Genomic DNA, 286,855 nt, shown 5'->3' on the forward strand with positions numbered 1-286,855 from the left:
GTTTTTGCCAAAATAAGGTTTGGGGTTATTTTTATCCCTCTCCCAAGAACAATATATTTTACTAGCAACACTTTTCTATGTGCTGATGTGGCTTTACGTTCTGTGAAAAAGATCTTACTTTGGAAAATTGATTCTTCCCTTTCCTGGTACCATGTTTAGATGTTCTTAGGTGTTTTCCATGTTTCTGTTGGTTTTAAGTTGCAGTATTGATACGTGTTGCATTGAGGGGGTGATTTATCTCATTGTGGCCCAGCTGATGATCCTCTGCTGTCTGAGGGCCCTTCAGTTCATCTTAAAATAGGTGTCAAAGCAGAAATGACTCCTGTTCAGAGTCACACTGTCCTGTTAAAAACAGGAAGACACTTGAATCTACACAAGAAGGACAAATATTTACAGTGGTGCTAAGTAGCAGTTGTCCTTCAGGGGTTTAAAAATAAAATGAAAGCAGAGAGTCTTCCATCAAAGTACGTCCTGTTGTAGCACCGGGAGCAGTGTGGAGTTACGAAACCGGGTACAAAAGCCACAGGATTTAAGAGGGGGATTTTAAATTAACTGGGAACACATGTAAATTTTTTTTTCCTGCATTAAAAATTATGGAATTCCAGTCTTATTAGATAAATAAACCTGTTAAAGTAGAGCTGTGCAGTGCTGCAGTGGCACAGAGGAGTCACTCCACCCAGGTCTGCCAATTATGCTCCTTGTTTCCCAGCGTTTGCCACTGGCCAGGAGCAGGGATGGGAACCCACCAGCTCGTTTCCTAAGCCAGTTTAGTTTCGAGTTAAGGACACATTATTAGAGTTCATTGCCCACCAAGATCTGGAGCTCCCCTGTGAAATGCCAGTGGGTTGGATCCAGGGAGGGTTTATCCTGGAGCTGTCCTGCCCTGGCCCTGTGAGAAGCTCGGCCCTGTGACAGTCCCAGCTGAGCCCTGGGGAGGTCAGAGCGACACAGCCCCGGAGTTTCAGACCCTCAAACTTTCAAACAAAGACATTGGGGTCTTCCTCTCTCCTGCCCAGCCCCTCGTGCTGCCCTCCCCCTTCTCCCCTCCGAAGGAGTGAGCGCTGATGGAAGTGGACACACAGGGAGTCAATGCCGGGGTATGGGAGAGCCCGGGAGGAGATTGCCTGGAGCAGCAGAGAGGACACAATTACTGCAACCACCGTCCAACCAACCCCAGCCAGGAGACTCCACTTAATCTAATTGAGTGTGAAGGCAGGCTGGAGACACAGGACCCGCTCCTGCAGCCCCCCCTGCCTCAATATAGACACTATTGGCTGCTAATTGGCGCCAGTGGGCTGGTGCTAATTGTGCTGATGTCTTGGGCTGAGGACAGGCATGTGAGGGATGGAGGGGTCTGCTGGGAATAGGAGGAGGGGAGAGCCAGGGAGACAGTGGTCATACAAGTTGGAACAGGGCTTTAATTTCATATCAAATATTTAAGTAAGTGAGTGGAAGATCTGTGAACTCTCTTTGTGGTAAACCACAAAAGGCCTTGGGGAATAGCACCCCCCAGCCATGAGCTGTCTGAAGGGCTCTGCTCCTCTTCCTCCTTAGCTTGGTTTAATTAATTGTGAGAATTGCTAATGAGCCTTTATTCCTCCTCATACCTCCCCTGCTTTCTGCCACTGCTGCTTCTTCATTCTTTATTTCCAAGATCCAGCTTTTCCAAGTCCAGGGCCATCAAATATTTACTGGCCGAGCAGAGTGACAGCTCAGGCTGTGACTGTGTTTGTCACCCTCAAACTGGACAGGGTCTGTTTGGTGTGTGCAAGGCCAGGATGAGCAGTGGTGACTGTGTGGTGTCTCCTTGTAAAGCTCCAGCCAGGCTTCTGGAGGTGGAAGTTCACCAGGTGTTAGTCAGACTTGCTCATGTGGGAAGTGTTGGTGTGGTAAACGCACAGATGTACATGGAAAAGTTAAAACCTGACACTGGAGACACTGATCATTTCTGCCTTTCAGGTGAATTTGGCAAAGCGTGTCTGTCCTCTGTTGTTTCCATGCTAGGACTTAGTTGTGGTAACCTGACAGATAAAAGGTCACATTTCTTGCTCTAAAAAAGTACAGATTTTAGCTTTATCCCAAGTTAGAGCTGTCCTAGTGCCCTGCCCTGCAGCAGGAGCAGGGCTGCTCTTGGCAGTGGCAATAAAGCCCAGAGCTGGGTTTGCAGGAGGCAGGTTAACTTTGGTATTTTGGCCATTTGATCGAGGCTGATCATATTCTGTTTATATCATTTTCCCTGCTGACTGTGCCAAAGTTCTCAGCTTTCATCTGTCCAGGCCCTGAAGACCAGCTCTTTGTTCCAGCTCAACTTGCTGTTACAGAGCTCTGTGGTTGGTTTGGGTATTTTCCCCCAAATCCTTTGTTCTCTTTGTGCTCCCAGAGAGTTCTGCTGCCATATAATTTGTTCTTCTAGGATGCACATTGACAAGGGCAGAGAGTGATACCATACAATATATCTGTATTATAAATAAATTGTTATTCAAAAACACATGCATACATCAATTTTTAACGTGGACAGGCCAAATCTGCCCTGACTTGGGGATTGTGGAGCAGCCAATTTCACCCGAATTCAGAGCCTGTCTCTCAAATGCAGGTGCTGCAGAGATTTGGCCAGAGCTGAAGATTTTCAGATGTTTTAAGCTCTCCTGCCTTCTGTGTTTTAAGGTCAAAGTGACGTTACTTTGATTTGGAGAGCCCTGGAACCTTGTGATACAGTTCTGTGACCGATTTAAGACAGTGTGATGTGGGAAGCAGGGCCCATCCACAGGTCCCTGATCCCCTCCTGGCTGGGGGTTCCTCTCATCTTGTTTGAATAACCCCAAGTAATTCTGAGTCACCTTTGAAAACAAAGCTTATTCCACTGAAAGCAATCATTTCCTTTCTTAGTTTGCCATTAGCTTTCAACACAATCAAGGCTTTAATATGGATCATTCCTTCCCAAAGGGGGGGAAGGAAAGGTGTGATTAGGGGGCTGAGAGAGAGAGCAATGATTGCTATCTTATTTTTATTAGGAATCACAAGATGTTCCTGTCCCCAATTCCTCTTAAAAATGGACCATAATTGTAAAAATCACTTGGGCCTTGCAGTGCTGCACAAAACAATGCATAAATAGCTTTAGGATTAGGATCCTTGAGCTGTTGTAATTGTGTTACGTGTCACACAAATGTACCACAGTGATGACTTGTTTGGCCTCAAGGCACTACTGCTATAAAATGTTGGATATTAAATAATAATTACAAAAAGTACTTTAATAGGTTCTCTGGGTAGGATGTTCCGAGTTCATAATATAACTCACGGGCCACTGAGTTCACATAACAGTTTCAACCTAAAATTAAATTTTAATGTACTGATATCTAGGCAATGTTAAGCTTTTTATAAATTATCACAATGTGCAGATTCTTGGGTGAAAGGCTGAGGCATCCAAAGTTCTCTGCCTCTTTATTCCTCTCAAAATGTAAGCCCAGAACTGATGGATGAGGCCTTTAAGCTCCTCTGACAGCACGTCACTTTTGCTAAGGCAGGCACAAAGTGAGTGAAAGCTCTGCAGTGATTTGTTTCAAAACCTGAGTTCCAAATCCCAGGCTCATGAACAATCAGTCCTGTCTTACCATCAAAATGCTCCCACCTCTTCTGTGCAGACACCAGCCTCTGGAATATGGCATCCTTAGGATAGCCTGAGAGCTTGGGAGAAAAGCAAACCGTTGGAGGGCAGGGATGTATCGGGCCAGACTTGTAGCAGCTACAAAAAGATGCTGTACATGGCTCTTCTCAGTTCAGTTTTCCCCTTCACAGGAGTTCAGGGCTCGTGAGAGTTCGTCAGATCCTTTTCTCAGAGGATGTGACATTTTACTCCAGGGCTGCTGATGGATCCTACAGGGTGTACAAAGTACCTTTAGCACCAGAGCTTGAACTCTGCTTATCAGTTGCTTGTTTTCCTTGTCCCTCTGGGTGTAACTCTGCAGTGCAGTGCTGAGATACCCAGGCTGGCTCCTAAAAAATGCAGTGGCCTGGCTGGTGGAAGCCCTTCTAAGATCATGCTCGTGTCCTTTCCTTCCTTTTCCTTCCTTCCTTCTATTGTGATTTTTTGTGCTTTCCCTTGAGTCAGCACTGGTGATCTCAGAGAGGGGCAGTAAATCAGCTCCCTGACCCAGCTGAGAGCTCAGATCCCCTCTTTTTTCTGTCTTTTTTTATTTTTTTTTTTTTTAAATTTTCCTAGTTTTGCTCTGCTGATTTGTAGATCAGAAAGCTGAGCTGGCTGGTTGGGCAGTGGTAGGGCACTAGTGCTGATGGCAAAAAAGCAACAGGAACACATAGTTAGGAGCACTGAGACTGTCCCTTTGTGGCCTTTGTTTGGCTTAATCCAGCCATAAACTTAATCCAACAAGTGCAGTTTGGTTTAATCCAAACACCCCTTGCTCAGCCTCATATGGGGATCATGTCACAGAGGGCTGGGCTCGCTGAGCTCAGCTGGGCTTCAATAGATCTCCCTCATAATCTGTAGTGATGTCACTGAAAGATCATCACTTAGGATGTGCTGAGAGGGATCTCCTTGCTCCATGGCTCCTGGATCTGAGTCAGGAAACATTTCCTTCCAATGGACTCGTGAAGTGCTTTCAACTGGGCAGGGACTGGTGCTTTGCTGAGTAGGACTGGACAGGCTGTTACCTGTCAGAGAGAACATCAGGCTGAATGTCTGTAGGGCTGTGGGGCCCTGGGCAGGGTCTCTGTGGCACTTCTGTCCTCTGCCAGCTTCCAAGTGCAGCACAAGAGACAGCCCAGAGCTCCTAATTCACATCTTCAGGCATGAAACTCCCCTTTGGCATCGTGCTGAGTCTGTGCTGAACCTCTAAATCTGTCTGACTGTCCTTTAGGAAAAGAGAATATCCTACAAGCTTCCTCCAGGTCGGCCCAGGGGGTGTGTGGGGTTATTTCTGTGAGAAAACAGATGGTCCATTTCAGTGCTCTCTGAATTGGGAAAGCAAGAAAAGCTGCCATTCTAAGGGATTCAAGTACCAGCAACTGCTCACTTTTAATGGGTTAATACCCCAGAACAAAACTAATCCAGAGTCTCTGGTCACTTCAGCAGGCTTGAAATTGGGGCTTTAAGCAGAGGACAAGGTGGTTTCTTCTCTGTGTGTTGTCTTCAATAGGTCAGTGCCAAGTGTGGGAAACTGAAGAACTGAACATTTCTGTCAACGTGGGTCTTATTTGTCTTCCTTCAGAGGTTTTCTACATTTTATGTTGCAGCACTGCTTTGAAAGGCAACTGTGACCAAAGAATAAAGGGAAAAACCCAATTCCTCTGGCTTAAGCTGCAGAATAATTTTCCTTTAAAGCCTCTCCCTCCATCCCAAGCCTTCCCTCTGCACACACATTTGAAGTGAACTCACTGGTGCTGAAAGAGATTGGTTTGACAGCGCTGATGATTCACACCTTCTGTTCAGCTTCCTACTCCAAACCAGCCCAGGCTGAAAATGGAGAGGTCAACTGCTTTAAGTAAGCCTGTGATTGCAGTAATTTTGACAGGGTAGGAAGTATCTGAATCCAGGACCTCACTCTTCCGTTATCCAATGGAAAAATTTGCTCCCTGTGTGTTTTGTTGTGTGTGATTCGGGTGAGACACTCGATGTAGACCTCAAAATGTGTCCTGAGGTCATCTCTGGCTTCCCTTTTAGACAAACCAGTTCTCACTGAGACACTCAGGCTGTGTGATATCACTGCTGTGAAGGCTCACTTCCACTGCCCTGCAATAAGGTAAATTTTAGGTGGTGAATAGCTATTAATTAGTGCTGCTTTGGTGTCAGCATACAGGAACACTTTCACTGAAAGCCGGAGTGCTAAACGTGGGTGGCTGTTAATGGCCAAGGAGCTCGCTGGGACGGAAGGACTGAGGTTTGCTGAGTGTCTTTGCAAAGCAATAAAATGAAAATGCATCTTTGTACTCGGAGCACGAAAGCAGCACAACAAACACAGCTTGGACATGCAAGGCCACAACCCAGCTGATGGATCCATCCCTGTGCCTCAGAACTGCTGAGGCCACGTGCAGCTCACAGGGGCGCAGCACGCGGAGCTTTCCCTTTCTTCCTCGGAATAAAAAAACCCCATTGATTTTTACTCTTCATGCTTCCGTTCCCAGCTCCGGCTAACAAGTGCCACTGCTGTTCCTCGTCAATATTTGATGAGCAGGGTGAGGTGCAATGGAGAAGCCCTGCGAGTTTCTCCTTCTAAATGGTCTCCGTGAGGGTTGAGGTTTTTGTGGCTGGTGTTTATTTTCTCCGTCTGTTTTCCTCGGTTGGTTCAGTGTCCTGAAGGTGATTGCTGCTAAAAGATAGGGTAGAAATAGGGCATCTCCCTTCCCCCTGCCCCTTTCCCTGCTCGTGCCTTTATCTCTCCGTTTGCACTCCTGAGCAGGCTCGTGGATGATTTTGTGGGGGTTTGAGATTTTAGATCCTCTGTGAAATTCATCAGCAGCGAAAGGCCAAGCGACACTCGTCTGTATGTAGTAGACATAACTTCTCCTTAACTAGTTTTTCCCAGGCTTTATCCAGCTAAGTGTTCTCAGGAAATGAGCTCTCATTTTGAAAATTATCTTTCAACTCACACTATTAATGACCACCCTAGTACCTTCCTAAACTGTGCCTAAAAAAAGAGTCACTCCAGAACAGAGTGGCCTGCCTTCAGGCCACATCTCTGAGTTACAGCTCTTCATTTATTCCTCACTTGCTGTAAAAAAGAAGTTTCCATAGTACCTAAGAGAGAATCTTCTTTTTCTTGTGCTTAAGCAGCTACTAAAACTTACTCTGTGGATGTGAGCTTAAATCAAAATAAGGTCAAAGGCTCATTCATGACTAAAATGAGAAATCCAGTGCTTTGCTTGAAACAGCATTTCTGAAAATACTTTTCGTTCCAAAGAGCTAATTTGAGTTTACAAGGATGGGGGTCCTTGAGTGCCATTGCCTGGAGAGCAGAACCTGAACCATTTCAGTGGTGAGAGCATTTGAGAAGCGAACAAGGCCACGCTCAGCAAACGCAGCAGAGGGAGGGTGTGAAGTTGTGGCACGTTGGGAATGCTGGGCCACCATCACGGGGTTAGATGTAGGTGTAGGCATCAGGATCCCATCTGATGGGATTAGAACTGCTGGAGGAGGAACCTGCAAGTCTAAAACCCCCTTGTTTTTACTGTATGTTAAGGAGTGACTGACAGGTCACTCAGAGATCTGTGTGAGCCTCATAACCACGTGAGGCAAAACACAGTAGGGGGAGTAATTTTTCAGAATTATTGCAGAGAGAACATGCCTTGTTCCTGTGCCAGTTTAATTCTGACTTTGAATTGGAAGCTCTGTGTAAATAAAATGCAACCTCGAAATTGGGGAAGACAGGACTGAGAAAAGGACAGATGGACCTTCCCTTTCAGCCCCTCTGTATTGTTGGAATATGTTCTTTGTTCTTACAGCTCAGCAAATTCTACAAAGAAACCCTAAGATGAAACTAAAAGATAATGATTTTCCTTGGTCACATATCACAATGGGGTGATGTTAGCAGTCATTATTCCTGGATTTCTAATGTCCCTTCGCCTCCCTGGGGTGCAGGGCTATCCTGTGAGTCACTGCATTGCTCTGGGGCTGCAGTGGTTCTGATCATGGAATCTGTTTTCTTTCCAAAGAAAGATGGAAGTTGAGTGTCTTCCTGTACCTTACATTATGTGCTCTCCAAAGCTTCTAGAGGGTTTCAGACTTTTTTTTCTACTAGAGAGAAGAATTTTTATATCACTCTCCTAAGGCCTAGTAGATAATAGTTCAAAAATGTCTTTAATTTCTTTTTCTGTCTCTCCCTTCCCCCCTGTATTTTATGTCACTGTAGTGGTGGAGAAAGCAGGAAAAGGCATCAGTTCCTGTGGAGGTGACTCACAATTCTTCTCTTCCTCAGATGCAAGGGTTTGGATGATGACTTAGGGAAATGGAATGAGCAGCATCCACCAGATACCCAACAGAGCTCATTATCCAGTCAGGGCAGCAAAACAGGCTTAGTGTGTTTGGTTAAGGATTTTTGTTGGCTTTCCCCTCCCAAATAAGCTTTCTGTGTCAGGGCCTGCACTGTTAAAACTCCCACCTTGGCTGCTGAGCTCCTGGAAACCCGGATGAGCTCTTTGAAAAACGTGCCCCCCTGGATTCAAGTGATGAACCCCAGGGTGCTGTGAGGGGCTGGCAGGGAGCACAGCAGTGGCACAGAGGGGCCTGGCAGGTGCCCTTGCAGGGCAGGCAAGTCCTTTCCAACAGTTTGGTGATGGTTTTGCAGCCTTTGTCCAGAATTCCAAGTGATTTAGAGAGCCTTTGGAAGAGCAAACACTTTGCTATGGTTGTATCTCCAGAGGAAAAGTGTAAGAGAATTCCCAGTCACAGGTCTGGCGGTTCTGGGTAGGACTTTTCTGTGTGGGTTTTTGTGCTCAGTTTGCAGCAAGTGTGTGTTCTGATCTGTTGAGGAAAACCAGTGGATCACTCCTCAGTTTGTGGCAAAAGAAAATAAATCAAGGGGAGATAGTTTGTATGAAGCAAAACACTTTTTTGCATCGTTTTAATGCTGGTTTTTTCATCTGGGAGTGGTATAAAATCAGAAAGTTACACAAGTGTGGGCTCTTTTGAGGGATGTGGTGGCTTCACTTCAAATACAAATACCTGGGGATGTGTTGCAGTTTCGTGAGTGTGCTCCTGTGGGGGCAAAGTTCAAGCCTCTCCTTGTTCTGTGCTGTGCTCTGACCGTAAGAACGGCTTTTGAAATGAGCATTAAAAGGCATCTGGAGGACAGTGTGGGGAGCCAGGTAAGTGACTGAAACATCTGCAAACGCCTAGGAGGCAAGAGAAACCTCGAGCACGAGGCCAGCAACACCAAGTGCCTTCTAAATGTGTCACTAATCAACTGCAGAACAAGCAGCAGGAGAGAGAAGGGCAGAGCTGGGCAGAGCTCCTGGGATGGCAGCTTTTCCTTGGCAAGGCATAAATTTGGGCTTGTCTGATGTGTGCTGGGAAGTGCTGCTGGAGGGAGGGAAAGCAGGGATCCTGTCTCTCAGAATGCAACTCTTGCCAAGTTCCTGGGATGCTCTCGGGGTGACAGAAGGCTAAGCAAGAATGCAGAACTCCTGGGTGTTGTTCCATTTGTTTGGGCAATTTTTAGGTTTCTCAGTTTGCTCTTCTCTTATACTTTTTAAATTTTTTTCCCCCTCTTCCTGGAGAGCACTGCTTTTAACTCTCATCTGCTGCCCTCCTCCTTGTGTTGGGGATTTTGGGGTTGCTGGTGTCCAGCATTCTGGCTCTGGGCCATCTGGAAACCCTGAATCCAGTGCAGGACAGGTTGGCCATACTCATTTCACATCTACGGATGCTGACAAATCTCATTATCCATCTGCTGTACATCTTACAGAAAAGCTGTAGCTGAGTCCTTGGAATTCAGTGACAGGATTCAGGAGTTTCACAGGCTTTGAAGCTGGCAGTGCTTGTCAAGTGTCCTGGCTGATCACTCTTGTCCTGTGCTGTTCTTTGCCCTGTGCTAGTGCTGCAAGTTTTGGGAGAACCAACTGTGGTTGAACGTGGCTGCTTCTGATTTAGTGATCTGATACACCTGATTAGAGCTGCTGACTGCTCTGCCCATCCTTGGGAAACCTAAGGAATGTGCCAACAGCCTGGGACAGCTCTTCAATCCTCCAGCCTCAGTTTAGGATTCACAACTGCTTGTTGACTGAAGAGCTCTGGGAGGTCTGCAGTCCTTCTCCTCACAACTTGTGTCAGCCTTTTCCCTTCTAGGTCTCTTGTACTAGTGAGCAAGTCTGGTTTTCTCCTTGTGAAGTGAATGTGAGGTCTGTGGGCAGTGTGAAGTCACTGGACAATGCTGGGATCAGCTGTCCATGTGGGATCAGTCCCACTACGGGGCCAGCTGAATAACTTTAAAGCCAATTGAGTTATGTCATCTCTAACGTCCACCTTTCCCTGTTTCTTGAACCCTGAGTCTGGTTTGGATGGATACACCAGTTTATTCTTCTCCTTAGTCTTGCATCTGAAGCTGCTCCAGCAAGTGCAGCTCGTGGGCAGCCCGTGGGATGTTTCTGTGGGCACTGCAGACACCCCTGCCCTGGTTCCCCCGCCGGGCACGGTGCCCAGAGCCCAGTCCCAGTGACACCAATCCAGTTCTCTCCTCCAAATGGCTCAGCAAACCACATCCTTTCTCCAAGAGAAAAATGATCTCTCTTCATTTGTAATATCTTTCCTGAAATGTGCTGTACAATCATGTCTCTGAAATATATGAGGCGATAGAGCAACTATATTGAAAAATAGCACATACTTGGCCAGTTTTACTAATAAGTAAAATACACAGGTCTGAATATGACAACTGTATGTGTTGAAATATATTGGAAACATATTTGGATCATTCCGTGCAGACTGAGACATTGAAAGCTGGCCAAATCTGTAAAAAATTTAAGTCTGTGTTTTATATATTATACACTTAAAAAAGCATTTTCACAAATAGATAGCGAGGAACCTCGCTACGAAGCTGTGGGAAATACTAAGCAGGCTTGATTTTTTCCTGCTGGGAGGCAGTGACCATGGATGCTGTGTCATTACAGACACTGTGGGGAGAGTTTACGTGGCTGCTGGCTCAGAATTTGTGTGCTGGGCCCAGCACGGGGGTTCATTGATCTTAATGGAGACTGCTCAGGAGCGCTGGAGTCCGACAGCAACGGCTCCCTTGGCACTGCTGGTGCTGAGTTAACTCCCAGCATTTCTTCCCCTGCAGTCTCCTTGGATTAGCCTGGGAATGGACAGGGAGTGGGAGTGAGGGTGGTTCTGACGGCTCTGAGATGGAGGAGCTTGCGAGTGCTTGCAGTTTCTGGAGTCCGAGTGTTCAAACAGGGAGTCCTGGAGAAGGGATAGGACCCCTTAGAGAGTGCAGCTGTCCTGGCCTTTCCATGAAAGCAGGCATCTCCATTTAGTGGAGGCTCCTGCTGCCATTCCAAAGCCTTCTCTGGGGAAGCCCAGAGTTGTCTGGGTGCCCTCAGTCCTCTGGGAAGTGCCCTTCTGCAGCATGGCACACCCTGACAGAGGTAGCTGTGGTTAGGGCAGGGCTGCTGGCACCGTGCAGCTGGGATTCCCCTGCCCTTTGTGTTTGCTGGGTTTGCTGTGATGGCCTGCTTTGAACACCCCAGTAAAGGTACAATAACTGTAGATAGTGGATGTAGCCTTCCAAATCAGCACTACCACGTTCTATCCCTAAGACCAGCAATTCCCCCTTTTCTGGAATGTTGTCAGAGTCTAAATTATCCTTTACACCTTGGGGTGTATTTTTACATCTCTGAAAGGCCCTGGGGCAGGAGACCCTGATGTTTTGCCATGGAGAATCCAGGACTTCCTCTGTTTGACTTGTGTGCTGTAGCAGCAATTAGATCCCCAGTGGAGATGGAAGCTCCAGCAGGAGCTCCATAAACACATTGTGTCTGCAGGACATTCACTGTCTGCGTGTTCCTGGGTAGGGTTGGGATGGTCTACCTTGCTGATGGACCTGTTTTGTGTTGCCAGGGAAACTGTGTTTGTGGTGATGACAATTAAAGGCAAATTAGTGTCCTCAATTTAGAGACCAGTGTTCTAGAGGTGGTAAAAAGGCACAGGGGCTGTTTGAAGTCTCGTGGGGAGAACTTGTTTGAGTGTTGGGTTGTAGAAACCAGCAAGGCTTGGCTTCCTCATCCAAGTTAGAAAGCTCAGAGCTGAGGGGGGAGGAGGAGGAGGAGAGCAGTTTGAGAGGAAGAGCACTGTGTTCAGAGCTGACCTTCCCGCCTGGTTTGCAGGTGAACGGAATTTATTCTGATTCTTAAAACTGTCCAGTTCCTTCGTTAGGAAAAGCATTAAAGACAATTTGGGGTCCTCAGTCTGCCTCACTGTGTAAATAAATCGTTGTCCCAAAGAGGAATCATGGATCCCGTGATCCTGTTGACCAGGTGAACATACTCCTGTCAACTGCACAACACAGAGTTTGTGCAAACATTTATTTGCGTGCAGAAAGGTGGAGAAAGACCAGCCCGAGACAGAACAGAAAGCCAAATACTTCAGAGGTCCTGCCGGGAGGTGGGTTAGAAGTGTCCAAACGAGAATCGTGGCTGTTTTACTCTTCTGGGATGCCCCGTGCCCTGGAGATGAGCCGCTCCCGGCGGTGCCCACGCCCGCAGCGAGGGCGGGCGCTCTTCACAGCATCAGCCCGCGTGGAGCTGGAAAAGCACCTCAGCATCTCACAGCCCTAATGAAAACAAGGAGCGAACCAGAATTCTCCCGAAAAATAAACAAGCCCACTTTCCTGACCCCTTCCTGACCTCCCAATGAGGTGCTAATTACTCGAGGATTAGCACCTCTTCTGTATCACAATGCACCCAGCCAAGGAGCAGGAGGCGACAATACTCGGCACGAAATGCAAATCCACAAGAATTAGTCCAAGGGCAAGAGACAAGTCCCAAAGTTAAGGGCAGAGAAACCTTCTCCATTGTGAGTTCAACCTGTTGTCTGAAAAAAAAAGTGCCAACTTAGTGCTTTTTGGAGGAATTAGGCAAGAATGGAATCTTTCCCCCCACCCCTCCCCTTCGTGTTTTTGACTTCACAGCTCAATAATTTCTTCAGAGTGGCTGCAGTGAGAGCAATATCAAAACAGGCTTATTAAAAATTAATTGCACCAGCAGAGGTATCTTTATGTATCTGTATCTGTGTTGAAATGCCATACCCGTTACACTCCATGCACTGATAAGCTGGAATGAAAACTCCATGAATCAGGGCTGGCAAAGGAAGCCCCGGTAGAGATCCCTGTGAGTCAGGGGTGATGTCCTGCCAGGCTGAGGCACTGGGAGCTCAAGAGCTGTGTGAGATGGTCTCTCAAGGTTGTATTTGTCACATCGAAGGGCACAGCAGTTGGAAGTGTTTGGAATGGGCTGCTCTTGTTTTCTGCACAACGAGCACAAAAATGCCCTGGTGACACCAGAAATGCCCTCTCCTGTGTGGGGTTGCACACTTGGCCTCGGTATCTCATGGCTTCCCATTCCTACAAAAGCCCTGCTGAGCAAGGAGGGTTCAGAGCTGCACTGGGACATGTTCTTTGGGTACAGCAAGTTTTTATTTGTGGTACCACTGAGGAGTGAGATACTGATGGACAAAAGCTGAGGGAGCTGATCCCTGGGAGCGCTGGAAACCCAGAGCATCTCAGTGTCTGTTTGGTTTCCTGGCAATTCTTGGTTGCTTCTGAGAACCAGCCCATGTTTGGGTCTCAAACACAATGATCCTGTGATTATCTAGAAATCTGGGGATTATGGGAAGTGATAAAGTCTTTATGTGATGGCTACTCATCCCTGTTTGGGCATTTTCACCTATTTGATCCCTGGTAGGCAGCAAATGCCACTGATGTTTCTGCTGGAGTATCGCCAAAGCACACTGTCCTTGCAATGCATGTGAGAAGGAAAGGCTCTTCTTTCACCTCTCACCTGTCCTCATTCAGCAAATTGCACAAGAGGTACTTTATGTGTTGTTTGGTATAACTATACTGGTACCTCTTCATTGCTGTGGGTAATTTTATCATACAAGGAGAGTGATTTAGGCTGTTTCCTAACACGGATGGAAACTTTGCCCTAGGGAAAGAATTTCTGAGGGGTGGAGATACCTCAGGTAGACTGGAACAGCCCAAATTCTGGTGGTCAAGGTGATCCAAGTGCCTTTGCTGGCAGGTCCTGGGTGAGACTGGAAGATGAGCAAAAGCCCCCTGGGAGCAAACTGGCCCAGCTGTCCCCTAAAATAGGAAACAGCCCAGTCCTTTCCTGGGGCACAGAAGACAAGCTGTAAACTGGAGTCTCCTGGAGCTCAAGGACCTCTCCCCAGCACCAGCTTATTAACTATGGTGGTTGGTCTTTTCCTGAGTGGAGGTTCACTCCTGAACCCAAGAATGTTGTTCCCACCACATTTTTCTAAATGGCACTGCATTCTCAGGAGAGGAGAAGTTCCTGGTTTAGATAATTGGCTTCCACTGGAAGATCTTCCCATCAGTGAATTCCTGAGCAGCTCTCCACTGAGCAGCTGCTTTGCCTCTACCAGATGCCTCAGTTTAGGTTCTTAGGTGTGAATGGGAGGGCTTAGACAGCAGTTCAGGAGAGCTCTCTTCGGGTGAAATACATCCTCTTCACCTCAAGTCACACTTCTCAGAGCTGTTCCTTGCCTTGCTCATGGCAGTTTGTGCTCTGCTCTCCCCTTCCCTGGGTGCAAATCACCACGTCTGTGTGGACTCCAGCCCTGCAGAGGAGCTGTGCTTGCAGTTCCTCGGCTCCGTGGCACAGCCCTGTGGGTGGCTGTGGCAGACACACTGCCTGCTGTCATTTCCCGGTTGGAGAATTGCCTCCCAGGCTTTCAGATGGGCCAAGAGGCTCCCTGTCCACATTGTTCTCCTGCAGAGGATATGTGCAGTATGGGGCCAAGGTGACACAATCAGCATCTCCTCAGCGTAGTGTCTGAGCGGGGCCTCGGAATAATACCCAGATTACTATCTCCAACTTATCCTAAACATGCCTGCCTCCTTTTACAGTTTTTGTTACAGAGCATTGTTGCCAGGATGGATTTATGCTGGGCCATTTCCCACTCCAGCTGCGTCATTACAATCATTGTCATGAGAACACAAAAGCAGAGACTGAATGCCTCGTGCCTTCCGACAAATATATTTGTCCCGTTGCCCCGTGGTGACCTCTGCAGTGCCATGTGGCTCGATCTGCTGGTGGCTACTGAAGCCAAGGCTTCCTGATGCTTGATTGCCAGGGATCCTCAAAGGCCAGGGCCACTCCTTGCTGTCTCGAATAGCCTGGCTTGAATTTGTAAAGCAAAGCTGCCAAGGGAAGAACAATTCCTAGAGGACAGGAATCAAGTCATGTGCCCACAGCAGTTTGGTCCTAAATAGGTATTTTTTGTTGTTGTTCTTTGTCTCTGAGACTCGTGCCCACACCCCTTTCCATGCACAGATGTCCTCTCTCCACCAGAAGGCACTGTTGGACAGGGCACAGAGCAGGGGGTACAGTCACACTCTAGGGTGATGTCACCAGAGTCCCCTCCCCTCCCAGTGCCTCAGTTTCCCCATCTGCCCATGGTTCATGCTCTGAGAAACGTTGACCGATGTGGTGCAGAGCAACTGGATGTTATTAAACCACCAAAGGAGTCGGTCAAACCATATCCGTGCTTTAGGAAAGCGAGATCAAACCAGATGCCTCCAGGCTCCTCTGCATGACACAGAGCCACAGAAGGTGAAGAAACTGTTTCTTCATTCATTTCATTGGTTTCCCATTGTTCTGTGCCCTGCTCTCATCTCCAGCCTCCTGTGACGTTTTGCCATGGGGCTTGAAGGAAAACAACCACCCCTGTGCTAATTTTATAAGCTGATGTGGCTGTAACATGCAGCATGTGGGGTCGGTGCAGGGCCTCAGACACACAGCCTGGCAGGGCAGCCTGTGCTGCTGAACCCCAGCTGTCATGTTGGTACCAGTCAGAGACCCCTTTTTGCAGCAGAGAGTAGATAATCATCTGCTGCTCCTGGCGATGGGTCTCACAGCAATCAGGTTTCCTCCATCCCTGTGCTGATGCTTTGCTGGGTCCTTTAAGCATCTCCTCGGAGAGGAGAAAGGTCTTTGCCTTTCATTTGGTTTGTTTGCAAAGCTCTGTGTGGCCCAAAGTGGTTTTCTCTGCTGTTCGTAGAACAATCTGAAGAAACCATTCGAGAAGAGTCGCAGTTCCCACTGGAGTTCTCCCCTTTACAGGAAGAATGTATGACTTCCCACCAGTCTGCCTACCCAGCTGCAGCCTGGGTGTTGTCTCCAGGTTATGGATCTCCAGCCTGCCTGTTCCCTTGAAGGTGTCCTGAGAGCAGAAAAAGCTTCCCTGGGTACCATTGTGTCCAGGGGAGGTGGGATAAGGCTGCAAAGCCTCCAAATCATTTATGTTCTGTTGTTCTTTACGACATCACCCTGAAGGGCAGGTCTCCAGCTGGCTGAGCATTGCACTCTGCCACTCATTCCTTCATGAGGGATGGGCAGGAGGCTGTGGTGCCTTTTCCCAACTCCCCAGGGGTGCACAGGTTCAATCCTCTGGGGCTGCACACTCACCCTGGCAATGGCCTGTGAAAGGATCCCTTCCCTTCCCTCTGGCCAGGGCTTTGGGCCTCTCTCAGGTGCTGTGTTTCTCTTCCTTTCCCCCCATTGTCTTGTGTTTCTATCCTGCTCATTCCTAACCTTTTTCCAACATAAATCTCCTAAAACAATGGTTGAAGTGACCTGGCCTAGGCCTCACTTCTATTTGAGACCAACCCAGTTAGGAGGAAGTTCTTGAATGGGAAATAATTTCATATCTGGACCCCACTCTGAGACTCAAACCAAGAGACAAGCTTTAGGATCCCTGTCTTCTGTGCCATGAATAGGGACAATCTGGTACCTTGTGCTCATCACCTCTGTGATTCCTGGCTGTCAGCTGCTGCTTATTGCTGGCATCCTATGGAGCAGAACCAAAGATTTCAGGAAATGATGTGAATGCAAAATTCTCTCTTCGCATCTCAAGCTCCAACAATCTCATCTCTTCCTTCCAGCCCTCGGGTACATTAAATGGTTTGGCCTAATGAAGCTCTCTGATCTTAAAATCACTCAAATCTCAATGACCTCCTGTGGCAATGGGTAATATTTAAAAGCCTTATGTGCCTGCAGAGGCTCCTTGTCTCTCTTTTGGGTTAATAGTTAAAAATTCATGGTTGTTTTTCAAAACCTAAATTGCTTTACTCTCTGCAAATGATTCCCCTTTCAATTCAAAATCAAACCTTTGTCTAGACTCAGCAGACTCTTGGCTAATAGCTCTGGCAGGCAAAGATACCAACACTTTATCAAGATATTCACTTTCTGCCCCAAACTCCCTCAGCTCAATTTCCCGAGGTGGTTTTTGTTTGCTCTCTCGCGGCGGCAGAAGAGTGTTTAGCTAATTGGGTTAAGGAGCCTTAGATGTTCCTTGGCTCTCCACAGAGTGTTTCTTTTTTAGCAGTGCCAATTTCCTTAACAAATGTATTTCATTGTGTGGCGCATTTGATCCTCATATCCGGAACTGTGTGTGAATCCTGAATCCTGAACCACCCCGGAGCCGCCGCTCCAGCTGCCGCTCCTGACTGCGGCTCTGCCCGGGCTCCTCTGCCTCAGAGAGGGACCTCAGAACTCAGGGGCCTCCTTCTAGAGAAAGGAGAATATAATTAAAGATAAAACAGTGCATCTCCTGTGACTCCATGGTTGTGTTCCCCCATAGAGCTGCTCCTGAGGCTCCACGGCCTCACCCTCAGTGGGTCTGTGTGGAGGTTTTCCTGGAGTCTTCTCCCAGGTTGTCTGTAGAGAACGACCTTCCCCTTCACTCGAGGATCAGAGGAGCCCAGCAGTGATTCCCAAGCTTCTGCACCCAAATTTTGAGCTTGGGAAACATGCGTAGGTGTCAAGCTGGGAGTTCTGGAAGCCTGGTTGTGGATGTCAGCAATGCCAGGCCTAGGCAGAAATAATTTATTGTGGATAAGATCTTGGCTACAATCATTTTATTAGAAGAACAGCTTTGGTCTGAGATTTTCTGTCTGTGCTTAGGGTCTGACTCTCATGGGTAGAGGCCTCTTGTTACTTAAAGGAAGCCTTAAAGGGCAAGCTCAGGTCTCAGTGAGCACTCAGTTTAAAACTCTTCTGTTTTTGCATCTCCTCAACAGACTACTGAGATATTCAGAGTCCAATTTGCCTTACTGCTAAACCCCTGCTACAAGTAGTACCAGAGGGACTTGAAGTCTTACAAACATTGGAAATCTCTTTTATTTTCCTGCCAGAACGGTGTAAGGGAGCCTTAGTGTAAATGTGAAGCAAACCTCCAGTCTTTGTTGCAGTACTGGGTCGTATAAAGCTTTGATTACACAGTGTTTTGTTCTCACATGAGGAAACCTTCACTGGAACTGGAAATTGCTGTGCAGCCTTAATCCTGACACAGCTGCTTGTACTACTGCAGGAGTAAACAAAATAATACTTAGCATGTATAAATATTTTATTTGCATGCCGAAGCATCCTAAAACTGTATTTCTCAGCCCACCCAAGGTGAAAATAAATACTGGCTTCTAGATGGGGAAGCCGAGGGAGAGGGAAAAAAAAATGAATCAATCTGTATTACAAACCATTTTAACCACCATCACAATTTTAACAAACCATCCCAAACATGAGACAGAGCTGAGAGCAGTGACTGCTCTATGTGCTTTTGGCAATTCTTTCTTCCAGGACACTGTAGGTATATGAAAATATTGCTGTTTCCGTACAGGAACATGCAGCTGGGAAAGAGAGGACTAGCTCTGGGTAGAACAACTGCTTTCCATGATTTTCTTTCAGGATTAAAGTGGGCAGCTCTCTGCCTGGCTAAAAATAACCACATGTTAAAATATGCAATCGTGGATCAAATGGAAGCAGAGCACAATGTGGGATTTTTGAGTGGTTTGTGATTGGAATGAAATCAAATGTTAAATGAGCATCACGAGTGTTCAGCTGCGGTGAAGGCTGGTTTGGTTTTGTGTTAAGGGCAGAAGGGTGGGCAAGCAGCACTCCCTGTGCTGCACAGGGACCCCTTCCCACCTGGACATGTGGTCCTGGTTCCAAACTGGGCACTGACTTCCAGCAGAACAGGCTGCAGGAACTTCCCACACTGTCACAGGGCCATCCTGGCATTTCAGCTGTGCAGCACGGAAAACCACTGAAAGCCTTTGAAACTGTGAATCAGGCCTTCCCAGGTGGAGACTGGCTGAAAATGATGAGATTAAAAAAAAAAAAAGACATCTAAACCCACATTTGTTGTTTTTACATTTGCCCCCTGGTTTTTCCTGGTCGTATGTCTTCAGTCTGTCCTCTGAAACCATGACCATTAGAAACTCTTTTATTTAATTCCTGATGAAATTTGACAGTCTTGTGTAACCACATCAGTGCAGACACCAATACTGCGAGGAAGAGAAGGAGGGAAGAGCCAACACTGAATTGAGGTACAAAGTTGTGTAATTCAGTGCTCCAGGGTGTTCTTTTTTTACTCTCAAGACCCAGATATTGCCTTCCCTCACTCTTCCCAGACGGGGAGAAGGTGAGCCTGGAGTGGGAAGAACCACGTGCAGGGAAATGGCATCTTTTCAGACTTCTCGTGTTCAAACCTTTGGGGCCCATCATTAAAAATGCACGTGGCTGAGGTTCCCTGCTCCTCACTGTCTGTCTGAGGGAGGGTTTCAGTGGACAGCCCTTGCCAAAATGAAGTTGGAGACAAGAAGCAGCACAGTCCTGGTGCCTCTGGCACCTCCTTTCACCAGGTGCAGGCCTTTACTTATTAGAGCTTTCACAGCTTAACAGAGCCAGGCCTAAGAGGAAGCTCCTGGTGGGAACTGAAGCAGCACTTGGTGCAACCAGAGCAGATGGCAAAGGTAAAAAACATCTTTATTTCTCTCTGCTCAGGATTTACTAGCCCCTCTAAATGCAGAAAAGCTTCTTTTCAGGCTGCAAGAGGTCTGTGTGATGTGGAGATTAGTGCAGGGATTGGATACTACCCAAGTGTCACCTTTTGGGGAGGACTCTGTTGGAATTCATGGAAAAGCTGGTGTGGGTCCCAGAGGAAGGGATGAGGACTGTACTGGGAATAATGAAGCCCTAAATGCTCATGTTCACTGCAGGATTAGCTCCTACCTTGTGTGTTGGAGCATGAGCTCCACTCCCACAGGAGAACTCCCCACTCAGATGTAGAAGTACCTTTATTCCAAGGGCTGAATCCAAGAGGAGCTGCTGGTGTGTGGCTAATGCACCTCCAGCCACTAAAACACACCTGCTGTAATCTTGACTCAAGGTGTCTGCATTTGAGCCCTTCCACTGCTCCTCTTCGGGCGTGATGGGAAATTCTCCTGTGGGTGCCTGGGAAGGAATCACTGGAACAGCCCAGCTGTGCCCAGAGTGGTGGTGTTTGTCATGCAAGCAAATTTCAGATGCAGTAGCTGGAACATGAGGTGATGTGACTGCTCATCCTGGTGGCTCAGGAGTGGTAATTTGAGGTAGGCAAATGAAGTGCACTGTGTAGCAGCTGAGGTATTCCTTTAAAAACCTTCCCTGACCTCAGGAGTGATGCCCAGTAAGAACCCCACAGCCCTTAAAAAAGGCATATTCTTGTTCTGTGGAGGGTCAGCAGATGCTGGACAAGGAAGACTCTCACAACACACGAGTTTTATGAGACGTGCTAGTGGTCTGAGGGTACATCTAATTCTGGGATGGAGCTGAACTCCTCAAGTAACTCAATGTGGAAATTTTTTTGGGAGAAGCGTGGAGCAGAGGAGGTGGGAGTCCCAGGGCGGAGATGCTGCTAACACCCAGCAGTAACCGGTTACCCTGCTTGGCAACCCCCTTGCTGCTCTAGGTAAATGGAAATGACTTCATTATTTGTTTGTCCCTTGTCCCAGTGCCTTTTATTTTTAAGCCTGCATAACGCAAACCGCAGCCCCTGGGGAGCTTAACGAGGGTCTAAGTGGCACCACCGTTCCCCGCTAACAATGGGCTTTTGTTGTTCACACTTTCCCTATCAGAGTGTCCCGGAGGAACGTCCTTGCTTAGGAGAGACTATATTGTGGTGTTATGACCTCAGAGAGGGGTGGGAGAGGAAGGGAGGGTTCAGGTGTATCTTTAACTTACTTGAATAACTTTCTTCTCGTCGTGTTTTCTTCCCACCAGGATCTTTAATAACTGCTCCGAGGGGGCTGCCTCGGAGCTATAAATACCGGCGCGTTATCACCCGGCCGTGCATTGTGTGCGAGCGCTAATTTCTGTGCTGGGCTTGAACTTGTTGACTTGTGCTGCTCGGTGTCAGGAAATGTTGGGTGGGAAAGGATTAAAGAGCCTATTGATGTGACTCGGAATCTCGGGCCAGGAAGGCTGGTTGTATCATCTCAGATCTAGAGACTGCCGTGTTGATATCCAGCTTTGGCTTTTTTTTTTTTAATAGAGTGGCTTTAGTCAGCTCCCTGTTCCTCCCTCCCACCCCCCCATGGCAAGCACACTGACTCCGGCACTCCAGGCCGGAGTCTCCAAGGAGGAAGTAGACCCTGTAGGCGAATTTCCTGGTATTATGCCATTTTAACAACCTCTCTCTTGATTTAGGTGTTGCAGGCTGGCTAAGAATATTCCTTGACACTTGAAAGGGACCTTTATTGTTTTCTTAATTTGTGAAGAATTGCCTTTTTTTGTGTGTGTGTGTGTCTCTCTCCAAACTTTTCTTTGTAGGGTCAGACTGGAGCCATGTTATTGTTGTTAAATTTAGATCTGAGACTATATTAAGTCCTCTGGCAGTCTGCCCCAGCGCTTTCACTTCTTAAAACAGGAAGGCAGGCCTTGGCCTACTTGTGCTCATGTACTTAAAAAGGGTGAGAAGAAGACTTTTTACACTGCTGGGAAATAAATATGAAACTGCACGGTGTGTATACAACCACTGCTCTGCTGGAGCCAACAGAGAATTTCAAAGGATTAGGCTCCTTAAGCCTCGTAGTTCTTCAGTGAGAATTAGGCATGTAAGAGCCTTTTGGAAAAATCTGTCCCCAAAATAATTGTGTCATGTCAGGAAAGTCTCTCAAAGGGTGGTAAGTGGGTAATGGATGAGCCCCCTAAAGGCCTGAGTGCTGGCTGGGTGAAGGATAGTTGGTTACCAGGGCTCTCAGCTCCTGCCTGCACGAGGTGCAAGAGCTCTTCCAAAGCCTTCTGGAGGGTCTCCTTGGAAAGGAGCCCACTGTGACAAACAGGGGAAACAATTCCAAAAAAAATGCCTAAAGTGCAGAAACATCAGCGTCTGGGGAAGGAAGGAATGGCTGTGTTCTGTCAGACCCCCTGATGTTCTATCTCTGACTTTATGCAGTGACTTAGTGTGGAACTTGGAAAAATTATTAAGGACTTGTCTCTGCTCATGTGATTGTGCTGTTTGGCCCCCGGATGTGAACACCAGTGTCACTCTGCCCTCACATCTCAACTCTCACACAGAAATACGGTGCCCTTGGCGCTGCTTCTTGAGCACCAGGAAGAACATCCCCTAGTTCTGTTTGACAAACTACATTAGGATCCTTTCCCTGCTCAGTGTGGAGCAGCTCTGGGAAGGCATCAGAGGACCATCAGCACCTGAATGATCTTTTCTTTATTCTCAGACTGAAGTAGATACACTCAATGATGAGAGAAAACATTGCTGAGCTTCTAAATAATTCTCTCTCAGCTGGGTGAGGTAGTCCAGGCTGAAGGCAATTCCAGAACAGATGTGTGGTACAAATAATAAAATTCAACTTCTTGAATTATTTTTGTGCACCTCAGAGAAGGTAACCTGGGTTCTAGAATTGCCAGGACTCCTGTGGAAGGCAGAGAGTGGGGAATGCTCAACTCTTCAGGAGTAATGACTGACACAGATTATGAAGTCTGGCATCCGAGTTTGGAAGCTGCCTCTCAGCATTTGGGGTGAAAACTATCTGTCCATGTTTGTAAAGAACAACTTGAAATATTAGTCCCTGAACCAAAAAAATTGGTGGGAAAGGGAGAAAGCATGACTACATTAATAACTTTAAATTTTCCTGCTTAATTTTAACCTCTCTCGGAATTTTTGAGTGCACTTGGTTGACTCTTGCCCTTTCTAGGGACGGCCCAGCCAGAACGAAAGCCAACATTGCAGCACCTGCAGTTTGTTCTTTCATGAAGCTGTGGCTGGATGTGCACAGACGGCTCAGTGGGCTGCAGGGCTGTGCTCCCCTCGAGTTTTGACTCTTTCCCTGGGCCATTTCTGTAGCTAATCCTTCCTATCAGCAGACAGCCAGGAGCCAGCAGCCCATTGAAAAGGGAACCAGGCTGAGGACAGGCTGCTGAGAGGAGGAGAAAAACTGTTCCTTTGAGGACTCTATAGATTTTTATTTTTTTTTCTCTGTGTAAAAGCATTCTTATTCTGATATATATGATGGGGCTGGGGGGCCACAAACAGTGATAAAAATACCTCTGAGCTTCACCGAGGCTCTTTCCAGCTTTTCATAATTCAGGAGTCTGTCAATCAGAGCCACAGCAGAGCCTGGCAGAGGAGGATGTGTGAGGATGTGTGGGGAGGGCTGGGGGCAGGCAGAGACAGCGAATACCACTGTCCTTCAGACTGCTGACAACCCTACTTCTCAGGATACCACTGCAAATGGGTGGGCAGGAGCAAGTGACCCCTTCTGTGGCACTACAAATGCTTTACTGAATTCCTGGGAGGTGCAGGCTGGTCCTGGAAGGGTCCAGGTTCTGTCTGTGGGTCCCAGTTCCAGTGAGGGGCTGGGCACTGTGCATTCAGTGACACATTTGTGCGTGTGCAGAGCTGAATAATTTGGTTCATCGTCACAGACCTGCTCAGGGTGAGCTTCTCCAGCACATGGGAAAAACTTGCTCAGATCAGGGTTGTCTTTTACTGCCTGTTTTGAAGCTGCACAAAACTGAAATCGAAAGCTCCCAAGCCCCACCTCTTGAGCAGTATCATCTCAGCCCTTCCAGTTTTGTGGCAGGTGAAACACAGGAGAGGAGGAATTCAGTTGGGCAATCAGTCCAGAACACCCTCAGAAATCTTTCCAAGGCAGGGATGATAAGAGCAAACCAAGGCTTAGTAAGAAGTCAGCAGGGTCTGGAGGATTGCTGGAATTTTCTGTAATAATGACAGCTTTGAAGAGAAAGGAACTGGAAGCTCTTGGGCTGAAATACCACTCCTTCTCTTCTAGGGAGGCCTTTATAGCAAGGGATACTGTGGAAAGATGGTATTAAAAGAATATTCTCCTCTTTTCCAAAGGAAAACCTTGTAATGTTGCTGAATAATCTGGTTGGTTTTGCTTCTGTATGTTGTGTGTGTGTGTTTGTTTGTTTTCCCCTCAGTTTCAAACAGTTCTTCACCTGCAAGGAAAACTGCAGTGCCAGAACTGAGTGTCTTTTCCCTGGGTCCAGTCCTGCCTGCTCTTATCTTCTGGCTCCTGCAGTAGGGCCAACGATAAGCCAGGACTCAGAATTCTTTAGTTTGCACAATCTCCCTGACAAACACTTAGATGAGCGACAAGAAAACCTGAAAGAGTGTAAAAAGCTCAGGCTTTCTGAACCTCTGAATCTCCAGATAGACTCAGGATTGTTTTAGCTGAGCTAACTTTGGAATTGCATTACTCAGGGCAGTTGGGAGGGGAGGTGAATAGGTGGAAAGGTTATTTCTGTTTGTACACGGGATCTAAATTCCCCAGATCCATTTTCTAAGGATTTTCCTTCTTTATCTTTCGTTTCTCCTGGCCCTAAATTCCCCTGCTGCCTAACTGGCTGCTGCCTTGTGTCTGAGCATGGTGGGATGCTCTGGAATGACACACAGCCTGTGTTCCTGTCATTATCTTGGCCTGGAGCCTGCAAGCTCGCAAGGCAGAGCAGTCAGTTATTTCATGCCTTCCTTCTAGAGACAGAAGAGGTGGAATCTGTGATCAGTCTTTTCTAGTGCCTCTTAGATACTTTTAACTCGTGGCCTGTGTTGTCTGAGCAGACATCACGCTTCTCTCACAGCACAGTTTTTGCCTCTCACTCCCTTGCCGTCCGTGTGTTGCTCACCTGGCACGTTGCTGCAGTTTGCTGAGCAAGGTGTTGCAATTTGATGAGTGTGTTGGTGTCCAAACAGACAATAAATCGATTGCTGCTGGAGCCAGGCCTGGGGATGTTGCCTGAGCAAACAGGCTCTGGCTCCGTCTGCCAGAGCACACCTGTCTCCTCAAACACGGGGGTTTGCTCTCTGCGGAGCCAAGTCCCTTATCCGCGTCCCTTCCCAGGAAGGGACAGGTGTCCCCTGGGATCTTTACAGCCCCCAGGCCACCCCTGGGCAGGCCCCAGTCCCTGTTATCAGCCCCCTGGCTGTTCCACAGGGGGTGTGCTCGGCGGCAGAGGAAGGAAGGTAGAGAGTCACAGATACTGAGGCACGGCCGAGAAGCCCAGATCAGTGGACAAGATGTCTGAGGCACATGATGCTTATCTGCTGCGGTGGGTGGAGGAGGAAAGGGCATCCCTTATCTCTTCTCTGGTTCCCAGCCCGCTCTGGCTGCTTAAGGAGGCTCGCTGGAGTCTTCCCACATTCCTGTACCTTCGGGTTCCTGCTGGACAGGAAACGGCCGCTGCTCCAACACCCATTACATCTCAGCTGGTAGTGTCATTTACAGCCAGATTCCCAGAATCCCCAGTTTGGGCTGGGGAGGGGTGGAGGGGACCCGGCGCTTGCTCAGTGACCCCCCTGTGAAAACACCTCCCTGGGAAAACAACAAAAGCATTGAAACCTGCCTAATTTGTTGAGCAGTTGGTGAGCCTGGCCCGCATCCTTAGGCACTTCAGGAAATAAAATTGACCCTCTGGGAAGAACTGGAGAGCTCCAATACGTGTAAGGCTTAAATAGTACAAAAAGGTAATCGCTCCTCAGTGCTGCAGGATGAGACTGACCATAACATTATTGGTTTATCTCTGAAAGGACCCCAGTGACACAACATTTATAGGTCGGATTTCTACCTGTGCAGATGCTCTTGTGCATGCCTTTGGTTTCAGGAGCAGGAAGGTATGAAAGGGGCAGAAGGAATGAAAACAGAGAGGTACAGGTGACACCTCAGTGACATAACCCATGAGCTGCCAACAGGGCTTGTAGTCTCTAGGTCAGACACTAAGTCATGTTGAAAGTGATACTCCTGCCAGTGAATGTGGTACCACTGTTAGAAGAAGGTTTTCTGAATGAAGATGTTTGTTTTTTGGTTTGTTTAGGTTAGTAGAGTGTTTGCTGCTGAAGGGAACATTAATGGTGTGCTAAGATGATAATTGTTCAGTATTTTGATTTAGGCAACCTCTTGAAAACTGTTGATACCTATCACAGTTAACAGGATGAAATTAGATTTCTTCCTTTCTCACCACCCAAGTTCTTGAACTTTTTCCTCGTGACTGTGCTCTGCTTAAAACACTATTTTAAAAGTATAGTATATATTATTTCTGAAAAACTGTTACAGGTGCTCAGAGTAGGTGTCACCTTTCACTTGTGAAATATTAATCCTTTGCACTGGGATCATTAGAAAAGAAAAATCTTCAAAGTGTCCAGAGGACCTGGAGGAACTGAGATGCTTAAAACTTTGGGCCAGGGTCTCGTGTCTTTGCATCAGTGTGATTTAATTTAACTCAGTAGGGTTACTAATTGTTTTGCTGATGATAAAAGGAGAATCAACCATGTGCTAACGTGAACCTATTTGCATGCACAAAGGTGAGCTGGAAACCTCATTATCCTGCTCTGGTATTGTTGTATTGGTCACTAAGCCCTTCTCAGGGACTCTCAGGATGGTTTGGGTTGGAAGGAAACTTAAAGCTCAACTTGTTCCACCCCCTGCCATGGGCAGGGACACCTTCCACCAGCCCAGGTTGCTCCAAGCCCCGTCCAACCTGGCCTTGGACACTTCCAGGGATCCAGGGACAGCCTCCTCTGGGCAACCTGTGCCAGGGTCTGTTCTCCATCTCTTTTGGTTTGTGTGTGTGTTCAGTCTGAGTTGGCAGAACCAGGATGTGATACTTTTGTTTTGAGATCATTCTTGCATATTTAAAATGTCATTTCTCTTGAATCAGCTCTGATGGACTTGATAGACAAAGACCCTTGTACAGTGCTACCTTCTGCCTGTTGCATCCCAAACCTGTTAGAGGTTAACCTGTTGTCAACCCAAACTAGTGCCCAGGTTTCCCATCTTTACAGCTGCAATCCCACTGAGGCATTTACGCCTGGATGCACATGGGGAAAAAGCTGTCCAGATGATTTGGTGCATGGACATGGGATCTGCCTCCACTGGGGACCTTCAGCAGATCTCATACTTGTGTCCCTCCGTTCCCATCTGGTGTCCTTTGTACCTCACTGCGGGCTGTGGAACACCCAGGACAGTGAGTTTTGCCGTCAGCTGCAGGTTCAAGGTGCCAGTGATATATAAATCAATATTGACAGGAACTTCCTCAGAAGTGACTCTGGGACAGAAAAAGGGTGTTGCCTGTAGGCTGAGTTGCTGTGCTGTGAAGAGACTTCTCTGAGCTGCTGGGAAATGCATCTTCTTCCCTGTCCCTAGAAATGCTGCCTCCAAGAAAAACAGAACCAGGACCCTGCAAGCAGAGAGAATCCCAGCAGAGCTTCCAGTTGCAGGGAGAATCCCAGCAGGATTTCCAAAGTGGAGCTTTGCTCCATTGACTGGAGGATTGTGATATCTCAAGGCTGTCACTTGTGGCAAGGTGTGCCCAGTGGCCTGCAGCTGGAAACCAGCCAGCAGCTGTGACACTGAGTGTCAGTAAGGGTAAAAAGCTCATTTAAAGACATAACTGTGGATTTAGAAGTGTGCTCCTCCAGCAGGTGTGCTGTGTTCTACTGGTGGGCTCTCCAGTAACTCCAACAAGGGGCAGGCCAAGAGGAATGAACTGGTTTGGAAAACACACAGATTCATTCTTTAAACAGATCCACTTTCCCTTTCATATTTCATTGCAGTTTTATTCTTCAGGCAGATTCAATCCTTTCCCAGGTCCTGAGCTGGTTCTGGTGCGTTCTGATACAAATCTGAAGTGAGTTTTGCCAGACCTTTTCACCACAGGATTTTATATTCCTGCAGATGTGTTGCAGTCTTCCATGGTCATCACTTCGGAACCTTCTTGAAACCCATGTGAATGGAATCAGAGATTATTTGCCTGGTCCTCACGGTTAAAACCTCAGAGTATCCTGGGTCTTATGCTCAGTTAATCACTTTTAACAACTGTATCTGCATGCAGGGGATGCTTACAGCCACAGATTGAGAATCCTGTTGGAAAGCATTTGGATAATTGTGGAGCTGGAAGGTCTTATAGACAAAACAAGCAGCGTGGAGAAGGACAAATGGATCCAGATTTTGAACCTCTTTTGGAACTCTACCCCTGTTATGACTGCTTCCTTTTAGTTGCCATTGAGACTACTAAAAATTCCAACCCAAATATGTGGAGGGAGGCATGAAATGCAAATCCTGTGAGCTGAACTTGTGCAATTGTATTGCTGTTTCTGGCAGTACCAGGGAGGACTGGACTTTCTGAGTGAGGGAGATTGGCATCTCCGTGTTGTCCATCCTGCACGTGGATATAATTAACATTCTATTGCACCGTTGTCCTCCCTGTGACCTTGGTGAGGTTCCAGTTCTGGACTCGCCTGTCTATTGTCTGACACTGCCTTACATCTTCAAATACATCCTTCCTTCCTGTGGGAAGGAGAAACTCTTGAGGCCAAGTGTGTGGCTCCTCCTGTGCTAACTGGCGTCTTGGTCTTCGTGGAAATTCCAAAATGACCTAGAATTCATTTTCCAGGCCCATTTTCCTACCTTAGTTCTTCGATATCTTTCATTTGCTGACCTCTCTCACGCCTTCCATCACATCCACTACCTGACTGACACCCTGTCAGAACACGGTTTGGGCAGAGTCCCACTTCCCTGTGTTGGGTAATCCTGGATCCAGGTGTGTAGGAAAACTAAAGGATTCAAAAGCTCTTCAAACAGAGGTCACACACGAGCAATCCAGCCAGGGCAGCTGTCAGTGGCCTGGTTTCTGTGTGTGTTTCAACAGAGAGAACTCTTTGGAGGACCATGTTTTCCTCTCTTTTGTGCAGAAATGCTCTCTTTCTTTAGAGAGATAAGGAGGGAGTTGCTGGGGGTGGCAAAGAGGTGAGAGTACAAATGAAGAACAAAATCCTATATTCATTTCTGTTCTTGAGTTAATGTTGTTACTTGGATATTGCAGACTGCAGTTAGTGCCATTAGGATACTGGAAGTACCAGACTGGTTGGAAAAAAAAAAAACCAATTCTATCAAAATCACCCTCCCAGGAAAATGAATCTCACCTGAAACGAACATTTTCCTAGAAAGCATCTCCTTTGTTCAAAAAGGAATCAATGTCTCTGTTGGAGGGCAATTTTTAAATCTTGAAGTAAAATCTTCAGGCTTTCAGTTTGGGGTTTCCCACTCCCCAGTTCAAACATACTGTCTAGTTTTGCAAGGGGTGTGTTGTTTTTGCATCTCCACTTCTGGGTCGTGACTTTCCACTTGATTCTGCCTACAGCATGCGGGGATTTTTGGATTACAGGTTGCCCAGTTGTTCTGCCCCTCGATCATGTGTCTGATAACCCTTTATCCTGTACCCTCTGTCTCTGGTGCTGCCCCACACTGTGCCCCCCAGCCCCCTGTGCCCGTGGAGCAGCTCCAGTGGGATTGCCCAGGATCCGTGAGGGTTGGATGAACAGCTCTGCTGCACAGACCCTCTCCGGGGGGTCAGCTGTGCTCTGCTCTTTCCAACTGAAAGACAATCTCCCTTTTTTCCCCCTTGCTGCTTGCTTGCATGAAATTCAGAGGAAATGAGTGTTGTGGGGGTCCTGTGCTTGTCTGTTCAAACAGGCACTCAATGGGCACAGTGGTTTGGGAATTGCTGCTGGAGAGGGAACAGAGTCCCTGCCTGGGATGAAAGTAATTACTACTGTATTTTAGCCTGAACTGAATGAATGGGTTGCCCAAATACCCTCGTTGAACCACTCACTTGTCACTCCCCAGGCTTTTTAGTTTTAGAGACCCAACATTTCATTCTAATTGACAAAGTTTCAATGGCAGACTCCAAACCAGAAGCAAAGCACTCAAAACAGGGAAAATGCAGGAGACTCCGGAGGTCATTTATATATCAGAGGGTCTGGACATCACTCATCTGGAAAGAATTCAAATTTTACCATATGTTTCTTTTGTAAAATGTTTGTAATGATATATCACAAATATTTAAATATAACATAATATAAAGATTTTAGAAATAATTTAGAAAATTGGCTGGTTTCCTTACAAATCAGCTCACATGGTACAATGTAATATATTTTAAATACCATGGAAATTGGCCAATTTTCTAAATTATTTCTAAAATCTTCATTGCCTTATGATACACACATACCATAGCATGCCTAATAAATATATATTTATGCAGTATGGTTAGGGAAACACTACCCCTAAATCTGTGTGTATATTATATATGTATGTATAAATGGAATATATATTATTTTTCCTTTAGAGTTCCTTTATTTATCCACTGAACACACAGATGACCCTCTAGATTCATGCTGAAAATACAGGGTTGTTTAGCCCTTAATGATAATGTTAATAATGTGAGTAAAAGTCCCTGAATTTTAGAATTGAAAGTCATTGCTGACATGGTCTGGAAGCAGCAGAGCTCTGCTTGTGCATGTACTGGGCCATGGGGATGGCTTGTCACTTCCCAACTCTTTTAATATGATTTCTGAAGGTTTAATAAGTAGAACATCAGGCTTCAGGAGGAGGAGTCGACAGGCTGATCCGATCCTGCCGACATACTGGCTTTTGATAGCTACATAGTTTGTAATGTAAGCTGTTATAAAGGAGGTTAGAGTTAGCTTTGGACTTGGTGGGTGTACATTTTTCACACTGGGAGCTTATGGATGTCCCCTGTTGGCTTGGGAGCTATTTTACACTCGTGGACAGGAGGTGGTGAGTGTGTCAGTGTGGACACGCGGACGTGTGCCAGAGTGAACGGCCAGTACGGCCCTCTGGTAACCCTGGTGTGCAAGGGGTCTTCTGTTAAACCTCAGGGAGAGTTCCAGGCACTGATCAAGGACAGCCTGTGTCCCTAAATTCGCCTTCTGACCCGTTCCTCTTGACTCATTCATCCCCAGTAACTTAAATTTTATGTCCTGTGCCTTCCAATATTATCCTCACCCCTTGTTCTTCGGGCATCTCTCTCAGTCTGCCGTGTGAAATGTCCCAGCTCGGTTTCATTTGGCACAACGTTCCTTCTCCTCTCGCATCCTCTCCCCCTGGCAGGAGTGCCCTGCCCTAGCAGCACGTTTTCCCCTGTCTCCCGTTCTCCCTGTCCCTGGAAGAAGCCGGTGAGCTGCAGATCCGCGGCACGGCTCCAGTAGCGCGTTGGCGGGCACATGCAGCAGATTCTCCAGTCACCCTTAACGCCAGCAGTGAGATTTATTATCGCCATCGCTCTTGGGGAAATGAGCCTGGGGAATTAATTTATGGTGTTTTGAAATGCTGGTGTCTTATCGAGGCGCTGCTTGCTCACAGCCAACCTCCCTCTTACCTTTGGCCGCAGGGATTGCGTGTTTAACGTGGGCTTTCACGGGGGCAATTGAGAGGGCACAAGCGAGCACAGTCACACTCCGGGCCCTTTATGGCATTTGATCCTTGTACAGCAGGAGTGACCCCCTCCAGCTCACCTTCTCTCTCAACATTGTATCTGGGAGGGGAGATAAATTCACAGTTAATAAAGATAAGGCCGGGAAACTCCCTCTGTGAACTGGCGAACAGCTCACAAGCTGCAGTTGGGTTTGTAGCAGCAGGATCTGGTAATGCTGTGAACCAAAAGGAACCACTGTGCAGGGAACAGGAGTTGGGAAATCTCAATGCCTTGGTTGCACCGTACTGGACAGAAAGATTTAAAGGGTTGAAGTCCTCTGCATTAGAATACTATTGATAAAGTCCTTTCATTTCCCGTGGTACACACGGCAACCTTTGTGATTCTTCAGCATTTCTGTGTGTAATGGTGCTCTTGGCAGGGCAGGCTGTTGAGGGCACATTGCTTATCCAAGCATCCAAGGCGATGCTGAAGATGCAGTGGTGACTCTTGCCCTTCTGTCTCCTGCATTATTCATGTTTGTATTATCATTAATTAATGATTTATGGGGCCCATTTTGCAAACCACAAGCCCATTTACGGCAGCATAAAGCGGTGTGTGTGTAAAACATGCACACTCACACACACACAGGTGCTTTACTCTGTGCAAAGATCCCACTTTTGGGATGGAGACTGGCAGGAGTTACCAAAAAAAAAAAGAAGTACAAAAGTTATTTAACCAGAAAGCAAAGAGTCCTGTATCCCAAGGAGTTGGAGAAGGATCATGGATAAGTATTGAATTATATTTAAACATCAGCTTCTCTTGCAGAGTTTGACCCTTTCTTTCTACTGCACAAAATGGCACAAAATCAAGTGGATGTTCCCCCTGCAGGGAGTTCCATCCCCAGTACCTGGCCAGGATGTTGAGGGGGTTATTTCATCATGGTAATAGAGATATATGTGCAAGATACGGTGCTTTTCTCCTGTGAAATTACACACCCCCAGTTAAACAGCTGTCTATCAAACCACACATCTAGAGGTCCCCAAAGGGCTTGTTTTCCCACAGTTCCTGCAGCACCTCTCACTGTGTTTCTCTCCTTTTATCCCAACTCACACATACAGTTGTGTGGTTGGAAAAGTGCTCCAGGAGCTTCCTTTTGAGCTTACTTTCCTTCTTGAGCTTTTTTTTTTTCTTTGAATCATAGCTCACAGCCAGTTGGATCTGTTTGAGTGCCAGTCTGTATTTTGAAGGGTTCTGTATTGTCCATCACTATCATGTGATGGCATCAAACAAAGTTTGAGTGAAAACCCAGCTGATCCTGAACATAGACAATATGAGAAACCCTGAGGGGTGACTATGGTGACTATGTCCTTCATCCAAACAGGTTGTATCCCTGTCATGTCAGAGCTGGACAAAATGTACCGGGCACTCTCCGCCGTAAACATGAACTCTGAGGTCTTCGTGTATCGGGCATAAGGATAAACATCCTCGCCTGTATTTAAACCTACATCTTCCTCTCCCAATCAGATAATGTGGTGACAATTGTGTGGGGATTTTTTTGTTTGTTTGTTTTGATTTTGCGGTGTGGAGCCCTGGTAGGAGGTTGGCTCGGGATGGAATCTCTCAACGCCTGGCGTATCACACGTGGGTTACATCAGTGCCGCTGAAAGCTCTCTCTGTAGCTGTGCCACACAGGTTTACCTCCGTGCCCATAAAACCACATCCACCAGGGACCTCATCAATGCAAATACACTCAAGGGCAGCTAATGAGGATTTTAATTTAGCTTTAAATGCCTTTGGTGCTGGGTAGGCCTTTACAGCACCAGGCGGGGAACCCTCCGAAGCTCTGGCGGCTTTCACCATAAATGTCACTGCACCGTATTTATTATTTGTTTTAGCTGCGTTTCCAATGACCAAAAAATCCTCATTTCTCAGATTACACCGATGCTGTGTGTTACTTCCCAGCACCTTGGTTTGTTTAAATACAGCGCAAAATGCAGGAGTTGGCCAGAAATAATTTTTCCTTATGGGTCCAAATGTGCGAGTGGGGGAGAACCGACAAACATCTTGGGAAAGACTCTGAGGGAGACCCTGGGAAGGTCCTGACATCACTGGGTGACAGGGTTTTATGGAGGTGTGGGCTGAGGTGTTACAGGTACTTGTGATCATCTATCAGCACGGATCCTTTGGAGCACTTTCCCCAGGGTTACTCGATAAAGAATGTTTTGCTGTGTGTAGCTGAGCCAAACTTGTAAGATTAAGGTTTGTCTTGCCAATGTTTTATAACTGCCCAGACATTTGCAGGCAGCGATTACTTATTAATGCTGCTGTTATATTGAGTGTCACCTTTCCTTCTAATTCCTTCAATCCTCAGTGAGTCGTTACAGACTTCAGAGCTGACTTCAACCTTTCTCGAGGCCTGTGTTTGCCAGACCCTATCAATGGGAGATTTATTGCCCTGAGGTGGTATTTTCCAGCCTTGGTCCAGAACTGGTCTCTTTTATGACAGGGTAGGGGCAGACTTTTCATAGGCTCACAGTCTTGGTGCTTGTTTGAGGTTTGAGGAACCTGTCTCAGGGTGTTACATGTTCCCATTACGAGGGAGTTCTGGTGCTGCTCCTCCTCTTCTTTTTCCCTTTACTTTTTCTGGTTTTCTCTCCGTCCCCCTCACCTGCCGTCTTCTCTGGACCCTTTCCAGAGTCCCCTGTGCACCGTCTTTTCCAGCTGATCTCCTACCCTTGGAGTGCCCAGAAATTCCAGCTGTTCTTTGCCTTTTCCCTCTACAGTCCTCCCCTTCCACAACCTCTGTCTCTTCGCCATTTCCCACAGGCCCCAGTTTCTGTAACCCAGTTTGTCCTGCACAAAAAATTTATCTGTGGTCATATTCTGGAATCTAGCAAAAAATAATCTAAAGTTCACCAGCTGGCTGTGATTTAAGGCTGCAGTATCTTCTGTGATATAGAACTTCTTTAAATCAGAGGGAGAAAACGAAGATCCCCAAAGCCCTTTTATCCAGCCACTGGGATGCTGGTGTGCACCATCCCATGTCACTGCTCAGTCCCACAGTGGTAGGACGTGATGTGTTGGGCAAAGGGGCCTGATGGATTGCTTGGATAATAGTTCTTTGCTGTATTCCTCCAACTAGTTTGGGATTTGTAGTGCAAGCTTCCAGGAGTTTGTTTGCACAGCTGGAAACCCGCTTCAGCCAGCATGATTCCTCCATTTATATAGTCCTGCAGACTGACGTGTTTGGTAGCTGTAGTGAGGTGCCTCTCAGATCTTCCACCGGCGCCTGGCCTTGCTGTCAGAAATGCACCAGCCCTTCAGTTTTGTGGCCATACTCAGCAGAGACCAAGGATTAGCCCATTCCTTTGCATAAGCTTTGTGTACAGACAAAAACGAGGTGAAAATCCCCCTTCTGGCTTTTCTTAATAGAGTTTGCAACACCTGCCTTCCCCGGGTGACAGGGCCAAGTGTCCAGTGAACGTGAGAAATACCCTTCTGCATACAGTACAGACATTCAGGCACTATTAAAAGCCCACTACTGAGCCCGTGCTCCAAACTGCAGCTTTCTCAGCTGTTTAGGTGAGAGCTGTTTTGAGCTGTTAGGGTGGCTCCTACACCCGAAACACTTCACTGCTTGACAGCTGCTCTGTGGCCCATAAACAAAACGAGTCAGAAATCCCAATTTCATCATTACAGGTCTCACAACTGCATCACAGAATCCACTCCCACAGTTTGACAACCTGGAAGGAGGTGCTGTAGGTTTGGCTTAATTCCTCTTGGAGTTTCAGAAACAGGCCTGCAACGCCAGGCAGAGGTGGAGAACCAGAGATTTGGCAGGGAAAGCTTTCCCTTCCCAGGCATGAACTGTTTGAAGGCCTGAAACGAAAGCAAGTTTTTCCAGCCCTTTACAACTTGGAGAAATCCCTCCCTCTGTCCCACCTTCCAGCATGAAATAGTTTCCTTCCCAACACCTGTTTGAGCCCGACACAGGAGCCTGTGTGCCGACCTGTCCGGGGAGACACGGCGGGCTGGCAGGAGCCGCCTCCCCACCCCGGCAGTTAACACTTCAGCCCGGAGCGAGAGCAGCTGGTTTGCTCCGCGCCTCATAAAACCCTGAACAAACTTTTACACGTTTGTGCTGAGAGGAGGGACAGATATCCCTTATCCGCCTCCCTGCCCCTCCGCAGCACGGGTGCTGTCAGCGGCAATAACGAGGAGTGCGAGCGGCGATAGGCGCTGGGATGGGCACCGCGGCAGCCGGCGGGTTATTGCGGGCCTGTGGCGCCGGCGGGGCTGTACCCGTGTTCCAGTGGCCCTGCTGGGGCACAGGAGTGCCTCGATGCAGTCAGATGGCTCCTCACCCCCACGTGGGGATGGGTAAACACCGCCCAACGTGCGCATCGATCCCGTCCCGCCTGTGTGGCGGGGAGCTGAACTTTCCCCCGCCGCTTGTTGGCCCCGTCTCCCGTTCGTATTTTCGCTGTCAAAACACAAAGCAAGGCGGGAGTTGTTGAGCCCGTGTTGGAGTCTTGCTCCTCACAGCCCATGTGTCCTCCCCAGAGTATTTCACGTGGTGGTTTCCAAGCCTGTCTATGTGCTGGTTTAAAGGGTCTGTGTAGAAACTCACTGTCCTGCACTAACGACCAATGCTCCGCTGGAAATCAGAGCCTGTGTTACCAGATGTGTGAGGATAGGGAATTCAGCTTCAAGGCTGAGGCTGTCTTTGCTAATCCTGCTGCAAGAACTGTAGTTGTTAAGTCAAGTATCTTGCAGCACAGTAAGCATGGGGAGATGAGAAGCATGGAAACTTGGTATATCAAGTTGTTTTGGTGTTTGGTTGGTTGGTTTGTTTTGGGTTTTTTTATGTGTTGTGATAACAAGATGTGCAGAGAGTTAAGGGCAGAGCTAGAAGCAGAATTGGGTTGTCTGATCTTGGGAGAATATATTTAAATATTGAGGGACATTAGATGGCTGAATTCTCTATTTCTTTGACAACCTTTTCTTGAAAGAGTCATCTCTTTTCAATTAAAACACCACGCTGTTTAAATTTCTAATGCTAATTAAAGATGTCACTTGTTACATCTTCAAGAACCATCTTTTAATACTGTCAACTGGTGTATGTTCAGAGTTGAGTTTTCTGAGAAGATTGATATAAAGGAGTTGTTTTTAGAAAAGGATGAAGGAAGAATCTCCTAACAGAAATGAGGAGAGATGCTCAGACAGGAGGGCCGTGGGGGGATGATCCAAAACCCTGGAAATGAAAAACCTTCTTGTGAAATCTGAGAAAGTTTGACTCTAGTTCTGGTCAGGGTGAGGTAGATCCAAGTTTATTACCCAGAGCATTTCTCCATCCCAGGAGCGTTACTATGTGATGATACTGTAAGAGATGGAAATGACAGATGATTCAAAAGGAAAAGCAGTGCTTAACTCAGACATCAATTGCCCTTCCCTTTGTCGTAGGAAGTGCTTTACTAAATGGTGCTGCTAAATATACTTTCTGATTTTTCTGTGGACTCTAGATAACGTTCTCAGGAATTCTGAGTAGCTCCAAGATACTGAGTTCTGACAGTCTTCAGTAACTAGGAATGCTCCATTAGCTAATTGCTCAGTGACAGTGACCTTTCTGAGTAAGTCCACATGACAACCACATAAATGCCACCCTACTGCTTCCTGATTAACTTTATAAGCCATTTGCTGTATAACTTTAGTCCTCATCTAACAGCACCTTTGGCTTCATGTGACTTTGTGTGTCACAGCTGGTCCAGGGCACGGGCTTTGCTTGTTTAGAGTCAGCAGGGAATGTCAGCTGCCTTTACAGGAAACACCTGAGGAATTTCTTCAGGGAACCCAATCCACATTGACTGCTGCTGCAGCAATGCCACGGGGTGTTCCTTAACACCCTGCTCGTGAGCTTGCAGTGGAGTTGGCTGTTCTAGATGTAGATATGAGGTCAAGATTGATGAGCAGAAGAGGCAGTATGGGAAGGACTGACTGATACTGCCCAGAACTCTGTTGCTTTGCTGGCTTGGTGTCATGTCAGGAGCAGGGTGAGGCAATCACGGAGATGCCTGGAGTGTGAACTGTTCTGCCTCTGTTGCAAATATTTCCAAGTCTCAGTGGTTTAGGTGTAGAGTCAGGCAGTGCAACAGAAGGGCTCCTGTGTCTAATCCTCACCCTTACTCTTCATGCACCTCTGTGATTTGGGGTGATTGGAATTTCCTCTATGGGGTTAGTCCTGAGGCCCATCTAGCCTGGTATCTAATAATGGACCTTTTGGGAGGGAGCATAAAGACAGGACAATTATAACTGGTCCATCCTAGCTCCCTATCTTGGTAGCCAAGGTATCAGAAGAGTTTAAAGCCCTGTGCTGAAATGCAATAGCAGTGACCTAAATAGTGGAAAACTAATTTAATCAAAGTGGGCCTTGTTGTGAAGGCAGTTGATGCTCCAGGTCTTTTAAGAGTTTTCCTTCCTCTTCAAGACATTGTGTTTCCCTTTTGACAGCATTTTGAATAGACCTCTGCTATTTTTTTTTAAATAAATTTTCTTTTTTTTTTTTTTTAAATTTACTGTGCATGGGACTCTACTTAAGTATTTACCCAGCTGATTTATGCCTAGGCCAGATACGTAAGCTGTGGGATAACACATGTCCAAGGTTTGCTATCTTTCCCTCCTGCAGTTTAGTTACAGATATGGGCCACATTGTGTAGTCAGCTCTGGGTGAGAGTTTGAGCACCATTTAGTGCCTCAGCCCTTTGCTTCTGATCTGAAGATAAGGAGGAGGTTAAAGAACTGGAGCCAGACTGCATGGAAATCACAACTATGGCTCATGTGGGTGTGGCCCATAAACTTTTATGATGGTCTTAGATACTACTTAGAGGTTTGTGACTATTTCATCTTGGATCTTCCAGAATCTGCCTTTCACAGGGAGAGACACAGTGACACGTGGTGGTGTCATGAAGATCCTTAATAATCCCAGGTTTTTGCAGAGGGTTTGTGCTGTGGGCTTTGCTTTTGTATCTGTGGAGGTTTCAGCAGAGCCAGGAGGAAAATGAGTGCTGGCACTCTTAGAAGAAGAAAAGTCCTCTCTGTTTGTGGTCTCACACTGTGTTATCACACAGGTTGTGACGTCCTGGTCACTGCCTACAGCCCCCAAAGCACTCATCTGCCGGGGACACAGCTCAAGGAAGAATTAAGCATGTAGGATGCAAAGCCTGCTGCAAGTTTAGCTTCATCAAGCATTGAATCAGAATAAACCTAGAGAGAGTGGGGAAGAGAGAGGCTCAGCAAGAGTTATGGGTGAGAAAAAAAGATAACAGCGTAACTGAGCAGTTTTCCTGTTGTTTGTCTTTTGATATCTTCCACTTCTTTTGGTTTTTAGGCCCCTCTCTCGTCCAGTCTTGCTCGAGTTCCTGCAAAGAGCAGTTTTGTCTGCCCAGTGTAAAGCATGGTTTAAGTCCTGACAAGAAGATTTTTAAGACTGCTTAATTAGATGTTTCCTTCTCCCCCTATGGCAAAATTAAGTTGCTGGTGCCATTGTAAAGGCTGCTTGGGAGTAACTGTCATCCCAGTGACAAGCATTGTGATCACTATGATTTCTTCCTCGTCTTTTCGTGTGTCCTGTGTCAGGCATCTGCACAGAGCAGATTGTCTGGGCCTGTGTTTCCTCACTCTCTTGTGCCGCGTTGCTCCACACTCAGCACTCCGAGTTGTTTTAAATTTGGTGATGGTTGATTTATGGTGAGATGTGTAATGGTATAACCAAAAGCAGCGGATGCTCTGGGGTATGAGCCTGGTGCTGTTCCCTCTGAAGTTGGTAATAATAATAATAGTAATAATCCTGATGACTGGTTGAAAAAAAAGCGTGCAACTGTTGTGCCACCCCAGAGCCTTTTCCTTCTGGCAACATCTCTGTGGACTTCAGTGCACAAAAATTATGTTCTCTATCTCTTTGCCCTTTTTATTCTCCTGGGTTCTTTCTCTTTTACTTCTTATGCCTCATTTGTTCCACTGCTCTGAATCATAAAGAGTTCTGGTAGTGAAACACATCTACCAGGGGGATGTATGGCTGTTCTTGCAGCCCGTGTTTCTTTGATGTATTCTTTGAATCTGTTATGTCTTCCTCTGAGCCTGAAGAGATGTGACAAGACAAGTAATACAGCTGGTTAATATTTTAGCATCCCACTTACAGCACTTGAGACGAGTCTGGTAATGTTCTCAGTGTCGTTGAGTCATCTTCACATGGATAATGCAGTGTCTCCGGTGCTCAGAAGGATCTGAACTCTCTAATAGCAGCTCAGATTTTGGGTGAAGAACATTTGAATCTCTATCCCTGACTTTGTTTGGAGGTCTGGCCCTGGAGTCCAGCCTTGCTGTGCTGCTGCCTTTGGCTTTCCAGTGCTGCTGAGGGAAGAGAAAACGGCTGTTCCTGTGTGTCCCTGAGAGGTTCATCTGCCTTGCGTCAGAGAGCCCAAGGTTTTGGTCCCAGTTTAAGTAGCTTTACACTTGTCTGATTTTTGGGTAGGACCAGTGCAGTGTAGGACACCTGTTCTGCCCAAACTTAAATTGCAGTCCCTCAATTCAGCTGAAACAGCAGTGAATGTCTTTGGACTGAACCCGTAATTCCAGATTCACAGTCATGGCCCAAGAGGTTTTCAGGTGGTGCAGCCTCTCCACGTGTGCAGTTCTTGGGGCAGGATGGATGTGCAGGGGTGATGGGCTGCTAGTGATGGCCCCAGGAAGAGTGTGGCTCTGTCACACTGTCACAGATAAGTGATGTGCTCTGGCAGAGCAGAAGCAGAGATCTGACTTAGCTGAGCCAGGTCTTGAGCTGGTCGGAATAGCACAGAGAGCCTGTGGCTGTGGTTTTCAGCATTCTTAATTTGTTAGTGCTGAGCTGACAGAGGGATTTGTATCTTTAGAGTCCATACTTACCTTCAAAAAGCTCCCTGTGAACTGCACACATCAGGTCTCCACACAAATTTCGGGTAACTGTGCAAATGTCTCCTCAGTGCCTTAAACCACACCAAAATATCAGGTTATTACAATAGCAACTAGAAGCCATAGCTAAGCTCAAGTCCCTGTTTTGTGCACCTAGAATGAGTGATGGCCTCACAAATGGAAAAATAACATTTTAAAATAAGACAAAAGTAAGATTCTTACAACCATTTCACAGGAAGCCTGAGGAACAGTCATGCTTGATGTCACAGAGCTGAAACTGGTCTGTGTGTCCAGTTCAAGGCTTTCTCCTCTTGCTGGCTTATTCCTTGCCAGAACTGCTGGTGTCTCACACACCACTCCAGCTCAGCACAGGCTCTCATTTGACTCTTTCTGACAGAATACTGTGTGCTATTTCTAAAAGCCTCCAGGGCTTGCAGCCTTTGGAACCTCATCCCTCCTGGGGGCTGGCAGTGCCAGCCGTGCTGGTCCCTGGGGTGCTGCTTGGGAGTGTTGCAAAGGGGTGTAAAGAGGGTGTAACTGCTCTCTTGTGTGATGTGGTGGAGGGCACGAGAAAAGGGCTGGAATTAATATTCCCACTCAGGAATGTCTCCTACTCCCCACCTTTCTTCTGTTGGTCCATTAGAAGCAGCTGCTTCCAGTCAGTATTCCCTCAGTGAGATGTGATGTACAATCTCGTCAATTCATGACAGAATTTTTCCTCAGGGCAGAAAATCTTGTGTAGGAAAGGTGGAATTTTAAGGGTTCTGGACTGGAAAAAAACAAAGAATGAAAAAAAAAAGCTAAAAAATTCTTACTTGAGTGACTGAGAAGAGGAAATCTGGTTAGAGAAGGCACACTCTGGGCTGGGGAGATTCTTCATGTGCTTCTGAAATCACATTTCCCAGAGACTGTGGCAGACATTGTGACATTGAATTTCATTTTCCTTTACATTTGTATACCAAAAATAAACCCTGCCTAAGTCATTCAGCGTCTTCTTGATGGTTTAGAAGCAGTCAGGATGACAACAGCTACTGGTCAGAATTGTCAGAATCAAGCCTCATTATCACAGCTCGCAGTACTTGACCCGGTGCCCTGGCCAGGAGGAGACATTCAATAGGGTGCCAGATTCCCTTTGAATTAAGATCTTGCATATGGAATTCATGCTTCCTAGAAAGATGCTTTTCCTGCTCGTAGATATTACCAGGGTAGTGCTGTTACTGAGGTAAAGTGGGTGATGAGATGGGCCCCTCCAGTTCTCTGTTCCAAAAGCCTTGCAGGGTAATCAGGGTCACAGAATATATCTCTGCCTTTAAGAGACAGGGTTCAAGTGAATGAGGAGTGTGGCAGTGCCTGAGCAAGTTTGGCAGAGCCTGTGTTTTGGAGCAGGTTTGCAGAGAAACTCCACACCTGTATTTTTACAAATGGGAAAAGGCTTGAATTTCAGCATTGCTTAGTTTTAGCAGTGTAGACACTTATTCCCATGATAGATGTAGAGCTGAAGATTTAAGAAACGTAAAGTGGACTGCAGCTAAATGTTCCTTGTTCTTCCATGTTGTTTTGTGTCCTGGTACAGGGAGCACAGGAGTGTATTGAAAGCTAAATAGCAGCAATACCCCAAAGTGGGATATAAATGGATGGGGAATACAATCCTTGCAGAAACAGCCAGAGGGGATCTTCTGAGGGGATCTGAGGAATGCAGAAGATACTCAGTCCCACATTCAAATTTGAGGCTTAATTGGTATTTAGATGGCTCATTCCTGTTGGAGTTAATAGAAGTGAATCATCTGGAAGCTTGTGAGAACCTTGTGGACCAATGAATTCCCCTGTCCAGCCTCATTGTTCATCCTAAGCTGTTGGTTTCCAGGGACTGGTCAGTGCTCTGTTACTGGGACCAGCCTCTTGAGGATTCCAGGAGCCTGGACATCATGTCCATGGTCAGTGCCTGCCTTCCTTGCCTTCTTTCTTCCCTCTGTCCATCCCCTCTTGCTAAATCTGATCAGGACCTAAGACATTATCTTGGTCATCTTTCCTCCAAACTGCCCATTTTTACCATTGAAATCAGATTTGTTACCAAGTATTTAGTTAAAACTACTTCAGATGTTCTCAGCCCTCTACATTGGGAGCGAAATGTTTGAAAATACTAGTAGGAAGGCAGAACAGATGTCACAGAACTTTGGACTTCCATATATAAATCTTTTATCAGGGTCTTCAGAGCTGTCCAGATGTAATCGGATCTTGTGGGTTTGAGAATCCTGAATATTTCTGTGGGAAAATTCTCCATTTTCTATGTACCCTGGGTTTTCATCAGCACTAAAAGAAGCTAAAAAGATGTTGTTTTAAAAATACTGGCATATCTAGATTTTTATCAAGCCTCCCTAAAAAAAGGAGAGGGTTTGGCCTAAAAATTCTATACAAAGAAGATAAATCTCCTATCAGTGCACAGCTTAAAAAAAAAAAAAAGTGTCATTATTTTTAGCCAAACATACAAATACATGCCTTTTTATTTTTATGGGTTTGTTTTGGTTGTTTTCTTTTTACATCAAAAAATAAACTATGGACGAGCATGGGAAGCAATAAATCTGGGTGTGTCAGCAGTAAGTGCCCTAACAAGTTCACATTGCAGAGTGGTATGAGATTCCTCTGGGAACATATATTTTTATATACATGTCAGAGGTCTAAAAATACGTTGCTGGAACAAACCAGAGTGTTAGAAGAGAGGAAAGGGGTTTTCCAATTTGTTTTATTGTTCTGTTTTGAAATGAGAAATCATAATCTGAATGGGAAAAAGGTTTTGGTGTGTTTTTTTTTTTAAATAGTCACAGAAAATGAGGCAGATTAGACTAGGTTTAGTGGACTGATCCATAGGGGAATGCCTTATGTTCCTCTGGAATGACTGGTGGTCCTTCCATTTGCTTTAGGCAGAGCTGTGTCAAACCCAGCAGTCCCGAGGGGTGGTTTTCCCTTCAGGGTGGGCAGGAGACGATGGATCACGGAATGGTTTGGTATCTGCTCTTCCAGCATGGCCTGGATGGCTGTGCCTTGAATGGCGAGATAGGATCCAAACCTTCAGTGAGATAACGTGGATGTTTAGCACGTGGGATCTGCAGCCTGCAAAGCCTTTCTGGGGGTGGCACCGCCTGGTGCTGCTCCCCCAGCTGGGAGATGGGGCTCAAGGTCTCAGAAACACGAGGCCAGAGGTGCTATGCTGCTCTGACAGCCCTCAGGGCCCAGTTTGCCATCGCTGGTCGCTCTCAGGCCCATCAGCCCTGGGCACAGGCCGGGTGAGCTTTGGGAAATCCCTGTGTCCCTGCGCGCTCTGTTCCAGCGCCTGGAGCGGGATGGCCCCGATTTGTGTGTGCGGAGGTTCCGATGCCGGGGCAGTGGCTTTGAAGCAAGGAAGGCTCTGGGATGGGATTTGGGCAAGGGGACAGGAGTTCCTTGCACGAGTTCCAGTGGAAAACAGGAAACGGGCAGGGTGGTGCCTCCTGTCCATGCCAGACTTCGGGCAAGCGGCTCTTTCCTCACGCCAGCGCTAACCTTGCCTTTGATATTTATGTTTCCTTGAGGTGCAGCAGTGTGAGGAGGCTCCATCTGAAAAGCAGCACGTTTGGGGGGCTGAACACAGGTACCCACACATGGGTGCACTTGCACCTTCACTCACTGGAGTCAGGAGAAATGGCTGGTCCTCTGCACCTCTGCAAAAGTGCCCTGTGGATGAATGGAAGACTGATTTTGAAACAGATTGTCTGTCTTATTTATAATAGCCTAATCAGGCAGATCAAGAGAACCTTTTTACTTGTGTTTTCTAATCAGAACATACCACAAAGTCTGTTTGCTTATCTCTTAAACGTCTGCTGTCCAAACAGAACATTCGGTATCTTTGCAATGGCAAAGGTGAAGTCCTCAAGTCCTGTCAGCAGAGAGAGGGCTCAGGAAGATTTGGAAAATAATGGTGTCATTCTGTGGCAGTCCCTCGGTGAGGTGCTGGGGCTGCCCTCACGCTTGGAGGTGGAGGTGGCTCCTCTCTTTGGCAGCACCAGCCTGCACCAGAGGCTGGGGTGTGCAGTGGTGGGTGACCCCCAACTCACCAAACTTGGCCAACCAACTGGGCCAAAGACATGCTGGAAGACTCTTGTAACTTCAGGAATGGTGGGGAATGTTCAGATTGGAAAGAGGAATGCAGTCACCAGCTTCACTGAGGATGGACCCTGCCTTAGCTTTACCTTGCTGGCATGGGTGGAGTCAGTTCTTTCTAATTTTATCTTCCTTCTGCATGTTCTGGCAACGAACCTGCTTTTCAAGAAACTGGACTGGGACAGACCAGCTTTTTTTTTTGTTAAGAAAGGGACAGAATAGATTTGTGTGTGTGAGTGAAGAAGAGGCAAGTGTTCACTTAATTACCTTTCAGCTGCACACAGCACATGTCTGTGGTGTATAAATAGCATGAAGAGTTAAGCCTCCTTAGTCCTTCTTCCCTTGTGCAGTGACTGAGTGATGACTGCAGTGACTCCCCTCAAACAAACACCTCTCCCCTTCCACCCCCCGTGCAGAGATTCTTCTCCTTCCCTTTCTTTTTCTGCCAAGATAAACTGTGTGTGTAAATTGGATGAGCACTGAGTACATTAAGGGGGAGGGGGTAGAACAAAAATAAGACCCTAATTAATAGTTTTGTAACTGAGGGAATGAGAGGAGAATAATTCGAGGAATAACAAGAACAGCTTTTCAATCTCTTCCTTGCTGTGTGTTTGTGCATGTAGTTGTACACTAAAATAATTCCAGCTGTCCTGCCTTCTTTTAATAATGGTTCATTGCTTTCCTGTTGTGGGGCCATATTTGGACAAACATTAACCAGATCAAAGCCTAATGGATAGTTATGATGGCTCTGATTCAGCAAAGCACTTAAGCAGGGTTTCATTGTAACTTCAATGGGACATGCTTTGACTGCAGCAAGATGTAAGCATTGCTCCAGCCAGTGACAGGAGAAATGCCTGGGTGACTTGGTGGGTTAAAACTTGAAGGTAAAGCGAGTTCCCATTCTGAAGAAGGATAATGGAGTGTTCTTCCTGCACTCCCGAATCTTGGCCATACCCATCACACAGTGTTTTAACAGCTGCAGAACTGGAGCCAGAGGAGGTTGTGGAAACCGAGAATTCCAGTCAAAGCAAGGAAGGACAGAGGAGCAGCACAAAGGAAGAATGGGAATGTGCCCATGGAGCAGGGCCTCAGACCTGGCAGTGAGCATTACAACAAAGGCCTGCCTGTCCCCAGGAACTGTGTCTGGCACTGCCTTGCAGCAGGTGCTTAGAAAAAGTTTCAAGAAATTTCAAAAAATAGACTCCCTTCCCTGGTGTAAACACCAACCTGGGGATGTGCTGAGCTGGATGCTGCACATGGGCTGTGATGGTTGTTTTTTGCCATGATCCCAGTGAGGGGGTCCCTTCATCCTGACAGGGTTTAGCCCTGGTGCTGGAATGATTTCATAGCAGAGAGTTCCAGTGTTTAGCAAGACATGAGGAAAAGAGGCTGAAATTATTTTTGCTGAAACCCTCCCGTTGGTTCCTTCTTCTTGATGATATAAAATCTTAGAGTACAATTTTCTTGTCTTATCCAGGCCATTAAAGTGTAATAAATTATGGCAGTTTCTGGGATTAAAGATACTTTTTTTTTATTTTTGGTGACTGGGCTACACAGCCCTGAAAACACTTGGAATTCCCCTTTGTGATTGTCTGGGAGTTATTTATAGTAAGTTCTTACCCTGATGGCAGCGTCTACATCACAGTTTGGGAACTGCTGATGTGAAAGGGGGGGCTGTAGTTTCATTTAGGAGTTTTGCTCTCTGTGTTTGCCATTTCATGTTTCTGGTTTTTAAGCCGCTGTCGTGAGTGAACAGAGGCAGTTTGTGGCACATTGAAGGCTTGCTCTGCTTTAAGAACTCCCTCTGGGGCAGCTTTCTGATGAGAACATCATTACCATCAGCTCAAGCCACATGTATTGGGCCTGTGATGGGCTGGACTGTCCTGAGGTACAGCAGTGGCAGCCTGGAGAAAATGGAGACATCAGGGGAGGAGAGGGAGGGGAGTTTAATTTCCTTTACCCTGACATTGATGTTGTTGTAAAGTCTCTGAAACGGCACCTTCTGGCTCAGAATTAAGCAGCCCCAGTGACATGTCTCAGTTTGTCCAGACTGGTTTTCTTGTCCAGTTAAGTGGGAGAGTCTTATGCCTTTAAAGCTTCCTGGCTCCCAGGAGGAAAATGCCAAACTTGTCAGAGAAAACAAACAGTGGCTTTCCCAGGCTGTGTGTGTTCCGATTAACGAATCTATTAGGCTATAAAACCTGGGACCCCCTTTCCCGGGGAAAGAGCATACATTAGGAAGCTGTTGACAGTTCCCAAGTCTGACCCCTTGCACAGAGCTGGAGACCTCTCAGCAGCTCCCAGGCGGCCGGGCCGTGTGTTCGGGGAGGTGTTTGAGCTCCGTAAATGCCAGATGCGCCCGTGTTTTCATCTGTAACGTGGGGGGCCAGAGGCACAAAAAAGGAGGAGCCGCAGCACAGCTGAGTGTGTCTGTTTTTCTGGTGTGACCAGAATGTGTTTGGAGCCACGTTACCTTGGGCTTGGGTGTTCTTGGTGCCCACAGACTGAGCAGGGCCTGGCTGAGTGGGAGGTTCCTCGGTGGGTTTGCTGTTGTCACAGCAAAGTGTCGGAGTTGGTGGAATTCGCTGCTTTTGGCTAAAAGGGAAGCAATCCCTGGTGGTGCATTTAGCTGTACTGACTAAAACATTTAACTTCCTGAGATGATGCAAACCCCACAGTTCTGACACTTGAAGGGGTACAAAACCCATTCCACAAGAGAACAACCCCTCTGTTCTTGGTGTGTTCCTGTGAAAGCAGTAACATCCTTCTTATTTCCCCCTGCCCCTTTCACTTGGGCTGCTGCTCATTAGAGATGCAGCATTTTTCTCTGGCATTGTGGTATTTCATCAAACAAAAATGCAAATCACTCCTGCATTCCTTCATACACTGCTGAGTGTTTTTTCACATGGAGAGTTGTTGGAACGTCTCTCTTACAAGGGAAAGCTGAGGGAGTTGGACCTGTTCAGCCTCAAGAAGAGATAACTGAGAGGGGACCTCATCAGTATCAATCAGGATCTGCAGGGAGGCATCAGAGATGCTCAACAACGGGACCAGAGGCAACAGGCAGGAACTGGTACCTGTTGGAAGTTCCACCTGAACATGAGGAAGAACTTCTTCCCTTTGTGAATGACCCTGCACTGGAACAGATTGCCTGGAGAGGGTGTGGAGTCTCCCTCCCCAGAGATATTCCAGAACTGTCTGGACACAATCCTGTGCCTTGTGCTCTGGGATGGCCCTGCTCGAGCGGGGAGGTTGGATCAGATGATCCCTTCCAACCTGACCCGTTCTGTGAATATTTTGGAGTCTCAGTTCACTGCTCTGTTCTTGGTTGGGTACCCAGTGCTCTGTCTGTCCTGGGCTCAGGGGAAGCTGTTTCAGAGTCAGCTTTTGCTGCAGTTATTCCCAGCCCAGCACACACCGGGAGCAAGGCTGGTCCAACCAGTGGTCTTCACAGCCCATCTTGTGAGTGAGTCATCCTGCTTCCTGTAATTACCAATTAAGACAACAAACACGTGTCAGAATTGAGGAGTTCCCGATATGTGACCCGACACGCTTTAGGACAAATTGCTGCAGTGAACCGAACCTGTTCCTCGCTCTGCCAAACCATGGAGAGGCCAAGGAGCAGCCTCTCAATCCCAGCCTCTCCATCCCAGCCTCTCGTGCTCCTTGGCCACAGGTGGGTCACGGTGGTTGGCAGCCCAGGCTTTGTGCAGCAGGTGGCTTTTCCCCCTGATACAGCACCCGCCGTTTGGGTCAGTCCCCAGGGGGCCTCCGAGCAGGAATCCTGAAATTCGCTGTGGCGCGTTGTAATTTGCCGCGTGAGATCTCTGCGCCTCCCGAACACAAGCCTTGTTGTGACTCACAGCAGGATATTCTCTTAAGGAGCCCAGCAGAGAGCTGCTGACAGTGGCACCGGCGACGCTAATCCGACAGCACATTGGTCATGGCTCCTCGGGTTACCCGCCGGGAACTGTGGGAATGAGGGACCTCGTGCTGCAGGGACACAGCCGGGGCATTAGCAGGAAGAAAATCTATCCCCTTCCCATCACTTCCTGAAGGGTATGTGTCAGAATGACGCACGAACTCCGGGCTTTATTTGATGAGGGGGAGCGAGAAAGGAATGAGATGGTCCCGAGGGGCGCACGGTTTGGCTTCGCAGGGTCACGATGCTCTGGAAGTTCATTTGGAGTTGCTGAAACCGAAGGAGTGGAGAACAGTCCTGGCTGGATACACATTTGTCATCTTCGTGACTCAGGAGGGCTCTTGTGGATATTTTAGACAGCCCATGGATTATGGTGGGTTTCTGGATGGCTTTTCTCAGCCTCATAAACAGACCTCAGGAATGAGATGGGAGGACCCAAGTGATGGTGGCACATTCTGGGGCCAAGTACATTCTGCCCAGATGCTTCTGAATCTTGGGAGAAGAGACACTGGGAGTAAAAGCACCACTCTGCCCACACTGTGTGCTGCCCCAGCTTTCAGGTGAAGCTGCAGCCTGTGCCTCAGTGTCCACTCCAGTCTGACCTGACGGTGACACGAGAAGTGGAGCTTTAATGTTTGATGAGATCCTCGTGTCCTCTGGGTTTCTGTGCTCTGAGAGATACTTTTCATGCTTAGGGGGAACTAATGATTAGAAAACGTGGGGTGTAGCCTGTGGGGTTCTGTGCCAGCAAAGCTGCTCCCAGGCTGTGCCACCCCCTTGGCAGAGGGTCCACGTGTAGTGCCATCAGGGCAGCCCAGAGGGCTCTTTGGGTTGTAGGAATATAGGCACAGTCAAAAAAATGTGCAGGGCAGAGGCTCTTTGGGATGTCCCTGTGTTTGTGCTCACCAGTGCAGGGCTGTGCCAGCAGTGAGGAAGCCAAGTGCAATCTGCACTCACCAAAGCTCAGTCACTTGTTGGCCAAAATCTCTTCTGTTCTTTTCCCCCCTCAGGGCATACAGATTTTTGGTCAAATGAAGAATCTCAAAAATAGGTGCTGAAATCCACTGGTTAAAGCAAAGACAATGTGCCCTACTACCAGTTTTGGAAACTGGTCAGAACACTTAGATACCGGGAGAGGAAAAAAAGCAGTTTGGTATTTTTGCTTCAAATGAGAAACTTAGCAATTAACTTTTAAGTTATTTTAAAGTTTTTTTTCTTGGGTCAAATAAAATGTTTTGTTTGAGGCCAAAATGTTACTAAGTTCTGTTTTTCAATTCTCTGAAAAAAAAAATCTGAAAAAATAGTGTTTATTTTGGGTTGCTGCCCAACTAATCTCTCTTCCTTCGTTTTTCTATAATACAAGCAAATACAAAATCAGTTATTTATGCATCTCAAGTTTTAGCTTCTGTTTTAACCATCCATCAAAGTAACAGGCACCACAGTACAGTAATTTTTTTCTTTACTCTTCAGAGCTGTATTTCTGTGCTCTGATGGCTTGTAAGAGTTGCACAGGGAAGGAAGAAAGTTGAGAAATCGGTGGGATCTTGGGTTCCATTTGCAGAACTGTTGAGTGATTCCCCAATTGGATGGAGAACCTGGCTGAATGAAGGTGTTAACCTTGATCTTAGTGCCTCTGTCCCCCTTGCCATCTGGGGAGTCAACAAATGGTTTGCTTTAACCCTAAAATGTGGTTTAGTCCAGGTGCTGCTTCTCACAGCCAACCCCATCTGAGAACAAATGGGAAGGAGGCCGTGGGTGTCCAAAAAAGAGGATTTGTTTCAAGCGGGAAGGGAAGAATTGAGTTAAAATACAAGAGGATCACATAATCTACCACCTCCTGCAACCCTTGTCTGGTGGCTTAACCTTTGATGCTTGGCTTTATTTTTCTTCATTCCTGTTGCTCAGAGTCTCTCCCTGTTTCCCCCACAGCTCGAGGGAGAGCCCAGCAGTGGAGCTTTACCCTGTGTGCACGTGGCTTCTGCCCTGATGGGCTTTACTTGCTATGGGATTATTGTTTCTCTTCGCAGCACGATTATTTCCTGTGCTCCTTTCCCCAGAACTCCTCCCCTGGGTCAGCACACATCACCTGGATGCTTGAGGTGCTGCTGGGGATGTGGTGCCCGGGTGGGAATGCAGGAGCTGACTCGAGTTTATAGCAGATTGTCTCCCCTCCTCGCTACCTTTACGTGCCACTGCTTGGCCTTGGGGAATCATTCCACGTTTCTGCGCCTCTGCCGGGCTCAACTGTCCTTCCTGCAGGGAATTCGGGCACGGCGGCACCTCGCAGAGCGGGTCTGCAGTTTCAGCGGGTGCCTGTAGGTGCTACCACAATACAAACAATAATCAATCACCGGCCGACACCTCCGAGGCTCTCACTGAAACCAAACACAATAAAAAAGCCTCCCCAGGGGCCGAATCTACCAGGCTATGTAAACGATTTTTTAGTGAAAGTGGTGGAAACCCCATCTCCTGGGACATTTAAACCCCGCTGCAGAAGGCAGGAGAAATCAGTGTGTTGGCAGGAGGATCAAATAAAGAGGACTTCATTATTCTGGGCTACCTGTCCAGCACAGATCACCAGGAGCCAACACAGTGACTCAATAGATCTCTTTCAGCTCCTCTCCTCCACTGCAGGTCCATAAAGAAGGTAAAGGAGGCCTCAGTCAAAATGGAACAAGTATTTTTAACCTTCCTGATAAACTCTGATCTTTCTCTAGATCAGCTGTAGGTGAATATTTAGGCCATCTCCTGAACTCCTTTGTTCAGGTCGTTTACTCCAGCAAAACACTGGGTAAAGGAGTGCATTTGGAGAAATATTAGTAACTAATTATAGGGAGATCATTGTATTAAATCAAACAAAACATTACGAGGGAGTCCTGGCAAAGCCCTGCTGCTCAGTGCAGGGGGAATCAGAGGTAGACCCAGGTAAGAGGAGGTTCCACAGAACTTGTGTGTGATCGGCATAACTCAGATTTGACTCTCTTTGTGCTTTGGTTTTATTTAGTTATCCCCATTCAACAGAACATAAATTTCCCAGGGAGGTGAGCCCGGGTAGGAATGGAGTGAAACCGCCCAATGGATTGAGGCAGGATGGTTCCACAGCCCGTTTTATGCTCTTGCTCAGCAGGCTGATTCGCTGCCGGGAAGCTGCTCCATCCCGGGTGGAAACAGTGACTCCCGGCTTGGAGCCGGTGCTAATTCCTACGAGAGGCATCTTTTCCAGCGAGCCCTGCAGGTGGCACAGCGAGCCTTGTCTTTCCAAGCCACGGGAGCAGTCTCTGCCTTCCCTTCCCATCGTTTTACAGTGCAAAAGCAGCTGCGGTGGGAGAGACCTTTAATACAGAGAAAAAGACTGCCGTGATACTCTGGCTGCTGAAATATCCTGTCTTTTCCCAGCCTGTTTCCAGGGCTTTGCTTTAGACAGGCACAGAGAAAACAGATAGTTTTGGTTTTGCTGCATCAAGGTGCTTTGGATGCCCTTATGCTACTTCCAAGCCAACCTCCTAAAAATCGAGATAACTCTTTAAAGTCTTGGTTGCAAACTCCTGATGTATTCCATGTCAGGCAGGTCTCCTTATCAGAATATCTCTTCTGAAGCCGTTGGAATCGAGTGGAACTGATTTGGGAATTGTGAAAAAGGTGGACAGAGAAGGGCTTTGTAGCCTGCAGGGCTGCTGGGAATTCCTGCTTATTAGTCCTTGTTCTCACTTTGCTTCTCTTCATGGCCTTGGGCAAGTCACTTAACTTCTTAATCTCTGGCTCAGTTTCTCTGCCTGTAAAATAAGATAACTATTACTATCACATACCTGTCTGACAGGATTTTCTCCCCTAGTAATAATTAACATTTGTAAAATGCTCTTTGACTATGTTTATTTTTATTATAATACTTCCAGATTATATTACAATACTGACGCTGTTGCTGTTGCAGATTTGAGCTCCTGTACAAGATTACACGGGAAATTAAGTCATTTTTCTAATAAGATATAAAACAACTTGTGGTCGGTGTGGTTAAGCTGAGTTTAAAGCTCGTTTGCAGCATGACATCAGTGTGAAGTAGCTGAAGCATCGCAGGGAATCCAACCCCAGTGTCTGTGACAAAGTGAACCACAGGCACAGAAGATTATCCATGATCTGATCTTAACTCTAACAGAAAGGTTAGTTATTTGAAGGGTTTGATAAGCAGGGCTGAAGGTTTGAGGCTTCCTTTGCATTACCAGAAGGTGTAAAGTCTTGTCAGGTCGTGTCTCCATGCACACTTAGATCCTCCTCCTGCAGCACAGGCTGGGCTGTGAGGAGCTGAACTGAGGGTTTGTGTTTGTGAGAACATTTGTGAGCCTAAGGAATATTTCTTTGCATATTTCTTTTTTTTTCTTTATTTTTTTTTGCTGCAATCACAGAATGGTTTGTGTTTGACGGGACCTTAAGGATTATCTTATTCCTCAAGCAAGAGTTGCTTAGAAATAACGTTTCCTCTCTGTGTGAAGGGAAACAGGTCAGGCTCTGACCTTGGGTTTATGAACCTACTGTTGCTCCAGCAACTCATCAACAAGAATTCAAAGTTTGATTTTTGTGGTATCCCTTTGTGTCTGCCCCTTGAATGCTTTAGTTTCCAGATTGATTCCTGCCTCCTCTCCCTCTCTTCTGATCTCATCTGTACCTGTGTGAACTCTTGGTGTCTCTCAGACCTGTGGCAATGAGTTCCATTATTTAACAGCAGTCTGGGTAAAGGAATTCAGCCTTTGTAATTCCAAGCCTGGTGTCTGCTGCCTCTGTCTGATACCCCCAAATTGTTATGGAAAAGTATTATAAAAAATCAAGCAATGTTTATTTTCTGCCATGTCCGAAGTTCTCGTGGCCTCTGTCACAGGCTGCTCAGATGATGCTTTTCTAGAGATGAGAAAGGATGGAATTAGATGTGAGGGGCAAAGACAGTGAAGATGAAGAGGGCTGAGGTTTTGTTCTTGGTTTTTTTTTTTTTTTTTTCCTGTGGACACTGCCATGGGTTGGTTCCAGACGATACTGGAAGAGCAAATGATGGGATATCTTTCAGCAGCTGAACTGCTTTTGGACTTTTCAAGCTGTACCATGTCCGAGATTAGATTAGAACATCTTCCCTCTGCCTCCCCCCCTACATTTTTCAAATCAAAATATATTGATTGAGTTTAATTCATCTGGGAGAGAAAACATGTCTTTAAAGGTTTGACTGATAAGAAACCTGTGAGGTGGTGCCAGGGGTGGTTCCTCTGTGTTGGAAGGTTTTTTGTGAGCATCTGCCACCAGCCAGTGTTGGAAGGAAAGTGTGGACTGGGCAGACTTCTGTGTTGACCACTGAGGTGAAGGATGATGCTGTTTGGGCCCTTCCTGAGCCAAGGGAGGCTTGTCTCATGGCACCCCTAGATGGGTTCTAAAAGACCATCCAGGGAAGGCGTAAGGCCTTTTAATCCAAAGTCCATTTCTGTGGTGGGAGGAGGTGGGATGGAAAGGCAGTGAGTGACTCCTTGAATGGCTTCTTCTCTGCTTGCTGTGCTCTTTAGCACCCACACACATGTAACCTGTCAAAATAACAATGAGGGAAGTGTAAGATAAGCAGGCATCAAATGCAAAGAGGCAGAAAATCAAAAGTGACTCCTTTTAACCTGACAAAGAGGAGTCTGTTGACAAAGTTCCAGGCTTGATCGAGCAAAACACAGAAGAAATACCCTTTTTTTTTTTTTTTTTTTTTAAACTCATCTTCCTCCCCCCTCCCTTCCCACCCTGTGCTCCCCTGGAGAGAAGTCTGGATGTAACACTATTGCTAGGACTAGGCCTCTGATTAAGTTCTGTTTTTCAAAGGTGATCCCAGCATGATTAAAACCAGGTGGCCCCACGGCGCTCACGGAGGGAGCCAGATGTGCTCTGCAACTGGATTGCCATTTCCTAGCCCAGCTGCAAACATTTGATTGTCCACTCGCTCTGGGTATTGCAGCCCTGACCTCCTCTCTTCCTCACCTCCCCCGTCTCCTGTCTGCTTCCCCCAGTGACATTTGAGAGCAGAGAAGTCCCTTTAGACTTGTTTGTCACTGTTACAACCATCCCTTTCTCCCTTCGCCTCCCCACTCCCAGCCTTGGTGCCGCACCTCCATTGCTCACAGATGTTGCAGGGTAGGGGCTGACAGCGCTGCCTTTCACCTCTCTCTTGCCTTTATTTGGATTTTTTTTCCCCCCTCTCCGTGTTCCGGCGTGTGTGCACTGACCCCAAAGCACTCCCGAGTCAACTGGCAGCGTCTGAATCCACTTAGAGGTGAAGGGATAAAGCAATTTTCTTCGAGATGTGGCATAAGCTGTTTAGTTTTTGCTGTCTCTGAAGGCCTGTAATGAGAGGGTGGCCCTGTCCCAGAACAAGCCCCGTCTCATCCTGGTCTATAAAATTTGGAATAGGTTAATCTTTTCCCACAGCACTGGCCTTGTCAGCCCGTTTGTGCTGAATTAGGGCTCTAATGCAGGGATGGTGTCAATAATTGCCTAGTAAGCCATACTTAAAAAAAGAGTCACAATCAATCGTCCCAACATTAGGATGTCATAATGCATCAGTCCTGCATTAGGAAGTTGTAATCCATCAACCTGACATCAGAAGGGACAGTGGATGGTGGGAGCTCAGTTCAGGCCTAGTACAAGCTGGAACTACTCCACAGGCTTTACATCAGCGCTGGGCTTGGTCTCAAAGGTCTCTCATGTTGTTTTGTTTTCCCAGCTCCCCTTTGCAGTTTAATAGCGGGTTTGATGAATATTGAAATGTCTGGGAAGAGAAGGGCTGGTGATGCTATTTATAAGAGGTCTGGGATAACACAGAGTTTTGGAGTTTCTCATCTCCTGCTGTCTAGCAAAGTATCTTTTTTCTTCCTCTAACACACGAATTAAGTCATCCATAATTGTTCCTGCCCTGACTGGTTTCCACTTTCCCTGGAAATGCCCATTTGTGGTAGTTTGTAGATCACTGTAAACCATTTTAAGGATCAGCTTCCCCAAATCAGACCTCAGCTCCTTTATATCACTTTCCCTGTTGTTTTAAATCTTTGAATCTTCCTGTTCGGGGCCAAAGCCCCTCAGCTGAGCTGAATGTTGCTTCGGTTTCGTGGAACAAGCCCGAGGTTGGCAGTTGGTGCTGAAATCCAGGTCTGAATTCAGCTCCAGGCAGGGGAGGCTGAAGGGTTCCCTTGACACATCACGTGTGTATTCAGGCCTCAGTTTTAAAAACATCCAGACACTCCCTGTCAGGTGAGGCCTCAGGTGTGCAATTCCAACCCAGGCACCAAATGTCTGGAATTCTGCCTGCCTTGACACTTGCCTCCTCTCTTCCCAGGCACAGTCACTGAGCTAATGAATGTTTTATTCCTGGAAGGAAGAGCCTTCAGCCTGTGTCCTGAAATAAAAAACAAACAGAAAATGAACTACAGTAGGAGTTACAGGGATCAAATCTTTTCCAGAGTCTCTGGGAAGGCAGCTGCAGAGACAGCCCTGGGCTGCCCTGCTCGCCCAGCCCTTGGTCACTCAGTGCCTGTGGGGAGCTGGCTCTGGTGGTGTTTCCTCAGCTCTTGCTGCCTCTTTGGAGATCCTGAGGTGCCAACAAGGTGAAAGCACAAGCTCTGGTTAATAGAAAATTCCACTTGCATTATCCTTCCCGAGGTGTTTGATGACTGGTGAGGAGCTGGGTTTGGATGGCGTGGCTGATGGGACACGATGAGCAAGAAGAGGGTAATGTTTTTCCCCAAATTAGGGTGGAAAGCCACTAAGAAGCTGCTGTATTTTGGTATGCAGAACTACCCACACCAGCTGGAGAGGGGTCAGCAGGGCCAACAGTCTTTAGTGCTTCTTAAAGGTACTGTCAGAGGCTCCAATACAACATCTTTGGGGATGAATCCTGCTGTGGGAACACAGAGCCGTGTGTCCTGCTGGTAGAGCCTGGCTGTGTGCTGGGAACTGGGAAAAATGCAACAGAAAGGCACAACTAGTCCCCCAGAGCAGAAAAAAAAGGAGAGGAATCACAGAAGGTGAATCCTTCTGCAGTAATAATTCCATGTAAAGTGTGGTGTAATTTCTTCTGGGGACGAGGAGGGAGAAGCACTGAGGATGGAAACATGAGAGCAGTAAAAGGCAGAGTGTTGGGCAGTGGCAGTGGGCCAGGTGGAGCATCCACAAGGCCAGACACAGACCACAGTCTGTCTCCACAAGTGTTGGTTACTTTTATAAAAGAAAACAATCAAAATAGTTGGTTTTATCTTCGCGTGTTTCTTCATTGTCATTTTCGTGTGAGGGAAGGTGAGTTTCCTGTGTGAGCCCAAAGGTTTGTCACGTGAATCTTTACATTTTATGGGCTTAAGTTTCACAATTACTGGTCTTAGGTAGAGCAGTTTCTGTGCGTGGATGAGAAACTGAATAAATGTGGTAACTTTTAGTTTTTTAAGTGAGGGGCAGCTTTTGATGTGAGAAATTGTTTAAGTAGGAACTCTTGGCTGAGATTTTTCCAAACTGCCTTGAAGCCATTTGGAGTGGGTGTCCAAAGGCTGGAAATCCTTAGTGCCTTGAAACAGGGCTGAGATTGGTAGAGTAGATGAGAATAATAATCTATTCCCAGCACTTAATGTGCCATATCTTTGCATTCAGCCCTGCATTGGTGAAGGTCCCCATGACAGAAAACACCCCTGCAGTGGCTGAAGGGGTCGGTCACTCTGCCCCATGGCTCCCTCACACCTCTGGGGCTCTGACTGGGAGAAATCCATGGACTCTGGAACCTCTTCCATCTCATGCCGTTGTATTTCATAGATCCTTCGTGGGTGAAACACCGAGGTGGCCCCAGGAGAGAAATGCAGCGATTTTGCTCCTGAAAAGTCCACACTGGCAAGACTCAGCTTAAGGGCTGAGAGGCCTGGGGTCAGTTTTAAGCTCAGCCTCTGTCTTGGTTAACCCTTTGGGGAGGGTTTCAGCCACAGTCCCGTGCCAGCAGTGACCACTAAATTCAGCTCTGTTGGCTGAATTATCTCTGATGCCACGAGAGCACCACTCGAGAGTGACCTTCGTAGTTGATCTGGTTCTAATTATAATCCAAGGAGTTTGAAACATTCATTTAAATGTCTTCTTAATTGCAACCTAATTTCTTCAATTGTAGCCCATTCATCAGTTGTTAATCATTTTTTAATTGTGTGGAAAGTTTGAAGGGTTAGTAACAAGTCATTTGTTAGCTAGAGGTCATGAAAAGGGTTATAAAAATTGCTTGACTAATTTTAAATAATAAATTAACAGATGGATGGTGTTCCCAAATTGTAAAGTATTTCAATATTTGCAATATTGCAAAATTATTACAGGTCAGGAAGGATGGATTGTATTTCTTGTCCAAAGATGGATATTGAAGGCATGCTGTGAGCAAAACTGCGTTGCCCTTGTTCTCAGGAAAACAATGAATGACAAAGTGAATGCTTTTTAATAATGTTTTAATTGGAAGTGGATGGACGTGACTATGAGAATTCTGATCCTAATCTTTTAAGGCATGAACGTTACGTGAAGAAAACAAAGAAAGAAAAGCAGTGCCTTTTTCAAGGTATATATTTTTTTAAATCAAACCTCTTGACTGTTTCTAATAAGACCAGCTGTGAGCAGGAGTCGCTGGAAGAAGAAAGGATGTGAAGCTGAAATGAAACAGTGTTTGGGATCACATTCGTCACATCCGCGGGGTCGGATCTGGTGTCTCAGTTCGTGCTTGGCTTGGTCTCCTTCACAGGGATGACTTTGCTCCTCGCTCCAGGCTCATTCCAGCAGTGAATCTGGGGACTGGGAGCTCTTAGGGGTGTTTTCTTCCAGAGAACAAGAGACTTTCTGCACCTCGATAGTGTCAGGCTGAGATTGAAGGTGATACGAAGATGGAATAAATGTCTCATCAGTTCCCTCTCTTTGGATAGAGGATCATGGGGTCAGTCTAAGCATTGGGAGTTTGGGAAAATCCCTGCAAGCTTGTAAAAAAAAATTTACAGGAGTTACAAGAGTCTAAACTGTGCTGAAATAATCCCCAGAGCATCACACTCCTCACACTGCAGGAGCTGGAAACAAAACTTCTCTGTGCCTTTCACACTCCGAAAATAGGAAGAGTGATGCTACATCTGGTTGTATTTTCCTAGGAGAGGTGGTGTAGCAGGGAAAGGCAAATTGCTGTACAACAAGGCAGCCCTGCTAAAAATTGTCCTGTAAAAAGCAGAGGGATTCCTCGCTCCCCCTCCTAAACACTGGCATTCCCCAAATCGTGACATTTTCACAGACTGGCTGTTCTCTACGGGTGGAATTTCCCATTTATTTCCCTGGCCATCCTCCTTTGCCTCACTTCTCAGCTTAATATTTTGTAACTTTTGCTCCTGATAAGAAACCCCGCCTCCCTCTGCCCTCGGAGCTGCCTCAGAGACGTCTGGCAGGTGATTTACTGCCGGGCTGGGGGGACGGTTTGTATGGGAAGGTCCCCCCTCATCCTGCTGTAATTTAGAGCCGTTTCTTAAATCCCCCCAGGAAGTTCAGCCCTGGGAGCTTCCCTGCTTTGTGCCCAGCCCGGGAAATGAATGTGCATCATCTGCAGAAGGGGCTGCAAGCAGCACCTGGGCAGGAGCGAAGGCAGCGGTTGCCGATGGGAAGCGGCTCTTTGCCGTATATCAAGGAGGCATTTAGGATATATCGTCTGTCCTGATGGGATGGGAAGGGAGCTGCAGGCAAAGCTCACGTTTGGAGCGCTCTCACCGGAAGGAACAGATTATCAGAGGGAAAAACCCTTCAGACAGCGCTCAGATGGAGCAGCCCAAGAATATTTTGCTCTCTTGGGACTTTATAACCCCAGTGAACTGTAATCTTACTTTTTTTCCCCTGTTCTTCCCTCCCTATTTTTGCCCCTGAGGCTGGCAACATTGAGAAATTTGTCTCCTCTGAAGAAAAAAGAGGAGAAGGAGGGAAAAAAAAATTTCAAGGAAGGGCTAAAGCCTAATTTTCCTGACCCTGATAGTTCATACAAATCATGTTATGGCAAGGGCAGTTGGAGGGCTCCAGACAAGGCAAAATCCAGTGTGAGCTGGATCCAGTTAGGAAACCAACAGCTTCACAGTTCAAGATGGACCTGATTTTACTGGGTTGAGTGTATTTTATACCTTGTTTTGTATTTCCCAATATGAAACACTTGTTTTTCTCCCTCTTAATTTATTTTACATGGCACAGAAAGTGCAGATTTTCAAGTGAAAAGAAAACTTCTCTCCCTTCTCTGCAGTGCTGCCTCATCCATGCAGAGGATGGTGATGGAGCTGGAATCCAGGACAGAGTTAGAGTCAGTTTCTAGAAAAATGCTGCTTATTCCGTGAAAAGAGGAGTTTTATTGTGGTGACTTAGTGCAGACAGGCACGAAGCAGATCTGTGGTTGAAATGACTTGTAAAAGGCTGCCCCTTCATTTTTATTTGTGTTTGTTTGTTTGCTTTTGAGGTTGGCCTTAGTCCCTCGTTCATAATGAAAACCTCTAAGGGTTCTCTGTTTGTTTTATATTAAGAAAAAGAAAAAAAAAGGAAAAGTATATTGCTTGTGTCTTGAAAATATCAGAAATACGAAGTTACCTTGTTTTCCTGGCAGACTGGTTGTGTTTGCCAGAGACACTGTGTGCTCTGGAATCTTAACTGGAGAGACAAGGGAATTTTGAAGGGAAGTTGTTTGTCTCATGTGCTAAGTATTGACAAAAAAACCCCAACCCCAAAACCAGAGAACACTAAATAGTTTGTTGCCAAATTCCTTTTCTTCTCAAGTTCTTCCAACCTTTTGTGTCCCTTGTGTCCCCATTTCAGTGGCAGTGAGTTCTGGCTGTGGCAGCAGGAAAAGGTCCCACAGGACAGGTCAAGGTGAGGGAGCAAAGAAAACCCAGGAGCAGTTTATGCTTCGTTTGCACTTAGTGGAACATCATCTGGGGCATTTGTGCTTCAAGGAGTGTTGGGCTTTGCACTTTCCACCACCACTGCTCCTGAGGAGAGGGCTGGAATGAAAGAACCCCAAAATATGTCTGTTAGGAGGGGTCATCCCAACTTAGCCCGCACCTGGGATGAAGGGATGGGGAAATTTGAGCAGGAATAGATTTCTGTGTTGTGTTGTCAAGGGTTCTGTACAGAGCATTTTAGGTGCCATGTTCTTTTAAATATGTAGAAGAAATTGAGATGTTTCTAATGGAGACTTCATCTCCAACTGTGTGGAACAGAGAGCTAATGGAACAGGTCTGAGCAGCCAAAAATGCGTCTTTGTGCTTTCACCTTTGTAACTGTGAAAGTGAAATAACTCCCACCCCCCTGTGCTGGTATCAGTCTGTAAAGCTGCAGCTTTTGTGTAGCTCTTCAACATAGCGCTGGTTATATATAAAGAATGTAATGATATAACAATCTTAACATTTTTTTCTTTGTATGAACAGTTTTTCTTCATCTGGTAGAATATAAAGCTCAAATATAAAGATCAAATTGAGATTTCTCTGCTGTATTCTCATCAAGATGCAGCAGTTGGTTATGAAGTGATCTCACTGTTTTGGAAAAGCTCTTTCCTTTTTCATCCTGATGTGTCTTCCTGTGTCTCTGAGACTTATCCATGACTACTTGTTTAAATTTGGGGGTTCTAGCCCACCAACTTGTCCATTATGTGTTGGGTTTGTGGATTTGAAGTGGAGCCTCCAAAGGAGCTCTGAGGTGGGCTCAGGTGATTCCTTCTTCCTCCCAGTGTTTCCAATTGCAGGATCTGGGAGTTCCTCAGACTTGTGCAAGTTGTAAGAAGAGTGGTTTTAAAATTCTGACTTTGTCCTGACTGATAAAAGAAAAAGAGTGAGAAAAGATGATGAGGTGAGGAAGGACGAGTGACTCCAGATCACGTCTTCGTAAGAATTAATTTCCTACAGTTGCTGAATTAATGTGATCAGTAACCAGGGTCTGGAATGGACAGGAACATCCAGAGGGATTAGGGCAGGACTGCGCAGTTCTTATCCCAGGAACCCTTTGGAGAGGAGAAGTTTATTAAAACCTCTGCATTAATTGTCATGGATGGTGCTGGGATTCCTCTGTAAATACAAATATCAGCCATACCTTAGAGATGGCTCTCTCTGGCTCTTTGCTTAGGGATTGTTCTGATTATTTAAGATTTCAGGCATTTACTGGGGTGTGTCCCTATTCACACTGTGACTACTGAGTATGTATGTTAAACCCAATTGTTTTTAGTGGGCAGTGTCAGCGGTGGACATGGAATATGTGAAGGTGCACAGTGACCCGAGGCTCCCTGTGAAGGAGAAGGCTGTGAAATGTTGCATCCTGGCTGCCTTTGCCTTTCCCTCCAGGAATCTCCAGCCTTCTTCAGGCAGTGGTGGTGCTTGCAGGAAAAAAATACTCGTGCTTTCAGAGGCAGTAAATGCTAAACAGACCAACTGGTGATCCAGCCCCTTTCTCCCCTGAGCCTTTCCAGGGGAAATTTTCTGGGAATGACTTTAGCAGAGCCTCTTGAAGAGTCATGAAATATACAGCGATGAGATCACAAGGACTCTCTTTAATAGGATTTCTTTTTTGGGGTCCCAGGAGTAATGTCATGCCAATAATTCACCACTGCAGCTCCCTTTCTGTTTCCTACCAGCAGTAAAGAAACCTAAACAGCTTCCTTTGGAAAAAAAGCATCCTGAGTTCAAGGGGGCCTGATCCAAAATGCACAGCAGTCAGTAAACACTAATTTCAGTAATCTTGGTACAAATCTGATACCAAACCTGTTTGACACCAGTGGGTCTCAGATTTGTGCCTGGTTCAGGTTTCAGTGTTTCACCCTTGTCACTTAGAAAACAGAAACAAAGCAGAAAAACTCAAAGCCAGGGAGCAGCAAGGAAAATGATATTTTGAAGGATGGACTTGGGCCAGACCAGGAAATGTTGAGTTATCCCACCAAATCCAGTAAAGAAAACATATTTATAAATACAGCCCTGGCTTTGCAGAGAGAACTCACGTAGTAAACGGGGAAACAGAACCATGTCCAAAATAAAAAACATTTCCTGATCTCACTTAACTTCTCTTTCTGGGGGAAAAATAAAATCTAGGGGAGAGGTAAACTTTGGAGCCAGATCTTGCAGGTCATTCGAAGGGAATGTGAACAAGGCGAGTGTTTTCCAGCTTCCAGACCCGAGGAAGGACCTGTCCTGAGGGGTTTATGGTTGGAGCCTTTCAGCTGGACTCTGCTGCAGTCTCTCCACAGAACTGAGGTGCTTCCTGCAGCTCCCAGGGATTCGTGTCACACCTGGAAGAGAATGGGATCTTTCTCAGGGCACCCTGTGAAGTGTCTGTGTTGGTTGGACTCAGTGGGTAAAACCAAAAGGTTTTATTGTCAATTTGAGGCAAGAAAAAAAACAACACCTGAGGTTAAGTGCTTTTTAGCACAGTTTGGCTTCTTCTGCTTCTAAGCCTGAATCCCAAAGTGCAAACCTCAGAGGCTCTTTTGTGTAACATCGTGGGGTGATCTCATTTGGAAAGCCTTGTTCTCCTAACACTGCTGTTTGTGAGGGCAGGCCAAGACAGTGGGAATTAAATCTATACAGTGAGTTTTGGGTGCCTGAGCTACCGGGCTGCTCTGCTGAGGATGACTGGTGAGAGGGATGGCACTTGTCTTTCACTGCCCACAGCCACTGTCCCTTGGCAACCCCCCGAAGCCTCCGCCTCGCCTGTCATCCCTGCAGACGGATCATAGACATCTCCCCCAGCCCATTCTGCTCTTAAAGGGGATGTTAAGCAGGAACACAGGATTAAAGAAAGTGAAGTTTGCTTGCAGCTGCTCTGTCCTGTCTGTTCCACTCAGCGTCAGTGGGATTAAATGCCTTCTTTCGGGTGTCAGGTTCTCGCGTGTGCGCAGCACCGAGCTGGCAGCACAACCCACTGCCCCGATCGCTCTCCCTTCCCAGATTGGTTCCACCTTTGGATCTGTTTCCCACCCCACTGGCAGGTGTCAGCAGCCTGTTTGAAGTTGAATGAATTAGCACCAAAGAAATAACTGATAAAAAATACACATTAGCACCAAGCAAACTACAAAGCAGGGCTTGGCTTCCTGAAGGGAGCATTCAGTAGCATCTGGGAACTCTCAGTGTCCAGGAACAGGCTACATTTTACCACAAATATTTCAGCTTGATTAACATTTTTTTTTTTTCCCAAAGGAAACAACCAGTTCCAACACACAAATGGTATCTTGTGCTGGGACATTTGAAATAAATATTGTCCGTCATGTACATTGCCTTTCATTCAGGGTGCTCATTTCACACTTGTTATCTTTCTTGCTTTCTCTGTGTAAGTAGGAATTTTTCCCCAGGAACATGGATGTTGTTGGGGCAGGAGGATATGTGTGTGTCCCAAGCTAATCTTTGGAGAAAAGAGCAGTGATAATAATGAGAATGGGCAGCTTGTGTCCATGAGCTTTTTGGGAACCAACACAATCCTGGCTGCTGGGGTGGATTAAAGCCAGAGAAATTTCTCCTATTTTGGGTCAGTTATGGAACGTCCCGAGTATTGTTTTCAGGGGAACTTTCTAGGAAATATTTCGTAAGTGTTTTCATCTGTAATCTGCTGTTGAGCTGCTGCAGAGCCTGTCTCTGGGGTTCATACTGGTCCTGTGCCTCTTCATTTGTGTTAAAGCCTTTAGCTCATTTCTCACCTCTGGTTTTAGTGAAATTATCTCATTAGGGAGCTCAGTCTGCTCCTGTGCCTGAGACAAAGCTCCAAGGGGTCTCACACACCCAGGTATGTGGCCCCTCTGTAGGAGAGTTCCCTCACCCGTGTGTGTGTGTGAAATGACTCTTTGAGAATCCTGCTGGCTGTTTTGCTTGGTTTCAGACACGTAGTTCTCATTTTTAAGCATTCCCAGGAGCATCCCCTCCTGCCAGGGTACCAAGCAGTGCTTTTAGCTCTGAACACATTGGAACCTATGGCAGATAAAAGTGATTTTTTGTTTGTTTGTTTGTTTCTAGAGGAGATGTACTTGCTATACCTAAAATATTTCCTTAAAAAACAAAGCATCCCTCTTCCCAACACGTGACTTGTGGGTTAAGGTGTCTCCTAACGTGGATTCTCCCGTGAACAGAGCCCTGTGCTTTTTGCTGCTGCTGCATTAAAACCCCTCAACTTTGTCTTACTGATATCTTTATCAAATTCCTGTTGAAACATGTTTTTTAAAAAACACGCACACACAGAGACACAACCCAGCAGTGAAAGCTCTAACTTAACGCCTCATGTTCTTCTCAGATTTCCAAAGCACTGAGGCCTCGAGAATATGTTTCCAATATCCTCTCATCTCTCTCTGTTAGTGTTTTACTCAGCTCCATGCTGGGGAGGTCCTGACCCCGGCAATCTCCAGGGGAAGGGGTTGGGAAGGGGGGTCAGGCCATGGTGGAAAGCTGCAGGCCACAGCCTGGGAAATCAGCCCGCTCCCCTCCGCTCCTCTAATACGTTTAACCTGGAAGAGGCCGTCGCCGGCCAAAGATTAGATTACCAATGTTGGCATGTTTGGCCTAACAAATGGCAAATGGATGACGTGCCAGGCAACAGCTAATCACTGCTGACACAGATCTATGGAGAGGCCTTTCAGAGCAGGGGATAGTTCACGTCTGCAGAGAAGTTTTGTCTTGCCGACTGAAAGCAGAGTTGAGAAGGCCACCGGAGTACCTGTCTCTTTGAATCTCAGGGCTCCCAAACCGGGTGTCATTCCTTAAAGGTCTCACTGGCCCTCTCAGAGGACGATCTAAATGTCCCGTGCTCCTCCAGGCGATAGGACAGGAGAGCTTGAACCTTTCCCGTCGCGAAGCCGCTCTGTGTGTGTGTATCTGTGTGCACCCGTGCCTTGGCTGTCACTGATTCCCGGGCAAAACGGGAAGATGAGCCCTTCCTGCAGTGTTGATTTGAAAGGAGAGCGGGGTCACCAACCTTACTCAGAGAGACGTTTTTTGAAATGTTTTTCAAAATGCCTCTCCCCGGTCACGGCTCTCGGGGTGTTTCCTGGCTCCTTTTCCATGACGTGGCTCTCACAGGAGGGAGGGAGGGAGAGGTAATGGCTGAGGTGCCACTGGTCTCTCAAGGCCGCTTCAGTTCTCGAGCTTAATTTCAAACTGCCTGATTTTTGATTCCTCTAATGTCTAAAAGTCTGTGTTACATCTGTGTTTTGCACGCTGCTGAGTGCTTTCACCTCTGCTCTTGGCTCACTGAAGAACAAAGGTGTTAATTCTCGTTCCAGGTGCTCCACGTTTTGTGAGTTCTATTTCCAGGCTTACGCTCTTTTAAGTTTTTTGGAGAGCAGAATGGACAAGGATTTGGAAAGACCGTGGTGACAGAAAAAGGTCTTCCTAAATGATAGGTTCTCATTACTATTGGTGCTTTGCATCCAGAAGGTTCTTCATGTTATTTTGCTAAATCTTGGACGTTTTCTAACCCTGCTTACAATCATTCAGTACCGCTGCACAGCAGGAGGGCATTTTACCCCCTTATAAATATTCTGATGGAGCTGATCAAAGCAAGTGGCAGAGCCTGGTTCATCCTCCTGGCCTGTGAGCTGCTGGCTCAGGTTCTCCGTGGCTCCTTTGCTCCCACAATAGTATTTTCCCCATAGCTTTTGAAATGCGTTTTGCACCCTTTGGTCTCTGAGTTTGCTCTTGAGCTTTCCCATATTTCTAAAGTTTCTCCTCCAGGGGAGCAGGGCACAGATATTCAGTGCTGCTGGGGTTTCCACAGTTGGGTACAAGGTTCCTTTTTGCCTGGCTTCCCATAGTCACCATGTGTTCTCTTCCTTGGAGATTGGACACATGTACCTGTCACTGCTCTCCTCTACTCCCTTCTTAGGTGGGCCAGGGAGGAAGAACCTTCTCTGAGTGTAATCAACTCAATCAACCTGAATCTTGAAAGGAAGAGCTGTCTAATTGCTAAAACTGTCCTTCACAACATCCCCATTCTCAACTACTGTCCTGTAAAGCCTTAGTCAGACTAATTGTCTTTTAGCTTTGCAGTTCTTCAGCTCTAAAATTAGATTGAGTGTCTTACTGAATAAGGGAGCTCTGAGGGCAGTGAGGAGGAGGTGCAGAACTGCTCTGAACCTCTTAATAGTCTAAACAAGGGGAAAGAAGAGAGCAGTGAGGTCCTGTTTGAGAGCTCTGACTGTTGTTTGGGGTAAAACTAGTCTATTTGGAAAACTCAGTGCAAAATCAGAGAGCATTTAGATGAGACACCTGTCTCTTAGGAGGAACAGATGCTGTGCTTTGCTTGAGGAGGGATGACTGGATTGGACATGGAGGAGTAGGTGATGGGAGGGGAGAGGAAGAGTCCTTTAGCAAAGTGGAAAATGTCACAGGCTGAAGCTTGACATCCAGGAAGCAGCAAACAGAGGTGTCAACCAGGGGATTACCAGAGATTCCACTAAGAGAGCATATGTTTTGTTTGCCTCATTGAACTGATGGCATTAGATCCAAAGCCTCTCTTTCTGCTTTCCTGTGAGCATTTAGAGCTCAGATGCTTGATGGCAGGATATCATTCTGGTACCTCTCTTAGAAGGCATCTGCACAGTTGTGTTTGATGCTGTTGACAGCCTGGTCGGCTGCCAGTCAACTTTATCTTCGGTGTCTGATTTCAGCTGTAAGAATTTCTGCTGCAGATCAGTCTTGTGCACCTACGTGCCTCAGACCTTCATAAACCTTGTCAGGCTAGGATATACCACAGATAATGTTTCCTTGGTCCAGAGCTCATCATACTTAATTTTAGACAGAACTTTCATCAGGTCAAAGTGAACTGTCTGTATTTCTAACACAGCCACAGAAGAAAACCAGGCTCTTCTGCAGGGAGTGCTCCTGCTATCCTGGAATGGGAGATGCACGATTGAAATCAAGGAGTAGCCCTTTGGAAGCTGTTCTGCCTTTTGCAGATAGTCTAAGTGACTAATTTAGATCTGGAAAGCTGTTAGTCATGGGAAGTGAATCCCAACTTTTGGGAGGAAATCTGTGCCAGAAGTTGAAGACCGAGTAACTTTAGAGATAATGGAAGACCTCCAGGTGCCTTCAGCACCCTTGCCAGTGAAGTCCTGCTAGACCTACTATGAGCAGGAGTGGCTACTGCTGTTTGAAATTGCTTTTCTTCATATGTGTTCCCAGATTTTGGATGTCGGCTCATTGTTGAGGAGGATGTGCTCTGCCTTGGCTCCTTTCCTATTCCTGGCTGTTGGGATGGCCAGTGTTTTATTACATCCATACTGACAAGATGTACTATCCTATTTCATTCCCAGCAGGGCCATCCAGCACCAGAAGTGTGAGATTTGTCTTTCTGAACTCAGTTACAGAGAGCAGAGCACTGAGCAGGGCTGCACGTTGATGAGGCTTGAGCATTTGTGAGGCCTGATCCTTTTTTAATATATATAATTTATTTACATTCTGGCTTTGGAGTTTCATTTTTGTATCCATATTAGGATGAAATTCTCCCCTGTGAGGGTGGGGAGGCCCTGGCACAGGTTGCCCAGAGAGGCTGTGGCTGCCCCATCCCTGGAAGTGTCCAAGGCTTGATTGGACAGAGCTTGGAGCAAGCTGGGATAGTGGAAGTTGTCCCTGCCCATGCAGGGGGTTGGAAGGAATTAAGCTTTAAGGTCCCTTTCAACCCAAACCATCCCATGATTTCTATGATAATCATTCTAGGATAATAAGGTGGGCTTGCTTTTGCTCTTAAAGTGATGATGGACCTGCAGAAAGAAGAAGCCAAGAAATTGTAGTTGTAGACACATTGAGGTAAATTTGAAGCCTTGCATTGAAACCAATAAATGAGTATCTAATTTGTGTAAGAGTACCTCAAAATACAGCCATGAAAGGTAATTCAGGGTTTGCATTGAAGTGTGTTCCTGTGTCTGGGGTTATGTGTCCTCAGTTTACTTGTTATGTGTGCCCTGTGCATGGCAATGTGTGCAGTCCTAGTACCTGATGTTCCCTATCACATTTAAAATGCTCACAATCCAAGTAAAAACAAGGGAGGGAATAAAAATGGAAAGTTTTGGGTTTGGGTTTTCCTTCCAGGAGTTGTTTGCTGCTTTTGTTTTTTTGGTGGTTTTTTTTTGTGTGTGTGTGTGTGTGGGGGGGGTGTTTTGTGGTTTGTTGTTGTTGTTTTGTTTTGTTTTTGTTGTTGGTTTTTTTTGGGTTTTTTTGTTTGTTTGTTTTTTTGGTTTTTTTTCAGAAATTGAGAGGGAAAAAGAAAGAAAGGGTGAGGAGGCAAAGTGGGGCTAATTTGTGCATAAGGAGGCTTGAGTTGGGCAAGACATTGCTGTGTAGCTCAGGAAAGTCTCCCAACCTCTGTCTCAGCCGCTGAAAGCTGTTCCTTGGCCATGCGTGCAAAGGGTACGAGATGGAGGCAGAGCAGGACCTGGGGGAAGGAAGAGAAGAGAACCAAGATGTTGAAGGGGGTGGGGGAGATGTGGAAACAACAAAAACAGTTACAGGGCAGAGGGAAGGGAGGATGGGTTCAGTTTAATTAGGAGGGAACACGAGAGGAAGCTCCCAGAGCGCGCACACACACACACACGTGCACACACCCTCTGCTCCACACCCTCACCCCCCCAGGAGGAAAAAAAAAAAATTCATCACACCGATTTTTTCATGGTCTGGCAGTCAAGTGATAAAATTATCAGATGAGGGTCCCGTTCTCCTTTCCCGCAGTCACTTTCGCCAAGTGCACCACGTCTGAAATAATGAAGCAGATTTGATTAAATTTTCACTGGCTGGAGCAGCCACGCTAATTTGGAGATGGGCTTATTAGTTTAATGACCGATCCGAATAATCAGAATTCATTAGCATTAGTGCCACTATTGTCAGCTCAGCGCTCGCCCTGGGCTGCGGCGCACGGGGATGCGTGGCTGTGTTATCTGTGTGGAGGGAGGCTGTGTTTATACGGGGTGAAAGGGAGAGGGGGCAAAGCGAAAGAAGAACTCGAGCTGTGCGTTTTACATTTTATACCCCTCTCCTTCTCGTCCCTCGCTGCGCCCCCTTGTCCATTTGCAGGCTGCTGAAGGAGGAACCCAGATCCAAAAATGAGGCTTTGTGAGTGTCAGCCCCGGGCAGCCGTGGGCAGTGCAGGCCCGGGGCAGGGCAACTTCGGGGCCCAATTTGCAGATCGAGGCAGTCGGGGTTGTTTTCCTGTAGGATGCTCTTGGAATGGCCGTTACTCGGATCTTGGAGGTGCTCGGAAAGGTCCTTAGGGTTTGGAGCTGGGAGGAGCCACAGGGGAAGCCCGGAGATTTTAAGGTATTTACTCTGCTTCTCTCTAAGCACATCTGCAAGGAGTGAGCTGTTGGATGGTGAAAGTCTCTTGGAAGGACTCTGGGCCTCATTTTCTGTCACTGTGAAGGTATGATCTCGCAGTCCTTCTACCAAAATCGCTGAAGCTTGTAGAAGGTTGGCTTAAATGAAGAGAAAAGGAATTCAGTTCCCAGAGCTCTGATGGTGGTAGCAACTTAGCTGTCAGCTCCAACTACTGCTCAGTTAAATGCAATAAAACAAGATTAATTTAACATTAAGGCTGCACAAAATGTCAAAAAATACAAATTATGAACCCTGATGTTTACTCAGGCTGACTGTGTCATGTCTGTCTTCTGATAAACATCTTTTCATGGAGAATATACTCTATTAAGTCCTGTACTTAGCAGAAAATGCGGGAACATGCAAGACAACTTATGCTGTAGGAAAGAATAAATGTTGTAGTTGTTAGCAGCGTTTACATTCCCTTACACTGTCATATTTTGAAATGGTGAAGTTGTATCACTATTTCAGTGATGATTTCAGCTTTCTTTTGTTTTGTTGGGATCTTTTAACCTAATATTTTGGTTCACATTTCAATGTGTTTTGTAACGTCTGGGAAAATATGTAACACCTTAGAGCTAAAGTGGGCAGGAAGCCTTCACTTTCCAGAGGATTTTTCCAGGTATTCCTCTAAAATTTGCGAGACAAATAGTTGCATTAGCGCAGATTTTGTTCCACCTGTGCAGGGCTAGGGCTGTGGTGGGGGAGAGCCTGGGAGATCTAAACCTGACAGGCCTTGTATCTACATCCATTTACCTTCTGTTGGAGCACAGGTGTTCCTGAGACGGTATCTAACCCACCTTGCTCCTTTGCTTTCCCTCATTTCTCTGCTGCTTTGCTTTTCACCTGAAGGGGCATTCCATCACCATTATATTGACAAAGTAAGATATATTCCAATAATATCCCAGAGCCTGGGAATAAATCACTAATATTTGGGGAAGCGTTTGTAACACCCATCTGTCCGTGAGCTCCGTTTAGGTATTGATGTATTGAGGAGAGCTCAGAGCTGGAGTCAGGTGAGTAATGGCAAAGCCAAAAGCATTTACAGACCTGAGGATGATTGACTACACAGAGTTCCTCTCCTGCTACTCATTTAAACACACCCAAAAGTTCTGTGCTGCGGGAAGAGAAATTAATCTTAACTTTGCATCTTCAACTGAGATGCCCGAAATGGGGGTCCTTGGCCCTTTGACCTTCTTTGGAGAGACTGGTAGAAAGGTCCATCCCTACATCACAGGACTCCTGGTTGTTAAAATGTGTTTAAGGACTGATGAGGAGACTCTTCCCTTGCAAGTCTTGTGTCCTAGAGGAATAAGTCATCTGGAGAAAGGACATCTGCTATAAGTGGGCAGTTCAACTGCTTTCATATAACCATGGGCATCATTTGCATTGATCAAGTGTGGAGAACTGCAAAAAATTCCCATTTGCCTTTGCTAACTTCTGCTCCTCAGTTACACCTTTTGGGATTGTTCCTTTCACTGTGCTCAGCATCACTGATAGTCCCTCTGTGTTATCCTTAGGAAAATGAGGTTAAAATTCCAGCAGCATGGTATTGGTGGGCATCTGGAACCGAGGCCGTGAAGTGTTTCCCTCTTTTCAGGAGTATCAGGTGAAGAAGGATTCAGTACTGGTGTTTGGGGTCACTCTTCCACTCGTTTCCACTGGGTGTAGTTTACGCAGTGCTCTTGGATTCATTTGATGTATCTCATCACTTGCATCACTGTGATTATTGTCACTCTTTAGGTTGTCTCTGGTGGGTCTTCTTGTCTGCCAGACACAGGAATGCCACCTTTTAGAATTCCTTATTCCTGTTTAGCCATTTGAATGAGGGAATGGACTTCAGTGATGGCTTAGTTTACCAGTGTCTGACCTCTCCTGGAAATCTGCCCTTTAAGAGATTCATTAGATATTAAGTCCTTTGAAATCTGGTGCTGACTTGATGCTTTTGAGTCCTTTAAGAACATGACTCTTACTCATTCAATAGTCTGACTCCATGTTTTAGTTTTGGATGGAGTTCAGTGACAGACATTAACCTTGAATTGCTTTTGGTGTCTCAGTTCTTGCAGTACTGGGCATTGGAGGTATCAGTCCTGGGTTCTGCTTTGTTATGAACCTGTTGTTCAGATGAGTCACTTATTTTTCCCCCATGATCCACTGTCCTGGGGAGTCTGCCTGAGTCCAGCTTTCACACCAGGCTTGATACTGTGTTCAGTCTGCCTGAGTCCAGCTTTCACACCAGGCTTGATACTGTGTTGTATCCAGAACCAAAAATTGAAATTGGAATTGGACTGTGATCATCTTCCTTTCCTGTGTGTTCTTCCTCTTTCCTTCCACCTTACCTGACAATGTCAGAAGATAATGGCTGTTCAGATGGGAAGCACCACACTGGATCTGGTCAGCAGCCTTTGCAAGTGAGACCAATGCCAGATGCCCTAGATGAAAGTGCACAACTTCTAAATGAAGAATTTTGCAGCTGTGTGCCCATAGATAAACTCCTTTGGTAGCTCTGGGTCTAGCCCCAGACACACAGAAGAGGGGAGTCTCTGTCTGGGGACTCCTGCTCTCAAATTCCTTCCAGGAAGCTGGATGAAGTAAACATTAAAGGTTGCACCTTGCATACTCTTCTTGTGGCAGGAAATTCTGGCAGCATGTTATCAGTTGAACTGTGATCCTGCCTTCACTGCACCCATACAGAGCTTCACAAACTATGAGGCACTTAACAGCTCCAGAATTGCAAAGGTGTGGCTTAGCCTTGTCAGCAAAGAATGATCCCAAAGAACCCACCTTTACAAGCATCTTGGTCTTTCTCATGTCCTCAGCTTTGTTTTCTGCCCCAAATGTTGCCCAAGCACAGAGTGCCTGAAGCACAGCTGGGCTGCAGCTTCAGGACACTGGGAAGCACATAAATCCTACTGCTTTATAGGATGGGATTGTATTTGCTTTACTAGTCTTAATTTGTTTTGAATGGGGACTGTAACAAGCAAGGTGCACAAAGGTGCTTGTACTGTGATTTGTGTACCAGTTTGAAAAGAGAAAGTATCTTTGGTGATATGGATCACACTGAAACTCTCTCATGGTCCTGAGCTGTGAGATTTTAGCCTCAGTTAGGGTTGGTCACGCTGTTTCAGATTTGGCCCACAGCTGAGCCGTTTGCTTTCACTTACTGGACGCTTCATTATAACAGGGTTTGCAAGGTGCACTCTCTGCTTCTAGGAAACAGTGAAGTGACACTCCTTGCACTGCAAGTAGATGTGCACTGCATATAAATTCACCCCCAATGAAGTTTTGCAAGCCACACACAAAAAGCCTTTCTCCCTTCCATTAATTTTAGTTGCTATTCCTGAGCACTAATATTGAAATTCCTCAGACGCTGAATTGATCTTGCTGGGTCAGCGCTGGCTCCAGCCTCTCCTTGTCACCAGTGAGGCTTTTCTGCTGTCTCAGTTGGCAGAGGGAGGTGGAGGCATGAGGGTTCTTTGGGCATTTGCTTCCAGTTTGGGGAATGCATATGCTTGCTTGTTCAGGAATTGGCTGTTGGAAAATACAGAAAAACTGGCACTGAGGCTGTTCCCTGAATAGTTAAAATGACTGCTGGCATCTGTCCCACCTCCCTGTGAGGTCAGGCCCTCTGTCTTTTTCTGTGTGGAAGACACAACTGGCATAGGATTGGCACTGCCAAAAGGTCCAAATGACCTTTAAGTGTCCCCTGAAGTTTGGATAGCTAAAGGGAGTGTCCTTGGCTGGTGGGTCCATGGGGATTGAAGGGCACAGCACTTCTGTGATGAATGAAATGGAGGAGGAAGCTTGAGAGACCTGTACTTGAGGATGGTGAGGGTCCAAGATGATCACAGAATCAATTAGGCTGGAGAAGATCTCTGAGATTGAATTCCCCCTGTGACTGACCACCACCTTGGCACTGAGTGCCATGTCCACTCTTTCCTCAAACACCTCCAGGGATGGTGACTCCACCACCTCCCCAGGCAGCCCCTTCCAATAATGCAGAGTGGAGTCAGGAAATATTCTGTGTGCAGGCACTTGTTGAGGGGCCAGGACATGGGAGGAAAATGACTCTCCCACAACAGGATATCTGCTAAAATATGTGACATAAGAAACCCAGTGCTTCAGAAATGTGAGAGGATGACCGTAGTGCACACAATTCCAGGGATGAGACAGCACTTCTGTTCCAGCAGAGGTAAAGCAAAGTTTAAGCTCTGTGTGGGATGTCTGTGTGTCAGTTCTGTTGACTGCACAACCACCGGCCATGAGTCAACTGGAGCTGACCATGTCTTTCCCCAAGCCATGCCAGCTCTAGTCTGGGCAAATCAAGAACGTGTCAGCTTGATGGTATGAGGATGAGTCAGTCTGCAACACCTAAAAGCTGGCACGAGAGGAGTACAGTGCAATTTCCTTCCCAGCTGGCACGGATCCGGGGCCAGCAGGCTCGACGTGAGCCAAGCACAGAACGGAGGGAAACTGTGAGTTAGAGCCTGCTTGTCTCAGTGCAGGGGTTTCACACAGCATCCTACCAGGGGTGGATGGTGCCTGTGCTTCTGTAGGAAGAGCTTGGAGTCCATAAAACACCTACAAATAACTGCCTGGTTCATTGTCCACACTGGACTGCGTGACAACTTGTCTGTGCATGGGTAGAAAGGTTTTCTGGGGAAATTTAAAAGCTGTTCTTGGTGAGACCAGGAGAGCACTTAGAACAGCCTCATTTAGTGGCCAAAATAGTACCAGGACATAGGACCAGCCCAATATTTTCTTCCCTGAGTAGTTTCTTGAGCAGCAGTTTCTTGTGACTTGCACTGGCCTGGGAGGAGCAGCTGGGGAGGGTGGCTTGGGAAGGAGCTCTGCCAAGCTCCTAAATTTCCAGGTTGTGTGCAGTTCTCCTTGTTTTGAAATCTTTGTTCTGTTCAGTAATCCCCTCATTTTCATGCTCTTCAGGCTTTCCCATAAAGAAAGAATTTATTTCCAAGGACCCGCAGGTTGTGCTCCAGTAATTAAATAATAACAATTTCTGGCTTAGCCCTTTGTAAACTCCTGATATTTACCTGGTGTGGGTTTGGGTTTTTTTTTAATACACTCAGAAAAAAATACTCTGCTACATAAAAATAATCCATTTATAGCATAGGCTATTGCTTCATAGAACAAAGTGTGAGAATTACCATCTGAACAGACTGATCAGCTGCCATTAGAATTAAAATGCACATTCAGGTGGAGCATTATTTACACTGCAGACAGCTGAATTTAAAACACACCAGTGAATGTTCTTTTCCAGTTTTTTTGAAATTGGAAACCAGCCTGTTACATTGCATCACTCCCTGGGAGCATGAGGCAGCCTTTCAGGTTGGAAACTACTTTGATTGTGCCCGTCTGCCCCGTGCTGTGGATTCCTGCCCACGTGGAGGGGTGGACGGATCCTCCCTGGGGTGTGTCTGTGCCCTGATTTCACCTGCAGCCCCTCAGCTGCAGAGCCCAACTGTTCATCTCCCCGTGGCCCACACAACACCTTGCTCAGCCCTCCCCACCTGAAGGCACTCGGGGAGTCATGAAACAAGCTGCTGGGGTTGCTAGGGAGTGGCAGCAGGAAAGCTCCCTTTGGAGTGGGATTATGGGATATAAACCGGGCACCTACGCAAACCTCCGCGTTTAATCTCCCTGATTTATTGGTGTGAGCTTCTTGCACCTTCAGGGGTGGTGTATTATCTCCTGCCCCTGCAAAAGGGGAATGCCTGTTGTTCCCTGCTCCGTTTGCTGACTGGCAGCCAGAGGAAAACCTGTGGAAGGTTAAGCAGTGGGTTGGTGGCAGAGCAGAGCTTTGGGGACAGGTTGAATTGCAGTGGCATTGCTGCTCCTTTCAGCCTTCCCAGCTCGAAGGTGCTGTGGAATTTAAAGCCCTTATAGTCCCACAGAGAGAAACTTCCAGGAGGAGCTTTAACCCAATGGCTGGGACTTCCAGGCTCCCAGTTCTGTGGGAATACTCAGAGGGAGAATTGGTTCTGACTGTGACTTCTTGGGGTTTGAGGCTTTGCCCCAGTCAGAGGATTTGCCCATTCCTGGGGTGCTCCCTCCAGGATGAGTCCCAGCAGGAAGGAGTTTCCAGCAGCCAACAGAGCTTCTGCTTCACTTTCACTTGGGCAGAAAGGGAGAAGGGGAAATTCACTGGGAATACTTGGAATATGACTCTGCAGGCTCATGGCAAATCCTGCCTTCTGGTCAACCACAGCGGGTCAGTACAAATCATTCTCTGTGGGTGACCACTGACAGCCATGATGTGTTTGTGAGAGGCTGTTTGAGCAGAGGAGAAACTGGGAGGGAATTGGCCTGTTTGTCAGAAGTTTTCAGTGGTGCAAAATGCACCTTTGATATTTTTCCATGGCTGTCCCAATTTCCACTTAAAAGGAAAAAAAAAAAACCCAACAAAATCTTTTCAATAAAGAGGCTCCTGACAGGCTCTTTTTGTAACACTGGCACTGATTTTCCCTTCTCAAAATTGGCTGACTACAAGCCAAGATTGCAACACGTTTGGAATCTGCTGGTCAGAGGTTTGGAGCTGGCTTTCTCCTGAGGTTTCTAGTTCTTCTTGGCTTGGGAACAGAGGTGGGGTGCCAAAAGGTAGAGGCGTAAAAATCTTCCCTTTTGAAGTTAATCAAATGATTTGAACGTTTCTCACCTCTACCTTTAGACTGTTGGGATTAATCCAGTGGCATATGGTAACCTTGAAAGACCTCCAGCAGCTGTATCAGTGTTGTCTCTCTGGTTTTGATATTTTGATATGAGTTCTACCCTGCAAAAATCTCCCCTCGTCCCTGATGACGTTCACGAATCGCTGTGCAGCTCTGGGGGGTTTCTCTGGAGATCCCCCAAAGGAGCAGCAGCCGTGGCCATCCCAGGAGTGCTGAGGGACTGTGGCACTGGGTGTGCTCTCAGATCTGTGTGTCTGCAGGAAGACAGGAGAGCCTGAGCAAGGAGCCTGTGATGAAATCTTGGGGCTCACAGATGAAATGCAAAGTTTATTTAAGGTTTATTTGCAGCCTTTTGTGCTTTTGGTGTTTACTCACAAGGTAACAGGGAGAAAAACCTTCAAACTACTCTGAGACCACTGCAGGGAGACAAACAAGGATTTTGAGAACTCCTGGGCTACAGGACATGTGCCTGTCCTTCTGAGCAGGCCTTGTTGGCAGCAGTTTAAACCCAAAGGACGTGGTAGAGCTGGATGGTTGAATGTTGAGGTGCGAACTTTTTGGAATTGATGGATTTATGACCCAATGGTTGTCAGTGCTTTGCCACAAACTTTCTGTGTGACCCCAGGGAAATTGCTGAAAGTTTCTGTGATTAGGATTGGGAGTTTTGAAATATATATGTTTTAAAAAGACCATTAAAAAAAAGAAAGGCCGCTATGTTGGAACAGAACAGCCTGTTGGTACTTGCGCAGTAACTTGAGCAGCAACTGGTTTGTCTATAGTTAAACTTGCCAGACTTTTAGCTCCTCAGCTCAGGAACAGGACTAATTGTTTTCTTCACCTGACAAAAAGTGTTGAGAGGATGAAAGGTTGTGAAGCTGCCTTTAAATTCAGGTGCGGGGAGAGCGAAATGAGAGAGAAAGTGAATACATCACACCGAGTTAGGGAGGTGAAGACAGCTCCTTCATCCACGAGGATATTCTCCCACCTTGGTGCAAGGCAGCAAAGGTAAGCCAGAGGTGGGGGGAACAGGCCACGAGCAGCATCTGAATTATTACTTTTTCTCCAGAAGAACTGTTAAATCTGTAAGATTTTAGCAGAAAAAACCTCTGAGGACACCTGCTTCCAACATGGGGATTATTGGGATCAGAAGGCACGGGGATCTCAGACCCTTGGCTTTGCTTTGCCACCCAAATAAGGAGTTTTTGCTGCTCCTGAGCTGGGAGGATTTACCCACTGAGCTCCTGGAGCAACAGGATGGGAAAAGCGAAGGAGCAGTTACCAACAGAGACGTAAATGGGAAAGAAAAACAGATTAAAGCTGAGAACTAAACTGATCCAGAACTAATTGTTTTTTCTTCCCATGACTTGGAAAAGAGTTCTGTAGTTGTTGTGATTATTCCTTATGGTGGTTTTTTTTTGGGGGGGGGTGGGGTGGTGTTTTTTGTGGGGGTTTTTTTTGTGGCTGGGTGGATCCAGAATAGGAAAGTTCCGAAGCTCTTCAGGAAGGTTCCTGGTGGCATCAGGAATTCCAGATTACGCAGCAGTTCAATTCAGATAGAAATCTGTACTTGCTTTGATTCAGCACAGCAATTAAACCATGTGCTTCAGATCCACTTGGGATTTGAGTGCAACCTAAAAGTTAAGCATGTACTTAACATTTTGCTGAGCTTTAACCCTTGCTGCAACACAAACTCCTTCCTAATGAGTGTTGGCAGATAACAGGCCTGTTTCTCAATAATGTTTGATTTTTTTTTTGCAACCTAGGAGCCTTTCTCTCAGCTTCAGTGGGCTTTGGATCGGGGCCCAAGAATGCAATCCAGAAATAATAATTTACCGTATTTACATTGCATGTAAATTATATATGAAGAAATGAAATGGCATAATGAATCAACCACAGGGGCTTTTCTTCCCCTCTGATACCAGAAGAGAAAAAGCCTGTAGGCAGCTCACAACTTTTCTTACTAATACTCTTGAGCCCTGCTCTTATTAAGTCTTCTGTTTTCTCTGGCAAAGCCTCCCCGAATGTTACCCTCAGAACAACCTTCTTAGTCCATAAATGAGATTTTGATTCTGCTGTTATTAAAATGTACCACCGAGCACAGGGTTTACTGGTGGGAAAATCCCATTAAGTATTTCTGAAATACCCTTTAACTGCTTGATTTTTAAGATGATAGGCAAAACTTAACACTCCTCACAATTACGTGTACAATAGCTGGTACGCTCACCAGTCTGGTGATATGAAGGGGAGAGAGCAGATACTGAGTCTTGTGTTTTAATGGCTTTGCTGTCTGGAGGGTGTGGAGGGCCCTAATTTTAACATAATTTGGTGCTTATTGAGGCTTTGAATCTGTTCTGTTCTGTCTGTGAAAATACATTTCTGGGATGGAGCAGTCCAGGATCCCTTTGAGGGGATGTAACAGGGAGTCAACAGGTAGAAAGTGGAGCTCTTAAAACAAGGAGGTATTTTATATTTAAAAGGCTTCATTAATAAGGTGACAGTCCGGGGGGGTGTCTCTGCTTCTCTGCACTGCCACAGGTGCATCACTAATTTCATCACAAAAGAGTGTTTTAGGTCCCTCAAAAAATCACCAGCAAAGGTACAGGCAAAAGCAGGTTGTAAAGTGAAAGCATCAAAAGGTTCATTGTCAAAGTTCACTCTACTATTTTTTCTATGTGGTTAAAACACACACAGAGAAATCAGACTAAAGTTTAAATCAATCAAAACCTAAAATCTAAAATCAACCTAAAATTTTCAGTGTGGAGGGTGGGGATGGAAAAAGGGTAAGGGTATAAAAGAGTAAGGATAAAAGGGGATAAGAGAGACCCTCCTGTTGAGCCACAAGGTTCAGAGCAGACCCCTCTTGCCAAACTTAGCCCAGGGCTTGACCAGTGGTTTAGGCTTAAAGGTTATAGCAGCACTTGAGCCTAATTGAAATAATTAGCATAAGGTACCATAGAATTTACAACAGTAACTCTCTTGTAGGCCTGACTTATTTGTGAACCAAACCTACCCAAGAATCCAAGAGAGCACCTTCCACTAGACCAGGTTGCTCAGAGCCCCATCCAACCTGACCTAGAGCACTTCCAGGAATGGGGCAGCCCCAGCTTCTCTGGCCATCTTGGTGGTTTTCCTCCTTTGTTGTCCATCCCTGAGATGGATGATCCTGTTCCCTCTGACTAAATCTGGGGAGTCTCTGAATCCTTTTAGCCTGAACTAATGCTTCAGATCTCATCTCAGGGAGTGAGTTTGAACTGAGGCTGTGAATTCAGGATCTGTTCCTTGAGGCAGGTAAAACATTGCTCCAAAAAGCACAGCTCCTCTTCTTTGGCCAGTTGTTATTACTCCATTTGGTGAAACATTAGAGTAATACTCATAAATAAATTTAAAAGGGTTAGTGCATGATGAATAGACTGTGTAAGCATATTACAGGCATGGTTATTATGTGATACAGGTGATCATAAGTCATGGTTAAATGCAACCTATTGACCAACTGGACTCTGTAAAAGTCTGTAACAAGACATTAGGCACTTGTTAACAGAGCTAGTAATCATTTATTGATCCTGCATGCAGTATTTATACATCCGCCACCCTGGAAAGTGTGGAATCCAATTCCAGGACCTCCTTGCAAGTCCCACTTACTATAATGGGTGACACAAATCTCTCACTGGTGAATGTTGAGCTGTCAGGTGTTGTCAGGGCTGGGAAGAGGCCGGTGCTGTCCTCAGGTGCACGAGGGCCTGGGGCTGTAATAGCAGGGGTGTTCTCAGCTCTGGGCTGCCTGTGTTGGAGCTGTGCAGAAAGAGCTAACTCAGGATTTGTGAAGGATGTTGATATTTTTATGTTTGGTTTTTATTCAGATTAGAAGTGAAATACCCACATTTTGAAAGTTATCACTAAGAGATGTTGAGACCATCGTCAGGGACAGTCTGATTGGGCTTCCTGTTGGGAGATCATGGCTGGAAATATTCAGGTTCTCGTGTCTTCAGAAGTCCCAGCCAAGGCTCAAACAGATCTCAAAACTCACAAGCAAGGTAAACTAACCCATCCCTGCTGAATCATTCTGCTTGAAAGAAGTAGTAATTTCCAAAAAGCAGTGTTTAGCTTGAATTTGTCTACCAACTTCCTCAGTCCCATCCAAACACAAGTGAGAAAGCAGGGTGATCCAACCATCCCAACACAGTGAGACAAAAGGCAAATAAGGTCCCCAAAAATCAGAATAAAAGTACTCTAGGGGTTTGGTGATGGCCTCCCTTAAAGAGACGGGCAACTGATTTTAAGAGAGGGGCAAATTGGAGGGTTATGGAGGGAGGAGGTATGAAAAGGTGAAAGGTGCAGGGAAATGAAGGGGAAAGGAAGAGAGAAATAAGGAGTGGGGAAATGGACAGAAGCTGAGGGAATCACCTTCATTAAAGGATTCCTTCCTGATCCCTCCTTGTTAAAGTAAGGCAGTGCAATAATAAACATGTTGGAAAGCCCACAGTGCAGCCCTGCAGTGCAGTGTGACACTGAGAAGAGGCCTGCGTTCCTCTCCTCCTCCTTCTAGTGGGAGGAAGGAGTGATTTCATCAGGAAAGTGAGGAAAAAAATGATGGAATGGCACATTTGTGAGGCAACATAGTGAGGAAACAGAAGACACGCAGCCCTGGAGGCTGGGAGAGGATGGCCCTTAATTCCCTGTCTCTCTGTGTTCCTCTGGCTCTGGGACCCGGAGCACACACAGCCCATCTGATTTAATAAAGGCAGGAAGCAAACGGTGCTGGAGCCATGAGAGACTGCAGATAGGGGTTGGAGAAGGGTCAAACTCATTAGTCATATGATGTGATGTAGAGTGTGGGGAGGGAGAGACGCTTTGAGGGTTAAGAGGAGTGGAAATAGTTACAGCGCTCGAAAAATGGATGTTAACACAGCTGACGGGAGCGCTGGGCTGCAGTGCGACTTCTGGGGGTAAGGACAACATCCTGGCCTTTCATCCTTTCCCTTTCCTCACTTTGGGTCGTGGCTTTATAGTTCCATTCCTTACAGCTCGTTCAGTGTTCCTGAGAGCTGGGCTGTACGGAGTGTCTGTAGCACCCAGGGACTCCAATCGGGGCGTCCCTGCAGGGCCGTCGCTGCTTCAGAATGTCAGTCCCTCCCAGAGTGATGCTCCCTCCTGGGTGTAGCAGGAGCTCCTCAAACTGTGTGTTCCTCCTTCAGCAAGACTCCAGATGAGCTTTCCACTCACGTGCTGAGGAAGTTCAAAGGGTGTTTGTTGACCGTGGCAAGTGATGAAGCACAAACTAGAGAGATAACATGGGAGAAAATGCACAACCACGGCCCACACAATTTATTCCTCTCGCCCTGTGAGGAGCCTGATGAAAGATCCCAGGACAGCCACTATGCAAAAGGAAGTTTTCCATGTGTTCTTGGAGCAGGAGCAGCGCAGGTGGTGCCAGCTCAGGAGGGAAAGTGGTCAGTTAATTCCCAGTAAAGGGGTACCTTGCTTAACGTTCGTTTTTGAGCAGACAACAAAGAGCTAAGGAATGGTCACAAATAGATGCCACTGCCACTAATGAACTTGCCTGAATGTATATTCATTAAAGGCACATTAGCAGTTTAAAAAGTGGTTTCATCCCAGGAGGAAGTTCAAGATTTCTGCGTGATGTGCTGCCTTGCAGGACAAACTTTGCTCATGGCAACAAATCTGTTTATTTCTAATGTTGCCTCTTTTTTTAATCAAAAACAAGGATTTTTTTCCTGTAACATGAAACTAAAATCAGGCATTATAGGCACCAGGTCAGCAAACAATGAGAACAGATTTGAACTTTCCCTCAGAGATGTTTATTGAAGTTCAAGGGTTTTTTATCACTCCCTCTTTCTTGCTGTGGAAGGAAATCCTAAAATAGAACACGGTCAAAACTTTTTTCTCAGCATGTTTCTGGTTCAGCAAGGAATTACAATTATTGAGTCATAAAGGGTGGGAAAATGCAATTTTTAAGTGAAAATGTTTTCCTAATTTTTCTCCTTTGTAATTTCTCTGAAGTTTTAAAGATGTCTGCAAAATTCAAAACCTTACATACAACTTCTGGAGCTGGCTGAGCTTGTTACGTTCCCTGAAGTCTCCATTTCTCTCCCCAGTTAAAGAAGTAAATTTAATTTGGCGAAAACTCCACCTGCACCAAACATTATAAACTCAAATATTATAAACTCACCAGTCCTAGAGATAATTTTTCATCCTTCAGTGGCTGCTGCATCCATATTGTCTCTAATAAATGGGCTGATGAATGAGAAGGATCAGGCTGTGAGTTGATACAGGATTAGGAAAACTATGCAGACTGACACCCTCTGAGTATCTTGTCCTGGGTTTCCAAGAGCATCAGTACTTTAATGTGGTATTTTTTATAGAGATGTGATATCTTCTCTCTCTTGGGGTTCCCCCATCAGAGCAAAATGCCTTGTGGGGCCCTCCCAGGAACCCAAAAACTCCCAGCAGGCTGCAAGCACTGGCTCTACCTGGAGTAGGGAAGCGATGGGAATGACAGAATATCTATTCTGCTGACTGATGGGGGAAGGCTGTGTTTTCATACGCTCAAATGCTGGTGATAAATGGTGAATTAATGCTTATTAGATATGCTGAATGGTTTAGAAATCCTGTGAATGCAGATACTATCAATTGATGGATTAGTTATAATCTCATAACGAGCGCTGTAGGACTGGGCTGGTTGAAATGCAACATTTGGAATAGGTTTCGTTGCTTTTTTTTGGCCTGTTGTGTGTTCAGATGCACGAAAGGTACCAAAAGACAGCTGTGGATGTGAGTTCTGGCTTCTCCCATGCTCCAAAGTCTGGTTTCTGGCTCGGGTAGGAAGTCTCTGTGTAGCTGTAGAATTAGGATTATGACAACGGAGGGTGAACACTTTAATTTGGTGCTTTGATTGCGGTGATGTTTTGTCAACCTGCTGCTTGTGATCCTTAAACCAAACATTTATCCATAAAACATTATACCATTGACCACATTGATCCTTATCATCCTGTAATCTACTCTGTGTACCTCTGTTTTTCTCTATCAACAGTGTAAAGATCCTATTAGTCTCTTTATACTGTTTTAACACATGATTGTTTTACCTGCCCTTCAGTAAGGCACCTGCAGCATTCTGGGGGCAGAGAGATCCCCAGAGCAGGGATGATTTGTGCTGTTCACTGTCTCCTCCTTTGTAATTAGGGTTTTCTCCCTTCCTCCTTCCACCCCCCTGGCCTAATGTGTCCTCTTTGCTGCCTCCCCCAAGTCAGACAAACGTGTTTCTTGGAAGGTCAGTGTAACCTGTAGGAAATTCCTGCTGTCTCTGAGCTGGCTCATTCATCACTAGTCATAACCATTCTGGAATGTGAACCCGTAGCCTGTTATCTGGCTACTGCTAGTGATGATGCCTGGAGACGACAGCTTGGTTTTCAAAAGCTGGGTTGACCCTGAGGGGCGAGGAAAACTTGTTTTGACAGAGCAAACATGACACGGAAGCGGCACAAGTGCCAATATGTGCAGGAACAAGGTGTTATTTTCTCAAGGTGGATGTTTTTTCTTTCCCCCGACTGGGGGAAAACACAGCAGCTTATGGGCAAACAAAATATTTTGTGTGGTTTTGCCTTCCCCCAAAAATGCCGTTAAAGCAGAAAGGCTATTTGTGTGTGCTTGGAGTGGGAGAGAAAAGAACGAAATGGGCTCATCTGGGAAGGGAATGAGGGGTGTCCTCCTCTCTCTCGCCTGTTCAGCAGCAGTGGGTCAAGTGAATGGTCCAGTGGTTCATGGCTTAGTGGTCCTGAGACCTCTCTGATGCCCTGCCCTTGTCCTCTTCTCCCCTTCCTCACCTGTCACTTGCAGTTTGTTGTCTCTGTCTCAATAACCTGGTGTGGTTATTGTTCCTACCTGTTCTGCTTCCCTCAAAGACATAAAAGAACAGATGACTCTGTATATTTTAAAATGTCACACTGACATTGTGGCATTAGTATAATTTAAGACAAACATTACCAGTGAAATCACTTTGCTTTCTACCTTGTCTTGTGTTCCTTGTTTGTGGGGCTCAAAGTCATGTGGTTTCACGACACCCTTGATCCTGCTAAGCCAGGGCTTTCCAAGTGTTCCAAATGGGAACAGCCAGATGCTTCTTCCATCAGTTGGCTGTCCTGAGTTTGGGAGCTGTGACTGTCACTGTGTCAGAGAGGAGATGTCTCTCCTGGGATATGGCTCTTTTTTGAGAGGAGAGCTTCTCTCTGGGAACCAGGATTGTCACTGAACTGTGAAGGAAGAAGCAAAGTGCTGAGGCAAAGCACCCCACAGGTAAGAATAATGTTTGTGAAAACCAGGAGTGGAATTTGCTCTTTCCTTTCCAGTGGCATCTGCCGTAGACTGTTTGTAAAGTCTCTGTTTCCGTGTGCTGCCACCACACGTGGTGGACCTGCGTGGTGTTTTAAAATCTAAGTCACAAAGATGGTCCTGAGTGTGTGAACAGCAGCTCAGGTCTCACAGAAACCTGTGTCTGAAGGCAGAACCTGAAAATAGTTAGCAAAGCAGACAGGATGTAGTGTTCCCTTTCATAGTCCCCTCTAAAGAACTACAGAAGTCTGAGGACGTCTTTCACAACTTCAGTGTGAAGCCGAAAAACACTTGCTGAAGACTTAACAACACGCTGTGATTGTGATAAGTTAAGATGGTTTATGTTTGAATGCTGACAACCCGCTTCCTTTTCATGCTAGAACCAGTTCTGACCTCAGAGCAGTGTCAGGGGGAGAAGCAGCATCTTTCCATGGCTGGTGGGAGAGAAGCAGTGGGAAAGTGCAGTCGTGGGCAGTCCCATGCAGGATCCTCCTCTGTGTAGCTCACAGTGTCCTCCAAGGTTAATTCCACTGCACAGCTGCACTGCTTGGGGCGATAAGGATGCATTAAATGAAAAGGGATTTCCCTCTTTGGGAATCAAATTAGAGCAGTCCAGATCAGGCCAGTTCTTTTATCTCTTTCTCACCCCAACAGGAAGTTTAGACACAAGTCCCCGAAGGTCCTTTTCTGGTCAGAAACATCTGCGAGGCGCCGAACTGAAGGAGTGTGGGGATAGTGCTGATGTCCTAGCTGGTAGCTGGGAGGATGGACGCTGAGGAGCAGTGTCCTGTGAGAAAAACGAGCGGGCTGAATGTACAGACCCTGCAGATTGCTCAGAGTCATGGATTAATCCCGGGAGTGAATGGCAGAGTCATTCCTAGGGAGGAGAGCTGCCAGCAGTAGCGCTGTCACTGCAGCACTACCTTCTCTAGCACGTGGGAGGCCCCCAATCTTTGACCTCCATGCAAAGATCTCAAAATAGGGAAGGGAAAAAAAAAAGTACAGCTGAAACAAAACCTATTTGTTCTGTAAAGTTTCCTGCCTGAGCACGGATCAGACATGATGTGTTCAAGAGAGTGCTTGGATTTGGGGTTGATCTGACTGGTTACTGGGTGGGACTCTCAGGATGGAGCTAACTCCTGATAGAAATGAATAACTTGATCTGAAACTTGAGTGAAAGGAACTGGTGATCTCAGTCCCACCCTGATTAGATCAGAGCTCGCAGAGCTCTCTAAGTTGGGCTGTGGGGTTTAGCTTCCAGGAGGACTCTGTTGCCATCACACAAGCAGAGCAGCTGTACAATGCTCCTCGTACTGGCACTTTATGTGTGTTTGAGGGCATCAAGACTTGTAAGACTTTGCTCTTCCCTCTGTATCAGACCTATAAAACCCCTCCAGGGACTGGCTGCATTCCCCATGAAATCCTATAGAACTGTCTGGTAGCTGATGTAGCAGGACTTCCCTCCTGTAAAGAAGTAGCAGTGATGAGGTGCCTCTCTCTTGGATTTTTTTTTCTGTGTGCACTAAAACCACCTTTTAAAGTTGGTTCTGCTCAAGGTCACTTGCATATGGCCAGTGCTTATAGAAGCCTCTAATGCTTTTTGCAACAGTAATGCCTTCATTGTCTATGCAGCTAAATTGCAATCAGTAGAAATCCAGATGTTTGTCTGAAAGGGAGAGCATGTTGGAGCATTATTTACCTCACAGCTCACGCCAGAGATGCAAAGCAACAGCAGCACATTTATCGCTGTTTTGGCGTTAATCCCATGAAAACAATGGGCCAAATTCATCACTGATACAACTCCATTGTTTTAGTGGAGTCTCACAAGAAGAGACGTTGCCCTGGTAGAAAGATGGTGTTGTCCCTCTTTGGAAAGGGTGGAAAAAGATTTTGTCTCCTTTGATACCAACACAAACGGCCTTGTAATCTCCACTGGCACACAAGAACAGTTATCAGCCTTTCAAAACCAATACACACAAAACAAGACAATAATCCTGAGGTTGCCAAGTGACATCCTTAGATCATTTCCACAGGCTTTTGTTGTCTTCTGTTTCTGGCCAGGATTCCTGTGGGCTCGCTGATGTTGCTCTCTGTGCATCCCGTCATTTATCCTGTTCGACAGCCGGCGTCGTACACTGAGAAACCCAGCAAAGAAAGGCAGAGGTCAGGCTTGTGACATCTTCTGAGCTCTGCATGTTTGTGTAAGCCAGCAGGGTTCATTTCCATCAGGGCTGGAAATAGCAGGATTGCTGCTGCTGGGAGTTACTCTTGGTGGGAGCGTGGCTGGGAAGAGGCAGCCCCAGTGCTGTTCTGGTCTCACTGGTTTCTTGTGAGGGCCCATTCTCTTTATGTATTGCTTGTTAGAAGTTTATCTGCTGAATAAATGGAGGTGGAAAGGGAGAGTGAGAACCTGTAGCAACCCAGTGGGAAGACACTAACACTTCCCAGTGAGTGAATCTTTGTGGTGGCTCCTCAGTGGCTGCAGCCACAGAGGGGAAGGAGGAAGAGCAATGAGAACATTTTGGGCACATGCTGGAAAACTGATGGAACTGCTAGGCCTTGTATGTGTGGTGGAGTTTTAGATGCCTGTTCCTGTTTTTTTTTCCAGACTTGGCAACTGTTTGGTTCATAGCCATGGCAAAGGGAACTCAGTCTTTGTTTCCTACTGAGAGCAAATTATCCTTTTCTTCTCCTCACTCCCTGTTTAGTTTTCCTGAGCCTCAGTTCTGCCCACAGGAGCTTTGTCCCTTGGGAAAGGTGGTTTTGTTGGAGGAAGCAGTGGTGTGACAGTTCCCTTTTCTTGACATGTCATTGTTGGAACTTTCTGGCCTTTTCTGTGCCTTTCAAGAGGAGACACTCTACAAGAGTTACCCCTAAAGATTTTCTGGACTGATGTGCAGGAGATCTGATTTCCTGAGCTAAGAACTGGTAATAACTTGGTAGTTATTACCTGCTTCTGATTTGGCAAAAACCAGGGAGGTGACTCCTGATCTTAATCCTGACTTCCATGCATACGCTGTGACACTTTCAATTGAACACCTGTGCTGGAAACAAAGATGAAACTTTCATTTGTGAAAGCGTTGGGAACGTGCCTGTGAGTGCCTGAAGTGTGCTTTGAGACCCAGGCATAGAAGGTGCCAGATATATTCAGCATACCCAACATCCCACAATGAATAACTCAAAAACGTAGATGGTCTTAACATTAACCTCGTACTCCTCGTGTTCTTATTAACAGTAGCAAAGGTTTATTTGTGTTACCATCATGGAAAACCAACACCAGTGAAAGTGGAATGCTGGACACAGACTCATCAGTTCACTCCCTGGACTTTGTTATTCCTCCTTCAGGGCTCTCCTGGCTCTAAAGCAGGAGAGGAAGCTGGAGATTGTCCTTAAAGACAAGCACGCAGGTGACTGAAATGCTGCTCCTCTAGTTAGTTTAGTTACTTAGTTCCTTAAGGTTTGCTGCCTGCACTCCTGCTCTAGTCAGACTCCAGCACATGAGGTAATGGTCTCCATGTGAAGTCAGCTCAGAGTATGTGCACTCTACCAGAACCTCCCTTGCAGGCAGTAAATCACCCTCCTGAGCAGGTTGAGGACAGCTTGGTCAGATAACAGCTCTCTGTGCTGGTTGGGGACTCGCAGTCCCTGCCACGGCCGAGTCTGGCTGAGTAAACATCCAGGGAAACATTTTTCTTGTCCTTACAGAGCTTGCAGTCCCCCTGGAGCAGAGGCAAAGGTGGGGGGAGTCTGAAGGAAAACAGAAGCTAAAGTTGCTCAGCCCACCACGCCCATCATGCCTGTGATGGAGCTGGGAGCTGACTGCAGGTTACCTGTGTTAATATACAGGAACAAAATGCCTCTTAGAGGGTATTTCTTCACTGTAGCACACCTGGGGAAACCTCTGGTTTAAGGTCACACAGCTAGGTGGATGTGATGGCCTCATATGAGTATAAACTGCATCTATCAGGAGGTGAAGCAGCTTTGCCATGAGCAGTGGATGACCAGGAAAGTGGGAATTATCTGTTCCACATACAGAGCAACTCCAGACTGGATGCTGGCATTAGCTGGGCTGTTCTCACAGCATTTCACCTGCCCCAAGAGCCCTGCTGCTCCTTTGTAACCATTCTCATTTGTTCCAAAATGATTCTGAAAACTATAAAGGTTTTTTTCTTTTTTTTTTTCCCTTTTTTTTTCTTTTTTTTTTTTTGGTGTAGAACCGTTTCTCTGAGCAGACACAGCAGTCAGGAGGCTGATTAAGAGAGTCTGAGCATCTCAGCCAGTTACACAGCCAGAGCTGCTCTCCTGCAACTGGAATTAAGGATCCAGATGATGTGTTCAAGATTTATGGTTTCCACTGGGGTTTGTGCTGCTGATGTTTGTTCTGCCTCACACAACATATTACATCCCATAATGAACTCTGTCAGGAGGAGAGAAAATAAAGCCATTGTCTCCTGGCAGACCCGGCCCCTGGAGTCACCCTTCAGTGCAAGGTGTGGATGTGTAAATGTTCCAGGGTGGGAAGTGTAGCTGGAGGCTGCTGAGGTTGGTTGGGGGGGAAGGAGATATCATACAGAAGTCAGAGATTACTCACAAAAACAGGCTTTGGCCTGTAGCTGGAGGAAGGTTGTGAGCAGATATAGGATGGTTCCTCTCCAGACAACCCCTGGATTCCCTTCTGCAGCGTTCAGAGAGTGATTTTGTGAGGTCAGAGACTGAGCCCAGATTTTTGTCTTTCTTTGAACACCGAAATGGTTAACAAAATGGACAGAGGACTGTGTTCAGCCCCAGAATTGCTGTGCACCAAGGTGGGGTTTGGTCTTGCTGTCCTGCTCCTCGTGGGAGGATACACACAATGTAATTCCTGCGATAGAACACCAGGACAGGGAATGAAGCTCCATCAGGGAAGCTCAGGTTGGACACTAGGGGAAGGTTCCTCACCCAGAGGTTGATCAGGCACTGGAACAGGCTCCCCAGGGATGTGGTCACAGCACCAAGGCTGGCAGAGCTCAAGGAGCATCTGGATGATGCTCTTGGTCCTGTGGTTTAGTTTCAGGTAGTCCTGCGAGGAGCAGGGAGCTGGACTCGATGATCCTTGTGGGTCCCTTCCAACTTGAGGCACTCTGTGACCTCTGATTCACTGGGATTGTGTGGGAATGGGGTGAATGAGGGGGTAGATTCTTCCTGCTTTTCAGTGCTCTCCAAGAGAGGCACAGGATTTCACCTGCAGAGTGTGTGCACTTAGAAACACATTGTCCTGAGTACAGCTGAGGGAAGTTGGAGATTGGAAACATTAAAATACCACAGCGAAGGTTGCTCTTGCAGTATTTATGATCAGAGTGAAAGCAGAATGTACCAGAAAGCTTCTGTTGGTGTCTCTTAACTCTTCTCATGAGGTTTCCCATCCTTCATCCTCGAGAGCCTGGGAGAATTTGGATAGACTTCAACTACACACCCAAACTTTGTGTGATTATCTGTACTGAACATCTGACCCCTTTTGAGGTTTGGGCATCTTTGGGCAAATGGAATATAACAGAGATAAAATCAGGCTTTATTTTTCATGCCTGAACTTCAAAAGTGCCTGTTTTGGTTAATGAAGCTGTGGCATGCCCGTGGGGGGTTGTGTGCCTCTGGGGCTCTCAGCATGGCCCAAATCTCTTGCTAAGACTAGTGCAGGTTGCCAATGTGCTGCCCACTATTTTTCACAGCTCCATCACTAAAACCCACTTTTTTTCAATTCAGATAGAAATGTTCTCCTTGCTTGTATTTCCTGGATACCTCATGGGACTGAATTTTAGCCCACGACGGTGTTTCAGACCCTCTTTTCTGCTGCTGGTCCATTTGTATTTGTGCTGTGGAGTTTGTTGCCTCTCCCGAGAAAAGCAGTTCCTGAGTTTTTATAAAATGTTACCAATCCAAAGGCCTCAATGAAGCTGATAGAAATTAGTATGATTTCTGATTTCTGGCTGAGGCTCTAGATACTCAATGGGGTTTTTTAATTCCCCAGTTTGAATTAAGTGAAACAGTTAGGAGGGTGTTAAATGACCATTAGTGAGTAGTGAGAAATTGCTGTTCTGATCCTTTCTGTCATACCCAAGGCCCTAAAACTTTTCTGGATGTTCTTATAAATCATCTCACAGTATTTGCAAACTGTAATTGCTTCTTGAATTACCCCAAAGCAAACTTACTGATGGGACTGATGGGCCTTTGACCTGCCAGTTGCAGGTGTTTATATCAGAGTGAAGTGGAGGTGAAATCAGACCTTCTTGATCTGGCAACGTTTTTGCCTCCACTTGGAGCTGATTTTATTGGAGGGAAGTGACCAGGCAAGGCACTGCACATTATCTGTGATTCACTGAGCCTTCACCTGGCCTGTGTCAGCTTCCTTAGGAACACAAACAGTCCCAAAGCCTCCAAGAGAAGCTGAGCAGATGTGGGGGAGAAAGAAACCAGCGTGTCTGGGGCGTATCTTTCTAGTTGCTTACACCACCATAACTCCACTGAACCCCATGGAGCTGTTCTGGAGTGAAGGGGTGTGGGATCAGCACCCTTTCAGCATGTGCAGATGCTTGCAGAGCCCCACATTACTGGAATTGCACTGGATAAACAAATCAGAGGTGGGACACGTGGCAGAGGGGAGGCGGGGGGAGAGGACAGCCTGGACTGACTGACAGACAGACAGACAGGGCTCCATAGACAGCCAGACAACAATTATAAATAGCACCCTTTTGAGCTCTGTTTGATGTGTTGCCCAAGGCCAGGTGGAAAATCTTTCCGTTGCTGCCTCTTCAGCTAATCGCTTTCCCCTCATTTTTCAATAAAGATTCCAAGTTTGGTCACTTCTTTGGCACATTTGTTTCCCATTAGAATACTTTGTGCTATTTCACTGTGTTATGTTAGATAATTGCTCTAATAACAAACCAAGGGAAAGCTTTTGAACATTTTAGGAAGTAATTTTTTCCCTTATGAAAATTCAGCGAACGCTGACAGAGATCTGGGGAATAGCTGAGGGAGGGCAAAGGGAGAGGAAGGGGGAAAGGAATGTATTGACTTTTATTGATGGTATTTCTGCACTTACATGCAAACCACATGCCAAAAATTTAATTGCAATCCAACTGAATATTTATACAGCACTTTATCACTTTCAAAGCTTTTTAGTGCGTATTGTTCAAGGGAACCTTCATGGTATCCTGTGAGCAGGGACACGAGGTTATTGTGTCCTGCCGCTGCTGGAGAAGTGAGACAATGTCTTTTTTTTTTTTTTTTTTTGGCTGGCAAAATGGTTGCAAAGCAAAGATAGGAATTGAAGAGGTCCTCACACCGCTAAACTTCCCCACTTGCCATATATCAAGGGCATGATTGCTTCAAGTGCCTCAGTAATTGTCCAGCTTGGCTTCCGCTCACGGCAGAGCGAGTTTTGAGCCGAGTAGTGCGGGAGAAAACAATTAGAACATGTTTAGTACTTTCAATAAACTCCCCCTCTGTGTTTGCATAGTGCCAAGATGCCTTTAAGAATTTAGTGTGGTCAAGGGGATAGGGAGATAAATAATACAAGCCGAGGAGAGGAGGCTTTGGGCTGATTTACTGAAGCCTCTTAGCTAAATTCTTTCCACTCATGCCCTGGGAGAGGTGGAGCTTTTGCTCTGCGATGTCTGTGCATTTCCCATCTTACACAAAAAGCTCCAAGTGCACTCAGGGCTTGAAATTAATTCTGGGGTGGAGGTGTCTGAGGTCAGAGACAGATGTTGATGAGGGTGCAGGACACATGATATGTGTGCCTGACCTGCCATTAGGCCTTGGCTGGGTCTGTGTGTGCTTTCCCATCATTTGGAGCTTCAGTTCCCCTATTTCACAAAGGGGGAAGGAGGAGGCACTTACCTCCCTTGCAGAGTGCTTTTAAATCTAGTCTTGAGGAACACATGGTGAGAGCTGGGTTCAGAGCTCCTGGCTCCTCCTAGAAGTAGCCTCTACTCTTGCCTTAAAGCAGGATTTTGCTTATTTACCATCTTCCTTTTTTCAAACCATCTTGATACTCGTTGTGGGAGGGGAAAGGAAATAAGAAAATAATGTTCTGTCAAATTTCACTTCACTTGACCTCCGTATTTGCTGCAGATGGCCCAGCTCAGATCCCTCCCCTGCTGTGGTCCACACCGATTGCATTGGCCTTAGGTGTGGCCTGCCTAGATTCTGGATTTCCCTGCTGGGGTCATCCTTCCACTGAGCCAATCCTGCCAAATCCCAAACGCCAGCACAGTGATTGCTCCTGCTGATCCATCACTGCTGCTTTCCCCAAGGCCTCCTTGGAGTCTGGTTTTCCTTTCTCTCTCTCTCTGTGTTGGCTTTGAGTCTTCCTCAGCACAGCAGCTGCTGGGTTACGCTGCCTTGGTCCTGGTCTGGGAGAAGAAAGAGGGAGAGGCAATAAAAGTCATGTGTGTCTCCCCCTTTTCTCTCCCCTTCTTTCTGGGAAGCTGTTTGGATGTTGCAGGATCCAAGGCAGGTGATGCACGTGCTGAATCCGTGGGTAAAGGGACACTTCAGCTTACAGGCACTTCTCTCTTCTGCAAATTCCTGAGCAGCTGACAATCCTTTGATGACAGCCCCAGAGAGTTAATGAACTAAAAGGGCTGTGGGTTATCTGTTCCCAGAGATTGGGGAGCATGAATTAAATGGTCTTTTGGAAGATGGGAAATAATTATTCTTCTGCTTCAAAGCCGTGTCCAATTGAATGATGTCGCCAGCCCGAATCAGCAATCACAGTCTCTGATGAAGACCCATTAAACAGATTGGGCTGAGTAATGCACAGGAAAAAATGTCAGGAGCATTTTTAATTCTGAGTCTCTCAACCCTACAATGGTATTTTTTTCTTCTTTTCTTTTTTCTTTTTTTTTTTTTTTTTTAAGAAACTCTTTAAGTGCCTTGAGCTTTTCTACCTCAGCACTTCCAAGCTGGAAATAGCTGGGAATGCATTTCTGCACCATCCCTGATGGAAAGGAGAGGACGTGAGTAGCCAAGTTTCCTGGGTATTGTCTGGGATATCTGAAGGGTATTGTTCAGGGTACATGAAGTAAAGAAACCTTTTGGGAAAAGGTTTGGGCAAGACCAGTTGGCAGTTCTTCCTCTGGGACATTGTTTTGTAGGGCACTTCCTTCTGGCAGGGGTTGGGAAGGAACAGGCTACACTTTTGTGCACTTTGAGAGGAGGGAGAGCGTTGAGTGATCCTTACTGAAAGAAAGACACATTCTTCTGTACTTTGGCTATTGCAAAAGTGACATAATGAAGTCAAACATTAGGGCATGATCATTAGGGGAATTCATTAGGAACGCTTGGCTGTACAGTGAATTCAGTTGGAAGTTATGAACTATAACTCCTTAGTGTTGTTGGAGGCAGGAAAATCTTATTCCAGTGGTTTGCTTTTTCGCCATATGAGCTGTGACTCGAGGTGTGTTGCACCACAGGTAAACTTTGCCATTCTGTGCATGTGTCACAGAAACAGCTCCATAGGTTTGGAACAGGTTAATCCACTGGGTGAAGTCCAACATCTCCTCCAGAGGACAGCAAGTCACAGAAACACTGAAAGGAGATTGAGAACGGCCCCTATTTAGGAATAAAGGAGTTGTGACTTGTGTGTTCCACCTCCCTGTTACACCTCACCTTAACCCCTAATAGATCAAACCTGTTAGATCACAATATCCCCAGGACAGACCTGGGAAGGGACAGTGGCACAGGTGTTTTGCAGAGATGTAGCAAACCCCAAATGTTTTAGGGCTGTACTAAATAACAGTCCTGGACTATTTTTGAGGATGTTGCTCTGGGGTTATTTGAGGATGCTGAGGAGTGACAGCCCAGCCTGGAGCATTGTCACTCTCAGACCCTCCCATCTGACTGGGCTTTTGCTGTCCAGCTTGGCACAGGAGCAGTGTGGTGTCTCATCTGGACCAGCCTTACTGGCAACAGTGAAAAGAGACATTTCTGAGGCAATTTATCTTAAAAGAGCCACCCAAAACGGGTCAGATGAAGTATGGTCTGGAAATGCCAGTTTCCTTCCGTTTAATGATGAAATGGAGTGGAGTTTACTGGCTCAGCTGCAGCGATCCAAGAGCAGATGGAAGACATCTCACCTCTCGTCCCAGGGGTTAATCTCATTTTCCTTCCCTCCCCGCAGATACTCCACAGATTTTCATCTGTCACAGATGGAAAGAAAAGTTTGAAAACTACGGCCTGAGTGGCATTTTCCTGATTGTACAGCCTGCCTGCCTGAAACAAATGGCCCTCCCATTAAAGACAGGATCACAGGGATGTGTGTATGGGAGGACCAAGTGTGTTCTCCTTGGGACTTGGCTTTGCTTTACTTCAGCTCAGGACCAGTGAGGTGATCTCCACAGAGACTGATCAAACAGCATGTCATTAATGCCAGTAGTATATTGGCCATGCACAGCATGGGCAGGAATGTCATTTGAGTGAAAACTAGCTGGTGGTTCACTAAGCTGAGAGCTCAGGAGGGTTTACCCAGCTCTGGTGGGGCAACCCTGTTATTTCTCTGTTATGAACAGATTGCACGTGTTCTCTGTCCTGTTAAGGAATTATTTGAAGCCCAGTAGCCAAAATTTATTTATTCAAGAACTAAAATCCAGTCATGGCCCACTGGGTGTTCAGATGTCCCATTCAGTGCAGTCTCTGAGGTGCTGCAGCTGGGGCTCAGCAGCTGGTGCAGCGTAGCAAGGAAGGGCTTCACAACAGAAATGTTTATAAGCTCTGAAAAAAATATCCTGGGAGGGCACAGAAATTATTTGGGGACTTTCAGCCTGCACTGGCCCCTCTGGTGCTGGTGAGTGACGCAGGTGCTGGATCAGAGCCCCACTCTCTCCCTGGGATGGGATGTCTGTGGGCAGCCCTGGTGTCCTGCACCCGGATGTGGGCACGTTCCAGCTCAGTGGCAGGATGGCAAACAATGCCTGCTTGTTTGGACCACAGGTTGTTAAAATGCTGCTTCGGGGGCTGTGTCATGGTGTTGGAATGTGACTCGGTGTGAAAGACTCGGCAGTGTTTTACTGGGGTGTCCTGCAGGGCCCTGCTCGGGGTGGGAGGGGAGGCTGCGGGGCACGGTGCTCGTGTTCCACTCCTCTCTCAACCTCTCCTTGGAGGCTTTGTTTTCTGAAGGACTTTAGCTTTTATTTTCCTCTCTGGTGGGGTTTATCCACCATCCTCTACCCTTCTTTTGACATGCAGTAGATGAAAACTAGATGCTGTTCTCAGTTTGCTGAGAACTGACCTCCACTGAGTATGGTGCTCCTGGGAATACACTGTGAGATTGGTCTTACTGTGACAATCACACCAAAAAAAAAACAAAAACAGAGGGATGAAGTAGGAAAAAAATAATTCCCAGAGAAAATGTCTCTTGAGGAACCTCTACTGCCTCTGAAAACTGAAATGGCAATTCTTGGAGGCTGCAAGAGCGTTCTGCAGTAGGAACATTCCATGCTTGTCCTGTTCTTTAAGTCTTACCTAAAAATCATCACAGTTGTGTGCAGGAGGCTGCACTGAGCCCGTGGCCTCCCTAGGAATGACAGTTCCTATGGCTTGAGAAATAAAGGAGACAGGGACACTCTGCTGCTGGTGGTGGTTTTGTGGCCTTCCTGCAAAGAGGAAAAACCTGTGGGTTTGGAGCAGTTTGTTCACCAGTGATCCTGCCCAGCCAGGTGTAGCTGGGCAAACATCCACTGGGATTAATGGGATGCATTCTTCAGGACGGCTGGATGGGAGATTGGGAGATGCTGGAAAATTGTCTTGTGCCAGGCTGGAGTGCAAATCCTGAGAAATGTCATGTGCTGACAGGCTAAGTGGAAAAAATGTTAAGTTTTGCTCGGTTGAAATGTTTTGTTTTGTCTTCTCTATGAAAAGCTGAGAAAAAGGGAGAAATGAAATATTTCAAACTTTAATTAAACTGCACAGAAAGCTCTTTTGAACAGAAAGCAAATGTGCAGTGACTGTTCAAGCAGCATGTTTTGATTATTTTGGATTTTTTTTTTTCCCCCAATCTTTTTTTTTTTCTTCTTCTTTTCCCTTGTGTCTGGAAATTTAGTGACACCAAACCAGTCCTAGAAAAAGAAAAGGTTTTGGTTTGGATGAATCTAAGTTTTTCAATAACAACATATTTTGTGAGAAAATTCCCTGCTGCTTCTGCTCATCAATAAACTTGATGAGTTTAACCAGTCTCATGGCTGGCTGGGGAAAAAAAAAAGATCCCCCAGTTAGAGAAGTGGATAAATAACTTGGCACAAAGTCCTTCTCTGTTGACTCAGTTTACTTTGTGGACCCGGGCACAATTGTCATAATAAATTAAAGCATGAACATTCCCATTTGTCACTTCACCACTTCCTTTTGCTGCCTTCCAACATGTGGTAAAACCATTAGTTTTAACACAGAGAGAGAAAAGAGCAGATGAGAGGAAAAGAATAATGCTGGAATTAAGGGGCAAGAGGGGAGGACTTCCAGGGTGGAGTGAAGGCATTGCTGAAGCAGACACAGTTGCATATTTGGGGAGGGGCACAGTCTTATCAAAGTCATGGGGTTTTGTCATCTCTGGAGGAAAAAATGAGATGCTGGTTCTCCTGGGACTCACTGATAACCACCTTCCAGGTTCTTAGGGTGGCCCCAAATCTCAGGGTAGAGGAAGGCTCCTCTCAGTCACTCCCTATCTTAATGAGCCGTGTCCTGAACTGCTCAGGTGTGAGATGTTCCTGCTGTCCCCTCAGCTCTGCACAGCTTCTCCTCGTTGCCCCATCGTCTGTCCCATTGTCTGTGGTGATTTCCTACAGCTGAGGGAGGGTGTGTTCAGATCAGGCCCCTCGTTGACAAGGTGTGAACAGATTAATGGCCGTCCCATCCCACCTGGAATAGACCTGGCCCACGAGGGCTTTCCGGGGAATCCCCCACCGAAGGGGAACCTGCAGGAAGAGGGGTTTTCAGCTCTGAGCAGGAGCAGAGGTCACGTTCAGAAGGCGAGAAGGGTGGTGGTGGGAAGCTCAGAAGAATGTAAGTCTGGGATTTGAAAGCATCACGCTCCTGAATTATGATTATTTATTGCTGTGATAGTGCCTGGAGGCCCAGCCTGGTTGTGCTGAGGACTCTGCAGACACAGAACAGGGAGACAGTCCCTACCTTGAAGGTGGATGAGGAAAACCTCCCTCCAGGGGGCTGGGAACAGGTGTGGCACATATCCATCAGCCTGATGGAGCTGTTTATGAGGGGTCTCTGTGAGCTGGGCGAGTGTAAGAGAGACAGCAAGACAAGGAGAAACTTGGATGTCACTTTTCACCTCCCTGGCTCTAAAGAAGGGGCTTTCCTTCTTTTTTTTTTTTTTCTTTCTTTTTTTTTTCCCATTAATTATTTTTATCCTCACCTTTCTGTCTCCAGTACTGATTGTCTCCAGGTAAGATAAGAATTAACAGCAATTGTTTAGTGATTTTGCTAAAAATCTGGCCGTTGAAAGTTGTGATTCAGTAATTTATTCTCTCTCTTTAAGCAAGTCACTTCTACTTAGACTTTTTTGAAAGGTTTTTCAGTACCTAGACCCCATAGCTGCTCTTTAAAAATCGAGTGCTTTTTATCTTTTAGTACCTCAGTCTTACTTAGTCTGTGAATAAGCAATCAAATGAGTGAAAAAGTAAGATTTTGCAAGTTTAATGAAGGCTGGTGTCCCCATGGACTTGTAATCTTGTGTCTTACAACTCAGAGAGCTTGTGACATCCCTGCCCTTACTGTGTCCCCACCACCCCAGTGCTGGGCAAGGCATGAAATGTGTAAAAATTTGGAGGTTTTGGGGAGGAACTTGCTGCTGCTGCTCGTGCTGAGTTTTTAATGCTTCTCCTTCATTTGGGAAACTCACTGAAACCTTCTGCCCCTCAGTCAGATTTGCCCAAGATTGGACCACAGGACCCAAAGCTGGGAGATCAGGAGGGCAATCAGCATCAGAGAAGGTGTGGTTTTTGGGGGAGCCAGGCTTGAACAAGGCATCCCTTCCCTCCTGGAAACCTATGGAGGAAAATTGCTAAATATTGAGGATTGCTGTGCTGGTGAAGGGTTAATGAAATACCTGCTCTGAAGCTCAGAAAAGAGGGAAGCAGAGCATTCTGCACCTCGGTGGGACACGGTGGTTCTTGAGTACTTTAGGCAGGAAAAGAAGCAGGAGAGAGATGTATAAGTTTTTTTTTCTTTTAGTTCTTAGAACAATCACCACCAAGATGAAACTTGGCTATTCTTAGTTGCATCAAAGGGCTCTGCATAATCTTTCCTGCTGAATTATGGAATATGATAGCTTTTATTAAATCCATTACAATTACAGCCTCTCTGCTGCACAGGTTTAGAATATGGAATAACTAGGGTGCATAATTTCAAATAAATATTTAAGGTTTTGATGCATGATACAGTTTCAGACTCTTAAGAGATCGAATTATATTTGGATGGGGCAGTTTTCTTTTAATTCACACAAACTTTCCTATCCAGCTACTTTAAAGTGCTGGATACTTTAAAAAGAATTCTTCATACCGGGGAAGGAATCAAAGCTGGTGCTGTTTTGCTCAGGATTTGTCTGTAGTGGTGATTTGGGCCTTCAAATTTTTTTTTGCAAGTTGGAACTAATCTTAGGATTAGCATGCAGTTGGAAAAATTACTAATAAAAGTCTTGTCAAAAAAATTAGGAAATACAGAAACTGGACAAATTGTGTTGAACAAAGAAGTAGGAAGTGATATTATTGCAGAATTTGGATTGTGGGCACAGGAGTAACTGTTGAACTGAGCCTCCAGCAAGCAGCTCCTGGTGGGTTCTCCATTGCTCATGGACTTCCTCCTCCGTGGGAGTCGCTTCCCAAAGCCCACTAGTAATAGGAATACCTGTTCCCCATATTAGCAAGGACAACAAGGACGTGTTGTCCGGAGGAGGAGGCAGGGAGGGCTCACCTTGCAGGTTGTCCAGGCTCCAGTGGAGCTCCTGAAGAGCTGCCCACCCATCACCTCTTCGGAGGAGCAAGGATGGACATTTCTGAGGGAAGCCCCCCCTGTGGACTACTCTGTATTCTTCCTTTGTCTTCCCCACACCTGCTCCCTCTTCCCTTCCGCTCTCCCCTCCCGCCCTTCCACCCAGAAGATGCTCAAGGTGTTGGCTGTGCCTCGGCTGCCAGCGCTCTGCGGGGACGTGTTAATGATGACTGGCAGGTTTTAAAAGCGCCGTTTCAACACCTTGCTGTCACCACACCTCATACTTCAGCGGCTTAGCACATGTTCCAAGGTGTTTAAAGAGCTTCCCGTGCAGCCCTTTTCCAGGCACCAGCCCCTTGCCAGGAGCGGTAGCGCTCCTGACCGCGCTTTCCTGGCTGCGACCTTGTTAGTATTTGCCTACGACATGTAAATGAGCAGCGCGGTCGTTAGCGAGAGAAATGTGTAATGTTTTCCATTGTGTGGCAGGCTCGGAGCTGACAAGACCAGAGCTTGTGTTCCAAAGTCTAAAGCAGTTGGCAGGTTTCTCAGTACCAGTTTTTTATGCCCCCGAGTGGGTTACGGAGCGGAAAAGGGGGTGGAGAGGAGAGGAGAGGGAGGAATGTGTGTGGATGTGTGGTGGGGGGAGAGTTAGCGGGAGAGAAGGGCCATTTGCAAGCCACCAGCTCTGGATGTAACTCGATGGGCCTTGTGGTGGTGCTGAAGGGCCCGTTGGAGCATTTGATTGACTCGAGGCTTGATGCTGCTTGCCACTTACCAGCACTTGTCTTTGCTCATTAGCAGGGGGATTGTGGGCAAATATTTAGATATTCAAGAGAGGAAATGTTAATCTTTGCAGTGTTCAGTGAATATTTAAATGAGGCAGCAGGCAGCTCCGCTCTGTGTTTGACCTAGACTTACAGTGCTGAGCCAAGGCCTGAGCCTTGGGATGGATTTAGAGTCTGGCGCCTCCCTACTGTGGAGGTTCAGGTCATGCAGTGGAGTTCAGACCTTCTCAAAAAGGCAGCGTGGTCAGTCTGCACAAGCCCTGTTATATATAACTGACACAGCAGCTTTATCTGGCCAGATTTAGGCACAGAGAACTGCAACCCCCATGAAGTTAGAGGGGTATTGGCTTGGTGTGGACCCTCTGCTCTAGGCAGGGATGGCCTCGCAGCGAAGGTTGTGACAACTGGTAGGCTGGGAAGTCAAAGGAGGAGCACTCAAGGTGCTCTGTGTGATGGAAGATGAGAAAAATAGAGACATTCTCTTGAGGTTTGGACAGGCAGATCTCCCAAAGAACAGCATTAATTAGGAACTTTGTGTGTTTGGAGATGAACGTGGTGTTTGTGCTGGTGTTGGACCACCTGTGTCCTTGGAGTATGGAATGGTCCCAGGTGGGGTGAGTCTGCACTGACAAGCTTGAAGCAGTTGATGGGAGTGCCTTGCATCATGCTATTACCCAGAACATTTCTCTGTATTTACTTATTTCAGTTTATATTCCTTTTCATTGCTGTCTTCTAGAATGATTCCAGACAGCAAACATGGAAGCAGCAAAATTGAATTTGAGCCTGTTTTAGCTTTGTGGGAAATGGGTGTTGAATCAGCAGTTCCTGATGCCTGCACTTTGAATATTGGTTGTTTTGTATCGGAATCAGATCAGGAATGTTCTGTGTTAGCATCTATATCCTGTGTGAATTTTGGATATTTAACATCTACGGTAGTTCCTTACAGAAAAGCTCTAGACTGAGGAGTTACTTATGGGAATAATATGATTAGATGGGGTTGAAAGACAAATATATCTGTGTACATCATAACTGATGAAGGGTCAAGAGGATTGAATCTGGCAGCTGATTTTTGTCACCCATGTTTTAAGGCTTTTTAACCTAAAATGCCCATGGTACAGGCTTGAACAGGGTAAAGGAGTAGGTGAGTTCAAGTCCTGCCAGGGGCAGAGCATCTACCCTGCCTTGTTTGTATTTCTGTGGGTCCAAGCCTCTATGTTTAAGGCAATTCAGTCAACCTGAAATTCTTCTCATTTAATTTTATTTGATTTACAGCAAAATCACCCGGAAAAATTATTTACTTATTCCTAAATACGGTCACTGGCAAACATCCTCACAGGATGAAGTGAAAAACATTTATATGGATTTTATTATTGATGGAGTTCCTGAACACAGTTTACACTTTCTGTCTCCAATGTTCCAGTAGCTGCTAGTCAATTGAGTATTTCTCCAGTAAATTTAAGGCTTAGAGAAACACTTGGGAGTTGCAGAACTCCTTTTAGTGGGAATTAAAAGCCAGTTTCTGTAGGTTTAGGCCCATCTGACAGTTCCAGCCCTCTGTTCTCGGCTGTGCCTTCCTACCTGGGATCTCTTCCTGTTCCCCCTTGGGCATTTCTTTCTTTTTGTCTTTATTAGTCTTTTCCTTTACGTCATATCAGTCCTTTGGGGGATTTTGGGGAGGACAGCTTGTTCTTGTTCCACTCTCCATGTGACCTTCACTCAAGACAGGGGGTCAGCAATGCAAACCCTGGTTTTATTCCTCATGGGCCAGCTGTCCCCTGGGAGTGAGAAGCAGCAGATGGATTTCACTGGAGCCAACAGAGAGCAGTGACTTCAGTGACAGCCGCTCTTTTAATCACCTGGCAAGCTGGTGGTGGCAGGCCCCAGATCCCATGTTTGTACCACCTGCTTTCACCGTGGCTCTTTCAGGCTGTGGGTGCCGGGCTGGCCGAGCTGCTCCGTGGGCGCCGTAAAAGGCTCCGTGTGCTGGATTTTTGAAATGCCCTCTCTGAGCCTGCTCTCATTGTCAGACTTTTTTGCTGTTGTTCCTCCTGACTAACCCTGGCATTGTGTTCAGAAAGCTCTGGCTCGTGGCTCTGTGCAGATATAGGGCACTTGCTGCTCTAGGGTGACACAGTAATGGGCGAGAGCATCAGAGCCTCTCCCGCGGTTGGGTTTGTCAGCTGCACTCGAGTGCATCACACCCAGCCAGGAAAATCCCTGCTACTGCTGCTTCCAATGATACTCCCTGTTCAGAGCCTTCCCTGCTCCTCCATTGCCTCTGCCTAGAGCCCCAGTGTCAGTGAAGTGGTGGGGCTGGGGGGCAACGTGAAAATAAATGTAGAGTTATCACCACCAAACAAATCCCCACCACTCTGTGGAAGCATCCCCGTCGTTGCACTCCCTGAGGGTTGTTCTCCAGCTGCTGAGTTTGAAGTGATGTTAGGTGTAGGACGCATAAAAACATGTTTAACTGGGGGTTGTGTCAAAGATCCAGTGTAACACATCTCTCTGGGTGGAAACAGGCTCTGTGTCTCCATCCACCGCCTCTTCCTCTGGAGCTTCTGTCTTGCAGGTGTCTGCAGAGTAGATGCTGAACTGTGGGGGCTTGTGCTCAATAAAGTTCAGCACAGCAGCAACAATCCTGGTAAGAGGATAAGTCAGAAAGCTGCGGGATTTCATACCCAGAGGCTAATCATGGAATAGTTTGGGTTGGATGGTCTAATGGTCATCTAGTTCCAACCCCCTGCCGTGGGCAGGGACACCTTCCACTCGACCAGCCATTTGATTTTAAACATTATACCCCTTTTCTACATTTTCCCCTTCCAGCTTAAGGTGTTTCCAGCTGCTGGTGCCAGACTGAAAAGCAGATGGGCCTCTGCCCCATCATGGAAAGTTTCATCTCTGTCACTTGTTCATTTCTGCCTGTGATGGTTCAAAGATAAAAGTAATTCTTTAATAAGTTTTAGAAGCTGGTGTGGAACAGATCCACATATTTAATTGCTGATACCTAGAAAATATTGTCTAACAAAAAATTGTTGCCGGGTTGAAAAAGCTGGGGCTGTTCAGGCTGTAGAAATAAAGGTTGTGTGGGGACCTCACATCACCTTCCAGGATCTGAAGGGGCTTGCAGGGAAGTCTGAGAGGGGCTGTTCCTCAAGAACTGTAGTGACAGGACAAGGGGTAATGGCTTCAAACTGAAAAAAGGGAAATTTAGTTTGGATATAGCAAAGAAATTGTTCCCTGAGAGGGTGGGCAGGCCCTGGCACAGGTTACCCAGAGAAGCTGTGGCTGCCCCTGGATCCCTGGAAGTGTCCAAGGCCAGGTTGGAGCAACCTGGGCTAGTGGAAGGTGTCCCTGCCCATGGCAGGGGGTGAAACTAATTGGGCTTTAAGGTCCCTTCCAACCCAGAACACTTTGTGATTCCATGAGTGATTGGGATGGGCAGTCACATCCACTAGGACAGATTCAAGGTTGGATTGAATACCTATTTTTAGAGGCAGGATGGATTTTGTGCTGCTGAAATTATTCTTCTTCCTAAAGGAATTTACACTCTCTTTAGCCCTCACTGCTAATTCCTAACAGGAATTATCACACTGACTTTAACATAGCAGTGAATTTCAGTCCACGTGGAGGGACACTCCTGTCCCCAGGACTGTTCCTCTCTGGTTCTTTCACTACATTATGCTGCTGTTGGTTCGTTGATTTGAGGGTTTGTTGCTGTTGTTGTCTTGGTTTTGTTATTCTACAAATGAAAAAGAAACCAAAAAAGGGAATAATTAAAAAATAAGCCTTCCCTTCATCCCCCCAACCAAACCCAGAAGCCAGAAACAAAGGAGGCAGTTTGTGATTTTTGATTGCATGTGGCAGGAAGAGAATGTTTAATTCAGTTTCCAGCGCGAGCCATTGTGAACTTGAAAGGGACGTTGTCAAGTAATTTGATTTTCCCACAAAGTGTTGCAACGTACCGAGGAGAGTGTCTTTTTGGTGTGGTAAATGCCAGGCTCCAGAAAGGAAAATGCTACTGAAGCAGCTCCAGCTGGCTGGGATCCCAACCTCCATTCCCAAAGCCAAGGTAATGGCATCAGCAAGGCTGGCAGGAGAGTGGAAACAAAACAGCCTCGGTGTCTTGACTGCAGGCTCCCTTTGAAGCAGCTTCCACGAGAGGGAGGGGAGGGGAGAGGAAGAGGTGGGTAAAAAAAAAAAAATAAAAAGTTTGCCCAAGTAAAAACTGTTTAGGGAAAAAAAAAAAATAAAAGCCCAGTGAAGGAAGGTGTTGACGAACTGTGTGGTTCTGGGGAAATCAAAGCCTCTGGGGAGCAGTCTGTCTCAGTGAGAGATTTCAGCAGGAAAAATCGAAATCCTTAACTTTTTACAAGTGGCAAAATGTGTAAAGGTTGGCAGCGTTGAAAGATGATATTTTGATCATAATCCCACTCCAGTTTTTTAATGGCATGGTGAATTTCTGATTCTGAGGTGTAAATATTGCATTCCCGTGGGCTGTATTTATTATGTCAATATTCAACCCAGTAAAAATATAACTGTTGATATCAAAACGGGACCTTTAAGCTCTACCAAACAAGCTGTTGTTCCCCCCACCCCCTCCCAGGACTGGTAGAATTGGATAATTTTGAATTTTTTGAGAAGCTGGAGGGACTCCCAGGTGCTCTTTGGTGCCATGGTTGCTGTTCTTACAGTGTTTGGGCTGAATGGTAATCAAAGAATCATCATGGATTTTCCCAGGCTGACACACAAGCCCCAGAACTGCACGGCCACCCTGCCTGTGCTGGTGACACCTCCCCTGTGCCCCTGCCCTGCCCAGCACTGCTCTGCCCTCGTTGATCTGCACCCTGTTCATCTCAAAGAAGCGAACTGCAGGTCCATCCAGAGCCAGCTGTACATTGCCAGGTCTGTGAGATCATCACAGAGGGAAACAAGGAGCTCGTTTAGATCCTCCGCTCTGTTCTCAGTCAGTCCCAGCAGGAGCAGATGAGGTTAATCCTTTGTTGTGTGCGTGTGAGGAGTTACTCTGTTACGTAGGACGGGTTTTGCCTTTTGTTCGGTGTTGTTGGGCAGGAGCCAGGGGATTAGTGCAGGCTGGAACACCATCCATAGCATGACACTGCATGGGAGGTGTTGAATTGGGTACTGGCTGGTACTGGTTTATTCCTGGCCCACCCATGGACTCGTTTTGTAGCTGTCTTTGCCTTCTCTGGGTTATGCCATTCCTCCCCTCCCTGGAAACACCAGGTAGTCGAGCTTTCTTGTGCTGTAGGGGGATTACCAGGCTGGTCTGATGGAGAGAAGTGTCAGTGAAGTGTCCCTCAGAGTGGCACATGTGCAGTGGCTCTTCAATTTGCCCTGGTGAACATTAACTGAATATAGACAAACATAGAATCCCAGGGTGGGAAGGGACCTTAAAGTTCCTCTCATCCCACCCCCTGCCATGGGCAGGGACACCTTCCATTAGCCCAGGTTGCTCCAAGCCCCGTCCAACCTGGCCTTGGACACTTCCAGGGCTGGGGCTTTTTCCTTTGGCTGTTGCAATGGCTCCCAGATGGTCCTTGTGAAACATCTTCCCTTTGAAAAGTCTGTCTCACAGCTCAGACAGGGCTAATACGAGGCTTGGGAATGTTAAAAGGTTTAATTCTGAGTGTTTATTTTATTTAATTTTTCTTCTTTTTTTTTTGAGGGGGGAGTGACTGAACGTTAAAACTAACACAGAACTGGTACCTGCTGCCAAACAGCATTTGAAGGAGGGGTTTTTTTAGTCAGGAAGGGTCATGAAGGAGCAGGAATAGCTGCAGAGATGGCCCCAGAGACCAGTTTTATTTCTGCATGGCCAGTAACAAACTTTTCAGGAACTGATATAAAAGAGATTTCTGTAGCAATGAGCATCTCAGTTCAATCAAACCTTGTGGGGGAGAACTTGTGTGTTAATATGTTTTGGATTTTCTAAATGAATCCAGTGATGCAGGCCAGTGGTTAGATGGATTTCCAGTACATGGGCGAGATGACAGTGTGGAATTTTGGGTGGCACCAACATTTAGTAGGAGAAGAAAAACAAAGAAGGAAAAAGTTGTTTGGTAGGGTTTAGAAATAACATGTTAATTAAGACCTAATATTGTAAAACAGAAGAAATAAATGTTTCTAGGAAAAAGTGTCAAGGTAATTGAGGCATCTCTTTCAGTTAGTGTTAGGATTGTTAATATGGCTGAATAGTAAGTAAACTTCACCCTCTGTGTAAGGAAACCAAACTCTGGGAGTGGAGAAATAATGTAATTTTGTCTGGAATTGTTATTAGTTGTAGAAGTGCATAGGAAGGACGGGACATGTCCCAGAATTCCTTAAGGTTCTCAGGAGCAGGAGGTACCTTGAGGGGTTAAAAGGTATATTTTGAATCCTTGGAGGAGAAAGGGGGGCAGTGAAAGGGAAGAGGAAAAGTTGGGAGCAGCTCAGTATTGCAGCAAATACTGGCAGTGGCTCCTGCTGCAGCTGAACTCTTTTCAGGTGATAAAGGTGAGTCCCTTGGATGTCAAGGAGTATGGGTGGACTAAATGGATCACATCCAGCAGCTCTGGAGGACTAAAACAGCTCTGGAGTGTGTGACTTCAAAACCCTCCATGGGTTTTACTAGTGGTTTACTAGAACTAGTTTCTTCTAGCTCTACAAGTTTCCATTTGGGTTATCTTGGTTTTTTTTGGGTTTTTTTTTTGTTTTTTTTTTTTTTTTTTTTTTTTTTTTGTTTGTTTGTTTGTTTGTTTTTTTTTCATTATTTTTTTTTTGGCAAACTTTTTGCACACAGGAGAAGGCAGGAATGGGACAGGCAGGATTGTACTGAGCTCTACAGTTGAGTGCTGTGTGTTGTCTGAGAAATCACCGACTCCTGGGCTATATTTCAGTACCTGGTAACTAAAAATGGCTTTGTGGTCAGAAAGCCATTGATGTTTGCTTCAGAGGTAGGAGGTATTGGCAGATGCCCAATAAAAGGCAGAACGGTTTTATCATCTGTCAAGGAGACAGGATGGTGGGTTTTCAGGACTGCTGCCTTGTTTTATAATGTAAATGCCCATGTCTATTAATTCTATTCTTAATTAGCTGTATCAGTCTGGGTTTGCTGCTTTTGTTTGATGCTGGGTTTTTATCTGTAATTGACTATTTGCTTTCATTTTTTGGAAAGGGAAAGATGTAAGAGCAGCTCTTGGAGTCAGTCTTTATCGACTGCCTGTGCAGTTCCTGGTGACCCTGACCCACATCAAGAGACTGTGCCCAGGCAATAATTAGCGTGTCACCAGAACTCCCTGCTGATCACACTGACACCCCACAAAGCCTCCTTTGCTTTCAGGGGAGCTGAGCAGGGAGGAGGAACCAACAGGCCTCTTTTATTCCCTTTTCTTTCCTGCTGTGTCCTCAGTCTGCCCAGATCTGTCAGTGCAGTAGATCCTGGTGTTTCATTCCCGCTGGTATTTTATTTAGGATGAGGTGTGCACACAGCCCCCTGCTCAAGAGGGAGCACGTGCAGAAAGACCAGCTCATGTTTCCTCTTTTGGGGTTGCAGCACGTTGGTCCTGACCTGGGTGGGGTCTTTATGGTGAGGGGACTCCAGCCCTTTTTCCTGTGTGGGGTTTATGGTGAGGAGGCTCCTCTCCCTTGGAAGCCCGAGGGAATGCTGTGAGGGCTCCCTGCCCCGGTTCCTGCTGGGAGCGAGGTGTGGTGCTGCTCTCCCCGTGTGTCACTGGGGTTTATGGCCCTGGAGTGACGCAACCTCTTGCAGTGTGCAGGCCTTGGAAGATACGATCAGGACAAACTGAGATCTTGGAGCTCAGGCCCCAACAGGCAGCTGGGGATCCTGCTCACCTGAAGGGCAGGTACTGCAGTGCCTGCACACACACCCTGTTAACCACTGCGTAGTCTCTGAAATTCCCACTTTTACAAATCCTTACAAGTTGATCCTGAAATGGCTCTGAATCCAGTTAAACAGGACCTTGGGTCTCTGATTCATGGACTGTTGGTAGCTGGCAGCGGATCCATCTGCAGATGCAGGTGTAAAAATGTCAGGTCTCCGAGAACTAACCCAGAAATACCTACAGCTGTCACAGGAGATGGTGTTGGTTCTTTGTTTCTTCACCTGGATTTTTTAGTCTTCTTTTACGAATCTCACTGAACCTATTTTGAGGATCCTGCCACTGAGCTGAGCTGCTGGATAGGTCAGGACTTGCTGGGCCAGGCCTGTGACTGTTTTCTGGATGTTCACCAGCCCTGTCTCCATGTATCCCTGCATTTCCACATCCCTTTCTCTTTTCATGCTGACATCTTCCCATGTCTGTGTCTCCCTTCTCCCCAGCCTCAATCCTCTGTCTGTTCCAGACATCACTGCAGTGTGTGCATTATTCCCAAATAGGAATGATTTTATTCGGTTAATTCTCTGTCAGGGAAAGAAACTTCTTTTTCTTCTGTTTTTCCTCTCCTTGCTTTTCCTCATTCTTCCTTCCCTGCTTTCCTTTACCCATCCCTGTGCTCCTTTTCCCCATTCCTCCCATGATCTGAGCACATCACTCCCTTCCAAGCTAATGGCTTTTACCTGCTAATGGAGAGCTGTTCTCTCCTGTCCTTTGCTCCTTGGCAGCCCCTGAACTTTGCCATTTCCCAGGATGTTTGATAAGCCTGGAAACTCCTTTGGCAAGCACTGGAGCAGTGCAGGTCTCGCCTGCAGCGTGTGTTTGAGTGGATGGTCACAGCTCCTCTTTGGGTCCTCACACCTGCACACTGTCCCAGTTCAGCCCTGGCGGCCTTGTAGAACTTCCATTAAACATCCAGCTACAAAGTGGATTTTATGAGCCACATTAAGGGTATGAAGCAGCTCTTACAAGGGAGGGAATATGCCAGGGAAACCCTGCAGTTAAGATTTCCCAGTGGGAATGCACACTGCATCCTGCTTTCAGTGCATGTAAGAGACAGCTCTCGCCACCCAGGCCTCCTTTAGCCCCCTGGTTATTGAGGTAGGATATGTAAAACAGTCAGCCTGTACTCAGCATTCCAGGTTCCTGACTTTGTGACTGTCCCCCTGCACTCACCTATTTTGTGTTCCTCAGGGCCCTCCAGCATATTTTAAGTGGAACATCAGGCTGGCAGAAGCAGAGGAAATGCACTCTGAGTGGTCCTGGTGATGTGGTATCTTTGGCACGGATGTTCAAGTGGCTTCTTGTTGTGCCAGGGAGGGGGAAAGCCTGAGGGAGATCTCCAAACCTTGGGCTATGGGGCAGAGAGTCCCTGGGATTGCCCCCTGTGAGGGCAAGACATTCCAGGGTCTGCTTGGGGAACAACTGTAGGCAGCAGACGAGTTTTAGCATGTCATTTTACAGCAAGGACAGTGAAGAGAGTGAAGCCTGGCATTTGGAAGATGCAGGCTCTGTTTGACCAAATGGCTGGGTGGTGTTGAATTTATCCTTCCCTGCTGTGTTTTGGCTTGTTTAACAACACCTTCAGGACAGGAGGGATTTCCTCCTGTGTCTCTGGCACCCTCAGCACAGGTCTCTTGTCTGAAGAGTTCCAAACTGTTGTGTGTCCATCGGACCTCTGCACTGAGGTGACCTTGTAATTAATTCTAAGAAACCAATGGGAACTAAAGCTCAGAAGAAGCTGGATGCTCAGCCTGTATTTTAGTATTTCTTCCTCCTCTTTGACTTGCAGTTTCCTTGAATAATTTTAGCAGCAAATTGGTAGCCAGCATATTTATTTGAGGGAAGGAAAACCTACCTGATCCTTCCACTTCCCTTATTCCTGCATTTCTCGAGAGCTCAGCAAGTTTTGCATTTTTTAATCCCTTCTCCCAGCAGGAGCCCTGCTGGGGCAGGTGCACTGGTACAGGGTGATTGAACCCTGGTTGTGTTTGCTCCAAAACATCAAATCAGCAGGTGCTGGGTGATCCTTAAGCACTGCCTGTGTGCTTTGTGGTGATAAAGTCTCCAAAAAAAAAAAAAAAGAGGAGAGAGAAGGTAAAAAGCAGCTCTGTTTCCTTATTGCCTTTGAATTCAGAAGGCAGCAGAAGGGTTTGGTTTGTCGGAGAAAAGCAAGGTCAGCTTTAGCAATGTCTTCCAACACATAAATATGTTTCTGTGTTGGTATTTTTTTATCTCATGTGTGATATATTTTTATGGAGTTTTGACTTACTTTATTTACATATATTAAAACCTCCCTACTGAGTAAACAAGAGATGCCCAGCTAAGCAAACAAGCCCCAGGGTGATGGGAGAGGGAGAGAGAAAGGAGAAGAATAGCGAGAGGGAGAGGAGAAGAGAGGTGGCAATAGGAAAAGGGTAAACAGACAAGCACTAATTAAGGCCTTCATCACAAGCAGGGAGATGTGCGAGGCTGACAGTCAGTCAAGCAGATAAGGGGAGATGAGTTAAAATCTAGCCCCAGGTTTTGAAGGCCCCGGGGCCCTGGCAGACAAGAGCACAGTGAAGCACAGGAAGCCACTGAAAGGTCATTTGCATGAAATGATGTTCAGGATCTTTGCTTTTGTTGTTGCCCTGATGGCTTTAACCCGTTCCTGGCCCAGGAAAGGAGCAGAGATAAGACACTGCACGTGGCTCAAAGGCTTCTTTTCATGGCTTTTTGGGAAGCACTTCTCCAGGGAGTGTGTGCTTGGCAGAGGGAGAGGGGGCTCAATTCCCACGGGAGGCGAGGGGAACCGAAATTCCTTGGCATGGGATGTGCTCGCTCTCCAGCAGAGCATAAAAGGGAGAAATCACCAGGATGGGAGACCCTGGGCATGAAATGAGCCACAAGCTTGCCAGGCTGAGGGAGGATGCAGGGACCTGCACTGGTCAAAGGCATTCAGGTGTTCTCCAGACTGAGTTCTGTTCCTCTTTCCAAGAGCTCTGGACACAAATCTTCAGAGTTCCCATTATGGAGCGATGTCAGAACCTGTCGCCACTTGGCCTTGCTGTGGTGTCACAAACATGTCATGGCTGTCAGGAGCACTGTGCAGGTGGCTCCTGTCTGCCCCTTCGGCTGGAATTGAAAATACAGCCAAAATTGTTGGCTCGGGAAAGAATGGGCAAATTGTAGTCTCAATCTCTTCTCCCCGAGCTGCTTCAGGAAACAAGATCTTGCTCCGATCTCCAAGGGAATTCTGACACTATAATTATTATTATATGTTCTCAGTGTACTTAGGCATTTAGGCAGGTTGTAATTCTTAGTGACATGGCAGGAGAAATGAGCACAGAAATGCTCCCCATTTTGGAATAGTCAGACCAGCACACTTTTCCAGCCCCCTCCACTTGTGTTTAGACATTTGGTAAGTCACAGTCATTGCTCTTCTGCTTTTTTGTTTGTCTGTTTGTTTGTGGGGTTTTTGTTTGTTTTGTGGTTTGTTTGTTTGTTTGTTTTGTTTTTATGAAACAAAAACTGGTTATAGCAAAATTGAGTAGGTTAATTTGGGGTCTGGGCTACTGGACTTGAAGGTTCTGCTCCAAACCACGGCCACTTCATTAATGCCTGACCTTCTCCAGCTCATGTCAACTCACTCTGAGTAATGTATCTCTCTGGTACAGAAGGGCAATAAGCTTCACTTGCCTCTAAGACAGGGGATGGCTGGAATTATCCTCTCTGGGATCGGTGGAGTGCTCTCAGATCCTTGGGTGGAAGTGCAGTGGTTAACAGCAGAGCAGTGGGTGGTAAGGCTGGATGTTTAAATGCCAGGCTTAAGGCCAAACCTTGTTGGGAAGCCTGTGAGGTCTTGAGAGGCCTCAGCCTGTTCAGAGGTCCAGTGTCCTGAGGAAAACCTCACTGAAGTTTTCCAGGGGGGTGAGCTCCATTCAGATCTCTGCCAGGTACAAACCCCTTTGAGGTTCACATCAGAGCTGGAGGATTCCAGCATGAAGCCCATCTTAGACCAAGCTCTGGGGTGTGATGGTTGGCAAGCTCTTGGGTTTTCCCCCTGGAACCGGTGCTGTCCAAACCAACACATTCCCAGTTCAGGTGGCTCAGGCCCGTCAGGAGCAGACAATCCTGTTCAGTGCTGTGGCCACAACTTCCCTGGGATGATGCTGTAACTAATTCATTTCTCTGCCCCTAGGACACAAATCATCATGATAATAGAGACATCTTTTTCTTTGAAAAATGCCAAAAATTGTTTCCAAACTTTCCTTCTGCTTCCCTTTGCCCTTTTTTCCCCACTTTCCCTTTGCTTACAGCTCACCCTGCATTCCAACGCAAAGATCCCATTTAGAGGGGTATTTTTGAAAGCTCCTGTGTGGAATCAGGGGAGATGATGGCATGCAGGGTTACAGGTAATTGTTCTGTGTTAGGAATACAGTGTCATGATTGAGAGTGGACTTTCCTAAAGCAGGAGCTGTGAGCACAGGCAGGAGTGGCAGAATATAGATAGCCTTTGGCTAACTGCTCATCGCTCCTGCTCTCGGTAGCGTTTTAAAAGGCCACTGTCATCAAGTAATTTTTCATCTAATTCACTGTATGTAATAGCTTCTTTAAGAGCCTGGAAATGATTTTATTTGCCCTTTTACTCTGGACAAACAGCAGTTTCTTTTTCTTGGCCTAACATTCCATTGGGAAGACAAACCCAAGCCCTGTTCAGGGTGTTTTTGCTTCAAATTCCACGTAATGCCAGTGCTAGCATCAGCCTGAGAGGAAGAGGGTTCTAAAAGTGTGATTAATCTGTTCAGTGTATGACCTTGAAAGCTGAGCAAGTGGAAAGGAAATATTGATTATTAAAGGTGAGGTCTATGGTTTGGAAAGAAACTTTATGTTGCTGTAGTAAGAGAGATCAGTGGATTCATATGTTGAGGGAAGTAATTTGTATGAAAGAAGAGCTCTTGTGCTCATTTAAGGGGGAAATGTGTGTCATTCCACTCTGTGTTTTATGGGAACAGGCTGCTGTTGAGAGACAACCCTGTAAAAGTCCTGCAGGGAAATATTCCAAACTGATCCTGTACCTTGGGGCAAAACACAACCTGGAACTGCAGATTCCCCTTCATATCAACAACAGAGATGGCCAGGGCTGATGATTTGGCACAGACTCTGTAAAGCAAAGGGAAGAAACATCATCCTGCTTCTTTTCAGCCCTTGGATTTGTCTGTCCAGAGGGAGTCTCTCCAAGAGGAGACTTTGCCCTCCTGTGCAGGGTGGTCTTGTCGTCCAGGGAAGAGCAGCCTGGGCATCCAGCACAGCTCAGAGTGAATGGGGTGGGGGAACTCCCCATTCCATCAGGTTTTAAGTAACCTTGGGAGTGCAGCTGAGCAAAAGACTTGCCAGTGACAGCAGTAGAAGTTGGAGAAACACCGAGGGTTTTTTTTTTTCTTTTGTCCTCTCTTTGCGCTTCAGCTTTAGCACCCAACGTGCCTAAACCCCTCCGACTGTGGGTCGGGGAGGAGAGGCAGCCAGAGATTTGTCAGGGACCGTGGCTGTGTTGAACAATACCGAGGGACTTCCAGCTCGCCATTTTTAAATTCTCATTTTAAGACAAGGCCAGGCTCTGCCACGCCGGCGTGGTGTGATCCGTGCCCAGCAGTGTGGCACAGGGTCGGGGAGGTTCACTCCCCGCAGGGAGTAGCTTGTGATTTCCCAAAGCCCGAGCAGGCGATTTTTCTCTCTTTCTCTCTCTCTCTCTTTTTTTTTTTTCCCCCCTTTCCGCCTGGGAAGGATGCAGCATCACAGACCTTGTCACCCGGAGCTTAGAGGACAGCAACCATATGCCTTCCGACCTGCCCTTGCTTTTCTAGGAAAGCTTCAGCCTGCTGGGCATTTCCCATCAGAATCGTTAAGGGAGAAGGGCTGGGATGTGGCCCGGGCTGGCGTTCCTCTGGTGCTGAGCAGGGGTGGAGGAAGGGGGAGGGCGAGAGGGGAGCGTGTCAGGGGGAGGAGGGTGAGGAGCCCGGGCTGCCAAAGAGAGGAGGAGGAGGGACGGGAGAGAGGCGAGATTGGCATCTTCATGTGCACGAGGCTGGCCAGCGTCAGGACAGCTTGATGAGCCTGCAGGCTCCCATCTCTCGCCGTTGTTCTGATTGCAGTGATGGGCTTGTCTGGTGGCTTGGACACCAGCTTTCATTATCGTGCTCTGCAACATTTGCAGTGGCGGGGAAGGAAGGGAATGGAGGAGGTAAAGAAGCCCTGAAGTCACACACACACACACAGAGCAGAGACAGGAAAGGGAGAGAAACAGCCTTGGCTCCAGGCTATTGATTTTGTTCCGTGACACTTGCTCATTTCCCACTTAGTGCTGCTCACCGTGGTACCTTCCCGCTCCGGCTACAGCAGCTCCTGAAAGGAACAGTGACCCGGAGTGGCAGGGGCTTAGCAGCTGAGGGGTTGATCCAGTGGTTTGAAGCCATTTTGGGAACAATCCCATGTGCTTGCAGCAGCACACAAACACTCCAACATGTCTTCACACTCACTGAGGAGACACTTCCACGTGGTTTTCTCACTGACGTGCCCAAGCATCTTCCCCATGTGTGCCCTGGGCTCCTTACATCTTCCAAACACTCCTTTGGTCCCCCAGCCTCTCCATCAGTCTTGTCCTGCAGTCAAGGTAGAGGGATCTGGAGGCAGAGATGTCCAATCTGTCATCCCAGAGAAGTGATTTTTTTTGTTTTGGAAGCATGGCCCCAGTGTTGCACCGTCACTGCCAAGGCAACAGCTTTGCCCTCAGCTGCACTATGAGCCAAAACACCGGGACAACAACATTACACAGGCAGCATGAGCCTGTGGTTTTGCCCTTGGTTGTAACTTTATTCCTTGTGAATTGGGCATTGTGGAACAGCAGTTCTGATCTTTGCCCACGTTTATTCTTTTACTGTAACCAGGGAAGGAAACAGGAGGGGTTGAGGGCACCAGGGCTGTCACTGAATAGCACCAGCCTTGGTGCTCAAAGTGTTTGAACCCCTGCTGTGGCTGCCAATATTTTATATCTGGTTATAGACCAGCACCAAAACGTTTAGGGGCACAGAGAGGACGTGCTGAGTTGACGCTCCTTTGCTGTCAGCATCGTTGTCCTTTATTTAGCTGCTTCTGTCAGAGCTTCTCCTGCCCTCTGCTTGGAAGTTTAGTTCAGCTGTGAGAGAAGAAAAGGGCTTTTGGGGTAATGCAATTCCTTGGTCACTGTCTCCCTTTCTGGCCTGAACACACACAGATGCACAAGCACACACGTACGTGGGCAATTTTCCCCAGCTTTGTATCAGGGGATGTTGGAATGCCATGGCTGGCAGGAGCTACTAACTGGATTAGCTGGTAAATCCATCTGCAGCTCCCAGTGGGAGGGATGGACAGGTTCAAGATGAATAACAGCTTGTCTGAAGCAGCAAAATGGATTATTTTATGAAAAAAAGAAGGGAGGGGGGGATACCTTTTTTTCTCCTTGCAGACTTTTGCCTGAGACAGGGAAGTAATTTCAGGAAGGTAAAAGAAAGAGGAGATGGTTTTTGAAGAGAGGGTGATTCTTACTGCTCTGCTAAATACAGTTGTCCATCCTTTCTCAGTGAATTTAACTGCATCTTCTTCCTAGTACAGTGTTCCTTTATTTCCTAAAACTTCAGAATTAATTTGAGACTGTAAGGGGTGATGCAGCTTAATTTTTTTTGTTGTTGTTGTTCTTTCTTGTCCTTCTTTTGTTGTGCAGGATGTAAACCCCTTCCAGAATCATGCCTTGGTGCTGACCCCAGTGCCTGGGGTTTCACTGGACACTGTCCCTGCTCTCGGGCTGGTGTTTGACAGGGACTGATGGAGGGGAAACTATGGCTTGTTTAACAAGAGCTGTGCTGAGATCAGCTCCACCTGGGGCTCAGTAACAACCTCACTGCAGGTTCACCTGTGCAAAGGGAGCAAACCAGCAGAATCTGAGATGACTATTGATAGACTTGAGCAAAGCTGCATTTGCTGATGGTTTGCCCAGATAAGTGGCTGAGGAAAAAAATTACCTTTTCCTCTCCCTGCCCTCATCCTGTTGCATAATGTTTCCCACACAAAGCCAAATACACTGGAATTAGAAGGGAAGAGCCTTTCCCTTTTCTTTCTGGTTGTTTTATCAGTCCACGGTGGTTCCAGTTGAGTTGCAGGATTGCAAAATGCTTCTGGCAGCACTTTGTTGTCATAGAAAGGCTTGGGTTAGAAGGGACCTCAAAGGTCATCCAGTTCCAAGCCGTTGCCATGGGCAGGGACACCTTCCACTGGACCAGGCTGATCCAAGCCCTGTCCAACCTGGCCTTGGACACTTCCAGTGTTAAGGGCAATATTCCTGCAGTGCCTACAGAGGTGTAAGAGGGGCTGAGAAGAAGAGGGTGAGGTCCTGAGGGACCTCTTCCCTTGATGCTGGGAGCGTGTGTGCCCTGCACAAAGCACAGGAGACTCTGCCCTGAGGTGTGTGCTCACATGCAGAGAAGGGTCTGTGTTCTTTAAAGATTCTTGGGACCAAGGGTAAGAGCTGTAATTAATAACAATGATAATAATAACAGCAGCAATAATAAAAATCATTTGGGTGCCATTAAGCAGTGACCTAAAAACCAGAATGGCCGATGAGAACTCTTTGGTCTGATCTCTTCCCCCTCCTCCCCCTTCTCCTCCACCCACGTCTCTATGCTTATTTCTCTCTTTCTTATTTTTCTTTTTTTACTGATATGTTTTTTTTCTGCTCTGGACATATCCTTGAATCCCGGCCATTCCCCCAGCTTATGGGATTCCCATTATACACGCTTGATATTTAACAGCTTTGGCGTCTTCCATAGCTGGGAGTGAAAAGAGAAAAAACAGCTCAGGAACATAATGGAGCAAAATCTGCATACTGAGCCCTGGTTCCATGTCCCTTTACACTGTTTACTTAGATCTTAAAAGCTACGAGCTGTGGCATCTACTCAGACTTCATCAGCCCATGCTGCCCTGATGCTGGCCTTGGAGACACCGCCAGCTCCCGCTCCCTCCGCAGCCACCTCCTCGCACCGGGAGCGTTCTGCGCTTCCTTCCCTCTGCTCCTCCAGTGCTGGGGAGCAGGAAGGAGCCAGGGACCGCTTCTGCTTTTGTGGGAGCAGAACATGCTCCCTTTGCCTTAATCAGAAGTCCTGCTGATGCCCCAGAGCTGCGTTCCCCCCACCCCGCGTGAACATCGGCTGTGCTTGCTCCTGTCGCGCGTCTGTGTCTCGTGGGGAGATGTTGGTGTCCTCTCTGCAGTGCAGGTGGGGTGAGCAGGGGAGATGGGGGTTTTAAAACGACTGCCATCATCTTCATATAAAAAGAAATTATGCCACAAATGAGTGGAAATACCCTGCCTGAAGTCCTGCCTCCTTACATGCCGGCCTAGCTTTGCTGCCTTAAGGAGTCCCTTGACATTCCCTTTTCTCGTGAGCTTTTCTTGGTGAAAAAGGGTCAGGGTCAGGTGGATCTCAGCATCATGAGCAAAGCAGCAATGATATCCAGCCTTCTCTCCCCCTAGATTTATGATTCTCTTTTTTTATATTTTTTTCAACTTCTTTTTTTTCCTCTCTCTTTCCTTCTATTCCATTTTCCTTCCTTTTCCCAGTGGATGTGGGTTTTATGGACAGGCAAGGAGCAGCACAGCATTCACAGTGATCTGTCTGTTATGTTAGAACTGGAAAAATGTCTTAAGAGTATTTAGACAGTCCGTTTGATCTGCTTCCTTTGCCTGATAAAATTCAGGAGTCAGTCTGAGAATTTCAGTGTTTCTTTTTGTCAAACACTGGGGACACTTTGACACTTCCAGAGTTTTAGATTTTTTTTTTTTTTTTAGATATTTATTTACAATAAGGTAAATTGCTCATTTACCAAGACTATAAAGAAAACACAGGGGAATCAGCTCTGAATTAGACACCTTGGTTTCAGACATCTGAGTTAGATGTGTGTCACCCCATGCTTGAATTCCCAGCAGCTTTGAAACTCTTACCATGACTTCTCCTGATTAAGCACCTTCTTTTCTATCTTCCAGCATCTTCCTTTCCTCTTCCCACCTGTTACACCTCACATAAGTCAGACATTTTGTTTTCAGAAGAAAATCTAGAAGATTTTCATTAAAATTAACAGTGGCACATTTTAAAGCTCATGAAGGCAGATGTGCTTATGAGCTGGTGGCTGGTTACTGAATGGGAACCACAGTTATCAGTGAGACTTCAATTGTTGGAATATGGGAGATTTTATATGGCTTGTGGTGGCATTCACAGTTTTATTAAACAGATTAAAAAGCCATCAGCATCAAGATGTGAGATAGCTGGTAATTGGTGGGTGTTAACAACAAAATTCCTTAGAGTTATCTGTGGTGGAGCATGAGGGAGGTGTTCTTGGTTCTTTATGGGCCCCTTGGAGGGCCTTGCTTGGCTTTTTTTTATTATCTCTGACCCAGCAGCACAGAAGGAAATGATCCTCTTTTAGTACAATTTCCTCATCTGACAAACTCCACAGAAATGTCTCAAAGGTGAAAATTTTGGCCTGTTTTCCCAAGGGAAAGTCTCTGCAGTGCTACTGTCTCTGGGTCCTACTGAGCTGCAGGATTGGCATTTTAGGTTTGTTCCATGCCCTTCCCAAGAGCTGTGACCCCAGGAAAGGCCTGCTTCCTCTGCTTTGGAACTATATTTGAAAAGCCATTGCAGACTGTAACTATCCGGGCTGGAAGATTGGGCTGTCCAAAGCTGACTCTCTCCTGTCCCAGGACAGCCCTGAGCGTCCTCAGGCAGCCTCCTGCCCTGCACTGATCAAATCTCCTCTTGAAGGACCCCATGAAGAAGCAAATACAGACTGGAGTCCTTCCACACAAACTGCTGTCCCACCATTGTCCTCTGGGACTGGAGAATCCCTGTGGACTCAGGTGGAATTCCTGATTCCCATATGGGAAGTGGGGTGATGATTTGGCTCACTGGGTTAGCCCTCTTCCCTCAGCTCTGCACCTTTCAGTCTGGGAGATGGTCAGATGTTTCTAACTCTGCCCAAGCAGGTCAGCATATTCTTCCAGGGCCATTATCCTGCTGCTCCCACAGCCTTCCTTAGGAACACAGCAGGGAGCTGCATCAAGGAAATGCATTAAGACGAATCAGCAAGAGAGAAGGGTACCTCTGGGCCAACTCCCTGCTTCTCAATTATTTATACTTCATAATTTCCAGCAAATCACTGGCTGTTTATTGGTGCTCATCTATAATTGAAGAGTTTCCTAGATCACTGGCCAGCTTTGCTTAAGTTGTAGCTGGCCGTGCTTTTTGAAAGCTGTTACGAAAAGCCCACAGGGAAAGGCAGGGTCTCAGGAGTGGCTGGTCATCCATTGAGGATACACCCTTTTAATTTTTGGCTTTTGTGGGCACCTGGGACTGGGAGGTTTCCAGCGTGTGGTTTACCATCTCCATCTGACCGCACCACCTCGCGCTGCAGTACCAGGATGACCCTGCTCGGGAGGTGCTTCAAGGATCCTGCCTTCCCAAGGCCTTGCTCACACACTGTGCTGCCTGTTCTGCCAAAAAAGACCCAAAAAAACCAAACCCAAAGAAACAAAACAGTGGAAGGTTTTGATGCTCCTGAAATTCTTGGAGGGGCCGTGAAAAAGGAGCTACTGTTGTGAATGGAGATGAAAAGCCAAAGCCTTGAAAACCTTCAAGAGCTCAAAATCCAAAGGGGAAAATAATCAAGTGCATTCTTGTGCAGGGGACAGAGTTGGCTTTGCATGCTTGGGATGGCTTCTTCATCAGGCCTGGCTGGTCTTCCTCCAGTGACATTTCATCTTAACTTTTCTCTTTTGACTTCAAAATTAATGAATTTTGGCAGAGGCAGTCAAACACTTCTGTTTGAAAGCACCAAAATGTGCTATTTTGAAATTTTTTTATTTTACAATGCTGTCTTCAGATTAAAAAAAAAAATTCTGGAACCAGCTCCTTTCAGTGTGAAGAACTTCACACCGGAGCAACTAGGAAATTCTACTGAAAAAATGTTTTGTTGAAATGTTCCCAACCGGCTCTATCCATCACTTCCTTTCACTACTTACCCAATAAAAATAGCTCCCACATACCGCCGCAGTCAGGAGTGCCATGTTACAGAAGAAGAAATAACTAAGCCAACAAAATGACTCACATTCCAAAGATAATATATAAGGTAGGGCCTGGCCAACTGGTTAGATTCAAATTAGAACCAGCCTCAGCCTTCCTGCCCGAAACAAACTGATCACAAAATATGATCTGTTGTTATTTTTTGATGTTTGCTCGTTTTATTTTCGCACCCTTCCACTCATGATCCGACTTCTGCCTCAGTGGAAGGGGACATGCTTTTAATGCTGCCATTTCTCCTCATTTTCAGCCTAACTAAAAGCAGGAAGGAACAGGACTGTGGCAAGGGGATTTGTTCTTGGAAAGAGATTTTTTTTTTTTTTTTTTTGAGCTCTGTTTCAGCTTGGAGTTTGGTTAAAGCAGATCTAGAGCCCTGCACAATTGAAATTTTACACTGCTGGGTTTCTCTTTTTTTTTTTTTTTTTTTTTTTTTTTTTTTAGTGATGTATATTGAAGCAGCAGAGTCGTGGACCTCACAGAAACCAGCCAATATAACTCTGTGATTCTGTGCTGTGCATGAGCATAAAGAACTGGACCACTGGGCTTCCTCGTGCCCTTAGAGCCTAAAATATCCCTCTTAATTTTAAACCTATAAATCAAAGGCATAAAACTTTTAATTTTATTGTTGTTGTGAGGTGCTGAACTAATACCCCAAAGTTTTTAGCTCGTTAATTCTGTCGATCTCCACAAGAGCTCTCGTTCCAGCAGAGCGAGCCCTTCATGTAAAAGTACAACTTTTCAGCCAGGCTGGTGGTGCTTTTCAGAGCAGCTCATGGTTTAGGGTGAATGCATTTTAAAGCAATCTATAAATCTTTATGATCTTTGTTTTTCTTTCTCCTGCGTGCATACTTGGCAGGCGTTTCCAGTTTGCATCACTGAAAATTTGATTCACCTCTGTGTACAATGGGTGAGAGTTGCCCACATCTGAGAAACCAACATCAAGCCCTTTGCACCTTCTAAATCTTCAAAATAGGACTGAAGCAGGACATTATGGTTTGCCAAACCGTTGCAGTGCCTCCCCCTGAAGCTGAGCCGAGTTTCAGCCAGGCAGAATGAAGGGGGTGAGGGTGGAGAATGAATTACTGTGACCTTGCAATGTGCTGTGAAAGAAAAAAGTAATTTGGGGGCTGCAGAACTGATTATTGCTTTCTTTTTTCCGTGGCTCTGGTGCTTTCAGATGGCTGCCTGGACGATTGCATAGCATTTTGGGCAGCCTCTTATCAAAATCTGGAAGCTTAGGGGAAAGTAAATTAATATTAAAGGTCTACAGAGACCAACTTCTGGGGAAGGGTTTTGAGTCCAGCAGGTTTGGTTCAGATGAGCAGCACACAGCAGGGATGGAGTAAGAGGCTGCAAGAATAGCTGGGAATGGTGAATAGATGTGGAAAGGGGAGATTTTTCTGGGTGTGGATTTTGTCTGTGTGTATCAGTGGGAATGTTCAAAGGGAGACTGAACAAAGTCCTGGGTGGGCATGGCTACGGGGTCACACTATATGGGAGTTTGTCTCTGGATTAGTTCTGTGGAATCTCCCAAGGGTATAAAGAGCTGGGTAGCTGAAGGTTTGGGTGTGTGGTGAAGGTCTCAGCAGTACTTCAGGTACTGTCAGTGTGTGCTGGGGCAGTGCTGCCCTAGAAGGTGGCAGAGTCCCTGCCCCACAAGGGAACAGACCAGGCCAACACCATCCAGCTGCCTGCTCTCCATCCGAGTTCCCCCTGGATGTCTGTCCATCTGGGCTCTCCCACTCTCAGAAAAGAAAGGAAAGTGCTGTTTTACACAGCCAGTGAGGGAGCTCAGGCTTTTCCTGAGCACAGGCAGCTCCCAGCCAGGGCCTCTGCCACAGCTGCAGCCCTGTCACACAGGACAGGCACCTGCCCAAGGTGTGTGTGCACCTGAGGGGCCCCAGGCTGCTGCCACCACCCTTCTGAAGGGAGGAATGGGAAGAACAAACAGCCCTGGAAGCCACAGAATGGTTTGGGTTGGAAGGGACCTCAAAGACCACCCAATCCCACCCCCTGCCATGGGCAGGGACACCTTCCACCAGCCCAGGTGGCTCCAAGCCCCGTCCAACCTGGCCTTGGACACTTCCAGGGATCCAAGGGCAGCCACAGCTTCTCTGGGCAACCTGTGCCAGGGCCTCACCACCCTCACACTAAAGAGTTTTTTCCCAATATCAGACGTAAACTTCCCCTCTTTCCCTTTGAAGCCATTCCCTCTTGTTCTGAGGATTGCTGCATTCGAGAGAGCTGGAGTTTGGAACTGCCCAAAGTCCCGAGGTGCTGCCGTGTGAGTGAGGGACGAGAGGGATGGAGGATGAGGAAGGGACAGCCTGAAACCAGGACTGGACCCTTTGCCTCGAATCTGAAGAAACAAATTCATCCAGGGCGAGGGCACGAGGCACTTCACAGGAGAGCTGTCAAAAAGCCTTTGTGCCATATCCCTTTGACTCCCTCTGGCTTTGAACCAGGTCTGGAACTGCCAGTGTTTATGGTGCTCGGTGGTGTTTAGTGCCTGGCTGTTACTGAATATCTTTGCTGTGTGTTAACAGAGTGGTTTCTGGGGACACTCGAAGGAGTTAAGGAAAACAAGCTGGAAGTTGGAAGTTAAAGTGGACGGTGGGATCGCTGCAGTTTGGTTATAGTTGAGTCCTTCTGCCCAGCTCTGTAGTTGCATCAGTGACTCTCCATCCTCCCACGTGGAGCAGGATGCTTTGGAGGTGCTCCACCTATCCCTGAAGTGTCAGGTGGCATTTTCCTTTGCTCAGGTGTTGGGAAACTTCTTAACACTCTTGCCCAACATCCCTGGCAAAGGTACTGATTATTGGAATGATCTGCACCAGGAAATAAATAAATAAAAGCCATAAGAACAGAAAGTGCACCCTCCCAAGATAGCTTTTATGTAGCTAGAAAAGTGAGGTGGTTTCCTGTTCTAAATATTTAACATGATGTTTATGATATGTCCTCTGGGGGAAGAGATGCTTGAAAGCTAATGTTTATGAAGTAAGTCTGGAGGGGTGGAAAGGGGAGGGAGGGCACACTAACTAGGAAAAAAAAAAAAAGAGGAGGAAAAAAAAGAAAAAAGAACCTCAGGAGATGTCCTGATTTATGGCTTTACTTGCTGGAGAAAAATCTCTGTTTTGTTAAAAAGGTTGCAACTGAGGGAAAGCAACTTCAACTCTGCTCCTTTTGAAACCAGAAACCTGTTCCCTCAGTGCAGACAGGATCTGAGCCTGGGCCAGCAGGAATCTTTCACTGGCTGCTGCCTTTGTGCTTTGGAGCCCTGCAGAAGGTGAATGTGTGTCTGCATCACGTGAGGGCTGGAGTGATGGGCTGATGCTTCAGAAGCTGAGCTACGTTTCAGAAAGGAGGGGTGAGTTCAGTTTCCTACTCTGCCAAAGGCTTCTAGTGTGATATTTGGGTGTTTAATCTTCCTTTGTCTCTGTTCCCTGTCTGGGAATAGCAACAATTTCCTGATTCACTGGGAGATTGAAAATAAATCACTTTATTGTTATATAGTTAAAAAATAAAGGCCTGGATAGCCATTATTTTAGGAGGGGTGACTGAACTCCTTGTGAAGCACACTCAGAATGGATGGTGTTTTTCAACCCAGGTTATTAAAAATAAACCAATGCTTGGCTTGTTTTACCTTAGTAATTCTGTATGTGAACTGCAGCAATTCAGGACCAACTTCAGAGGTCCAGGGGAAGGCAATGGAGCTGGGGAAGGGCAATGGAGCACCAGGAGCAGCTGAGGGAGCTGGGGGGGCTCAGCCTGGAGGAAAGGAGGCTCAGGGGGGACCTTCTGGCTCTGCAACTCCCTGACAGGAGGGGGCAGCCAGAGTGGGGGTCGGGCTCTGCTCCCAGGGAACAAGGGACAGGAGGAGAGGGAACGGCCTCCAGCTGTGCCAGGGAAGGTTTAGATTGGATATTGGGAAAATGTCTTCACTGAAAGAGTTGTCCATCCTTGGCACAGCTGCCCAGGAGTCCCCGTCCCTTGAGGGGGCCTGTGGATGTGGCACTTGGGGACACGTGTTAGTGGTGGCCTTGGGGATGGTTGGACTCGGTGGCCTCAGAGGGTCTTTTCCAGCCTCAATGATCCTGTGATTCATGATGGCTTTGCCATCCCCACCACAGGATGTAAACCCCTTGTGGAAAGGTGTGTAGGTCAGAGAGGTGGCAACGCCAAGTGTTCCCACTGCTCTGAGTTTCAGTAGTGGGGGTTCCTGGCACCTCCTTTCCCTGACTGTGCCTGATGTAGGGGCTGTAGTTAGAGAGGCAGGTCTGAAGGAGGTCAGTGCAGCTCCTGCCCGTGGTGCTGGCAGGTCTGCTGGGTCCTCAGCGAGCCCTTGGTGGCCCCTTGGAGCACCACAGGCCTCAGATCCTGGGACTGAGGAGGCTGGAAGGTAAACATGAGAAATTTCCAGCATAATCTTGTCTAAGATGAAACTCCCCGTGGCTTTAGCACTGGCCTTTGAAGGTTTCAAAGAAGTCAGAGGCCAGGTAGAAAAATCCCATGTCTTAATCAATATTTTAGGCTTTTTCTCTGTGTTTGGCTCAGCCTGGCTGGGAGTCAGGCCGTTTGTTTCAATTATTAAATCCAGATTTATGACCTGTTGTTTTTCTTGGAAATAGAGCCAGGCTTGGGACTAGTTTTCTCCTTGCAAATAACTGTGGCTGCAGACATTTCATGCAGGTAGAAACGTGTCTGTCGTGTTTATAAACACCCAGTTTCCTACTGGTTTGCTCCCTGTCCCCGTGGCTCTGACCTCTCTCTCCAAGGTGTGACATTCCCATGTCCCTTTTTCTGGGATTACAGTGTTTTGCACAGGATTATTCTGCATTTGATGGCTTTTCTTTGACTTGCTCTCAGCAAGCTCTTGCAGGACTTTCCAGCAGAGAAAATCCCTGCACTGTGACAGGGCACTGCTGGGCAATCCTGGTTTGGTGACAGGCAGGTCCGATCATTCCAGCATGGGAATATTTCCACTGGTGTTGGTAACAGCAGAGTACTTCTCACTCAACTCCCTGCTCTGCTGTAACAACTGTATTCCAGTAACAAGCGTGGATGTTTTCCTTTTATTTAGATGTTTGTGTCTGATTGTTAAATAAAGTAATTTCGATAACAGGGATGGTCGAAAAGGCCTTTGAACTTGGGTAGAGTTCAGATGTTTTGGGTAAAATTTATCAAACAGTGAAAGTTGATAATGTGTGACTGTAGTCACATGTTAAAAAAGCAGGGAGACAAGTCTGCTGCTCCTTCCAGCTAACCAGTGGAGCTGCAGGAGGAGCTGTGAAGAAGGTTCTTTCTTTAAACCATGCTGATAATACACAGAAAAGGCTGTTGTACATACGTGGCATTTAATTTTTTTTTAAATGCTCCCCTTTGCCCTAAAGTTGTGAATCTCTTAAATTCCAACGTGAGAAGTTACCAAACATAAGAAAAACAAAAACCCTCCCACACCCCTGCCATACACACCCCTCCAAAACTTTCCATATTACCTGAGCATCTGGAGCACCGAGCTGAGCGGAACATGGTTTTTAAAGTTTGTTTTTTTTTTTAAGCAAAAAACCCCTAACTCTAATCTATAACCCCCTTCAGACCTGCCTCTAGGGAGAAACCCACCAATTACTATTTACTTTACCAACCTGGAGTGATTTGTGGACGTATGTAAGAATTATTTACGGTTTCATGCAGGAAAAACTTTCAGCTCCCTATTTGCCCTTGTAAGTAATGAGTTGCCTCAGGGGATCAAAGGTCAGATTTTGGTTTTAATGCCCACCTCCTTTTAAAAAATAAATAAAGCAATCTATGTGAAGAGAAGAAGGAGGAAAAAAAAACCTCTAACAGTCTGAAAAGGCTCTGACTCCTGCTCTGCTTTGATGTTTTAGGTCTGGAAGGGATCATAAATTTGCTGGTGTGAGATAGAGTGATAATAAATGTAGCTTTTAACTGCTGGGTTTTTAGCTCACACTGCATCCATTATCACTGGCAACTGCAAAGGGAATGTACTTTTTTTTCCTTGTTGCTCTTTAGAAAGATAAATATTCACCCCACTACCCACTGATATCCCAAAAGCTCAGATGAAGCTTTTCCTTGTGATCATTCACCAACAACTCTCATTCTTGGCCCAAATGATTCAGGGGTGTTGATAAGAGCCCAGGGGGGTTAACCTGCCACTTAGTTCAGCATTCCCTGTGTCAGCTCTTCATTGGATGGATACTTTTCCAGCAGTTTGAGGAGTGGTGAGCAGGGAACAGCCAAGGAACAGCTTGAAACAGAGAATTTGTTTGTGCTTCAGAGTCTGGGAAGTCTTGAGGTTCCCAAGAGAGCTGGAGGCAGAATGACTGCTTGGTTTTAGAAGGACTTTTGCAGCTCTGTTGTCCCTCCTTCTGTGAAACTCCTCCCCTGGAGCCCTTCCTTCCTCCTTCTTCCTGATAAATCAGGCCAGGACGGTGCCCAGGCAGGGTGTCACTGTGTGCCCTGTCACCACACCTTCCTGCCAGCCCCAGGGGGTGTCAAGCTCAGGCAAGGGGCACTTTTGGAAAGGACTTTAAAAATCTGATGGACACTTGGTGCCTCCCTGGAGCGGAGCTTCCAACACCAGAGCCCCTGTCGAGTCATGAGATTCTGAATTGATGCTGTTAATAAATTATTGCAGCCACTTAGATGTCTATTAATGTCCTTTTGCTGAATGCCAGCAGCCTCATGTTCTAACAATTTCCACAAGCACTTATTGATCAGGTATAGATTGGGAATGAATTTTGCCAAATCAGTTTATTGTCCCTATCTATCTCTTTCTAGCTGCTTTGCTGTGTGGAGTAAACACTTCAGCTATTGTTTTTATTTTCCCCTAGATCAGCAGTTAAGTAATTTTTACTCAACTCTCATCCATTATGGATCATTTCTGTTGGAAGTATCATTTATTATTATTTTTTTAAAGTTCAGCCATAGATTTCTTTCTTTGGTCTGCTGCAAAACTTAATGATTTTCCATATGTTCTTTCAGACCTCCCATCTAAATGAGAATGTCATCCACTCTAAACTGTTGGAAAACTCTGGGAGTAGAACAAATGCTGGACAGCACTTTTAAATAAACAACATTCAGAGGGTATATTAAAAAACACTGACTTGATCTTTACTTACAACTTGCATGCAGTTAATACTATTATTTATGATACCTCTTGCTCTTAGTTCTTTTAAGTGTTTTTTTTTATGTCTTTATTGAAATTGCATCTATCAGGGGATACCTTTTCTCACTTGGCCTTTCTATTCCAATCATGGAAATCAGCCTTTTTTTCGTGAGGAGGAAGGGATGTGTCGTGTAGTCTGAATTCTTCAGGTCCATTGAATGTTAACAGTGGCCAACCCAGCTTCCAGAAAAGTGCTAACAGGTAATTCCTGTGGCTTCTGAGCATTTAACTGCTCGTTTGGATGCGTCTGGCTGCAGCTTCTGAGCGAGCCAACCCACATGGTTTTACTTGAAGCTGCAGTTCTCTCTCTGCCTTTTCATGGGATCAGCTTTACTTTGACTTTGTCTTGGGGGCAGGCAAAATTTTTACCGAGTTCATCATCTTGTTTTTCTGCTGAGCCTGTGTCTTGGAGTATAGCTGAGGATTATCGTGGAGTGTTGTCTGAGTTCCTCACACTTTGACTGCTTGCTCTGACCATGCCTTTGCTCTTCTCTGGGTCCATGCAGGTGGCCAGACCTGTCACCCTGAGGTGTGTTTAGCCTTTACAAGGTGAGCCATTTCATCCCCTGAAAGTTTACCTAGGACAGATGGGTTGTGTTACCGTGGGGAGATGTCTGTGCCATTGGCTCAGCAAGGAGCCTGGAGGATTGTTCTAGGCTAGACCTCATTTCCTGACTCCTAAAATTAGCTCAGATGGATCCTGCTCAGATGCACATAGTTACAAATTTCTATAGCCCTAGAAATGTTTTTATGGACAAATTTTTATCTTAGCTATCTGATTTTATTGAGAACATCTTACCTCTTGAAACTGGCTGTTTTAATCAGGTTATTCTCAGTTCTTTGTTTCAATTACTCCTTCTCAGACTGTCCCAACTATCTGGGATGCCATGTAAGAAAGGTTATTTAGTTGTCAAACAGCAGATGGATTGCTCATCCCGTGAGTAATCTCATAGTAAAAAGGAGACCTGGATTTCAGCGACCACCTGGAACTGAGTCTGGGAAAATATCTCAGCTTAATGTAAACTTGAGCTGGACTCTGGTGGCTGTAAGGCTGGGCTCTAGATAAGGTCCGTTCTGGGATTGAAAACATCTGCTTCCCTGGGCTGGATCTTGTCCATCCTCCTTGGAATGGGACAGCTCCTCATGGGAGACGTCAGCCAAGCTCTGGATGCAGCTCAGGTTGTAAAATCTCTCAGGAAGCTCCTGCTGTTGTCCCTCAGCACACCCTGGAACTGGAATGCTTTGGGAGGATGCATCTTTACAGCTGCAGTTCCAACTGCAGCCCCAGGAGCAGGGTCGGGTGGGAGGAACTGGTGGTGGCTGTGTTGAAACGACGTTTCAGTGCTTGGGATGAGGCAGTAAAATTCAGAGAATGTGAGGAGCTGGAGCTGGGCATCCTCAGCTCACCTGCAGTAGCCTTTGGAGAGGTGTTTGTATCCATGTTTGTGCATCCCAGCTGGAAGCTGCATCGCTCTGCTCGATAGCAGAGTGCTCATTTCACTCAAGGGGTCGTTATTGCTGTGTAGCCACCATGGCCTGAGGGTTTGAGAGACGCAAACTTTTGTTTCCAGGGCAGGAGATACTTTCTTTCATTTATTAAAACTAGGGAAGTATCTAGAAAAGCAATCATTAAGTTTTGGTCTCATCTCTCTTGAGTCATTCCCTATTTCAGGCAGACTAGCCAAAGCTGGATACCTGCATGTATTCATGTGTTCTCCAAAAACGGTTTGGAAAAGAATTCCAAGAGTAAGAACCAAAGAATTCCTGTTTGACCTTAGGAATGCCACCTCAACACGCCCTTTCCTTTTGTTATCAGTGACTAACACCTATTCCCTCCATGAGCAAAATAATCACTGGGGGGTGTTGGATCGTTTTAAACTGGGGAACAGGGATAAGGAAATCTCAACATCAAAGCAGTGGTGAGGGAGGGCTTATCTGCGGAGCAAAGGTGGAGTGAACATCCACCAGTGCGTTTGAGAGGTTTAACCTCCAGCTCTGATAGTCTGCACCGCACTGAGATGCTGTTGGATTTCAGCAACCAGATAGAGACAGATAGAAAAAAACCCCACCAAACTTAAACGTTCAGCTAATCAGGATTACACCCAGCTAATGGAGAGAGGCTGTTCCCCCCCCCACCCCTTCCCTATCATCCTGGTCGATTCCAATTGATCCCAGTTGTGCTGAGCGAGAGCAGTCCTTCAAAGTTTATTCTGGTGTCAATTTTTATAGTTTCCCCCACTGATCAATAGAATGCATAATCATTAAGGCAAAGTTTGTGAAAGCTAATCCTTCAATAGGAGTTTTATGAATGGCTCTAACCATTTGGATGTAAGTGGAACCTTTAATCAGGTGAGTGACAGGAGACAGTCAATAGGATTTGCTGAGATTGGATTCTGATTTTCTATGCAGCTCTGCAGAGTGAGCAGGAGAGAGGGGAGTGGGGATGGCCAGAGGAACACACACAGGCTAAAATGGAAGGTTCTCCTCTTTTATTATTTATAAAATGTATTTCCAATATTTTTAAAAAACACTTTGCACTTGCATATCATTTTTCACCTGGAGAGCTCAGATGGGGACATTTGCTGATTAAACACTACATCATCTTCTTGTGAAGGTGAAGAATTAGTGCTGCTTTACACTGTGAGGGCTTCCTGCACCAAGTTTACAAGTGCAACACCTTTGTAGTTTCTCAGCAAGGCGAGAGAAAGCAGAGGCAGATGGAACGACTTCCACAGAGCAGGACAGAGGAAAAAGGAACCTTGGGAGTTGAATTGCTTTGAGTTTGCCCACTAGACATGTGGCTTGAATGTGGTTTTGTTTTTTTCTTTTTGATGCACCCTAAGCTCCTGAAGTTGCATGGGAGGGATGATATGAAATGTATAAACTAAAAAGAGGAGTAAGGAGTTATCTAAAACAGGGAACTGGAAAATCAGAGGGTGAGTGTTGCACTGAACTCCTCACTGCTTAACTGACCAAAAAGCACTTGGTGACAGCATTAATATCTTTCTTCTCTCTTTTTCTGCCATTTCAAATGCAGTGAAATGATTAGATCAAGGATTTCAGCAAGACACTTTTTCTAGCATCAAGAAATACTTTTGCTTGGGCAAACAACTTCTCTTCTGCTGAAGGGTCTACCTTAGAGTGGCTGAATGAGAAGAAAACAGCCAGGGGATAATCTGTGTCCGTTTGGTGTGTTGACAAGTGAAGGGCCAGGTTTCAGTGGTAGCACAAAGGCAGTGGGATGCTCTGAGCGTCCCTTACCTGCCAGGTTGGGCAGTACCTTGAGGCAGGAAACCAAACCTGCCGAGAAGCAAAGCTGGGGTTTTCATACGCACTTTCCAAGAAGAACAGAATAACAAATGTGAGCAGTAGGATTATTTTTTTTTTGTTTGTTTGTTTTAGCTGAATGTGTTTTCTTTATGTATCGCTGTTTCATAGTCCCCAGAGCATTCTGTCATTATGAGTGCACAGCAGCAGGAGGAGACAGGTGACAAGAAAGAGAGAAACTCTGCTTGTGGCAGCGTCCTCAGCAGTTCAGGAAAGTCAGTCCTGTGCAGGAAATACACCGCCACTTGCTAAGAGATGAGCTTGGAATAGATTGTGCCACGGTAAGCTCGAGGACTGGGGGGATATTGGCTCCATGTGCTGGCACTGACCTGGAAAAGCAGAATGAAATGCTCTCAGGTTTCCATGTACAGGCAGGGCTGTGATAGGGCTGTGCTGGGTGTGCAGGAAGACCCTATGGTAAGGTCTTGGGGGAAGTATGTGATGGATGAAAGCCCTCTTGCCTCACAGAGAAGTTACCACCCAGTGACTCTTGGTACTTTCACACCCTGATCTAGATCTGAACTTTGTTTCTTGACCCCATTGCTGAAGGATTGTTTTTTGGGATTTTCTGTGAAGTGCTTACAAGCCTCTGCTCTGAATTGCTTTTGAGTGACAAACAGAGACGTGGGGCCAGTTCCAATCGAGGAAATTATTAGTTGCTGAGATATTTTTCAAAGCTTTTGGTCTGACAAAAGCTAACCTTTGATCTGGTAAATGAGAACTTCACCCTATGGAGGCGAGGGAAGGGGAGGAGAAGGGAGGATTGATAGACGGGAAGGGGAGGATGACTTGGGAAAGGTCATGACTTGGGAAAAGCTGAGTTTGTTCCTTCCAGCTCAGGTGGAAGGAGAGACTGGGGGAAAGGTTTAAACATCCTCTGTGGGGCTCAGGAGACCACGAGCAAGTCACTTTGTAGACTGAGAGAGTGCTTCAACTTCCGTTCCTCTCCCATTCCTTTCCTTACCACCTGCTGACTGCCCTGGTCTGCTTTGCTGGGTCAACCAGCACTTGGGATTGGGGTGTGGAAAGCGTTTATCCCACTCAGTGGCTGCCTCTGGGCTGTCCTGGCCATCCAGCTGGGTGTTATGTGGAGTTGTGTCTGCAGAGGTGTCGCTTCCAGGGCGGATGGGGGTTGTGATCAGGCATTTGGGAGGCCCACTGGACCTTCTTGTCTTGTTAACCCTGAGTGTAGCTGCGCTGTCAGGGAGTTCACAGAGCCTGTGGGAGTCAGAGGGCAAAGGCAGCTGAGTTCACACTGGCCTTGGCAGGACACAACATCAAAGGTGCTTTCCCAGAGTTATTTCTCCGAGGTATCAGGGGAGTTTTATGGGTCTTGGCTCACCCCAAAGCTGGAATGCTGCGTTTATGACACATCAGTTTTTCCTTCTCTTTTGTCACTGCTTTCCTCCCGGCTGACCAAGTAGTTTTCCTGTTACACCAAATGCTTCATTCTCTGCTGGGCCCTTCCAGAGGCTGGTGGTGCCACTCACCAGCCCTGCTGAGATGCCTCTCTGTGAGTGATGACCCTGTTCCCAGTGCTTCCCCACACCCCCTCCTCCTACCTTTCACTCTGGTAAATATTTTAGTACTCGTTGAAATCAATTGAGCCTCATCAATTGGAAATAGAGTGTAAATCACTGGGACTTCTGCATTCACCCCAGAAATCAATTTTCACACATTAGGGCTATTAGCTTATTGAGAAGTGTGTGATAAATGGCTGTGGGCCATGCTGGAGCCACACCTGCCAGCTCCACAGTTTGCATCTGAAATAGGCTGGGAAGCAGGGGGATGCCAAGGGGAGGCAGATCTCGGGTGGGTGGAGCAGTAGGAGACACGAGGGCCATGCAGCCAGACAGGCCATGCCTGGAGATCAATACCAGCACCAGCACTAACTCATCCTCGCAGGGGCTGGAGGTGGCTCCCAGCCAAGGCTGTGGTCAGGCATCTGATTCTTTTTCTCTCACAAAGATGAACATAATTTGGGGAGGAAAGGTGAAATGTAGATTACAGACATTTAATAAAACTAATGCAGTAGTTTAAAAAAGAAGCTTCTGTCTGAGTAAATATCTTTCTTTCACACAGCAGCTGCAGGCAGGGGGTAGAATTGCCTCTCCTTCTGCCACCCCAGCACTCGGGGTAAGGAGGATGCACAGCTTACCACCAGCTGTGATCCAGGGATAACTCAGATTACCACTCTCACTTTTTAATTCCTTCCTATCCCCTTAACTTCTAATAGTGGCAGCTAATTAGTTTATTCTGAATAAGTGTGGGAGAGGTGAGGGATGAAGTGTCCAGTGCCCAGAAAATCCTTCTGTGGCCGTCTGGAAGACCTTGGTCTGTATTTCCAGGATAGGACGTAACTCATTCTTCTCAGTTACGAGTGCCAGTGAAAAACATGGGTGACTCCAAGGACTTGGAGGCTCTCCAGTGCTGTACTCTGTGTTTATGTGCTGTGTAGTTTGGCATTTTACACATATGAGCCACCCCTGGAGCTGTGGCAGTCATGCATAAGTAGGGCAGTCTCTTTGGCTAGAGATCTTATCTCTTCCCTGTCCTCACAGAAACCTCTCCTAAAAAAGCATATGCTTCCCAGTATTGGATATTTGACTGTGCAACAGGAAAAAAGGGAACACCAGGTCACCGGATAGATGGTGCAATGCCAGGAGCAGTTGATTTTCCTGCTGCGCAGTGAACACTGGGCTCATGCACCCCTGTCATTCTAGGAATAAAAAGCAGAGTTACTTTAAGAGACATAGAAGATCTGCATCATCAAAGGTTCTTTGTTAAGATGAGCAGTGTGGGCTTAGAGGCAAAGCTCCTTCCTGTGCACATCTGGAGGAGACTGACTCGGAGGCTCCTTGGTCAGCCCGTTTTGATGAGGAAGCCCAGGCCAGAGGTGCAACACAAGTTTCCTTGCTCAGACACTACAGATGTGCCATGGGCTGGTTGGTTTTAGTGAAAGTGCTGTTGGATGGACTTGAATTGCATCAGGAGCATCCCAGGAGCGAGGGGCAGCAGAGAGAACAAAGATGTCCAGTAGGAAGTTCTTGGCTAAGGCTTGCAGGTGGCTTTGACCTGCCCCTGGCACCCAGTGTTTTGATGTTGATGCCCCATCGCCCCATGTGCCTCTTTCCTTCTCACTTGGTTGCTTTGAAAGACCAAGCTGAGAGTCCTGACTCAGTTCTGGATATCCTTCCAGGCCAGCTGGAAGCAGGAAGCAGTGACCTGCTCCCCGAGGAGTGCCCGCGTGGTCTGGCAGCTCTCGCAGTGGCAGACAGCTGCCCTCAAAGTGTTCGCACCTAACAGCTCCTGTGCTTCATTCAGCCGCATTTCTGGAACATTTTCCAGCCCCTCCATCCAAAATGTTGTCTTTCGTCTTCCTCACAAGTTTCATATCAAGCAGCACACCCCGTGCTGCTCAGACCTGTTGGTGAAGTCATTCCCAGGGTCTGGATTTGAGGCCGGCCGGCTGCCATCAAGACTCCCGGGCAGGGGCTGCATTGCTTCCCTGACAGTCCTGGGCTCTCACCCTCAGCTAATTACTTTGATCCTTTACACTTTGTAAAAATTCTTACAACACAAAATAAGTCCCCCCTGGCTTTAACCTTGTGACCTGACCGGCCCTTGTAAAAGGGAGGGAGAAAACACCCAGCCATGCACACCCAGACACTCGCACACTCCCGCATGTGCCTGGATCCACATCCCCACAAACTGCCTAAAGCCTGGGGCTTTAATAGTTTCCTCCCAGGACTCCCACAAAAAGGCAAATAAAACTCCTTTTACAAGATAGCAGAGCAGCATGAAGGATCAACTTCACCAACAACAAGTTCTTTCTTCAGTTCATTTGTTTTAAACCTACTTTTCGTCCAGGTTTTGATCCTCTGAGTGCCTCACTCTCCTCTCCCCTTCTCTTTTGCCTGCCCTACTGCCAACAGCTTAATGGCTAAAAGAGGCAGTGTATTTTTTCAGGATCTGCTTGTTCACAGGGAGTAGCTTGTGTGTGAACACATGGTTTTAAATTCCCTTTCCACGAACAGGGAATGTTTCTCCTTTCTTCTTCACAGGACCCAGCTAAGAAAAGAAGTGCAGAGGCAAGAGAGGGAAACCCATCCTATTTATGAAGGGCAGTTAAACAGACCAGGGATCTACAGCCTGCAAGGGAGCTGAGGAGAGATGCAATACAGGTCTATAAAATCATAAGTGGTCTGGAAAAATAAGTAGGTTGTTACTCTTTTACCTCAGTTAGTACAAAAAGCAGAGCCAGTTCTTCACACAGCGTGTATCCCTGAGCTGGGGGAAGCATCACAGAGAATGGTAACCTGGGGAAGAGCATAAAGAAATTTAAGTTACTCTATGGTTTAGATTAAGGATGGGGAAACAAATTTGTATCTTGCTCCCTTACTGGCTGACCTGTATTTGTAAAACTTCCAGACACTTCATAATCCCGAGACTTCTCTCTCCCTGACATATTTGGTGAAGAATGCTCAACATTTTCTGAAGTTACCATAAACCAGAACGTAGTGCAAGCTGCATACACATCAGGATTCAGGAGCCTTGCCTCTTCAGGAAAACAGAGAAAAAAATAAAACCCTTCATTTGCCAATGAAACCCACATCTGAATGCCTTTATCATTTCCTCAGTTAAGCCAAAACCAAACTGTTTGAAAGCTTTCAGGCTTTCATTTATTTCTCCCTTCTTTCTAGTATTTTCTGTTTCCCATGCTTGAATTAGAACTGGTAAAGAAAGGAGTTCAGGAATAAAATCCTGGGTAGTCTGTTCTTCTTAATAGATCACTTGGATATGACAGACAAAAAAAAAATCTCTAGGCTCAGATGGAACCAAGGGTGTCATCTCATGTTCTGTGGGAACCAGGAAATGGATTCTGGAAATGTTTGAAGGGGAAAAACAAACCTATTCCCTTCTGGTGAAAGGTCTGCAATGACTCTCCTGTTCCAGTTTGCTGGACATCAAGGTCTTGGATTCAGGGCTCAAGGCAGTGAGTGAAACCTCCACAGCATCGTTGCAGAATGACTGTGCAGGCAATACCTGTTGTATATGTTCTGTAGTGAGGCAAAAACCCCCTGTAAGGTGAATGTGGGCAGTTTCTGCAGGTCCATTTAGCAATTCTAATCCCAAAATAAAAGCAGAGGCTGTTTTTAGCTCCCCTCGTGAAGTCCCTGTGCATCTGCTGCAGCCCTGCAGGGTGAGGCACAGCCACAGCCTCTGGCTGAGATGGGGGGAGCCGTTCAACAGGTCGAGGCATAATTAGGAAACGTGTGTGCTTGAAGCAAAGGTGGATTTTGCTGATTGCTTGGGCATTAAGGCTTTGGGATCAAAACTGGGACTGAGAGATTATGAAGGATCAAGGGGGGAATCTTGGTAGGATTTTCATACCTTGTCCTATCCCTTCTTTGAAGAGGAAGGTTGTTCAGATGGGGAATTCCGTGGGCTGGGATCTAACTTGTTTGTCCTTCTTTGTACAGCACCTAGCACAGGAGTCCCATTGCTTGGGAATCTCTGGGATTCCTATACTGTGCCTTGAGAATAAACTATTCATGCAGCAGAAAGAGAAGAATTTTCCCTGCTGCCCCTTCCCCCATGAGAGACTCTCTGTGGGATTTCTCATTCCCTCCAGCCTTTGTGAGCGTGATTTTATCCCATGTCAAGGGAGGCTTGAACTTCTCAGCACTGAGCTTTTCCTCTGTTTTTGTCTAGTTCAGCTTCCCACACGTGTGAGTCTGAGTGGAGCCATTTCTGGGCTCAGTCTCTGTAGGGTGCTCCCCGTGCCAGAGCTCTGGCCACAGCCAAACTCCAGTCCAGGGCTCCAGGATGGGCTCTCTTTCCCCAGGTTGCCTGCTTGTACTAAATACTGGGGCAGCTCTCTAAAATCCTGAAGGAACAAAGCATGCAAGGCAGTAAAATGAGGCAATTAAACCTATAAACCCAGGGTTTACAAGGGAATTTATAGTGTCAGAGGCTTTTTATAGCTTTTTTAGATTAGTTTAAATAAAAAAAAAAAGGGGGAGAGGGAAAGAGAGAAAGAGAGAGGGAGAAAAAGAGGACCTGAAACTTGAGGAGACTTAAAAGTTCAGAGAGAGGCTTTTAGGAAGCACAGAGAGGTAATAATTAGAGGCACATTTTCCATTTCACTGTCTTTGCAAATTGAAATTAAAGGGAAAAAAAAGAGGCATGCACAGAACAACAGGCAGTTTACATTGCTCCCATATCCTCCTCACAGCATTTGATTTTTCTATTTCTGTCCTTTTGTTTTCTGGCCAGGTGAGAGCATCTCATCACCTGGGCAAAGGGACTAAAAGGGAAAGAGCAGGGAGAAATTGAGGTCTGGTTGTTTTCCCCTTTCCACTGGTAAAGCTCAGTGCCTGCCCTGCAAATCTGGGAGCTCGTGTTCAAGAGGTGAAACGGAGCCAGCACCTGATTAGGTCAAATTTGGGCAGGTGAGACAATAGACCCTGTGTTTTAAAGAGCTGGTTGTGTTTCACTGGTCCCTCCAGCTTCCTCTGGCATTCCACAGGCACAGCACACACACCCCCAACCGTGTGAGTGAGCTCTTGGTGTGTCTAATCAGACCCAGTCCTGGCTTTAACTGCTCCTGTGTGAACTGAGGGAAAGGTGGCTCACATCTCCCAAATCCTGCATCCTTCTCTGTCGAAGCATCTCCTTTATTCAGGCTCGTTTGCTCCCCATCAGTGCTTTTGAAGTGGTGTTTTTCCTTTGCTCCATTCACACAATCACAGCACAGTTGAGGCTGGAGAGCACTGATGGAAGTGTTCTAGTCCAATGTGCTGCTCAAAGCAGGCTCAGCCAGTTTGGGATGCTCAGGAGCTACCAGGAGAGACTGAAATGAGGAAGACAAGGAGCAATTTGGCCTTATCCATGACTTTATTTTACCTTTTACCAGTGAGCTCAGTTTTTCCTGGATCTCTCTTGCTGCTGCTGCTGTTCCTGTAGAAGCCTTTCTTGGTGCCCCTGATCTCCCTCACAATATTAAACCCCAGATAGGCTTTGGCTTCACTGAGTCGGCCTCAGCATGTTCAGACAGAGTCTCTGTGTTCCTTCTGGGTCACCTGGCCCTGCTCCTACCTTGTGTATTCTTCCCTGTATTTTTCAGTAGCGTCAGGAGCTCCGTGCCCATCCACACAAGCTTCCTGCTGCCTTTGCTTGACTTCCAGCTTGTCAGGAATGAAGCATTCCCGTGTTGGAAGAGGTGATTCTTGCAAATCATCAGCACTTCTGGACCCCTCTTTTCTCCCCTCTGTATCCCATGCAATTCCTCTGAGTAGATCGTTGAAAAGTCTGCTGTCCTGAACTCCAAGGTTATGATTCTGCTTTTTGCTTTGTTGTCTTCTCACAGTTTTGGTCCCCTTAGAAGTGGCCCCAAAGCCTGTGCTCTGTCTGGACAATCTTGTTATCATCACTATCTCATCTGAATTTATACCACTGTAAGATTACCCTTTCCATGGTTTTTGTAGGATTTTGCCCACTGCAGTGGTGCCAGGGAGCTTTGAGGGTCAAATACTTTGCTTTGTTCCTTCTCTCTGCACTCTTTTCTAGTTAGTGTATGGAATAGTTTTGGATTGTGGGGGATAGGTTGCTAGAATATGCAATTGGTAAATTACTCATTAACCATAGCAATTCATCATCCTTCTGCTGTGCAGCTTTTTATGTAAACCTGCCTGTTCTCTCAGGCAATATAAGGGCCCATCCTTTGAAAAATAAACTTACAGGAAAATAGGAACCAGCAGCCTGCCCTGCAGATCAGCTTGAACTCCTGAGTGGGACACTTTTGCTGTTGGAGGGGGTGACCCAGAGAAGAGTTTCACCATCCTTGGGTTCTTCAGCAAAAGGGGAAGTCGCTCGTGGTAATCTTTGGTTTTTCTGAATTAAATCATTCCTTTTGTCACAGTGCAGCATCCAGGGCAAAGGGCAAGCAGGGCAGACAAAACCTAAAATGAATATGTGTAAGACAGAGGGAGCAGGTGAAGGTAGAGGAGCAAACTCTGATCTGATATGGACACAAGCAGCTCCAAAGTGTTACTCTGGCCAACTTGCAAAAGGCATGAACTGTTCTGAACTGTGTTTCCACACGACTTCCCATCTGAAGAAGGTTAAAAATGAAGCACAGAATTACCCATTTCTGATCCCCTTTACGTGGGGGTGATTATCTTCACTGGAGATGTTATCATTTTACAGGGAGATCAGAGTCAAGCCCAGCATTTTTGAAGCAGCTCTTTAGTTTTTGAAGTCTGCAAATGTGTGTTATTGCAGTCACATGATAAATAGTTCTGCAATCAATAGAGAAAGCTATTAAAAATGTGGTTTTGTCTCTGTCTAGTATGGTACATTAAGACACATGTATCATTCTACACTCTCTTTCCCTCTTTATCCTTATACATATGTAGGGGCGGAAATTTTAAAGTACTCAACGTTGGTCAAACTGTCCCCAATGGAAAATATAACACTGACCTCAAACAGCATCCCATTTTAGGTCAGTGATGAGTGATTTTAAAAATGCTACCGTTAAGTATATATTTAAAGAGAATCACTGGTGGAAAAGTGAGTCTGTCTTCCCTGATCCTAAAGTTCTGTTGGAGAAATGGTGATGAGAGGTGGAGAAGGTGGCTGGGCAGGGCTCACTGTGTTGGTCATCCCGGTCCAGTACTGGTTTGGTGTTTCTCTTGTGATTTGCCACCTGGGATTTATTTTTTTGCAGTCTGAAGAGCTGCTCAGGAAAGAAAGTGAGCCTGTAGTGACTCATTTACATCTTCTACGTTGTCAAATGCATCAGGAAACAAAGGACTGGCTGCCTGAAGCTTTCATAAGAATAGGGGATAAAAAAAAAAAAAAAGCTTTACGTTTGCTTTAGTTGCTAAACACAAGTTTTAGGAAGCACTGAAGTCAAACAAACAACTTTTACGAGCGAGAAGATCCATCTGCTATCAGCGATCTTATAGATCGTTCTGTTCTGTGATACTTCAGGATTTCAAATAACATCTAATGGGCCAGAACGTACAAAGCAATCGATGTTACTCAACCTCCCCAGCCCTCAGCTGCAGGTGTTTGCTGTCCCGGCACCGTGGGCTTGGAGCCAGGGCCTGGGCTCATTTCAGCCCGTGTCAGCAGTTTACAGCCTGCTCAGGACCTGGCCCCAGATGCTTTGAAGAGGAAAGTCTTGGCCAGCAAATAGTCTTGGTCTGCTCTAAAAAAAGCTCCTTCGTTGGTAGCACTGGGATGCAGAGCTGCTGTGCTGCTTCAGTGCTCTGACCCCAGAACCTGAGCCTGCTCCCCGTGGGGTGCAGCAACCCTGGGAGAGAGGTGGACCCGCTCCACAAGAACAAAAACGAGCTAGCAGGGGAAATGAAGGGCTGTACTTCACACACATTTAGTCTGGTTTGCAATGCCAGCGCTCCCAGAGACCTTTGCTGGGAACGCAGCTCCTCCTGGCAGGCTCACGGTGCCGTCCCACGGGCAGCATTGATCTGGAGCAGCCCTCCCAAAGCCAGACGTGTACCTGGCTGTGCTGAGTGCCTGGCAGTCTGTCTCCCCTCTGCACCGTGGCAGCTCTCACCACTCTTGGCTGCAGGCTCCTGGTGGCCAGGAGAGTCCGTGGTTGGCCTGAGAGCCTGGCGGTCTGTCTCTGCCTCTCCCCCTCTCATTTTGTTGGCTCCGTGTGTTATATCAAATATCTTTAAAGAGCACGGTTTGAATGATGGGGCTTATAATTCCATCTCGGGAGTTGTGATGACTCGAGCTGGGTTCTTGTGGTTTATGATGTCACCGGGACCCATCGATGGAGCCGTAGCCCCATAATTCACCGCTGCCCTGTTATTTATTCTGTGCCATAAATGGCTGCAGTTTAATCACCAGAGTAAATTGCTGAAGCATCTTTGTGGGAACTGTGATGTTACTGTAGCAGTAACTATGGCAACAGCCATTCCACCCTGGTGGCTGATGCAGAGGGAACCAGTAACTCTGTGCACCCAGTGAGACGGGAGCGAGCACCACCCTCAGGGAGGGGAACCTGAGGGACAGGTCCAGACACGCTCTCAGTGGAGAAAAATCCATTAATTGCTGCTCAGGTACACGCACTGCGTGTCATTCGTAGTCTCTGTGAAATTGGGATGTGGATCCAGACTTCACCAACCTTGACAAACTTCTGGCATTGATTTCAGGCAAAGAGATTTTTAGGAAAAACTCCTGATTCCTCTGAGGGGATGGGAAGTGAAACCATCTTTTCTGTACAGTTTTTGGTTTCTTTTATTTTTCCTTTTCCAGTTCAGGTAGAAAGAAAAAGAACTGAGGACACTTGAACCAAATGGTTCAGCACTTCATACAATTCAGGTTTATGTTTGGGTTTTGTATGGACAAGAGAAGCAGGAAATTCATCTGCACTGTCCTAATTCTTCTTGTCTTGTGGCCTTGTATCCCTCTCCTTACAAGGCCTTGTAGGATCTTGGATTTTAGTGGTGGAGGGGCACAATGTACCTTGATGGTACATAAAGTTCCTCAATTCTTACTGGCAAAGTACATTTGCCAACCTATTTAATGTCATCTGAAGATGCCTGGTGGTTGTGGATGTGCAGCTGGCATTGGAGAAAGCATAACATTGTGATGTAGTATCGTAATAGAACATTATTATAACATAAATATTATTTATTGTTTCTTACTGTAGTGAGGTTTTTGAGAAGGTTTTGCTTTCCAAATCTTAAGTTTCCATTCAAGCCCCAGATTTCATAGATCCCCTCCCCCCTCCAGAAAAAGGGCAAACCTCTAACTAAAATCTCTGGTTTTTCTGACTTTAAGAAAAAAGTAAGACACTTTTCAAATATATCTGTGTCTCCCTTCCTTTCTCCTTTACATTCCTCCACTTTCTACATTCGTTAATTTTTCTCCTTGGGAAAGAAATGAGGAGAAAACCCACTCTCTGTCCATCCTCTTTCAATACCCTGTGAATGTTTGCAGTGCTCAACTTTTTTTTTTCCCCTCATTTCCTCTGCTGAGCAGCCCTAGAGAAGTCCCACAGCCCATGCTATCAGTGCCCTGACAGTCTGCTGCTTATGGGAAATGTCATTTTACAATGTAACTTTTTTTTTTTTTTAACTAAAGGTTTATGATTTTCTACAAGGATCCATTGTTTTAAGCCACGTAGCCAACATGTGTTTTCTTGAGGTATCACTTACCTTTTAAGCAAGTAGCAGTTGAGTTTTGGTCAAGCCAGGCTTGGCTGTCTCTGGATTCCTACAATTATTCTGTCCTGGTAACCTGATACAGCCCAGGGAGGGAAGAACAGAAAGAAAAGCCTTTTAATTTATGGTGGGTCTCAGTTCTAATCTTGTAGTTACGTAGACTTCGACTTTGCCCTGAATCATTTTTAATGACAGTTGAAGAGAAAAGAATTGAAAAGCAAATCTTACCTTTCTCATCACTGACAGCTTCTCATAACAAATCAGACTGTTTTATGGCACAGCCTTGCAGTGTGGGCATGATGCACGTGAAGGGCTGTCCAGCAGGAGAGCAGAGCCTTTTCCTGCCTAGCACAAGATAGATCTTTGCAGCAGCAGCTTCAGAGCTGCCTGTGAGCAGCAGTTTTTCAGCTTGTGGAGTCCTAAACGTTGTTCACAGAGCCTCTCATAAGGAAACTTGTGTTTCCTCATAAGAAACCTGGTATTTGAGGTCACCTTTTAGAAGGTCTTTAGAAGTTCTCCAGGAATGTGCCTGAAAAAAGGGGTGAAAAAAGTTGATGTGGAAGCCCTCATGGATTTGAATGTAGCCAGAATATTCCTCCTTCCCTCCAGTGAGCCTGGTGACATCTGCATGTAAAGAGAGACCACTGGGGAGGCTTGGGGGTCCCCAGTTACAGCCCCAAGGCTGCCAGAGCTCCAGGAGCATTTGGACAATGCTCTCAGGGACATGGTGGGATTGTTGGGGTGTCTGTGCAGGGCCAGGAGTTGGACTCAATGGTCCCTGTGGGTCCCTTCCAGTTCAGGATGTTCTACGACTCTATTGCTCTGGAGTCCATGCTGTTGGTCAGAAAAGAAAACGATCTGCAGAAATTGCTGTTTTGGTGGTTTGACCCCCAAAAACCATTCACTTTAGAGCTGGACACGATGATTCTCGTGGGTCCCTTCCAGCTCAGAATATTCCATGTTTCTCTGTGGTCTTGCCAAGAGACCTGATTTAAAGGGTCGCCTTCCTTCAGCAGAGCCCATGGCTGTGCACTCAGTGATGAAAAGGCAGGAGTTTAATGCTGATCCCCTGAGCGGGGGCAGGAGAAGGCACTGCCAGAGCTGCTGCTGTGGTGCCCAGTGGAGTTAACAGGGCAAGGCTCTCACTGTAATTGGATACTGGCAGTATCCTGCTGTGCATCTACAGGGCAACTTCCCATCAGCGCTAATGTGGCTTTCTGAAAGCTCCTCTCTTTTCCTGGCATGGTCACTCCTCACTGGTGCTGTTGGGAACTCCCACACCTCTTGTGAGCTTGGCCCACCGGGTCTTTGAGCTGCTGTGCTCTGGGTGTGTCACTGGCCATGGCATGACCCTGTGCCAGGCTGAAGCTTTTCAGTGCTGCTGAAACAAAGCCAAGACATTTCTTGAAGCCCAGAGGAACAAGGAGATGCCCTGCAGAGCACGAATCCCACATCATGGACTTTGCTTGGCTTCTGTCACTCTTACCATGGTTTCCTCCATGACCTCCAACTTTTTTCCTCTATGGAGACATGATTCCAACCTAGGCTGGCTACACACTGTGTTCCTTCTGACACATTTTGACAAATAGGGTTTGATTTTACCCTGGAGGTGTTTCCAGGCTTAATTTTATGATTGTGGAAGGTCATCAAAAGGGTAGTGCTATTTAAAGACCAAATCGTGTCACATTTACTCACGGGACTAATGCTCTTTTTCTTGAAGATGTCCATTCATTTCAGTGGAACTATACATGGACTAAATGGCACCAGTTGTAAGCAGAGGCACTGGAGCCTGTCTTACTCATCTCAATGGACTACTCAGAGAGTGAAAGTCAAGTCATTGTCCTTGCCATTGATTTTCCAGCCCCTTTTATTACGAGGTGGCTTTCTGGACCCATCTAGTGACTGCCCACACGGGGATTTATGAGTGAGATCCAACCTTTTTGCAATCAAAAACAACCACTTCCACCCCAAGAGTAATAAATGGCTTAGATTTTAGAAGTGGCATTTAAAATCCTGAGTTTGTTCCCCTTTGCTCACAACACTCTCAGGAGCATCGCATTTCCAACTTGGTGGATCACACTTCCAACCTGGTGGGACTTCTTATGGCACTGGGAACTGCTCACAGTGGTTAATGGTGAGGCAATTCATACTGATGGTAATGTGGTGGCACAGTCCTGGTTATACTCCCGTAGTCCAAAGGTTCATGTTCCTTGATGTAAGCTGGATGTTTTTGGGGTTACAGCTACAGTATCAAAGGAAGAGACCTGAGTTCAATCAGAGAATCATTAAGATTGAAAAAGACCTCTGAGATCATCGAGTCCAACCATTCCCCCAGCACTGCCAGGCCCATCACTAACCCATGTCCCCAAGAGCCACATCCACAGGGCTTGGGAGCACTTGCAGGGATAGGGACTCCACCACTTCCCTGGCTATCCTGTGCCGTTGCCTGAGCACCCTTCTCATGAAGAAATTTTCCCTGATATCCAATCCAAACCTCCCCTGGCACAACTTGAGGCCATTTCCCCTCATCCAGTCCCTTGTTCCCTGGGAGCAGAGCCCGACCCCCACCTGGCTGCCCCCTCCTGTCAGGGAGTTGCAGAGCCAGAAGGTCCCCCCTGAGCCTCCTTTTTTCCAGGCTGAGCCCCCCCAGCTCCCTCAGCCACTCCTCTGTGAATCAGAATGTGTGACCTACTGAACTCCAGTGCAACCTGGGGTGAGACTTGGAGGTGATATTGAAAAGGTATTTTTCGAAGCCTTTCTCTTTCTTATCCTTTTTGTACTACTGGAACTGCAAAAGGAATCTCATTTAGAATACGAATTAGAAATTTTATAGTTCTTATGGCTCTGTGTTCTTGGGAAGGTGATACTTATCACTTGCCTGTTTTCTTGGGGGAGTGTACAACGAGCTTTTGGAACAGGTTTCCTACTTTTTGGCTAATGAGGAGTGGGACAATTATTTATTCCAAGAAGCTGGATCGAGATGTACAGCCTGGGGGTAGACCTGAAAGAACAGTAACACTTTAGGCTTTAGTTGCTCTGAGATCCTTTAGAAACAACTGCCTTGATCTTTTAGTGCCCTGGTAAATCATTTATTCTGATCACCTACTTGCAAATTCCCTCTCACCCATCCTATGGGATGGAAGGAGCTGGGTATGGAGCTGCTGGCCATAACCCAGCAGGTGAACTGCAACAGTGCAGAGCATCAGCTGGGCTTCCAGAGCACCTGGCAGAGCTCCTGGGTTGGGAGCAGCACCAGAAATTCAAATTCCTTTGACAAACAGGGTGTCTGGAGCTGGAGATTTTGGATGGGATTTTTCCCCTCTCAGGTTGCAGGCTGCAGTCAGGACACATGCTGTTGAACACACTGCATCCCCTCTGCCTCTCCCTCCTCCCACACTGTGCCTTGGTGCTCCCTGACAATCTATTTCAATTCCCCTTCCCTTCAGCATGACCAAGGGTCCCCAGGTTACCCAGTGATTCATCTCTCTGGAATTTGGGAGTGCTGCTTCTCTGCTCCTACCCAGACTGGCAAGGGGGTTATTAAAGCATCAGAGATTACTCAGAACCTCTTTTGGTGAACATATAGGTGAAGAGCACTTGATGCCAGACGCTATTTTACATGTGTGTTCTGACACCAGACTTCACTACTGCACCTCACCTTTCTCTGTGTGCGTGGGTTTGAACACCTTTTCCAACTACAACCCTATCAGAGGATCCCTGCTGCTTTGGGAATGTACACTGGGAATGACTTCAAGTGGAAGCGTGTTTGGATTGTCCTATTTCTATTTCTGAAGGCCTCTCAAGGGAGCTCGCTCGCTCTTCTCACCCCATCGCTTCCGATGGGGCCGAGTCATTGCATTCCGTGTGCGCACAGTGACACCTCAGAGAGACTTGGACTGTTCTCTTGCCTCACTTCCACTCTCTTCCAGGCTGGATGCACACCCTGGAGGTATGTGGTTTGTCTCAAGATATAAGACTTTCCCCCCTCAGAAACTACATTACTTCAACAAGCCACAAAGGGCTGGCAAGAGGGAGAGGGATGCTCTTGTTAGTGCAGCTTTCCTGGGAGATCTCCTCTGTGGACTCCATGCAGCTGGAGGCAGCCTCTCCCTCTCCTGAGCTCGTGTGTGTGGGCAGACACACATTCCCTCGTGCAGCAGTTGCACTGATGTGTGAGTACAGACACAAACACTCGCTTACAGATGCACAAATACCTTCCCTTTGTTGCCCTTGTGCGTGCGTGTAGAGGTGGAAATTCTCTGAGTGATCATCACCCCCTGCAAACTCCAACCTGCTCTTTATGCAGGTGCCCCAGAGCACGTGCACCCCTCCCCTGCATGCATAGATATAGGTTCATCTCCACAGCCTGCAAAGGTGTTGCAGAAATTTGGATGGAGAGATGAGCAAACTGAGCTTGAAGGCACTTCTTGAGGTTTAGTCCAACCAGTGTTCCAAGCAGGCTCACCATGAGTTCAGAAAAGGTTGCTCAGGGCTGTGTCCGGTCAGATGTTCAGAACCTCCTGAGTCAGAGATGCAATGGCCTTTTTTTTTTGTTTCCCTTATACCCAGGCAGAACCTTCAGTCCTTCAATGTTTGTCCTTTCTTTTGACCTTCAGTGTGTCTTTTGCTCACCCTGCCACACACCTGAGCTGGAATTGGAGTGATAACAAGATTCTCAATACAAAACCCAAACCCTGAGCTTTGCTTCTTTGCCGTCTGTGCTCAGTTTTAGTAGATCTGAGACCTTGAGCAGTTCCAGGAGATCACAGTGGCTGACCCAGCTTTGGGAGAACAGGATGGATCAGATGACCTACCTCCTGCATGACTTATATTTCCGTGATGTTGCCATTTTTGCTCCTTTTTTCTTTTTTGGCCCTGGAGATGCACTGAACATTTTCCCTTTCCTGTGTTTGGAGGGATCCAGCCATTTGAAATCCTCCTTTCCCAGTGGCCAGGGTGCACACTGGTCACAACCACAACTGCCTAAATCACAGGTTTAAAATCTTGAAGTAGTTAATTTGGGGAAGAATCTCAGACTCCCTGGAGGCTCCTTCCTACCTATTACCTTGTGAGACATGTGCAGAAGGGAAAGGGTATTTTTTTTTCAGCTTATTTTCAGACCCCAGTGGGGAGAAACCCTGTTCATACACTTTCCAAATTAAAGCAGAAAGAAATCCTGAGTAGAGCCCTTCAGGTGAATGGGAAAAATGGAAATACAACTGCAAGGTTTCATTTGGAGAAAAAAATATCTGAAGGAATCTTTCACTTTTTCCAGCCTTTTCCCATTTTTTGCAGTCAAAAGTATCTGTTAAATTTTGCAAATGCTATTGGATAACCCAAATCTGGCTAATCCAGTATTCTGGTGACTAAAATATGAGGCTAAAAAGTTCACCCAGCATCAGGTTGTGCTGTGTTTGTGAGGCTGATTTCACGTAACTGGGGTGAAACCCAAACACCTACCAGGTGGGCATTAAGTGATGTCACCTTGTGACTGTCACAGCCGGCTCAGTTTCAAGCCAGGAGAAAATCTGGAGCAGGGTGTAGTTTTTGGGGAGGTGTTTCTTTCTCATTGTAGTTCTTATCTTTCAGGTGGGGATCACGGTCAAGGCTGAAGACCTGGCTACTCCCCTTCACCACATTTTTGTGGTTTATTTATTTTTCTTTGCCATAGATCAGCCTGTGGGTGAGATGACTTTACCCAGGAACTCTCCACCACTGCTGAAGGAGCTAAAGGCTAAAGACTCTCATCTGTCCCCAAAAAGCAGGAAGCACAGCCATGGATGAGGTAAGCACAGCAGCCTGAAATGGCTTTGAGTTTTTTACTCAGTGCAGTGTAGGGACCACCAGTGTGTAGAAGTACGTGCTGTACTGGTGGTTAACCAGCAGATCATGGAATGGTGACCTGGGAATGCTTTCAGACATGGACAGGTCTGGATATCTATTTATGTACCTCTGTTTTACCTACCTAAGGCTCGGAGTTGGGGAGACTGATTATGGGTTTGCTCAAGACCAGTATTTGATGGAATGACTTCAGACTGATAATATATTCATAGAAAATAGCAGTTGAGATCTATTATGTATTTCCAAAGATGCTTACTTTTAAGACTTCAGTAACAATTATTTGTGAACTCTCTTTAAATTCACACAAATGTGAACACCCATCCCTGTTTATGTTCCCATGTGCACCCTCGGTGGGAAGTGTACGAGGACATCGTGCCCATGTGAGGAGGGATTTCTTATTTGGTGTGGACATCCTTCCACTCAGCCAGTGCCAGGGAGGTGTTCATAGAATCACAGAATGGTTTGGGTGGGAAGGGACCTTAAAGTTCATCCAGTTCCACCCCTACCATGTGCAGGGACACCTTCCACCAGCCCAGGTTGCTCCAAGCCCCATCCAACCTGGCTTGGGACACTTCCAGGGATGGGGCAGCCACAGCTTCTCTGGGCAACCTGGGCCAGGGCCTCACCACGCTCACAGGGAAGAATTCCTTCCCAATATCCCATCTATCTCTGCCCTCTGGCAGTGGGAAGCCATTCCCCCTTGTCCTTTCATTCCAATCCCCTGTAAAAAGTCTCTCTCTGACCTTCTTGTAGGCCCCCTTTAGGTACTGGAAGGCTGCTATAAGGTCTTCCCACAGCCTTCCCTTCTCTGGGCTGAAAATGCTGTCCATGTTCATGGTCAGGGTTGCAGATTGTGTTCACCTATTTCAGGATGTGCCTCTGTCATTGCACAGTTCCTCCAAACTGTCACATGGGTGCATTTTAGGACAGAACGAGCACTGGCTAATTCAGGAAGTGACACATGCTTTTACATTCGGGGGCCAAATCCAGATTTTCCTGCTGAAGCCAAAAGTATAAGCAACACAATTCCGTGAGCATGTTGCCTCTGAGTGACAGTTTGAGTGCAGGGGGGTGACTGGGTTTGGCTGAGCTCTCTATTGCTCTGAAAAGAGCAGTCGATGCCCTTGACTAGCGAGTGGTGCCAAGTGCCACATGTGCAATAGTGGCCAGGGGCCTGGTCACTCTGCCCAGCCAGTCCCTGTGGATTCAGGTCTGGCCAGTAGCAGCCATGCTGCTTGGGAGACAAGTTTCTGTATGAAATTCTTAACCCAAACCACCCTGTGATTCTGTGTAATTTGTGTTGCTTCCCTGTAGGTACTAAAGGGTAAAAACTCTCTTCTGTCTCAGATACAGAGCAGGGAGTAAAAAACTGTGACCCTGCAGGTTCCCAGGTTGCTGTTTCTGTGTGTGGATCTGGGTGTAGGGTGGGTTGTCCTGCTGTTGGCAGGGGTGAGTATGTGGGAGAGCAGAGCCTGGTCACACGTCTGTGTCGGTGCAGCTGTTGATGAGCACGGGGGTGTTTGTGTCGGCGCTGTCTGGGGCAGGAGGTGCATGTGCTGTGTGTTATTCTCACATCCTTGCTAGCAGCAAACAATGTCACGTCCCTACCTGGACTGCAATGTGACACACACCTCAAAAACAGCAGCAACAACAAGCTCCAGAGCCACGGGAGAAAGCAGAGCTGCTCTTTTTTGCTCATCAGCCAGGAAATCCTGCCAGCCCCGGCAAAGCATGCCGGGACCCAAACCAGCTTTTGGGCTGGGGCTCGGGGGTGGGGGGAGCGAACGAGAAGCAGTAATTTGTTTTCCATCGCCCTGGAGCCAGGAAATCCAAACCCCAAGCATTTCCCAGGCCACAGCACATGGGAGTTGCAGGAGAGTGTCAGCGAGTGGCTCCCAGGAGCACACCCACCCGCGCGCACACGCGCGCCTGCACACGCATGGGCGAGGGGCTCCGCTCCAGCACCACCGCCCTGAGATGCTGAGACAATCTCGAGTTTTCAGGCCATAGCTGTCAGGATGCTTCGGTATATTCATCACCCCCCACTCCATGGTGATAAAAATTTACACAGCCAACGAAACGAAGATTAATTTCATGTGAAAAGCTGACAGAATGGCCCATGTCATTGCTTTATTTGTGCCAGCACTCAGTAACTCGGCGCAAGTTCCATTGAGGTGGCAGACACCCCGTCCCCTTGAGCCATCTCGTCTCCTCTCTAATGATGCCACCGTTTTGACAAAACCAAGCAACACAGCCGGTATGTGCGAATTTGGAATTAATTTTCCTCAGAAAGGTCAAGTATGTTAATGAGCTTTTGGCTGCCTGCGTTTTCTCCCTTGTGTTTCTCCCCCGTTAATGGGGGGAAAAGGAGGGGGAAAAAAAGAAGGGGGAGAAATAATTACAGAAAAAAAAACGAAGGAAGGAGGTAAAGAAAGAAGCTGTGAGGATTTGGAAGAGGCAGGATTCAGCGTGGTTTTTCAGGGGCTCTCCTTTTGCAGGACTGAGGCGGGCTAATTGTATCAGCGCAAGTCCGTGCAGTTTGCTTGGAGCTGTTGAGCGGGGCCAGGGATGTCATGGATAGCAGAGTTGGTGTAACCTGGCACGGAGGGGGTGAATTGCACCTCCTTTGCACTCAGGGACTGAAGGCAGCCCTGTGTGTTGGCAGCTGCCTTCGTTTTCCATCACAGAATGGCTGAACTCGGCTCAACGCAGGGCTCTGTGCGCTGAAGGAGCAGAGCGCGAGGGAAGGTGAAGGAGAGAAGGAGTTCACGGGCTCCAGCTCTTGTGCCCATTATGAGAGGAAGCTGGAAGAAAGCTCAGCTGCTCTGGGAGAAAGGCCAGGGCCCATTAATTCATCCAGCTTAGAAATAGGACAAATAGGCAGTTTAAAGAGAAATTGTCCACACAAGCGGTATGAGATGTTTGAACTAACTGTGATGCCAACCACCTCTCACCCCTGTGTTCCTCAGATTCCTGCCTTTATTCCTGCAAGTTGGAATTTGCCACTTTCTGGCATCCTCGTGGCAGGAGTTGCCTTGATTTCTCAAGGGCTTGGGTGATGATCAGCGGGAGGAAAGGTGGTAGAAACAGCAGATGATGTGTCAGGCCACAAGGGAGCAAAGCTGGACTCCTGGCTCTGTCACACACGAGTCACACTCACCTGGATAGGACATTTAGGGTAGGATTCATCTCACCTAATTTTAGTCTTCTTAAGCAAAGTATCCAGACTAAACTAATTGTCCAGGTTTCTCTTCTTGTTAACAGAGAACGGTAAGGAGGAACACGTATCCCACCTAATTTGAGAGAAATTCCATTCTGGCAAGGAGTTTCTTTCTCATTGAATATGAAGTGAACTTAAACAATTGGTTTGGACTGAACCCCTACCTTTTAGAGGCTTAAAATTATGAGGTGTGATTTCCTCCTCATTCTCTTCTCCCTGCTCCCATTCTGGCTCTTATTTCCATATAATCCTACAGGCAGAGGAAATCTCACAGTGGCTGTATTGGCAGGGTAGGATCAATGCCTTTCCCTCAGCTTGCCCAGGCTGTCTCCATGCTTATCCACTCTTGTGGCAATACAACCTTTGGCTGTGATCTGGTCCTTCCTGCCTCGTGCTGCTGGAGCCAGCTCAGCACACAATCTTGGGCACTGTCCAGAAAGCCTTTGTTGACTTTGGAGAGGACATGTTTTGCCATCCTGGCCACAGTGCAAGGAGAAATGATGTGCAATGTAACAGGGCCAGTGTCAAATTTAAGGGTGTCCTTAATTAGGGTTTTGCTTTGTTTTACACCTTACTCAGCTGGTTCTGGTGTGTGGGTCCATCTGTGTATGGTCCTGGCATGTTCCCCACATGACTCATCCTGCAGCGGGGCTGCCTCAGACTCGTGGCTGGGACATGGATTTCAAAAGCACTCAAGTGACCAAACTTAATGATTTTCAGCTGACTCCTAGCGTTGTCCTAAACAAGGAATTCCTACCCATAAACCACTGTGCTGCCCACGCTCTCCCCCTCTTTCCCAGGCTCTGCAGTGTGCGAGGAGGCACATTCTGCTCTGCTGACCCTGCTGCAAGGTGGGGTGGTATTTGGGGACAGCGAGATTCACCAGAGGAGCTTTGGGCTGTCCCTCTCCCATGTGCTTGCCCAAATGGTCATGGGCATCACCAGGTGTATATCTTTCCTCTCTAGAAGTTGTTGTCTTGTTAAGTGGTTGCTTTATTCCTCCTCAGAGGAAGTTTCTACGATGGAAGGAAATTATTTGCTCAGCTCTGGTAAGGTACAAATTTAACAATAAATATTAATTTGTGCACAGCACAAAGGGGGTACAAGAGATGCTTAAAATATTTCATTGGCAAATGGTATTTTGAGTCCTCAGTTCTAGCGACAAAAAGAACACAGGAAGTGTCTGCACAGAGATTGCCTCGTTCATGGCCATGGTGAGGTAGGGCATCCCTGTCCTGTGGTTGCCTGGGATGTCAGAAGAGGATGAGATCTATAAGAACTTGAGTTCTTAGGGAACTTCTCGCCCAGCAGCTCCCTGGGGCTTTAGCTAAACTGTGGGATATTCAGTGCTCCCCAACTCTCGTGTCAAGGACCATCTCCTCTGTTCCCAGCTGTGAGATGTGGTTCTGCACCATTTCTGTGTCCTCCCCTCCCACGCTCTGGTTTCTGCAGGGAGGAATCCTGGGGATGTGAGTCAGGGAGCTGAAGTGCTCTGTCACCAGTGGGAATGATTCAGGCCTGAGACAGCACAGCACACCTACCCCCTGATTTACATATCGCCCTCGGGACACTCCAAGCCACATTTTCCCAACACGCCAAGTTCTTGAGAAAAACCAACCACTTGTTTTGGTGCTTAAATAGAAACACAACCCCTCAGAACAGGCGTGGAGTCCATGAGATGCATCAGGGCAGTGAGGCTGCTCTCCTTCCCTAGTACTCCTCTCATGTTCATGGATATCACGTAGCACAGCGTCCCTTCATCCCTGTGTTGTGGGGATTGTTTGTGCCATCTTCTCTCAGCTTCTGTTCCTTTCTGTCCCTCTGTTTCTCCCCTGTGTGAGAGCACTGGCGCCTGCAATGGGAGGTCACCAGTGAGGTTACTCAACTGGCTCCAAATATTAAGGCTTCCTGCTCTGCTGTGAAGAGCTGCCAAGTCCCCCCTCCCCGCTGCTCACCACAAACCCAGTGCCTCTTTGTCTCCCTCTCTCCCCTTCTCATCCCTCCTCCTACCAAGACATTCAAATCTCTCCCCAGCAGACAGAGTGGGAGGACAAGGCACCCCGAGCTACCCTCAGATGGGTTTGCCTGAGTTCCCAAAGCAGTGTGGCCGCAGGGTGATGTTGTCTTTGCCCCTTATCAACGTTGCCAGAGGGTGAACTGTCCCCATCTGTCCCTCCAGAGTCTGTGGCAGGTTCCTGTCAGGACCTGACCCAGTAGCTGGGCTGACAAAAGGCTTTTATTTCCATTGGAAAATGTCCTCAGGTTTTTCTACCAGCTGAGGGGATCTGTGGATAACTGTGAAGGGGTTCATGAGCAGTGATTAAGGAGAATGTGAATTTTGTCAGCAGATGGGAATGGGCTGCACAAGGACCTGTAGCTTCTTTACAAAACTGGTAGGGGGGTACAGATGGGTAAGAGTTAAAAATCTCTGCCCTAGGCATGAACCTGGGAAAGACAAGGAATCTCCTGTCCCAAAGAAAGTGAAACAGCAGCCTCAGGGCTGCCATTTTCCCAAGGGCAATGTGGCAGTGGGTGATCAGCCTAAAGGGAGAGAGCTGCCTCTGGTGGGCATCTGAGCATGTGGGGAGGGAGCAAAACACAGGGAGAGCTTCATTTGCAGGAACAGAGCATGAACCAGAAAAGAGAAACAGTTAGAACAGGATCCTGTGAGGAGCAGAGGAGATAAATAAGGTGATAATGGGGGGGAAGATGAGAGGGGTGGTCACAATTTTTGTAAGAACCAAGGGGAGTGGGGACGCTGCTCCAAAAAGCACCGCGGAGATCAACTGCATTCAAGTAAAAACATAATTTTCTGTAAGAATAATTCAGGAGCCCCACACACTAATGGTTCAACAGGATGAGGAAAAACTGCCTGCTCTACCCCAGTATGTGCTGAGGTAAGGGTAAAAGCAGAGCCCCTCGGGCAGGAGCCTGCCAGCAGTGCACACTCGGCTTTGGACACATCTGGGGTACTCGAGATGGCAACGATCCTACTCTCAAAGTAGAAGAGAAACAGCTTCTTTGGAAGAAGATTTTTACTCTCTCCAGCCATGAAGCCCCTTTAGCTCCTTGTCTTTGCTCCTAACTCTCTTTCTTAAAGATCTCACAGGAGATTTCCTGCTGGTGTGAGTGCTGCTGGGGTCACCAGCCAGGAGCTCCTGTCTTTTTCCCAGGAACTGTGAGGCTGCAGGAAACATACCCTGAGGAGTTCTTTGTGAGCATCACACCTGAATTTGCCCCGCTCTCTCCCAGTTTATGCTAAATGGAGACCACAGAGACCTCATTTAATGACTGGGTTTGTGTAGGTGTAAAGCTCTTTGAGGTCTCCATAAACATGGGTGTTTATTCATTTAGATTTCATTTGGATTTTCTTTTAAGATGAATTCATTAGCTGCGAGAAAGCCAAAGCCTCACTGCTAAAAACCCAAGTCTTGATTTTGTTTTGTTTTAAGCCATGAAACAAGTATAAATTAACTAATTTCTAATTATGGTCTCGGGGCTGATCCTTCAGGGTGCCGCCATCCGTGTGGTCTCTGTTCTGGGAGCTCACAGACAAGGAAAAGCTGAGAAAAGCATGGAAATAGGAGGACTGGGGGCAACTCTTGCCTTGTTTGATGGCACCCTGTGTTAGCTGCTCCTTTGGTTGTTAGGGCTATCACATTCCAGGGATGCATTGCTGTGGTTAAGGGGTGAAGTGAGACAAATGAGAGGACAGAGGTTACACACATGAGCTACAGGGATGTCCCCGTTTGGATGCTGGGCAGAAAAATCAGATGGAGTGTGTTTGCTCCTGCCCTGGGGCTAAGAGCAACAAAGGGAAAGAGCAGGGGATTTATCTAACTACAGTCTAATATTCCTTTGGCTGCAGCAAAGGCTGCAGCACTTCCCGACTATCGGCTGGCGCTTTCACTCACACACATCTGTGATTGATGGGCAGAGAGTATAAACACCTCATTAGTGCTATAATTCACTGGTTAGGGCTCAGGCTGGGCTGTGGAGGAGGGAGGGGGGAAAAAAAGAAGTTGAGAAAGTTTAATAAAGAAAAAAAAAAATGGAAGAAGGAGAAGAACGGATGTAAAGGCCACACAAATCATTCCGGGGAGTTATCTGACCTGCTTTGAAAACTTTAATTGCTGATAATGGACAACCTGTTGGGTGGTATTTTATTAACACTAATAGATTTTTACGGGATATTTCTCACATTGCTCTCCCAGAGCCTGAGGAATACATTAAATATTAAAAGTTAATGCTCTTGGTTGCTGTTTCAAGGATGCCCCACTGATAACGAGCTTTCCCGCAAGTTAGAAACCGGGAGAAAACATGAGCTGCCTTTGCCACTTACGGCCTCTGCAATAATAATGAGGAAAACACTTGGTGCCTGGTGTGCACCTTGCAGCTGAGCTGCTCAAGTCTGGCCTAAACGCTCTGTAAAGGCAGTGCCCAGCCCAGAGCTGGCAGCTGTATCTCATCTCCAGTCCTGGCTTTACAAGAGCTGGATTCCAGAGTCCCACGCTGAAAGCAAATGTTTGTAACCCCCATATGCTACTTTACATTTCAGTTATTCAAAGCAGAGGCTGAGCCAACAACCCATTCCTGTTTCTCAGGAGAACTTAGGTCTGAAATGGATGATATTTTTCTTTAATGTGTTGAATGGTTTTATAAGAGTGTTGCTTCCGCACTGATCTGTTACAGAAATGACCCAGCTACCTGGAGCAGAAATGGAAGCACCCCAGGAAACATCTGTAGAGGCCTCCAGGACTGTGGGCAGCAAGGGGGGTTCTGGAGGAGGCTCCAAGGTCCTGCACACAGCAGACAACCCACAAAGTATGGAAAAAAAAGGTCAGTTCTGTTCTGTAAAGGGATGGATTGAAGCAGCCCAAGAAAGAAAAGAAATTAATGCAACACTGGGGAGGTTTGCTGGAGGGAAAGTAAATTTGAAACAGGATGAGCAGTAACCAGCTTGTGTGGTGAGTCAGAGGGCTGGTGTTAGAACTAGAAAGTCATAATACACTTTTGTGCTTGTGGGTAAAACCTGGACTTCCCCTTTAGTGCCTTCTTTGGATGCACCAGCACCATCAGCAGTGGTGGCCTGGGCCTAGAAAGCCAAGTTAAATCTGTAAGCCCTGCCTGTGGTGGCCTTTCTCTTTGGAGTCGGGTCATCTTCCCTGGCAGCAGCAACAGGCTCAGTTTTGGATCTCATTCCGACCTCTGTTTGTGCAGCCACCCTCTTGTGCCAAACCAAGCTGGATGGGATGGCCCCATCCACGCTCCCTGGAACAGCCCTGGTCCAATCCTGGTGAGTAACTCAGCTTTCCAGGCCTGCTTGGCTGGAGAGCAGCTTCCCAGGCTTTACTGTGCAGGCCAGCTAGACCTCACCAAGAGCCTGGCTCCAGCTGCCAGGCCCTTCTGTAGCCAGCCTGCAAGAAGATGGATTTCCACACCTCCTTTCTCAGTAAACCTTTTCTTATAGTCATCTCATGAACTCCTTCAGCTGGACTATCTTGGTCTCTCCACTCTCCTCACCACTGGTGTTTCCAGACAAGGAGGAGAAGCTGTCCAAACTACCTTCTTACCCTTGGCAGCCATTCCCACCCTCCTTGCTAAAACAAGGCATCTTTTCTTCTGTATTCCTCTGTATTCCGAGCCCCATTTCTGTGGAAGTTTTTCAAGTTAACTGAAGGGTTCAGCTACCTTGGGGTGGTGCAGGCAGAAGAGGAGAGGCTCCATTTCAGTCTCCTCTAAGCCTGGCTCTAGTAAGTGAGATCTCATTTTGGCATCCTGAAGCTGAGCTGCTAGAGCCAGTTTTCTGAGGAATTAGGGACTGATCACAGAGACCGGTTGTCTTCTCTTACATATGGGCCTGCTCGGGTCAGAAACGTGCATGGCAGGTTTTAGGCTTTGCTGGGGAATATTTCATTAATCCTGTCTGCACTGGGGGTGTTCAAGGGCCCTCAGGGACTGGACACCAGCTAGTCTATGCCAGTTGAGCTAAATGCCATTTTTTCCCCCTAGACCATTCCCCAAGGAGTCTTAATATGAATAGATAGATGGTTAGTAAGTATGCTTTTGTCCTACGGTAAATGACACCACAGCAGCCACAAGGTAGGTGTAAATAAAACTGGAAACATCAGTTTCAGCAAGGTCTTACCTTTGGACTTAGACCAGGTGCTGAAGCCATGATGGGGCATAGGCAGGGCCAGTCTCTTGCTTTCCTCAAACACAGAGTCTTTAGATTGCTTGAACTGAACTCCCTCCAGGTGGTTTAACAGTCTGTTCGAACTGTGTGTCTTCTGTCTCTGAAAGAAGGATTTGAATCACAGAATAATAGAATGGGTTGGGTTGGAAGGGACCTGAAAGCTCATCTTGTTCCAACCCCCTGCCATGGGCAGGGATAACTTCCACCAGCCCAGGTTGCTCCAAATCCCGTCCAACCTGGCCTTGAACACTTCCAGGGATGGGGCAGTCAGAGCTTCTCTGGGCAACCTGTGCCAGAGCCTCACCACCCTCACAGGGAAGGATTCCTCCCCAATATCCCATCTAACCCTGCTCTCTGTCTGTTTAAGGCAATTCCCCCTTGTCCTGTCAGTCCAGGTCTTTGTCCCAAGTCCCTTTCCAGTTCTCATGGAGCCCCTTTAGGCTCCAGAAGGGGCTCCAAGGTCTCCCCAGAGCCTTCTCTTCTCCAGGCTGAACAATCCCAATTCTCTCAGTGAATCTGGGCCCTGCTGAATTTTGGAGGAAGCTGCTTAGGGGGTAATAGGGAAGAAGAACCAGGAGAACTTGGTACAGTGGTTCTTTCCAAAGGATAAATCCTTTGGCTCCCACACTCCAGGATGTGCTTTGTTTCTAGACTGCTGTTCAGCAATAAAATGGTCTTAGTTACTTAACGGGAATTGACTTTGTCCCTTCTCCTCCCCCTTCCAGCCCATCCGTTCCCCCTGTCTCCCCTCCAATAACAGCAGCTTTTCCTGATTGACCCCACAGGCTCACGAGAAACCTTTTTACTTAAACGTGTATTGACCTCAGTCTTGCTGCCCAGTGAATTATGTCACAGCTGGCAATCTGAAAACCATAAATCAGGGCTCCAACCTGGGGAGCTGTCTCCTGATGACACGGATCCCAGCCTTCGTCGATGAAGGTTGTACCAGGTGCCTTCGTGTCTCTGACAACTGGGAAGGGAATACCCTTTTTATGTTTCTTTTCTGTCGTCATCCTGTAGGCCCTGTGATTTTTTTTTTTCTTCCCTTTGATTTGGGTTTTGGGTTTTTTTTTTTTTTTATTTCCCTTTCCCCATCTGTCTTTGCACTGTGTATAAAATTTCCTTCCTTGCCTTAACCCACCCTTCAAAGGGAAAGAAAAGGGACCTGCCAGACTTGACATCTTGGATGGCCTTAATTCTTAGGTAGTGTTAATTTTACCAGTCCTTCCTTCCCCCCTTCCTGTTTGATTTTTGTGTTGATTTGTTGTTGTTTTCCCTGACGTGATTTTGTGATCTGGACAAACGCACTGGACAAATGAGAAATTTAATGATACTGGAAGTATTTCTCCCATATTTTGTGAAGCAAAGTGATTCCTATAGATCTTTTGCCCCATGACTTGGGATGTGCTGGCTTGTTGTCACTTGGTGGATGAGGGAAGGGGGATACTCCGTGAAACGTGAAGCACCATCACAAATTCAGTCAACCCTTCTGTCTCTGTACAAGTACTGATCAAGTGGGAAGGAGGGAACTCGCTCCATGACAGTGTTTGCAAAAGGAAGATCTGGGTTGTGCTTGACTGAAACAGTAAAAATGCCACGAGTTTTCATAACTCCCTGTTCTTTTGGGGAATCAGGGAGGCATAGCTTCATCTTTCTCTTCTCACAGACGAGAGCAAGGCTTGAGTATCTCACATCTTACCATGGGTGGCAGGGCCAGGAAAGGAGGGATATTTGCTTGCTTTCCCACATCTCAAAATAGGGCTGCAAAACCAATTTCTATAAACTTTATTCTGTCTGTGCTGAATACACTGCAAACAAAACTGGGAAAGAAAAAGCATAATTTTTAGTTCTAGGATTAGTAGAAATACTACCTTGGTGACAGCCCCGTTGCTTGTCAGAGATCTGATTTTATATCTGTGGCACATTCCTGCGATGTACCATGTGAATTCCTCAGCTCAGGAATGTCTAGAGTTTAGGAGATGTTACCTTTTTGTCTGTGTCTTGACTGACTTTAGCCAAGGCAGACAGATGAGTTTGGAGATAGCTCTGGCAATGTGCCTGGTGCTCAGGCCAGACCTGGCAATGCTGGGATCGGTCCAGGGCTGATGTTGGCTCCGAATGTCACCAGGGGAGCTGGGAGGGCCCTCGGTGGGTTCAGTGCTCTGGATGGAGATCAGACCCCAAGATAACAAGGTGATGACAAGCACCCTCAGAAATACTGACACAGAGGCAGATAAAAGAAGATGCAGTAATAGTGTGCAGAAATAAATCCTTCTCATTCTTCTTTTGATCTTTTGCGTTTCTTAAATGCGAGAATTTTCTTAATATCAGTTTCTTACATCATCCATAAGCTCATGCCCTGCATTGTAACAGCCTTACAAGAATGTTACTCAAAGAAATGGATTCAGGCATTTATTTTAAAGACACTGGATTAGGCACTATCTGTATTTAGATTAAATTCCTCCCCCACAATGTTTGCAATGTAATGTTTGTGGTCCTGGCATGTGCAGCACGGCCCAGAGAACGGAGCTGGCTGGAAATTCCCTCATCTGCATAAATGCAAATGACCAAAAACTTGGACTGGTGGGAGAAAAATTAGTAGATTATGGGTTTTATTCCTCCCTTATTGATGTAAATTGCAGGCATGTGTAATGATAGTTGTGATTTTTAAAGTGGGCTGCGTCCCTTCAAAGAAAATGTGAGCTCATAAATCCTGTGAGATTAGAGATCCTGAGGCCCGGTGTGGCCACGGCTCCGGGTTTATGGCATTCCTCAGGACAGCCAGGATAGGATGTTCTGTGACCCGGCTTTTATGAAGATCAAAAGGCTTAAAACTGTTGAGAATAAGATTTTCACGTCGTCCAGGGGGAGACCCCAAGCTGTCAAGTGGGAGGAGGCTCTTTGAAGTGTGGAGATAAGGACCTTTCTAACCCCCAGTCAGGTATGAAAGCCATTTCCAGGCGGCAGAGGAGCGTGGCATTCCGCTGGACTCGCTGTGCCAAGGGAATTCATGGAACAGGCCAGCTGAGCTGAGCCAGGTGAACACCTGGCAGTGTCTCAGCCAACCCATGAACAGGACCAAAACCTGAATGTTTGAAAAGGGTCGAAAGGACTGGGAAAATGTAGTGTAAAAATTAATGTATTGGAGGAGGTGGGAATTATATGTGGGAATAACTCCCTGCACTCCAGCCAGCCTGAGTCCAGCACAGCACCCACCGGGGGGAGTTGGAATAAGGAGTGTGCTCCCACATGGATTATCTCAGCCTTGTATCTGAGCATGGAGGGACAGGTGGGAATGCTCCCAGGGAGCTTCTGGGTGGGAAAAGGGTGAGGAGAGACAGAAAGTGTCCTCACACCTCTGTGTTCCGGCCAAGAGCTGAGCTGCTGCAGGGCCAGGAGGGAGGAAGCAATTCACTGCTGCTGGAGGCCAGGAATAGCTTGTCACTGGTCAGGAATAGCTGTGAGAGAAGCACAGCACCGCTTTTCCGACTGTCCCAGAGCTCAGCATCCAGCACAAACACTTACATGTTTGTTCCTTCCCTTCTCAGATTCCTCAGAGGGGTTGGCATTGGCAGCTGGATTATCGTGGTGCCTTGAGAAAGAACTTCTGCACAGCATTTTTCATGTAAGCAAAAGCTGTGAGCACTGCAAACCTTCCCAAAAAAGGATTCCCCTGAGCTGGTAAGAATAATTTCTGGTCACATTTATAGAAGCTGAAATGGCATCTAGACAAGATAAATATCCTTAATGTTTTGTCATCTTTGTGCTGATGAACTAAAGATATATTTACTTTTCTGTAATGACTTTCTAAGAGAAAACAGCTAAAAAAGCAGAATAAACATACAATTTCATGACAGATGCTGTTCATACATATGTTTCCTCTGTAATAAGCTCAGTCCTTGGCTGACAATAAAATAGGAATTGTCCATAGCCAACATCTTGAAAGCTGAAGGTGAAAACAGAGTGGTAGGAATCACATGGCTTTATAATCCATGTCCAAGCATTGAATTCCCTCACAGCAATAAATCTGGGTTAAAAAAATCTTGTCCTAATTATGACAACTCACACAGATACTCTCTAGGAACTGTTGTACATGGAATTGGTCAGAAATACATTGATAGTCTGGTTCCCATTGAAAAATGCCATTTTCTGGTGGAATTGGTTGAGGAAATCACAACAATTTGGTTCTTTTTGTTTGTTTGTTTTCAGAGGAGTAATAGAGAGAAGTGTCTGACTGGGTTGAAGCCATAGGTTTTATTTAGGTGTTCTTTTTCTTTTCCAATGATTTGTCGCTTCTTTTTCTAGTCATGTTGTTACACTCAGAGGCTGATCCCTGCATGGGTTACAAATATTTTAGCAGTAGGATTGCAGGAGGAGCTCCCTGTTTGGTTCCTCTTTACTCCTGACTGTTCAGGTTTTCTCTGTCATCCTTTTTAAAGCAACAACGTCACGAATACCAGAGCAGAGAGGAGTATGTTGTCAACCTTCCCCTCAGCGGTGTAATGAGCAGGATCCTGTGTTAACGGGCCCACTGGTCTGATTCACAGGGAAATTACTGTGTCCCTGTATCTCTTTAATTGTAGGGTTAAAAACCAAAGCATGGAGACACACATAAATTATTACATTGTCATTTAATCTGGAGTCAGTCCAGTGTGAACCCTGAACGCCTGGAGCTGGTCCAGCCGAGTGGCAGGAACGGGGCTGAGAGTCCTGGTAAACACCACATGATTTCTGGTATTTGCAGGGCATCTGCTCTGCCTGCCCTTGCAGTACCTTTGGCTGCTCTGGAGAAGCTCCTGGGTGACTGGTGATTTTATTAGGGCCTGGCCCATGGGAGAGTGAGCCATTCAGCTTGTCAGCGTGCTCCCAGAAGAAAAGCTGCAGTGAAAAAAAAAAAACCTTGCTCTGGGCTTTGAAACCTGAACTGCAGCCAATTCCAGCTGAGGGATGTGACGGTCGCCTTTGCTGTGAAGTTGCCATCTGAACAATGGCAGTGTTGTGTGGCTTGAAAGGACCAGTGGAAGGGATAAGTGTCTGTGGTGGCTGTGACAGGGCAGGTCTGTGTTAGAGAGCAGCCCAGACCCCTGGCCTTGCCTTGAACCATTCACCTCAACACCCACAGTTAGACCTGTTCCAAGGGGACACATATGCATCCCAAATTTTCTCCTCTTCCAAGCTCTGTTTGGCTGCTGGACCATCTGGCCACGCTTCTGCTCCTTTGAAAGCTTTGCCTTATTAAACAGTCCTGGGAGCTCAAGAAGGAAAGTCACGGGAGGAGAACAGGAAGGGGGATTGCTCAGAGATGTGCTATTCCTTAGTAAAATAACAGTCTGAGAGGAGATCACAGCTTGTAACAACCAGCGAGATCCTGCTGCTAGGATTCCCTGCAAAGCTGCTCCTCTCAGGGCCAGGCTTCCCATCCCCAAAGCCAGCTGTGCTGTGCATGTGCTGCACAGCTCCCCCGAAGTCATGGCACGGAGGACGAGAGTTATAAAATATTCATCCAAATCGCATCCAAATCTCATCTTTTGTTTTCCATTTGTTGGGACAAACAGCTCCTCTCTTACTATTTTTGATTTGCCACTCCTGCAAGGTCCCAAGCTGAAGTCATTGCACTGGGTCTGAGCTAGTTCAGCCTGGGAAATGCTTGAATTAATAACACAGTGGATGGGGAGAGGGGAGAAGGAGGTTGGTACCTGCTGTGACCGTTTTGCAGGTGGGGAGCTGGGGCCTGGAAATGGAATAATTTACCTTGAGTCTAAAGAAGAGGTGGTGGCAGGATAAGAGAGCAACTCAGCTCTTCTCCATTCAAGACAGAAACACTTTTTTTGCCCAGTGTTTTTGATGACAGAGGAAATGCCCAGCCTGAAGGTTGGCTGAGAAATGGTTGCTTTGAAGATCAGTAATATTCATGAACAAAGTCCTGCTGACCTTGGGTTTGCTCCTGCACGGTCATGTTGGAGGTGAGGATTGCTGTTTTCCCACCCAGGAACTCCAGAGCACCTCAGACATCTCAGATTTACTGTTTGTGAGGTTTTTGCTTGGAGTCTTCATGCAGGTCCAACCACAGATACTGCCCCAACAAGCTGGAATCCTGGGAGAGTGTCTGAAGCATTGAAATCCCAGGAGGACGAATCTGTGGGGTCACTTCAGAGCTGGGTTAAACCAAAACTACCAGCAAGGCCTTGTTGACATTTCCCTATGGACAGGATTTTGGATGAAGTGAACCAACACCCTGCTTGGGGTGACAGCTCAGTACAGCCCATGGGTGACTCGGAAGTATAAATAGTGCAAAAATAGGAGTTCTTATTTTTTAAAAAGAATAAGAAAATATTCAGATGTTCATTCAGCAAAGGTGTAACCCCAGACACCAAGACATCAGCTTCTCTTCTTCACTCTGCTCTCTGTTTCCTGTATGGATGTGGCACAAACCTCTTTACAAATCTGTTGTGGGCTACAGGTATTTTCATCTGTTCAACACTGTGATGTAGTAAGAAGCAATAAAAATGCTGTTTGCTATTTACCAGTAAAGAATGGGGTGAAAAACCTTGTGTTACAAGAAGAAACATCCCTGTAGAGGCTACACCTCCTTCCAAGAGGTTGCCCATACCCATTTCCCAAGGGTTAGGACTGTGCTATTGCAATTCTTCACGAGATCTTTCTTACACAAGCTACAAACCTTGCAGCATCTTTCATTCCCTTTGTGCAGACTAGGAGCAGATGTTGGGAGAGGATCCAGGCCTGTGTGTTGCACTTAGAAGAGGCCACATGTATAAATCCCCCTTCTTTCTACAGCTGTAAAACACAATGTATGCACCTTATTATCAGAGAGACATCCAGAGTACAGGGCAGAGCATAAGCAGGAGAATGAAGGGTCTGGGGAGATTTCTCACCGCTCAGAAAAGCTGGAAGGATTCTGTTTGGAAAGCCAGGCTTGGGAGGAAAAGGAGTGAAGAAGGAGGAGCCACTTTTAAGTACAAAAACGTCTGAAGGGAATAGGGAAGTGCGAGGTTTCAAGGCTATATGAGCTGGTGTCACATGCAGGGATAAGAGAGCCTTGGTTTAGGCTAGAGACGAGCCAGCAGGCAAGGAATTTGCTCCAGACAGAGCCCTTCCTAGATCCTGTGTGCTACCAGAGCTAACAATCATGTCAATAGGGTTTAAAAGGTGCTTCAGAGGAATTGGGAAGCAAAGACAAATAAGGTGGGTGGCTGAGGGAGGAATGGAAAGTCCAGTGGTTACTGAGTGAGGCCTGAGTGTGATGAAAATCCTGGCTGTACTCCAGTACAAGATTTCCTATCACATTAATTATATTGCAACAGGCTCCAGGGCTTTCTGTGATACAGACTCTGTGTATCAAAAATGCTGCACAGACACCAGGGGTGGAGTAACAAGATAAACTTGCTGTGTTGTCTCCCAGCCTTCCATGAAGATGCCCTCAAAGACGAAGCCTGAAATTCCTTGGTGCTGGTCCCTCTGTGCACCTGGGCAGAGAGTGAATGATCTACAGGGAAGGAGGAATAATTAGCTCTTGGAAATATCATGTTTCTCTCAAAAATTAACTCCATCCCCTTTCCTTTTGGGAACATACATATGCTCTTGGATGGCATTTTTGTGACACCTAAAGGTGTTACTTGAAAAGCGTTTCATTGAAAATACAGAAGTGTGGTCACCTAAACCTAGGTGAAGATATTGGGAATATTGTGGTACTGCCACTGTTTCCTGAGGGCAGGGCTCTTGGCAGGTATCTCACAGAACTGTATCCATTCAAACCAGCAGAACTGAGGGGAGAGTTCTCTCTCTTTCCCCTCCAACTCTCTCATTTTCCCCTCTTCTCTTTTTCCCTCTGTCTGGGTGCACTGGATGGCAAATAGAAAGATATGAAACCAATGTGGAAGAAGTGCAGTCTGGGAAAGGGAAGTCATAGCAGGGGTAATGCCACCCTGAACAGCAGTGAAACAAAAGCAGAAGCCAGACAATGTTGACAAAAAGAAAAGGAAGGAGCGAGGAGCTGCCTCAGCATGGTCCTTCTCTTCTAATGGAAAAGGAGAGTCTGATGCCTTGTTTTCCACTCTTGACGGTGCCACAGTTGCTTTCTGTCACCTGGGTATGAGGTAGATGAGGTAGAGTGTCTGCAGGTTATGCCTGAGTCACCTTGGTGGCTTCTGTAGTGGGGGAAGATCTGAGTGCAACAGCCACCCTTCTCTGGGAAAGGGGGTCCTGCAATAGATGGAACCAGGATCGCCTCACACCTGGGATGTGAGGACCTGTAAGGCCTGTTTTTACTAAGACAGTTGGGGTAGGAATAAGGTTGGGTTTGAAGTCTCCTTTATCACTCAAGTGTGGAGATGTAACTCAAGGAGGACAAACAACCACTGAAGCCCTGTTTGTTGCCACTGCTGTCATTCTCCTTTGTGCTGGAGTCGAAGACTAAAGCTTTGTGCTGGCCAAGGAACTCCTTAAATCCAGAAACAGTCTTAGGAGGCTGACTCCAGATGCTTTTTTTCTAACCAAAAGCGTATAGAAGAGATAAGAACTGGGTCCCTTCTGGAGTACCCACCTGCCCTCCCAGCCTGGTGATGCATTGATTGTGAAGATATGGACTGTCCTCTACTGCTACCTCCTCTGGAATGGCCAAAGCAGAGTTAAGCCTCCTTGTCCTTCTCTCCCCACCCCCCAAAAAAAAGTGCATTATGGGATTCTCTCTCCTGCCTCTCCCTCCTCTGTGCAGAGCTGTGTGTTTGAAATGATATCTATTTCTCTTTGTGACAGCACACCGTGACTGCCGCCTTGACGTTCTGCCGAGCTGACATCCCAACCGGTGTGACACTGATGCCTTTGGGCAGAAATCAGAGCCGGTTTGCTGCATGGCTCTGTGCAGCCACGGTGCCTGTAGCGCCTCGCAGAGCCCCCAGTGCCCTGCCGGGGAAATGGAGCGAGCACGTGGGCCCCAGATGAACCCGGAGCGGAGCGCGGGCGTTATCCGCAGCCGTCCTGCTGCCCGTTCCCAGTTTTAAGTGTCCACATTGACGTGGGTTTCTCTTTTTTATTTTTTTTTCCTCCCTTTTCTCTCCCTTTTTCCCTTGCCTGTGAGAGGGTTGGTTTCCTGTTTCTCCCCCGGCTGCAGAGTCCTTGGGGACCTGGGTTTCCGTGAGCTGGAAAAGGAGCGCACAAGCGTCTGATCAGCCCTTATTAGTGTTGAGAAAGACATAATGGCTCCTGGCTTCTGGGACCATTACCTGTCATTTACTTTTATTAAGTCGGTGATGAGAAAGTTTAAAATTAAAGGCTTTGTAAATTGGATTCCAGTTCTAAAGGGAGGCACCGACCAGGAATTCAGTGCCAAAGCCTGCAGATGGGCTGCTGGGAACAACACCAGGCTGGGGCGTTTATCTTCGGCTGCTTTGGCAAAGGTCCTGTTCCAGGGCATGGAGGGGAGGTAGTTTGGGCAAAGCCTCGGGGTATCTAGAAATCTTCAGCTATATGAACCAGGCTACTCGTGTCCACACCTCCAGCTGCCGGTCAGGAGGAAGGGGATCTTCTGGTGGAGCCATTAGCCAGCCTGTGAGTTCTGTTCTGGCTGAAACGATCCCAGGCAGGTCATGTCATCTCCCCGTGGTTCATCTCCTGGTTTCTAAGGAGGAGGGGGTGGTGTTAGTATTGATTTTGTTTCTTACCTGTTGCCTGGTTTGGGCAGTCAGCTCTTTGAGCCAGGGGCTGTCCTTGGTTCTTGTGTTTACAGCAAAAGCTCCAGCTCCTTTGAGTTTCAAGACAAAACCAAAGACTTTGGTTAAACCTGGAGCAGAAAGCAAGTAAAAGAGATGAGCCACCTAGTTAAGAGAAGCATCTTATTCTTAGGGCTTATAACACTGCTGTATTCTCTGCTTTTGGGACTTAATCTTTGAATTAACCATCCAAACATATTTGCGAATGAAACACCCAAATTACATTAAAACAATCAGCTAATTATGGTGTGACAAGGGAAGCTCAGGGGCCAATCCCAACAAAGAGCTGCTGTCACTTCTGTTCTCTCAGCTGAATAAAAGTCTCGTGGTGACATTGCTCTGATGAGAAGCAGCATGAACGAGTGGTTATAAGTACAGTCTGGGAATCAGAATTCTTGGTTATTGTGTCTCAGTTTGCCTTTGGCTGGAGTGACATGGGAGAAGTCACCTGAGGTGAGGATTTTAAGGTTGCCTTCTGCCCACCCTTGCATTGTTAAATGCACAAATTTTGCCTGCTCAGCTTTACGTGAAGATTTGAGGTTCCCACTGTGTCTCTGAGAGGCAGGATACAGTGCAATACAGTGCTCCACCAAAGCACAGGGCTTAGCCAGTTAGGAATAGATTGCAAAATTAAGTGTTTGTCTCCTGAAGGCAGAATGTACAAGGATGAAACAGATTCCTTTTAAACTAATGGTTTCTTGGGAAAGTTTACCTCCAGTTCCCCCTGAGTAGCTTGGCAGTTTTTGCCATGTTTTGCCATTTTAATCTATTTTATTATTATTATTACTGTTATTGTTGTTGTTGTATTGTATCATATTATATTTATTTATATCAGAAGTAAGATTTGTGAAGATTTGGAAGGGATGCCCCCTGCCCATCCTCCCTGACACCCCTACAGCCAAGCTCTGGGTGTGAGTCCCCACTTTAAGGAGATTCCCCTCCATTTAAAGAACCAGGACAGAGAACAAAGTCTCACACCACCCAAACCCACAGGCCTTTCACCTTCTTTCCCCAGAGAGGTTCCAAACCACACAGGCAGGAGGTGGGATAATACACCCAGAGGAAACTGTGACACCAAGGGATGGATAAGGAGGGCCAAACCTTGGGCCCAGAATTCCTGCAAGTGAGACCGAGCATGTATTAACTCCAGGCCGTTCTCCCTGTCTCTCCATAGGCATAGCAGCTCCTGGACTTCAGCTAATTGCACCATTCCCTTGGAGGAGCGATGCCTCTCCCAGTTTTCCCTGTGAGGAGCTGGCCTGTGAGCTATTCCGTGGTTTCTTACATCATTCCTGCGTTCCCAGCCCTGCCACTCGACCACAAGGCTTTCAGAAGGTAATCTGGGGAGATTTTATCAAATGTGAAACCTTCCTAGACATTACTAGAGCCATGATGTAATGAACCAAGGTTTTGTTCTTTAAATTCTACTGAAAAACCACAGGCCCCCAAAAAGTTGTTGCGGGGGAGCTGATGAGTTTTAAGCGGGAGGCTGAGATCTTGTGCTGGGCTGAGCCCTTCTGGCTGCAGCGGAGAGGGGAGAAAGGGTTTCCAGCTCAGCCCTGTGTCACTGCCTTCATGAAGTCTGGGCTGGATTTCTGAGGTGGGCAGTAACCTCTTCTCGACACCCCCTCCCTGGTGTCCGCTGCTGGGGTGGGAGGTGTTGCCAAAGGAACAGGCAGCACCCCCATGGGCTGTGTTGTACCTCCCTGCTCATCGCTGCTCCTTCAGAGTTCTGGTATTTGTTGTAATTGTGGCTGTTCTTACTTCTGTGAAGACAATCTCCAGCCCAAAAATCTTGCTCAAAAAGACCAAAACCCCTGACATGAGGTGACATGAGGTCCCCTCGTGTAACACTGCTTTCTTAGGATCACCCCTGCTGGGGCTGAGATCTCAGTGCTTTGAAAGACCTTTAAACCCTTTTTTATTCAGAGGGACAATGATTCCTGAGTCACGTGAAGCTTTTCTGGCATATTTATATCTGCCAGACCAGGATGAGGCTGTCCATGCTTTGATGCTGTGGATTTCAGTACCTGTTGAAATCCCCTGAACAAATGGTGCTATTAATTACGGGGCCTGGCTTTGATGAACGATGCCTAGGGGACAACATTTCATTTTGTCTGGGGGGAGGAGGCGGGATGGGGTGTTTTGGAGTGTTCAGTGATGCAGGAGAGGTCCTGGGTGTTGCCTGATCAAGGGGAAGTTGCTTCCTCTCCCCAGAGTGCTATAAAGTCAGTGTCAAGTCACTGTGGCATCTGGGTTGTGTCACCTGCTGAGGGGGCTACCTCTTTCTACATTAGATTTGCTCAGACAAAAACCCATTCAGCCCTTTACCTAAAAAGCTTTTAGAATTGCTCCAAAGGTTACAAATAATTTTGTCATAAATGGCTCCTGCCTGCCTGAGGCACTGCCCCGTCCCCAAGCCATTTTAACACCAGAGCAATGAGTTTGGGGTTCAGATTAGACACATGAGATGGGGGAGGGCCATGAGCTGTTCTCAGGGATCATACCACCTTTTACTTTCCCCACATCCTTTTGAAATTCTCAAAACCAAAATTTTTGACTAAGATACAAGAAAGCCTTGTTCCTGAAGTGGTGAAAAAAAGCTTTTCCCACAGCTTTGATTTAGTTTCTTATTTGTGTGGATCACTATGTTTTGGTGCTGGGAGGTCAAGTTCATGCCAAAAAGCTGAATTAATTTAGGGGGCACCTGAAACTTTTGCTCTGTCCAGGCAGCACTACTTGTTGTTTCAGTGTAATCAGCTGCAGCCATCTGAGAACATCTCTGGTGGGTTTCCAAAAAGGGTTTCTGGACAGGGTAAAGGAGTGTTAGAGTCTTTCCTTCTGGGACAAGAGGACTTTTGGCTTTTGGCCACAGGAATGCCAGGTAGTGGGTTTGTGAGGTACCAGCTGATGTGGCTGGTGGAAAACAAGACCATTCAAAAGGGAGAGGAAAGGAAGGAAAGTCAGAAGACAGTGGCATTGAAGCTAAGGATAATGGGAGGAGTATTCATTCCTTTTAGAATACCCAAAGTGGAAAGGAACAAATCATGTCTCAGCAAAGACAGGAAGCATGATTTCTTTTAACTGAGTTTAGTTTACACTGGAGATGTTTTCATGATTTAGTAATTCCATGTTCCGATTTAGTGATTCACTTCAGGATAATCTGAATAAAGCCTCGGAAATTCCTATTTCTTATTATTGACTGTAAAGGTTTCCTGATGATACTGGCTCAGGTGAAGAGATCTGCGCTGCATCCATCTACCTGTGTCAGAATCAGGCCCAAGGTGTCAGGGAAAGGCAGTTCAGTGTCAGGATCTGAGTGCTGGAGACCTCACTGCAGTAACAGGGCAAGAGCTTGTCCAGTAATGGACAAACAGGGAAGAAGGGAGTGGGAAAAGCAACTGGATCGCAGCTGGAGAAGCAAAGGCACATTTAGGGAACTAGAAGTTCAAGTGAAGGTCAAATGAACAGGGAATGCACATAGGAGAACAGAACTGGGAAGCAGAAAGGGTTTTCAAGCTTAGAACAAGCACATGACTACTCAAAACTAGAACAAGAAGCTGAGTCAGCCCAGAACAAAGCAGTGCTGATGGTGTCAGATGGGAAAGCAGAGCTCAGGTCTCCACCTTATTCATGTCATAGACTAGAACCAGAGTGTCCCACCGTGGGTCTGGGGGTACTGGTTCAGCTGCACTGGGTGGCTGGGAGGGATTTTGGAGCCTGTCTTCCTGGAAACATTCAGTTTTGTGTGCAGGGTAAATACTTGCACTGTAGTGTGAAACTCTGGGTACCCCACATCTTACACAGTAACCCTAAAAAACAGACATGGAGTGGAGTGGCAGAAGAAATCCCATGCAGGTCCTGAGAACACACTCTTCTTGAAACTCTTCTTTTTGTGTGAAATTTCAGTTTAATTCACTTGAGCTTTCCCAATGAAGTAGCACTGAAAAATGTCCTGACCAGCTCTTGCACGGAGACTTTGGAGTCAGGAGGACTGGAAGAACACTCCAAGTAATAAGTCTAAAGCAAGTAGAAGGAAGGAAGTAGTGACCTGTGTGGCTAAAGAACTGCAGAGGGCATTGTCAAGGAAAACCATCAGCAAAGGCACAGATACGGTGAAGGAACATTTAGAAGTGTAACTGGAGGGTGTCTCTGTGGATGGCTGTGCTGGACATCTGATGTAGGAAGTCATTAAGCAGATTACTGTGATAACAGGGAAAGATCAGCCATGAGAGAAACTGGGTGTTGTATCCTCCCTCACACAGTGGCTCCTGGTAGAGATCAGGTAGATGGATTTTTGGTCTGACTCAGTGGCGTTTGTGATTCTTGCTCTAAGAACTCCAGCATCTTCTTGCCCTTGTGACAGTCCTGGAAGGTTCCACTGGGTTTGGTCAGCCTGGTGTGTGTGTGCCTGATCTGTAGGGTGTGTCTGGGATGGGACTGTGCAGTGCTCAGACATCATTTCTACCTCCATGCAAGACTAAGGGGATGCTCCCCTTGTGCCTTGTTTCTCACAGGGTGTGCGATGGCCCATCCTTCCTTCTGTCAGTGCTTCCCAGATTCCAAAAACACAGAGCAGGGGACAAATTCCAGCAATGTGTTTTCCAAATAGACTCTGGGAAAAAAAAAAAAAAGAAGAATTAAAGACAAGTGTGAAGTCTCCTCCAGCTCCTCCTGTCGTTTGGGCATGCTCGTGCCACGTGTCAGGACAAACAGAGGAGACATCTGGAACGGGTTCATGTGAGTCCATGGGGTTTGGATCCTTTTGCGTGGGAAATCCCTCATACTCTGCTCATTCCACTGACAGGCAGCTCATTCCTCCACATGACAACACAGAGACAGACCCTTTGCACAGCTTAATGGAGGAGGATGTTGTGGTTGCGATCCAAAACCGTGCTCACAGTAACATCATCTGATGTTTAGCCCTCCAGATGGGGAAGGCTCTTACATGCAGCACAGGCATACTGTGTATAAACCACTGGAAACCGCTCTTTTTGTTAATTCAAGGCAAAACCTGCTCCCATCCCCTGTGGTGGTTTTACGTGTGCTTAATTCCAGTGATCCAGTTTCTGCCTCACCACGCTGGAGTCTTCCCAGCTGAGGATCTGTTTCACACCTTTCACCTGGCTGGGGTGAGCCCACACCTGCAATCCAGCCTGAACAAGGGATTTAAACACATCCTTGCCTGAAACTGGGCCTAAGAGTGGGTGAAACCTGGCGCTGAGGGGGCACATGAAGTGAATGCCCTGTGAAAAACACATAAATATTAGGTAGGGGATGAACTTGGAGCCAGTGTTTACTACACTTTTATGTGGTTATAGGGCAGCTGTCTGACCTCCTCACCTAATTTGCAAATAATCTTGTCAGGACAAATTAGTCCATGCTGAGCCTGTGCTGTTGAGACTAGATGGTTATCAGGAGCTGCACTAGTGAGTTTTAAGGTAGTTCTGGTGTCTCTGCAGGCAATGGAGTCACAGGGGCAGTGACTGCAAGTGCAGAGATGGGCTTTAGTATTAAACAAAACAGATGCAAAACCCTCTTCTACAGAAACCTGGAATTAATGGGTTTCCTAGCTGGTTTCTTTCAGGCCATTTTGGGTACAAAGGGTGAGTGTTGAAAATAAAGATTTAAACTGCACTTGAAAGTGCAGCTCTGAACACTCTGAATTGCTTAATTCATCTTAATAGAGGTGTTCGCTCTGAACCCGAAAAGCTTTTAGTTGAGATTTAGCCTGTGGTTTGATATTACAAATTGCTTGGTGGTAACATTGGTTTAAGGCACTGTTGTCTCCTGGCCTCTTGTTCCTGCTGCTCTGCTGGCACAGCTACTCCTGTGGTTGGGAACCAGATGGAAGGAGCCAAAGGCTTGGAAAGGGGAAAAAAAAAAAAAAGAGAGAGATTTCACATGTTTGTTTGTTTGTTTGTTTGTTTGTTTAAAGCAGGAAAGTTCCTCTGCCTGGTTCAGCTCCTGGTCACATGGAGTTTTCCTGGCACAAACAAGTGGAAAGAGCACTTTGGCATGGAGGGGAAATGAGCAGCAGAGGGTGAAAGGTGAGCAGCAATTACTGGTTCTGGGAATGCCCCAGTGTACTTTAATATCAGCCCATGATCTGGAACTGATCTCACCATGTGAAGAATGCTCAAATACCTTTAAAATCGTTGGGTTTAATCTTTGCTTTTAGGTGTCTTGGCAGACACTTCCCATTTGTGTCCTTATCTCCCAGTCTCCAGCTGCCTTCAAAGGTTTTCCAGCTACTGTGTTCTGCAAGTTCAAAACCCTGCAGCCCACTGGGACTGAAAATGTGTGAATGAGCACAGTGATCGGAGTTGAATGACAGTAAGTATCAGTTGTCACTGCAAGGAATGTTTCCTTCAATTCCAGATTCAGTTCCTTGAGAAAGAGCCCCTTTCAATAAAAAATGAAAGCGGCGTTTCCACGGTGACTTTCTCAAATTTAGAAGATCTTGTCATTTAAATCCAGTTTGCCATGGGACATAAAGTTCATTTGTTATAGACCACATCAAACCAGCTGAGTCCAGAGGTACCATGAAGAGTGTGGTGATGTGCCTGGAAAACAAACAAACAAACACAAAAAATCTATAAAACCAGACTTTCAGGCACTAAAAGTGGGAGATTTATCTCACTGCAAGTTTGCCACCCTGCTCCCAGAAATGGAGTTGTGTGATAATTAAAATTCCCTCCAAGTATGTTAAAAAACAAGCCAACCCAGAACAGTAGAATACCCAAATGATTTGGTCAAAGAAATATTTGCTTTGTTTAATGAATTATGACGGTTTTAATGATATTTCCCTTTATGAATTCAAGTTGTACTTGACAGGAGAAAATTTGTACCTCCAAAGCCCGTGAAAAAAATGTGTGCCTGCCTTCTGCCCGTCTGTCCCTTCATGCACAGAGCAAAATTCAGATAGTTTCCATGGCATACTTGTGTGAAGGGAAACTTAGTGAATTCAGTCTCTTTGGCTATAAATAGCAATATATATGTGCACTGACTCAGCTTGGAATCTCAGATCTCTCCATTGATTAATATATCTCGTTAATGGGACTGCTGGGCCCTGAATGTGGAGTTTGCTCCAGAGTTCAGCATGTGATGAGCTGGGATCCGCTTTTCCCTCTCCAGCCTTTCAGTGCATCACCCAATACTGTGGAAAAAAAAAGGGAAGATAAGGAGAGAGGATTTCTTCACAGAGACATGCAGAGAGAGGCAGCTCAGGGGAATCCTGCCCAGCAGAGGTTAATGTGACCCACATATAATTGTGTGAAAAGATGCCACTCTGCGCCTTTGTCAAAGAGGCTTCTCGTTACAGCCCCAGCTCCCCAGTCCCCAGCCCCTTCAGCAAAGCACAGTTTTCTTGCATTAAATCACCACTGCCCTCTTGCCAGCTGCTTAGAGTTTGCACATTACACGGGAGGGAGATATCTAATATATATTTATATATTTTTAAAACGTGACAGATTGTCTCGTAACATATGGGGGATTGCCTTGAAATGAGCTACGGGCTTGTGATGGCCGAGGCAGCTCTGTGTGTGTGTGTGTGGGTTGTGTTTTACTCCTTCTGTTGGGAATCTGAGAGGCTGGGACACTGGAGCTTTTCACGTTGCTTTTCCCCTGAAATATTCATGAGGAGTTGACGACCCTGATTCTTTGATACCTGCCATTTATTTCTGTGCCCCTGCCGACAACTGCTGCTAAGTACACATGTCAGTGACATGCCTGAGCGAGCTGCACGATAAGGAGAGGGAGGGCATCCCAGGAATAAGATTACTTTATAAACTCTGAGGGCATTTTAGGAGCCTGCCACGCCATCTTAGTCACCCCACTTTGTTTTTCTGACTAAAGCCTCTTTGCTTTGCTGCTTCTCCGGCTTTTTTCCTTCCGACTTGGAAATCTGCTAGTTCGCTGCTGCTTCTCCTAAAGATGATCACTGGCTTGTGTTCAAGTGAATTGCTAATGAATTAGTTACACTTTGGTTTTTTTAAAAAAAGAGATGCAGATCTGGGGAGACTCAAGGAATTCTTCCCCAGCCAGAAACAGGTCCTCATGGAAATGGACTGCAGGATTCGATGATCAGGAGCATTTTGGTACTGTGTAAAGGGAAGGAAAGATGAGGGTAGAGCAGAGGAAGATAAAAAGAAGAGTAGGTAAGCAGGTAAGCGCCAGTATCACCTTGTAAATGTGACATTTAGGCAGGCAAATCTCACTGATTTGTGTGATACTGTTCTTTGGAAGGATTGTAGCATGCAAGGCACCAAGCACAAGGCTTGTGAGGGTGAAGAGGTAAGTTCAGTAACCGGAAGGGTTACAGAAGTGATGAAACAATTAAATATATGGGGAAAGAGTTCCTGAGTAAAAATTAAATGAAGTCCCACCTAAACCAGTCTTCAGTGACATTGCTGGATCAAGGGGTAAATGTGGCTCCTTGTGACTGCAGGTTATTCCCTGGGCTTTCAGAGACATAACTCGTGTCAGGGCCTGGATTCATCCTGCTTAGTTCAAGTTGTTTATCTGAAGGATGAGATGGATACCCTGGGCTGGCTGACTTGCTGTAGGTGCCTGTGCTTGCTGCAAGTGGTGATCTGGGGAGCGAAGGTTGGTGCTTTCCTGACTGGGATACCCTAATTCAAGCAGGGCTCTGGGTGGGAATTGGAAAGGTCAGATGGAGACAGCTGGTCCCTGTCTGGTGGGTGCTGAAGAAGGGACTCTGAGGGGTAGATTTCCTTCACCTAAACTGTGAAGTGAGGGAAGCCAGAGCGAGGGAGACAATGGAGCAGAACCTCTCCCATGGATTTTCTTCTTACCATATTTCATATGGGAAATTGCAGCATTGTCTCTCTTTTGGACTATCATTTTTCCCTCTCAGAAGTCACAGCACATGGTTGTACTGCAGTGTACATTCTCCTGAAGATAACTTTCTCCCTCTGTAAGCAAAATATGGGGAAAATAAAGAGGACACAAGGGTGGATGTAAAATTAACAAGGCCTGAGGGGCTTCTGCATGTGCTTCCTGAACTGCAGCCGTCCTGGAGAGACAGGAGACAAGGTGGCTTTGGGAATGCAGCAGAGTCCAGAGAGGCATTTATTTAAGATTGATATCAAACCTTGGAATTGTGAGTGGGAGGATTTTTGAGGGAGGAACAGGATGTTGCCAGGAAGGAGGGAGGCTGGCTAGGATGATTTATTGTAGGGGTCGGTCGCAGGAAGTCGCTGGAGATACGTGATGGTCTAAAACACAGGCCAAGGAACGAGGACACTGTTTTATGCTCTTGAGATTCTGGCTCCTCTCAATAGGGCCAACAAAGTGGCTGGGTGGTCTAATTAGGGTCATCCTTGGTGGTCCTACATGCATGTGTTTTGGTCAGCTTCCCTGTCTGTGTGTGTCTCTCTGTGCACAGTGACCCATCCTGCTCTGGGGGCTGTTACAGAGGCTCCTGCCATTAAAAAAAAATTCACTGCACTTGGAAGAGGCCTTTTTAAAGTCATTTGGTGCTTACACAGATAATTGAGCACATGGGGACATGAAGCAGTCATATTTATCATTAGGCTCCTCTCCTCCCTGTAGGAAAATTCCCTGTGACCCAAGAAATGAGAAGACTGGCAAAAGCAGAGGAGTTATGATTGGGAATGACCTCTCAGGCCATAAGAAGGATCGGAGAGTTCAGCTGGATGTAGAGCTTTAACTGGTTGTCAGTCTGAAATCTGCAGCTCCACATCAGTGCAACAGGCCATTTATGTCTGGCAGGACTCCTGCAGGAATCTGTGCTTTTTTATACTGATGGCTATAAATGTATTATTGATCATTAAGCACAGCCACCTTCTGTCCAACTTACTTCTGAGTGTCATTTATGTGTATTTTGCTGTCCTGTCTTCTGACCTGGAGTCCTCTGGTGTCAGGAGCAGTTGTCCTTTCCGAGAAGACAGATGTTGTCCCAGAGGACCCTCAAGTCCATCAGGCAGGAGCGTGGCAGAAGGATTTAGGCTCCCTGGGAAACACAGCGTGGTTGGGAAGGCAGCAGTGCTTTGGAGTGAATGGGAGGGTGCACTTTGACTTCAGATGACCTTAAATGACTTGCCAAAGCTCACACAGCAAAGTTAGTGCCTGGGGACAGGACTAAGTTCATCTCCTCTTTGTAGGGGTGAATATCTAGACAATTCCCCCATATCCCTGTTCAGCCTCTCATTCTTGCAGACTTGGCTGCGTTGTGGTTTCCTTCAGTGCGTTCCACCCCTGCTGCTCTGCTTTTGTTCCTTTCTGCAGCTCTTCTGGCCGTCCCCACTGATAATAGATTAGATCTACACGAGGGGGAAACATCTGAGCTTTTCATGCTGTCCTTTTATCTAATGTCCTCCAGCTCGTGGTCCTGTTGTCCCTGCACAGCTTGGCCTGTGGTGATGTTCACTCTCCTGCTTACAGTCAGTGAATGATTTATCATGTGTTATCAGTAGGACTCTGTACAGTGTCCAGGGACAATGTTTTCTTCCATCTGGTTCCAAGCTGGTGGAACACCCTTCCATATGGTTTTCACATGTGGTTCTCCTCGTACCTCCTTTCTATTTTTTCCCTCTGGATTCATCATTATGCAGTTTGTCTAACAAGTACACTTTGTTTCACTTTATAAATTAACCACATGCATGAATTAAAGCTTCAGCAAATGTGGCTATTTCTGAAATGACAGAGAAAACCTTCACAGCTGGGTGAATCTCTCTTCTGGAAGGAATATCCAGTCCCACGACATACTGGAAGTTAACTGCTGCAGCATTTCACGCCCCTCTTCAGGCAGACATTAATCTATGGCTTCTTCTGGAAGAGCCTCACAACGTGTGGGGACATCTTTGGTTCTGTTCTGTATTTTGAAGGTGCTGGTTACATTTAGAGGTTTGTGATGTGGGCAGGACTAAGACCATGAAAACATCTTCTTATGTAAATTGTCTTGAGACACAGACAGAGATCTCCAATTACTTGACACTGGGCATTCCAAGAGACAAACAGCTGTGTCTCACTAGAGTTCTGGGTGATCCAGCCTGCAGAAGGGCTACTCTGTCAGGATCCCTCTCTGCTGCATTTGCTGGTCTCTGCAGGTAACTATTTTCCTGCGGTCTTTGTTGATTTTACGTTGTTAGACCCGGTAACACACTTTTATCTTATCTGCCTTTTTCTCTTCTTTGCTTTCCATGCTGTTTGCCGTTCCAGAATAAATACTGGAGGCCAGTGCACCGTGTTCCTCACCCAGAGCGTGCAAATATTTGCAGCACGGCATCCTCTGAGCCCCGAGACGTGAGCGGCGACACGAGGAGGTGCAGCCGAGGGCAGGGGCAAGGCCAGAGGGTGTGAAACCAGCACATGACCCCCAGGGCAGTTGGCCTGGACAGTTTAGGAAGCGCTTGCCTTGTCTTCAAAGCAACAGGGAAACAGGGACTGGGCTCTGGGGGTGTACGTGTGATGTGCACACGTGTGTGAGTTGGCAGTGAGGGGGGTGTGTGACACTGATGGGCTGCAGCCAGTGAGTGTATGATGCCTATAATGTGTGTGCTCAAGTCCTATGAGGAGCAGCTGAGGGAGCTGGGGGGGCTCAGCCTGGAGAAAAGGAGGCTCAGGGGGGACCTTCTGGCTCTGCAGCTCCAGGGGAGAGCTGGGGGGATCGGGCTCCTCTCCCAAGCAACCAGTGACAGGACAAGAGGAAACAGCCTCAAGTTAAGCCAGGGAAAGTTTAGACTGGACATCAGGAAGACATCAGGGTGGCCAGGCATTGGAAGGGGCTGCTCAGGGAGGTGGGGGAGTCCCCATCCCTGGAGGTGTCCAAGGAACGACTGGATGTGGCACACAGTGCTCTGGGCTGGGGGACAAGGTGGGGATCGGGCACAGGTTGCACTCAGTGATCTTGGAGATCTTTCCCAACCCAAACGATTCTGTGAAAATCAGAGGTTCTTACAGCTCCATGATGAAGTCCCAAAAAACTCAGAAAGGAATTACAGCTGGTGTTACCTTTGATCTGTTCCCTAATTCACCTCCTTGTGGAAAGCACGTTTGTGCCAGTGATGTTCCTTTGTGGTGTGTCACTCTTCCCCCATGGGGATGCACAGAAGTGCAGGTGCTGCTAGTTCTGTAGTTACTACTAGTTGTGTAGGTGCTACTGGTAGAGACGTGTGTGATTTTGCCCTAAAGGGCACCTCCCACTGTCCCCCTTGTTGACTCCCACCTCTCTCACCTCCCTCACCTTTGACTTGGAGCCACCACTGGCTTCACCAAAAGGGGTTTTTTTTTGTGTTGGTTTTGGGGTTTTGCTGTTTGCTCACAGGTGCCTTTCCCCAGTTTGAAGTTGCTGCCCGCCGGCCCCGGGGCCGGTGACCCCTCTGGGAGCTGTCGGGGCACCCGGCACGCAGTGGGTCATCTCCAGGGAGGCTGCTCCTTTTCCAGCTGGGGCTGTTGGTCTGGACTGGATCCATCCTGCTGGCAGAGCTGATGGATGGCCTATTGACAAGCAGGGTGACCCTTGCTCAGCAGACTGACGTGCTCCCTCCTCACGGCCGGCGTTTGATGCGAATCAAAGAGGTGGTCAGGTCATCAGAGCAGCCAATTAAAACGATAAAGAGGGAGGAGTGGAAGAGGAGGGTTTAACTCTTTCCACCCCATCGTAAACACCTTCATGAAGTAGAGCTGAAATGAGGCCGGGCAGGGGGGGTTAAAACCAAAGACCATCTCTGTAAAATTTATCTGTGGGAGCTCTTTAAAAATTGAGCAAGCAGAGATCAGGAAACAATTAACTGTCTATATAATTGTCAGTTATTTAGGGCCTGGAATGAGACTGGATCAATTGCTTTCCTTTCCATTTTGTATTTTATTTCTGAACAGCAGATCATAAATTAGACCATGAAATTCAGCATAGGGTAATGAATATATAATAGTACATCTCAAACTCAAACACTGCTTGGAAGACATGAATTTTCTATCATTGCAGTTGCTACCTGAAAAGGAGAAAGACACTCCCATACAGTAGCTGACAGCTGGCAGGAGGCAATAAATTTAGGAGTTATTTAGCATCAGCTTCTGAATAATGGCATCAGAACATGCTCTTCACTGGAGGAGCCTAATGAGGGAGAAGTGCTAGAGCTGGGAATTAGGAGTGCAGGTGGGATCAGGGATAATAAAAGGTCTCTGATCTGCCAGGAGCTGATGTTCATACCAGTGCAGGCTCAATCCCAGTTGCTTCAGTGCTAATTTGAGGGGCTGTGTTTTTTAAGACCATGCAGTCTTTCCTAAGATGCAAGCAAAAATGCACCAGAACTCAGGTTTTTTTCCCCTGTTGAGCTTTAATCCACACTTGCTCTGAGTTTCCCGGGTACCAGTTTTAATGGAAGTGCCCATAGAACAAAGATTGGGTGAGAGTTAAGAGTTGGAATGTCACCTCTTGAACAATTCATCCCATCCACACTCAGTTCCTGGTTCAGACACAGAATTTCAGGGCAGCATCATCGGTGCTGTACTTCAGTTTCCAGCCTGTAAGAGGGGGAACAACTACCTTGTTTTCCCAAGAATGTTAAAATCTGTGAAACACAATAAGGCTGAAACCTACCTTGGTGTCTTGAAGACAAAAAAAAATCCCCTACCCCCTCAGAAGATACCCTGGTATCCTTGAGTGCAGCACAAGCTCCTCACAGACCGTCCTTCACCTGCTTGTACTTGTTCGGTTTTTGCTTTAATATCGTCATCTAACTAATGCAAAGGCATTGAATCCATTTTCTGACTGTTGGGTAAATGATGGTTAAGTGTCAGGAGATTTATTTAATTGTCTAGCTATTAAAAAAAAAAAAAAGATAGGTCTGCTGAGTGAAAGCTTTTATGCTTTTAAACGAGGTCTTGTTGTGATTAGAGTTTAAACAGCACTGATTTCCTCAAAAATGCATTGGCAATAATCTCTGGGTTGTTTGATTGTCCACATAACTGCACCACCCTCACTGCCAAGAAACTCATCTGACCCACCAATGATAAGAATAGCAATTTTTTTCCATTAAGTGTGCAGCAGATCTAATATTCAGGGCCAGGAACATCTTCATTAGGCCGTACGGAAAGTGAACACATTGTTCACAAATCAGCCCCACAGAATAATGGACTGGAGAGACTTCAGAGGTGAGGGCTGGAGGTTGTGGGGGTGGGAAAGGGGCTTAAAGCTTCACAAACCACATACAGAGAGGATTTTAGTGGGATACAGGCAATTGATTCCCTTAAGTGTCTTTGAAGAGGCCGGTGTAGAGGTGGAGAAGCTCCGGATGACTCACTGTAATCCTGCTCCATCTCCACGGCTTCCCAACGCTCATTTTACTCTTTTCTATTTCTTTAATTCGAAAAGCCAAGAAAACAAAGCCAGTCCAGCTGGCATGACCCAAACCCCCAGCACCACGGTGCCAGGTTGCCCGAGGCGAGGTGATGACCTGGAGGTAGAAGGGCTGCTCCTCAGTCTACCTGGACGTCTCAGAGACCACGAGACATTGGAGATGTTTGGGAAATGCAAACAGGCCAAACCTTTTCTCTACGATTTTTTTTTCCATGGGAAATCTACTTTCCTGCTAGTTCTTGCCCCAAAATCTGTCATGTGCCAGGCATGCAGCTCAGGATGAGCTGCTTGTGGGGTGTAAAGGGCCAGGCCTATGGAAAATACCTGTACCCACAAGCAAAGAGAGAGGTTTTCTCTGTCCTTCTTCATGTCTCCCTTAATTTCCTATTCACTAATACATTTAGGCACTGAGAGCTGCTGGTTCCAGGTGTCAGGCTTGGCTAGGATTAAGGCTGACACTTGCCCTGAGTCTCGAGCAGGAATATTACTTTCCCATTTCTCACTGCCACCCCCTGCCTGGGAAATCCCAGCAAGGAGATCCCCGTTGTGTCCCTGTCAGCACCCCACGCAGCAGAGGAGGGCTGTGTGTGAGCAGGGCTAAGCTCCTTTCCCTCCTCCTTGCCCTCATCACTCCTAAGTGCCATTTAGCCACGTTGGCTGCCTGCTCCTCCCGGCTGGACACCGATTACTCCCTGTTGGAGAGCTGTCAGTAAGGGGAAAGCCATCCATCCCGGTGGGAAGTAATCTCACCCAGCAGGGGGGCACCTCTTTCCAGCCAAAACAACGTGCCTTTGACAGGCTTGATGTATTTATTATCTTCTTGGGGCAGAAATGCTGCCACAGCAGGCAGGAGGTGGGGGGAGGATGCTACCAGTGGCTTGGAAGGGAAAACAAGGAGTACAAAGTGCCAGGGAGCTGCCTGAAGGGAGAAGGGGGTTGGAGCTGGGTAGTCTTTTAAGGTCTCTTCCAACACAAACCATTCTGTTTTGCTGTGATAAGGACAAAGGAGGGTACATAGGAGAGGAAAAGCTTATTGTAAAAAGGCAATTCCTTTTACTCATGTGCTTAACTCATCTGCTGAACTTGAGGGCTGAAAGAAAGCAAACAGCAAGTGAAAAAAGAGAGTTGCAGTTCAGGTGGGCTGTGGTATCCCAACCAGGGTGAGCCTTTGGGGGTGGGTTTGAAGGGCTGTCACCCTGGTGAGGAACATGAATCCCTGCCTCTTGTGCTCCCTGTCCTCAGGGCTTGGCTCCCCTTTGGTCCTACACTGTGCTCTGGGAGGGTTTCACACAAGTGCTGTTTGTCAGGTGGTTTGGCCAGACCCAGTTTGGGTCCATTTTGCCTCTGCAGAGGACATTTTGACTATAAGGACAAGCAGTCAAGGTATTTCAGGGGCAGAATTATGTCCCATCCTCTACAGCTGTGCCAGTTCATAGGATTCATCAAATTTAAACTCAGCCTGGTTACCAGGCTTGAACTCCTGGGGGTTGATCAGGAGCCTGGGCTTTGGGAAGACAGCACCTGACATGGCTTCTGAGTGACAGGTGATCCATTTCTTTTATTTCAGTCATCTAAGAGTTAAAACACCTCTCAAAAATCTGGACATTTCTCCAGCTATAAGTTCCCTGGGCACATCCAGGTGTTTCCTCTCAGCAGTAACTAGTTACAAATTGGCAGGGCCTGAGTTCACCCATAGGGTGTTATTGCCCTGACCAGCCTCACCTGGGCCCATCTCACAGCCTCTGCTCATTGGTTCAGGGACTGTATTTAAGCTCAGTCCCTCTGTGTTGCTCTCTTTTGCCAGCCTGAGTCTACCTTTGGCTTTTCCCTTTGTGGCTCTCATGGAGGATTCAAGTTCTGTAGCAATACACAGGATTTAAATCCTGTAACTCTCTGACTGGGGTGTGTTACCTGGTGGCTGTGCTGTTTGGCAAGAGGAAAAGAAGCCCAAAGTGGCAATAACTGAAAAGTAAACTCTGTTGTATGAGTACCATGGCAAGTGGGGAGCGTGCAAGTGACTGTGGAGTCTCCTTAAAGGATGAGAAAAGTGTTCCTGTGCCATGAGGAAACCCCACTGTGGGGTGAGGTGACTTCTGCTGGAATCTGCTGACACAGTGGCTGAAATGAGCTGCTGCTTCAGAGCTGCAAAGGACCCGAGCAGGAGCGACTGGAGGAGGTGGAAGGAAAGGCACGACCTGCTCCTAACTGTGAGTAAGCAAACTTTTCACTTTGCTTGGAATATGGCGTGCAGAGACTGGTAGAAGAAACGTGTGTAGTGGGCAGCAGGCCTGCATCAGGGCAGTGTTTCCTGCTTGGAATGGGCAGTGGATGTGTTTAGAGCCAGCTGGCTCTTTGGAGAAACTTTTCTTCCGAGCAATGTTGAAGGTTTGGGGCTTGTAAGTACTGAAAGATGCTCACCTGCTTCTGGTTGAAGCGTGGCTGAAGGGAAGGTGCCTGAGGAGCTCATTTGTCCGTATTGAGCTTTTATTTTTGTTGTGCTGAAGTTGGCTGTTTGCTTGGTTTTCTGGGCATATGTGGAAGGTGGGGAAGTGTTTCCTTGGCTGAAGAGAGGCCAGATATGCAAATTCTGGTATGTCAGACTCGAAGTCTCAGAAATTGCTGTAAAGTGGTGAGATTGTTTTGGTAGTTCACAAAATCATGCTCAGGTGGAGAGCTGGGTGTGGTCCTGCTCAGACTGGCTGAATAACAGGAACTGGACTAAAGGCTGTGGTACCATGAACAACCAGACTACCTCTCTCTCTTTTTCTACTTCTTTCTCTTTACATACCAGTTTTAGTGCTAAGAACTTTGTGAAAATAGAAATATTACTGTTATTGGTGCAGCCAGAAGCTTTTGAGATGGGTTATTGAATGAAATCTTCCTGTTTTGTGTGGATTGCTGTAGTGCTCCAGGGTGTCCTTGGTGCAAATGAACTTTGATTTGTAAGAGAAAACTTTGCCTGTGCTACCACTGCCTTTCTAGGTGCTTTCCAGCAGTTGTTTTGCAGTCTATCATGAACACTCACACTGGTTTCTCCCTTCTGCATGACCCAGGTTTCTTCAAAAGCTCTAAGGGGCTCCCCCAGCTATTGATTGTTCCAGCTGCAGCCTTGGGTAGCTGAAATCTAGGAGGCCACAGCAGAGAGGTGCATTTGTGGTGTAAACTCTGCAACCCCTGCAAAGTATCTCCTCTTCTTCTTGGTTTCTGCCTATACAGGGGAAGTGCTGTGCTGTACTGTCCATCTTTATGATGTTAGATGATCTGCAGAAGTCATGGAATCATAGAAATCACAGATTCTGTGATTCTGTGAATGACCTGGGTTGGAAGGCACCTCAGAGTTTGTGCAGTTCCAACCCCTTGCCATGGTCAGGGATGCCACCCGCTAAATCACGTTGCTCAAGCCTCCAGTGTACAGTCTGATAGCAGCATTAGGTCCTTCTGGGATTTCTTTATGTATTCAACTCTAATTTTGGGGAGTAAAAACTGTGGTAAGAGGAAAGTGTGATACTGGTTCAGCTCATTAAAACTGCTTTGTTTTTTGTGGTGATTTTTTTTTAATTGCTGTTAAATACATGAAAGGAGGGTATAAATGCAATCCTTCGAGGTAGAAGCATCTGTATAAACTTCCTACTCATAATGAAAATCTTTAGGAGGAGCAAAGCCTTTCAGTGTGCCCTCAGGATGGTGAGGTGCTGGGCTGCTGTGCTAGTCTCCTCTGGAAGGCTGTTCCACAGCCAGATTGTTGTCACTGGAAACACTTTGTTGCTGTTGTGATCTGTGCTGGGCTTTGTGACCCATGAGGTGCTGGAAAAACATCTGCACTGGCAGAGCTCTTGGTGAGGGAGGTGGGAGAGCTCCAGCCTAACTCACTCCTGTGCCATCACCAGTTCTGCCATCGCCTTGGTTACAGCGGGGAGGCACAGGTTCAAGAGGGACTTACGCAGTGGTTTACTCCTGCAGCTGTTAAATGCATGAATTAAGGGCTTGTTTTCCTCCTCAGCCCAGTACCTCCTTAACCCCCCAAAATCAGGCAGATGTAAAGAGCAGCTCCTTGCTAAGCGCAGGATTTTTTGTGCGCGACCAACCTTGGCCTGGGAGTTGGCTCTGTCCTGCTGTGATTTCATCCTGCCCTGGTTTGATCAAGTGTCAGGGTGCCCTTCCTCGCACACCCCCGTGGACCCTGCACCACGTGCTGCTCTAATGGCTTGGCCAGCCCTGCAGCTCCTGTGGCTGCTCACGGAGCGCTCACCAGTCCGTGCCGGTGGTTTCCTGCCATATTTCATGGCTCTTGATGGCAGCTCAGCTGAGGAGTTATGAAATTCATATCCTCTCTGCCGAGGGGAAAACGGCAAGGGGAAGATTTAATATCCCACAGGGTTGGTGTAGGAAGTTGTACCAGAGGGGAGGAGGCGGGGGTAAAGCTTCGGGTCCTTCACAGATCTACGGGACTCAGGCTTTCCAAAGGTTGGAAAGTGGGAATGACACCAGCTGAATTACGTGCGTGGCACAGCGTTACAGCACTTGGACTGAACTCCCTTCCCCACCAGTAATTCTGGGATTTATGTTTGGAGGAAATGGCCTTGTTTCATTTGGTGATGGATTTCACTTACCAGCACCACAAGGCTGGGGGATCAGGAAAGACAATCCCATGGTAAAGTCCGTCACCTATTCCTCTGTGTTGCTTTGGGGTCACGGATTAGGATCAGGTCCTGGTATCCACAGCAAACATTGCATTTTGGGGTTTGCAGGGGGAGCTGGAGCGGATCCTTCTGGACAATACCTAGGATGAAAATGTGTTCTGTGTGTTGGGCTGAGGACATACAGTGATCTCCAGGTCCTTCAACCATGAATGTCGTGCTCAAGCTGCTGCTTGCAGTGGAAGGAGCAAGGTTGTGGATGAGGATGTGATGTGATCTACTGACCAGCCTGGGTCTGAAAGGCAACACAAATCGCATGTGCAGCATTGTATCGGCAGCACAGCTCAGTGTCAGAGAATCACAGGATGGTTTGGATTGGGAGGGACCTTAAAGACCATTTAATTCCACCCCTTGCCACAGGCAGGGACACCTTCCACTAGACCAGGTTGCTCAGAGCCCTGTCCAGCCTGGCCTTGCACAGTGTCAGGACTAGGAAGGCATCCTGGCATGGCTCCCATCCCAGTGCAAATCACCGCTCTGTGCTGAAGCAAAGCATGTGGTGGGAGTCACACTGGGGGCAGGAAAACAAAAACTTAAGGGTGTCTTAGGAAGTCCTAAACCCTTTTTGAGTCTAGAGCAATGCAGTGACTTTTGCAGCCAGTTCTTGAGGCGTGATGGCAAGAACCTCCTTTAGGTCAGGCAGTAGAAGTGATGCTTTGGTCCTGCTTGGTGGACACACCAACCAGCTGCTGGGGAAATGTGGGGACTCTGGGCTGGAAACCATCAGGGACCAGATAAACTCAGCCCTGGTCATTCATATCCCCTGCATGGAGCACGTGGTGTGTGTTGATGTGCTGTGGCTGGACTCTGAACAGTGTCCCTGCTCTATCCCTTCTCCAGTGGCAGTCCTTTAATGAGGAAAAAGGTTGGTGTTGGGATTTTTTTTCCCTTTCAACCATCTAAAACCAAAATTTTACCATTTACATGACCTGAATCCCAGAGCTGCAGCCTGGCTTTTTGTGGCAGCACTTGTGGTGAAGCCAAATGTCAAGGATCAGCAAAGTGGTGCTTTTGGTTAGTCAGGTTTTACTGATGATTTTCCTTTTTTTATAAAAAAATCAGTTTTATAACAACCTGTAATGAAACAGTAGCTTTAAAAAGACTCCTGCATTTTCTTCCTTTAAAAATGTAAAGGCTTCATCTCCCTTCCAAACTCACCAAAAAATGTTTCAGCACCAAATTGCTTTGAAGTCCACAGAAAATGGAAAAAGAATTTAGAGGAGATGGAAAAAAGAAATAACTGAAAAGCTTCACAGATGGGAGATGTCATGCAATGAATGAAAGCAATTTAGGGAAAGGCAACGAAAACTAAAATATTAAAAATGCTGATGTTCAGATGACAACTATTTTTGGACAAAGAAGCAAATTCAGTCCTAGAAGAATAACAGTTGCTCTCTTTTGCTCTTGGAGCCTTTTATTTTCCTTGTGGATGTGTTGGATACGGAGCTGTCTGGTCGCTTGTTACCAGAGTCATTTTAGTGAAGCTGTTTCTGCCACGTGGTCCGTTCTCAGCTGCCCCTTCTGACAGGAGACATCAGAAGCAGGAGCAGAAGCTATTCAATCATAGTGACAGAATCCCTTTTTTTGGATGGTAAAATGTTCTGTTGGTTTCATATATATATATATATAACCTCATGTTTGTCTCTCTGCTCACATCCAGCGTGTCTGATGAAATAGAGCTCGAAGGGTGGTCCTGGGAGATTCCTGCCCCGCTCTGCAGGGCTTAAAGGGGAGGATCCCAAACCCTGAGTGCTCATTCCTGCTGGTGAGCAAGCAAGGAATAGGGTCCTGGAATATCCTGAGCTGAAAGGACCCATGAGGATCATTGTTCCAGCTCCTGGATGCCCAGGCACCCCGACAATCCCACCCTGTGCCTGAGAGCGTTGTCCAAACGCTCCTGGAGCTCTGGCAGTTTTGGGGCTGTGCCCACTGCCCTGGGGAGCCTGTTCAGTGCCAACCACCCTCTGGGGGAAGAACCTTTGCCCTGAGATCCAACCTGAGCCTGCCCTGACACAGCTCCAGCCATTCCCTGGGTGCTGTCCCTGCTCACAGAGAGCAGAGATTGGAGCTGCCCCTCAGGAGGAGCTGCAGCCCCCGATGAGCTCTGCCCTCGGTCTCCTCTTCTGGAGGGTGAGCAAACCAAGTGACTTCAGCCATTCTTTGTATGGCTTCCCCTCTAGACCCTTCACCGTCCTTGTAGCTCTCTTTTGGAATAGGTAGCTTGTTGGGAGACTGGGGATTGTCCTAAATTTTGGTCTGTCACCAGTGGGAATGCTGTATGTGCCACCTGGAACTCTGGTAAACTCCTTAGGTAGGTGATTGAGAAACCATAGCTGGTGATACCTACAGATTTTGTCAGCCCTTCCCAAGAGGATCTTCCCCCTTTCACAGTTTAGCCTTATGAACACAGTGTCACCTGGTTGGTGGTGTGGAGGACCTGGAGCTTTATTCCCAAAGCAGGCAGTGGCCTGCAAAGTGGCCCCAGCCAAGTCAGTTCACTGCTTTGTGCTTCATTCCCCTGACTGCAAAATGGGGCTGATAACCAGCTCGGCCGATGACAAGTGTGAAAGGAGAGATAAGCCTTCTCCTTTGATGTTTGTCAGGGTGCTGACCTAGATCTGCACAGTCAAACTGCATGTAAGCTGCGGAGTGTTCCTGTTCCACAGGACAGCATCTGTGCAGATTCAGGCTGGCTGGCAAGTCACTGCCATCCACGAAGGTTACAAGCGTCAGGGTGAGGCAAACAGACTGGCTGATGCTCCCTATTTAAAAGGGAAGCTGTGTGGTTTGTCAGGCTCAAATTCCCTGGAAGGATAAAAGGAAATCTGTAATGTTCAAATCTGTTGGTGGCAGTGTGTGGCTTCAGTTTGACGTTCATCACAGGGCTGCAGTGGGTATGTTGTATATGGATATATAATATACATCTTGAGTCCAATTCACTTTCAAGTCCTGTGTCCTTAAATCCTGTAAGGTCCTGTGTTCCTGTGGAGCAGCTGGATTCCTGCCCTAGCTCAACTCAGAACAAGTTGTCTGCACTGAGGTGTTACAGACTTTTCACTCATTTGACTTCATCTCTGGGCTTTTCCCCTTCTTCCTTCTCTGTCCCAGCTGAAGAGGACTCCTCCCTTGCCCCCTACTTAGGGACAGGGGACTTTATAAGGGTCTTTGATGTGGATCCTTTGGCTCCAAAGGGTTCTGGCAGCAGCACTGCTGTGTCTGTGCTGTGCTGTGCTGGCCAGTCCTCTCATTGCTGACATCCAACTTCTCCAGGAGAGGGATGAAATCCAAGTGGCAGGGCAGGCACCTCTGAGGAGATAGCTCCTAACTGTTCCCACAGAGCTTGAAGAAAAAGATTTGACGGATTTACAGAGGAAAATGGCTGAGAAGGGATTGATAAACACACAGAGAGATCTAACTAGTGTGCCCCATCACTCTGAATAGCCGATCATAGCGAAAGTGCTTCGGGGCAGTGTCGGGAAGGATTTGTTGATGTGAACTCGTGTCTCCCTGAGAGAATCATGCTGTTTCGGGGAAGGGACCATCCAGGGAAGGTTGTCGTGAAGAAAAATGCAACAACAGTGGGGTGGGCGTGTGTGTCAGGAGGAGTTGGCGAGATGCTCACCAGTGCTTTCTGAAGGCAGGGCTGTGAGGATGCCAGCCAGGACGTGATAGCTGAGCTTCCTCACAGCAGCACCGAGGCAAACCTCCTTCCCCCAGTGCAGGCATTTGCCACAATAGGCTCTCAGTGCCAGCTGGAAGCCCAGGCATGAGGAATTCCATGCTGCAGTTGGGAATCTTCTCTAGCTCCCGTGCTTAGGGCTACCCTAAGGTGACTCTCTGCACAGCAGGCAGCAGTGTGAGCAGGCTTAACTTAACATCCCTGGTGCAAACTGCTCCCTACCATCCCTTCAGTGACAGGGAAGGAGAGAAAACATGGTTTCTTCAGTGACCTCTTCAAAGGTCAACCTGCTCTTGGAAGCAGGAAGAAAAGTTTGGGCAGCTCTTGCCTAAAGATCTCAGGGTAATGTCCATTGCTGGGTATTAATAATTTAAGGAGGACCCTGCACCACAAACACCTGGTGTTTGGACACTTGATGGGCTCAAGTGAGGGCTCAGTTTGTAGTCAGTGTGAGCACCTGAGTGGGAGGTGTACAGGGTGTACCTTGCCAAAGTGCCCAAATGTGGAGAACTGCACTAAATATTCCCTAAAATTCTGCTTTGGCTTGTTACAGCTCACAGAAACCATTGGATGCAGCACTAGGGAAGCTTTTTTTTTTTTTTTGCTAGAATTGGGCCAGGAGGAGAATTTTGACCAAAATGATTTTGTGAAGTCTTTCCTTATGTGGAAAACACCACTGCCAAGGGAATTGTGTCATTTTTTAATATCGAGTTTCTTTTCACCTGGATTGAGATATTTTCTTGGACATTTAATGGACTGAAAATGCATTCTCCCAGCAGGGCACAATCTTTAAAGGGATGTTTTCAAGATTTTATTAGCAGATATCATATGTTTATTGATCCTTTTTAAAATATTTTAGCTTTTTCATCTAACTATTCTGCATGAGAGTCATCATCAGAGTTAATTTCTGGTTGTTAGTGAGGGAAAGGATCCAAAGTTGCTGTGTTGGTGGAAGCATCCAGACAAATATTTATACCCTACTTTAAAGCTCAAACCCAGGAAATTCAAAGTGCAAGAGAAAAGAAGAGCTACAAAGGCTCTGAAACTTTCAGAAGTGTGAATAATTTATTGTTTACTTTATCAGGGGAGAGGTGTCCAGCTCTTGGAAAGCTTTCTCCTAAAACACAGCTGGATTTAGCTGAACACAGGCTCGTCGGGGATATTTGTGTGCATCCAAGAAACATTCTAATTGTCTAACAAACCCCAAAACAGCTTGGCAGGTGGGGTGGCCGCTGCATCCCATCCCCTGGGAGGACTGAGGTGAGGCAGCCCTTTGCCAGGGTGTTTTCCAAAGCTTTTGTAAACAAGATGTGTGTGTGTGTCTCTCTTACACTTCAAGCAAGGCTACACAAATTGAGCTGAGCCGCAGCAGCTCTGTGAAGGCTGGGTATGCACACACAGGGGCCTGAGTTGATTTATCTTGATGTTTGGTTGAATTCTTCGCATTTTGGGTCCCTTCTGTAACCTTTTCACCTCCTTCTTTTTTAAGGTGGCTGCCTGGCTGTTACAATTTATCATGAACGCATCTCACTTCACTTCTGGCTCCTCTGACGGAAGGAACAGCCGGTCTCTGGGAGGTCAAAGACATTATTTTTCCCCTCATCTTTCTCAGTTTCCAGCACATATTTGTCACTTTGAAAAAGCATGAATTCTGGATTTGATGCACTTTAATTGATTTCACCCTCAACAAGTCCAACTGTCCATCAACCTTTTCCTTTTTCTTTCCTCCCCTGCATTTCTTTCCTCTGTCCCTTTACTTTGGGAGTGATGTTTTCACCCGCCTGCATGTTGGAGCTGTTGCAAAGCCCATGACCCTGTCAAGGCTTACTGTCACTAGCCATTTCTCTCATTTTCCTTATCCTCCAAGTTGAACTTTGGATGCTGAGTGAGAATGAATCCGCCTTGTAGGAGGACTGGTCTTGGGGTATCTTAGTGATGTGCTCCTTGTCAAAGTAAAAGGGATGGGCGATAGCAAAACGTGGCTGATGGTCCACTTATTTTGAGACAGCTGTGTAGGATTATATCTGCAAGAGAATTATTAATTAGTTATTGATATAAAGGCATTGGTATTTAAAATAATGTGCAGTGCTGTGGCAGAGATGAATGTGCTGTTTCTTCTTTCCTCCTGGAAGGATGTGTATTCCCAGTGATGTGTGTACATCCAGTGTTGTGTGGTTGTGAATCCAGTGTGTAAACTGGCATTGGCACCTCATAAAATGAGGTCATAGAACCATAGAATATCCTGAACTGGAAGGAACCCACAAGGTTATGAGGTTCAGTTCCTGGCTCTGCACAGGACCAACCCAAAAATCAAATGAGACGCCTTTGCAGTCTGGCTTATTTGGTGAATTCTTCTGGCATAAGTGGAGTTAGGGAGTAAATTGGGTATGGGGGTGGTTAACGACTTGCCCTTTGCACAGAACTCCTTTAAGTGTGTCTTGGAAGCCAGGGGCTGGTTACAGTGGAGGCTGAGAGGTTAACAATATTCCTCTCAATGCTTTCATTACATCCTGGTTGTTATCAGGACCTGGACCGGGAAAGAGGCTTCTATTTACAGCAGAGCAGGGAGATTTCAAGCTCTCTGCGCTGTTCTACAGTGTTCACCAGGACTCGGAGAGCAGGGTGTTCTTTGGGCTGATGCGCTCTTCGAAGAGCTCAGCACTCAGAGTGAGCAGAACTGGCTCACGATTCTTCCTGAGAGTGTTTTCAAGGTGTAGCCCAGGGTAGCTAAGAAATGCAAAGCTCCTGCCGACGTGTGTGCGGTGTGTTTGTGAGCAGAGCGAGCCGAGCGAGTGGGAACTGCTGTCCATGGTCCTGCGTGTCGGGGCTGCCGCGCTGGGGCTCGAGCAGGGGGTGGCTCGGGCTGGGGGCTTGGAGAAGGTGCAGATCCCTCCCTCCCTCTCTCCCTGTGCCAAACGGTGTCAGCCAGGTCTGCAAATCCAGGTCAGTGTTTGGCAGTGTGTGTGGGGAGGGAACTGAGCGTTCTTTGAGGAGTTTGAGCTTCCACCAGTACTTGTCATGCTGACCCTTTCCTTCCTTTAAACTGGCAGAGGGTGGGTTTAGATTAAGTTTACGATGGAACTCTTCCCTTGGGTGAGGTGGTGAGGCCCTGGCACAGGTTGCCCAGGGAAGCTGTGGCTGCCCCATCCCTGGAAGTGTCCAAGGCCAGGTTGGATGGGGCTTGGAGCAACCTGGGATAGTGGGAGGTGGAACACAGGGCTCAGAATAAAACGTTATTAACATGACATTAGGATGTTTTAAAGGACATACAAGGATTTCATTTCTTTTTCTAAGTAGGTACTATCCATTCCAGTTCAGTTCAGTGCTATGTGTGTGGCGGGGGAAATTTGGTAAGCTCTGAAAAGAGTCCATTAAGCTACTCTGGGCACTGCACTGAACAGGAAGGAAAACTACTTGTTGGAGAGGTGAACTGATGGCTCACTGCCTTCTGAAGAGTCTTTTCTGTGTGGTTTGTCTCCAGCCTAGAGTTCCAAGAGATGCTGATGTGACAAGAGGTTTCACATGTGTGTTGGGAAATCAAAGTTTGAGGATTTGTCTTAAAAAGGAAAAAAAACCAAAAAACCAAACTTTAATCACTGCAAGAAGTCCTCTAGGAGAGGTTCTACTGAAGAAGAAATTGGAGACCTTTCTCCTTACCTATAAAGTAATTAATTTAACTATGATTAGAAAGGTTCAGGGAGGAAGTTGAGATGTTTTCAGGTCACTGGGCTACAGCATTCTCATCTCTAGCAGATACTGGCTGAGTAGAGAGCTGGGCTCAGAAGGTGGGGAGAGCTGACCCCATAGCAGGCTTTTCACACTTCATTTGGGGCAACATCAGCAAGGTTTTAATGTGGGTTTTTTTATGTGCTGGCTAGGTGGGCTCTCTTGGGGAGGGGCATGGAAGGACTATCATTTACTGGAAACAAGAATTCAGAATTTTGTAGAATCACACCAGTGATCAAGGTTTCCTCTTGTTTCTTCAATACAGGCTGCCCGTGGAGCTGGTGGAGTCACCATCTCTGGAGGGATTTAAAACATGTGTGGATGTGACACTTGGGTACAGGGGTTAGTGGTGGCCTTGGCAGTGCTGGGGGATGGTTGGACTCAGTCTAAGAGGGCTTTTCCAACCTAAACAATTCTGTATTTTATCAGGAATGATACAGGCTGAGGAAACAACCGTGTTAGGTAACTTGGCATGGCAGTGCTGGAGCTGGGAATACCACAGACCCAGTCTTCCCATCCCTGGGATCTAAGTTAGGAAAGTAGGAAACACTTGCACTCCATCGGGGCTGCTTACAGAAGCTTTCAAACAGTCCCAGGATTATGAGAATATTCAGCTAATGCTGGAGTCATTTTAAGATATGAGCTCAGGTTTGATGCTTTAGGTGAAGATAATCCTTAAAACTCAGTCCACTTCAAGTCCAGTGTTCAGTGTCCCTAAGAATCACTTTGATCTCTAAGAATCCTTTGCTGGAGGCACTGAGATTTTAAGCAGCTTCTGTGTTCCCTTCCACTGTATCAGAGAGACCTGAAGCAGCACTTGCTGCTGAGCAGCTCCACATCCACGAGCAGACACACCTTCCTCTCCCCAGCCCAAATCCAGAAGATAATGTGATGGGAATTTGCCCAGGAGTGGCTCCAGGGAAAGCTGCACAAGCCATGGTTTGGCAAAGCTGTGGAAGTATTTCAGAACACCTATTTTAATAGATAGTCAAATGAGGAGAGGGAGACAGAGCTCCTGCAAAGGCAGTGCAGAGCAATTGCATTAGGCAGTTGATGATTTCAGTCTGAATTCCCCTCTGAAATCTTCTCTTGGGAGTCTTAGTTCTTAAGTTAAATGACTAATTAGAGCTTGTTCACACCACAGATCAGCCCAGCAAGGCAAACTCCTAAGAGCTAATGCTGTTTACTTGCTCCCCAAGGAAGCTGAAAGTCTCAGGAGCTTGCAGAGGAATTTTCCTCCTGGAAATCTGTGTCTGCTACCAGGACATGGGAGAATTTAGGTAGGAGGGAAGCAAAGAAAAATCCTCCTTCACCAAACAGGCCCCTCTCTCAAGCCAGTTTCTTTGCCTTGTTCTTTCTCTGCTTCAACATCTTGTTCAGAGAAAAAAATGTGAAACAAAGTGCCCCAAGCTGAGAGATGCTGGGCACCCAGCAGGACCCTGACCTTCCTTGTAGGTGACAAATTGGATGGCATGTAGGCTGAGGAGGGAGGGAGGGGGGTGGCCTGCAGGGGGGTTAAAGTTACAAAGCCAACATCTGTTACTGAGGGTATGTAGGGGCTGCAGTGCTCTGCCATTCCCTTTGGGAAGGCACAAGGGAATGGCCCTGGGGTCACCACAGGACAAAGGCAGGAATGGGCACAGTGAGTGGCTCTGAGTGGATACAGAACGGGTATAAATACATAAAATAGATCCTGAGGGATTGGTTGCAGAGGAGTAGAAAGTGGAGAATGAGTCTTAAGAAGAAAGAAGGATGTGCTCATCTGTGAGGTACAAAAATCTGGCTCTGGTTTTCTTATCTCAGGGCCCCCACAGGATTTAGTCACCTCTGAGTAATGGAGGGCAGCAAAGCTGTTTTTCTTCTCTTTCACTTACCAGAAAGTGATCATCTCCTACATTCATATCTTCTTCTATCTGTCTCTGACTTGGATCTTCCTTGCTATTTGGCACCGTGAGCCACTGCAAAACATTATTAAGTAGGACTGGCAGTCTGGAGTCATCTGGAGAGATGTTGTTGTGCCCCAGCTTCCATGGAGGAACAAGAAAGCCTGGGCAAGGCATGTCTCCTGCATTCAGCTGTGAGGTTTTGCCCCAAATGCCTTCTGTCATCTCAGCAGACCCCATCCTTTTTTGCTTTAATTGATTCTGGCTTTAATCTGATGTGAGAAGGGACCTCCCACCACGAGCACCCAGTTTGTGCACGGGGAGCTGGAGGTTTGGGTGCAGCTGAGAGAGGAGCAGGGTTGTTTTGTTGTAAGAGGGAGACAAGGATGTTTTGGGAAAGACACTGCAAACCCACTAACAATCCAAGTGAGGCCTTTCACTTCCATGCTGGGTTTGTGGGAAGTGCTTGTGTAACAACTGGAAAGCGAACTGCTGAAATAATAATTTGTCATTATAGCCCTGTGTAGGGTTTCCTGAAGTCATCCACAGCCCTGTTGGGTTGGCTCCATGCAGGAGTGCAGTGGGAGACAGTCCAGGAGACCTGGCCGTTCCCTGGGGATCCAGGGGGGAAAGGAGAAAAGGGAATGGCTTTGGCTTTGCTCACCTAACTGCGTGATGGCAAAGATGAGAATAAATAGGGAAGCTGAAAAGGAAACCTCCATTGTGAGTCTGGTCAGACAAAGTCTAAACAGTTGTTGAGTTTGTTTTATCAAATCAAAATATTTTGGTTCAGTGGTGTGTTGGATTGAGTCAGTGTGTCTGGGCTGACACAATGTTGGAGAAACACTCTGGTTTGAGGGGGTTTATCCCTGTCCCTTGGGGGGGGGCGGGTCAGGAGCTCTGCTGTCTCCCCCAAGCCATAGGAGAGGGGAGCAAGGGGAGGCTGGATGAGAGCAGTCCCCTTCCCATGGCCCAGGTTTAGAGTTTTCAGATATTTTAAGGCCTCTTCAAAGCTGCTCTGTGGCCCTGCTCAGCCTGATTAAGTGTGCTGCTGCTTGGACCACAAAGAAGGGTTTTAAGTGGAACGGTAACATTTTTGAGGGAAAATAGATGAATAAGTATTCAGAGTTAATTATCTGCAAAACCCTGAAATGGCATGAGTAATAAAATATAGATAGGTACACATTGATTCTTATCATGCCATTAGTGGTCTGTGCTCCTGTGGCAGATGGTGGTGTGCTGTTAAATGTTGCCATGCATGGGAGTAGGAAGAGACTCCAAAATACACAATTGTTGCCTGCCATCACTGTGAAGGCTCAGGTCTTTGAGAGCATGATCTGGTTGAGGTGTGTCTTGCCCAAAAACATGGTGGTGAGGACCTGAGAACAAAACAAGTAAAGCAGCTGAGGTTAGGCTGGAACAGATCCCATTTAGCTCCCGACCTCTCCCACATCTCTCCCAGACACAGTTCCCAGTGAGACCTCATTGTTCTTCTAAAAACAACTTTGTTCCTATCTGGTAGTTTTGTTTAGGATTTCATAGAAGCTGTAAAAAGTAATACCACGTAGTTGCTTTTGTTGAAATATTTCCTCCTTTCCTTCCTTGTCCCAGAAATTTTCTCTTTTTTTTTTTTTTTTTTAACTTACTTTTCAGCCATTCCACCTGACCCTTCAATATTTCCATATTTCAAGGAGATTTAACCAAATGGTGTGTTTCCATGGCTGATACGCAGCAATAATGCAGGGTTAATACCTAATTAGTTCCTGGGGACATTGAGCTTTTCATGGATATTCAGTAACAAAAGCGACAACAAACAAGCTGAATTCCTAGGTCTTAATTCATCGAGGAAATAGGAACCTAAAAATGCAGGAATTATTCAGTGCGGTATGAAAGCTCCGTTCTTTCCCTCATGAAGCCCAGAGGATGCTATAGTAGCTGACAGGGGAAATATAACCCCCTCCTCCTTCCCTCCTTCCCTCCAGGGGGGCTGTGTATGTGTCTGAGTTTGCAGCCCTGACATCTCCCAACAGGAAAATTCCCAGTTCTGCAGCGCACTTTAAACAGCTCCTCGCAGATTCCCCTCCCTGCCTCAACCCCCAGTCAGGCTGACCCTGTTTTTTTTCTGACATCCAGCCATACCTGATCAGTTGTATCCTGAGCAGCTGGATGTGATCAGAGCTGGCCTTCCACCTCCCAGGATGGCGAGCATATGGGCCCGCGGGCTCCAGCCATTATGTTCCTGAGCACTGAGCTTGTCTGCCTGTGGCTACACAGGGGTTTTTCTTCCCCCCCTCTCTCTCAAACAATCGCAAATAAACCTTTCTGATAAGTAACAGCAAAAACAAACAGGCCCTTTGGCTCTGCAGGCAGTGAGAAGGAGGGAGGAATAGAAACCCAGCCCAATAACAAAATCTTTGCTGTGTTTAGGCAGCACAGGCAGAGTTGCCTCCAGGAGGGAGGAACTGTCTGCCCTCAGCCAGACTGAGCTTTTCTGGGAGCAGGAATGGCTCTTTCAGGGTGATTAGCCCTCGGTGCTTTACAGTCAGGCCCTGGTGTGGGAGCTCCAGGGGATAGAGGAGGTTTGACTTGGGGGCTCCAGGGGATGGAGGAGGTTTGACTCTGAGAACAGCCCTGGAGATCATCCAGACCAACAAAGTGAGGCTTTGAGCTGACCAATGTGGGCAGTCTGGTGTCAGCCTGGAAGTCACAGAGGGTTGAAGGTTGAGAATGGCTGTTGTGAGGGCACTCAGCCTTAGCCCCAGGCAGAAAGGGAAGAGCAGGAGGCTGGTACAGTGCAAGAGTTCGGGGCAGTTATGGGGAGGAGGCTGTGGACAATCCCAAACAGGCTCTTTGTGTCCTTTCCCATTGGCAGAAAGTGTCTTGCCTTCTGGAAGGGGTCACAGGAGGCCTCTGGCACTTTGCAGTGTGTTTGCCAAGGGGAGCATAACCAAAGCAAATCCCCCTGTCTTGGGGGTTCACTGTGGTGCTTGGAGAGCTGAAGAGGGGTCCCTGAGCGCCTTCCTTCACCTTAATGTGTCCTGAGCCCTGATCACTCTGTAAAACTTGAGGCAACCAAGAGATTTTTGCAAGGAATGTGTTACAGAAGTGGTAGGTCTTACCTTCCTTGTGCTTTCCTTCGCTCTGTGCCAAAGAAATAAAGCCTCAACCTTCCCAAAACACTCAGAGGTATGCACTAGGGAGTCCAGATGGGACCTGGCATGGTCTTAAAATTGTGATCTAAGCCTAAGGATGGAAAAAACCCCTCACTTTGCCCTCTGAATCCCATCAGTGCCACACACAGGCTATTCCTGCCCTGTGTTGAACACACTGGGGCCACAAGAAACCTGTGGATGTACAAAGATGGGGGGGGGGGGAAGCTCATTCTGTGATGTTCAAGATATATGATGATCTCAAAAGTTGCCTGGTGACACAACACCTTCTAGGCCAGGAATCTGCATTCTGTATTGAGGGCTTGAGCCTCCCAAGTGCTCTCCCAGCTGGAGAGAGAACTTCATTCCCTCAGTCAATAAATGATGGACTTGGAATTCCATCTTGGAAGCCAGACCCATGAGGAGCCTTTGAAGCCTTTGCCTGGGCAGATAGGGCCAAGGTTATCATCCTGCCACGTCCCCACTGAACTCACTGTCTTGAAAGGCTGCCAGAGTCTGCACCACGCTCGTGCTGAACGGCTGGAACCACATGAAGGGGCCCTGTGGCCCTGTCACCTCCTCCTGCTCCTGGTGACAGGAGCCAGAGCACCGATGTCACTGCGCAGTCACAACATGTGGCACCAGCTACAGGTTGCGTCACTGCCGGTGTGTCCTCTCTGAGGTCTTCAGTGGGAATTACTCCTCTATACTGATGGAGTTCTGTGCCCCTAAATGCTTGAACTGTGGAGAGGAGAAGCAAATCCATCTGGGAAATTCATTCAGGGAGGGGGAAATGAGAGCAGAAGCCAAGGGATCTGCACCAAGTGGGCTGAACATCACTGTCAGCAGGATCCCAAGCAGCTCCATTGAAGCAAACAGCATTAATTGTAGATTTATGCCAGCCTTTCTGAGAGCCACTCCTGGGGCAGAGCCAGTTCTGGTAGAGGATTAATCTCGCTGGAAAACTCCCTCTTGTTCTTTGCCTGGTCCCTGACGCTCACACACGCACACAAACCAACCCTGGTGACCTCCCGACAACCCAGTCAGCTCACAGGGAATGAAAGGATGTGAAACCCAAGCTGCCCCTCCAGCACAGCCCTGCATCTGCCACAGCCCTTTCGGAAGGCAGGACTAGCCACCTGCTAGTTGTTTTACTCAGAGAGAAAATGTCTATTGGACACATAGGAAGCAACTAATCCGGTCCCCTGGGAGGGACTGGCCATTTGTCATTCCCACAGTCTCCAGTACAGGTACTCAGCACCTTCCAGGGCTGGGGCACTGTGGCTTTTCTCTGGTTGTTTTTCCCCTTGGCAGTAGTTTGGTGTTTGATTTTATCTAATTGTAGTGTTTCTCAGTGTTTGCACTTGGTCCTCCACGTCAGGACAACGAAAAATACAGTGTGCCCTATTCCCACACATGCACACCTTCTTCTCAGCTTAAAAATGAATGGAGAAAGCCATAACTGCATGTGCTGGGTGTATGTTCTCCTTTCCATGTGCACACAAAGTGTCTGATGAGGCATTTCTGCAATTTAAGATTTCCAGAAACATGGATCTTCTCTAGTTCTCACTTGTGTCTCTCTGTGCCTAAAAAGTGGTCAGTGGCATCCTCTCCCCACGCTTCCACAATGTCATTACACTCCATGTGGCACAGGAGTGTGATTTTAATTTTTTGACCCAGATTTTCCAGTGGAGGTGCTACAGATGCTCCCCTGGAGTCTCAACAGCAGAAGGGATACTTTAATGGTCTGGAGCAGCAGGCTAGGAATGCCTCTGTTCCTCAGGAGCAGCAGGCTCAGCTCCACAGGCTGCTCAGCCATTCCCCTTTCCTAGGGCAGTAAATGGAATACCGTTCCATTTACTGCCTGCCCACAAGTTTCAACTGAAAGAGGTAGGAGGGGGGGAAGAAGCCAACCCCGAGGCCAGTTCCTCCGTGGGTGCAAATCAGTGTGGCTGTGCTGGCTTACACCAGCTGTGGGGCTGGCCCCGAGGTTTTGTGTTCCCGTTATCCTGGGGCTCATATTGCAGGAATGCAGGGTTGGCCAGATGTGCTGGCCACAGTATCCCCTCTCCTCCCTAAGTGACAGGGTCCCAGCTGCCTCTCCCTGCCCTCGGAGCAGCCTGGTGCAGCCTGCCTGGCAGCATGGAAGGTGCTGGGGGATCCTTGGGAATGGCCACCAGCACTTCAGCGCTACCCCAGTTCCACGAACACAGCCCTGAGTAAGAGCAGTGGAGGAACTTTTCCCCCTTTGGAAGTGATGTTCATCTCCTCCCCCAGCCCAGCATATGGAATTCTGGATCACATTTCTCTCTCTTGCCAATAAATATTGCAGATTTATTGCTCTCTACCTGGTGGGCAGTAAATTGCATTCCACCTCTGTTATAAGGCTCTTTGCTATGACACAGTCTTGCAGCTCCATTAAACCTTAATTACAGCAACACTTCATCGGGCCTCTGCCATGGCCCGAGCGCCATTGCAGTAGGGAGGACGTATGGCCAAAACAGGCTGATGCAGAGAGGCTTTGTTTTGTTTTCTTTCCTCCCTTTTTTAAGGATTAAGGGGAGCTGAGCCCAGCGAGGGGAATAGATGGAGCCTGAGCCTCCTGCTCTCTGCTCATTTTCCACGACAGCTGGCTTCACCTGCCGCAGCCCCGGCGGCTCCTCCGCGCCCTGATGAAGTGCTCGGCAAACAGCGCTCCGAGTTGCCTCTGTTAAACAGCTTATTTGCGTTTGTGCTGATGAGATGCATCCTAGGTGGAGTCATCCCGGGGTTTGATTGCGTGAGGAGGGCAGAGTTTGGCCGAACGGAACACCAGGAGCAAAAGGGGGCACTTGGGTTTCTGTGGACTGTGGCAAGACAAATCTAAGAGCAGCCTCGCTGCTGTGCAGGCTCCTCCTGCAGCAGGCAGATTGCTCTGTGTCAGCTCAAGGCGCTGTTTCTGGTGCCATCTGTCCTTCCCTGCAGCCTGTGACAAGGAGTGAGGCATTGCAAGTGCTGGCTGCTGCCACAGCTCCTCAGAGGCCAATGTCTCCTGATGTTTTCCCCAGGCTCCTCTGTCCTCTTCTGAGACCACAGGGAGGGTTGGGAGAGGGTGGAGGGCTCAGTGCCTGTGGACATTGAATGTGTGGATAGATAGTTCTGATTTCCCCTCTCCAGCCAGGCATAGAGGAGCTCCAGGAGAGGCTGTCCACTGCCTGTGCTCCCTCTGGACTGTTCTGCTTGGCCCTGTGGCTTTTGTTCTGGAGATCATTCCAGGTCTAGGATGAGCCCCCCAGCCCCTCGGGCAGGTTCAGTACGAGTGTGCGTTGTGCAGACACCTCTCCTCAGATGGATGCTCAGACCTTTCTGTGGGATGATGAGCAAACCAGAAGGCTCTAATGGCTGCACCAGCCACTTGGATTCGGTGCAGGGGTCCAGAGGTGAGCACTGTGTCGGCAGATCTGCCCAGGAGAAGGACTGTTCCTTTCCCAGTTAGGAAATTATCTGCCTCCCTGGCCGTACTGGTGTGATACCGAGTGTCAGATGTGGTGTAGCTGTGACAGGAACTGGAACTGCTGGGATTATCCTCAGGATTCTCTTCGCCCACACATCAGTGCTGATTGTGACTGCTGTGGTCACTTTGTGTAACGCTCATCATCCTTGTGAGTCCACTCATATGAGTAAGGATGTTTATTTGACTGCATTTTACCACATCTATAACTTAATCTGGTCAAACATCCCTCAGATACCCACAGGGAATTGTAGACAAGCAGCACAGAAAATGACACCACTGCTAGTGCAGAAAGCAGCTACCAGAAAGCAACTGAAATCTTTCTACAGATTCAATTGCTGAGCTCTTCAACGAATAACCAACACATGGCAAATACTTTCCTTTGGAGAGCCTGTGTCAGAGCCTTATTTGTCCTTACTCTCCCCTCTTGCAGCAGCCTTGAGATGTCAGGCGTAGGAAATGCGGCCACAGCTGTTTATGCACTTAGAGGGTTTTTTTCCAAGGCCACATCCTTCTATTCTCCCGTAGATTGCTTGAAAAGACGCTGCAGGGACTCCAGAAAGCCAAGGTCTATGTGCCACGTGCAGGTGTTGCCAGGAGATTGACGTTCTGAGCATTTGAAAACTATCAGAGAACTAATTTGGTGGTGGTTTGTTCTTTCTTTTTTTTCCTCTCCTCCTTCCTTCCCTCTCGAGCTCCGCATTAGAAGACTTTTTGCAGTAGATTGATATTTCTAACAGAACCACGTTGTTCAAGCCATAGTCAAACATAATAACATGAATTAGGAGGAAGATGGGTACCTTGTCTTCTGCAAAGTGTTCAACTTCTCTGGATCTTTGACTGGGATAAATTGTCCCTCACCAGATGCCCTGTCCAGCCCTTGACTTGTCTTTCTCTATAGGAATTTGAGTCCTACCCATCACTAAGTGGGTCAGAAAATGCCCCTGCTTAGTTTTCTTCTAGGAAAATGCCATCACCTCGATGAAAACTGATTATTTTTTCTATGTGCAAATGGATAAGTTTTGTGGAATTCTTGTTTGAAGTAATGTAAGAGAGAAATAATGCCAGAGCACTGGTTTTGGTAGGTGCAGACCAAAGGAGTTTGTTCTTTCTCCACAAGGGGAAAAATTTTCATTTTTAAAATGCAGTTCATATGTGGACAAATTAAAGATGTGTGAAATTAAATGGGATTGTTTTGAAGGGATTGAAAATAAATATTTTGATTAACTCAAATGAATTTAAAAATAAATCATGGGGGGGAAGCAAAATGTTGGGGGAGGATTTTTTTTTTGGTCCTCATTTGAAATGAAAAATAATTTGCAATCTTGACACTTTTCATGGAATGAAAAGTCCATTTGCTGATTAAGGCCCGGATTCATCCTGGCTAATTTCAGGCACTATTGAACTGCTTAGTGCCAAAGGGCACTTTAATCCACCTGAGATTTAAATTGCCCTCTGGAGGTACCTATTTCTTCCACTGATAAGACAAGGGCAACGTGACTTCTCCTACGTGTGCCTAAGAGAACCACCCGAAGTTGGGTGGTGTGAGCAGGGTGCAGTGCTCTGCCTTGTCTGGGTGACCTCACAGGTCCCTTCCAACTCAAACCATTCCATGATTTTATGAATTTGGCTGCTCTACGCGCTGCTGTTGTGTTCATGTGCTCTTCCATCTTTCCCCAAAATCGCTGGGGGACTTGGGTTTGGGTTGGACTCAGGAATTGGGCTCGATGATCTTTATGGGTCCCTTCCAGCTAAAATACAGTTTTTTATCTGCTTGTTTCCTGTTGGTGGAAAAAGAAAATCTGCAGGGGCTGGCAGGACCATACCAGCAAAGGAACAAGATCTGTGGCTAAGGCTGAGGGGATCTTTGGTCAGGTTGTCCGTTCTCTTTCAAGCACCACGTACCACGACTTCCAGCTCTCACATCTGGTTGGCAGAAGGCAGGTCCTCTTCAGCAGCTCCTCCACAATGTGCTGAACACTCTACTCCATCCTTAGTACTCCTTGACCCAGAACAAAAGTGAAAATATTTGGCATGCCAGGAAAGGTTAACAAATAAAGTGATGCACAGCCTTCTCCTCCCCATGACATCACTTCCCTGTGAGAGAACAATCTTCTTCATGTCACACCTGGCAGTCTGGTGACAGCAAAGGGACACATCTACTGCAAGTCTTTTTCCATGCTGGGGTCCCACAGTGCTGTCCTGCCTGGCTGGATTCTCCACTCCCCTCCAGGGTGAGGTGCAGGGCCACTTTGTGCTTACAGCCCCAACCAGTGTAATCCTGTCACCTTCATGAGGGCTTTTGGTGATCTGTCCACTCAGCCAGATGGATTTGCTTTAGGTTAGCTGGACATTTGGGAAGTATGATTTCTTTTAAATATGTAGCCTGTGCTGTTCTTATTTTGGGCTCATAAAACATAATGAGATATGGGTCAACATTTAAGTCATGTGGAAAATTACCTCCTGGAAGACTTTGTGGAGCCGAAAGCTTATCTGGTATTAACTCTAATTATACTCCATTGAGCTCTACAGCAGTAGCAGCAACTGTGGCCTTGGACTAAGACCTTATTCTCCTCCTAGAGAGCTCCCTATTGCTTTTGCATCTGTGCAGTGGGATGTGCATGGGACACGATTCCATGTGAGCATCATTCCTCCTGCTGCGTTTTGGTGGGAATCATGGAACGGTTTGGGTTGAGAGGGACCTTAGAGATCATCTAGTTCCAACTCCCTGCCATAGGTAGGGACACCATTGACAAGTGGAGCTTCTCACTGCATCGAGCTCTTTTCTTGTCCACAGGGGAGCATTTTATTCATATTTTCAAGTTTCCAGCAACTCCTGCAAACTTCTTGCAGCAGCTCCTTGGCAAAGCACGTCGGATATGTCTGAGCCCTTCAGTCTGAGCATCGTGAGCATGTGCTTTTGGAGGCAGCATGGGAGGGTGGGGGAAGGAGATTAAAATACAGTTGTTGGCTGATATGAAGAGGAAAAAAAAAAACAACCCTTAAAAAAACCACAAATTACAAAAAAAAAAAAAAAATCCTGTGAGAAAGAAAGAAAGTAACAAGTCTGTGGAGGATGGATGTTTGGAACTGTTCAGCCTAATGCATGCCAGATTCCTTCTCTCCTCTCTCCCCCCCGCCCCCTCCCGCTGCCTTCCCCTTACCAAATGCTGTCTGCTAAACTTCTGAAACACCCTTTGCCTTTTTGACCCTTCAACTCATCTTGAACTTAGGAAAAATTGGGGAGGCGGGAAGCAATGGTTGCCTACACAGTGCGTGTGGCTGTGCCGGGGCAGGGGGGTGTGCGCCGGGGGTCTGGGAGCAGGGAGGGGGGCTGACATGGCTTTGTGTGCTTGATGCTCCCCTGAAAACAATTTGTATCCTGTTAATAGAATTAGTAAATATTTGTAGCTCACTTTGAAGCCTGTGTCCCCAGGGGAAGCATGGGGGTGGGGGGGCGCAGAGAAATTAGAGACAAGTCCCTGGTTTAGCCATCCCGGCCCCTTCCCCCAGCCTCTCTCTTTCATTTTCCCCCTCCTTTATGAAGACACTAAACAGACAAATTGGAGGTTTGAAACGAGGCTTGTGCTGGTGCCTGCGGAAGTGACAGGGGTGGTACGAGGGGGCCTGATATCTGCTAATGCAAAAGCCATTCACAGCTAATGAACCCATTTGGGAGCCAAGTTCCTGAGCGGTGGTGGGGCCCGGCCAGGCACAGAGCCCCCACGATGGGCAGGTGCCCAGGGGTGCTGGCAGGGCTCTGCAGCGGGGCACTGCCCCATGGCACCTGGGGGTGGCTCTGGCTGGTGGGACTGTTTACTGTGGTCTTTCAGCTCCATCACAGCCCAAGTCACCCTAAAGGAAGATATGTATGTACATGTATAACGTCACTTCTTCAACTCACAGAATGGTTTGGGTGGGAAGGGACCCTAAAAGATCTTCTTGTTCCAGCCTCCCTGCCATGGGCAGGAACACTGCCCATAGATCAGGCTGCTCCCTCTCTCTTCTTCCTGTGTAGGATTATAAAGCTAAAGGACAAAGGAAGAAGAAAGTGGTCTCGGATCGGAAAACTGAGTCATGTAGGGCTGAGACGTTTCATTTCCCCTTATTATTTCCAATTCGCTTCTCTACAGAACTGCCCAGATGCACAGGCTGAGGTTAGATCACCTGCAAGTTTTTAGGTGGTGGATGTGTTCCAGCTCTCTGCTTCCAGCAGCTGGCAGTTGAAGTCCATGTGAGTGACAAGGGCCACCCAAAAGGGGGATCAATTTTGAAAAAGTGGAAATTTAAAGAGCTGGGAGCATCTCCAGGCATGGCAGTGTTACTTGGGAGGGATTTTGAGAGGCTTTGGGGAGGAAGTTTGTACGAGTTATGTTGCTTTAAGTGCAAAAGGTGGCTGTGTTGTGTTGTTATTTAGAGAAACATCCTGTCATTGATTTGACAAATCTACCCAACACCGTAGTCCTCTGATCATGCAAAGCTCTTGGCAAAGCAGCTGAGCTCTTACAGGTGAAGTTGCTTCTGAAGATGCACATCTGAAGTTAGCTTTTGCCTTATACACAGTCTGTAAACAAACTGTCGGGTGGGGGGAACCGAGGAGGGGGCACCAACATAACTTGGTAAGCATTGGAGTTGGGTTGGAAAGGCTCAGCTTGCGCCAAAGGAGTTGCTGTGCTCCAGGTGTAGTAGAATCAGATAACCTGGATCTTCTTGAAGCTTTTCCAAATGAAACTGGTTGGACTTGAATGCCTGTGTTTTGTGGGCTCACTGTTTGTAATATCAATGCTTTCTATGAAGCCCTGTGAACCCTGACTGGGAAGGAGAGCATGGATCCCTTCTCCAGCCCTGCAAGTGTGAAGGCAGCACTCAGCTGGGAGATGGAGCAGCTCTGCTGCTGCTGAAGGGTCAGCCCATGCTGGGGAGGAGAGGCAGAGAGAGCTGAGTGGGAGCCAGTTATAAAAACCCACTAGTCTTGCTGCATGTTCTAGAGGATCCATTTGTTCCTTGGCAGCAGAAAACAATCCTAACTGGTGATGTGGCTGCCTGGTGGGTGAGCCCAGGCTGTGCTGGCATCCCATGCAGCTGAGAACGTGGGGGAGGTTAGGGAGTGACTCCCAAAGTCCGGGTTCTGAGGTTGGAAATTTGCTCTCTGAAATCTGGAGTCTGTGAAAAGTACTGAAGAAACCTCAGGTGGGTAATTTCTGTGCTGAGGGAAAGAGCGAGCAAGGCAGGCTCTGTAACTGCTGAATGTTGGGTTGTCTGTGTGCCAGGAATATTTAATGGGATTGACAGGCTTGACTTCTCTAGCAGTAGGCAGATAAGTGACACCCAGCCAATGTCACCTCAGCAAGTGCCAGTGGAGAGAAGCAGGGGGCCAGGGGGTGATTCCTCAGCGTCTCTTGAGTTTTCCAGTCATCTTAGTGAGCTACCAAGTCACCCAGGATCACAAACTCAAACATGTGCTCCAAGTTAGGATAGATAAATCCATTTTTCAGCTGGGAGTTTGGTGTCTTGGAAGATTGCAACGCAGATAAAATGATTTCATTGGTTCATGAGGGGTTGGAGGTTGTCTTTCGAAGTTTGTTCACCTAAAGAATGAAAACCTTTAAAAAGCCCTGACCTTGAGCTGAAATAAAAAGTTTACGTAAGAAATGAAACCATAAATAGTTTTAAGCTCATGAATTTTCCTTTCTTGAGAACAGGCCTAGGAAGAGAGAAACAACTGCAAAAATTCTCTCAAGTCCTGTTGGTTTTCTGTGCAGAGGCAACTACAGAAATGTTCACAAGGTCTTTACGAAAGAAAGCTTTGAGGAAAATAGTTGCAAAACATATTTAGTGCACTTCAACCAGCTGGATTTTCTGGCAGCTCCAACGAAATCTAAACAAGGAAAATGATTGTCTTTTTTTGGTTGTGTTTTGCAACATTTTTTTTATCCAGACTGGACAGTACAAAGCACATCCTCTGTGGGAAGGTGTCGCGGGCTGCAGAGGAGATAAAGTTCCCTGTGATTATATGGGGTGTTTCTCAACTGAGAGTCAGCACATGTGGAGGTCCAATCCTTTTAACACACACATACAGGGAAAAGAGAGGAAGTGGAGTCCATTAAGGAGAATAGTAAAACCAGGAGTCAAGTCATGAACGAGCGGCTGATCCAGCAACGTCATGTGAGCGCCTCTCACTCCCACTCCTTGCAGGAGGTATTGGCCAGTTCTGCAGGGCTGAGCCCCAGGATCCTGTGAGCAAGGGCCTCTTTTGCAATTCTATATGTCTGCTCTACCTTTTCCAGACATGCATCTCTGGTTTTATTAAGCACATGGCTTGCTGTGGTCCTTAAGTTCCCAGCAGCTCTTTCCACTCCCATTCCCACCCAGAGCTGAGAGACCTATTACCAGGTAATGATGTGTCAAGCAATAGGCAAGGTGGGGGAAATCACTGAAGGAAAACGCTGATGTAGCTGTGGAAGCATCCATGGGTTTTTTTTAGTCTCTTCCGTGAGCTGGTTTTCTACACCCACAGCCTTTAACTTGCTGATGTTTCTCCTTAGGTGAATGGGTGGGTTTGGGCACTAGCAGAATGGCAGCAGGTCTAAAAAGAGTTGTAATGTTTCTTGTCCTAAGGTGAATTATGTTTTCAAATCCCCAGACTTGGAAAAAAATGCTTTGAAGTAACGAGGTTTGGCTTCTCTTGGGTCTATACAGTGACGGTCAAATTACCTGCAGTTTTGTGTTTATCTGAAAACTGGCAGTGACTTCCTTAGGTGATCCAGGTCCCTGAAAACATGGCTTGATTTCTTCCAAAATCAAGTGCAGTACAATTCAAAGCTCACCCTAACTCTGTGTGGCCTGACTTGTTGGGGTCCAGGCCAACAGGAGGTGACTTGCCTCCATTTCTTCAGGGAAGTTTCAGTCCCAGCAGAGGCCAGGACTGGAAGCATTTTAAATCATGGTGTTTAGAAAGCTCTGCAGTTCCAAACCTGCTCATGGATCAGCTCCCTGGGGAGCATCAGACATCTACAACATGGGTCTGCCTGGGCAAAACCGACCTGTGATCCAAAGCCTGACTGGAGGTTGCACCTTCTCCTAGTCCTGGTCTCAGCCTAAACCAAGGGTAAAGCTTGCCCAGCTTCTTGCTCCATCACGTACCATTTTAATGTTGTCCCATATGTTAAATGTTTTGTCAGTAAGTGAGGAATCCAGTGAGCCTGATATTTAATAAAGCCATTTGAAAATTATTCCTGGATAGCAGATCTGCAAATGTTCAGAAACTCCTTTTCTTTTTACGTCAAATGCTCAGTGTTGCATTTGTGAGATTCCCTGCAAAGACTCAAGCCCAGACTGTAAAATGTAGTTTGAAATTTAATTTTCATCAATATCAATGTGGAAGAGATTAAAATGGGAAAGTCCACAAGGAGAAAGATTTTCTTGGTAACAAAACAAACTCCACTGTGAGCTGGTGACAGATTTTATCAAAAATATTTTAAAAGCTGTCATTTTGGATTGTTTCTGCTTTACAAGGCTGGAAACGCTCTAGAAGCTGGAGCCATTTTTAATCTCTTTAGGAAACTAATTTTACAAATCAGTCACTGTGTCTTTGATTACAACAAACTTCACTTTCTGAAAACAGCAGCTGTGGTGAGGGGGGAAAAAACCACATCCTTGTTTTGCAAACAATTTTGGTAAATTCAATAAAAATATAGATAAATTATTCCAAAAGGATCCAATGATCTTTGAAAAAAGGAAGGCAGTAAAGAAAAATTCTGGCTAAAAATTTTGGTTTTGAAGAAGAAAAAGGCCTGGTTTCAACACAAAACACTTGGGATGCCAAGAATTTAAGCCAGCTGTCATTGTCTTTTGTGTCCATAAACAAATGCCTTGGTGTCCCTAACAAATCTCAAATGAGTAAAAGGAGAATGGGAAAAGTAAGGGCTGCCTGTCTGCAGTGCATGTGCCAGCCAGAGGGTCTGACATGGATCTGGGGCTGTTTCCATGAAACCCTTGGCGTGGTTGGGGAGCTGCTGAAGGTTCCAAGTCTGCACCTCTGGTGAGAGCACCTGGGAGAAGTCAATCCCTGTACCTGAGATCCAGGGAGAGGAGGTGCAGTTTGCAGTGGGTTGCTGGAGAGAGCCCCTGTGCTGTCTGGGGTCCCACCATTCCTGACCAGTGTCCCACCATCCTGGACCAGCCATTCCAGGTGTTCAAGGCCAGGTTGGACTTGGCTCTGAGCAAGCTGGTCTAGTAAAAATTGTCCCTGCCCATGGCAGGTGGTTTGGAACAGGATGATCTTTAAGGTCCCTTTCAACGCAAACCAGTCCATGGTTCCCTGATTCCCATTTTTTTCCATAGCTGTGCTGTGGCACTCGCTGGGAAGAGACTGGGCAGTGTGATGTGCCAGCAGAGTTTTTAATATCTTGTTGGAACTTCTTAACAGCTGCTGTTTGCTCCTCAATCTCCTTGGTCCCAGTTCCTTTATAATTTTATTTTTCCTCTTTAAAGTCTTCACCCCAGCTGATGGTATCCCTGGAATGTGGGGGGCAGTATCCCCCTGTATCGTATTTCTTGCAGCACTGAGAACAAAGCCCTGAAATGTGGATGAGGATTTGGAGTAGTGCATACACAGCTTGCAGGTGGCTGCATCTGATCACTCTTTATTCTGTCCAGTAGATTCTGTACCCTGAATTGCTGTAATTTTCTACCTTGTAGGATTCTCTAGTGGCTGCTAAGTTTGGGGTTTCCCTCGTTCAGGCTATGATGGGAACTCTTTTCGACCTGGCTTCCTTGTAGTGTGATACTTGTAGGAACTATGTGACCCTGAGATCTTTGTTGAAAAATTCAGTGTTTCATCTAAATAAAGATCTGTGGCTCAAAGATGGTGAGGTAACTGTGGGAGGACAGGCTCTGATCACACCAGCCTTGTCTCCATAGGAATCCAGGCAAAAAAAAAAAAAAAAAGAGCTTACATCATTTCTGAGTCTTCTGCCTCTGTTTAGCTTCAAGTTCTTGGTGAAGGTTAAACAGAGATGTTCACCAGATGGTTCATCTTACCAAGCATCACTCCTTTCATGAGGGTATTTATATTTTTCTGTACTTCTTAGGTGATCAGCTTTGGAGTTTTTAATTGATAGGGACTTCTTGGGGTTTTTTTTTAATCTGAATTTATCCCTGTGACTCCACCTGGACTCAGGAAATGACTGGACATACCTGCTAGAGTGACAAAGACCCAAGTTTTTTGTGAACAGGGGGTCTGTCAGCTGGATACAACATCCATATGTTAAACACTAATGTAAACAGACTCTCCCTTTCCCTTTGGAGTCAAACCCAAGGTCGGGAGACCATGAGGTGCTCAGCTGCACTTTGTTCCCGACGTGACAGATCTGCAAGAGGCATCTCCAAGTGGCTTGGGACGCACTTGCATTTGTGTAGGATCCTGTGTGGATCATTGTCCTGCTCATCCTTGGGCACAGAAACCCTGCCAAGCCTGGGAGTCTGATAAAACATCTGCCTTTGCACCGAGGAGACGCCGCAGACATGGACAACAGTGTCACTGAGCTTAAAGATCGAGGCTGGGCAGAGCACGGGGTGGAGTGAAAAACCTCCCAGGGTAATTAATCCAGTCATATTACTCCAGCTTTCGGCTTTGTGTGTTTTTTTCTAAAGCCGGCCTGCAAAACCCAGGTCTCAATTAATACTATTATCCCGGGGATGACATTTCCTCAGTCTGTCGTCGGTTATTTTTTAATTCTCTAATTTGTTCTAATCTGCGCGTTGCCTGCACATCAAGTCAGCCATGAAGACGCTGCATTTCCAGGTTCCTTCCTCTCCATCCTCCCAAAGAAATTAAAGCAAGGAGGCTGCGGGACCACAAGTGCAGGAAATAGAATTAGGGAACATATTAATTGGGGCATCAAGTAGGATTTTGTTCCAGGCGGTTTCCTTCCGTGAGCCACTTTGATGCTTCCCCTTCGCAGCTCTGTTTCTCATTAAAAGTATCCCTTAATGGCAAATGTTGTTTATGCATGTTGCAATTATGTCATGCTGTAACCCCTGTGCTGGCAGGCTTGGCTGATTGGCGGTGAGGAGGAGGAGGAGGAGGAGGTCAGTTGTGGGGAGGAAGAGGGGGGAGGACATGGGATGGGGAGGTAAACAACAGACAAATAGTTTCAGCTTTGTGGTCGAAGGAGAGGGCTGCTCCGAACCCCTCAGTGTGCTCAGCCAGGCTGGACCCTGTGTGAGAGCCAGGCCTTGTCTCTGCTCCTTCCAGTCAGGTTTAAGTCCTTCTGCTATTCACTGGCATTGGGGGTGGTGGCGCTGCCAGAAGAAATGACCGGGTAATACCAAAGCTCTGCTTTGCAAAGCAAACCCTGAGCTCCGTTTCACTGTTTTAGCTACTGTTTGATTTAAGAGAAGTAGAATTTTGGGTTGGTCAGCATGGGGAAGGGACCAGGTCTCTTCATTATCGTGCTTTTCACTGGCCTCTCGTGCATCTCATCCCAGCAAACCTTCCACAGGGATCCTCTTCAGGGCACTGGGATTTGCTCTGATCTCCTCAGACCCATATCCTTGAGCGAGGCTACTCTGAGGTGACTTTTGCCAGCGCTAATTCAAGGCTGTGAGAATAGCTCATTTGTGGGAGGGTATTTATTTTTCCATCCAGGCAGCCAAAACCTCCAGCTTCCCCTCTCCCCTTGCTCGCGCACCGGGAGTGCAGAGGGTTCATTCTGCCCTTGATCTCTGAGCTTATGTGATCAGCTCGAGGCAAACCTGATGGTGAACTGAACGTTTTCCTCCCGTTTTTTGCTCACTCCCGCTCCAAAATGGATTTGCCCCCCTTGTCTAGATCTCAGAAGCAAAACAATTAACAGCCATAATGAAAGAAAACAGCTCGTGTGTGCAGGGAGAGCAAGCCAAGCCATGTCTGTGCCCAAGCAAGTTCAGAAGCCAATACAAATACTGCTGCTGTGTTTTGGAAACTCTTGGCCTCTCTGGATTTTGGGAGCCGACACACAGCGACTGAAGCTGATGGCGAAAGCAGTGAACAAAAACCTCAAAACTGTAAAACCCAGAATGTAAAACAAATCTAAGACAGGAGGAAAAAAAAAAAAACCCAAAACGCTCCCTCCTTCCTTCCTAACTAATATCCTACCTAAAGTGACTGGAGCCTGAGCGGGCAAACAGGCTGAGGAAACCACAGGAGCTGGTGACTGAGGGGAAGCAGACAAGTGTAGGAGTCACAGAGGAGAAGTCACTCGGTGCCTAGAGCCAGAGCTGCTGTGAAATGACTCATTTTCACTTTGCATGTATGATATTTGCATGCAAAACACATTCTGCGAACCGTCACATGGGTATTCTGCTCATGGGTTTTGATCCGGGATGAAATTTCACCCTTTCCTCCAGCAAAGTCGTTTATCTTTCTTTCAGGGAGGAGGGAGGAAGTGGGAGGGAACGGCACAGGGAGAGAGAAAGAAATTGTCCTTCAGGCATAAAATTCAGGGATTTATCCCTCAAATGGGGTCACTCAGCTGCTCCCTAACATGGGTACCCAAGTGGGAAATGCTGGTGAGGGCACAAGGTCGGGGCAGAGATGGTTCTTGGCTCTGTTACCTCCACCCACCACTGACCTGAGTTGGAGCAGTCCCAGTGCAGTCCTTGGGTAGGAACTGGGAGCCTTTGTACTACTTTGACTTAAATCCTTCTTCAACAAAAATGGAATGAAGTAAAACTCCTGAATTAGACCTGCGGTGTGTTCTGGGAGTTGTGAGAGATCCAGGCATGTGCCCTGACCAGAGCAAAGAGCTACTTGGCCTTCGATGCGTTCCCTGGGAATGGTTTGCACGTGGCAGACTGGGGACCTGATGCTTTTCACTAGGTGAGAATCTGTGGGTGCTGTGCCATACCTCTTACTCAGAATGCTGCTTTTGCATCCTCCTCCCTCAACTCAGGAGGAAAATAAGCCTCAGAAAAAAACAGAAGCTTAAAAAATTTGTGAAAGAATGAATGCAACTATGCCCCTGCCCAATCCTGTCCTTAGACTGAGCCTTATGCCAAGGGATGACAATCCCCCAGGTTTGTTCTAGCAGCATCCCTCACTTTGGCTGATCCTTCTCTGCCCATCTCTTGCACATCTTTCCTTTCTCTTTCTTTGAGCCTTAACCCAGGGGTGGTTTGAAGGGTTAAACCCTTCAAGTAGCCATTGAGGATCTCAGCAGGCAGCTGTGGTGTGAGTCCTCTGCTGCTGATGTAGGACTCTGTGCTGGCTCTCCACTGCCTATGAGGAAAATAACTCTATAAATGACCTTCACTGCTGTTTTGGGTGGAGGAGCAGCCCTGGACCATAGGGAAGCTTTTCATACTCATTGTGGAGTATTTATGGTGTGCACATGAGGTCAGCCTTCATGCAGCATGTTCTGAAACCAACTTACCTTTAGGGACCTTCTAGGTGAGTCCTAAGACATCTCTGTGAGAGCAGGTATGTTGGATGATGTCTTGGTCACTGCTGGGCTTGGTTTGAGGCAAAATCAACCCAATTACGGTTTTCAGGGTTTTGAGATGTTTTGGTGTGTACCCCTCAACAAAGGGACTTGGATGCTCAGTTACAGACAGACTGTAGTGTAATGACACTAAGAAGTGCCAGCTCATGTGCCAGGCTGGATGGATGTTGGCTCTCATGGTCAGGCTGACGACTACAGGGAAGCCTAAGTTGGGAATGACTGAAGAGGTTCATAGCTTGGCAAAAAGCAAACATAATCCTTTAATAAAGTAAACATAATCCTGCAATAAGTCTTGGTGCTGTTCCTGAGGATTTCATTGCTTTAGGACTTGGAGTGACCTACTGTTCCTGGAGGAACAAGTTCACAGCACTGTCAGCCTCCACTTCATCCATACTGAAGGGATGGAGCTTCCCAATAAAAGGCTTGCATTCATGCAGTCTGTTAATGTTCTCCTGCCACTTTTTCTCTGCCAGTGCCTGTTTCCAAAGCCTCCCAATGCTCTGTGTAGCTGTAGTGGGAGGGAAAGGCAAACCTTTGGTGCTCTGGTGGTGCAAGTGAGTGAGCTGAGTGTGTCAGCAGCTGCTGTTTGCCCTTCCAGGCCTTCCCAAGCCAAAAGGAGCAAATCCAGAAGTGGGAGCCTGCCATTCCTGATGCCTTTCCAGCACACCTCTGTTTGGAGGGTTGATGGCCCTTTAACTGTATTTAACTTTATTTAACCACTGCACTTACACACGCAGAGGAGTTTCTTTGGCGCAGCTCCTCTGCGGTCCCCGGTGCTTATGAGCCAGATCCTGCTGGTTTTGGCATGGCAGACAGGGAGAGGCACGGGATGAATGCAGGCAGGGAATGCAGGCAGGCTGCCACTGTGGGCGTTGGGTTACGGGGCCTGTGCTCCTGGGAGCCTTTTCCCTCCAGTCGTGGCAGCAACCAGTGTCTCTGCTTTGGGATCCACGGCCCGAGGGCTGAGTGAGTGAGTGTGTCACTCACAGCAGGTGTAGTGCCTTGCTCAGGTGGTGCAGTTGGGTACAGGGGTCCATGCCAGGGTAGGTGGTGGTACCAAGAGGGGGTTTTGGGATTTGGCCTTCAAGATACTCCTTAGTGGTGATTGTAGTGGGAGGCTGACCCGTGTAACCACCACCTGGTCTTGCACAACTGTGAGGGTGGGTAAGGACCTGCCTTCCAGCTGCTGCCTGGAAGCAGCAGCCTTCACCTGCATGAAATGATGTCTTCACCTTCAGCCCCTTCACCTACATGAAATGATGTCTCTGCAGAGTGTGTCACAGAGTTAAATATGTCCAGTTGCTCTTAGGATGCACCTGGAATTAAGGTTGTGTGCTGCCCCAAACCTGAGCTCAAATCAAGCTCATTGTGTTCTGAGCATGGGCTGCTCTCCAAACCAGAGGGGTGATGAGCTTTGGGGCACTTCAGCAAAGGAAAAAACCTGGGGCCCAGCCTTCCCCTTAGCCTGAGCTCAGTTGTGTGGGTAAGGGAACAAGCTGTGGCCAGGCTGGAGGCCACCAGCCTGTCTATCTGGAGGCTGCTGCACTGGCACAAAGGTTGCCAGTATTTTTTAATGACATAACCCAGCATGGCTGTAGTGGGGCACAGCCAAGCATCTGAAGAAACATGGCAACAGATCACTGCAGTAGTCAAAAAGGCTTTGAAAGGACCTATTTTAGTGCCAGGGTAGAGGAAGGGCATCCCAGAACTAGCACATCTCATAAACAGAGGCATAACAACTGCCTCTGGCACCTTTCTCTGAGCCTGTGATTTTTACAAGGACTTGTAGCATTTCCCAGCTGTTGGAGATGTTGAATCCCGAGTTGGAGGGTTGCATGAGCAAAAGAGTGAGGCTGCAGTGTGTCAGTTCAGTTCTCCTTCTCTTAAAATGTAGTTTTCTCAGAAACTTAAGCAAGGAAGAAGGTGGCATCACCTGGTAAACAACCTTACATGAAGGCTATTTTGCTGGAAATGTTGATACATCGTTCCCAAAAAAAATACACAGAGCACTGATAGCTTAGCACAGAGTTCAGCTTGTGCAATCAGGAGTGTGTGTGTGTAGTTATCTGTATGTTTGTTTGTGAGATACATCCTTCCCTGTAAGTAAGTTTTTGAAAACAGCTGCTGGCAGGTGAATTTGTGTGTTAGAATTCCCTGAAATATCCTGATCCATCTGTACTAAGTCACTGGGAACAGCAGTGATAAACCCCAGTGCTCATGTCTGTCTGCCTGGGTTTCCTGACACAATTACACAGGCAGATGTGTAGGGGTGTGTGGATAATAAATCCAGCTAATCAGCACTGGATGCAGGCATGGATTGGCACTGCAGCACGTGTGCTCTGGGTCCGGCATGTGCCAAAGGCTGCATCTGCCTGATGGCACTGTGGCATTTCCAGATATCTGGGTGTCCAGTTAGAGCTGCTGCACAAACCAGTACCCTGATACCTCTTTCTTTGCTGAAATTGTTTTTAATCTCTGGCCAAAAGAGGACATGTGAGGCCATGTAACGGTGTGGTGACCTTAATTCAACTCCCGACCCATGGCTCTGAGGAGTATCAGAAAGGCCAGGGCAAAGTTCCCCATTTGGTAGTAGAATTTTAATCAGATAACGCCAGAAACCCCTGATGAGAGATTTTGGCCTGTCCTTTTTGTTGTCTCATAATACCAGGGAGAAATGCTGAATGTGCTGCTGTTGGGTGATGCCTCGGGATGCTCATGAGGAGATAACACAGAGGCAGTGCCGCTCCTCTGCACCCCTGCCACCTCCTTGGTCCGGGATGTAAAACAAATATGATTCAAAGAATAGGAAAAGTAAATTGGACTGGAATTAACCCCATTGCAATCTGACTATTCCAGTGTGCTGTGCAATTTTCTGCCTTTTTCCTGCCATGCTTTGCTTTATTCCCCTAAATATCTATTGCCCCCACTTACATAGACAGAACAACATGCTGCTGGTTTTATATGCCCTGAAAATTGCATGTGTTCCCATGTTCTGCTTACAGCCACCACACTTCACTGTCCCTGCGGTGCTGGAAATCTCTTCAAATGAAAGATTTTCATATGAAAATGCCTCTGTAATTTAGTCTGCTTACGGAAAAAAAAAAGAGAGAATGGAAACGCCTAAAGTCAAGGGAAGAGCTTTACAACTTGGGTGGCCAAGGGTTACAGGTGGGGGTGCCATGGTAAAACAAACCCCAGCTTAATTAGAGAAAGCTCTGTCAAGGAGGTTTTCTTTTTTTTCTCACACGCACACGTACATGCATGTGTGCACTTCTCTCCTGCAAACAGACCTTCTGTGAGGCTCCTGCAGCAAGCAGGGCTCGCTCTAACACACGAACTCCTCTTCTTGCCACAAACCCTCTTGCTGACTCAGTCCTTGGAATCCTGGTGTGAGCGATGCCAAGTTGCACTGGGGTGTTGCTTTTGATTTGGCTGCTGCTGAGTATTGGGGAAAAGAAAAAAAATCTACATTAAGGCACTTTTCTAGCAGAGCACTGAGAACCCCAACTTCAGATCCCTAGCTATGTTTGCTCTGTGAGGTGCTCAGTGCACCTGCTAGGCCAGGAAAGGCACCCAGGAGAGCATTCCCTGTGTAAGCCTCCTCGGAGTCACACAACTGAGTCAACAGCATCATCCCAATTCCAAAGTGTGGGCGGAAGGAAAGAATCACCCTTTGTTGCCGAACCCAAAATCCCGGAGCTTTCTTTTAATTTGTCAGTGTCAGCGGATTCTGGGTGTTTTACTGCCAGCAGCCGGACTGAACTTCCTTGAAGTTGCAACATCAGGAGGGTTAATTATGTACAAAGTGCTGGCCAGCGCGGGGGTCTGGCACGCAGGGATCCAGCTGTGCTGGAGAGATGATCCAGAGGTGATTGTCACGGCCAGTGTTTGCGTGTTCCTGGGGATTCTGGGCCGGTTGTGTTCCCAGTATGGGGTCGCTGGAGGCAGGGGAGAGAGGCAGGCTCTGGAAGAAGCTTCCCCTTCTATGAAAGGCCCTGCTTCAAAGGCAATCACGTTAGTGTGTGGAGGATTAGCATTCCCAGGAATGGAGTTGCAACCCTCGTGCTTTTAATCTGCTTCCTTTTCAACCCTTTCTAGGGCTGAAAATGCGATTTTTTGCCATTTCAGAATTATGCTTTTTGAATATAAGAAATAAGCCTGGGGGGGGAGGGAAGCAAAATGTGTCAATTTTGGGGGTTTTCTTTTTTTTGTATGAATGGATGGTGGCTTTACAGCTGAAGGACTTCTTTAGCGTTAGTGGAGAACTGATGAATTGAACTCAGCTGAAGCGTGGGGAGCTTTTCCTGTAAGGCATGGCTTGAACTTGGTGTTGAGGAGATCCTCCTCCCTCTGGACTCATCCAAGTCCGTTTGCCAGGTCCTCCAAAGAGGAAAACAGTTCACTCTGCCCTTTCCAAACAAGCCACAGCTTTGCCAAGCCTCCATCCTCCCCCTCCCAGCAGCACTTAAAAAACACGGTTTGTGCATTTCCCAATATTTGTTAGTCAAAGGGCTTATCTCCCTGATAAATAAAAGGGACAGAAAGCACACACGGGCCTTATCGGGGAGCTAACGGAGCGCTCGCGGTGCCGCGCCGGAGGCGCAGACACGGGAAGCGAGCTCTGTCAACAATCTGAACAGTGCCATTAAAATATGGGTCGATTCCCTTTTCGCTTGCGCCCGTGTCGCACCAGTTAGCTGCCAGAGCCGTTCTTTGGAAGCCAGGCTTAGCCAAGATGATGGTGTTGGTTCTCAAAGCGTTTTAATTTCCCTCTTGTCTGCTTTTGCCAGGCATCTGGCAAAGCCCGAGGGGCCACCCAGCCCAGTTTCAACCACTTCATCACAGGATGGTTTGGGTTGGAAGGGACCTTGAAGATTCTCTCGTTCTACCCCCCTGCCATGGGCAGGGACACCTTCCACTGGACCCTGTCCAACCTGGCCTTGGACACTTCCAGGGATGGGGCAGCCACAGCTTCTCTGGGCAACCTGTGCCAGGGCCTCACCACCCTCACGACCAAGAATTCCTCCCCAGTATCCCATCTAACCCTGCCCTCTGTCAGTGAGAAACCAACGTGCAAACTCTGTCCTTGATGCTTTCAATTTAAGGTCCTTTGCCCTAATGGCCAAATATTGTTCTCCTTTGCCCAACACAGAGCACTCCAATGTCTCTACTTCTTATTTTAATACAGTTTTTACTTAATTATGACACAATTCAGTTACAACAGCAGCAGAGCAACAGATGCCTTAAATGTTTGGCTGTCCTTTGTCTGCCCTTAGGTCAGATGTCAGAGCTGCCAAACATCAGCCTTGCCAAACAGGGGAGGGGATGAGACTTAAATACAATATAAATTAACTTTTTTTTTTTCCTTTTCTTGGTGAATTGGCTGTTTTCTTATATGCTGCAACACTATCAGAATCCCCTAGCCCCCATTTTCCTGTTAAAAATACCTGACAAAAGAAAGCACAGTTGTTTGTGCTGCTGCTGGGATTTTAAACAGTAGTAGAGTTTGACTTAACTCCTGGCTGAGATGGGCAGTGCAACCATCCTATGTCTTCCTCATTCTGAAGTGAATGGCTGTTTAATCCCCATCCCACTGAAATTATAAAAAAGAAAAAAAAATTCAGGACTTTCTCGTCCCCTGAGATGGGCTTTATAATTGCTCTAGCTTGACACTCCAACTTAGTGTCCTCATGGCCACTGATTGATTTCAATTAACATTCCCATGCTTCAGGCACTATAAATAACCCTTGTCTGGCCAGCTGCTTCCCCACTGCCAGCTCAACCTTTCTCCTTTAGCTGCTGCTGCTGCTCATCTTGCTTCTTGGCTTGGCCTCAGGCTCAGTCTATAATTCTTTCCAAACTTCCCTGTATAAAATAATCATGTACATGAAGTAAAACAGGAGTCTCATATACACACTTAATAACTCTTGTGTACTGTATGAGCGGGAATTCCACTTTATAACCCCCAGAGCTTTCAAATGGTTCTCATTTTCGGCAGCATTCCTCCTGCGAGATCTAAAACTTCCCATTTTATCCCAAGCCGTTTCTTTCCCTTTCAACCTTTTTATTTCTCCATTAGATTTCGGGGGACAGGCGGCTTCATCGTTCCTTTGGGCTGTGGTTTCGGAGCTGATAGTGCTGCTCTTGAGCTCTTAAGCCAAATGTCAGGGTTCTCTTCCCAGGGCCACATTTTCCAAATTAAAGCTTCGGCTCGCAGTTCAGAGCAAAAGGCTCCGAGTCGAGATTTAGACTAAACTGATAAGATAAGCTTACAGGGACCTAGAGCTAATGTTCTACATGTGTTTGTCTGTCTGCCTACCTGTTATCTCTTTGCCAGTGAAAAGGAGAAGAAAGAATATCGTGTGTATTTAGGCTCTCACTGTATGTGACAGCCAGATAACATCTGTATATATCTATATATGTAGATAGAGATATATGGATGCAGGAGCAAGACTGGTAGATAAGTAAGAGGTAGCAATCCACGGATTTCTAAGGCCAGAGGGGACAGTTGCATCAAAGCCATGTAGAACTGGAGGGTTTCAATATGGGGGGGGGGAGTGTTGTTTAGATGACGTTTTGAAAGCCAAGGGAAAACAGACACCTCTGATAAAACACACATGTACTTCTCTCTTTCTCTGCCAGCTGGAGATAGGGTTGGAGTTTCCCAATCTGGAATGGGAAAAAAAAAATAATAATAATTCATGTTTTTTCTCTATTGTGTCTGGCTTTTTTTCTTCATTTTTTTCCAACTGGCAACACATTTGTTGGAAGATCTCGAAACAGCACCCCAATTTAGTGACATTTTAAATCAGGAAGGTTTGTGTTGATTTGGGATTACTCCATAAATATAGAAGAAGTAAAGGGGCATTGCCCTCAGATGCTCTGGCTTCAGAAATTCGTGATCCCTATAGAAAGGAGTAAGGCAGAGATATAATAAACTCAAAGGCAGGAACTTCTCCACGTGCTTTGCTACAGTTGGCAGAGTGGGATGTGCAGGGACACGTGTGGACAGTGGAACCAAGGAGAGCAGGGAAAGCTCACGCGTACGAGGGGTCATGGCCGGTGTCCTGCCCACCCCTGCGACGTGCTGCCTGTCCCCAGCTCACCTCAGGGGACCTGCCCTGCTGGCAGACACCTTTTGCCGTGCTGGCAAACACCCTGTGCCGTGCTCTGGCTGCTGTGACTTTGCTGTTCCCTCTTGTGCCACGATGCCGCTGCGTGCGGAGCCCATGTGCTCCGTGCGTGTCGTGCAGCCGCTGCTCACCCCTGCTAATTGAAACAGGGTTTGCAATGGTACATTGTTTGGCTTTTTTTTTTTTTTTTTTTTTTTAATTCCTCCTCCCCTTTTTCCACGTTTGGAGCCTGGTCTTGGTCCCTCTGTCATGCCCCTGACTGTTTGCTGAGCTCCGTGTCAGTGCTGTGTCTCTGTGATGGTCAGCGCTTGGCTGAACGAAGAAATCTTAAAATTGTCAGACTGTTGGGTGGCTGGACGCAAAAACTGGAGCCTCTACTTCATACGTGGCCTCACCAGTGCTGAGTAGAGGTAGACAATGATCTTTCTTGATCTGCTGTCCATGTTTTTTTTGAATGAGCAAGTTGCCCTGTAATCATGAGAGGATGCTGGTCCATCCTGGTGCCCAGTGCAGAGCTGGTACTGATGTATGGACTGGTTCCAGTGCTCTGGAATATTCTCAATCCATGGACCATATCTCAATGCTGGCAGCTAAATTTCCCTCTTGTTTCTAGGACCACCTGCCTGCCTTACTTCTGTCACGTTTGTGGTGCTTATGTCAGTGCAAATCATTCATAAAAAACAAGATACTGCTCCATGTTCTTAATTCATGTTAATTCTTCTACCTGTTCTTTGGCAAATTCAGAGTTTGGTGCCAATGCCTTCAGCTTGTGGTTTGTAGCTGATGTCGGGCAGCATCAGTGAAAAAATTAAAGACCTCATATAAAATAATTAAATACGTTGGCAATTAAAAAACAAAACAAAACTTAAGCAGTGCTTAATTTAGAGTGAAAGTTAAAAGTGCACAAATACGAGTGAATTTTCATTTATGTCTGGTACAGTGGCAATAATAATATCTTAATGCCTTTTAGTGCTATTCAAGGGAAAAAATCACAAAGAAGGAGTCTTTTCATATAGGAATTATATTTCTGAAACTCGTTGAAATTTCCCAATTTGATGGGTTGGGATTGGGCAGAAAGCAAAAATATCGACCCCATAAGTCAACAATATCAACAAGCATTTATGGTATGTTGCAGTCCTGAAAAAGTTTTCCTTTTCCACAAAAAACAGTGCTGGAAAAAAAAATCCACCTAGGTCTAATCACACGATCTCCCAAAGCTATTAGTGGACATGCTTATAGATAAACAAGAAACAAAACATCCTGAGAGCAGTGGGAGAAATAAATAGATTTTCTGGAAGGGAGAGTGAGTGTGAGAGCAAGGGGAGTAACGGGGCAGATGTGTGCGAGCTTGAAAACTGTTTTTTGCATTACAGGATGTCATTTATTTAGTTTGGAAAAACATGTTTTTACGGTGTTATTCTGTGCCTTTCAGAGTTCTCATGCACTGGAAGCCAGCTCTGACTTCTGTGTCAATGGGCACTTGGGGACTTGAAGCCCTGAGTTATTTGACTGTCAAATGCTGTTACTAAGTCACTGGAAATCACTTTTTTTTTTTTTTTAAACAAAATTAATTTATTTTACTCCAAGATGCCCAGAGCAATCATTTATATTATAAAGCTGCAAGTGGCAGGAGGACATCTAAAAACAGCACATTCCAAAAGCTCAGATACAGACACTGGAGGACAGGTTTTCCCCTTATTCCTATTCTGCATTGTTACTTAAAGTGAGAAACCCAAAATAGGTGAACTGTGGGAAGTCACGTGGTGTACAGCTATACATGCTATAATCTTGTCATTTCTGTCAAATTAATCAATCACAAAAAGGTGTTGGGCCAGACCTTGCCAAGTTCTCTGTGTTATCGTGCTGGGCCAAAGTTTTCTCAGGCAAACTGCTGTTAAATCTCAGAACGGTTTGGGTTGGAAGGGGCTTTAAAGGGACCTCTAGTCCCACTCCCCCTGCCCTGGGCAGGGACACCTTCCACCAGCCCAGGTTGCTCCAAGCCCTGTCCATGGCCTTGGATCCAGGGATGGGGCAGCCACAGCTTCTCTTGGCAACCTGTGCCAGGGCCTCCTCACCCTCACAGGAAAGGATTTCCACCCAATACCCCATCTAATCCTGCCCTCTGGCAGTGGGAAACCATTCTCCCTTGTCCAAAGCCCCTCTCTGGCTCCCTTGGAGCACCTTTAGGTGCTTGAAGGGGCTCTAAGGCTGCTAAATAGGGATGCTGGCATTTTATCTGTTAAAATGAACAAGTTACGTGCCAGTCTGGGGTGAGTTGTCTGGGTCTGCAGAAATATCTGAGCTATGGGAATCTCTGTATCCAACAGATCCCTCTGGGCTCCCTCATTACTCATGGATGAACAGGACATGCTCAGGGTGCTCTACTCTGCAACCTCCTGCAGGTGTCTGTCCTAGATCCGAGGAGCTGCTCTTCTCTGGCCCTTTTTCTCTCTGGTTTCAAGGAGAAGACTTACCAGCCTGTGCTGTTGGCATCTTCTAGGGGAGGAACAACCCACCACAGTTGTCCACAGCAGCCTGTGATGGGTTTGTTTCTAAAGGTTCTGAGTCCTGGAATTCCTGCTGGAGTTTGAAGGTGGGATGAGCTCTTAAACTGAAACTTGGCCCCACACCCCTGTTTCTGCCTGGCTTGAGGGCTTGTCCCCAGTTCACTGGGATCTCTTCCCAAGCTTCTGGGAAATGTGGTCCACCAGATTATGAAGAGGTGTGGAGATGTGTCTAATTCCTGACCCATTTGCTTTGGCTTTCCTTACATGAATGATTTCTGTTACAAAACTTACACAAATCTAATTAAATAGCTGAGCCTCTTCTACCACCTGGAAATCTCATTGAGAATGGAAAGAATTTGACCTTTTGTTTCTCATTCTGGACTTCAGCATCCCAAGTCTTCCTTGGCTAAGATTCGTTATGGCCATATAAAGCAGTACCAAAAGGCTGACTAGACATCACTCCCTTCATGCCACACTTCGTTTATAAGCCTGCATGATGCTTTTGTCCTGGACAGCTTGCCCTGCCCTGAAATATTGGCAGTCTAGATGAGAGGAAAATCAGATTAACTGTTCCTGATAGCAGGGGAGCTGAGAGCTGGTGTGAGGAGCGGCTTCCGCTGGCAGCAGACGCTGCCAATCCAGCAGCTGAACACGAGCACCCTGGGCTGGGGTGGCCTCGTGTGATCTCATCTCCCATCCCTGCCACGGCTGCTCCAGCACACGCTCAGGTGGCATGGAAAGCTGGAACCCCCAGTTAAAAGCAGAGATCGTGAAGGAAATGTTTAACAAATGTTCAGCTGCTGCAGCGAGGCTGCTGTAAAAACCTCCTGGTTGTGTTTTGGGGCCGGCGCTCACCTGCTTTAAACCATGTAAGACTTCTGAGGAGTGAACTGCTGTCTGTGGGACAAGGGAGCTGAGAACATCCACTGAGTGGGATTAGAGCTTTCCCTGCAAGGTGGGACCTGCTGTGGCCTTGCCTTTAACTGTGAATGAGCTCCTGCTGTGTGCAGATCAGATTCACAGAATATCCTGAATAGGCAAGGGACTCACAGGGATCTTTGAAGTCCAACACTGACCTTGCACAGGACAACCTCAAAAATCCCATCATGTTCCTGAGAGCTCTTCTTGAGCTCTGGCAGGCTTGAGACCATGACCACCTTCCCAAATTCAGCTGCTGAGGCTTCACCTGATGATCTCCCATGGAGGAGAGTCCCAATGGTGATGGAGAAGGACTTCCAGTAGGTGCCTGGTCAGTATGGTGGAGCTGGAGACCCTGCAACCAGGGTCAGCTGGGGACCCTGGGGTCAGTTTGGTGTGGTGAACTTTGTGAAATGCTGAGCATTTAAAGAAATCCTTAATTTGGTTTCTGGATGCCAACATGAGTCATCTCTCTTTTCTCCAGCAGGGGATGTGCAGCAGTAGGAAGGAAAGAAGGGAACTGAGGTGTAGTCAGAAAATTAAATAAGGAGAATAAGAACATGGAGTGTTGGTCAGTGAAGGGGAGACCACCCCACCACTGCCACTCTTTGTGTAGTGTCAACCCTCCCAGCCCCACAGGGAGGAAGGAGTGAGGCAGCCAGACTCTGCTTTGCTGCCCAAGCTCTCTGGACTAGCACAGGGTGAACCACTTGGTTTCTAATCACTTTTCTTTGACTGAACCCACAGATAAATGGTTTATGCAGGTTAGTGGACCATTTTGACCTTTTGTCTGCTTTATCAAAGACCAGAGAAAAGATTTTGCAGTTTATTTTATGTGGGGCCAGAGACTGACTGGCCATGCATGTTCATGGCTTTGATAAAAGCCGAAGTGCCAACTGAATCAATAAATTAATTTTGACAGCTTGGGTACATATTGCTCTTCTCATTCAATAGCCAGTTAAGTGACTTTTCCATTTCCATCACCTAGCCAGTGGCAAAGGGAGGCTTTGAGTTTGGGAAGTCCTGATGCTGTGCCTGAGCACAAGCCACTGGGGCATGGCACCTCCATCCTGCACCAGGGCAGGAATGGGCTGTGGAGCAGACTCAGGAGGGCTTTGCATGACTGGTCACATGGATTCAAGCTGCAGAACACAGTAAAATCTCATTGATGGATTGTCATTCACAAAGCCTTTCTAATGAGTTGTTCTTTCTGTGGGGAAAAAACGTTTCTTGTGAGCCTTGGATGCCTTGGTTGTACCTCTCCTGCACCATGTGCAACCCTGTTCTGCCACTGTCAAGGCTCAGCTGGTGCAAAAAAATCATGACCATTGCCATTCCTCCTTTTACTTGATCTTCAAATGATAATTTTAACAGTGCACAGAATTTTCCCATTTCCCTTTGCATTACCCTTACAGTTCTATGACCATGCAGGCACCTAAAATACTCAGCAGGCAGACTCACTGCTGTGACTCAGCCCCTGCTTCTATGGGAGACATATTTCATTCTTTTCATTCCCAGCTTCTCCCCAGTTATTTATTATTACATGTGAGCTGGTCTCATCAGTCCCAGATGATGGTAATTTAAATTCTTTTTGCTGTATCCAGTCATCCTTCCATGTTTCTGGAGGTGGTGACCACACTTACCTGGCAGGATTTTCTCTTTCTTCAGGAGTTTCCTCAACTGACTGTGTCACCCATCTCGCCTCAAAATCCAAAGGCACTTGGGCTGAGAACAAGCAGCATCTCTTCATTTACTGTATGATGTGTCCTTAACTTCCCAGCTGTCCAGGAAATGTGATCACCTCAAGCGTTTTGTTATCACAGGCCACGTGTTTTTCCCTTTTCATGGGACAATGGTAGCAATTATCTTAGAGTTTCACTTTAATTCACTGCTAGGTTGGATATTTTCTTGGCTGATCATCTGAGATGAGTTACTGGGAGTGTTTTGTACCGGGCTGTGCTGCGGATGTGGCTGACGGTGACTTGATGTGCCTCTCAGGGATGGAGATTGAGGCTGTAACCATCGTTTCTGCCTGCGATGTGCGGCGGTGGGTTTGTTCTCATGCTTGTTGTGTCTTCTGGCTGCTTGTTTGTTGTGGGCATTGTGTTTTCATGTTCTGATTTTGGGTTATCGTGTAGCCGTGGAGACCACCACTGCTCTGCCTCCCGTTGTTGTGGCTTCCTGCAAGCCAGTGTTTGTTGTGGGGGGTAAAATGTGGTGATGTTTTTCGGCTTGTTCCTTTGCTCAGACTGCTTGATGTTTGCATTGTAGCCATAGATTTCCGCAGTAAAAACAAAAAAAAAACAACAAAAAAAAAAAAAAAAAAAACAACAAAAAAAGAAGAACAAACAAGCTTTCCCTTTCTAGTCATTTGTGAAACTCAAACATGATCTTGTTCAGCACGACCACGAAAACTTGGAGATCAAACTGAGTAAATTGAAAGTGTCCCACAACACAGAAATTCCCTCCTTCCGCCTTTCCCCTCTTGTCTCTCCACAACCAGATTCCTGCAGCCAATTCCAAGCAGAGGGGAGATTTGCCTGGTGCTAAGAGAGCTGCTTGTGCTCCCACTGAGTGACATGGAACAGTGGTGATGGACCAGCACCTGAGTAGAACTTTATCCTTGGAAGGAGAAGACTTTAGGCTCTGACCTGTAAATTCAAGCCTCTATCAGCCTTATGATTCCATAAATCCATTGTATTTGTCACAGAAGGATAAGGTCTGTGGCAGGGAAATGGAGAGGAGGGGTGGGGGGCAGTGGTATGTGTTTATATCAAGCTTTACCATGCACAGAAAAATGTAGTTTTTGAAAGGCTCTGTTTTGGTGATTTGCTTACAAGCTCCGTTCCACTCCTCTTGTTTCCCCCACTGCTCCAGTGCCAAACATCTCCCTTTACCTGCAGAGATTAAAGGGGAGTGGGGAATCAGGGTTTTATAAACCCAGCGTTCCTCCCTAAAGACAAACCCACTGGGTAATCGGGATGGGAAAACATAGCTGCAACTCACTTAAAACGAGCCGTTTGAAAGCTGCTCGTGAAACCTTTTCCCGGGTCTTTTCCTTCTTAAGGGTTGGAAAGCCCCCTTTTTCCCTCCCCCAGACATGATCAACAACGCTGAAATTCAGACAGTTGTAATCAGCTCTAATAGGAGCAGAAAAGCCAAGTGCCACGCGTTATTATGCCTCAGCCCCTGTAGTGCCGGTATCCGGAACCTCACTTGTGCTGGGATAACAGTAAACAGATGTGAGGGCAGTACTTGCAATACTGAGTTACCCTTTTAAAATCCAGCTTGCCCCATGGATTTTTACAGTTCTTGTTAAGGCCTCTTCTTACTGAACGCTTTTTCTTCCTCTCTCTCTCTCTCTCTGTCTTTCCTTCTCCTTTTCCGCAAGGTTGTTTTATTTTTCGCAGGATCAGCTCCTTTGGCTGATTCACCGTGTGGCTCCATAAATAGTTGGATTGGCATAATTGAGGGGTGAACAGGATTTGGGAGTGAGTGGCTGGTGATTGAGAAAGGAGGGGAGGGGAGGAGTGTGATGGGATAAGCTGGGCTTACCACCGAGAGCAATGTTTGTGGAACCACGGCTTTTCCACAAGGAGCCACAAGTCTACTGGAGAAGCAGAGAAATGCTCCGACCACTGGAGGAGTGAAACTCTGCTCCCTGGGCCAGACACTGATATCATTGCTCCAAGAATATTGGCTTTGGCTTTAGTCTTGGCCTTGTGCAGACGTGAGTACCCGTGTCTTAAAACACTGAGCTTTTCAGCGGGAATGGGCACAGGAGTCCCCTTGAAGTCTGTAGGTGAAACTGCTCTAAATACCTTTGACATCAAGGCACAGAACCACCCTGGCGGTTTTGGTGCCGAGTTGGGTCTAAAAGTCACGTTAAACGTCTGCCCAAAGTGTTGCAGGGTTGGGACATTGCACCAAACCTAAATCTATTGATTTTGAGGAGAAATAACCATTTTGTCTGTGGTAGGGTCAGTTCCTGGGGTCACACAGATGTTTGGTGTGTTGGGTGCTCATGTCAATGGAAGAAAAAGTGTAAAAAAGAGAGGAGGAGCCAGGGAGGGAAGCACAGATTTTTAGACTGTTTTCAGCTGGTTGTCAGAGATGGCACCTCAAGGATTTGGTTTCCCAGGACATCCAGCCTGGGGTGTCTGTAGGCAGGTGCCCTGCCCTTCCCCCTGCATTTCCACTGCCCCCACCTCATGCTGGTCTTGCTACCACAGGGTGAGTTGCTAAATTACAGAATCACAGAACGGTTTGGGTTGGAAGGCAACTTGAAAGACTGTCTTGTTCCAACTCCCCTGCCTTTAGCAAGGACACCTTCCACTAAATCAGGTTGCTCAGAACCCCCTCCAATCTGGCCTTGAGTGTTTCCAGGGATGGGGCATCTACCACCTCTCTGAGCAACCTGAATCAGATGATCCTGTGAAAAATTAACCCAGCAGAAGAAAAACTTTTGGATCAACTTGCTGGTCTGATCCATTCTGGACCTTCATCACTGCCAGATCTGACCCTGAAGAGGGCAAGGGATTATAAGCAGAGCAGCAGGAAGGTGAGTGGGCAGTGGTGAGCTCTTCCTGAGCAGGGAGAGGTTACATGAGTGTTCTGTGAGTGAAGGAGGGGGAGTCTGGCCTTTCCAAGTGACTAGTCCAGCAATCAGCCTGCCAGCACTGGGGTTTTGGCAGCTTCAGTTCAACGTTGTCGTCAGCTCTGCCCACTTCTTTGCAGGCTTCCCAAAACGTTGTAATTTGTAGGTGTAGTATTTTTAACCGTGCAATGCGTGTCTCTAGGCACACCACGACCACAGGATGGCTTTTAACAGAGGGGTGTGGGCAAAGAGAAAGGGTTTGGTTTGGTTCATGAGGGCTGTTGAGGGGCTTTCTCCCTGGAGAGAGAGGGCTGGGGTTCCTCTGCAAGAGCTCTGTCTCCTGTTCTCTTGGCTGTGAGTCCACAGGGAGAAGCTGGAGAGCTGGGGATGTGCGTGTGGATGTGGGCAGTGACGCATTCCTAGGGCATGTGCAGAATTCCTGTGAATGGCCACAGCACTTTGCTGAACAACTATCAGAAGGTTTCTCACCCTTCCTCGAGGGAGGATGCTGTGCTTCCAAAAAAGCCTCCCAATGGATGTAACAATATTCATCCGGCTCTGTTACGACCGTTGCTCTTCCTGTGGCTGTTTTGCTCTTCATTATCTCCCTGGGAAGAGGTTGTTCTCTTGAGCAACAATATCCCAGCCCCAGTTTGGTTCCTGTGGTGTCCATATTTAGTGGGACTGTTTCTGATTTAGCAGCCGCCTTTGCACGGGTGTGAGGACGCTCTGCGCCGTGCGAGCGACGCTAGACCAGGCTTTGCCCCCCTGGTCTGTAGCTGGAGAAAATGTGTGAGAGATTTCCCTGCTGCTAACAGGCATTGTGTTTGCCTTCCTCCTCTTTGGGGGTGGGAGAGGTTCAGGGAGAGAAGAAGGAAAAAAGAGAAAAAAAAAAGGCTTTCCAGTGGGATGTTGGGACGGGAATGTTCCTGCCTGTGTTCCCACATTGTTCCCAGCCTTCTGCCAGAGTCCAGCTGTATGACACAGGCCTCCAAAATGCAAGGGAGGTTCTCTGATGAGTGACACACGCGATTGCAACTCGCAACAGCCATCTGGTGGGTGGTGTAGCACGTTCACTGGTGGGGAAAGAGGGTGCTGAGGGCAGCGTGGCCTTAGCCAGCAGCGTGAGTTGGACCCTGGGCTGCTGCAGGCCTTGGACCCAGACCCATCTGTGGCCCTCAGGGTTTGTGGAAAAGCTTTAACTTCTTGACAGCCCCTTGAGAAATGTTTGTAGATAGCTAATGGGGTTCATCACGGACAGGCAGGTAGCCCAGTGTCCAGGGATTTCTGGAGAGAAGACCAAAGGAGTGCTGAGTTCCGGGGAGATGGGAGCAGAGGAGCTGCCTCCAGCAGCAAGAGAGTCTTCGCTGCTAATGCTTCCTGGGGAGGGAATTTGAGGAAATGCTTGGATAGGAATAAGTAGAGCTGGCAACAAATGTGCATTTCATTTTATGAACATTTCATGGTGAAACTTAAAACTTCCACAAAATTTGGGGGACTGGATAGCTCAGGGGATTAGTAATGGGATACAGAGCCTTTCATCTCACCAGTGCTTTTTCAACTGCAGCTCAAGTCAATACCAGCGACTGAAAGTTGTTACCATCTGATGGCTTATGTGTAATGAGTTGATGGTCTCACTCCATTTCCTGGTAGTCAGGTATCTGTGGCTGACGCACACAAACGCACCAGAGAGCCTTGGCTGCTCTCCAGCCTTGTTGGCAGCCTCTGCCAACCCCTGGATGAGTCCAAGAGTGAAATATCCCATTTGCCTCTTAGCTGGGAGCTTTATCAGGTAGTGTCCTGGCATCTGCAGCATGTGAGAAATGTGTGAGGTGGGAAAGCAGGAGGCAGTTTTAGAGCAGTGGGTTTATGGAGGCATCTTCCATCTGTTTGAGGTCGACCAGGAATACTGCTTTGTTGCAAGGACCTCCTCTTCAGATGCTCACCCCTCAGCAAAGCTGTGATGTACACAAAATTTATGATTTCAAACAGAGGAAATACATTATGGCACAGGGCTTTCTGTTTAAAATAATGTCACTGGTTTTCTCCCACTCCCCAAAGTGGTTCTTACTGGAACACGGAGCTCATTTTAACAAGCATTTTTTTATTAATGCATCTGTGATGTGACTTCCACACAGGGCTGTGCACCAGCATCCCCATTTCCAGCTGGGGAAACTAAGGTAGAGAGAAACCAAATGAAGGAGCAGTTATTCCAAGATGAAAAATTCAGGAGTTTGTGGGTGCTGGCCCTGTGCCAGCAGCAATAATGGATTTAGACCATCAGTATGCTCTCTGCCTCTCTCTCAGGACATCTGCCCTTTCTCTTTCTATTGTGGATCTAAAAACAGCCCCTCAGATGGAGCCTTGGAAAAGGCTGTTGCTTGGGACACGTGTTCTTTCCCATTTTGTGCTCTGGAGACCTCGTAGTCAGGGCACAGTTTGGAACAAGGAGGCTCCTAGTGGAGGTATTTAAGTGTAGATTTTGGTGGTTCTGTTCAAAGTCATCAACAGACTTTGTTCACAGGGTGGTGATGGGCTGAAGAACTGCTTACAGGGGTGACTGAGCTGTGGGCCTGGTTGCGGTGCCCCGGTGAGACTCCCCCAACACCAGTCAGTGATCCCTGGAGAAACCAGTCTCCTGACGGGGCATGCAAGACTGAGCATCCCTCAGTGCCCCCACGCTTTGGGGATTTCCATCCCTGTGGATAAGAGGAGGATCCCCCTGGCTTTGTCCTGTGGGAAATGGGTACCATCTGGGGGAAGCTGTTCCCTGCAGGAATCTATGGACCCAAGTGGCAGTGGGGTGAGCCCTGTGTGCCCCACAGGCCTTTCCACAATTACACCAAGCCAGGCACAAGCAGGCCATGAGTAAACAAATGATGTCAGCTCCCACTGGTGTTATTTTTAAGCACATTGTATGCATTACTTGTCTGTATGTATCTCTGGACTATTCTTTGTGTGTCCCCTCCACCACTGACTTCTCAATCACCCTCAGAGCTTTTCTTTTTTTTTTTTTTTTTCCCCTTTTGGTTTTAACCAACATCTGTAGATTTGCTCTTGACAAAAATAAAGCCATCCATCTCCCTTGGCCTGCCAGCCTGTCATGTAAGCTCAGGAAAACTGGCTCGGTCAAGGTTTACAGAAGCTGTCGCTGCCTGCAGTGGGAAAGGCACTTATCTGTCGAGGAGGGTTCGCAGTTCTCAGGAATGCATCCTTCCCTGGGACCGAGGGGGTGGCTTTTGTTTATCCTCTGGCACACAATGAAATGATGGGAAAACATGCTTGGATGCACTGCAGTAGTAAGGTGGGGCAGGGCAGCGGTTAAAAATGGAACAGAGCCTTTGATCCCCGGCCAGAGCAGATGACTCCCAGGGTTTGGGTTTTAGGGTGGACGTCATGTTCTCTCCCTCCATCTCTGTGCACAGATGGAAGAACTCCCCTCCTACCTAACGAACAGAACTAAGCCTCCTAACTCAGGCTGGATGGAAGGAAGGGTTTTGGGAAGCCATGCCCGGCTCAGGTGGGTGCTGGAGGGGGGTGCAAGTCCGAGCCTTCCCCACAGCTGATTCCTGTGGCTCGATGTGGCACATCCCAAGATCTGAAAGCACCACACAGAGAGCAGCTGAACCTCTGAGCTGCTGCCTTGGTGGGGGACGCAGGGGCTGACTGGGGCCAAGCCGTGAGTCATGACAGTGTCTGGGCCTTGGGACAATGTTTTTCCTGTTAATCTCCCCCTCCATCTCCCCAGAAAACACAATGGAAACTCCTTTATCCAGGAGATAGCCCGGGGCGTACCACAACTCCAGAGGGTCCTCGCAGGAGGCTCTGAGTCCTCCCCAGATTTCCCAGAAGCCAGACCAGGTAGTAAATAACCACACCAGTCCAAAAGATCGAAGGGGAGCGATAGAAGTATTACGTGCTTGCACTTAGTCCTGCTCTATCCCGGATCTGGAGTGGGACGCTCAAAGACTCTGGAGCGCTGACTCCTTGGAGCCAAAGTATATCATCTGTTAAGTCTCTGGCACGCCAGACTTGCTTTAGAGTGAGCAAATTGAAGGTCATCTCTCAAAATCTGGTTAATGCCAGATGCCAAAGTAGACAGAGAGAGAAGCAGAGGGATGATGGATACTCAGATGTGTAGATCAATCTGTGGCTCAAGGCATGTTTGTTTCTGCCTTTGGTTTGCTTTCTGTAGCCTTAGTATATTGTTTTTATTATTTATAGTGTTGAGGGGGGAGGAATCCTGTGTGTTTGAATTTATTTGCTGTGCTGTGTGGCTGATTTGGAATGCGTCCTGTTGAGGGGGGTTTTGTTATTTTATTTTTTTATTATTTTTGCTAAGGAGCTCGGCAATCATTTGGCTCTCACCACAGGAAAAATAAAAGGAGAAAACCAAAAGAATCCCCAGATTTCATTTAACCGTTTACCTTTTCAGTACTTGGCCACTGTGCACATGTTGGGAATGGCCAAGGGAACCTGTCTGGCCTTGATTCAGGAGGTCTTTGGTGGAATTTTAGCACATGCCTGAGGCCAAAAAGGCCGTGCCAGCCATGGGCACGGGGAGGATGGCTCCGGCCGAGGCGGCAGCGCTGCTCCGGAGATGGAGCGTGGCAGCTGTTCAGCAGCAGCACGGGAGCCTGAGCCAGGAGGGAAAGAGGATCCATTACATTGCAAGTTTAGCTTTAAACTCGCCTCAGTGTTTGAACGTGAATCATTCATTCCACTGGGGAGATGGCTGAGAAGTCTGGGCAAAAAAAAACAAACCAGCAGAGTGCTGCAGAGGAACATCTAAGGGACGGGAGTGGGGGACTTGGACCCAGGGGCTTGGGCAGCTTGGAGGCATCCTTCAGATGCTTAACCAGGAGTCTCGCTGTTCCCTTTTTCTTGAGCAGCTCGAGGTTCTGGGCTGTTTTTCTCCTTGCATTAGTGGGGTTTTTTTGTATCTTTCTGGCTGGCAGAAAAGACCTGCCATGATACCCTGGGGCTTTGCTTCTGAACTGAGGCCCGGCTCCCCTGCATGGAGCCAACTTGAAGTCCCGGGAGGAGGGAAGGCAGTGGCAAGTCAGGGAGGGAAGCAGTGTGAATGCCCAGTTTGGGGTACCAGATGCAGACAAGAGCTGCTTCTGTAAACAGCGCTTGGAAAGGTCCCAGTGCAGATGTTGACGTGGATTTTGTCCCTTTGGCCAAAAGGCTGAGCCTGAGTCAAGAGACTGGAACCCAATTGTAGGGCAAGGGAAGGAAACTTCCTCTTCTGCACAAGACTTTGCTAAAAAATCATGAATCTGGAGGCACTGAATGTAGAGCTGTGTGATTCTGGACAGAAGACAAGAGTCATCCTCAAGCCTCAGAGCCCCTCAGCAATTCAGTTCTCTAGTGAATTCCTCCTTCACAGTGCCCCGTGTCAGGGATTTCCCCGGCCACATCTCTCTGCAAACTGGAACTAACAGCTCAGGCTGTGCAGCCAAAAGCCAAATTGGACACTTGTCCTCTGAGCACAGGGGACAGTTCTGGCCTCTTATATTTGCAAGAGTAGTTGAAATGTAGCTCTGAGGCCAGGAAACCCAACCCACATAGCCTGGAAGCTTCGTGTTGTGAGCCGGCCGAGGCGTCATTAATTCAGCTGCTTTGCTCTCCCAGAGAGAGCTCTGCTTGTTTCCCTTGCGATGTGTAAACCTTGGCACTTGGCTATTTCTGGCTTTTCATCTCTACTGAACTTGACACCCACACACAGACACTTTGGCTGAGTGGACACTTCAGTAGAAACCTGAGTTTGTGGAATTGCCCACCTTCGGTGCCATTTCTAACTCTGAACTTGGACTTCGGGCATTTGTTTATCATTATTGTGCTTTCAGGGAAGAGATACTGCTGCTGGTTCCTTCTTTATCCCTTCTGTTGTGTCACTTCCAAGAGATTAGAGGGGAAGGAAGTACACAGATGCTTGGTTTTTAAAATATGCAGCGTTGCCCTTCCTAATGAGTTTTAAGGTGTGTGACTGTCAGCACCAACACGTGTATTTGAATTATTCTCCCACTTTGACAATTGCAAATGTAAAAATTCCTACCAATTTTATTACTATTCTAAAAGCAAAGTATGTCAATGGAGGCTACTAAATGGAGATGAAAGGTGGCCCTGGCCCATTTCAGACTGTTTGCATAGGAACCTGCACCCCTGTCTTCTTTTGGAGTGACCCTCCAAGGTGTATTTATGTTTCTATGGCAAAATTCAGTGCAGCATGTGGTATTGTGGGTCTCTGCTGAGTATATTCCCAGTAAAACTGATCCAACTTTTCTTCTCTCTTTACTCTGTGCAACAGGTTACACTGAAAAGAACAAACAGATTTTGGCTAAAATCAAAATGTTTTCCAGGAGTGTCAGCTTTAACTAAATTTCCCAGCAGATGACGTTGGCATGACTTCCTTTAGCTTTCATGTTTTGTTTGGATAACATCAAAAGGCTCTTGTTTCAGTGGACTGGGATCTTGTCATTTCAGCACCAGCATTTCACTTCATCTCGGTTTCTCTGTTACTGTAAATAAACTCTTTTGGTGTTACAGTGAGCCAGGGGGTTGGTGACCCCACACGTGGTGTAACAGACCTTTAAAGGGAAGGGATGATGCCTGTGTGCCCCTTCCTAAAGGAACTCAGAGACCATGGCTTTTTAGGGCGGCTGCAGGAGGGGTAGCCCTTCCCACCACAGTGACTTACAGAGAGGGAGCACGGAGGAAGAACTTTATGGTCTTCAGTGTTCAGCACCAAACTGTGACTGAGTTGTTCTCACCCATGGCAGGGCTTTGGTTTTACCAGGAGGGAAAAGATGTGATTTTCTTCCTAACTAAAAACTCCAGGGCTTTCTATTTTGTGGAAAACTTCAAAATCTCGTCTGGATTCTCTTCAAATGAGTGTCTGAAGTGAGTTTTGTCACGGTGGAGGTTGTGGGAGGGGACATGGCTTTCTGCCTGGCTGCAGCACCCAAGAGCAACCAGTGTTGAAAACCCTGATCTGTTCCTCGGGAAAGTCGTCGTGGACTGCAGCAAATGGTGTTTGTTTGGGTTGGAACCCACAGCAGGGTTTGAAATGAAGGTTTTCTCAAGGCTTTGAGAAGCACAGCTCTCCCAGCTTTGGGGCTGTTGAGTGTGTCCCATGGGTAAACTGCTGATCCATTTTTTCATCCTAAGACTCCCCTTCAAGAGGTTTATTTAAATAACACTTGTTTCAACACATAAAGTTTCCCCGAGAGGGTAAAGAAGGATCCTTCCCCCATGTCCTTGATGGGGTAAAAAAGGCAGACTGAGCTCTGAGGAGCAGATGAAGGTTCCTTACACTGATGTGAAGAGAGTTTTTGTTCCTCACTCTTTGGTTTCCAGACCCATTGGTGTTTTCAAACTAAACCCCAGAGGATGAATTTCCCATTTACGAGGCTGAACTGCATGTCTGTGTCCCTGAATTCATTGTGTGTGTTTGCTTCTCAGCCAACAGTGTTTCTCAGCAGGTGCTTCTACTAAAACCACAGACCTATGGTATGGAAGCACAGACAGGTCTTTGGAGACACTTTATCTCCCTCATTGCTGCCAGTGGGGAAGGTAAAGGGAATTCTGCTGCTTTCTTTCCTGGCTTTGGTTACAGTCTCTTCTCAAGGCTGTGAACCATTAAGCAGGGCATGCTCCTTCCCTCAGTGCCTGCGCTTGAGGCTTGGGTTTACTCAATCCCAAGATATATGGTTGCATTTTGAATGAAAACTACATCTGAAACCAGTTTTATCAGTTTCCTGGAAGATGACAGGGAGAAAATATGTGAAAAATGTCTTTTCACCACTGTTGGGGCTTTTTTTTTCTGTCCTTTGTCACCCATTACATCAAGCTTCCTTATCATTTGGCCATGAGAAAATGTTTTCACCCAATAAAACAGGGGCCAAACCCTCATGGGTTCATTAAAGGGTGACTGGTGTGACCGGAGATTCCTGATTTGGGGTGTGAGTGGAGCATCAGCTCTGGGATCTGCGCTTTGGTCTGGCATTTATTTGCCTGGTGGTGATGGTTTGGGGCAGGGAAAGAGACACACATTTCTCCTGCTTAAACCAGCTCTGCTGGGCTGAGCTTGGTTACTGTGGGCGAGCTCAGCTCTGCTTGCAGGTAACTGAGAGGAGCAACCAGTGTCATGCTGAGCTCCTCATTGCCCCACCCCTTGGACAGGGAAGAGCAGGAGGTCCTGGCCCTGCTCAGCTGCTCTGGGGCTCCCAGAATGAGCAGCCATGTGAAGCAATAAGGGAGTATTTGACAGCCCGTGACCATTCTGCACAGAAACAGGGCAAGAAACCTTCTCACTTTCATGACATCCCCACTAGGCAATATATTTTTCCCATTTCTCCCAGTGGATGCAGCTTTACTATCTGTGTAACAACATATTAGTTAGGTCACTTCACAGCTATGAGGCCGTTGTGCGGGTTCCCTCTCTTCTAGGAATTCTGCCGATGAATCATCAACACTTACAGCCGTAGTTTGATGTCTTTATTCACACTTAATGCTGGTACTTGGCCGCAAAAGTAATCCTGTGGAATCCAATGGGACTAACTGTGGAGTTATATACTATTAAATCTTTGGCCTTTTAACAGAGTAATGGGTTACAGCCAGATTTGTGAATTAAACTCAAATGCAGTACTGGCTTTCTCAAGGTTTAGGAGGAGTACAGGGCAAAAATTTTCATGATGAAACCTAGACCCATGTGAAAATTCCCTGCTAGCTGGCTTTGTTGTAAACCCTTGGATGTGATCCTCTAGGGAAAGGCGGTCAGACCCACCTGGCCTCACTTCTCACAGCAACCACTGGCGTCGGGAACAAATTACATCCCAGGTTGGGGCTTTTGTCAGGGTGGGGGTTTGTGTTAGTTTGTTTTGTTTGTTCACTATTGTTGTAATTAAGAGGTTTCAGAACACAACAAATAATTGTGTTTCCAGAGTAACGGTTTTGTAATGCTGGATGTGACAGGATGTTCTGTCTCGTGCTGAGTACCAAGGGCTGTGGGAGATGCAGCCACAGGAGATGCAATTCCGCTCTCTGGGAGGGGATTTGGGATCTGATGAGGATGCTGTTTATTTGTAGGAGAGCATTGCTCTGGTCTCCATTCAAATTTCAGATGTTTTTTTCTGGAGTTTTCTGAATCTGAAGTTTGGCTTCATTGGAGAGTGAAGGAGTAAGTAGCATTAACCAAATTTTCCCATATGGAAAAAAAGTTAAGTATTTGAAAAAGCAGAAGTGTTATCACTGGCCTCCACAGGATCTTGGTAATATGGTGCTTGATAAACTTCAGTAACACTAATTGATTTATGTTAGATATTGGGAAGAAATTCTTCCCTGTGAGAGTGTGATGCCCTGGCACAGGTTGCCCAGAGAAGCTGTGGCTGCCCCTGGATCCCTGAGAGTGTCCAAGGCCAGGTTGGATGGGGCTTGGAGCAACATGGGCTAGTGGATGGTGGGATAGTGGTTGGAATGGGGTGGTTGAAGGTCCCTTCCAACCCAAACCATTCTGTGGTTCTGTGAACATTGCAAGAAGAAATTGGGATCCAGATCTGGTGAATCACAACATTCCTGTGCCTTAGTGTTATCTAAGAAACACGAAATTAATAGAGGTGTGGATCACAAATCTCCGTTCAATGAACTCTGAGGAGTCAACCTCAACCCAGTGACGGAGGGGATGGTGCCATTCCCCATGCAATGCCCTGGTGTGATGAAATCCTGCCTGGCCCCAGAGCAGGGAGCAGCTCCTGGAGCGTGGCCGTGCCCCGGGCGCCGCGACAGCCCCTTTCAATGTGCCCGAGACAAGAAACACCAGCGAGGAGCAAAGACACTCTGGTGCAGCTGTATAACATTACACTGCAGGGGAGGAGGGTGGGGAAATGAGGAACAGCCATACATCCTCCCTCGGACAGGGCTTGGTTTACACTGCCCCGCTGAGGGTTTGTTTTCTTTTATACCAGATTGGGTTGCGGCGATGGGGGCTGTACATGAAAACATGACCCGCCGTGGCAGCTCCGTGGCTCGCAGCGCTGCTGGTCCACTTGCCCCAGCTCCTGCAAAGGGCCCAGTGTGGAAGCCTTGAAGTATTTTACTTTTTTCTCAGCCTCTGCCTCTCCCCACTCCACTCCCTTTCCCCTTTCAGGGTGCTTTTAATCCCTTCAGTTAATGTGAAATTAAGATAATGAGTCAAAGAGAAGAGAGGACTGGGAAGGGGGGGAAGAAAAGAAAATAGAAAGAAGAAAGATTCTTCTGGCAGATAATTAGGGAGATTGGTTTACCAGCCAGGGACTAATGCTGGCTTCCCAGCTCAAACAGTCCCTCGTGACTCATTTTGTGACTTTAATTTCTATGGGGTTCCTTAAGCAGGTGCCCTCTGACAGGTAGTCAATAGAGGACTTCTGGCTGAGCACCAGCGCCTCTTTGGAGAGGTCAGACCGGGAGGTCAGAGAGCGGGGCCTGGGAGGTTGGCGGGTCAGGAGCCATCACGGTGACAGATGAACCTAAACGTGTTCCCTTCTCCCGGGCTGTCCCTCGCCGAGCGGCAGCGCCGGCGTCTCTCGGGGCCGGCCCCCTCCTTGCTCAGAGCTGTCCCTGTTCGCTGCCGCTCACACCTCTCAACTGCTCTTCATTAGCCCGGGGGACAGAGCTCGTTCGCAGCCCGCGATCCGATGGGGAGAGGGTGCTGTCTCCATACCTCTCAACTGGTCCTCATTAGGTAGAACAGTCCCCTTTTGTCCTGCATGAAGCCCCCTTTGTTTCTGAGCCGCAGCGGGGCTGCGGGAGCAGAACCTGATACAAAACAATGCGGCATTATTTAGCCAAGGGCCTAAAGTCAAGGAGGGAGCAGCGTTTCGGGAAGCTCTGGCTACCGTGGCGTGTATGTGTGTGTGTGTGTGAACACCCGTGGATTGTAGCCGTCCATCTGTCTGTCCTTCCTGCTCTGAACTCAGTTCCTCTTGCTGGAGTTTCTAGCTGGAGTTCTCACCGTGTGCCACCGGCCAATGTTACAGAATCCACTTGGGAATGTATTTCTAAGGTGGTGTAATTACTAGGAACCCCTTCCTTCAATTTTTCTGCTGTCAGGGAGCAGCTTTCAGTCTATTTCTCTGGGTTCTGGGGAACTCAGTGCTCCCCCCTTTCTCTGAGTGGTTTTCAGGGGTCCCCTGCTCTGACAGCATCTCCCTGCTGGGTGGGGGAATCCAGGACCATTCTGCTTTGCTTTCACCCTTGCCAGGCTGTGCTTCCCTGCTGCCAGCAGCTGAGCTTGTGTTGGCTGGAGCCAGATTAGTCATTCTGTCTGAGACTTCTTTCAGATCGAGGAAAATGATGGCAAAAAGGAAATTAATTTTCTTTATAATTGGATTCCTGCTTTTCCCCAAAGAGCTGATGCCTTTTTAAGAGGCAGTGTCTATCGCCTCGGTGCTGGTGGCTGCGATGCTGCTGCAAAGTGTGGGATCGCCACAGGAGTGTCTGGTAGGTTATAAATCGGGTGGCAGAATTAAATGCTTACATGCCTGGAGTGCCAAGGTCGGGTCCCTGATCCCATTAGCCGCTTCTTTCGCCTCGAAACAGCTGGAGCAGAGCTGAGCATCAGCTGCAAAATACCTCATTTTGAGTAGAAACTGCAAACTGGAAAGAAATTATCCCAACTGTTCTGCTTTTGGGTCCCTTCCACTGCAAACAAGTGAGAGGGTTGGGATTAAACAGGATTAAACCCCTGAGAAAGAAAATAAAACCTGACTTGGGAGTAATTGGAGGAGCCAAAATGCTGCTTGCAGTGAAGAGTGTTTGCAAAATTAAAGTTGCCTTTAATTTTTTTTTTTTTTTAATAAAAAAAGGACACCCAATGTGCATCAAGCCACAGCAGAGTTTCATAGAGGCAGGAGTGAGGACAAGGAGCTCATTGTCCATGTGCCAGTGATCCAGAGAGAGGAACCTCTCTGTCCTATGCCAGAGTCTGAATATGAAAGTCCTCTATAAATCCAAGCTGATTTGAGAGCTAATTGGAGTGGGAAAACCAGGACAGCGGTATGGAGAAACAGGGCTTTGTGGGTTTCCTGGTACACCTCTCCCAGAGAGATCCTCCTTCATTTGGAGAATGTTTCTGTGGCCCATGGGGCGAGTGTTCACACCGACATCTCTGCCAAGGCTGTTGCGTCACGCTGGTCAAGGTTTATTTTGATACAACCGCAGACGGCGTCACGTGTTGCACAACAGTCCCACCAGCATTTTGGCCACCTTGGGAAGCCCTTGCCTGAGCTCTGCCATCGAGTCCAAAGGGTTCTGTGGGGACTGGAGTGATGGCTGTTGTTCTGCATCTACAGCCTGTTGGATGTTCCCACCCTATTGTGCACTTTAATTCCATGCAACCCGTGCAGAGAAACTGGTACCGGCCTCCTGTGTGAGTCAGAGAGCAGTGACACACGCAGGGTTGGGTGTCTCTGGCAAGCAGATGTTTCAGTGGGCAGCTAAGAATTTTTGTTGGGGGGATGGTTGGTGTTTTTCCTGTGGAAACCTCCAGGGCCACATGCAGAAGGGCTGGGAATCGCACTGAGGGACTGAGCAGTGGTCGCATCCAGCGGTTTGGTCGCAGGCTGGTGCCTTGCTTTCGTGTTGTGCTCCCACCTTGCTGGTGGGTGTTTTGGCAGCACCAAAGCAGCTCGTGTCAATGCCCAGGGCTCGCCACACCTGCAGCAGGGCAGTCACCCAAGAGGAACCAGATCCACGTGGAAAACTGGGAGCTGCTTGCTCCTGGTGTTGGAATTGTTCTGCTGGCTGAGGCAGCCCGGCCGAGATGGGGCCTGGCACAGCTCTGGGCTCCAGGGCTGCTCCCTGTTTATGGCTCTTCCAGCGTGTGCAGATGCCATAGCAGGGTGGGACTTTCAGTCCTGTAGTGGAGGGTTTTGTGTTTTGTTTTGAACCGTAAATATAACACAATTGTGTTTGTGTAATGCAGTTCTGTGAGATGCTGCGTATGAGTTTTAAATAGAATAAGAGTTAAATTTAGACTGGGGGTTTCCCCCCCTCCTTCCATTGATTTTGCAGAGATAGATTTGTGTTTAAAAGACTTCTCACCCTCGAGTTTACCGGACTCTGTGCTGCATGATCTCATTGCTGGTATCTCACTCCTTCTCCACCCTTCCCTCCCGTTGTTTGCTATTCTGACTGAAGATGAGACATAAAAAGTTAAACAAACTTTTTTAAGACAGGGAACGCATCATCCTATGTGTTTATGCAGTATTAAACACAACAAGATCATTATCTGGAGACACTGGAGACCGGATTCGCTTTGGATATAAATGAGCAAAGTTCCCATCAAGGACATGATTTACACCAGCACAGGGTTTGGCGCCAGGGTGTATAAAGATGAGCAAGGAAAAAAAAATTCACTTATGCAGGCTTGGACTTATTAAGCATGTGAGCATTTCTTATTAGCCTCCAATTAGAAAGTGGAAAAAATGATGGGAAGAAGAAAAAGAAATAGGCTGAACATAATCACAAGAGCAAGCTTTCAAATTATTAATATATTTGTATTTTTAAACCTGACTCCGTTGTTTTCCAGCCAGCAACAAAGTGATGGGCTCAACAATTAGGTCTGAATTTCCCCACTTCTTAGAGATCAACACTTGGTACTTTCCTCCTAATATGAGCTGAAATGATATCTGGGATATGGAGCTGACAGCCAGTGATGCAGAGGGGTTTGCAGATGACCCTGGCTTTGTCATACGGGATGTTAGGAGCAGCTTTTCTTCAGTCCAACCTCTCCCAAGATTATTTTGAAGTTTCTGTTGGGATTCACAGGTCCTGGGATCTCTGCAGTAAGGGACTGGAATTTTGTGCTTGGAGGCAAATCCTCAGGTCAACTAAGCTAAGCAATAAACAACACTTCATGTTTTCAAGACTCTCAGATAGCAGCATCCCCTCAGAAGTCTTTGACACAAAGTGATTTTAGCTTTCCAAACAGCTTTTCTGAGGAAGGAATTCATAATCTACCCAAACCAGGCAGAAAGTCAGAGCAGGATCCCAGCTCAGGACTGTTTCTGTCCAGCTGTTTTCCTGCTGCTGCTTCCATCCAACTTCCATCCTTCTGTCCTGCTTCTGGGGCACCACAGCCATCCTTGTGAGAAATTCCCTTCTTTCAGAGCACATAAAGAAATAACTTCCCTGTTGAACAGGTGAGGACAATGGGGAGGTGGGGTTAATGTAGCAATATTTTGGGGGAAGAGGAAGGGATGGCACATGGTAGTGCCTGTCCCTGGGTACATGACCAGGATCATGTCTCGGGTGTGCTGCTGGTCAGGCTGTGCTGATGCAAAGGGGACTGCAGGACACTGTGCCCCATCAGTTATCCTCCTAACTTTGTGGTGATGGAGTGACCTGGACATGGGAAGGCAGGAACTCTGCTCCTGCTGAACTTCTCTGGCACTGTCAGACGTGACTTAGACAAAAACTATTGGGTGAAATATTGGAAAAATTCTGATTTCTCAAGAGTTAAAAGGCTGGGTTTGTATAAAAATATTTATTTCTCATCTCAGATATTTTCAGTGCTGAAAATATTATTAAAGACAGTACCAACTTCTTTAACTTACTGAATCTAATTGCCAGTTAAAAATCAAGACAAAGTGAGGGTTTTTACTAAGCTGATGGGTCTTTCTAAAAGAAAAAAACAAAATCATCAATGTTGAGTTTTATTCTCTTAGGAAGGAAAAAAAGTATCTGAAAGACTTTTGGAGGAAAAATTGGTGGGCAAGCCAAATTTTTTAGTCATATCTTATTCACAGTTTTTATTCAGCCTGGAAGAATCTCCCAGTTTGTCACTGATTCTTCACTTGTATCTGTGAACTAATTACAAGTCTCAGCTTCTTCCAGCTCTAAGAAGGGTGGGATATATCTGGGGAGCTTGAGCAGGCAAAAGTCAGTCTGTTTTTTAATCTAATATGGATCCAAGGCTAATATGTATCACCCTCTGTTACCTCACTGTTCCTTCAGGAGAGAATGGCCAAAGCTTCCTGGCAGCGGAGATTTGATGCACAAAGGAAATCTGAATAATTTCCCACTTTGTGAGCTCTGGAGTGGTTGTCTCTCCCAGCTGGTGTAGGGTTTGAACTGGTGGATGGACTTGCCTCATTCTCTAGGGATGTACCAAGTGTACGTGACATTTGTTGGGTTCGTTTGTGAAGGTGGGACAGTGCTGTGGTGGGATGAGATGTAAACTGATGCCTGTTTTTTGCCATTTGGGACTGTCTGTGGTCTCTTCCGTTGCTCCTTTCCAGGACTCCCTAAACTCCATGCTAATTGGGTGCTGGCTCCAGGCTTTCTATTTTAATGCTGTTTGATGATAATAATCATTCCCGCAGGATGAATGGGGGAGAACAAAGACAGGAAACGTCCCCCTGATTAGATAGAGGCAGGAGAGCCATTGGAGGAAAAAAACAAATGACAAAAATGACAAATGAGGGTCCTGTAACTTCTGCCATCCTCCTGGGGCATGTGGAAGGGCCTGGAAGGATACATGAATTAGACAGTTATTTAGTGGCTTGGCAAACCATTCCTTGGAAGTCTTCAGGTATCATCTCCATCTGCAAACAAAGGCCAGAGGAGAGATAAGACCAGGCAGCTACCAGAACTGAGCTGTTCTGGGCACAGTTATGCAAACCCTCCTTCATTCCAGTCGTGTCAACACCCATGGTGACCTTTCCTGTTGCATCAGTGCCATCACTGGAACACTCAGGTGTAGGTTTAGGTGAGGAGCAGGATATGAGCTACACCTACAACGTATTCACAGCTCAGACCTGACCTCCACTAGTTGGAGAATGACCTTCTTCCATGTTGACTTGTGCTGACAGAAGGCCATGCCCAGGCTAAACCTGGTGTGCTCCTTGGGAGACACCAGAGGAATGGGCCATGCTGTTCCTCACCAGGGACCCAAATGTGTACGTTTCTGCAGAGCAGATGGATGTGCTCTGTCCGGCCTCTCAATTTATGGGTAAATCTGTCTTTGCAGTATTATCAAATATTTCCAGGATCCTAAAAGGGGCTTGCAAGTGTCTTGCTGTAAGGGCAGGAAGGTTCTGCAGGAACCTGTGTTGGGCTTTAGGTGCTCAATGCACACATAGAAACGTGAGTTTGGACCAGATAATACTCAACCCTGTGTCCTGGCCAGGTACCAGAGATGCCATTAGGGTCTAGTTTTACTTGGGCCTTTCACTTCTTCAGATACAGAAGTGCCCTGTAAACCAACCAAGAGCAGTCTACTATTTTTGGGGGAAAATGCTCAACCAAATCAAACTCTTTGACTTCAGTCAAATTGTCAGAACATTGAAGCTTCTTAAAAAAGGAAAGGTTTTCATTTTCAATGGTTGAAAGCTGAGTGGGAGCTGGAAGTACAGGGGAGCTGGTTCTGATTAGCCCCAAATCCCCAACATGCTGTTGTGCATTTGGGTTGTATTTTTGTTTGTTGAGCTGTGCTTCAATTAATTCTATTTAGTGCCAGTGTTGAGAGCAAGGCCTTGGGTTTGCTTGTGATCATTGTGCACTGAGGGTATGAACAGAGTCTGGACACCCCTGAGAAGCCCCCAAAACTTGAGAACTTGGGCTAGAGAGGGCTCTGAGGTGCCCAAGGAGATTGACACTTCCACAGCTTGGAGAACACCTCCAAAAGGTTTTCTGAAGCTGAATAGAACATAAAGGCCCAATTCCTTCTTTTCTCACTGTTTTGACTGTAACAGAGGCAAAAGCCTGACCTGGAGAGCAGCACTAGGTCTTGTATCTTTGGTTCATCTTCACTGATGGGAAGTTGTCCTGCTGACCCCTGGAACAAATGGTTAGAGTGGTTCTCGGTGATGTATAAGTTTGAAGTCAATAGAAACCTGCTGAAAGGAAATGGAAATATTCTGATTTGAACACCTTTACCTTAAGCTCTGGGATAAAGTGTATTTTCTAATGCTGCAAGATTTTTGTCAATGGCATTTTTGAAAGAAAGAATGACTTTTGAGGTGGCCTCTTACAAAAACAAGTCTTCATCTGTGTTTAGTGCTAATTTATAACTGCTTTCTAAGACCTGTCCTGTGAACTTAATTAGGGACATGCCTGGAAAATACTGGATTGGCTTAAATCTGCTGCAGAGTCTTTTTAGTTTCTTTTATCCTACGTTTCTAAATTAAAGAAATGTGATGATTTAAGGCGTTTGATCTCCGAATGTTGCAATTTTTATTAGCATTTGTTTCCAGTTGTGTGTGTTTTCCCAGTAATCGGTTTATGGAACCTTTCACCCCCAGATCTCCTCCTCCAGTGTCACGTGCATTGCTCAGGTCCAGCCATCTGGCTCTTCTCTCCCACCACTGGGCAAATGGAGGGGGGTCATTTTTTTTTTTTCTGGAGAGGGAGAAGAACAAATCCTTCTGCCGCTGTTGCTCTGCTGGATGGTCTCAGCAGGGTCAAGGACTTAAAAACTGCAGAGTGACCCACTGGTCCCTTGCTAGGTAGGATATTCCAGCCTGGGACTGAGATGTACTAAGTTGCTGGAAGTTCTGCCAGACAAGTCAACCTAATGAGTGGTTTCACTTCTGAATCAGATCTTCTACCCTTCCCCCCTCCTTTGGAGGGTCTAGTGAATCAAGATGTGGCTTCAAACCACTCGTTTCAAAATCGGGCAGATCTTTCTTCCCCATCTTGGGATCAGTTCAAGCTCTATTTGGAGTCCCTAATGTTCACAGGCAACAGCCCAACAGCTGGCCTAGAGCAATACTGGAGGCAGAGCTGGTCTGACTTCAGAAGGGAAGTTTTAAACAGGTCACCAGAGTTCAGAAATCTCTAAGAATTTATTCTTATCCTTTATTTCCAGGAAAAACACTTCCAAAAATGTTTCTGTGTCACTGCCATTCCCTTGTACCTTTGTATGTGTACGAGAAGGCCCACTATCTCTGAGTTCCAGTAGACCACACCGCTTCAGTTGCTCCTTCCCTGCCAAATCTCCCTGTGAAGAATCTGCTTTGCCCAGAACGCCGTCCCGGCAGCTCTGGTGCATCCCAGATGAGCTACCGCTTGAGCAAAGTGCCATTCCCTGTGTCAAAAGGGAAAAGCTGTAATTTGGTTTGAGCAGCCGCAGCTCTGGGGCTTGGACTGCTCTCCCAAAAGCGCAACCCGTGACTCTGACCCTAAATAGGCTCCGTAACATGTCGTTCCAGCCTCTGTGTGTGTGTGCGCGCGTTGTTAACTGTTTCCATGTTTTTGACAGATGGCTTGGTGTACCTCGCAGCAAAGCCAACATCCTGTTGAACAAACAATGAGGGAAGAGGAGGGAGGAAGAATGGGGTGTGGGAGAGAACACAGGATGCCATTTATATTTTATTTGTGCGAGTGTTGGGTATTTTATTATTATTATTATTATTTTTAAATCTCGCATATGCAGCACACTGAGAATTTGGGGAGAAACTGGAACTTTGAGGCTTGATTTATGTGGAGTCTTCAAGGAGAAGGTTTCTAAACCTCCCTCCAGAGACTGTGAGACTTGTCATTACTCCTGTTTGTACTGACCTCATGGGGAATCATGCCATTGAATGAGTGGAGTTACTGTGTTGTAAGTCTTTTGTCCATCAGGCCCTGGCAGTGATGTTTCTTTGGGAGAAGCTTCCAGGGTTCAGGCTGTACAGTGCTTTGCTTTCAAGGTTTATGTGCATGTTTGAAATGCCAGAAGCTCTCATCAGGCTTCATCTCTCAGTGAATTACTTTGCGAAGTGAGCTCTTATTCCATGACCCCAGGGTTGCCATCCGTGGTCCAGTGCATGCTTTAACATGAGCAGATTATCTTATACAAGATTGGAGTGGTGTGGTTTGTTTTGGTTTTTTTTGGTCAGAACACTGGACTGGGACTTGGACTTAGATCTAGGGGCTGAATTTGGAGAAACCAGGGCAGAGTCCTGTCAATCTGTAATGTAAACAGGAATATTTGACTGCTTTTACCAAATATTTTCAAGACCTAGTGGTACAGAATGCTTGGAAGCATCTCCAGACAGCAGAGAGCTGTCTGTTACTGTGATGGCCGGCACAAAACTCTCTCAGAGCTGTAGGGAAGCTGTACTGGTGGCACTGACAGAAGAATCCCAGGTCAGCCACAGAGTGGGGCCCAAGCGGTGGGAGCTTGCTCGATGAATGGCTTGAGCAGCAGCACAGCTTCTTGTCTCTTATTGTTGAGGTCCTCATGGGCCATGGCTCCTGATCAGACTCTCTGTGCCCACAGAGTGGTCACACAGCAATTTCCAGGGGTCTCTGATGGCTGTTGTAGGGGCTGGTCCTGTCTCAACTGTCCCATCTGAACAAGGGCTGCTCTTGCAGGATTCCAGCCCTGGCTGGTGCTTGCCCTCCCTGCTCGGTGTGATTGATTTCGATGGACTCAGAGTTCAGCTGACCCCAACTCCTCAAAGAAAAGCCGACTCAGCTCAACACCTCTTTTTCATCTGTGCCTCGCTCTACACGTTGCTCTGCTTTCTGTCTTCTGTGACCCAGCTCTTCTGTTTGCCTTTGGATCATATTTTTTTCTTCTCTTTCACATGAACCATATGCAAATTTAATATCTTTCTCTCCTCCTTTTATGTTTCTGCATCCCTCCCTCCGGTGATCTCGTCCTAGTTTACGATGGAGTTCTCCCTGGTCAGACACTGTGCAGGCTGTGACTGATGGAAGCAAATTAGGGTTCTTCCCACTACAGAACAAATCAGATTTTGCCCCTGAGTCTATATAGACCCTCTTAGGTTCTCAGCACAAGGGAAGTGGAAATGGCGATTGTTCCGAGTCTGATACCCCTCTGCTTCTGTGCTTGCTCTTTAGTAACTCCAGGTAACCTCACCTGTATGATCCCTTCTGAGATGCAGTGAGGGCTTCTGGGAAGATGAACCAGGCCACCAAGTGATTGCTACAGGCATCTGGATAATAATATTCTGTCAGAGTATCAAGATACCCATCCTGAATTGCTGTACCTATATCCCAAAACCAGGGTACATCACTGCTTTCCCCCCTAAAGCTGCCAGTTCCGAGATGGAGAAGCACCCACGTAACCCACCCAGTTCTGCAGAGGCATTTGCAGGGATCCCAAGTGGTTCCCTGTCCCTGGAATAGCACAGCCTGTTAAACGCTACCAGCTGAACAAAACCCACGCGCGGTGGCAGGAGGTTTGGGAGGCAGCACGATGCCAAGTCCCCGTTTGCAATCCATCATCCCCCTTTCCACAAGTTTCCCAGGCAATGGGGATGTTTTTCCATCCTTCCCTGCTAGTAATGAAGTGAAGTATAAAGTGAGTTATAAAGATGTTTAAAGGAGCTTTTGCCCTGGCCTGGCCTGGAAGAGCTGAGGTCATTCCCAGTGCACATTAGTAAATATGTGTAGGGTCTTTGGAACTTTCCTCCAGAGAAACAGCTAATAAAGCTGCCTGTGTTTGTTGTACATGCCAAGACACATTCCAGCATCTGATTATTTTATGTCATTACTTTAATGTGGAAAGAAAGAGAGAAGCATTGATTTTTCCAGGTGGATCGGCCCAGTTTGGGGAGGTCACAGCTTAGGGGTAGGTGTGTTGGATTCAAACTGACCCAAACTACCCTGCCAGCAATAAACTTAGTGTAACTAAACTTTAAATTTTAGTGTAACTAAAACTGAAGAAGGAAGGGCATGGCAGCAGAACCACCGACTTCCCTTCGGAGGCATTTCTGTGCTTGCAGATTTGATGTGGAATTGAAATAGGAAAGAAAAAGAGACAATGGTGTTGTAATTGCTTAAGTGGCTGGAACTGCAAAGGAAACACTAGAAACTCATGTAAAAGACCTCCCTGTAGCCATATGTAGTACAGAAGGTACCAAAGAGGAATTTGTGCTCCCTCGGAAATTTTGTAGTTTGAGAGGGAGGAAGGGATTGTTCCCAGTCAGAATAAAATGCCAAACTTCCCGTGTCCCACAGGCCTACTTAAAAAAGGGATTTAACATTACCAAGACACTTTGTCAGGGGGATTAGTTGCTTGAACTTTTTTGCTGTGGTAAATAACACAGAAATGTAACAAACATTCTGACATTTCCACGAGAAAGAAGTCATCAGAATCAATATTTCTCTTTAGATCTCTGTTCTTTTAAGATAATTGCCCTGTTTCAGCTCTTTTAAACCAGCTGTGCTCTCAGTCTGAGGTCTCGGTCCTTGGATATGTGACCAGTCTGTACTCATGGGAATGGGGAATAATGATTTTGTGAAACTGGATACGTGAGCATGGACTCGCTATAATCAGAAAAAGTCATATATTCATGTTCTGCAGGTCTGGTTTAATTTTTCACTTTTGTGTCACTTCATTGGCATTTCTCTTAATTCTCCCCAACATAGCCAGAATTGGAAACAGGACATCTAAGTCTGGGAATCTGTGGCCAGCTTCTTATCTCTCGTTGGTTTTCCACTACTATAACTTCAGTGACGGATCATCTTTTTTTGTTTAAATATTCTGGTGTGAGAGAAATGAAGACCAAAGGACCTCGGATGGTTTATGATGGGTTACTGGATATAACTGGAAAATTAGAAGTGATCCATATCCGGTCTATCCAACTCTGTTATCCATTTAATCACGGCAATTCCAGGCACTGTAAATTTCTAAAATGTTATTTGAAAGTGAAGTGGCTCGTTACGACTGATGTTGCTAATCCTTCTGCTGGCAGTAGCTCCGCCGCCGAAATGACATAATTTGTGACTTGCAGTGATCAGTGGTGGTGTAGGCAGGTTAAATCCAAACCCCAGTTTGCAATGGTTTTGCTCATATCTTACAACACAGTTGTTAACTACGACATGTGGCTGTTATGTTTGACGTTAGATGGCAAAGGGAAAATAAATATTTAAAGCCCGTTTATGTGTGGTCCTGCCAAGCAGAAGGGAGAGAGCAGGCTGGGGTCCAATACTCCTAACTGGAACTACATGGCTTTTGGTTCTAACTGAACATGGAAATTCCTGGGTTATGCTCTGCATTACGAGGGCTTTCCTCCTTGTAAACAGTATCCTAAAGAGAGTTGTCAATAATTTTCCAGGTCTGAGGATAGGCAAGAACTAATAGGTCTCATTTTCCAGATTCTAGGGAACACGTTTCTCTAGAAGCAACGGAACAAGATTGGCTGTTCCCAACAGCTGTCCAAGTCTGGTCTAAATTGTAATGTAGGATTCCTGTCCAGAAGTGGTCTGTGTGAGTAAATTTTCATCAAAAATTCTTTGAGGTCCTGTGTTCAGTGTTTCCTAAACTTCTGCTGGAGATACATTTCATCTTGCAGCAACTGCAGCTGTGAAGGTTGTGGGCAGTGCTTGACCAGCTTGGTAAAATGGTTTTATGAGCAGACAGTAAATTTATGCAGAGTAGCCTATTTTCCAAATTAGTGCCTAAAATGTAGGTGAATTTGTTTGAAACCTGAATTGGAACATTGTGGGGACAAAGCCAAGGAGATGGATGCTTTGGATCCTGATGAAAATTTTCAAAGTGAAAAGATCAGATGTGTCTCAATCCTGAAAAACTGAGTCTAGTGCAGAGGGCAGAGCGTCATTACTGGTCTGTTGGTAGGCTCAGATTATTTAATCCTACTGTGCTAGCACTTTCTAAAATGGTGTTTAGTACAGCTCTCGTTCCTCATCCACATTTTTGGTTCCATTCTGCATTTGCAGAAAGTTTCTTATCAAAAGATAAAAATTCAAGGACTGTATGTAGGTTTGAGAAAGGAAATGAAAATTCCTGGCAAGCCAGAGGTGAGATGCTGGATTGGTTGCTCAGCTTTCTTAATAAACTGCTGAAGTTCTAACACGGCCTTGCTCCTTCAGCTCAGCTTCTCTTTCTTCCTGGCTTCAGCTGTGGAAAAAAAAAAAAACAACAACAACAATAAAACTTTGTATTGTAATGCAGAATGTAATGTTCACAATGCCATAGAACCGTTGCATTCAGCCATCACAAGAACAACATGACCATGGTCGGGATCTTGGGTGGGCTCCAGGGGGTGAATATCGGCAAACCCTATGGATCTGTTTGGGGTTTTTTTGTTGGTCTCTCATGCAAAGAACTCATGCCTCCAAAAAGAAAGCCTTCCCAGTGTCTCAGAAACAGCTTCACACCCATCCTCAAGCTCTAAGGACTGTAGGAAACATACAGAGCAGACACAGTAATGTGGGACAGACATGAAAATCACGGATAACCTGCAGTGATTCCTCTGCTGGGCATCACAGGGGTGCACAGTACGTTATGCCACGCATCTTGGAAACCCCTCCAAACCTCCAGGGTTCGACATGCCTCCAGGGATTTGAAAAACCATTTGAAAGCAAGGAAAGATGGAAATATATATGTACCGGAAAACATAAGGCTTTTGGTTCCCTCGAGTTCATTTCTGTGGTATTTTCTTGGGGGTGAGTGGTGAAGATGAATATTTGCATAATTTAACCTTTCAGGAATCTTTAGCTTTTTAATAATGATATTGGTAAAAAAATTGAGATTATCCAAAGCAATCAGCTTGCTCTTTTTTGTGGCCTTGAGCCACTTCTGAGTTACTTTTTTAACAGCAACCATGGACTTTGCACCCTCCACCTTTTTTCGAAAGCTTGGAAGTTCTCTTTAAGGACCATTGTGGACTTGCCCTGGGAACCCAGGATACTCTGATTGCAGAGCAGTAGACCTTTCATACAGTTCTAAAGCTTGCTGGAATGGGGGAACCTAAAAACCAGGCTTCCTAGAAGCTGGGAGAATGAGCTGATTGGTAATGCAGCAGAATTCCATTGGAAGCCTTAGAGTTTCTACTGGGATTTTGTTGAGACCAGCATGCCCTCAAGGCACATCTCAGAATTTGTCACATTTGGACTCTGCAGTTTTCTGAGGCCATTTTCTGGACCAGTTTGGGTCATGGTTCCATGCCTTTGGTGAAGCTGCAGCACTGAGTGTGTCACGAACACAAAGGCTCTTATATGCACTCAGCTCTGCCCCACTAAAGTACGTCCAGATGGACAGATGACCTCCAGAGGTCCCTTCCAGCCTAAATTATTCAGTGACTCCGTCTCCAGCATTCCAGAGGGAGTGTTAGGTGAAACTGGGACTGTCCCATATGGGGAGGAGGATAGAGTTATATCTGCAAGTCCTGTATCTTGACCCCATCCTCTGCCCTGACCATCCATCACGGGGCAATGGTATTTTATTCTACCAGGATGTCAATCACCATTTCAATTAGGGAGTGGGAGGAGAGAGTGTGGATGATAGCACCCGATCTTCCATTTGATTTAGGATGAATCACACTTAAGAGGGCATCTGAGGTTAAAGAACACAGGATTCTGGACACATGTATAAATCAACAGGCTTGAGGTTTGCATTATTCACCTTCTGGAGTATGAAGTGATATGACTCATTGGATCATAAAAGAGATCAAATAGCTTTGTTGCTAATAATTCTTTCCTTGACCCATTCCCTGGCACATTAGGTTTGTAAACAGAGTTTTAATGGCATCCCTTGGAAGTAATAACATCACGCCTTTATAGCACCTTGGCTGACTGTACACCCCTGGCCATAACTGTGCTTGGGTTTAATCCTCAGCCATTTGTGGGAACTAATGTGCTTTCATATCTTAAGTTTGCAGTTACAGCCTTTTTGAGATTGATCATCTCCAGTTACTCTGCCTCCCACCCTCCTCTTCCACAGATGACATTTGAACCCTCCCGGGAGCCCACAGCTCAGCTTTTCCCAAATGATAAGCACTCCCTGTAACATTCTGGTGGAGATAAGATGCTTGAACTTCGGGGTGTTGTTAATGTCTAATGAGCTCATGGCGCCGTTTGCTGTTTTATGGCTAAATCGTGATTGTTCATTAACAAAAACAGCGCCAGGCCATGTGCCAACTTTGGACAGAGGAAAAGGTAAAGCAGAGTCGTGTGATGGAAGGTGATAAGGATATGGCACCTATGGTAGGACACATAGACACTTCCTGCTGGCTCCTGTGCCCGTTCTGTGCAGCCGCTGCTGTGGAGAAGCCTCAGGTGGAGGGAGAGCATCTCCAGTCCAGGGCTCTGGTGTTGGGAGCAATGAAGTACCAGGTTCTCACCACGCTGTGGCTTTAAAGGGACATGTTATCAGAACAAATCCCAAGTTATTATGCTCTGATGTGATGCTGGTTTTTGCCCTGCCTTTACAGCCTGCTTTGTGTTGCTTCATGGAATCATTAGGGTTGGAAAAGGCTTCCAGCTGCTAACCCATCACCACCGTGTCCACCACTAAACCATGTCCCCAGGTGCCACATCCACATGGTTTTGAACATTGAATCATAGAATGGTTTGGGTTCAAAGGGACCTTAAAGCTCTTCTCATTCCAACCCCCTGCCATGGGCAGGGGCACCTTCCACTAGCCCAGCTTGCTCCAAGCCCTGTCCAGCCTGGCTTTGGACACTTCCAGGAGTGGTGATTCCACCAATTCCCTGGGCAGTTTCATTTGCCTCTGTCTGCCTGTCTATCTTATTTGCTGACTGCCTTCCCCATCTTCCAGAGATTTATTCAGAAAGAGACAGGCATGGGAAGGGAAGGAAAGGACGTAGCTTCCTACCTGCCCATCCCTTGTATTTCTTTCCTTTTCAAAGAAATGAAAATATCTGGACCAGGGAGGGGAGGAATGGGGTAAAGGACAGGAAGGAAAGGAAAGAAGCTTGGGAACTGTCAGTGTAGAACTGCTTGTTCCTCAATTAGTCTCAGGTCATTGCTGAGCCTACAGCAGAAAAGAAACCTTTGTAGAGATAAAAACTGGAACAGATTCTCAGAAGTTATTTAAGAACTGGGACTTTTTTTGGTAGCTAATTTATTCATGAGATGGTGGACACACAAAAGCAGCAACAAATTCTGTAGCTGTGGTGATCACTGAAGAGGGGTTTCACTGCAATAGGGCTGAAAGTCTCTAATTAGAGCCTGGAATCTTGACTGTCACACATAGACGAACCAAGGAACTTAAGGGAGAGTGTTAGAGAGGGAAAACAATGTGAAGGATGAGTAGTAAGTGGGAATCTAGGAGAACTGGGGTTGCGCCACCTCGTCTGAAGGACATTCCGCATCAGTTTTCGTGTTATCACATGGTCAGTTCCTATAGTTAACACAGAAGCTCTTGCATTGAGACCTAACAAAAGACTGCTCAGTGACAACACATAAATAGCTTTTGAACTGCCTTATATTTATATATGTTGGTTAAGCAAACTTACATGGATAAACAATAGCAATATAAAGCCCTTTTTATAGATATTGCTGTGTACATGCGACAGAGCAGTCTGATGTATTTACTCCAGCTTGTAAACCTTGCGTGTTTAGGACAGGATGTGTACTCTTCAGCATTTACAGTTGTTTAAATGGAGGCTTTTGTGGTGGTGCTGTCGTGCAAGAAAACACCAGGAGCCTGGGGCAAAAAGTATTAAGTGTCAGGGGAGTGGATGTATTAAGCAGGAGATTTAATTAAAAGAGCATCATGATACTTTGTAGCTAAAGTGTATATTCAGTCAAAAACTGAATATAAGAGCTGAGTAACCAACTGAGATCCATGAAGAACTTTTGGGTGGACAGCTAGGGCAGTGAGATTACCCAGTACCTATGGGATTTTGTAGGATTTTGTAGTATTGAGCTCATCTAAAGTCTCCACAGTGATTAGTAGAAACTCGAAGGTTCAATTCCTCCCTGATCTTGTAAAATCACTGCTCTTTGCCAGGAGTGCACTTGGCTCAGGGAGGAAAAACTCTCTGATGTGTAGTGGAAGGCAAACACTGAATTTGGGATGCACATTGTGCTCCTGCCAGCTCTGCTCTGGAGGAGTATGGCTCAGAGAGCAGCAATGAACAGCCCTTGCAGGACTAACAGGGCTGAGATGGGGAATTTCACCCCAAATCTTTGAAAGCTTTTGAAGGGAGAGACTGTTTCCCATTCTCTTTTCTCTTCCCTTCCTTGTGAGCATGGATGGGAATCACAAGAACATCCCCAGCGTTCAGGAACGGAGAAATCTCACGTCTGAGGACAGATGGTCAGCTTGTTTATGCTGAGGGATTTCCCCCATGGCTGGTTTATTCTAGAACTGCATGTCCATGCAGAGCCTGGCCAGTACTGCCCAGCTCTTCCCAAACACTGGACAGCAGCTTTTTCCAGAGGAGTAATTGCCTCCCTGTTTTCATGTGAGGAAAACTGAAGCAGAGCAAAGTAGTTGAGTTAGCCAGGTCAGAAGTTGAGTTCCAGGCTCCAGAAGCCATCTGGGTGTTAGGGGATGGTAAAGTTCCCCTTAAGCAGCTTCTAGCTCGGATGAACCCACTCTGGGAAAGGTCATCTCTGGACTGTCCATGTAGGTGGACATCCTGAAACTGCTGTTTGCTCAGCCATCAGCACTTTTAGTGCCTGCTGAGGACACTCAGTCTTCATTTCGTGAACTTCCATCCCTCTCCATGATGTTTCTCCATCGCAGCAGTTCGTTTCTTCCCTCCTCTCTGGCTCCTCCCGTGCCTCCCAGGGTGGCTGTTCCACAGGCAAGGCCAGAAAGGCCCATTACAGTGTTATCAACCTCTTCTTTTGTATCCTACGGAGTGAGAGCAACCACCGAGCCCACTTTGCCTTCAAATGTTTAACAGATTGGCCCCCGTCTAATTTGTGCCGCCGTGTTTACAGAAGGTGGAGGACGGAGGGGAAGGGGGGCTGCTGTGTGAGGGAAGAGGGCACAGAGAAAAAAGAAATTACTAACCCTCCATCAAAGAGCTGCTTTCCTACTTGTGGTTTCAAAATGCTTCCTCCTTCCCCAGCTATCCTGTAATCACTCTCCAACATTCACCAGAGCAGTGTTTACATCCAGCCCTATTACCGGCAGGGGAGACAGGAGAAATTAAGGGCTCCCATGCCCCATTATCTCCCCCTCTTCCCCCTCCTCTACCCCTCCCACAGGCAGACATACTTCTCTCCCCTTACCCCTTCTCATCAAACGCCTCCAATTCATGAAGGAGTAAAAGCCCTTTAATGGGATTCTGGAGATCTTAAAATCCAGGTGGTTTGTTAAGAAAAAAAAAAAAAAAGGGAGAAAGGGGAAAAGAAGAAAAGAACTTGGAGGAAAAACCACCACCAGCTCACTGTTTTGGGCTTCTTTGTTCCTTTTCCACGTTGTCTTGAACCTTTTTCTCCTCCACAGCTCCGCTTGGCAGCCGGGGTGAACTGAAGTTTGACTTGGATGGCGAGTGAGACCACACAGAGCTCACCCTGGCTGGAACTAATTTCCGATGTACAGCTGAAGAATCCCATGCGCACACACAAACACAGCGAGCCCTTGCGTTTCCTTTTGATTTCCTTCTGGTGCTTCCTTCCCCAGATACCCCTTTTTATCAGAAGCAGAACGGGCTGAAGTGCCAGTGCCGGCGCTGCCGGGGCGCGAGGCTCTGCCCCAGCGTGGCAGCAGAGCCAGGGGAAGGCGGAGGCTCTCAGATGTCGGGCAGGCGAAGAGACGTGTGAAAAATGGCGAATGTTGGACAACAATAAACGTGGATTAGGACTTTTTTTAACCAAGGGTAAAAAAGGATAGTCATCTGGTACTGGCACTTGACGGGGACTTGAGGTCTGATTCCAATTCCTTGTTTAACCACAGATTTCCTCTAAATAATTCTCGTAATCTCTTGATTCCCTAGCTGAGGTCAGGGGCCCATTGTTCTACACCCTGTAACAACACAATGGGACACAGTTCCTGCCCCAAAGAGCTTACAGTGAAAACAATCAAAGAATGAAAAAGAAACCCAGGCTTGCCTGGAGTTACACCCTGGTGTTAAATTGAAGATTAGAACCAGACCTCCTGACTCTCTAGGTTTCGAGTCTTCTGCAATTGTAACATTTTTCTGGCTCCTATCTTAAGATTCACACTGCAGTGTTAAAGACCATCAAAATAGAAAATATTGAACCTATTACCCCTCGGAGCAGAGGAGAGGGAGCTGTTTATGATGGACAGCTCTGCTTCTATAGGAAGGAGCTGGTTGTTGGTTCGTACTTAGTGTCGCTGGCAGACAGAAAGAGTTTGGGGAGTTGAGGAATCTGGTTAACCTTTGAGGTCACCGGATTGCACATGACCCGGGGCGAGGGCCCAGTGCTGCGATGGGCTTGGTGGCTGGTGAAGGCGTTGCGACAGGCTGCATTGAAGTCCCTTCCTCAACGGGATGGGAAGTGGCCGTGGGCGTATGGGGACATTTAAGCGGAGAACATTCACTCCCACATGTAGGAGCTGCTGGAACAGCTCTGCGCCCGGAACTCGCTCCCCTCCCAGGGCAGGGATGCATTGAATGCGTGGGGCGGCGCACACGCGTGTGAACTCGGCCCAAGTCCCCTCGGTGCTGGCACGGCAGCGCTCGCGCCGCAGGGACGCTCGGGGCCCAGCGGTCCTGGGGGGAGAGGACAAACTTGAATGAGGGTCTGGTCGTACTGGCAGGGCACTAAAGCATCCGAGCACGACACACTCTTCGTGACTGGCGGAGTAAAACTAAAGCAGGCTCTGCAAATACCGCCCTCGGTATCGCTCAGTGGAGGGAGGATCTCGCCATAAGTGTTGCTGGAAACCTCACGGGGTTATTGCTTTTATAAAGCCTCAGCGCCTGGAATGACCTGATAATATGGCAGGTTATAATTTGTGTATGCTCAGCCATATACTCTAAATTTTCCTTTGTTTCCCAGACTCGTATTTCCACCTCCAGAGTACTCCAGTGGCATTGTTTGGGCTTTGGATGTTGAATATTATTAGTGGGGGAAAACGTGAGTGCTCGTATCCTGCGTTTTCCTTTTCCTACTTGTCAGTTTATACAAAACTTGTAGTCACTTTGAGATATTTAATTTCATCTGGTGGGTATCAGTTTCCAGCCTTTTCAGAGAAATGGACACATTCACATCTCAGGGGACTGTGGGATTCATCATCCCTAACTTTGGGCATTGTCCATGTGTTGTACGTTGTAAATGTACTGAACATGTATTGTATGTTGTAGGTGTACAGATTTCCTCTCCATGTACACAAGCACAGAGGTTACACCTTAAATGTGCTCTACATCTGCTCAAAGGTGTGGAAATCTACACTTTAGCCTGCATTTTATGGTCAAGGGAAACGGCTGTTTTTTAGGACCAGACTCAACAGCTTTATTTCAGAGCTTCATTAGGATGAGAACTTTGCTCTCAAACTGACTTACTGGCATAAAAGGAGGATACCTAGAGCCTGCTGGGGTATTTGAGTGAGTCAGCAGTGCTGTGTGGTTCTCTCTGAGGGCAGTCAGTGCTCCCATGTGGTCCTGTTGGATGTGCAGTCCTTGTTTGCAGATCCTGAAGGAGAAGATTTGTGCCCAAGAGCATTATTAGTCACGTAGTTGCCACTGGGAGATGTGTTCCTTGGCACTGTGTCTGAGCTGTTGAATGAGACTTTATTCTTCAGACTGAGGGATGACAGGTTTGACCGTACAATGAAATCAGCTTCATCCTCCTGATACTCTTAAATTTATTTTCTTTGTTTCAGAAAAATGTGGGGAAATTACTGCATTTCCAAACATCTCTTCCAAAGGGAACTGCACTTTAGACCTCAATTTCTGTAGAAGTGCTGGCAGAAAGGGTAAGAGGGGGAGCAGGAAAATGATCTAAAGGGTCACCCTGAGATTCAGCAGTCATTTCTGCTAACATAAAATGCTCCAGAATCAAGAGATAGGTATCAAAACTGAGAAGATTTAACAGGTAAAAAGTCTATTTGGCTTCTGGATTTTTTGACATTTGAGATGTACTTGGGTCACACTTTCAAGATTTTACTTGCAACACCAAGGAAACTTCCTTCTTTTAATTTATTTTTTCTGTTAATGAGAGCTAAGATTCTCCTGTAATTGCTTGTTTCCTGGAGTTGGGGCCTTTAAGTAAATATCAAATATCCAGAGATATGAGTTAAAGTCATGAGTAGTTTTATTTTCTGTTTTATTTTATTTTAGAGAAGACTTTCTTCATGTACAAGACCTAGATAGCTTTGAAACAGTCAAGGAAAAAGAATTATCATTGGTGTTTGTTAGTTCTACTAATAGCTCCTATAACAGCTGTTGAGATTTTTTTTTTCCTTTTTTTTCCTGTGAGAATTTATTTTACTGGAAAAAAATTTGGAACGTATCGAAATGTTTCTTTTTGGAGAAGTTGAAAAGCTTCCTCTTGACTTAATTCTGCCTTCCATTATAGTACACGTTATTTATAGTATAAGGGATAAAAGAGCTGAGTTCCATTTGAAACGCTGAAGTGGAAATTAGACAGTCAGTTCTTGTTGAAAAGAAGGATTGGGGGGGGTGGGTCACAACAAACTATTTTCACTAGTTTTCATCTCTGAGAGTATGGGCTTTTCATGCCAATTTAAAACCAAGCCAACTATTTGAAATGTAGATATCTCAGAAACTTTTGCTGTGCAAACGTTCTACTTTTGATCAGCCCTTTCTATTATTTCAGAGGAAAATTATAATAGAAACGCAGTGAGACAATTTGTTATTTTCTTGTCCTCTGCTTTTCAACTTTATTGGTGACCCATTTCAAAAACAACTGTTGCAGGCCAATACCTTGATGCAACATTAATAAGAATAAAGAGGCTTAAATTATGGAAATAGCTGCCTATGTGACACATTAGTAGTTTTACTCTTCATTTGGCAGATCTATGGTGGATAAAATTGTGTGTGCAGGGATGAAGGGGAAGAAACTTGGATAAGGGTGGTAGTGTCTGCTCCAGGATAATGAAGAAGACAGATCCATGCAGAGATTTATTTTATTTGCTCTTGGCAATTAGCATTAACAATACTGTATCTGGGAAGCTGGAGCTGCTACAGATAATAAATAATGTTATTGCTTTTGAGATGCTTTATCCAGCTCTAACAACAAGGGCTTGAATTAGTGGGGGCTCAACACCTCTGGAGATGCTCTCATATGTGCTGTAATCACATAAAATTTTAGTCGTCCAACATAAGAAGCCCAGGGCAAGAAAAGTTTGCCTTAATGCTGGATAAGAATTCCAGGGCAAGAGAAGTTTGCTTTAATACTGTAAGATGAAAGCAAATCTGCTCTGAGTTGAATAAGCTGCATTGCTCAATATGTGTGATAGTCACTCATTCCCCAGCCCACGCTTGCCCTCCTGCTTTGCATATGGGGTTGGTGGTAGGGACCCCACTGCCCTCTGTTGCTTCAATTCCCAGCTCAGGTTCAACGTCCAGACTCCATCTGCCTGCTGGAAGGGCTGAGGGGTGACTGCATGGTCTCTTCTGCTGGACCATCGTGGGAGGGAAGAGGATTGCTGAGGGCTACAGGGTCTTAAAGCACTTAAAGCATCATCTTGCAGGAGCTTTAATAGAAACCAAGATCACAAAATCATAGAACGGTTTGGTTTGAAAGGGAACTTAAAGACCATCTAGTGCCATGGGCAGGGACACCTTCCACTAGCCCAGGTTGCTCCAAGCCCTGTCCAACCTGGCCTTGGACACTTCCAGGGATGGGGCAGCCACAGCTTCTCTGGGCAACCTGTGCCAGGGCCTCCGCACCCTCACCTGATATCCCATCTAACCCTGCCTTCTTTCTCTGTAAAGCCATTCCCTCTTGTCCTGTCAGTTCAGGCCCTTGTCCTCAGTCCCTCTCCAGCTCTCCTGGAGCCCTTTAGGCCCTGCAAGGGGCTCTCAGGTCTCCCTGGAGCCTTCTCTTCTCCAGGTGAACCCCCCCAGCTCTTAGCCTGGCTCCAGAGCAGAGGGGCTGCAGCCCTGGGAGCATCTCCGTGGCCTCTTCTGGACTCAGTCCAACAGGTCCAGATAGTTTGTTTTGCATTTGTCCTAAATACCTATGGATGTACCACAGACTGTATATTTACACCATTTGCACCAGGGTTCCATGCAGACAGGGCTTGGTACATTTGTTACCACAGATCAGCTGAGACATGGCAGCTCAAACACTTGGGGCTGTGCTGGTCCATCTTCTTTACCCACCTACATGATTTCAGCTAGTTATTGCTTTGATCTGAGATGGAGAACTTCTTCTGGTCTTGCTGAATTTCAAACAGCTCTGCTCTGCTGTGAATCCCCTGGCTGTCAGCAAGCTGCCCTGATTTGACATAATGCAAATGACACACGAGATGGGTCTGAGAGGTACAAGTAAGCCAGTGGCTGGTGTTTGGCCAGTGTGGCTGCTGTGAGCTGGCCTTGGCTCAGCCTGTGGCAGCTGTGGTAAAAAAAACCCCAACTCCGGTGTGCTCACGTGGCATTTCGTGCATTTCACGATGCTTTGCAGCTGTAACGTAGTCCTGGTGACAACTTCACAAGGATAACAAAGCAAGTATTTCTCAAAGCAAGTAAGGGGCAGGAGGTCAGTGGCTCCCTGAGCCACAGGACAGGTTAGAGGAGGTACAGGAACTGTGGGTTTCCCATCTACGTGGCAACTCCTAAACACACGATCCTGAAACCCTGCCAAGGCAGCAGAGCCAGGAGGTGTCTGGATGCCCTGAGCCAAAACACAAGCTGTTGGCTGACTTCAGAGCAGGAAACTTGGGGTGCAGGTCTGAGCTCGCACCGCAGTGGCCTGTGCAGTGCCTCCAGCCAGCTCCTCGTGGCACTGGTGACGCAGACGCTCTGGGCGGCTGCCCCGGCACCGAGAGCTCGCGGCGGCGTATGCGGCAGGAGCTGTGTCACCCATGCCTGGGAAGGTGGCTATGTGGGAGTGTTGAGCAAGATCCCGAAGCTCAAGGGAATGTAAAATCCTTTCCCTTCCTGTCTGTGCCCTTTTTTGTGTGTCTGGGAAGGGGAGGCGAGCCTGCACTGTGTCCGCTCGCTCGCTCCTCGGGAAGGGTCGGGGAGCTGGGAGCCGGGGACTCGCGCGCCCCATTCTGTCGCAACATCCCAACATCAACACCCTCTGATCTATGGTATCTTGAGACTTTGCAGCTCTTGTGTGGAGATGGAGTATGAATAAGGGCCCCCCAGTGTATTGGGAATCGGGCCTGTGGGTCTCCCGTGTCAAGTGAGTCATAATGTATTAGATCCGAGGACTTCCCCCACGGGTGTTTAGTCTCAACAAACCCAGCTAATTCAGATTTAACTTAGCTCTTAATATGCTACATTGCTGAGTCTTCTAATTAATGCCACATGTTGCAGTCAGCTGTCATACTGAATAAATGTTTACAAAGCTATTAATGTACTGTATTTGTAAACCAGACCAGCTCCTTTTTGGAAATCATGTGGTATGTGTTTTCCCCTCAAAGATGAAAAAAGTTTTTTAGCAATAACGGATACTTTATTTTTGCAGCAACAGCCACTTCCCAGGAATTCATTGCTGACTTTCTTGGGCCGCAGCCATTTTCCCAGGGAAGGACATGGGGGAAAGCGTTGTCTTTCCAACGGGGATGCTGAGCTGAGGTGGGATGAGGGGCTGGGAAGGAGCCCTGTGCCAGCGGAGTTGCTGGTGAGGAGGCACAGTCCTTGTGTGTGTGTTGGTGGCTCTCCTGTCCCCAGCTGCTGCGATCCCAAAGCGTGTGCACGCGAGGACCGGCGCTCTCCCTCCCCTCCTGCCACGTGAGCGGGGAGGCATGGCCGCAGCTGAGCGAACAGGGAAGGAGCCCTGTCGTCAAGCAGTCTGCAGGCCATCTGCCTCCTGCTCAGGGGCCCTCACGGGGCTGGGGACACAGGCTGGCCACCACCATCCCCACATGGCCAGCACTTGCCTGGCATGGGGAACTGGGCGACTGCAGCAGCGGGATCGTGGGGGTGGGAGATCAGTTTTCTCCCCAGAGCCGCTCCCAAACAGCTTGCTCTGCCCAAGTTCGTGTTTGCTGTTTCCTTAGTTTGTTTGGTTGTGTCTTTAATTCCATCCTGGGTCTCCAGGGAAACAGATTTCTTCTGCTGGGATTCCTGCACTTCTGTTTCATCTCTAATCTGCGGCAGAAACCACACGAGATGCCAAAGGACTTGCGAGCTTAGGGAGAGCAAGGGTGGGATCTGTACACTGCCCCTGGCTCCTACTAGGCAAGGCATCTGGCTCAGAGATTCAGGGACATTGTCCTAGTTGAAGTCCATGGGAAGTGAATATCTAACACTGAGCTGAGCCTCCATAAAAAAAAAGGTACTTAGAGGTGCTGTTTGCATGTCCAGTCTCTGAACAGGGGCTGATGGCAGAGCCCCAATGACAGAGGTTGCGGGGTCATGGGTCAGGGTGGCAAAGGGGAACAGGAAAGCTACAATCCACACAAGTGGTAGGATCATCCTGCCCTTCAGCGTGAGGCCTAAGATGCCAAGCCCATGCAGGGAGGTGGCCAGGATAACTCCCAGGCTTGTCTTGATGTACAGGAGGTTTGGGGATGAAGGCTTTCCATCAGCTCAGGGAAGGAGTATGAAATAGAGCCTCGGGGTGGGTGTCTCAAAAAAGCTGAAATGACACTAAAAAACAGGGAGGGGAGAAAGCTTTTTTAATAATTTTTCTTACATTAATGCTGTACAAATGAAAAAAAGCTGAATAAAACCCAACCAGCTCTCTGCTCTTCCTGACCTTTCACAAATAAAACCCTTTAGTTGAAAATCAACCCGCAGGCAAAGAGCTGATGCTCCCAATGCCTTGAAAAGAAACTGAGTGGCCCTCTAAGAGCCTATTGAGAAAGTTTTCACTTCAGCAATAAATAAGTAAATTAAAATGGTGTTTTCTCTGCTTTTAACTGGGTGACATTTAGGCTAACACCAGGCACCAAATGTGCCATCAGAAACCCACCAAATAGCAGGACTAAATGTACATCGCTGTAAGAACTGTTTTAGGAGATGGCTTACACACCTTGCATGAGAGACAGCAAGGCTGTTGTGCCAGTTAGTCCAGGCTCAGCTCTGGTGTGCTCCAGTTCTTGTGCAGTGAACAGGAGCTGAAATATTTTCAGTATTGCGCCTCCTTAGGAGCAGTATCCCTGCTGGCAGAGTTAGCAGTGTGTGCCTGGCTGTTACCTGTTACTTCCCAGCTTGGTGAACCCCCAACAGAGGCAGCAAGAGGTCGATGGTGGCTGGTGGTGCACAACCACGTGGCTCTCAGAGCCTCACACTTGCAGGGAAAAGGGGAGGAAGTTAAGCTAAGCTGGTTTGTAATGTAGGATAATAGTTTCAATGCAAAATCCCTTTAGGACTGTGTTTTGAGGGTCTACCCCGAGCTGCAAACCTTAAAATATCTTACCCTCACTTCAGTCAGTACTGAAGCCAAGCACACACCTGCTCTTGCTGTGGAGCCACCTCTTCCTTTATCTCTGTCTTTAATCCCCTGCTTCCCAGCTCGCCTCACCAGTGGAAAGTGCGCTCACAATGTTAAACTTCCCTCATTAGGCTGAACATTCCTCTTTTTAACCTTTTTAACCTGCAGCATTCCCGTTGGGAGGACCCTGTCTCCATACTTCTCAACTGCTCTTAATTAGATTGGGCATTTCTTGCCTCCACTGTATATTTACAATTTAGGAACAGGAAAAAATACAGCCTGCACTTAAGGGCCTTCTTCCCTTCGGTCGCTTCCCGTGCTTGATGTGTTGGACAGCAGGAGGTGGAAATTTTAAAGCCCAGAGGAGCAGAACTTGTCTGGGAGGACAATCCGAGGCAGTTTAGGTCATTCTTTAGGCAGGACTAATTTCATATCTTGATGGATTTTTACATCAGCTCCCACTTTTTTCATTTCCATCCCCCTGTGTGCGCATGTGCATTTGCACACACACACACACCACCCTATTGTCTGTCTTTTGCTCTTCTCCTGCCATCAGCCTTTTATTATTGTTGATGTCTTTTCATTCCTCATGCCAAACCTGATTTGGAGATCGCAGTACTGAGGGCTTCATTTGGAGCACTGTAGATGGAAAACTGAAGTCCTAAGTGACTGGAGCCCTTGGCCAATCTAATTGTTATTGACATTTGTGTCTGATTGTTCATCAAGGGGGATTTGACTTGCAGGCCAAATCATTCTATTACCAGGGTTCCTTTCAGCCTTTTCTCTAACAAAAAAAAAAAAAAAAAAAAAAAAACAAAAACCACCCCAGTCAGCAGCAGCAGAATCAATGGCAATATCGTGAGATGTGAGAGGGGGGAGCGAAGATGGAGCAGATCACGTCTGTCCCGTTTGAAATGTGCGAGCAAAAGATCCGAGAGCCGGCGGTGTTGCCTTACAGGGGGAAAAAGGATCTCATTAACAGACTACCGTTTTCATGGCAAGGTGAAGGAGGCAGAGGAAGGAGGGGCTGGCAGGGCTAATTATATTAAGGTCATTTCACCTGTCAAAACTTTCCCTTTAGTGGTGTCCCTGGTGCCCTGGGATAACATCCAGATTTGTCCTGAATGGTGTCTCTGTTCCTGCTTAGGAGCCTTGACTGGTGGATGGTGAAGCAGAGCTGCATGAAAGGAGCCCTGAAGGCACCCTTTTGCCTTCTTTTCACCCTCTGCTCTCCTTTGATTTTGCTTTTCCCCCCTCTTGAGTTTCACAGTGGGTAACGATGAAGCCGTGCTGTGCTGCTCTCCCCAGGAAGCACTGAGGCATCTGGCACACCAAACATCCCGTGTTCAGCCAGGTTCTCTTCTCTGTGCATTTCAAACCCATTTACACTCTGCTGCAGTGCCAATTTATCCCCCTTGAAAGCTCTCCTCGGGAGCAGAGAGGGATGGAGCAAAGCTGATTTTGCTCATTAGACTAATGGTGGAAACCGGAACGATGCAGACACAGGGATTAGAACAGAAACAGGGGAAATATTCTGTTTATTCATTTGAAAGAGGCAGGGGTGAGGGGGTGGCTGGTAAACCAGAGCCTTCTCATCCTGATGATGAACCCTAGAATTACCTGCCCTCCTTCAGAGGATCGTTCCGAGTCATTAAGTTATTTCATTTTCCAGGACTTTGGGGGGGTGAAAGGCAAATTTCTTCAGTTAATCTTTCTCTCAAGGTAGGTGGAAGCCGTGCAGATGGCCTCACTTCACTAACATTAGCAGGCAGAAGCAATTTGGGGAAGAAGGTGATGGGAGGAGCACAATGGGGTTCATTCATGGTCACGTAGGTTATACAGGTCGCCACAGAAACAGAGCAGAAATTTCAGAGATCAAAGGCTTCTCCACCAGAAGTTGCTACCTAAATGTGTTGGGTAGAATGAGAGAGAACTGCAGATGAGGAGGAGGTGCACCAAATTCCCCTGGCCTTCAGCAAACAGTTCAGTGAGTCAGATTTATCCTGCTGAAGTGGCATTCTTGGGGTTGAGAGATGGATTTGGCTTAACATGCCCTGCCTTTGAGAGATGCTCAGGAGCAGCCGTGAGTCATGGACAGTGGTGACGTAGGGTAGAATTTGATGAGTTACCCTAAACTGGGGCATATTTGGATCTTGGGATTGGCTTTTGAGTAGGAAAATAAGCAGAACCACATAGCTGTTAATAGTACATAGTTACTATTACTTGTTTTTAATTAATTATTTCATTGGAGAGATGAGTAAGAGGCATTGAGCTGTGGACGCAGAGTGGAACTGCCTGATGGACATCAGCATTAAGGATGGTGATGTTGGACACCTGTATTTGGTCCTATGAAATGTTTTAATGGCCCTTAGTGTGTAAAAGGATTATTGGGAGGCAAAAACCTGAAGTTTGGGTTTCTGAGAGTGCCAGAGGGTCTTGTTCAGACTGAGACCTGTGGAACTCTATGTCACACCAACCTCTGTCATCCCCACAGTTTGTAGCAGATGAACAACAACCACGTTGGCAGCCTGTCCCCCGTTTCTGTCTGTTTGGTGAGTGCCCTTCCACCCTCCTGGCTACTGACCCAGCTTAATTCAGCAGCAACATAACTGGCCAGACTTGTCTCTGACTCTCTAATTGCTTTGTTTGGTTTTGGTGAAATCTTTTGGGAGGTAGTTCTCAATAAATACCACTTTCTCCTTTGGGGAGGCACACAGATGGAGAGATTCCAGATGATGCTTTGGTGCTAAAGAAAGAGGGGGGAATACCCAAATGAGGAGCACTGTGCATCCCCACTCTTGCTAAAATACACCCTGGGGCCCTGCCCAAGTTGCTGTTCAAAAGCCTTCCAGACTTAGAAAAAACGTTGGCAAAATCTTCCTTCTTCGTAGCACAGCTTGTGACTTGGGCCTTGAGGAGGATGAATGAATGATTTTAAACGCTTTTAGGAAAGGACATGCCACAGTCTTGATCATATCAAGGGCAATGGGAAGCGAAAATATGTGCTAGGGCTGGCATTTGAGTATCCACCCTCAGTCTCACTTCTGCCAGGTGTTCCTGCCGTGGCTCCCAAGGCAGTGATGCTTCCAGTGCAGTAACCTGAATCATTTTAAATAGCAGAGTCAGAGACAAAGCACAGTATTGTAGGCAGCAAAGGCTGAATAAGAAGACCCTTGGGAGCCCCGCCACTTCTCCCTTTAATCTGATCAGCAAGCAACATTCTTGTAATTCCCTCCAGGTCACTCTGAATTCCTGCAGTTTCTCAGCCAGGTTGAAGCCTTCCCCTTGGATATTAAATAATCTGCAGGCTTAGAGAAAACAACAGAGCCGGGAGCAAGGCAAGGCTTAGTTTATATCAGAAACCAACAGGAAACTGTGTCCTTCTCCCAGCACCCCTGAGACTCAGTAATTTAAGAGTTACCTTGTGTTGTGCACTCTGCTTTTAAAACACTTTGCAAGGGTGTTCTGAGAGGATGTGTTGTGTTTTTATCACAAAAGACACAGTGCCCTTATATCTGTTAACTTCAGCTGTTCCTGGCTTACTTCAGGTGAAACAGCAGCTTCAGTGGTAACTCAGAGATGCGGGACTGCTCTCTTTTCGAAAGGGATGAGAATTACACAGCCTGAGGCAGCTCAGAGAAAGAAAATCTTCTCATCTCTGGTCAAGGAAACAAGTCTGACATAGTGACTGCTAATGGCTGGTCACAGCCTCCTCTCTGACCAACTGCTGCAGTGGCCCCTTGGAACTGGGTGGTTTGTGAAATGACCTGTAAAGAGGAAAAAGATACCTTATTTCTGTGTGAATCCAAGGTACCTTTAGAGTCGTGAAACCTTTCGTGTGGGAGAGCCGGCAGCAGAGTCTAGGGATGCATTCGCTCAGAGGGCTGAAGGCAGGTGAACAGCAGCTGTGGATATGCTTCCTGTAGATCCTACCTGCAATAAACACCCGGTGTGCAGTGGCACAGAGCAACCCTTGTAGTGCCCTATCCCAGTCAAATCCTGCACTGCCAGTTCTTTGCTGCCCTCTTTGCTCACAGAAGCCGGGGCAGTGCTCTGGTGGCTCAGTGGCCACAGCTCCAGCTTTACCCAAAGCTTTGGGGCAGGTTTGATGTTGGGGTGATTCTTTCACGGAGTGCAGGGATTGCTGCCTGCTCTCTGTGCCATTCCATGAGGAAAGCTGTGCAGTTTGCTCTGCCCATGGCCTCAAAGCTCTGCCAGAACTTGTATTTGATGAGTGAAGGTCAAGCTACAAAACATATTTATTCTCTCAGGAAGCAGACAAAGCTTTTAATGGCTGGGAAGGTGGATGACGGTGAGGGAAAGGGACAGGAGGCTCCTAAAGCTAATGCAAGCAAGGTTGGCTTGGTTCAAATTTCACCTCTGTGATACAGTAGAGCCCACACTCACGGAATAAGGCAGGAAGATGAAAAAAAAAATTATTAAAAACTCCTTTTGTCCCTCGCTGGGAAGTAATGGTGTTTCCAGAATTCCTTGTTTCAGCTGCCCCAGGAAGACACTTTGATTCACTTCACTGGATGGTAACTCCAGCCTGATGTGAAACTCTGAAGGTTTTAAATGACACTGAAGAGATGAGACTGTTTTGAGAAGTGAAGTGTTACTGGTTTTTGGGGGGAACTTTATTTAGAAAAAGAACAAATTTTCTTTCAAAATATACATAAGAAATATTCCTACTGTGGAAATGCATAGCCCAGAGACTCAGATGACATTAGGTCACTGCTTTCTTTTATCAATAACTTTGAAGTCTTGTCCTAGTTTTCTAATTTAGATTCTTTTGATAAGGAGTTCTCAGCAAGCCTGGGCAGAAGCCAAGGCCCTCTCCTGCTAATAATGTGTTGGGAACACAACTACCAGTAGCAGTTCCAGTTTTGAGGATGGGCCAGGTCTTAAAAGTGGCTGTGGGGACTCTGCAGGGACAAAAGCCAAGATTTTGGACTGCTTTAGGTTTCTTCCAGCTCTTGGACTCAAGGGTATGAGCCATATGCTGGGTTTGATCTTGCAAAGCTGTTGCTCCCTTCCTGGGTTGTGCTGTGCCAGCCTGGACTGCATGCACAGGGTGGATTTCACTGGGGCTTGCAGAGCTCTCTGTACATTTGCTCTTTAAATTCTATCCCTACTGTGTCCTGGTCAGGTACCGCTTCCCACCTCATCTGCTCACAAAAGGCCGTCAAAGTTTCAAGTAATAAAATGGGGAAATAAATGAGCAGCTTAGAGTTTCACTTGTTTTTGAGCAGGTGCTCTTGGGGATGAGCCAGCCCTGGGCAGACCCCATCTGAGTCTGAATGACATGGAGATCTGTGGAGGGAATGGGAAATGACACATCTCTAGAGCAAACAGTGGCTGATTTCTACCAGTGCCAGAGCCCAGCTCTTCCTACCACCTCACAGTAGGCAGTCCTGGGGGCATATTTACATCCTGGGATTGGCTTTTGAGTAGGAAAATAAGCAGAAGGTAGGTAGGTACAAAGGCTGCAACCCCCCAAAGAGTTATCTTCTCCCCTGTAATCTTGGGGGCTGCTCATGGACAGGAGACAAGAGCTGGAAAGAGTGCTTTCCCTGCTCCAAGACCCAAGACAGGCTGCCAGCTGAGCACAGCATATCCGCAGTCTCCCAGGTGTGTCAGCAATAGGAAAAAATGGAATTTTTGTGTTGAGGGGAGCTCTCTGGAAGTCTCAGCCATCCCACCTTGCACAGGTCACTACAGATAATTGAGCACTGGGGAATGAAGGTGTTGGGTCATTTGTGCTGGTGCCAGCCCAGCACTGCCCTGTGCCTGCATGAACCATCTCCATCCCGTGTGCTTGCGTGCAGAGCAGTTCCTGAGCCCCAAAAACTACATTTCATTTAGTAATTAATTAGTGATGCCTGACCCAGGGCGGCTTCAACCCGCTACAGTAACAAGATTGCAGCTGTGTATGAGCCCTCTCCTCTCTCATTACATTAACTGAAATCCCTCACAACAAAGCCATGGGCTGCCTGGCAGGGCAGGGATCAACCTCTTGCTCTTCGTGCTTTTGGTGTGTTTCCCTGTGGAATTAGTGCTTGGCTGTTCCCCCCACCCTCAGCGCCTCCTTGCCCGGGGGCATTGCCCCCAAAGGCCTTGACAGTTCCAACAGCACAGATCACCCAAACTGCCCATCCAACCCACTCGCTAGCTGGGACGGGAACTATTTGGGAATTCTCCACAATGCCCTCTGTAGGCTCTGGAGGAACAGAGCACGAGCTTTCCAGTGCCAGGGGAAGCGGGAATGGGCTGGGGCTGCAGCAGGATACGGCTGCCTAGGAGCTGGAGCAGCACCGGGAGGACCTGGCTGTGGTTCCTCGGCCAGGCTGGGTCAATCCCGGCTTTTCCAGCTGCCTGGGGAAGCTCCGTGGCGAGGAGGTAAGCTGGGAGCTGTGTTAGCGTGTTTTCCGTCTCGCACGGGGGGGGCTTTCGCGCTCAGAGTGGTTTTAATTATTTGTTGGAAGATTTTGAGAGCTCCTGGGGCAATGGAGAGGCCTCAGTCAGTGTTTCCTAGCTGAAGGCATCTATGGATGTGCGTTCCTCGCCTTACTCACAGCTGAACCTTGCAGCAAGAGAGCGGGGCTTGTGCCAAGTGCCTGGGTGGTTCCTTGGTGACTCTGGTCGCGGGTCTCGACGGTTGGCAACTCCAGGCATGTTGGAGTTTGCACCAGGCTCTGTGGAATTTGCAGTGAAGTGGCTGTTTCTCCTGAATTATCACTTCTAGTTTTGCCTTGCAGCAGCGCGGTGCACGTAACCTGGCCAGGGGTAAGGCATCATCTGTGGGAATAGCAAAGTAGCTCTAAAAAGGGGGGCTTTGGCTTGCTGAGGTGAGTTGTGGCTGTAGCTGCATCCCTGTACTCCTGTCCCTTGTTACACTATGCAATTCCTAATGCTCAGGACCTGCTCAGTATCAATACTTGAGCAGGGAAAGAGTCTTTGCTGTTTTTTCCTGGAAGAAAATATCAGCAGATGCTGCTAACTAACCAAACCCACACTTCCAAGCAGGAAAAATCAGCAGGAACAGATTCCCTTCCCTGCTTGACCTCAGACTTCATCTCATCTGGGCAAACTGCACAAGAAACCAGTCCAGAATTTTTTTAATAGGATTCTTGAAGTCATGACTGGGGGTGAGGTGGGAGCAAAGGGTCACAAATGAATGACCTTAGGGGTTTGACAGCTCTGGCTGAGGACATCTCAGCTCCAGTGTGATCCACAGGTTCCCACAGCACAAGGTGCTGCACAAGTGCCTGTTGCACAGCACAGCCACTGCGTAACCCATGTTGTCTCCCTGTGAGGCTTTGGGGCTCAGCTCTGAGATTCATCTCTGTCCCTGTGACCCGCCAGCATGTTCCTGGAGACCCCAGGCAACTTCTCCTCAAAGCTGTGATGCTGTTGTTGTCCTCACCAGCCTGTGCAGCTGGGAGGGCACGGGGGGAGTGAGTGTGGTACAGTTGGGTATAGTGTGAAAGGAGAACACAATAGAGCTGGTCCAGATGTTGCCACATCAGTGGGGAAGCAGAGTGGCCAAGAGCTGTCACCAGGACAGTCAGAACATTGATGTATTGGGCCAGCCCTGTCCCCTGCTCTCTGCAGCTGCCTTCCCACCCTCAAACCTCCTTCATCCCTCCCATGTCCTCTCTCACCCATTCCTCACATCTTCTGCAAGAGGCTGAAGGGGCTGTTTCCATTTCTCTCCAGCACCTGTGGATATTATATGGGCAAGAGATGGACAGACTGACACTGGGTAGCTTGGAGTGTATGTGGGCAGTGCTGGTGGGCTCTGCTTTTCTTTCCTCACACCCACCCTGCAAATCCCACCCCAGCATTGGTACTTCGGCAAAACGTGTGACACGATGAGATCCGATACTGTTCCATCCTTGGGGAAAGAAAAAGCACTGAGTGATTTCTTTTGTTTTAAGCTGTGTAATTGGTAGGGAAAACATATCCTCATCTAGTGGCTTTTCTTTTATTGTCATGTTTAGGAAGTTTTTTCGCATGTCATAACATTTTGTCTGTTTTTACTGAAATCCTTCCACGAAGGAACGATTGTTTGCACAAACAGACTGACATGTTGATACAGGCTGACAACTGCATGGCTAAGACCAAAATAAAACGTAAAGTAAACACATTTGCATAAGTTTATAATATGACCCAGTTCTTAGGAAGGGGAGGAAATGGGGAGATGTGAATCTAAACAGCTTATCTTGCATCTCCCCTTTCTTCTGTGCCCCTCATTCTTAACCTCTGCTCCGTGAGTGCCATGGGAGAGTTGTCTGATTTTTCCATTCAGATTTGAAACAACAGGTCCCTCTTGTAGTTCACTTGTGGTTTTGTTTTGCTTAGAAGGGAGGGCACGGAGGAGGGAGCATTCCTGGTTTTCCCTTCATGTGAAACTGGTTGGTCTTTTCATCCTTTTCTTCTCAGTTACACTTTAAAAGGATTCTGTCAGTGTATTTTCCATCACTTTTAAATTGCATTGACATGCTGCTGTTTTGTCATAACTGTGTAGCATCACAAAATGCTGATTTGGTACTATCTATTTCTTGATCTGCTTGTGGCAGGATTTCCTTAAGGATTTTGAGACCAGTGCCTCTTTTTCCAGATGAGAAAACCAGAGCACAGAGCAGTGATTTCCTTTTGGACTCAGATCACTGCTGTCCTGGCTGAGTGAAGTGAGATTTGTTAGTTCTCAGCTGCCTGGAAAGGATACAGCTCCCTTGTCAGTGTGTGTGACCAGCTGGAAACAAACTCTTACCCAGAATCCCAGGGGTGTTCAACCTCCAGTTCATGGCATTAGTCAGGTCTTAGTTTTCACAAAACAATTCCCCAAAAATTATGGGAATCCTAAAAATACCTTTTGAAGGGCCTCCTCTCAACCTGGGAGGGGGCCAAATGGTCCTTATAATTAAAACTGCAATGAGCCCGTGCTCCATAGTTGAAATAAAGGAATGAAGGAGGTCTTTTAACAATAATGTTAAGTCTTTGTAGCAGAAAATTGTCAGATGGCAAAGATGGACTCCAGGTCCACCAAAGGGCATTTCTTTGACTTGCACAATTTCTGCCCACAGTTAAACACCCCTTTGGCTATTGAGTTTCCTACAGCCAACTGATGGCAGAGGAACTGCTGAACTAAATTCACAGTGGTGTCATCTGAACCTCAGAGGTTTCTCAGCCTCCTGCAAGCCTGGCCCCTCTGATGTCCATAGCCCTGATCATTAAAGTTGGTAGCAGTTAGTGCAAAGTTAACTTTTCTAGCAGCTTTGAACACAGCCACTTTCTTTTTGATAAGGAGGAGCCAATTGGTTCCGAATTATCTGAGTAACAGAACCCTTGTGAGCAATCCTTGCTGTGGACAGGACAGAATTATAGTTTCCAAAATTCTTGAAGGGAAGTGTGTAAAGGGATTCTTGGGAGACAAAGCTTGAAGCCCTGGACTCTTCAGGCATGAGCAATTCAGATGCACCATCATTTAGAGTGTGAATTTCTGAGGGAGAGTGTGATTTCAGGGAGTATTTACTTCTGGGTTTCCTTTTGCCTGTTTTGGGCAGTTTCTGGGTTGGTGAGTTGTCTTCTGTTGGGTGCTCGTTATTTCAGGAGCTGCCCTTCAGTCCTTGGAGCTGTGAGGTCTCACAGTGACCCTCATGTCAACCTCCTTTGAGGGTCCAGCTCTCCATCCCTTTGGATTGCTCAGCAGCCCGAGCTCCTTCCAGAGCTGCAGAGCCAGTAGGGAAAAGCAGCTGTTTTCCTGCTGGCCCCTCTGGCTCCGAGTTCCAAAGGGAACAGGAGGGTCAGAACTCGATTTGTCATCCATCTGACCTCGTGGTCATCGGGGGGGGACTTTGCTAATGACATTGCAAATGAGTGGAGTGGCACGAGGGTGCTTTGTCATGGCAACATCACTCTGGAATAACATTGGGGAATGGTATTTAGGGTTTTTTCCTATGTTGTTACGTATGCTGGTAAGAGTCTAACAAGAAAAATATGTGTTTATGAGAATCCCAGACACAGTGTCCCCACAGCCAGACCCTTCATGTGTCTTTATTTTGTTGGATTTTTGGGTGTGTCTCCCTCTTTATGGGAATTGCACACCCAACCTTAAAGAAAGACAAGATATTCAGGATTACAAGCCCTAGTTTTGATTTCCAAAAAGCAGTGATGGGGCTGTGACATCCAAATTATCCATGCACTGTGACTGTCCAATTGATGGATCTTCTGAAATGCTGGGGTTTGGGCAAACACTCGAGACTAGTTAGAACAAAAATACTGGGTTTGAGGGAGAAAGGAAACCAGGGAAGGGGCTGATTTACATTTGTGTCTTGTCATTCTGGGTACTGTTTTGTGACACACATCCACTTAAGGGCACTGGTATTAAGCTCTGATGTCATATGTTGCAGGTTTCATGGCTTTTACAGTTCTCTTAGAAAAGCAGGGAAGAGTTTTGATGTATGTGGGAAAAACATGGTAGGGATCGCTGGAACTGAGTTTGTGAAAACATAAGTCCCAGCAGGTGTGTTCCTATGGCCAAGATGCTCAGAGGGGTTCAGAGATGAATGTGGCTCCTGGGATTTTTAGCTGTGCACTCCCATACTCCCCAGTCATCTTAACTGAAATGAGAGTTGGGGTTGTTCAGCCTGGAGAAGGCTCCAGGGAGACCTCAGAGCCCCTTCCAGTGCCTGAAGGGGCTCCAAGAGAGCTGGAGAGGGACTTGGGACTAGGGATGGAGGGACAGGACAAGAGGGAATTGCCAAAGGGGAAGGGCAGGGGAATTCTTCCCTGTGAGGGTGGGGTTGCCCAGAGAAGCTGTGGCTGCCCTTGGATCCCTGGAAGTGTCCAAGGCCAGACTGGACAGGGCTTGGAGCAACCTGGGCTGGTGGAAGGTGTCCCTGCCCATGGCAGAGGGTTGGAACAAGGTGGTTGTTAAGGTCCCTCCCAACCCCAACTCTTCGTGATTCTCCGAAAATGGGAGACCTAAGTATATATTTGCAGGTTTTGGAGGTGATCAGGAGTGGAAGGGAAAATGCCGTGCCTGGAGCTGAACTAGTTTTTTTCAAGCACCAGATTCCCCTCCTGGCCTTGCTACATGCTTTCTGAGAAACTACAGACCAGTCACATATTTCCTTCCTCTGCCTTGGTACTGTTGTTTGGAAATTAGGAATAATTAGCTGTTTTTTTGCCTGTTGCATCTGTTCAGACCACAACTAACTGGAACTTGACTTTCAGCTATGTGGCCAGACGTGAGGGCGAGACGTTAATCTGAACGTTTGGCTTGTCTGATCGTTTTCATAGCTAATGTATCAGATAAAACTGAGCACAAGAAGAACACGCCTCATTCCTGACTCGGGTCTAAAGGGTGGCTTGACAGTCACGTATTTCTGTACCAGTGGAGCTTTTTTGTTTTAAGCCAATGTAATTGTGCTGCTGCATATGTGGGTGGGAGTGATTTTGGACTGGTGATGTTAATAGCTCAAGTGTGGTGTAGGACTCCAAGAACAAAGAACAGGAAAGCTGGACTCTCAGATCACAAGTGGGAGATGATAGGGATATTATTTGAGTCCTCTGGATCTTATGTGATGTGTATCAGGTCATCTGAGTCCCCTGATGGAGGTGGCTAATAAATCCAGCTAGTGGCAATTCTACCAGCCCAGCTTTCAAAGTTCACTTGTTCGTGCTGGTAGAGAAAAAGATATTAGAGATAAGTTATTTCTTTAAAATCCCTTCCTATTACCCTGTGTCTCACAGGTCATCTGCACTAGTTTTTCATGTCATTGTGCTGGGGAGGAAGACAGGGTTTGAGCTGGGAATTGATGGGAAGCATCGCCTTGATCATGCTCATGCTTCAGATCGTTTCCACAAGCTTTGTGAATCCAATGCTTTGGGAATATGGCTGTCCTTGCTGGGATATGCTGGAATGAGCTAAGCGTGCCACTTCCATTAAGTGGGGGAGCAGTGAGTCACACTGCACAGAGTCACTTACGTAGAAGAACTCCCTGCTAGGTGTCAGAAGGGAATGTGTTTTGTGCCTGTAGACTCTAGGGTTGGGCAACACATGCTGTAAAAATGTTCTGGATATGTGAGAAACCAGTGAGAGCTGGGAGCTCTGACCAGATCACAGGAACACACAAATCCTACACAAATGTCCGGGAACTCTACAGTGGGAGAAGAGGACACGAAAGAAACTCAGGCTTCTGGCAGTGTTTGAGAGGGTTATGGTTTGTCCCTTATAAAGAGTGTATTTTTTAGATATACCCTGATGCACGTTTGGATGGAGCTGCTGCCACTTACGGCAGGACATCCAAGATTACAAACTCCTTCCTTCCCCATTCCCATCACAGAACCCCTGGAGGAAGGGAATAGCCTGATATTGAAATTGCCTGTAAGCTAATTAGATCAGGATCCCTAAACTGCTGCAAGGGCTGTTAGATAATATATGTATAATTATTTTTTTTTATGGCTTTTTATGAAAAAGGAAGTCAGGCCTGGGCTGGTGAGACTGGAAGAGCAGGGAGTGGATTGGCTGTCAAGGGTCAGCCTCCCAATAGCCCTGTGATCAAAGGCTGCTCTCAGCAGCATGAGTTTATAGGCAACCAAGACAAACAATGAACAACTTTATCTCCTTTCAGAAAAAAAAGGAAAAAAAAAAAAGACTTAAGTTCCAGGAAACCATTTCTGGACCAGACAAATTTCGGTTGTTATTCCTTCCCTCTCTCCTAGTGCAGCTATTTCTAGATGAAGGACGATAACAGGGAGGCAGCAGAGCAAAGCCCAAACGTGAACCACGTTGTGTTGTGTTCTCTGTTGGTGTAAGCTGGTGCAGACCTGGGGAAGTCCAAGCAGCACAACCAGTTTACTCCTGCTGAGAATCCGGCCTTCACCAGCAGCTGTCCCTGGAAAAGCAACAGGAAGCTCTGCGTTGAATCGTGGCCATTTCCCCCGGTTCGATCCCTTCTCCCAAGGTGTTGCCTCACTTGTTTGCAGCCGGAATCTTGCCTGCTTGGCTGTCCCAGCTGCAGCCTCCAATGTCAGCTGGTCAGGACACAGCTGGCCAGTTTTAAACATGCTGGCTTCAGCCTCAGCTCACTGAATAAAGTGAGCAGAGGGGAAAGACATTTTGGGCTCCTGTGTACTTGATTATTTGTTTGGGAGGAGAGGAAGATATGAGAAGAAAGCCTCTTATTCCTAAAATGGAAAAAGTTGCACAACTTTTACTCGGGTTTGGAACTGAGGGAGAGGAATCTTCTCAAAACGCAGAGTGTTCTTGATTTAAGATTTCCTGTTGGATACATTTCAGAAAACTATTTAAGTCATAAGTGGCCAGATTCTCAGCCAGAATAAATCTGCAAAGCTCCACTGATACGAATCAGCGTAGCACACTGACCCCAGAGTAAGATCTTGGGCTGAGGTCTGCTCATGGCTTGCAAAGATCTCTCCTTGTTCATGGGCTCAGAGTAGGACTAAATCCAAACAGAAGTGGTAGCCCTGAGGTTCAGAGCTGCATGTGAGTGTTTAATCCCCTTGCAATGCTGACCAACCCCCCCACACACACACAGTGACTTGGGGTTTGGACTGCTCTTGGAAGATGTAAATGCCTTAACTCAGCATGGGCTGTAGGGTTTGTTTTGGTGTTATGCTAAATGGGCCTGGTCTGACCATTCAGAGGGGAGGCAGGAAGACCCCCAACCTTTCAACCAAACAGCCCTGGGGGTTCTTGTACACATCACTGCTCTCTGTGCTACATATTTCTACCCTTCTACACACTGAACATGGAAAATATTGTGAGAAAAGCTTTCTGAGCCAGGATTTAGTGCTGAGAATAGAGGCAAAAAGCCCTGGGGGTTCAAGAGTTTCCATAGTTTTTCCAGATGTCCATACAAAAAAGTAGTGGAGAGTTGGAAGAGCATGGCCATTACCATTGATGGGTGCTCCTGAAATGATAGCAGGGATTGTTGCCCTGGTGTGTAGGAACAGAGCCATGGGAATGGAGCTGCCAAAGTGAGGGATGAAGTAGCAGGAGAACTTCAACTTCTCTTCTTCCCTAGTAGACTCAAAGGGATAAATCTAATTTTTGCTATGGGTTTTGGGATGGAAGGGGGAAGAGAAGGGAAAATTGCGTCTAGGCCAGTGGCATAATCAATAGCAGGACTGGTCTTCTGGTTCTCTCTCTTGGGGTCTTGTTCCATGGAATTAATCAAGCTGTGCCAGTGGCTCCAGCCTGGGGAGGAAGGGCTTCCTCCAGTGGGTTTCTGTGCTCCAGCAGGAAGGTCTGAGCTGAAGCAGAGAGTGACTTGTTGATGGTGTGGGTTTGTTTTGAGTACCTTTTAATTTATTTTTTTGTCTCTTCCCCTTCCTCCCACCATGGGAAGGAGCAGCTGCTGGGCACCTACATAACTAGGAAAGGATTTCCAGGGCTGGAGCAGGAGGGCCCTAGATCTTCTTTTCTTGCCTGGCACCGCTGTTCCAGGATATTCCCAAATCCCTGACCTTCCTTTCACACCCGTCAGCAAGGGCTGGGCTGTGTCCACTGCTGCGGTCTCCCCTTGATGTCTCATTCTCTCTGTTCACGTACTTTGTGTTCCTCTTTCTTTCTCCCACCCTTCAGAGTCAACACTGCAGCAGCCTGTGAGTGACAGCAAAAAATGAGTGACTTTATTTTGTTGAACTTTATTGACTGGCCAGGCCTTTGTTTTAAGCCCATAGTGTTCAGTTTGCTGCCTGCTGCTCCTGCCTCGTAGGAACCACTGAACTGCAGAGCTGACAGATTGATATTAATGTAACTGGCACCTCCAGAAGGTCTAAGAGAATGAGGTACCCACTTCCCCAGGGATTTCAGGGAAGCTCAAATCTCCCATTCCTAGAAGGTGCCTATGACTCCCCCAGCCAAAACGTGCTGTGTTTCCATAATGTGTTTCATTATTTATAGGGTATTTCTGCTTAATTACCAGACTTGTGTGAAGGTCTCAGGGTGCTCTGAGGATGCCAAGGGGTGACCTCACCTGGAGTTAATGAAACTCTGGTGACCGATAGACCTGTGACTTGCCCAGAGCACAAAGCACTGGGCAACGTGAGCCGGCTCCATACCTCCGCCCTGATGAGTTACCCCCATTCTGCTGCTCCAGAGAAGCTGGAAATCCAGTTTAACCATCTGCTTGGGAATTCCCCTGTAGCTGGAGGGGATGGAGCATTCTCACACCCCAGCATTGAGGGTGCGGTTGAGGTGAAGGACGCATGCGTGGGATTCGTGTGCGCTGCCTCAGCCAGGCTGACCCCCAGACTGCCCCTTGGGAACTGGGGCAACTGGTCAAGACCCAGCATGGTATTTTGGGCTGCCTGCTTTTTCCCAGGGTTGGACAGCGTGTCCTGAACATCTTGGAAACTCGGTGACTAAGTTTTTGCTGGGATGTAGCTGGAGGAAAGGGTCTGATGTTCGCCATCTCCCTGGGTGTAATTTGCTCGGGAAGCAAAGGACAGAGCCAGAATGTGCTCTAGCACAACAGACTTTATGGGGGGAAATACTCTCAAAAAGGGAAAGAGCTCCCTCTGCAAGTAAGGACCTTTCTAAAATACCTGTAAGCACCCTCAAACGTTTCTAAAAGTGCTCTGCAGCATAGCACTGGTTCTCCAGAACTCATATTGGAAGTTGTGTCATCTTCCACTGGCAGACAACAAGTTGGAAAGCCCCAGCTGTTGAACGACATGTGGCAGCAGCATGTGCTCCAAAACTGGGGAGAAACCCATAAATCAGTGACATCCAAGCCATAGTCTGGGCCACCACTGGTTTGCAGGATTGGGGTTGGGTTTTTTTTTAGCAACCATGTTTAGCTTTTGCATTCATCCTGATTTCCTCACATAAATAGTTCGAGTCCAGTGGGGAAGTGATTTGTTGATGGAGGAGTTTGTTGACTGTGAGCTGAAGAAGCCCTGCTGCTGTGGCAGGACAGGTGAGCTGCTGCATCTCTGTGCTGGCTGGTGGCACAGAATGAGCTGAGAACCTCACCTGGAGAAAGGTGTCTTATTCTGCAGTATGGGGATCTACTGCCAAAACCTGGAGGTTATCGCATGAGAGGACTTTAGGAGGCCAACAATAAGGTTGTCTGCTGCAGCAAGGGAATTTTTTATTTATTTCTCTGATAAAGCTACTGGTGAGAGCAGCTCAACAGAGCTGACTGAATCCCAGTGGGACATCACCATATGGAGAGGGCAGCAGTTGGAGACTTGCTCTGTGCTGGGTGTGAAGACCATCTTATGACCCAGTAGTCAATATATTGGATAAATCTGTATCCAGCAATGAAGTCTGGATTGAGTTAGAATTGCCCAATGACCTATTAGTGCAATGTACTTGGTTTTCTTCCTGGCATGCCCAGATTTTTCTCTACCCCCGGTGTCTTTTTATTCTCCAGTTCACAGATAGTTGGGAAAATACGCTGCCTTTATTTTCTGCATGGCAGAAAACATCTTCATCTTCTGCCTTTTTTTTTATTATTATTATTTTTATTTTAAGCATAATTAACAAAGCAAAATTGCTTGCAGATTCTGTTTCTCAACGGTCAGAACGTAAGCTGTCGGTTTTGCTCTGGGGTTTTTTTTTAAGGCTGAATTTTGAGAAAGGGGGGATAGAAGAATTAAAATTACCTGCTTTTCTCTAATGGGTGAAAACCAGGAACCTTTTCATGAAAATTGACTGACAACAGCACTTTTTTATGGGGAGGAGGGAGGATTAGGGTAAAGAGCAGAAAGAATAGCTCTAGTTAAAACTCATTTTTGGCAAGTAAATGCATATCAGCACACTCGACAAAATTCCACCCTGCCTCTGCTCTTGCTGGATTGAGTTGGATGCTGTTAACCTCCCAACTGCAGTTTCTTTTGCAAATATGGTTTTCATTTTGCATGTTTTGCTGCTGTTTAGGACCTTATCAGTTCCTTGCTTGACAAGAGATGCTTCTGCTTTTTCTTCTTAGTTGTAATCTCCTTCCACAGTCAGACTTGAGCATTTCCCATCATTGTCGTGTTGTTTCATCGCAAATGAAGTCGTTTTCTTGCCTGTCCCCCCTCCCCTGCTGTTGAGCTTCACGATGGGGAGTGTAGAGGAAGGAAAATATAGAGCTCATTTATTTTTAAGTAACTGTAACTAATGGCTTGATCAGCTAACGTAGTGGAAAATATGTAAACTGCTTGGAGGAGAGTGGATGTTAAAAATGTAACTTCAACATTATTGAGACATCTTTCAGCTTTAATGACAGACTGAATAACAAACATGTCAGAAACTTTGTTGCTTCTCTAAGCAAAACCAAATAATTGAATTTATTTTCGTTGATGGTTTTGCCTTTTACATATTCAGCTCCTCATCCATTTTGCCGTAGCCCTTGTCAGATGTCCTTGTATAAACAGATTTTTTTCTTAAATGGTAGAGTGAGCAGGGCAATGGGACTTCTTTGTGCCTGCCTCTTTTCTCTGCCCCACACTTTTTTGGCTTATCCCATAAGACTTAATCCTCAAATATTCCTGCTGTGGCTCCGTCAGGTGCGTGGTTGGTTGTGGCTGTCCATGCTCCTCGAGCAGATCCTTGGTGGATGGGAAGTGGCACCAATTTATTAACTTCTCCACAATGAAGTCACCTTGCATCAGCTGATGGTCTGGTCCCTGCAGTCTGGAGCTGTGAAACATCTTGCCCAAGCCCTTCTATATATTAGGGGCTGCTCAGTCTGCTGTGGACAGTGGCCTCATCTCTGCAAGCCTGCCATGGTGGCATGGGCTGAGAACAGCATAGTAGACTCTACCATGGGATCTTTTTTCCCAGTTCTCACGGGAAATAGGGGAATAAAATCCACTTGCCTCGTGGGACAGCCCTTGAGAAAGTGTGTGCTCTCTTTTGAGGTATCCTGCAATGCCCGTGTGGGGCAGGCTAATTGGATTTCCATCCTTCCCAGTGGAGGGGCTGGGGAGGCCCTTGATGGCTCCGTGCCGTGCCGCACCTGCCAGCCCCTGCAGCTCTCTCTTCCAAACTGCTCCTTGCCCTCCTTGGCACAAGGAACCAAACCTGCATTTCTCCCTCTCTGGAAGGGAACCGGACCCTGGAGCTGACCTGCAGCTTCCCTCCGTGCTGCAGCGGGGACACGGCGGCTCAGACGCATGGTTTTTGCATGTGCCTTCCTTTTTAATTTACTGCAGAGCTGCAGCGAGGCATTCCACCCACAGGTGAGATCCTTGGAAAACTGACTGCCCAGAGCTCTGGAGCTTTCAGCCTTCACGCTAACGCACGGGCCCAGCTGGCTGGAGATTAAAGAGCGCAGTCGAAAACCAAAAAGCATTTGAAATTGCACCACTGAGCTGGCAGGAAATTCCAGCTTTCTGTAGATGTTGGAGGCGTTGGAACGGCGAGGAAGCAGAAGGTAATATTCAGAGGTGAATCGCACCATCAGCGTTTCGGCAGGGAGGATTGTCCCACCCCGAGGCTGTCCCACAGCCTCGGACACGGGTTGTGCACGGTGGGGACTATCCCCGCTCCTCCCAAATTTGGGAAGGGGGGGCAAGAGGAGGGAAGAGCATCTTGGCTTGCAGCCTGGCTCATGCTTCAGCTATCTATCCACAGAAGAGGCCTCTCAGCTTGGTGTGAATCCCAGCGCGGTGCTCAGCACTTGCTCTGTGGATGGAAGTTCCAGCCCTGTCAGCCTCAGCGAGCCCCAGGCGTGCCAGAGATCTCCAGGGCAGATTGGAGGCTTTTGTTGTGCCCAAGATAAATGCTCCCTCTGCTTCTTGGACTGAATTGCTCATACTCTTGGAAGATAACTCACAGATTAGCGGGGTTTTAGCTGCTCTGAAAGGAGTCAGTGTTTTGTGTGGATTGATCCAAGAGATCTGCCTGGAAGGAGCAAGGGTAGGAGACCAAGAGGACTAGATGGTTTTCTGGACCTTTACCCTTTATTAGTGCAGGCGTGCATGGGCCTGAAATGAGACTGTTGGTGAACACTGGTTCTGAAATCCTATTGAAAATCCGTGCGACCGCTCACTCCCTTCCCCTCCTAAATGGGCTGCCAAAGATTATCGCTCCAGCAACAATGCTTAGAGGCATCTGAGGAACTCGAGGCCTCCTGTGAAGCCATTGGCACCAATGGAAGACTTCAGCTTCCTCTCTCCTTGTCCCCTTTCCTCCCCCCCTCCTCCAGCGAGAGTAGCAGATCTCGGATCAAGCCCTGCCAACACGAGCGGTGGAGAACAGAATCTGCATTGACGACAGATGGAACAAATGTTATGGATGCATCCCAGGCCCTGAGCTGTTGCGCCACATAAATCAGGAGCAAAACTTTGCCAACTCAGAATGCTTCACAGGACTAGACTTTCAGCCAGCTTAATGTCTGGCTTTGCAACCCCAAAACTGTATGGTCAAAAAAAAGAAAAAAGGGACAAAAATAAAAATATATTGAATGTGTGTGCCCTCACTTGAACTTCCAGCCAGCAGAGCTGGGTTTGGTCCAGCTCGTGGAGATGAATGTGTCTCTGTGATAAGTCACTTCTGGAAGATAATTTATGGTTTGAAAGCCTCACCAATGGGCCGTGGATGCTGCAGATGAAGTGTGAGGCTCCAGGCTGCAGATGCTCTTGGAGCTGCACGGGTGGCTGGATGTGTGCAGTGTGGCCAACCCCAGCCAGTCGACTCTGATTAGATACCAAATAATCAGGGGACCCAAAAATACTTCATCTTGCTCTCCTTGCTCGTGTGCCAGTGGCTGGACCACTCCTTGTCTGAGAGAAGCTTGAACCACACACAAGCACCGTGTGTGAAAACTCGCTCCCGTCATGAAAGCTGCTTCCCATACACGGCATAAATCCCAAGCGCTCGGGATTTAAGACAAAAAAAAAAAAAGGGCAAATAAAAAGGATTGCTGTTAAAATTATGACTTGGCAGCCCCATAGATGTGTGTGGGGGGGAAGTGCCTGCAACCTTTTTTAGAGGCATACTTGCCCTTTGGAAAATGAACTTCCATTAAAGTAACAAGGCTTCACCCTTCTCGGTGGGTTTTTGGCAGCATGAGGGGGAGAGGAAAGGCTGAGCCGATCCCTTCAGCTTTCTCACTCCATTTCAGCAATGATAAAATGAAGTATTTTAATGCAGCACTTCAGATCTCTGACAGCTGTGGTAGCCTGGTGTTTACAGAAGACATCCTGTTGTTCAAGGGAGACACTTCTGCCCCACTGGAATGAAGTTTTTTTTATTTTTTTCCCCTCCTAACTGCTGTTTTGTGCAATTCCCACTCCAAGAGGCCGTTACAACGGTGGCTTCCTGCAAATTCTGGAGTTTGTAACAGCAAGTTCTCCATCAAAAAGCAGATCCAGCTTGTGGAGAAACTGCCTCAGCACCCACACAGGGCTGGGAAACACTTGGAATGGTCATGGAAACTCTCACTGCAGCACTCAGTCCAGCACGTGAGTGTATCCTTCTGGTATTAGCATCCCAGCCCTCGGCAAAGCGGGATGAATCATAAGGAAATGCCACCCCAGGGAACAAATTGGTCATTGTTTGAAAGAGCTGATGGCCCTTGGACAGGCACTGGGGTAACTGTGGAAGCATCTGCAGGGAGGGAGGCTGCGTCCAGCTCGCTGCATTCGCGGCAGCGCTGCAGGAACACGCCAGCGAGGCTGGGCATGCTTTGCTGCCTTCCCAGGAGAAGAGCCATTTCCCCGTGTTTTTGGTGCCTTGATCTTTCTAAATAAACAGTTTCTTTGTACTGAGAAAGAAAAAAAAAAAAAAAAAAAAAAAAAAAAAAAAAAGCAGCCATTGGTGTGCTGCAAAGCTTTTTTGGGGAAGCAGGGAATGTGGGGACTTCCATCTGCTGGCAGCCCCTTTGGCACTCCACGGGGGCTGCTGGAGCCTTCCTCCTCTGAGCAGGGTGATGGGAATTATAGCTCCAAACCTTAAATAGCTTTTTC

The sequence above is a fragment of the Myiozetetes cayanensis genome, unplaced genomic scaffold, assembly GCF_022539395.1.
Source record: "Myiozetetes cayanensis isolate MyiCay16 unplaced genomic scaffold, myiCay2020 scf21, whole genome shotgun sequence".
Lineage (NCBI taxonomy): Eukaryota > Metazoa > Chordata > Aves > Passeriformes > Tyrannidae > Myiozetetes > Myiozetetes cayanensis.